Source organism: Corvus cornix, chromosome Z, assembly GCF_000738735.6.
Source record: "Corvus cornix cornix isolate S_Up_H32 chromosome Z, ASM73873v5, whole genome shotgun sequence".
In the NCBI taxonomy this organism is placed as follows: domain Eukaryota; kingdom Metazoa; phylum Chordata; class Aves; order Passeriformes; family Corvidae; genus Corvus; species Corvus cornix.
In genome coordinates, this window is record NC_046357.1 from 62983903 (window position 1) to 63215417 (window position 231515).

Genomic DNA, 231515 nt, shown 5'->3' on the forward strand with positions numbered 1-231515 from the left:
ATCTTGTTACATCTATCTTAGTAGAAAACACTGCTTACCAAAGCCACTGGTCTTTCAAAATAATATGGCAGATCTTACCCAGTGCCCTTGTTTCACTATCTGATGACTACCTAAGAGGCAAAGTTGTTTCATTTTGGATGTTTTTCCAAATCTGGCATTCCATTATTAGGAAGTAAAGCAGCCTGACATGGAAAAGACTCACCTCTTCATCTGAACAAAGACAAAGTTACTGTTTAAAAATAACTAGTGCAGAAATCTGCCTGAGCTTCATTTTCACTTTTGCTTCCAAATTCCTCCTAAAGAAAATTCTGTTGAATCATCAGTTCAAATTTGAAACGTCTCACTCTTGTGTAGCATAACATCACAGTCCATGGTTTTTTACCTTACTGTGGGGTTTTACATAGACATGAAAATTCTCTTATGTGGCATAATGTTGATTTACTGGTGGTGTTGGGATTTTTTTTTTTGTCTGTCCTTTGATATAATTTCAACCTCTTTTGCTCTTGTGACATGAAATATCCTCTAGATGTTACCATCATAGAGAGTACTTGTGGCAATTTCCAGCTTAATGTGTTAGAAAATTTGGAAATGGGATACAGGCAAGTAATGATGTTTCCACCTGAAAGACGACTGACATAAGATAGCATTTACAGCTTTTATTCAAATTCCACAAGATATTTGAATGCAAGCACCATTCCTGAGACTGGAACAGTTAATAAAGCCATTCTTAAACAAAAATCCCTTGAGCAACAGTAAGTCCAAAAGTAAAGTGTATCAAAGGCACTCAGATGACCTCTTCACAGTGGTAAACCACATTTCATGACAGCATAGTTCTCAGTAACTTCAAGATAGAGTATCTGAGCAGGCATAGCTTTCCATCGTTGCAGTGCAAATACATCCCCATGAGTTCACTGTTTCACCAAGGCTAAAGTGCTGTAATTTTCTTTCAAATTCCCCAAAAACAGATAGAAGAAGTGCAAATTATGGCGTGTAGGATGAAGAATTTTCACAGACCCACAGTCCCACTGTCTCTTGAAGCTGTGACAGTTGACAAGTATAAAGCCTCAGTCTGAGAGTTAAAATCATCGCCTTAAAGAAAGAAAATGCCATTGTATTAGTTTAAAAATCTGCAGTGATTTAAGAAAATAAAAAGCCTGACTTTAACAACTGAGTGGTAAAGAGTAAAAGCTCTGTCTTCATTTTATGCAAGTCTTCGGGGTCATGCTGAAGTTACAGTGGCTCCTTAAAGCTGTCATGATTTACAAGAAAATCCTATTGCAATCTTTTCAGAAGAAAGAATTATCTCCTTTATCTGTAGTCCAAATTCTGAATTTTCTGTTACAACAAAGATATCACTCACTTTCAGCCATATACATGAAATAACAAAACTGAAATCTGTTTAGAAAGCATCCATGGGAATGATTGTCAGTAAATCTACGCATGTGATTAAAAGTGTGCAGAACTGGGACTTCTCTGATGAGTTCAAATGTCCTGTATATTCAGTTCTGATACAGCTTGAGCTGTTAGTTAAAACTGGTAACCTTAACAATCCTTGTTCCTGTAACTAGGACTGTATGGGTCATTTCCAAGGCACTGTGGTAAAGTATCTGTGGCTTTTATGCTTCAACTACCTACTCATCATGGAAAAAAGGTTCTTTCCAGTGTTTCTTAAAAATATATGATGCTGAGAAATATAAATATTTGTCATCTGACTTACTGCATGTTGCACAAAGTTTTTTTGTCATTAAAATGAAGAAGTAAAACCACAAAGAGCAGCCTCGTCTCCTTTAATTTCTTCATTTCACTAAGTGCACAGAGGAGGCTATGGCCTACAAAGTGGAAAAATTCTACAAAAGTAATACAAAAAGCCAGGGGAAGCCAAGCTATGCTCAGACAATGTGCACTGGAATTATGTCCGGACACGCACTAACGCTGTCCTCCAGAATTCTGCGTGCCTTGAGCTTGTGTTCATTAGTGCATGGCATGATGCCACTAAAGTTTCACACTGTCATATGAAAAATAAGAATGAGACTTTGACTACAGCAAGATTTCTGGAATGTGAAAGTGATTTCTGAAAGTGTTATTTTAACTGTAATATCTACTGTTGGCAGTGGATCGAACAGTTAGAGTTAAGATGCAAACAAGACAACCTGAGATGATTTGGAAATCAATGAATTCATGCCCTCTTCATCCAATCTCGGAATTTTTACCTACAAAATTTATTTTTGAAGCTGGTGACTTCTTCATGTATTTTTTAGCAATGAGAAACATGGGTAGATTCTCAAATAAATCCTGTCCTTGGAAAAGCCCTGAGTTGTCTCTGTGTTCAAAAATTGATACATATTGTTTCTTCAGGCTGCTTGGTCAGCTGCATCACAGTTTTACTCCATTTGTGCTCCTTGGCAGCCTCAGGACTGACCTCAATTTGCTGTGTGAGGGTCTGCTTGGACACCAAGGAATTACGGCTGAACCAAATACCTCTGTACCTAACACTGGCCACAGCCTCTCTCCTCACAGTGCATTAACCTGTCAAACTTTTATCTATAGGTACAAAACCTGATCTATATAAGTAGGTGTATTAAGATGTTTCTTGTCATATTGATTTATAGTTTTCTATGGTGGTATCTTTTTTTTTTCAGTTCAATTTTTGTACAGAACAGTTAGGTGCATCCTGGCAGTGTTTTAGGTATTACCTTCCCTCTGAAATGTAAAAATTCCTGGATGTCTAGGCAAGTCAGATGCTCATAAGATGAGAAGCAGCCCAGGAGATGATATAATATTACAGATAAATGAGGTATCATTTTATTTGTTGTTAAAACCTGTAGTCTGATCCAAAAGTATAACAGATTATTGCCACAAAAATACTGATGCTTTCCAAAACAACCAATTTTCTATGAGTATCCTTCTCAGACAAGACCACTAGAACTCCAGTTAGTATACAGAGGTGTGCGCTGAGCTATGTATGCAAGCTGCTGATACCTCAGTGAAAGGGAACCAGTATTTATAATTTTTTACATTGCCTAGAAGAAATTCAAAGCTTTAGAAACTGCATTTTTAAAAAACTCTTTAAAAAGTGAATTTAAACTCAAAACTACCCTCTATTTTTATGCAACATTCTTTAGGTTGAAATCTACATATTTTTTCAGATTTTAGATGTAAGAAAGAAAAATCTGTAGATGTAAATTTAGAAAATTGCATATGAGTTACTGTTCTCATCTTTCACATTAGGGTTCAGTTTTCTTTTCCCGTCTGTTAAAGTAGAAATTTAGCTTAAACATTTCTAGATTTGAAAGAAACAATACAATTCAATAAACCTGTAGATCAAACTGAGCTGTAAGCACAATTAAGTTTCTTCTTAAATCATACCAAATAAATAAACTTCTCTATGTTTCTTTTCTTTTACAAAATTTGAATCAAATTCTGAAGTCATAAAGTTAAGACTGTCCTTTCATGACTATAAATACATTTGTCTGGTTTACTGGAGTCTGTTAATTTGCAAGGAAATACTAGAATAATAGTCCGTATGCTTTATTACTTTTGCACTACTGCACATGCAAACAAGGAAAGAAACACCACGATAGTCCTGTATTGCACATCATTTTAGTTATAGAGTCCTAATGGAGTTGAAAAATAAAAATTCTGTGTAATATGCTGTAGCTACAATGTCTTTGTAGCTATGAAAAAAACACCATTCAAACAATGCTTTTACAGTCATCTTTACCCAAGGCAAAGTTTGTTCTCTATACAGAATACTAACCAGGCAGTTTTAAAAATGTGTCTTTCCATATACCTTGTCTCACATAGGTAACAGAATGAGGAAAATAAAACCCAACTCAAGTGACCCAACATCTCATTTTCTATCATCTTGTCATCTAGAAATAAAATGTGACCAAAGTCACACAAGAGTGCCTAGAGTTACTAAAATTTCCTAAAGATTGTTCACGGGAAAAAAATAAAATAGTGAAAAGTGTCACCATCTGAAGTAAAATGTACCTTTTTTGGCTTGCCCATTCTTGAATGTTTTTCTCTTCTGAAATATTATTAGTGCACAGAGAAGGACAGCTACAATCACACTTGTGGGGATGATAAATGAGATCAGGAGTTTTTTTCCACTATACTGTGTACTCATTAAAGCTGTCAAAAACATGAAAGGAAAGTAAATGTATAACTTACAAAACAGGCATTTTTTATCAAGTTATTGGTTCTGTTTCTCCAAAGTCTTGCTCTGACTGAACAAAGGATTTTTAAAATTTATCAACGTGTTTTACACCCATTTTATGAATATTTTGTTCTGAAATATTACTGTAAAAAGCCCTACAAAAAACCAGTGAAATCTCTCATTTGTATAACATTTGAGTCTGGCACCATTCTCTTGGCATCTGCCTTTGAAATATTTATATATATTGATGAAACCCCCTCTCAGTCTTCTCTTCTCCACACTAAACAGGCCCAGCTCCCAGTGTCTCCTTATAAGAGAGATGCTCCAGACCCCTCATCATCCTCATGGCCTCTGCTGAACCCTCTCCAGTACCTCCTTCTCTCTCGTGTCCTGACGAGCCCAGAACTGGACACAGCACTCCACATGTGGCCTCACCAGGGCTGAGTAGAGGGGCAGAATCACCTCCCTCAACCTGCTGGCAATGTTCTTCCTAATGCACCCCAGGCTACCATTGGCTTTCTTGGCTGGTTCATGGAGAGCTTTTTGTTCACCAGGACTCCCAGCTCCTTCTCTGCAGAACCACTTCAGAGCAGATCAGCCCCCACCCTGTGCTGGCACTTGAGGTAATTCCTCCCCAGGTGCAGGACTTACACCCCGTTGAACCTCATTAGGTTTCTCTTTGCCCAACCCTCCAGCCAGTCAATGGAATGGCACCACAGCCTTCAGGTGGATCAGCCACTCACCCCAGATTAGTGTCACCGCAAAACTGTGGAGGGTGCATTTGATTCCTTTGTCCAGGTTGTTGATAAAAAAATTGAATAAGCCTGGACCCAGTACTGATCCTTTGGGAATGCCACTGAGAGCAGGCCTCCGAATAGATTCTATTCCTCTGATCACGACCCTCTGTCATTCAACCAGTTCTTGATCCTGTTCATCTAACCCACATTTTCTGAGCTTACCTGTGAGAATGCTATGGGCAACAGTGTTAAAAGCCTTGCTGAAGTCAAGTAGACAACTAGATAGAACAATTAATTAGGAGTCTATCAGGGAAGACACCCAAGCAGGTGAAAAAATTCCCTCTGTATTGGCAGGAAAATAATGAAAGCTACCCTAAAATTAAAATATATAGAAAAATACAGACTGGTTTGTTGGAGTGGAACAACACACAGCTAGCTGTGACTTCAAAGACATAAATAATACTGATTTGGGAAATGGTTAATTTCCCAATAATCAATATTACACTGATTTCTAGAACTGAACTCCAGTGGTGGACCATAGCAGATGATGTATATGTGAACACTCTGTCATGTACAAGTTCGAGGTCATACGAACCTGAAGTGGAAACGTGAGCTGAAGTTTCTGCATTCAGTTCTTTATTCCAGAAGACACAGGTGTAGTTCTCACTCATATTTGGTTTGAATGTCAGGATGCTGGTGACATTGTAGAGGCCGTCTGCAGTCAGTGTATAGGTGGTATTGGCAGATCCACTAAGATTGAAATTCTCATTTTGCCAGAAAACCTCTGCCAGAGGAAAGCCTTCTGACTGGCACATAAAAACAAACTTGTCTTCACTTGGTATTCTCATTACTTGAGTGTTTATTCTCTTGTAAGGTGCTGCATAAGAAGTTGTTGAGTGAAATTGTTGTATGCAACAATAGTCATTTTCCCGCTTCACTTTCCCTGCTTCCCTTTAATACCATGTATTGTCTCTGGCTATATCTGTGGGACACTTATTTAAAATGATGAAGATGTTTTGTAGAACAATGCAAAATTGATTATTCAATCCTTATCATGCCTACAGCAACAGAACACACTCCAGTACTTTACACAGGGCAGAAGTTGACACTAAATTTGTAATTTATCAAGACAGAGGAGACAAGTGGAGCCTTATGGGACTCTTATTTTCACTTTTTGAATATGCCAGTTCAAGAAAGGTTAATTTTCATGTTTGTTCTTCCATAGCTTATAAACAGTGTAATATTTTCATCATAGTGGTATAAAATTGACTTTTCAGTTGGAACCAATGTAGGTCTTAAGAATGTCTGTGTCCATTTTTACATTTGATAAAGGTTGCTATTTAAATGTCTGGGTGGGAAATGAGTGCTGCCTTGTATCACACAGACATGCAATTAGTGGGAAATACCAGAAGTCTTGCAAAGGTCTGTTCTGTCATGCTGTCCAGTAGCATACACCTTTACTGCTATTTGGCTTTGATGAACACAGAAAATCACATGTCTTGCTCTGGGAGCTGCAATCACTTGGGGAATTCCCAGCCACGTGGGTAGTTGCAGCAGGGTTCATAAGGATATCAAAGCACCTCTGAGAAACTTTTGGGAATGACTAGAGGTGGCCCAAAAAAGCAGGGGATTAAATGAGAGGAGGGAGGTGGTGGCACCGGAGAAGAGTAGAAAGAAGAAGAAAGGAAGAAGGATGGAAGGAGAACAGATGCTGTCCCTCTCTGGCACTGGGTGCTTCTGGAGGAGCTCAGTTGTTGAACCAAAGGCTAGCCAGCACTAAGACAACGGCTTTGGGTCAGGTGGGGGCTAAGTACAAGGTCTTGGTGAGACAATTAACAAAAATTCTTTCAGATTAATCAATTTCTACAAGCTTGTAGGAATTTAGTAGAGACATACATTAAATTTAACCACTCACCTTTTACTTCCAAAGCAATGTACTTATAGTCCACGCCCTGGTAGTCAATGAGACAAAGGTATGATCCTGCATCTGTGACCTTCACATTGGTGATCTGAAGGATGGCTCGTCCCAGCTTCAGTTCACTGTGCAGAAGTGATGCTCTTCCTATGTAATCAGGATGTTGGGATGGAGGGAATGCCTTCCCATTGCGGAATGTGTACACCTCTTTTGATTTCAACCAGCCCTGCCTTTTCTGCTCCCAAACAACAGTCAGGAGTCCTAGATCTATTGAGCCATTCACAGGGAATCTGCATTCCATGGTCACATTGCTCCCATACTCTGCAGTGTAGAGCTGTTGAGGAACTTCAACTGTAAATAAAGCTACATGAGGAAAACAGAACAGTTTTGTTTGTTTCATTAAAATATGTTCTGATTTTCTTTAAATTTGGGCAAAACTGTGTCAGATAGTATACAGATAGTGTACTGTATACAGTGTTTGACTAAACATCTTAAGCATTTTTTGTTCATATTCACACTAATATTTTTACCATATAGCAATTATAGCTAATCATCTACATTCTGTATTGATTACAGAATGTGAAAGATGAGGGCAAAATGAGCAAGCTTTTTTTTTTTTTTCACATTTTATTAATAACTTAGGGCTCGGCTGGTGGTTAAACAGGGACCATTTTTATGAAACTATGATATGGTCTCTTACATGTCCTAAGGTTGTAGTAAAAGCAACCATTAATTGTGAAAATTGTAAATCTAATTTCACTATCTTTTACAAAAAGAAATGCCAGTGTAATTTCCTGTGAAACAGAGCTGCACTGGATAAACATGTAAAGCTCACAATTGCTATGTAGCAATTACAGTCTCCACAAACCTGGAGCCATGTGAATATCATTTGATCCCATGCATTTTCTCAGATACATGCAGCAGTATTACAGAAAATATATCAAAATAATCTTAGCCACTCACTCAATCTGAAATTAATATTGTTATGAATAGTTTGCCACTTTAAAGTGTACTTTATATGGCAGAGTTAATTATAATACCTCATTCAATATAACTTGTTACTGCTTTCCATATTGGATGTACCATATATTGGTAGACTTAATTCAGGAGCACTTGGAAGTGTTGGTAGGGACATTCCAAAGAGAAGTCCATGCAACTCTTCATGCATTCGTTTTATTATACGTGTCTCTGAAATACTAACTAGGAAACCGTAGCATTGCTAGATTCCCTTTAGCAATGTTTATTTATTCGCTCTAATACAAATGTAACGAGGAAAGAAATTATGTGAAAATGTGCCAAGCTCCTTCTGAGTTTTAGCCAAGCTGCTTCTGCTACAGGCATGGACAGGGGAACACAAGTGATTTTACTTCTCCCCATCTCACTCAGAGGTTGCTCTGCTTCCCAGTGGGTGTGGGTTGCTTTGGTCATCCTCCTTCTCAAGCCATGCCTGCTGATGCTGGACATCTCAGCTGCCAATACAAGATATGTTAAAGAAGCCTGACTGGAAAGTGGCGGACACCTGTCCTGTGCTCAGTCAGTGCCAGTGTCTTCCGTGAGATGGAGAACAGAGGCTCCAGACATTACTGACCATTCATGCTAGTACTGCTGGAGGTGCAGAAGCCCACAGGCTAAGGGCTGCGTTATGTTCTGCTGGTGGATCTGAAAGGCCTAGTTTCTGTCTTACCTGAAACCCTGGAGAGCTGTGTTTCCAGCAACAGCACTGTGAGGATCTGGAACATTTTCTCAGAGATCTGAAATAAAAGTAGGATTGCATTAGAACTTGCAATCTTCTACTGAGGCAGATCAGAGCCGTGCTAGCCTTTAAAATCCATCACAGATCATCAACAGCAAAAATAGAAACATACACTAGGCTACCAGCAGAAACAAGGAAAATCCTTATTGGAACAACATATGCACACACAAAGAATATGAACCAATAGCAACAAAACAGTGGCAATCAAGGGAAATAAAACATTTCCGCAACTTCACTCATGACATTTTCAGGATCTGTAGTTCGCAGGCAGTTTTAAATAGTCTGACAGGGAAATGCTTTTGCATTTTTTACTCCCCACGTACAGTCAATTGCAATTGACTTTTTCCGTGCAGGAGAGAGTCATGAACAAACACAAGCAGATTTTTTAACTGTCTGCACTAACACCTGATCTAGTTTACTAGATTTTTAACCCTGCTTTTGTTTCAACTGTGCTTTGCATGGGGTTTTTTGCAGGTTCTTATTGCCTTAAACCTAAAGACCAGGAAATACCTGGAACAAATTGTGAGGCAGTGGAAATCTCAGGATGAGTAAATTAATTTTTGCTTCAGAAAGGATTAGAATGAAGACTTACTGCTACTAATTCTTTCACTTTACATATGACAGTGTCTAAGATGTACAAATTGCCTTGTATCACTGATTGTAAACCAACAGCCCTGGAATAATGCAAAAGGAGTAAGTACAGTTCTTGAGTGAGTATATTTGTGTTCCAGTTGCAAGCAAACTATTGAATATTTTTCATGCTATTGTGTACAGGTCAACATAACTAAAAAGATAAAAAACCCCAAACAAACAGCAAAGAAATACCAGGGGTAAAATTTATAATAAAACTAGTGAGATAATAGAAAAAAAGAAAGAGTTACTTTGAATAAAGCTTGCTGACATGCAGTTTAATCTGAAAAAAAAAAAAGTAGTGAATAAGATCCAGAAATAAGCTACAAGGAACTAAAGAAGAGAAGGAGCAATTTTAGACTTCCCCAGAGCTAGACTTACTGGAGGAGGGGTTTAATTTTACTTCCCTATTCTTTTGTGGGCTCAGCTTGAAACATTCTGGTTCCAAATTTCTCAGGTGCTGAGTTCTTTCATTGTTTCTACCCTTGAGCTTTCAGTATCTTGGAAAGGGAGGCTCAAACTTCAGCAAATTAGCAGCCAAAATTATGGGACTTTTTCTGGAAATTTAGACTTTAATCATGTGATGTCACAAAAGTTTATGAGCAAACTACTTTAAGCAGACTTATTACATGTAAATGAAAGCTAGTTACCTTTATCAGAGGACTGACTGAGCCCATCACTACTTGATGCATGATGAGACATAATTACTTTGGCTGTGGGAGAAAGGAGCTAATAAATGTTATCAGTATCACTATTTTCCAGATGCAGAAGTAAAGGCGGTTAGTATTTACCATCCTCAATCTCCTGCTATGCTGACTTCTCCACACAGTTTACCTAGGATCAGGTGGACATAAGGGGAAGAAGTGAATGAAGAACGGAACAATATTTCACATCAAGGTTTAGGTCCCTGGATTAACTTTATGTGAGACATTTTAGGGATTCTGCTCTCTTTTTGTAGTTCAGAGTACATGCAGGGCATGTCTATTTTATAATGTAGAGGATAGGATTTTTAAAATTATGCATATTGTGGATACAAAAATGCTGCTAGCAAGAATTTTCTTGCTATTTTCTAAGTCCATGAGAGACTTTTCTATCTCACGGAAGATAGTAGCAGAGTTCTGTAAACAATGAAACACCTGCAAACTTGAGAAGCCTTGTTTATACTATAGTAGAAAAATATTTTGACAATGATCCTTGTCCAATTAGACTATGAAGAAAAAGTCTATAAAAGTGTTTGTAGAATGATTAAATCAATCAATCTTGCTGCACAATTCCTGCTTGCTGGGTCTTCTCTCCTCCTCCCTGTGGCTGCAGGACACATAATATACCCTAGGGCATTTCAATACATATTACTGAGAGTAAGAATAAGATACACAATCAAAGCCCCAGCAGATTGAAATCATAATTATTAAATATCAAGTAAGAGTAAATCCTGCCTGACCAGAGGGATTAGCATTTGAAAAGCATTTGAAAAGCATTACACATACATAATATGTGTATATAAATGCACAAAAGAACCCAAATATGAGAACATTTTCACGTGTGATACTGAAAGCAGTCATGGAATGCTTGTGGAAATCAGGAAGGATCTGTATTAGAAAGATCAAAGATCTATTAACAGATATATGTATTAGAAGGATCAAGGATCTGTCAGCAAGGATCTGTATTAGAAGGTGTCCTTCTTTATTTCCATGATCTCACTAGCAGACATCAAGTTGTGCAACCTCAGTGCAATCTACCCATGCAACTTCATCATGTGACTCTGACACACTTCCATACAGAAGCACCAGCATGTGGAAGGTGATTTCTTCTGAGCTTGCACTACTAACCATTCATGCTGTTACAGAATAGCCCTCATGTTCTTGCTGCTTTTCATAAAACATGTATCATGCCCTGTTCTGCAGTAGTCCTTTTACACAACTATCCTAACTTCTCCTAAGCTTATGCACAGCACTGTCTTTTGTTCTTTTCCTTTAGGCAAAAGGCCATTTCTAAAATGTATTCATCATATCTCTGCTACAAATTCGTAGGTATTAAACAAGGAATGCTGGGCGGTAAAAATCAGCAACTTAATGGTTCTTGCAGCAAAGTGAGGAGTTGAAAATACACATCTGAGAACAGTAAGAAGTAGCATAACATTTCAACAGCAATTCAGATCCAGTCACTAAATTAATTTCCCAGACCAACCTGCAGGAGAAAAAGCAAGTTACCACACAGTACTGTGTGATTATGAGTAAAGCTGAAAAAAACTTGGAGAATTGAGGTGGTGAAAAGCATCACATCAAACATCTCAAGATCATAATGGCTTTTTATGAGTTGTAATATTTTCAATGAAGATGTAGGGCCCAAGACTAAAAATTTGAATGGTAACAATGAAAACAAAAGTATGATGATGAACAGGGAAAAGGAGGAATATAATCTTGTCTTTTTATACCACTTTTTTGCTTTACTGGAAGTACAAAGTTGAAACCTGTACTTGACTTCATTGGCCCACAGGTAACATATTCTGGTAAGTTCTCTTAGTGAATGCTGAGTGAAATCCAGACACCAATGATAATAATTTGCTAAAGATCAAAATGATACTAAGTATTGTTTTTCTCCTCTTGATTCATTCAGTTGATCGTGCCTGTGACTCTAGTCCTGGCCCCAGCTCACATATCCAGAGGGATTATAACACTTGTCTCAAAAAAGGGGTAATTTTTGACCAATGAAATGCCTTATTTCACATAAAATCTTGAATGATTTTCCAAAATCCTTCTAGTAAGAAGTGAGAAGGATATTTCTTGTTCCCTTGGAAAATTTAGACAAGCTGTACAAGCTGTATGCTCCATGCAACAATATTATTCCATTTTCAACATAATGTATAGGCTTCTACAGACAGAAGTGAAAAGGTGTTTCTCTTGACAAAGCTGGATGTTATAAGGACACTCTCAGGAACTGAAACCAGTCACAAAATATAAATTTCAAACTGCAACATGCTTAAGCCATGGAGCTCTTGAGCAAAAGCTAGGATAGTTTTGACCTCTTTGGTATGTGTTTATTGTTATGGCTACTGGATCTTATTTTCAGAAAACACTCATGTGAACCACAATGAGGTTGGCACCAATCTAGTCATGAGAGGATTGGTTTGGCCTCAGTTAGTGACAACTCTCACAATGCTCATAATATTAAGTTTACAAGAAGTTTGTTAAGCAAAGGATTATGAAGATCACAGAGTATTTTGCAATCTACTCCTTTCTAACAAAGATTGAAACTCACATATGAATAATGTAAATTAAATCCTATTCCTTTCATCCATGAAAGATCATAATGCTTTTCTTAAGTAAAAGGAGCATCTTAGTATAAGATTCTCTGGAACTACCTTTGGTTAGTACCCTTGCTATGATTGCTCCTGCACATGGCAGGGGGTTTGGAGTAGATTGCCTTTAAAGGTTCCTTCCAACTCAAATAATTCTATGGTTCAATAGGTCTATGATTATTCTCAACACAAGTTTAACAAAGGATCCTGAACAAAATCCTTGTGCTGTCCACTAAACAAAACAAACAGAGGCACAGTCACTGCTTCAGGAACATTCTAGTCTAATAAATCATGGAAAGCCCTTTCCTGGAAACATTGTTTCAGCTATTAAAATATTTGTATTCCAGAAAATTGATGATTTAGAACAGTAAACACATTTAGTGTCTACATAATGAAAGTTAGCAGCATTAAGCAAGCAGAGTTTTGTAGAGCCATAATTTCCACTAGAATAATCAGAACAGCTGGAAAAGGTAAAAAAGCTTTCAAGCACACCAACTTTCCTCCAGGTTTAAAGCAGAAGTCAAATCAACACAGAAGTTCACAATAATCACTCAAATTTCATTCTGGAAGATCAAAGGATTAAAGCACTGAGGAAAGGGTATTTGGTCCTTTTAAAGTTTAATGGCTATTTAGTATTGTATTTCCCTGCAGACCAAGGTATCTCATTGCCAGCACTTATGATATGATCATGCTAGGTATAACACAGGTGTTCTTACAATGTAGAAGGAAGTAGGGACATTGAACTCCAGGATTGGGAGCTGGGAGGATGGAAATGTCACCAGGCTGGCCAGCTGGCCTGTGTTTGCCTCCACACGATCTGTCATGTACACTTTAGCAAACAAGGTCTTGCAAGTGGTCTTGTATCCTGAGACATCCGGAGCTGGTAGGATTTGTTATGGATTTGAAACACCAATATTGCAATTGATCTGTTCACTCCTACATTCAAAGTTTTTGCTCTGCTGCTGACAAACTCTGCAACATTACTGAGCTGAGATCAGCTCCAACCATGCTTTTCCTAATCCCTCTCCTTCTACACTCTCTGTTTTATTGTACTGCAAAGCTAGAACCTGTACTAAGCACAGCACAGTGCCTTCTATAAATACTCCAAAATGACAAACTCATCTTAATCAAAAGCAATCAAGCTGTGTTTATGTGGCATCTGACTTGGCTCCATTTGACTCTTCCTGCATGGAAGGGAGTTTTATGCTCACTTAGTTAGAAAAGAGACTATCTTCTCATGCACCTACATACACAGCAAAAGATTATATGGTCCCAGTCACTGTTTGTTTTGTCTTTTTCTGTTATGGAAACTCCCTTGCCTTCTGTGCATTTTGCAAAGCTTTTTCTCAAAAGCTTTGTTCCAAGACTCTTACGTGTGCAGAAAGACACAACTTTTTGATATCTTCATGAAATGGCTAAACTGATTTTACTTTCAATGTAGGATCCAGTTTAAAGAAAAGAAAAGAAACAAAACAAAAAATTAAAGAAAAAAAGGTTTAAAATCCTAGGTCAGAAAATAAACAACAAAATAAAAGAAAAGACAGCATTAGATCCTCATACAAACTACAGCTGTTTTATATCTCACCATCAGAAAGAAGGTACTTTGTTTCCATTGCAGGAATTTCATAAAAAAACCTAACCATGCATATTAAAATTTGTTCCAAGTCCATTTCTCCAGCCTGTCTCTGTGTATTGTGTGGACATAATCTCTTGCTCTCATTCTCTCAAACCCACCTTATCCACCTTATCTCACCTGTTGTTCTTCCTCCTATTGCAGTCCCTTGTCCCCTCACCACACAGGCAATTTACTGTTGGGACCATTGCTTTGTTCCTGATCACCTGTGACAGCCTATTTGCATCATTTCAGTCTGCTCTCCCTCTCACTTCATCTTTCAGGTGAAGAGATATAATTTCTCACTTCCTCCTTTGCTCACGCTATCTGTGAATTCTCACTTTCCTTGCACTGTTTAACTGTCACCTGTTGTATATTTTCCACTGTCAGTTTTTTTGTCCTATGAGAAATATAATCATTCTAATACAGCCACTTTTTTTCCCTTTTTTAAAAGAATTGATACTAGGATAGAATTGGGATGAAATTTTGTTACATTTAAAATTCAATTCTGTATTCCACAGAACCTTTCAGAACCTTTCAGCTCTTAGCAGCATTGCTGAACACACGGTAACATTCTGGCATGATACAATGAAAATTTTCTTTCATATCTCCAGCTTCTACACAAAGCAAGACTTCTCGGAGAGGCACAAGAACTTCTCCTCTTCACAGCCTGTGCTCTTTCTGGGATGCAGAAGGAGAAAGTCTCCAGACTTGCTGAACCATCAAAGCAATACATTGTGGGCAGATAGTGGGTTAATAACAACTAAAAGAAAGTAAAGAGGAATAGACAGATACAAATATATACAGCAGTTTTTTTCCCCATTCAAATCTTCCCTGAAATGCAGGATAAAATATTCACTAACAGCTACATCCTCATGCATAAACTGAAGAGGCTCACCAGCACCACTCCTCTGCCTTTGCCTATGACAGAGGATAGAGTTGCAAGACAGGTTCAGCTTCTAAAACTATCAGGACTAGACGTTATATGGACCTGTGTTTTAGGATCTGGAACTTATCCAGTCTTTCGTTCAGAATCAGAGTCTATATCCCAGTAATAATTTGAAAAAAAACTTAAGTAAAACTTAAGAATCTAGGAAAAAATCTGCAATTCATCAGTCAGAAATACAGGAAACATCAACTGGCATTTTATCAGTGTTATACTCACATTAGATCTTTATGCAGGTCATTGCAATCTGATTCATGTAACAGCAAAGATATTCAAAGCTCTATCCTATTTGCACCACAGTAGAAACTACCCAGCTCTTGTGACAGTCTATAACATGCACCAATAGCACAGCTTGTAGGCTGATCTTATTCAGGCTCTATGTCACAAAAAACTGACTATGTTGAAAGGATGTTTCTTAGGATGTTGTTAGCAGTTTCAGTTTCATGCTGAATGTATGCTGAGCTCAGTTCTCTGCATTGCTGAGAATGTGCATCCAAAAAAATTATACAAAGCATTCTGTAAAATATATATGGTCCAATTCTGCTTTTGATTATACCCATGATTTTTCACTGGGTTTATAACCATTTAGAGCAGTGTACAGCATTGGCATCTAAACTTGCTTACTAGGACTGTTTGCCATTCATGAAACTATCAAGTTACATTTTCTTAGTTTTCATCAGATTAATATTACAAGAATTCATCAAGCAGTTACCTAATATTTGCAGAACCCATTTCTTCTTAATTTTCATCTAAATTGATGTTATTAAAAAAAAAATCACCATGAGGCTAATCAAATACTCCAGAGAGGTTGTGAGTCTCCATCCTTACAAATACACCAAACTTTGATGTCACTGCTTTGAGTGGAAGATTGGATTAGGTGACTGACAGATCCTGTTTCCAATTCAAAAGTATTGTGTTCTATCAAACAGCTTTATCAAGGGAGAGACATAAAAGAGAAACAGTTTCCTCCCAGGTTTCAAGGATGCATTTGTGCTACAGGTGGACACATATACTCTTTTGTCTCCTGTTAGATTCTCACTGCTTGGGAGAATTGTGTTCTACCTCAACATGAAAAATGATTGTGGCTTTACTCCTGTGAATCCTATCTGATTTGGGATGATGTATGATGATTGCCTGCCTCACAGTTCCAGACTGATTTAGACCATGAAATCATGTCTTCTGCTGTCTAGTACAGAGCAAACTAGTTCAACAAAACCACTGTTACATTATTTTATTTTTTCTCAGTAAGCTTATCATGCATAGCCCTGTCACACAAAGTAATTCATGGGTAGTCTCACATTTTCTCAGAAAAGCCCCAATGATTTCTTTGGCAGAAGTCACTGATTTGGATGACAGAAAAGAAACACCAAAGTTACTTCACAGGCACCATCACTGTCTTCTACTCATTCTGAGCCCGTCCTGCCTACAGTATGTTTCCTTCATGTGTTCCCATTTTGGAACAGAGAGATAGCTCTGTGAAATTGCCCAAGAGTGACTTGCCTTAGGCATCACATGAACCCAGTAGTATCTGACTTGCCTGGGACAATTATATATTTGCAGGACCAGAGAAATACGGAGAGAGAGACAGGGAATCTGGGAGAAGATGCTGAAAAATCAGAAGTCCTACCGTTAACATCTGCAAAAGCAGAAATTCCACTGTTAACATCTTTGTTGTTTTCCGGGACAGCCCAAGCTTGAATAATGCACCATTGGTACTTTTTTGGCCAAAGGGGAAAAGGGACACGTCCTGCAATGCTGCTCCATGAAAAGCTATGCGGGTCAATAGCAATGATTCTATTTTTCATATTATTTAATGGAATTGTTATTAGTAATAGCTTTCATATTCTGCAAAATTAAATGCCACATCATGAAACAGGCCACCACACAGGTTCATGGATACATTTGTTAAATAAATGAGTCCTTAACTGAAATAGCAGTAAGCCAGTTTAGATTGTGCACATGAACCAGGCTTTTCTGAGCACTTTTGGAAATCTAATAATGCTTGGCCATCAGGAAGTAAAATGCAGCTTACTGAAGCTAAGTCTGCTCCTGCTTGCTGCTGTATTTTGTCTTCCAGATATCCAAAAACACTGAAGTAACATGCAAATGTTTTTAACCAAAGGAAAAAGATGTTATTACATATATAGTGCTTAACTACATTTTTTTGTGTTACAATAGGAAGGATTTCCACTTATCTAGCTCCCATGAGCTAAATGTGTTCTATTTTCACTTCTTCCTGTGTCTTCTTCCTGTGCAACGAGTGGAAAATACTTGAGCTGAAACCACTCATGGCACTGGAGGATAAACATGTGGGCCTGTCTCCCAGTATTCATAAAAGTGAAGCCACAAGACTAAGATTATACTAAAAGCTTAATTTCTAAAATTAGATTATACAAGTTCTGCTTTGTATTTCAGAGAAGTATAAAGTAGAGCTTGTTTAGTGAAGACAGGTCTTTTCTCCTTACCTGTTAGTCACCACATGCCCTGCTTTTCCAAGGAAGTAGCAAAATTTTATGCTTCCCATCAACCACTCAGGGATTCAAGCACTGTCATTTTAGAAGTTAGGGTTCAGCTACAGAATTTATGTTTGTCCCCTCATTTAGTTATCCTACTCATCTGACATACAGCATTTCCAACAGTAACTTGCCCTTTCTCCTGCTGGGCAAAGAGAAATGTAACTGTTCCTGCTGTCCAGTGGAGTTTGATAAAGACCTTAACTACAGTTCCATAACCCTAAGCATGCACTGTTAACAGCACTGCCTTGCAAGGCTTTTAAGGACTAACAAGAGGAGACTTCTTCACTTTTACTTTAATATGCACACAACTTCTCCAGTCTCAAACAGGAAGTAGAAAGAGAAAAGGTCATCTTGTCTGGAAGGGGAATTATTTATGTGGTAATAAGATTTTACATTTGTGTGCTGAGTCAGCACTTTGTCTACAAATGGCCCTGATATTTCAAAAACCCCTCTGTAGATAATTAAAATTCAGCCATCACCTTCAATGACACCCAGACTCAAAAAGCATGTTGGGAAGCAGGAGGAGATGTTCAAGTTCACATAGCAACCTCAAAGAATCAAATGGCAAGAATCAGTATAAGAATACACAAACTTTGCAATGAATTGGGGAAATCACTGTGTAGTAACTATTTTGCTTAACTGGGGTTGACCAACCCCATTATGATTCTGAGACACATTTCTCTATTCTACTACATAGGAGAGCTTTCGGAGAATATTAAACACAATCTTACATTAGCTAGATTGAATATTGCCAGCAGTGAAACCCTGGCATTCATGAATGAGGACTGTGTCCACATCCTTAGAACTGCACAATAAACTTATTTATTTTCGACTGAAAAATAAAACCTGAGTCCAATGAGATTCCAGTTCTCTGCCATCTCTTCTTCGTGGGAGCCATTAGGGGACATGGCTGTAGGCTGTCTTCTACACACAAATCTTAAAATACTGTTTTTCTCAGAAATTTGCAAGTAGACCTTATACTACTTACTGACAGGTCAAGGTGATGCCTTAGGTTTTAATTTTTGTATTTTTCAAATTCTATACTGCTTAGTGTGTAACTCTGAATTTTCTTGTATCCTGTTAACTTCTGCTGTCTCATGCCAGGTAGACATAACAAAGCCTCTCTGGGCCTGCTCTTCAAGGACACCCAGACCACCTAGGCCCAAAAAGTATAAACCAAAGAGCCTCTAAGGGGGGGGCAAGCGGAGGGGAATTACATCATTAACTGAAGCTTTAATTGGAGAATTTACCCTGATATGCAAATGAACCAAACCTATAAAAGTGTGAAGAACTCGTGACCTGTTGTCCATCTTGGGGTCCATCTTGGCAGTAGCCTCTGGCTCTCCAGGGGCTACCTTTGAAGGCCTTTCAAATAAATACCTACCTTATTCCCTTATTCTTGTCTAGTCTCTGTTTCTAGGAGGCCTCTTAAGGCATCAAAGGGAAGTAGGAAAAAACACAGGAAGAGCTAAATATATTTTATTAAAAAAATACAAATGTGAATACCATTGTAATAAATAATTTTCACCTGTGTATGATCCCACCCCCCAAAAAAAAGCTGTGCACTTAGCCAAATATAACATAACAATAACTTGCGAAATGGGATCCAGGAACAGGGTTCTTCAACATTTCTAAGTAATCACATGTGCATGTATTTCACGTCCTAGAAGTAAGTAGATTTTCCTTTTTCCATTCCGAAGACAAACCAAATGGCCATCTAAAACAAGGGCTGCTCTTCCTAAGTGTCCGAAGAATTTTATTATCCCCAAATTGTAAATCAGAAGACTAATGAACAGTAACCAAGTAGTGTCAGCTATATAATGAGGAAATTAAATGCCCAAAATGCTTTTCAAAGAAAAATATCAAAAAGTTCAGTATTATTTAATTTCCAAAGCATAGTTGCCAAGAGTTTTAAGTCATCTTTTTTAGGCTTAGCTGTGAGCATCTGGTATTTTAAGGACTGAAAATGCCCTATATGTGTGGCATCTTGTCTTGTTGCACCATCACCTTTTATGACGATCAAAGTAATGAAAAAATTCTTCAACAGATGGAAAACCAATTTTCTGCAGGAAATGAAGAGCTCAGGTGGAGAAGGAACAAAAAAAAGGTTCAGAAGATGACTATCAAGAACTAACTATGAAATTAATGATGGTCATATACATAAAATGCTTTACCTGAGAGATACTTTCAATTAAATGTGTCTTTGAAAGACATATTTGCCTAAATTTAAGAAGGTAGAAACTTGGATATTTAAATAAATACCTCAATATCTAGTCACATATACAGAAGCCTGAATTCAATAATTTTTTTATGCTATAATTACTTTAACTTCATTACATTTTTTTCCTTAAGATTGCCATCAGACAATGAATACAAAAAATTAATATCCCCTTTAACAGACATAACATTTGAGCTGTAAGATCTTCACAACTGAGGAAAAAAGTCTTCCCCTCGTCTCTCTAGGTCTTCTCAATTTGCATATCTGTAACAGGAAGAATTATATGAAAAAATTGTCCAATTACAAGATGATGAAGGCACAGAACACTTCATAGCTTTGGGCCATTTTCCTAGAGTTTGGAGGTACCAAAAAATTTCCTTTATTGTCAAAATTAAAGATCTAAAATGAAGTTGATTAAAAGATCAAACAGTAAAAGAAGATGATCATGGGAGGAAATAAAGGGGTAGATCAAACATACTGGTGGGAAGTGCTCTTTAGCGAATACAGTGAGATTGCTGTTGCATAGGTCCCCCTTTCTTTTCAGAACTTTTAAAATTCTTTCAAGTACATTTAGTGCTATATCTGTCAGTATTCCTAGTAGCATATCCCCAGGCCCAAACTCTTTGGCTTGGAGGTCTCTAACTGCAGGACCAGCAGGCTTACTTGTAAGTTTACTGTAGTAAAATGTAGCAGGGGTTTGGGATGCAATTAATGCAAATACTTTATAAGTCAGCAAGAATGTGAAAGAAAAACCTCGATAATTTCACCCTCCTGTTGCACACCACAGGATGTTTCATAGATTTCAGATATGTGATAATATATTTTCTTCCTTTGCTGAGACAAAATTGCATGGCCTGAGACCTGCTCAAGCAGCTGTGGTGGGTTCCTGTCTCCTCCCTCACTGCCATCACCACCCTTACAGATGTGTATGAACAACTCTTTCTATAGCAGAAGTATGAGCAGAAAAAAGAGACTAATTTGGGTTCTTATATATCTCCATATCACATTTTCCTTTGTATATATTTTCTTTATATTTTAAAAACCAGATTCATTTTTATGTAACAAACAGTACACAGTGAGTTATGATGGTGAGTTTGTAAGACACAGAATGGGAAGCTGTATTTCTCTTGAAGGCTCTGTCTGTTGAAATGAAGCGAAATAAACCAGCCTTGAATCAATGCTCCAATGACCAGGGATAATATATGCTGTGTGCAGTTTGCTACTAATTTTTCTTTGTGATTTATACTTACATTTCAACTCTCTGTCTTTGAAAGAAGCATCTCTGCAGTCATGTGTATCCTTATCTTTTGACAGGTCTGTAAGCAAAGGACATATATAGACGCAGCAGTGAGTATAGTTTAAACATTTCCTATAGCGATAAATCTGTGTTTAAAACTGCCATCTCAGGCCACGCAGGAACTAGAGTGACTTGAATACAGAGAGAGATGAGATTAACACCAAATGCTGTGTCTGAGTTTTTCTTAGGAAAAATGCCAGTGGCCTATATGAACTAATTTTCACACAGCAATTTAATTTGTGGTGGTCTCCAAATAAAAACTTACAACAAATCAAAAATAAATCAACCCATAACCACCCTGGGAGGCAGCAAAAGGATTTTAATCTCTTCTCTCCTGCTGTAAATAGTAGCTATCTTATCTTTTTTTGTCATTTCCTTCAACACCACCTGTCATGGTGGTATTGGCCTTCCACTGAGGTTTGCTCACAGTAAGTACCATCAATATCGCAACACAGAAGCCACAAACTTCCCTGTGTTTCTCTCAACAGGGCCAATCTCTCTGTCATGAATATTGTGACCAAGACCCACAGATGCATGCTATAATACTGGAGAAAACACAGAAACACGCCAATGCAGTTCACATTGCAGCACAGTCTGCACATCAGGGTGTGATGCCATTCTGAGGCATTACGTTCCAGGAAGCCTGTCCCATCCTATCACAGACTTTCCAAAACACTGCATAGTGCTTGGTCCTTTTCTTGTGCATATCAGGAGCGTATCAGTTCCTGAAACAAGTACGCTTTTCTTTCACATTTTCCTTTCAAAAGGATGACGCAGTCATGGAAAGCCACTCTTTAATTGTAATTTAGAGTTGTTATGTAAGTGAAAAGTAGAAGGCAAAATCAAAATTGAATTTAAATCTCCATTTGGTTGTCACCATTACAAAGTTAATTCTCACGCAACTATTTCCACGAGAATCACACTCCGCTAGATTTATGTCATATGTACATACTTGCTATTGATGAACTTGCCACAGGTGTTCTGTTGCCCCTATTTGCTCTAGCTGAAAGAAAACAAAAGAGAAAAAAAATTTAAAAGAACCCCATAATACTTCCTTTAGACCTAATGAGGAACTTAAACACACAGGTGGGAGGGGCACACTTAGCATAGTGTAATCATTTGTTCTCAAAACATTAAATTTCTTCAAAGACTTTAAAATAAATTCTTCAGTGCTCCCAGTTTGTTGGTTGCCTTTCCAACTTCCTTTTCTTGTTCCTAAGCCAGAAGTCCATTGATACTGTACATCAACATCACTGGAAAATACTTGTTCAAATGGTTTCCCACACAAAGTTTGAACATATCAAACAACAAGGAACAAAAAGCAGATCATCTTCTCAGTGCTTTTTTAGGGGAAAAATGCCCACATTCTGTGGAGATTCTGTTTTGAAAGAATCAGTTGTCCAGTAACCTGGGACAGCTTAGGGTTTAAGACAAAAACCTGTTGGCACTACTTTAGCTTTTGAATCAACTTGCGGTTTATCACACACACACTCACACATGTATGTGTGTATATATATATATAGCTATGAAACCTAATCATGGTAATAATGTACATCATGACATGTATATACATTATCACATACACAGACAATAAATATTAGTCAGGCAACCTAGGAATCTTCTGACCTTCGCTGAAATCCCCAGTGGGAATCTTTTGAGCAGTCAAGGATTTTGCTGTCACTTCTTCCACTTCCATGTTCTGCTCCCATTCCTGTCGTGTTCTTAGGGCAAGTATATTCTTACACTTGCAGGGTTATCTGCAGGCCTTTTGCAGCCTGTTAGCAGCACCTGCAAGCCTGTTAAGCTCATGAATACTTCTCCCAGGACATGTTTCCATAGCCCCCCCACAACTAACCAACAAAGGAAAAAGAAATTAACAGTACTTCTTTCAGTTTAAGTAACAAGTTTCAAACCTTTTTTTTTCTTTGAGTGCTAACTATATTCTTTCATACTCAGATACACTAAAAATTATTTCTTCAAGTTTTTTCTTTTGTTAGCTAGCAAGTGAAAACAAATTATTGCCAATGCTTTAACTTTTCAACATACTGTGATGCTGAAAATGTCCAATGTAAATTAGTGAAGTGAACTGAAAAAGCTCAAAACTTAGTAAGGAAATCAATGAAGTGGTATGAAGCCTGAGTGGGAATATTCTCTTAGAAACACAGGTGCTCACAGTCCAGTGAAATTTTTCAGAGAATGCAGAAAAAAACTCGCTAAAAAACCTCTAGTATCCTGTCTGCTGCTGGCGTTCTGATCCCCAGTCAAAAGGGATGACAGAGAACAAGAATCTTCAATTTCCAGTAGGTGAATAAACTGTGCTTTGATGTTAGAATAGGTTAGACAATAGTCTTACTGCTCTACATCCTTATCTATAAGAAAGATTAACAGACATGCATGGGTAAGTGATTTGTGTGGGGCTGATAACCTGTTTCAATCTGTCAACCTGCTAGTATTTACCTAAGTCCAGCAGAGAAAGAAATAAACGATACGGTAAAAAATTGTCTCATTTCACTCAGCAAGGATGAATTAACAGAGCAGATTGATAATAACTGCGATACCCTAAAATAAATAATTTGCATACCTTTTCTTATGCAGAACATAAATAGTAGCCCTGATCCAACAAAAGCAGTAGCAATAAGAGCAGTTCCAACAAAGCGTCTGCTCTTAGTCTGGAGAATGCCATCGGCTGACTCTTCAAGAAAAAGAAGTGGGGGATAAGACATTACATAATTGCATAAGATCTTCCCTTTGGCTTTCGTTGTCACTGTATTATTTTTGCTAAGAGCAGTTAAGACATTATAACAGCATTATAGATTGTGTCTAAGGTCAGGTGCTAATGGTGCACTTTAACATTTCGTTCAAATAAAGCGGTGGGGAGACGGGGGGGAGACAGGGCAGGGAAGATAGAGCATATTAATACTTGTCTTTGTTCCCCGCATTCCATATGATAGTGCCTTTGATCTTACCACAATTCTGCCTGTCAAAGTGTTACATTTAGCTTAGTTTCCCATCAGGACTACAGGAAAAAGCTAATTGAGAAAGAGAAGAGAGTCCCTCTCATCTGGTAAAGCTCTGATTGCAAAGGGTAAGCGGTCTCCTTGAATCTCAGATTTTTTTTTGTTAAAATCAAATTTGCCCACTGAAAGAACAACTCGGCTTTCTCACTCTAACCTGCCTGTTTCAAACCCTTGTCAGGCCCAAAAAGTGTGCCTGCACAGGTGTTTTCTAAACTAGGTGGTGAACAGGACCAGGGAAATGACCCAACAAAATTAACAGTCTGACAAAGAGAAATACTGTTTTTGAGTTGGATCGGGTCTCCAGTCTGGTTGAAAACTTATCAGGCTACAATGTAGAAAAGAATAATCAAAAGCAAAAGCAGCAGAGGAGCTTCCCAGTAGAAAGGTCTAATGAGGAATTGTATTAGTCTTGTCCATTTATGAATTTTCCTTCAATCCAGACTTTATGAGGAAAAAAAATCTGTGTACAATAGGTTAAATTTAAATATGCTCAAAGCAAAGGCTGTAGTGGCAAGAAAAGACCATATTATTCAAGTTTATTTGACAATAATCATCAACTAAATAGAATATTCTTGGAAGATGTATTTAATTTATACAGTAGAGTTTAATTCCCAGTTGCTGAGCTGCATGTCTTCCAAATAATGGAACTTTTTAAACATTTAGACCCAATTTTCACATATCTGCAGGTCACACAAAATTCCTGTCTTGAAATTCTGACCATACATGCATGATGAACATATTAGTATGGTAAAAGTGTACATTAATAACGAAACTTAATGACACAGGTATTTCTTTCTAGCCTTTTCAAAATTAGATAGGAAAGAGAAACAAATTATGGCTGATTCATCTGGGAGAAGATTACATTAGCACCTTGGAGTGTGTTACCATAAATGAAATTTAGAAGTGTTACCTGCTATGTGTAAAATGCCAGTTGTATTTTCTTGCAGCTCTTTATTCCAGAATATACAGTAAAAAACTTCATCAATTCCACTTTTGATTGTAAGGGTACTTGTCACACGGTACAATTGGTCACTTCCAGTTTCATATCTTGTGTTTGCCTTATCGGTCAAATCATCATAGTCTCTGTTTTGCCATATCACTTTAGCTTCTGGGTATCCTTCTGACTGACACGTCAGCTTCCATTCGTTGTGTCCTGTGCTCCCCACTCCTTGGTTTATAATTCTGTAAGGAGCTAAACAATTGGGAAAAAAACCATTACCAGTAGAAAACTAGAAGAACAGCATGTATTAAATGCAAGACATGTTTTCTTTTTCCCCAGCCCCCCGGGTCAAGTTTCAACTTAGATTTTGACAGGAAAAGTAAATAACACAATTGTAACTGGAGGTACAGGATTTATTACAATTTTGATGTGGTTTAGAAAGCTCACTAGGCGTTATGGTCTTTGTACTGTCTACATGATTTTGCAACCCCATTTCTCACATGTCATTGGACAGAACACGGATTCAGCCTAAACAGAAGTGCCAAGTTATACAGCTGGGCAAGCGCCATTGGACAGCTCCTGTCTCTGCTGAGGTTTCTTTAACTGCTAATCCAGACATGTCAGGGTCTCTCCTGAAATCTTTTAAAGAGTATCAGAGAGTACTGAACCTCTGGTAGTAGCACACTCACCCTTTACTTTTAGATGAATTGTCTTGTAGTCAGCTCCCTCATAGGCAATAACACAGCGGTAAACCCCTGCATCTCTGAGCTTCACATCAGTGATCTGAAGGAGAGACTGTCCCAAGTTCAGATTCTCTTTCAACAATTTTATTCTTCCCCTAAAGTCACTGTGCTGATTTTTGAAGTGTTCCTCTCCTTTGACAAGTTCATAAACCTGCTTCAACTCATCTTTCTTTTCCCAGCTGACACTTAAATCTCTAAATTTTAATTTCCCATTCACTGGAAATGTGCATTCCATGGTCACATTGCTCCCATGCTCCACAGTGTAGAGTGACTGAGGAGCTTCAACAGTGAATAAAGCTGAAAAACAAAATTTGGAAGAAAACTTAGTTTTTCAATAATACACCTAATCTTTGAAGTAATGTCTTACCATATCCATAGGAGATTTTAAGGACCAAAGTATTTGCTCTGTTCTGAAAAGTTAAACATTTTGGTATGTGCTTGTCCAAGTGTGTGACAAAACACGAGACCTGTGCTGTGTGCACACACAATGGGCACTTATACCTGCAGACACCTGCTTTATGCACACACACAGTGTGATGCTGTACTAAAAACAGTAGTTTTTAGCACAGCCCCTCAGCCGTTGCTTTGAGAACACTGCCATGGTAACAGGCAAGTGTTAGTTCCTCTGATGCGAATGTTCTGTTTATATAAATGCCGGTTGGTTTTGCACACAATGGTAGAGAATACACAACAATTCCAAGGTTTTATAGAGCCAAAAAAACCTTTTGTGTAATGCAAACGGTACCTTGTTTGAAATGGTGTCTCTGCTGGAACAGACAGGGATTTTAACCTGGCCCCTTATCAAAGCACAGGCATCTAGTTTGATTTAAATCCATGCTTTGAGCTTTTTACTTAAAACATTAAGGAAAAAATCTCAAATGCTAGCAGCTGAAGGAAGACTGGGGAAATTAACATTTCAGTGCTTTTACATGGAAAGAAAACATACTAAAACAGTTCTACTGCTTTTTATGACTTGGCTTCTTACCATTTAGGAAATGCCAGTAGAATAAAAATATATACAAAACCAAAGGTCTTCCCATGGTGTATACAGAACCTAAAATGATAAAATAATAGACAAATATAAATACATTCTTATTTTCTGACTTGCACTGTAAAATACACTTTATAGTCAGTCCACACAAAGAACTGGACAGAAGACACTGAATTCCACCCTAATCAAAAACAGGACAAAACTGCACCCAGTAGATAATCAGGCAGAAATCTTCCTGCATGGGTGGGTCCAGGAAAAACCTCTTACTTAATTTGCTTTAAACATCTGTTCTTGATAATGGCTAAATAGATGCTTTATCATTATCTGTTGATTAGTAAATAATGACTCACAAATACACAATTGTTCCCCTAACTGTAGCAGGGAATGTTGCTCTTAGTAGGAGAATGAAAGAATTCTCTATATTCAGTCACTGGAGAAAATAGAACGTGGTTCTTCCCCACCTGTTAACTTTACCACGCTGGGAGTACACCCTGCTTTTTTACCCTGGTCCCACAGTACTTATCACAAGGCTCACGAAGTTACACACATTGTGAAAGCAATCCATGCAGTAGTTCATCTGTAACAAGTATTTACACAATAACGACTATTTACCAACTATTTACTCAATAGTGCCTTTGTAAAATAGTGACAAAGCCAGTCAATCTACAAGCAGAATCTATTGTCTTGAATTTCTGCTGCTTTACCTCTGAATATACAAGTAACGTCACTTTTCTGTCAGAAGTTTTTCCCCTCTTTACTGACATAGGTTTTATACTCCTACACAGTTTAACATTTTAAAATGCTTATTAATATCAACTCATGCATTTAATCTTCGCACACCCACTGCTTTTGGTAAGTCAGTATTTTAGGTCAGAACAATACTAATATACACTAGTGCCATCATTTTTCAACTTACTGTTAAGAAAAATACAAACACCGCAACGGATATCTTTCATTAACACAGAAAATGGTAGATTTTTTTCTAAATAAAGTCCCAATTTTGGATACCCAAACATCCCCAAAAATAAGGAGGGACTGCCTTTAACTGTTTTCTAGTGAGAGTTTCAGAATTTGTATAAGAAATTAAACAACTGTAATATCCATGGCATTTCCTAACTGATGAAATTCTATCTTGAGTGCCATTCTTCACCATTTTTCTTTAATCCTTCTTTCTCTGATTGCCAACTTCAGTATGATAGTAAAAAACCAATATTGTCCTGAATTCATAAGGCACATGTACCTTTACAGTGTTGTGCCTTAAGGGAACTAGACTTTTCACAGAATTTGATTCAAGCTACTGCTTTTCCTCAAATTTCCTCAAATGATACCAACAGCTGATTTGCAGAAGTCAATGTATACGGAGCTGAGAAAGGAAGGCAACCTACTACATTGTAAACAATCTAAGCACATTCTGAAAACAAGTGCACGAAAAATACAAAGAAGATTCTCAGGGTGCAAGACCTGATTCATTGATAAATCCTAGGCTTCATAAAGTGGTTAGGTACCAAATTTATTCCTAAACCATGTCCTTGAAAGCATGAGAAAATTGCAGCCTAATCCTGTGGGTCTCCAAGAGCTTCTCTGAACATGTATGAATTAGAATGCCTCCATCATTATTCCCCTGCTTGAGTAACAAGCACTCCAGATCACCAACTAAGCTCCAAAGTAAAGCTTCTCAAACAAGGTAGAGATATACCAATCTCACAAGTGTGCCATGATCACACTTACTCTGGAAACAAGCCTGCCATTGAGACTGATGGGTATTGCTTTGCACTCCCCATGTCAGAATGACCAGAGCTGCAGAACACTCAGACTCAAATACTTTCTAGTTTGTTTTTTTTTTTAATAGAGGTGTAGACTGCTCAGAGCAAAATAGACTGCCTGAAATAGTACACTGCTTGGAACAAACAGTATGTGCACTACAGTCAGGATACTGAAACATACCCATACTCATGCCTGAAACCCCTGTCCACCTTTTTGAAGGAAATCTGAATGTTGGCATGATCACCAGGAGAGGTGTTCTGATTAACTCCTGGAAGACAGATGACAACAAGTTAGCTTTTATAGTTCTAAGACCCATGTTTATGTCCTGCAATTGCTGAAATTTATTAGCGTGTTTTCTCCCACTGTGGAGGGAAAACAAACTTTACAATACACAAAAGAAGTATGACTATTACTTACAGATTTCCTCAAGCCTGAGAAAGTCTGCTGCTGTATTCAATTTTTCACTTTCAGAGAGATAAAAATGTAGGTCCAGGTCAACTCCAGATGTGCATGAAAAAAGAAAACCACTGCAATAACCATTATAGAACCTTCTCCTGTTTCACCCTGAGCAGAAGGATCCTCTGGATCAGTTTGAGACCTTGATGTCAATCATAAAGCTATCTGGTTGCTGTTTTTCTTACAGAACCTACCACAACGCCCCTTCTGTCCTCCTGTCAGCTTCCAACAGCCGTGGCAAATATTTTTTTAAAAGCAAAATATATTCACTGTGCAAAATGCTCCTCACTACTGCTGCTGCATATTTGCCCCACTATCAAATGAAGAAGACAGGAAAAACAGAACTATTTGTTGAAAGACTTCATGTGACAACTTAAATGTTGATGTAACTACACCTACTTCTTCAGGAAACTTCCCCATTATTGGAAAGTTCCCCATTAGGGAAAATTCTCGATTGCTAATAGTGGTTCACTGTAACTAAAGACATAAATGTTGCAAAAATCAGAACATAAAATGCCACGGGCATTTTAAGAAACAGGTAATCCAATCAAAGCTGTGTGTGAGCACCAGTCCTTGGAACACCAGTTGCAACTGGTTGTCCATCTACACAAATTCAGGGTCCCTAGATTATTAATCTCAAGCAGGGCCAAACAGCACTAGACAACTAACTAGAACTTTCTGCACTACTTTCTCATGTCCATAAAGGTCATAGGAATAGGAATAATGTAGGAATAATGGGAAAAGCATTTCCTACCCTCCTCTGGTAAAGACAGATATTCACTTCCCAAGATTTGGCCACAATGAAGGCCCCTTGCCTTGCTACTGAGTAGTGAAAGAAGAGTTCTTAATCCTATACTCTCAGTTAGCAAAAAATAGAGAGCACTGCCTTTTTCATTTTCTTGACTTTAGAAGTCATTTAAGAACACAGAACCCCCCTCGTCACTTCCCCCCAAAGATTAGAAGCAAAAGGATGTACTCACATTAACTTGCAGACTGTAGTGGGAGAACCAGGTCAACAGCACAAAGCACAACTTTAAACATATGTTTCAGTGTAAATCCATTCACTTAAATTGTTTTCGCATACCTCAGAAAAGGGTTGAAATTCTCAGAAGAGTTAAATGACCACTTAAAATTTTCAGTGTTTTCTTCTTTCCACTTGACAGCCCACTCATAGTATCTGTCATGGAATAAAAAACACGTAATATACAAAACTGGTTAAGGGTAATGTTTTTACTTGATGTGTGAGATGAATGTGGAAACCACGGTATATAAAATAGTCAAGTGTAACATTCAGGTTGTTAACAACCTGAAACTACCTTAGGAAAGGGTTGAGGGGGTGGATATCCGCAGCAGGTGAGATAGATGAATGTCAATTTCCACTGGTTTATTTGCTGCTCTTAAAAATAGGCTAAATGATATTGTCTCAGTAAAGAAACCAAAAAAAAAAGTGCAACAGAAAGAAACTGAAACACATTTATAAAGTATGTGAGATAAAGTACGCCCCTGATGTAGTGACCTTTCAATGTCAGGAAATTAATTTCCACTTTTTCATCGCTTGCCTCGAGGTCACAGGGTTGCATTTTCCATGTAAATGTTTAGCAGCAAATAAAAGACCAGGACAGGTGGGGGTTTTTTTGGTTGAGTTTCTCCTCGTTCTTATTGTTTAATTTTTTGTATATACACACATATTCCTATATTTATACACACACACACACATCTACATGCACAGAAACACATTTTACTGCACAGTTCTACACTACGATGGTGGGGTTTGAGGGGGTTTTTTCACCTGTTTCGCAACAAATTTCCCAGACACCTGTCTCAGTCCTGCCTGCCACCGAGCATTCCCAAGGAAAGCAAATGGCTTCAGGGACAACGCGCCCGGGCAGGCTGGGGCGGCCGCGGGGTCGCTTCAGGGCAGGATGAGGTGGGTGCAGCCCCGGGATGGGGCTCCCGCTGCCAGCAGCCCCGCGCTCCGCAGAGCTGCGCGCCGGCTCTCCCTGCCTGGCGGCTCCTCCTACCTGGCGGCTCCTTCCTGGCCACCGGAGCTCCGCGAAGGCCCACCTCGGCCCGGCCTCGGCCGGAGCAGATGTGTTACGCCCCGGCCCCGGCCCGCCCCGGCCCCCCCGCTGAGGGTTCGCCGGCCGTGGCAATGCCGGGAACTGCTCCCGGCCGCGGCGCTTCGCAGAAACGCGTCCCGAAACCCCCCCGCGCCGTGCTCCTAAGCCTCACGTTTCCCAACGCTTCAGCCGCGGCGAAACAGGGAACTCTCCGGGAAACTTGTCTATTCCTGAGAGCCGAGAGCTCTAGAAAACAAAACCAAAAGCAGCATCAGTACCTCCCCCACCCCACCCTGCTTCCCTTGCCCTTTCCTTATCCTTTCTTTTTCAGCGTGGCGAGATCACTTTATTCACTTGCCGAACGGATGGCTTACATGACTGATACATACTGAGGAGGAGGATGACTGGTGCCAAAGGACTGCAAATTATGACACAGTATCCAGGATATCCGTAAATTCCAGGAGTTACGTCCTGCTTTGCCAGAGACAAAGAAGCAATATATTTAAATAGTTCTGTTCCCTGCCACTTAAAGATCCTTCCTAGAGATCAACCTCCAATTTAACAACCTGATAATACAATCTGGAAATACAGTGTGGTATATAGTATCTTTGCTGTGATAACATTTCTTATGTTATGAAACATAACCCTAGCAAGATCTCTGCCGTAAGTTTTCTCCAAGAGAGCGACCCTGAAATAAGAATATTACTCAGGACATTACCAAAGAACCAAGCAGCCGTTGTGAGAACAGTTTACTAGTGGGTATATTTACAGGGTGATACATAAATCAGATACAAAATTGTGACTCATGGTGGCATACAGGTTGCAGAGATGTGTACTGAAGGAGGAGAAGGACACTCAAACCCCTATGCTCTCTATGCCCTAAGCACCAGGTACTGCCACCTGCAGTACGTAGTTAATGGTTTTATGGGACATAAGCCATCAGGTGGTTGAGAAACCACAGGAATCCCTACCTGGAAACCACTGGGTTTTCTGTTGATACCGCACATTGATATGGAAGTGTTTGACAGCAATTGTTTTAATTGTGTTCAAATCTTCCAAAACCATGTCATGAGTGCCTCAGAAAGGATGTATATATTAGGTTGTGCAATAAAAGCTCCTCTGCACACCCCTCACATACACCTCCAGAGAGACAATGACTGCTGACCCTGCTGCTTTCAGGCCCTTCCCAGGGGATATCAGCCCAATAGAGATCCATCTCCACAAAGGCAGAGGAGCACAGAGGCCTCAAGGCAAGTAGGAACCCAAATAAAAGACTCAGAGGAAGCTCATAGTTTAGCAAGCTTCAAATAGTTTAGCAATAAACATGACATTTGTAAATGGCAAATTTACTTACACCACTATGCGGTGTACATGAACTTACAAAACAGTCACAACGCCAGAGAAAATAGTCATAAACCAAGCTGTGAAGTTTCTTTCCAATAAGAACAAAAAATGACCACAAAAACATTCCCAGAATGAAGTGGAAGCTTCCAGGTTATGATAAATGCTTTAGTCAACTAAGAGTACATAACACAGGGACTTCCCCTACAGCAAATAAAAAATGCTGTGTCAAACCTACAGGTTTTTCTTTGCACTGTGTTGCTGCTAGGATATTCATTCACACATTTCCTGTTTTCAGAAGTCCAATAGTAAAAAAAATACATAAAAATCTTCAAGGTTGCAATCATCTTTCTTCATTAAGTATTAGAAATTTGGATTGTTTTGCTGGACATTCATTCCTAATTTAAAAAAAAAAAGTTATTGTCACAAGTTAAATAGTTAGTTATTATGGGGTTAAAATGTCTTACAGTCATTTATGTTTACAGCCAATACACTTCTATCATAATTAAGTAAATATACTATGGTAAAACAAGGAAACGGGTTTGTTAATACAACAAATTCAGGACATTGATCTGTATTTCTTTCAAACTAACTATTTGGATTGATAGATTTTGGAATTTAAGTTTGTAGATAATCTTTTGAGTGCAATTAAATCAATCAGGCAGACTGTTACAGACATAACCTACTTTCCAGATACTAGTTCTACAAGATATCTCTAGCCTGATATGCTTCACTGGACCTGAGCTGATATGATCAATCTGGATTAGATCATTGAAGTGAATAATGAATTGTTTAACACCCATTATGATAAAATTCCAACTGATGCATCCAATTGTGCTACATATAAAGATAAGAGGAAGAACGCTTGCTTTCTTTCAAATATTTCTTCTGGTTCTAATTCTATGTTCCTCTTTCTTCCTCATCATGAAAAAATCACAAATAAATTACCCAAGAAATATCTGCATTGGCACAAATTATAACTATTTCCATTTTTAGTTGAGTCAAATTTTTTTTTAAGGTACCACAGTCAACATTTCCAAGGTTCAATTATTTTTGGGCCAGCTGTTTGTGGAGAAAATACATCTTATAATTTAAATATTATTTTTAAAAAGACAGTAAGAACAAAGGAGACAGGACTGCCTCTCTAATGGCTGCTAGATTGGTGTTACTACAAAATGTCTTTATATGTATTTATATATATGCATGGGTCTTCTGTAATGGCAGCAACACCTGTAGTTTTCTGGACTGCAGAAACACTTCCTGCCTTCAGAAATGCTGACAACCTAACAGCATCATGCAATATATGATGCTGTCTGATTTTTTGCTGTGGTCTCCATACCATGAGCCAACAGACTGGGAATTCAAACAGGAGAGGCAACGTCCCCCAGCGTGGGGCCATCAATATTGACAGTGTCAGTGAAATCACATCATTCAGCTCATGTCTGGAGCAGCAAGTGGTGCCAACAAAGAGAGGCAAGAGCTGCAGCCCTTGCTGCAGGTGGGCTCTTCCCCATGTTAGCAGTCTGGTGTAGTTCAAACCAGCCTCCCTTCCACAGGCATGGATCACAGTGGCTTTTTACGCCCTATGGAAACTTACTTCCATTCTCTATGCTGCTTCTTAAATCCTAGATCCTTTCTTCAGAAACTGCACCATTTCCCTATCAATAAGCCAGAGTTCTGCCCCTCCACCTCCTCATTATCTATTCCTGTATTATTTAAATCTGCTGCCCCATCAATGTCTCCACAGAAAGCAGACCTCTGTAACACAGAGGTCTGTAAGAGCTGCAATATAGAGGTCTACTGCACTCTGAAACACCTTTCTCCTAAAAAGAAAATATTTGGACAGACCAAAATGGTTTGCTTGGCTGCAAAGGGCTTAGTGGGTGATGGATGGTATCTTTGGTAACCTGCTTTGAAGGAAAATTACCTTCTCACAAACTAATCAGTGAGAGACCCATCAATCACAATTCTCTCTGATGAAGTCTAGTTAAAGAAATACAGTCAGCGGCTGCCAGTGCAGTAGTGCCATCTTGCGTGGAGCTGGAGTATACCAAGAAATTTCTCCCGGGATCTCTGCTGCATCAGAGATCGATGGGAGAAATTACATACTTGTTAAGTACTTCAGAAAGTCATAGACATTTTCAAAATATCACTAAAATACTTCAAGTTCTTGGAAGTTCTATACTTCAAGTTCTTTAGTTCAAGTAAAAATGCTAAGCAAGCTTTCACAAGAAAAAAATCATTATTTTTTCCTTACTTTTCTCTCGCTTTTTCTCTACCAGTAATTAGAAAAAAAATTTTAAAAAAGGAAGACAGCTGTCTTCTCAGTACTTTTTTTTCCCAAACAAAACTCTTTGAAAAATGCCTGAATTTAGAAAATGAGTATTGGCAAAAACAACATTTGCATATCCAGATGTCAGCAGATTGAATGAGTAGACTCTTTCTGGGAAAAGCATTAATTTTTTGTGGTAAGATGAGATGTCAAATTGTACTATGAGGTGGAGTTTGAGGTGCCATATATCCTCACAGAATCAAGTTGGAAAACTGAATGAAGATACTCTTTAGTGCCAAAAGAATTCTGGATATTAGAGCATGGTGCTAATAATATCAAGATTGTAGGTCTGATCTCTGTATGGGCCATATACTTAAGAGTTGGACTCGACGATCCTTGTGGTTCCCTTCCAACTCAGAATATTCTGTAGTTCTGTACTTCTAGCTCCTATTTGTATCGCCGTTTTAAAGGCCAACTGACGGAGCATGATTTCTGCCTCAACATTTTGAAGCATGAAAATTTAATTCCTTTGGATTTCAAAGCCAGCCTTTAATTACGGATGATGATGCCATGAAAACATGATGAAAGGCACAGCAAGATAGGAAGCGTTAAGTGTCAAAGGCATTTTTAATTCCTTTCCTTGTTGATTTATATGCAGTGCCTAGATACATCACACCCGAGTGGTGAGCCTACCAGGGCCTGTGTGTATATTTATACGGGATGGGTTTCTCCAAATTTCTTGAGACGGTTCTACGGACGAAGGCGGGGGGGAGGAGAGGGGTGAAGGTGGGCGGGAGCCAGGACAGGCTCCGCCCGGGGGCGGCTCTCCTCACCCGGGTTCCCGGCTCGCCGCGCCGCCTGTCGGGTGTTTCCTGCGCTGCGCGCCGGGATGGGCTTGGTCTGCTCGGAGGCCATGAGCGACAGCCTGAAGGGGCAGCGGGAGTTTTCTGCGGCTGCAGGTGGCAGAGGCTGGCGGCGGTGCGGGGAAGGTCACCCGCGGCTCTCTGCCTGCACGGGGCTGGGCTGGCAGCTGCAGCTGCTGAGCTTTGCGCTCCTCTCAGGGTTAAAGGTGCTCCGTTTGCGTGCTCCGCCAGTTCCTGTGTGGTTACCAGGCTCAGGTGTGTAAAGCACCTGTTCTCTGTGTCAAAGAACTTCCTCAACAGTCTGCCTTAACAAACTGTAGAAGTGAAAACTAGTAGCCAGACCCTAAAAACACAGTTTTGGAAACCTAGTTTGAAAAGTACACTTATGCTCAAGTTGAGCTCGCACTCAAGTGCAGCTGTGCTACTGCAGTGTTGAGAAACATGTATATGTTAAAGTGAATCAGTAATAGTGTGGTTGCTAAAACATGGATCTTATACTCTTAAGATACATGAGTTAAATATGTTTCAACTCTTCCACTATAAGGAAGTCTTTCAAACAGCTTTTTGCTTAAAGTTCAATCAGGTAACTGCAGCTATTAATTGTTCTGGAAACCTCAGACTAGAGCATGGGGATGTTTTATTCCCTCTCATAAAATAAGAAAATAGCAGCAGAGAAAAAGGAAAAACAGTTTGATCAAGGTTCAGAAAGCTGTGCTGAACAGACCTACAGAATAGCACTAGTTATAGCTTTCTTAATTGTCACTAAATATCTTGTAACTTTCTTGTAATATTTGAATGCTAAGCGCTGGAATGCGATCTGAAGGATTTAGCTGGAATTCTTTTCCTTTAGTTTTGCATTTAAATTGAACACAGGTTAAAATTTTAAAATACCCAAGTAGTGACGGATGAACTTCCAGTTTAATAAATTGCCAGTAGATGGCATATTTTAGCTTACAAAGCAGTGTGCAGACAAGACAGTAGGTTTTGTAGGATCACAAGTAAACCTAACTCTGAAGGTGACCCTGGAAATGGGTCTAAGAAGAAGAAAGATCGCTTAAGGAAAGAAGATATATTAAAATAGTGGATAACTCTTAACTGTTCAAAGAAAAGCAACTTTTTGCAAGGTTTGTAGACATAATTTTCTGTTTCTTAGATGCAATCACAAGTTTTGTGTACAAATCTTTTTATTTTTTTTCCTCCACACAGAGGTGCTGCTCCAACCCCCAAGGTTTTTGGAAATCCAGATAACAGGAAGGTTTTCAGTTTGACAGATTGATAGTGAAATTAAAGTGGAAGCTTGCTTCATGATCTGCTTCTCTGTTATGCAAACAGAAAGGAAGAGTTGAGTAAAGAGCTTGAATTCAAGCTAACATTTGTAGGTAGCTGCAGACTTTGAATGCCAGTCTTTGCCTTGGCTAGTTCTAGCTCAAATGCTCAGGCATTTATAAAAAACAAACTTCAAGGGCAGTTACAAAAAAACCTTTTCAAAATTCCATATAAAATTCTTGCACATTGCTCTTTACGAACTTCCCCTGCATTGTATTTCTTCTTTTTGACAATAGTTATGGTCAGCATAGTACATTTCTTTCCAGCACTACAAACACCTGATCATCTCTGATCCCTACTGTGTTTGCAGACACACCTGCCATGTTAGAAAACCACCATCTTTTGAAAATGCATGAAGTGTAAAGTTGAATCTGGTGTAAAAGATTCAGTGGAGGCAGGGGGAGAACTAAATTTTATGTCATTAGGGGATGGAAGAAAGTAGCCCTGCTTTAAGCTTGGGGAGAGCGTAGGGAAGAGGAAAGACTGCCATTTGTCTTTTCCATATGTGACTAAAACCTGTGATGTGTCTGGAGTCTACTGTTAGACTTTCAGGCTATTTGTAGAAAATGGTATAGCTTGATTTATTTGCTTTTAGACAAAAATCATAACTAGAAATACTCGGAGAAGTTAGGTCAGGCTAGGACCTGAATGAATAGCTTAACTTAAAGCAATTATACATTTTCTTACGGTGAAATACTGGGACTTGGATGCTATCAGTTCACCCATCTTTCTCTGAAAACGATCATATTTATTAATAAAATAGAAGCTTACACTTGAAGCAATATGATGTATTCACTATAAGATATTCAAAAATACTGATCTGATTTAAATGCAAATCGACCCTAAAACAACATATGGGATCAAAAGTTCTTGGAGCTTTTCATAGCTTCTGAATGTCCTTAAAGTGCCCCATGATTAAAATGTTAAAGGAATAGGGTACAATTGTTACTTCAAGCCAATTGATGTCCGTCAAGAAGTCATCAAAATTGTTTCAGCTAGAATGCCTTCCCTACTAGCAATGGTTGTGTGACACTGCACAGAAATGAACTAGTTACTCTTTGGGTAGAACTGGAATGAAACACAGTAGGTGTTGCTGAGACAGTCAGAACCTGTGAAAGCTTCTCCTGCTCCTTGTAGATGAACAAGTGTCCTGTAAAATGCTTGGAACAAGATTTTTTTGCTATTCATTTCTGTGACAGAACACATTTTATTTTTAAGCAAAAATCCCTCAAGTAGGTGTATGCCGTCCTCTGAAGAGAGAGAAAATACAAAGCTGTTTAGTGATTGACTTATTCTGTGTGTAAGATTGGACTTATTCTGTGTGTAAGATTGTAGGTTGGAAAGAGGCTGTTACAAGAATAAGAAGGCAAATACATGACAGAAGTTGGTAAAGACCCCTCCAAATCCCAAACCTTGGTGCATGCTAAAGCTCAGTCAGTTTTAGAGTCATTGTGATGTGTGCTGGACACCCAAACCAGCTCAACTACTTCCGAATAAGACAATATTAAAATATGTTGGGCATGTTTTTTTTCTTTACACCTTTCTTGGGATAACTCTGAAAAGAAGGGATTGTGGCGTTGTAAATTGTATCTTAGTGCTTTTTGGAAGAGTAATAAAAACTCAACTGTTTGCCTTGGTGTTGAAGGACTTGCCAGTTGTTTGTATTGTCTTCATGTGGCTCCAGAATGAACTACCAGTCTGTGTCAAGTGCAGACTGTTTGTGGTAGAAGTTTGTTGAGACTTCATTTTTTATCATGAGCCTGCTCCTTAAAGTGTCGTTTGCAAAATTATTTTCAAGCACTTTAATGTATCAGATCTACAGCTCAGGACTAGTTTATGGCCTTGCAAAGTGCTTTTAGTGAGGCTGACTGGGTTAGAGGAGGTCTCTTCTCCAGGCCACAGAGCAGTTATAGCAGATTGTTTATTTTTGTGAGCTCTGTGTGTGCTCTTAACACAATTAAATATGGGGATTTCATTAATTTCTTTAGTCGAAGTGCTATGTTCTGTACTTTCTGTTCTGGTGAGACTTTCATTCCTTGTTTGTTTTGGGTTTTTTTTAACATCCCAAATGTATACCTTGAGAAAGCTATTGCAATAGCTATTTACTAAGAAAGCCGTTTTAAGATGTAGAAGGCAGCCTGGATAAAGATACATATCTGAAAGTGGCAAGTAGGAATGCAGAAATGTTTGTGGCTGATTATGCTTTTCTCAGTATGGATGAGAACACTTTAAATATTTCTTATTAATATTTCTAGACCCTGACATTACTGTCGAGAACCAGGTGTCAAAGAGCCCTGACAGGTTGTTTTAATAGGAATTTGTCTGACTTCACATACTGTGATGCTCCTAAAGATTTTATTGTGATGAGACAGGCTTAAGTTTGATTAGTGCATAATACAAGTACATTGTCTTCAAATAATACAAAATATACTAAAACAACCTTGTATACTCTATATGTAGTGTTATTTAGAGTGATAAGAAGCAAAGTTATGGCAGAAGGTCACAGCACAGTATAGATTAAAATTCTAATTTACTGCTAATGAATTTGATTCTAGGATTGCATAAAGAAGAGCTTACTAACTTTGCATCTCAGAGGAGCATTCTTACAGTGATGTGTAAAAGCCATTCTAAACACAATTTTAAAGGCTTTTAATTTAGGGTATAGACATAGAAAAGCCTAAGGTCTCCTGTCAAATTTTAGCCAGGTTTCCTAATGCATTTAGAGGAATCAAAAATGATTTCTTTAATTTTGAACAGGACCCCACCAACTCAGTATTATGCCACTCCCTCCCCTGACACCCCATCCCACTCCACCAGTTAGATATTAGTTTGTGTCCTGCTGTTATTTTTATAGAGGTAGCACTGCTTTTGGCTCTAAAAACTTGCTTTTTCTTCTTTCCTTGGGAAACTCTACACAGAGGAAACCAACTCATATCTCAGTTCTCCTGTATATAGCACGTCTGCACTACCTGAAAGATAACCCTATGGAGGAGGAAGCTGAGATTTTGTTTTAATAACAGGGGTTTTGGTTCTTTTTGCAGTGGTATTATAAGAGTTGAATTACATGAAGGTATCTTGGTGTGTATGGGAATAATACTGCATAGTAACCAGTGGTTTCTAGTCCATACAACTAAAAAATTTAAGTCCTTGAAGCATTTAAAATCCTTTGTAACTGTTTTCAGTTATATCTCAGTGTATAAGTGTTTAATTACTTAACTAGAAGACATTTTTCATTGGAATGCCACAAATAATTGGTGATACACTGAATCCTTTAATGACAGACCTTTTTACTCTTTCTCATATTAGCTTAATCATTAATAATGAGATCTGAATTGAAGACTTGTTTGTAATTTTGTTGTATCACTCTTTTCTCTATCACAAGATGATACATGGGAAGGCAGTATCTGGCTCATTTGTTTTGGTATTTTTATGTATAACAATCAGACCTAGGGGTTAAGTGCATCTCTTGATGTTGTCTAGCTATTCAAGTTTTTACCTAGATACATTTCTGGGAAAACTGTACAAAAAAGCAGTGAGGAGAGAAGCACAGATTCAGAGTAAGAGAATTCACTGATTCACTGGTCAGAGAATGGAAGAGAAAATTGTGTTGCATAGAGGCCTGCCTACTGAAATGAAGTGAATAGGTGGTAAATAGAGCACAATGAATTCTCTAAGCTATTGCAGAGCACTTTATTCTGGTTATGAAAAAAAACCCCAAACCCCAGAAAATGAAAAACCTCTGTGTTTTCTCCAAATCAAAAAGTAAATCACATTCTGCCATCCAAAAAAAAATTGTTTCTACTACAACAGGACAATAGGAGCATTTTGCTGTAGCAGCAGATGTTAAATAAAGAAGTCTAGAATGTATCTGATCCTTGCAGAAGCTTTTATGAGACAGTGTGCTGGGATTTTCTGCGGTGTTGATGGTTCTGGAGAAAGGAAGCTTGTACCTGTGCAAGCACATATGTACACACCCTGAGAAACAAGCAGGAAGAACAAGAGCTGTCTCTGATCACAAAAATTGCAACATCATGGGAATAACTGAGATGTGATAGGGCAGCTCATGAGACTTGAAATCTGTAGCAGACAGACACTAGCTCTTCAGGAAAGACAGGAAGGAAAGACAAGGAGTGGTGATACCCATGATGAGAAGGTGTAGCTTGTGGGTTATTGTAAAAGTAGAGTCCACAAAACAGGACACTGTGGAAGGAGCATGCTGCAGGTCACCAATCAGAGTAACAAAGTGCATGAAGAAACAAGAAGCTGTTTTCTTAACAGCTGAAGGTCTCTGGGTTACTGATTGATTCTCATGAGACTGTAGTCTCCATAAAGTCTGCTGGAAGTGCCATAAATAGGAGGACATAAGCAATTGAGTACATTTCTGCAAAAAATGTGAGGAATAACTGCTTGATACAGGTATGTGTGTAACCAGATGGGCTATCCAAGGGCCATCATGCACAGCTCAATTTGTTATTTACAAATAAGAGAGAACTGTAATATTAGAGGCAGACTTGATTGTGGCAAGATGAGTTGCAGACCCTGGACATTGGGAGAGAGGATTTCACCTTGCTTGGCAAACTGGTAGGTGAGGTGTCATAGGAACTCTGAAGGATAAAGGAGTTCAGGAAAGCTGACATGATTTAAGTGTCAGCTGAATGTCCTTGGTCGCAACACAGACTGGGAGCTGAAAAGTGGGAGCAATTCACAGAATCACACAGAATCACAGAACAACGAGGTTGGAAGAGACCTCCAAGATCTTAGAGTCAAACCCATGCCCTAACACCTCAACTATGGCACCAAGTGCCATGTCCAGTCTTTTTTTAAACACATCCAGAGATGGTGACTCTACCACCTCCCTGGGTAGACCATTCCAGTACTTTATTATTCTTTACATGAAAAACTTTTTCCTAATATCCAGCCTATACCTTCCTTGACACAGCTTGAGACAGTGTCCTCTTTTTCTGTCAGTTGCTGCCTGGTGGAAGAGACCAACCCCCATCTACAACCTCCTTTTAGGAAGTTGTAGAGAGTGATAAGGTCACCTCTGAGTCTCCTTTTCTCCAGGCTAAACAACCCTAGTTCCCTCAGTCGTTCCTCATAGGGTTTGTGTTCCAAGCCCCTCACCAATCTTGTTGCCCTCCTCTGGACACGCTCAAGCATCTCAACATCCTTCCTAAACTGAGGGACGCAGAACTGGACACAGCACTCAAGGTGCAGCCTCACCACTGCTGAGTACAGGGGAAGAATGACCTCCCTGCTCCTGCTGGCCGCACCATTCCTAATGCAAGCCAGGATGCCGTTGGCCTTCTTGGCCACCAAGGCACACTGCTGGCTCATATTCAGTTGGCTGTCATCCAGCAACCCCCAGTCCCTTTCCTCCCAGACACTCTCCAGCCACACTGTCCCCAGTTTGTAACGTTGTAGGGGATTTTTGTGGCCAAAATGCAGAACTCGGCACTTGGACTTACTAAACTTCCACCTGTTGGACTCTGCCCATCCATCCAACCGATCCAAGTCTCTCTGCAGAGCCCTCCTACCTTCCAGTAGATCAACACAAGCTCCCAATGTCATCTGCAAATTTACTAATGAAGGACTCAATACCCTCATCCATGTCATCAATAAAAATATGGAACAGAACTGGTCCCAGTAGAGACCCCTGAGAGACACCACTGGTGACTGGTCACCAGCTGGATGCAGCACCGTTCACCATCACTCTCTGGGCCTGACCATCCAGCCAGTTCCTGACCCAGCAAAGAGTGCTCCTGTCCAAGCCATGAGCTACCAGCTTTTCCAGGAGTATGCTGTGGGAGACAGTGCCAAAGGCCTTGCTGAAGTCCAAATAGACAACACCCACAGCCCTTCCTGCATCTACCAGGCAGGTCACCTGGTCACAGAAGGAGATCAGGTTGGTCAGGCATGACCTACACTTCATAAACCTGTACTGGCTGGGTCTGATGCGCTGGCTGTCCTGTAAGCGCTCTGTGATAGCACTCAGTATAAGCTGTTCCATTACCTTACCTGGTAATGAACCTTACCTGGTAACTGAGGTCAGGCTAACTGGCCTGTAATTACCAGGATCCTCCTTCCTACCCTTTTTGAAAATGGGTGTCACATTGGCTAGTTTCCAATCATCTGGAACCTCGCCAGTGAGCCACGACTCTTGGTAAATGGTGGACAGTGGTTTTGCAAGCTCCTCTGCCAGTTCCCTCATCACCCTGGGATGGATCCCATCTGGTCCCACTGATTTATGAATATCCAAGTATCTCAGCAGTTCTCTGACTGCCTCTTCTTGGATGACAAGAGGACCATTCTGCTCTCTGACACCATCTCTCAACCCCTGAGGACAGTTGTCTTGAGGACAAGCTGTCTTCCCACTAAAGACTGAGGCAAAGAAGGCATTAAACACTTCTGCCTTCTCCTCATCTTTAGTTACCTGTTAGTTTAGTTACCTGCCTCATCCAATAACCTTTCCTTTTACCATTAATATATTTGTAAAAACTTTTTTTATTACTTTTAACAGAAGTTTCCAATTTAAGTTCGAACTGGGATTTGGCCTCCCTAATTTTTTTTCTACATGCCCTATCAGCCCCCTTAAACACTTCCTGAGAACCCAGACCCTCCTTCAAGAGATGATACATCTTTTTACTTCTAAGTTCCTTCAAAACCTCGTTGCTCATCCAGACTGGACGTTTGCCTTGTTGACTCATCTTTCAGCACACAGGGACAGTCTGTTCCTGTGCCCTCAAGATCTGTTTTGAAGCACACCCATCTCTCCTGAACTCCTTTGTTTTCAAGGGCTGTTTCCCAAGGAACTCTCTGAATAAGTCTCTTAAACAGGCCAAAGTCTGCCCTCTGGAAGTCCAGCGTAAAGATCTTATTGGTATTCCTCCTGATTTCACCAATTATCGAGAATTCTATAATTTCATGATCACTGTGCCCCAAGCGGCCTCCAACCTTCACATCACCCACCAGTCCATCTCTATTTATGAACAACAGGTTTAACATAGTTCCTCCCCTGGTGGGCTCACCAGTTGTGACAAAAAGCTATCCTCCACACACTCTAAAAACTTTCTAGACTGCCATTTTTCTGCCGTATGAAGTTCCCAGCATGTGTCTGGTAGGTTGAAGTCGCCTACAAGAACAAGGGTTGATGATCCTGAAACATTCTCCAGTTGCTTATAGAATAAGCTGTCCACCTCTTCATCCTGGTTGGGAGGTTGATAACAGACGCCCAGTAGAATGTCAGCCTTGTTGGCCTTCCCCTTAATTCTTACCCATAAACATTCAACTTCATCGTCATTAGTTTCAATACCTATGACATCCAAAATCTGCCTAATATAAAGGGCCACCCCTCCACCTCTTCTCCCTTTTCTGTCTCTTCTGAAGAGCTTGTAGCCATGCAGTGCAGTGCTCCAGCTATTTGACTCATCCCACCATGTTTCTGTGATGGCAATCACATCACAGCTTTGTTGTAATACCATAGTCTCCAGCTCTTCTTGGTTGTTACCCATGCTGTGTGCATTAGTACACATTCACCTCAGCTGGGCTACTGATTTCACCCCTAACTCGGGCTTGCCACCCTTGGGTCTGCTTCCAGACAGCCCTGCTGCATCCCCTTCCCCCTTCAAACCTAGTTTAAAGCCCTCTCAATGAGTTCTGCCAGTTCATCTGTAGAGATGCAGGGACACTGGAAGACAGCAACTAGGGCATAAGTCAGCAGTGTACCCTGACGGAAAAGGCAAAAGGACAAATGAGGGCTTTATAAGCTACAGTGAAGCCAGTAGGTTGACAAAAATTGCCATTGTCTTCTATTCAGTGCTTTGCTAAATGCATTTAAATACTGCATCCACTTTTTGCCCCCCTTCTCCCCCAATGCAAGAATGATGAAAAAGAGCAGCTTTTGCAGCAGACCATCAAGATGGCCAAGGGCTGGAGCACTTCCTGCAAGGAGGCCAAGTGAGCTGTGCTTACTTAGCCTGGAACGGGATGCCTTCTGAGGTGCATGATCCGAAGGCAGCCCCCCACCAACTATGAGTAGGTAATCAAGAAAGCACAACCAGAAAGGGCAAGAGGTAATGGGTATACACTGAAAGCGGATATGGGGAGCAGTTCAGACTGAGTGTAAAGAGAAACCTTTTCCCCTGCAAGGTGAATCCAGCAGTGGAGCAGAGACTCAGTGAACCTCCATCCTTGGAGGTTTTCAAGACCTGGCAGGATAAAAGCTCTGAGCAGTTTGGTCTCCTGGTCTGATCACATAGCCCTGTTCTGAGCAAGGCTGCTGAGGTCCAACCCAAGTTATTTTATGATGCTCTAACCTCCGTGGAAGCAGGCACAGACACTGTATTTTGTGGATCCTGTGAAGGAGGATTTCCTTACATCTCTTTCTTCCGAGGCTGAGAATTGTGAGCAGTTACTGCTTGATGTCTGCACTTGTGCTGAGCACCACATGCACAGCAGCAATCTGTTGAAACAAGGTATGACTTGGTCTAACTTTTAACTGACAGCTGTCAGATAGACTTTAGGTGTATGTAAGTGATAATGATACAGAAATAACATCACAAGGGATGGAGAAGGGGACTGAGAATTAAAACCTCTGTGTCCCCTGCCTGTCAGATCGCAAAACAAAGCAAAAATTTTGTTTGTGGGAATAATCTACCTGACAAAGAATTGTTCAATCTCCTGTATATTTTGAAGATTTTGTAATATATAATGCTGCATGAGGTACATGAGGTACATTTCCTCTATGCTGTATGTAGCATTATGTATCCAGAATTAGCACATATATAAGTCAGTTGAAATCAGAAATTTCAGTAAAAAAGCTATGACCATTATTTAAGCAAAACACATTTTAAAAGTCTTGCTTTGAGATTACAGCAGGTTGGCTCTGCCAGTCTTTCAGAGTCAGATTAGGCTGATAAGAGTGGAAGACTGGAGGATTGAAACTCTTGAAAAGTGTAACTTTTTCTTAAAAGTTATACAGGAGGAGCCAAGAATCACTGAAAATGCTGGAAAGAGACAGTGCTTAGGGCATATAATTGTTTTATTGTTGTTTTGGGGTTGCAGTTCAGAGTGATTTGGAGGGGTTTTTTATAGACTTTTGGGGTTTTTTTTCTTCTCAGCAAGAGGATTTCTTACCAGACAAAAAGATAGCCTTCTTGGTGGGAAAGCATCGTTGCTTTCAGGAGTCAGATATAGTCCTTCATGTTAATCTTTGATGGGAGCCACTTAACTTGTAAGAAAATAAACAGGCTAGAAAAATAATATACTTCTGACTGATCTTGTATTTACTGATAGTAAAAGTGTTTTATTATAACCTGTCTACAACATGAATCTCTGGATAGTCTCATTCCCGTTCTGCTGCTGTCCCTCTTCTCTCCCTATTTTACTGTCAGGCTCTAAAGTGCATTCTTCTCCCCAGGTAATATTGGATAGCCAGGAAACAGTCATAGATCTGCTTTCATAGCAGTTAGTCTTTGAGAGTTTATAGACTTGCTCCCTGTATGCTCCCTGCGTGGGCATGGAAAAGATTCTATACTCCTTGGTTTAAAAAAAAGTCAAGATCAAGTAAATCTGGAAAAGGAAGAGGTTATTTTTCTATGTTTTGACAATACAGTGGAAGTACATTTTTTTTTCCTGAAAATCCATGCCAAACTTTCCTTGTTTTTTTAAATCTTTTCTTTCTTTTGGGGTCCCTAACATCATCTAGGTTTATTTTGAGCCATGATAAAACTACATTATCCTATTCTAATGAGGACCAGATGGTGGTATAGAAAATCCTCTATAGTTCTGTACCGAAGTGGATACTGTTATACTCTTTTTTTTTTTTTTTTCCCTTCTCTTTCATGGTATTTTTTTCCCCCCTGCTTTGTTTTAACAGCTTCTTTTGAAGTTTTGGCAGTGATACAAATTAATAAAGGAAATAGAAATTAAAGGCTTTTCTTCCTCAGTTAGTTAAAATTGTGGAGTAAGTGGGCAGATAGTATAAAACATTGCTAGGGAAACTCATCCTCTAGTGCAGTAAGGCATGGTCTGCCTTTTCATAGATATAAATAATACAGCATTTTCTTCTGTAAGTGAAATTTTCTTTTGACAGAAGACGGAAATGCCAAATATATTTATCTCTTGCAAAAAAAAAAAAAATCTTAGTTCATTCAAATTATAAATCATAAGATTTCTACTTCTGAAAATGGCTTTCAAGTGTTCTGTACTTTCATCTGTTCTTCAGCTCTTGCCTATGGAGAAACATGTATGCATTTTACACTGTATGCACAAGTTCTGTCACATGCATTCACAAATTAGCTTGAAGCGAAACTGTTGTTGAATGTTTTCCATACCTACAAATGGTTCTAAAGCTCTCAGTTTCATAAGAAAATGTTTTGGGATATTATTTCATCATGTATGTTAATGTGTAACTATTAATATCATTAGAATGTAATTTAGAGTTACAAAAGGTGTGTGACAAAAGTATCTGTGTTTGGAAAAAAACTATCAAAAACTCACCGAAAGCATAGAAAAATACAACTTCATATCATATGTTTTCTTTCCTCTGCACTGTCAGCTCTTGGTTAGAGGCAGACCAAAGCATGATTGCATTACTTTCCTGCCAGGACTGTATTGCCTTAAGAGGTTTGCTTTGAATGGCAATAAATGCAAGTAACAAGGCAGTTTTCTCTTCACATTCAACACTTTGTCCTTAAATCTGAAATGAAAGTATGGAAGTACCCCGTAGCATGCTTATTAATTGACCATTTTTTTGGACTAAATTATATTGGGGTTTTTTTCTGAATTAAAGAAATAATAACAGTAAAAAATAAAGTTAGATCTACTATAAGAGATGGAAGAGGACTACAACAAGTTATATCCAGACAGTCATGTGTTTCTCAAAACAAGATGTTGTAACTTCAGTTATACAGCTGTTTATTATTGGTGTTTGCCTGCCACCTCAATGTCTTCTTGAAAATGTACGAGCAAATCATAACATTTATATATGCCCAGTAAGAAATAAGTTTAAACCTTCCAGCAGGAGTTCTATGTTTTTTTCTTATTGGAAGCTGTCTGATAATCTAGGTAACCCCCCAGTGGTTTTTGAAGTTCTTTCTTTTTAAGAAACTTCTAACTGAAATTTCTATGACAATATGTGACAGGATGTATAGTAGAAGAGACAGCTGAAGCATTTTAAACACAAATTCGAGTGAAAAATGAGATTAGACATTTAGCAGAGATAAAGTACAAGCAGTATTTGTACCTGCATATTTAAGGAGGTAATGTTTTTGTACAAATGTACACCTTCTTTAAGTTATTGTTTTTGTGACATTTGAACTGAATCATGGATTCTACACATAACCATTTGCTGGACTTCCTTTGCTACAGATACTGAGAATTTTGTGAGGAAGAGATGAGGAAAACCTGATTTACTTACCAGATAGCTCATGGGGCTCCTCTGACACCTCTCCCCAGTTAGTTTTAAATTCCTTAAAATTAAAAATGTATTAAGAATGTACAGATGCTATTACAAGATAGGTCAGTAGGGCTTTTATTAGAAACTAGACATTGATGAAGACAAATGCAAAATGTTAATGGAAATTGGATGAGGAAAAACCAAAATTTTTGAAAAACGGAAGCATTAATGGTTTTTTGATACCTATTAGGCACCATATTAGTACCCCATCTTAAGCAGGTAAAAGGAATTCATAGAATCATAGAATATGCTGAGTGAAAGGGAGTCATCAGGATCATCATGTCCAGCCCCTGGCCCTGCACCTCATAAGCCTATGGTTTGTTCTTGGTAGGGACCTCTATCTTGCACGTCCTGGTCCTTTATCCTGGGACGCTTTTTGAGTAATGAGCTAACAGTAGGAATGGAAAAGAGTATGAGAAAGTATGGGTAAAGGCAGGGGGGAGATGACATCTCTTTTATTTGAAGATGATTATATTTACAAATACAATTTTGGAGTTCTGTTGTTTTGGTTTTTTTCCTTAATAAATTCAATTAACCCATTACTCAGTCAAAATACTATCAATTATTTATCAGTTGATCTTAAAATGAAGCAGTACTTGAAAGGCATATGTGTGCTGTGTTTTCACTCTTGGCAGGAAAAATGGCTAATGTTAAAATGCCATTGAGGTTCTGAACAAGAAAACTTTTTCCATGCTTTTTCACTTCCATTGATAAAAAAGGAATGTACTGACACAGGTTTCTGCAGTCCTTCCTGGGCCTAATAAAACTTTGTGTGATGACATTTTTTCCGTCTACAGATTTGTCACCTTATCTTTGTTAGTAAAAGATCAACCTCTATGATGATACCTGAAAAATTTAATTTTTCTTAATGTCTCAGACACTGAGTCATTTTCTTCAGGGTCTTGTAAATCCCTAACCTTTTCCTCCCCAAAGTTTTCAGTGAGATTTAGTCAAAAGGATTTTTTTTTTAGTTCTATTAAAATGAAAACAATTGTTCCCTTTCTTTCTCGTGAAGTAAAATGTAAGCAAGTTTTGCCTTTCCAGATTACCACCATCTGTTTCCCTTTGGGGTGGGAAATAGCTAGATTTGTTTTCTATTGACAAGATACTAGTAGCACTCATGACATCACTAATGCATTTGTCTTGAAGCATTACATAAATTGTTTTGCCCCCTAGGTGATCTGGGCTTAATTCGGAGAAATAAATGCTCTCTGGCAACAATTCTATATCCTTATTAGTTTCTGCGCATCAAATGGAACAGAACAAGATAAATTATATCTGTACTGAGGAAGATTAGAACTATCTGTCTTGCAGGAAAAAAAGCCAGTTTGCTTCGTATTAGCTGACATTGTATACTCTGCCTGATCACTGTAAAGAAATAAATGAAGTGGTTAACAAAGAGCAGATTTTAATAGCTATTTCTGGCATGCAATGATTACCAGCAAAACCAAAAAAAGACTGGTTGCTGCACTAGCAGTGAGACAAATATTAATTAAATTTATTCCATTGAATCAATTCTACTGGTATGTTTTGGGGGGAGTGTCTGTGATTAGTACATATCATTGTGAATGCAGCTTGCAACTTTTGTCTTGCTTGGAGGTGCACCTCCAGCTTATCCTTACATGTTTACTCTCAGTTTGTTGGAGGAATTTAACTGACTTCAAGGGAAAAATGCCTTTGGAAGCTGCTTCCTGTGACACAACAAATTTTCCATAATTCCTTTCTTCGTAGAGGAGAAAACCTATCATTTTAGTCTTCTGTTAAGTCCACTGAAGTAAAATTTGGTTTTTTACCTGTTTTCTATGAAATAATGTTTCCTGAATGTTAAGTCTGGGAGAAAAAATATTCAGTTATTAGTCAGATATTGAAATTACTTGATCCTGGTGGGTCCCTTCCAACTCAGAATATTCTGCGATTCTGTGTGATATTTTTCAGTGCAGTTTATGTTCTGTCTTGTGGGTAATATTGTGAGACCCTTTTCTTTTTATGATAGTTCTTTGCTTGTAAAAAAATTTTAATCTATCTTTGTGTGGGGAAGCTTTAAAAATTGAGGGTTTTTTTTAAAGAGTGCAGTTTCTTGCAGTGCTAATAATTTTAATTGCTCTGTGTACTTGATGTGAAAAATATTTGCAAAGAAGCTTTGAAGCAGCAGGATAAAACATTTAGCTGTGATTTATTTTAACTGTTTGATCTGGAGGCCCATTTCCTGACATATCTGTGCATATGCTGGTCATAGAACCAAACAGACACTGTGTAATTATTTTAAGTTGTCATCTCTGTATTGCACTCTGGTGACTTACACAGGAGGTGTAAAGATAAGTATCACTATTCTATTTTCCATTTATTTTTTGCCAAACAACCATTTCCAGCAGCTTCTGGTTTTACCCATTAGGAAGAATGACACTAAGGATACGTCACATTAGCCTTTAATCTTTCATCTGCTGTTGAAATGCCACATGTAGCTGTACTATCTGCACACTAACTTTCATACATGTTTTGGAAGGGATTTGCACATTTTTGTATGTGTGACTGTCACTTTCTTTTAAACTTAAGCCTTATTTTTCATTGCAGCTCTAGTGCTCAGAAGTTAGAAATTAGCACTTTTTAAAAGAACACTTTCAGAGTGTCTGACCATTGAAAAACTGTAAGTGAAAATAACCTATTATAGGCAGAGTAACCATGGCCTATAACAGATGTATTAACCTGTGACAAAACTGGAGAGTTCTTTTAACATGAGTGTAAGGGTACTCCAAGAATTTCTTCAAGTTTCACTTTTTTTAGATTTAGATACTGAGTTTCAGAACTTAAGCAGCGATGGTGTTTATCTGGTTATTTCTTATAAGGTAGTTAATTCCTTTCCTGTCTGAAGATCTGTTTACCAGTCTGTTGGTATAACTATGTCTTAATGATGGTGGCATGAAATACATTCTCCATAGGTTTACTGCCATGACTGCCCTCAAGCTAAGTGTTTGTCCTGCCCAGTATTTTAGACAGGTTGGGTAAAAGAGCATATGTCCCAGGAGAGCTGTTAAGCATAGTGGGTTGCAAATTGACTCTTCATTGAGAGGCGATTACTGTGTCTTCCTCCCCGCAGTCACATAGACTCACACAAAATACACCAATGAGATTGTATTTAATACAGATGGACAGTGAAGAAAAGAGCACTTTGCACTGGCTCTGCTTTTCATTTCTATTGAGTATTTGTACACCACCTTCCATCCCATTTGGGGGTACAAAACTAAAGTAGCATCCATTCCCTCTACAGCATCTGAACATGGAAGAGAGAAAACAAGCTAAGAGTCTAAATATTGGAAATTTCTTGTCCAGTGAAGATGTAGCTTTTAATCCAGAGAGGTTCTTTTTTTTGCAAATTGTCGAAGTTGATTAAATTATTTCAGATGAGAATTTTCTCCCGCTGGATTTTAATCAATGAAATGATGGTATAAATGCTCTTTTATGCAGTTTGACATCATTGTGGCAGTCTGAAGAATAATCAGTAGAAATGATAAGGATGGTTACCACTGACTAGTTTATTAGCATTATCAGTTTCACAGTAGCTGACCTTTTCCCTCTCCACCTCACTTCCCTTCGTCTGTCATGATTCATTTTGTAACATTGATTTCCTTTTACTATAGCAGTTTGTATGTGGCAGACTTCAAAATCCCAATCAGCCCTTACTGTTGCTCACACAGTGTTGAGAAACTACTAGCCGTATTTAAAGAAAAGTGGGAAAGTTATTTGTAATTGGGTCCTCTTGAGAGTGTCATAAAATTTTAAATGTCACTTGTTACTTGTACCCATTTTATTTTGAAATACTATCCTTAATTTTTAAATTATGCCATCAATATTTTTTGCCAATATAGAAGTTACTACTGTCACTTTTTTTATTATGATATTAACTGTGTCTATAAAATCATGGTCTGATTGTTATAGGACACAAGTAATTGAAAAGCATGCTTGGATGTGTACCCATGCATCCACATCATGTTGAGTTCTCTTCTGCACAGCAACCTGATTAGGAAAATTACAGCATCGCTCTTCCTCCTGTGCTAAAACTGCACTTGAGACCATATATCTGTAGTTTTCAGTGCAAGTGTAGTCACGTAAATAATTCCTGCTGAAGTTTTTATGTAGATGGGCCGTTTGTGTACTTAAAATGAAGTAGAATTTATTCCGTAAGACACGGCACTTGGATGATGAATGGTTGTTCACCTGATATGTGTGATGTGCACCTGTGGCTTGTTTCCTCAATAATCATCTTCTCCCATCAGTAAGACTTTTCTAAATAAGCTACAGCCCACCTCTGCTAAGTCTGAATTATATACTTATTACCTATGAAAATCTATAAAATGTTTTGCAGTAAAAATTAATACCTACTGTTCTCAATTCTTACTTCTATTCTGTCATAATGGGAAAAGAAGTAATATTAAAAATTATTGTAAAGTAAGTCCTAAGAGAGTAGGATTTGGCTTCTTTCATAAAATATGCATATTAATAGATCAAAAGTCTTTCACTATCCCAGTGCGACTGACATTTTCAATAGAACACATGCAGAGGAAAATAAGACACAATTACTAGGAAATTAACAGCTGAAAATGGGATATTGATTTGAACTGCAGTCAAACATGGTTTGGTTTTCTTTAATCTAATTTCGAGTCATCTTTTGTGGTAGACTCTGGAGTCTTTTCCTATATAGATATGTTTTCAAATCCTGACTTGCTTAAGGTCAACTTAAGGCAGTTACTCAAGGAACTCGTTTTGCCTTAAGATCTACCAATAGTTGTTTGCCAGTGCCAGCCTATCAGGATATCATGGTCATTCAAAACTACCCAAGCTCAAGATACTCATTTAAGATTGGCATGTTAAATGGAAAAGCTATTGCCCATAAATTGTTTGAATTTTTAAAAGACTAGTTCAGAGGAATTGCCTGAGTGCCCATGTAGGTGTTTGACACTTAGAGCATCCAAAATTCGTTTAAATATATATACTCTTTTAGGGTCAAACATTGCTTTTAAGCCTATTTAGCTGATCAGGTGTCAGATCTGGACATGCTAAAGCAGTTTTTGATGGCACAGGGTAGGCAGGTGCCCTGCCTTTTTTCTGCTTTGTCAGAGTATGCCAGAGAGGTGTTCCCGGCTGTGCTGCACAGTTGGCTACAGAGCTCCCTGAAGAGAGCTCAGATGTACTCTGAACTGCTTTTTCTAATGTTATTCTAGTAAGTTTAAGTTTTGCAATGAAACAGTATGTAGTAGAACAACTTTGGCCATAATTTTTGCTCAGTTTTTCCTTTTCTTTACGGAGAGCTTGAAATCCAGTGGAGTCAGTGTGGAACTGCCTTGGAACACTTGAAACACTTAGACTAAATCTCATTGTTACTCAGATTCCTATTGTAATCCTAACAGCTACAGCACTATATTCTTTTGTTTTGCCATATGAAACTATGACAAGTAACAAAACTGATCTTGGAAATGGAAAGCATGAATGAAGATTTTCTTGGAATAAAGGAGTACAGAACAAAGGGAACTTCTGGCATTTAAGAGAAGTAATCCTAGATTTGGCATAAAATCACATAGGATCAAAGGGATTTTGGAGCACACATTCATGTATTGCTACTAAGATTTCTCTGTATAAATTATGACTAAATAAAAATTGGTTTACAGACCTCTGCATAAGTACTGTAGCTTACTTAGAATCCCCAAACACATCTCAGGGCTTTCTTGCTACATTGTAAACTTATGGACAAAATAGGTCTTGTAAACTATTCATTGTAACATCATGAAACTTCAGTAATAGCAAGAATTAAATTATTCTTTTAGCCAAATGTCACTAGATCTGCTTTTTACTGCCTTCTGTGCATTAGTATTCCTCTGAAACCATTGTTTCTTGGCTGCCACGTTTCCCCATGTACACAGGGAATGTTCATCTCTAAGATTCATAATTCTAAAACTTCCCTCCAATGGATCTTCTTTTCTTTTTTTTTTTTTTAAGAAATTAATCTAAAAACAGTATTGTGTTTCATCTATGTAAAATTTTACAACTGCATGGAAGAAGTTTGCTCAAAGGAAAGGAATTACAGGCATTCTTCTATGCATTTCATTCCACCACTTGCTTTTGGATGGAGAAATTTGAGGGTTGTTTCTCTCAAGTGAAAGAAAAAAGATCTAGCTAAAAAAGAATATGAAAAATATTTGATTGTTATCTGGCTGCTGTCTATAATATAGAAAACAAGTTGTTTTCAGTTATACTAGGTTATTTATATGAACTACTTGTAGATATACGTGGAAGTACCCTTGGGCTTCTGGAATTTTATATGACAGTCTCTCGCAGCATGGTGTTTCTTTGACTTTATTGTTTGTGAGTTATCTTTTTCTTTCAGCACTTGGGTTTTAAAGAGCTGTCAAAATATAACGTGTGAGGGGGTTTTTGTTGGGGGTTTTTGTTGGGGCTTTTTGTGTGTGTGTGCGTATTTATTTTTAAAGAAATCGTGCTAGGATCCTTTAGTTTACTTTTGTAGGTTTGAACTTACAGCCTCCTTTTTATGCCATGCTTACTTCTTTCTAACCCCTGTGTATATTAAACTGTCTGTTTTTCTTCTTCTCCATTGTTTCCTTTTAGCAAGATCTGTATTTCATCAGCATATCCTTGTCCCACTTCCTTACCATGTGCTTCTTCAAATTGAAGCTCATTTAGGGTAATACGGTGCATCTTGGAAGCATAGGCCCTTATCTGTGCTGACAGGCAAACAAAGGATCCCTTAATACTTTTCACATATGTGGAAACTACACCTATAATCACACTGAAAATGAAAATAAAGTCATTAAATGGATATTACATGTCATTATTTTATCCTATCATGTCAGCCCTCAGCAATTTACCAGGCTTAGGATATTTGGGGCAAAAATGGGTCTAATTAATGGGCAGTGTACTTGTTTATTTTAAAATTTCCAACTGTCTTGTTGGACTAAGATAAAATATAATTATTTTGATATTTTATTAAGTGGTTTGTCAGCCATTATATTATTACTTCAGCTAGAAAAAAAAAAACAACGAAACAAAGCAATCTGAAAATTATGGCTATCAGAAAGGTAAAGCCTGTTGATATTTTTTGTGAGAACAAAAATTGCAATGTAAGTCTTGAGGAAAGAGAAACAGATTAAATAGTACTGTGAGACTATAGTGAATGTTGTTTTTCCTACTGTGTACAATTATATGTAATTAGATCTGTCCTTTTTTCATTATGCTGTCTCAAAATTATTTCTACCTATCTAGGTACTGAATAAACTTGTAAATCAGATAGCAAGATCAACATAGTCTGAAGAAAATAATTAGTAACAATTTAACAGAAATTGTTCTGTTCAGGCTAAATCAATGGTAATGGAGATGAATAAATGGGTGGAAACCTTAAGTAATTACAAATCCTTTAAATTATTCTTGAATTAGAAAGCAGGAGAAAAGGACATATTTAATTACTTTTAAGGATTCATTAGAAGAGAACTTTCTGAATTCACTCTTTATTCTTTCTTCCCTAGAATACACTTTTTCAGGCAGCTGGTATTCTGTTTCCTGTACCTTGCTGAACTTTTCATCCAATTTGGTTAGCTAGCCTTGACGTACAAACCCAGGTAGTCAGTTTTTTCCCCAAGAGAGGAGTTATAAACATTACTGTGATGAAGCAGACTTCTTGTTGTGTTAACTAACTTCTCCACTCTGGTTTCAGACTGCTTGGTTTTGGCACAATTCTTATTTTTTTCATCACTCTAAGAAGGAAATTCTTTTTTGTTTTCTGTACAGTTGAGAGGAACTTTTAAGAAATACTGAATTTACTTTACTTAATGAAAATGCACCAGTAGGTTTAGGTGGGGCATGTAATTAAATAATTATATCTAATAGTCTGCTTTTTTTTCTTCTGTATCATAGAAAGTTCTCTTGGACACGTGAATATGTTGACTAGATTGTACTTTTTGCATTATTGTTTTTAATTTTAGTTACAGAAGTATTTCCTTATGGACTTTTGGTATATATTCCAGTATTTATAAAAGATCTGCTATCTTCACAGTGTTTTTCTATTTTTGTAGCTGTGGTGTTGCAGAAGAGTTATTAGCTTTATGGTGCATCATGAGGAAGAGAAATCTTCAAAGGGCAAAGAGGTGTCAAGATTGACTCTAAAATTACCACAATTAAATTAGAATTAGGCAGAATGATTTGGGAAAGCAGGTACTCTATGGATCGCCATGGAAATGTGAAGGTCAGAGAATCTTGATCCAGAGAGTCCTGCTGAGACTTGGGGAACTCTCAAAACCTAACACTACTGTTTTAGTTGTCTGGACTTTGAGAAGCATCATTAGAAAGATTCTGCATAAAAGCATTTGCTAATTGACCTAAATGCTTTTTTTTTGTATGGGATATTACCGAAGAAAACCATTCTCAATCAAAAACTATGAAAGACTGCCTTCTTAGTTAGTGTTTTGGAGTTACAGACCACTGAGGGATTGACTCAATCTTTAAAATAAATGGATGAATTAATTTTGTTTAACCTCTCTCTGTTCTTTAGCTGGAAAGGCAACTAGTACTGCAGAACCTGATGAGAGAGAGACAAACAGCCATGCTGATTGCTTGGACACAGGAATTTCTCAAGTATTTTGGGACTTTTTTTGACTTTCTGCTACACTTTAACAACTGGGTATGAAGTTTATTCCCTAACAGAAAATATAAATATATTACATTATGTATTTTGCTGGAACTTTCTTTTGTGTTACAACAAATGGTTATTTTTATCCAGTAATTGCTCAGAGATTGATCAAATGACAAAGGGACTCTGAATTCTGTCTGCTTCTGGATGTGTTTTGGTTATGTCTGTACTGCAGATTTATTTAAAAGCAGAGGCATGAGCTGACAATAAAATTATATATCTGAAGTACCAAAAGTCCAGTGTAAAATAAAAGTTATTTGTGGAAGAGGAGAGAATATTTAAAACCCATGCTATTTTTTTGTCTGTACTGGGATTTAATGAACTATTAGTGAGTAGCATATCCCCATCTGGATTTTTTTAATGCAGTGAACAAGTGGACATATTCTGAAGTCTACTCACTTAAATTTGAGTCAACTGACCCAAGGGAAAAAGAAGCCTGGCTAATAAAGCTATTTTGCACAGGGAAGAACTTGCCCTACAATACTTTCGTTTGATAACATGTTTTTCTTGTGCTGTAACATGTTTAGAGGGAATGCAGGAAATACTTGTGGTTTTGTGTACAAAGTGAAGACTAAATGCACCTTATGCATTATGGATTCTCTGTAGACTCAGATGTATTTGGGAATGAACACAGAATCTACATTGTTACATGTTGCAAGTGGCTGGGTATATGTAATTGCACGTGCATGCTACATGAGTTAGATCATCCCATATTTGTTAGATATATTCCAAAAATCACTATATGCATTTTTTTAAGTACCCTTGGGTTGAGAAGGAAGGCAACCAGAACACAAATGTTTCTGAGGAAACCAAGACTTGTTCTTTGATTAGAGATTTTAGAAGGATACACAAATCCCAGACAGTCAAGGTCAGCCTAAAGTAACAGCGCTGATGTGCTGAATTTCCTAAATAATATTTTTCTTTTCTTGCACAGAGCAATAAAAAGGAAGAACCCAGCAGTTTTACTGCCTATACTTCTCTTAAGCTTTGTATTTTCCTATCAATATGATATGGGCTATGGGACACTGTTGCAAAGGATCAAAGGTATGTAAGTCTGTCCTGTTCTCACGTAGAACCAAGTTTCAGATAACCTGTTATGTTTTTTAAATGGCTGGGAGAAAACTTGTAATAGGTATTTTGGGGCATTTTTTTGACAGAAATATTATGTCTCTTTCTTTCCTTCTGTTAAAACCAGGTGTCTTGCTAGTCAAGAGTACTCACTGTACTTTTACAGCATTTCTTTTCAGTTAAGACTGTAATTTTCTCCTCTCATTTCAAAAAATTTGAATGCTAGGGTTATAAATACAGCTGATGTAAGAACTGCATATTTGGGAGAAATGACAGATCTAGTGATTTCCTTCTGTATGCCACTGTTTTTTGGGGAAAGGGTTAGGGATTATAAGACAAATATAATTATACAAACATGAATCATGTCCTTACACCTTCATGACCAAACACAGTCATCAGCTGATGATCTTACTGCAGTGTCCTGCTAAGACTGAAGAAAGGTGAGTCCCAGAAAGTGGGGTCTTGGCTCATGGTTGTTCCTTGTGTATCTGATTAAATGATGGCCATTGAGGTTTATGGAGGTGTATTTGTGTTAACCCTGATTCCTAGTTAAGGAGACCAGGTCAGTGAGTGTTGACTGTAAGTGAAGACAGCACTGGGCCATGGCTTGTCAACTTCACAAGTTGTCTTAGTTAACTAAGCTGGTTGTCTTGTCTGGTACTGACACAACCATGTTGAAAATTAAAATCTCTCTCAGCTCTTGGTGCTTAGCCTCCAGATCTAACACCTAGGTTTCCTAACTCTGTATGCTTCATTGAAAATAATGGTAGATTAATTACACAAAATGTGCTGTAGTTTCTGCTGTGTGCAGGTGCAAATACGTTTAGGTGATGCAGGAATGTATACCTGTGAACGCTTCCTCAACTGCATTAAATAAACTTCTTTGGTTTTTAATATGAAGGGTCTGCTAAGCATAGGGAAGAAACACTGGATAGTTCTTGGAAATCAAAGTGTTGAAAAGGAGATTAGTACATACAGAGCAGCATTAGCACCTGGAATTAAGGATTTGTATGTAATGTGTTTACTGTGTACCCTGTGGTCCTGTATAGGTTGGGGAGGGGCAATGTGGTATCCTATTGCTTTCCAAACAGGAAAAGTCATCCTCATCCCTTCAGATCCATTAAGAGAATTTCAGCAGTATACAAGGCTTGTGAAAATGTTCTGCAGTAAAGAACCTGTGGAGCCAAATAGAAAATAAAATTGAATATGCCAAACTAACTGTTTTTTCCAGGATTTTTTTTTCTCCAAAAGAAATGTGGTAGATCCATTATAAACTTGTGAAAGCATTTGGTGTGGTATTACACAAAGATTAAGTAGTGTGAAGGACATGGAAATTAGTAGACAGGTAAGCATTAGTGTAAATAAATTAGGTCAAATTTTGTGTTTGAAAAGGAAGATTAGGCTTTAGCAGGGTTATTAACAATATTCCTCAAGATTTGATCTGGATCTTCTTTTGTTTTATATTTGAAATTATGAGTAGGTTATACTAATCAAATCTTTGGGTGACGAACTTGATTATGTTCATTAACAGAGAAGAAATAAACTGTAGTGCAAGAAGAACTGATGATCTGGAGAAATGAGACAACAAAATAGGATTCTATTTGATAAGGTAAGGAAGAAACTAGGGACTAATAGGGATTTCTACCTCCAGAGCTCACCAGGTGGAAATGGTAGAAAAAGGGAAAACTTGAATGCAGATGAACACAAAATTGGTATAATCCAATAGTGGGATGAAAATGAGAGTTGAGCGAAGTCTAGAAACATCAAATGAGGTTTCCTAGTACCATAGCATGGCTGAGGTTGGAAGGGACCTCTGGAGGTTGTCTGGTCCAAACCCCCGGCTCAGGCGGGATCATCTATAGCCAACTGCCTGGGAAAATGTCCAAAAGGCTTTTGAATATCTCCAGGGATGCATATTTCACAACCTTAGTACAAGTAGAGTACAGACGGGAAGGTGTAGGAAAATAATACCTACTGTGGGAATTTACATGTAATTTAGATCACTTCTGTAAAGGAAATCTAGAATTGTACTGAAGAGCTAAAACTATTAGGGAATAACAAGCTGCCTTGCAAGAGAAAAAAATGTGATTAATTTGTTTAGCTTTGTAAAAAGACATGAGAGATTTGGGTCTACAGATCCTACTTACAGGATAGGATAAAGGAAAGTAAGAGAAGGAAATTAAACTAATTACCAATATCAGCACTAGATTAAAAGGAAGTGGAATAGCCTGAATGAATCTGGTCTGGACATCAGGTTCAGGAGTTCATTTTTATTTTAAGGTTAAAATTACGTAGTTGAAGAGAAGGTTTTATGACACAAGTGACCTGCAGTCTCAATGCTTATTCTCAGTACTTGACTGATCCCTGTGTTCACTCCCACGCCTTCACAACCATTTCCCTGCTTATCTATCTATTTGTTGGTGCATGCCATGCTTCATCTCTCTGGTGTAATATTGAATGTATACACCATTCCCTTTACTTTCTTTCTTTAACTGATCTCTTTCCTCCAAGGTATACCTATCATCAGCCTCATAGCCAGTTCCCTCTCCTAAGCTTATCTGCAATCATTTCTGTGCTGCATGGTGAACCTTGTGTCTGAACTACCTTGATCACATAGGTCCGCATCTGCTGCCCTTCATCATTTGGAATAGTTTTGTAACCCTGAGAGGTTTCATTCTCTTTCATTAGGCATTTTGTCTCTCATCTTGCTTACAGTTAATTTTTTCTTCTGTCTCTAGCCTACTTGTCCAAAAAATTATCTCATGATTTTAGTATTCTTCCACACTGAAATACTGGAAGGGTGTTTTTTCCTGCTTTATAGCTTGGGCTAACTAAAACCCAATGTGAACATATAGGGGGAAATACCTGTTTTGAATTCTGCTTGTGCCGTTGTAAAGCCCCAAGTTACCAGGGCCATGTATCAGAACCTAATCTTTTGGGGATGTCAGGGTTAGAGAACAGCCCTCAAACTATGTTTTCTGGACCTCTGAGGACACAAAGAATCAGTCATGGACCTGCTATCTGTGTTCTTGGCCTTGCTGTTTTGCTTTTCTTCCCAGTCCAGGCACACACTGCTGGTGTTTTTCACACAAATTATTAGAGGAGGGGAGGGATTTTATAGCCGGCCCTTAATTGCACAGGACTTCTCCAATAAGCAGTGGAACTCTGGCTTCCTTTTCTAAGATTTAGATAGCTGAGTCCTTGTGTCCTGAGCAGTGTGAGGAGGATGGTGATGGGGCAATGGGCTCTAGTATATATGAGGGACAGGCACAGAGATTTGCCTATCTACTTCTCTGTCATGCAAGAGCTTTCGCTATCTCCTAAGCAGATGCTATATGCAACTGACTGATGTCATGGGAGTGGTAACCAGTGCTGGATATTACTGATGGTCCCAGGCACTGTAGTACTATAAAAATTGCAGATTTTGGTACTTGGACCTGCTTTATAGAATGACCATAATCTTGACTGCATTGCAATATTCAGTCAACATATCACACATAAATACAGTTCAAACGACTACTGTAACAATCATGAAGCTGGGACTTAAGGCGTAGATAACAAGATTGTTGGCATTGCACCAAATGGCATCAGCCAAAACAAATGCATTATTTGCCTAATCTTTATCACTTCGTATATCACAATCAGACCACCACAACCTATGTATGATGTTCAGTCTGTATCTTTGTTTTTTGGATTCTCTATCCTAGATGTTCAGCCTTACTCAGAGAATTCTGCCCTCTACAACTTTCCCCTGATTGCTTCATGTTTAGGTTACTGTCTTAGCAAATCGTTTTTGTGAGCAGTGTGCTTTGACTAATGTTTTCTCAAGTCCTGTGCCACCCACATTCTGACACCTTTTAGGCCTCCTCCTGAGGCAAGAAGAAAAATTGTGCCAAATTTTGGTACAGCTATGATTCTGTGTACAGGTTTACTTTATAAAGCTTATGTACACCTTTATGTGTATGTCTGATCCACTTTCTTCTCATATTCCTAATTACCCCATCAGTCCAAAATTCCTTAGAGGCAACTTTGCTGTTATATTGACATCAGCTTGCTTGTAAAATACAGAGCTATGACTTGCTATTTTGCTATTGTGGTCCAAACAAGAATGGTTTCTTAATCAACCAAAATCAGTTTAAGGGGTTTTTTTCCTTCCTTTGCTTTCTAACTGTAAGGCTGAGGAAATTGACTTTTTTTTTTTTTTTTTTTTTTTTTTTTTTTTTTTTTTTTTTAAGGTGAAGAAGAGAGCATACTTGACACACAGACCACTTTGCTAGAATTGCCAAAAGGACCTCTCACTTATAAAGATTTGGAGAAAATTAGAATATCTCAGAGTAAATTCGTCATAGAAAAATAGGAAGATGTTATTAAAGCTATATATCTGAAACGTGATTATAATACTGCATTTCAACATAAATAAATAATTTTAAAAATTGATAAGATTATGAGCCCTTGTAAAATCAAAATTTAATTAATTTTTAAAAATCAGTACTTTCTAAAGCAATTGTTTTCATATTATGTGTATCTCTTAGAAATATTCATTTTTGCTGTAGTATATTTTCCTTGTTTATAACGAAATATTGAATTTGCATTGTCTATTCAGAGTCTGAAAATAACTTTCACCTGTAGTAAAAACATTTGGTGCTGACCAAACTCAGTGTAATCAATAAACATACGGTAATTGGTAGTTATAAGTTTGTTTAAATATATAAATTATATAAATAAATAAATATAATTTTCAAATATATTTCAGGATACACAGCTCAATTTGAAATCAGGAGCAGGCAGTCAATTTCTTTGAAAAATAAGACACTTTTTTTATTTGCTGTTCTTTAGGCAGTGAGTTCACCATCTCTGCTTCAAATTCTGGAATAAACAGCTTTTATCAGAAGTAGGTTCAGAAGTAAACACATCACTTGCTAACTATGTGCTTTACTTTTAGGGAAAACTGTGTTAAAGTATGAGCAGAGATAGTTTCTGAAAAAGAGAAAACAAATTATGTAGCTATTTCCTGAATCTTTTTCATGCTTGTTCGACATTCTGAAACTCAGGATAATTTGTTTTTTGATAATTGGAATCAGAGTTTCACTACTAAGATGAATATTAACTTAGGCTAACAGCAAGCAAAATTATTAATGTATGTTTTTATAATGAGTAGATCCAAGTGGACTTAGGAGTGCTGAAAAACTGCGGGATTTTTTGCATGCCTTTACTCTAGCCTGATATATACTCAGAATATAATTTCAGTATACTTTAATGTTCTGATGTCACACTTGGAAAAAAATGCATCTTTCTGTATTGGAAATCTTATTTAGAAGCAGATTATGTTGTGTTTCAGATGGATATTCTTCTAGCATTAATGTAACTGTGGAATGAAAAACAAATGCTGAAAAAGCATCCAAAAATTAATTAAGCCTAAGCCTGTACTGACAATTTGTTGACTCAAAAATTAAATTTCAGCTGGAGATAATGTCCCAAATATGATTTTGAAGACTACTTAACTAAAATTGGAATAAGACAGGTAAATATATAATGAAACAAAAGCTTCTCAATAGAGAAGAAATTAATAGCACTGTTTCCACAGAGACTTCTGAAAGTGCATTCACTTCTGCATTCAGTCACTTCTGTAATTGCTTCTGTCGTCTACATGTTAACAATGTATACAGTCTGTAACTGATTTCAAAAGTGATGTTTTAATATTCAGTGTAATAAAATGGGTTATAATATCTTGTTTGATTATAATGTCTTGGTGTACACTTCAGCTGTTTAAGATTTTAGGCAGTGAAATTTTCTTGGATGGCGTGCCTCAGCTCAGCCTGTGGTGCTACACATGTTCTGTGAACACACAAAACGCAGCTCAAGACTACCTCATATTTTTGCCTTTCCTGTTACATAATCCCTCACCACTTGCTGATGTATTATGTACTACTCCTAGAACAAAAGTACTCTACTTTCTTGTTTCACTTTGAATAGCAGAGTGTCTGTTATGTTTCCTCCAAGTTCTGAAGTCCACCTTGCTTTAATTTTGAAGAAGCTGATAACAGTCTTCTGTGTTTTGATATCTGTCATCTATTGATACTCCTTCTTCCAAAAAAGAAAAACAATTGAACCAGCTTTTGGGGGTATTTCTATGTCTCCATCTGTGCCTTTTTGCCCACATTTTAATCCTGTGAAAGACATTTTTACAAGATAAAAGTTTTAACAGTCCATACAACAGTTTTGCTTATAAATCTTAGAAAATTAGGAAATGGCCTAATCATATCCACTGTGAATTAGGAATCTGTGGTCTTGTGACAGATTCCTGGCTATGGTGTTGGATCAAAAGCCAGTGTTAAAGAGGGAAAAATAATGGTTCAGATAGCAGTTTTAGGGGATAATAGGGTAGCTATGTATTACTCCATCCAAACTAAATTTTATTTCTTTTCTCCCAAAGTTTGTATTTGTATCAATAGTGTTAATCTATTGCAAGACTCCACACTAAAATGTGACAGAAATGGGGTAAGTTTAATTCAGTATTACACAGTATCAGTGAAATTTACCAAATTTATTAAGGAAAAGGCTCTAAGCAAGACAGTCTAACCCAAAATGGATTTAAATGGGTTACATAGAATGGGCCAAAAATCATCAAGGGGTTGTTAGTCACCTTTATTGCCCTTATTTTTTACCATTTGCTTTACTTTTTTTCTTGAAAAATTCATGCTTTTGTTTTGAAGATACTCCTTCTTAGTTGCAGAGTTAGTTATTCTACTGCCAGTGTATTAATCAAAATGCTTCCATGTGCTGTGCGCAGTAATATCTGTCACATAGTGACAGATGATACAGAATAATTGAATGGTATCACTTCCTTCAGAGAACAGTGAAAGAAAACAGAAGCATATCAGTGACAAGGCTTACTTTGGGAAAATAGACGTTTACAGCACTAGTTGTCCATAGTCATCATATTTGTTACAGAAATAAATAAAACACCTAAAACATCCTGCTCCTTTCTGTCACTTGTGCTCAGCTGGCCTCAGCTGTTAGACTTACTTTAATATATCACAATAACTGTCTTTGTTTCCATGAATCACTGGGGGAAAAGAGAAGAGCAACTTCAGGGGCAGTTTGTTCTGGCCCCAAGGCACTACTCTTACGACCTTAATCCTGTTGAGTTTTTCTGGTTATAATGGCTGATAGCCATATATCCTGATTCAGTATCATTTGAAGCAGGATTATTCTGGAAAAGTGAGAAGTCAGTCAATGATTAGGATGTCAAAATTAAGCTAATTATGTTCTAATTATGGATATGTCTCATTTACAGAACCCAAGAAGTGCATGCCACCTGCCAGCCACAAGTGCCTCCCCTTCACTCTTGTTTATCTGGTTGTGATAAGATACATGAATATTGAGGAGAAACAAGCAAAGTCACTTTGGTGAGTCCAGTTTGGGCCCCTTCCTTACAAAAAGAAATGTTGAAAATCACAGCCCCTTCCTGCATGCTTTGAAGTTATTTTATTACTCACTGCATGTCACTGCTTTTAAAAGAAGGGGAAAGCATTTATGTGCACATATACAAACAAGATTGTTTCTGCATTATTATTTATTTGCTCATCAGCCTTGGACTTCATTATGCAAAAATGCATGGATTTCTTAACTTCTTAATTATGAGCTTTCTTAAGATTGAACAATTTTCTAAACAGCACAATTCTCTAATGAAGGTAGCTGGGTAATGCTGGTACTTGGTCACCAATCACATTAATGCAGTGGTATTTCCCATTTCTTGTAGAATCTTGTACAGTACTAAGCAAACTTAAGAAATATTTTAAATTCATGTTGGGACAGCTTTCAAAAACTAAGTTGTCCTTGCAGCAGTGAATTCCATGAATTTGAAATGAAGTCTCTGGAAAATGACTAATGAAATCAGTAAGTTTTGTTTGTTAATTGTCAGTTCAGTCTTACTGCTGATTTTCTATGTCTGGCATTTGGGAGTCATGAGAATAAGACTTTAATTCAAGGTATTCAAAGCTACTGAGATATTGTTAAAGGATATCTTTTTTTATTTAGCCACCAGTTTTCATGAAACCTCCTTTACCTTCTCTAAACTTTGCTATTGCTGAATAGATTAATAATTTAGTGCAAGGAGAAAAATAGTACCGTTTTCTTTACCTTTTTTTTAGAAACTAAAAGATACAAAATACTTGCATTGAGCCAGTACACTGGATGTACTTGCCTTGAAACATCCTACAGATCATGAATGGAAATCAATTTCTTTGCTCTGCTGTTGTCTTTTCTTCTTTATAAAACAAACAGAAGTAATATCATTACTTCAGATTTGTTACATTTCTATTATTGATCTTCTTCTGCATGTTTTGTTTTGAGTAGTTTTGCTACTCACTGCCAGCTCAGGAGGTACTTCCCTTCTTGCCTTGTCCTGGTAGTGCTTTTTCTCATTACTACAGCTATTCAGTCACCAAAAACAAACCCCTTGTCTAAAAGACTACTTAGAGTCGATGCAGAAGTCCACCTGATGTGATGGTATTTCAGAAAAAGTCCATGAGACCGACAAAATCAAGGTGCTGCTCTCAAAGTGCAAGTTGTAATTACCCCTGCACAGGGGTAACAGTATGGTAGGTAAGACTTCAGCTCAGGGAGGAACAGATCAAGGTTTTGTTGTTCAGGAATTTCAGATTAGCAGCCTCCACTTCTGCAGATTGCATCCTAGCAACATCCTAGCAACCTGGTGCCTACTGTTGAAGAGGTACCTCGGTCTAAAACACTTAAGACAGGACCAAAAAGAAAACTTGTCCAAAACCAGGAGGTTTTGGCTGGGGTAGAGTTAATTTTCTTCACAGTGGCTGGTATGGGGCTGTGTTTTGGATTCGTGCTGAACTCAGGGTTGATAGTGTAGAGATGTTTTTGTTATTGCTGAGCAGATAAGACCCAAGGCCTTTTCTGCTTTTGGTACTGCCACACTGGGGAGGGGACTGGGGGTGCTTGGGAGGAGATACAGCCAGGACAGGTGACCCAAAAGACCAAAGAGATATCATGCTGGTATATAAAGGGGGGGAGGGGGAGGAAGGAGGAGAAAGGAGGGTACATTTGGAGTGATGAAATTTGTCTTCCCAAGATGGCTGAACACCTGCCTGCCCACAGGAAGCACTGAACAAATTCCTGTTTTGCTTTGCTTTTGTGTGCAGCTTTTGCTTTCCCTATTAAACTGCCATGACTTTTCTCACTTTTCTAAGTCTCTCTCCAATTATACTAATTAGGAAATGAGTGAGTGGCTGTATGGGGCTTAGTGGCTGGTTGGGGTTAAACCACAACAACTTTGCTCACTATTTTAGCCCGCCATAATCTTGTTCTAGATCCAGCTCAGTGTAAAATACTTAAGTCCTCCTTGAAGAGGGGACTGGAGTCTACGACTTCTCTGCCAGCACAAGCAAATCATTCACCTTTGTACACAAGTCAGTAGATGTACATCTTCTCTTGTTCTCCTTCTAGATTGAGTTTTAAGGAGTTTTTTTATATGCCAACAATACTCAAGGGATTGAAAGTATAGCCCTCATGCAAAAGGATCTACAGACAACAGTTTCAAAGTATTTTAAGAGAGATAAACTTTTCTGGTTCTCCACAGTGTGACTTTTTATAAAAAGTGACAGCAGCCACTTCTTGTCCTATTTTGCTGGGAAAAAACCCAAACCCACAAACCAACAAACAAATCCAGAAGTAAAGTTTACTTTCACACAGTGCATAGTTCTGCCTGGAGTCCAAAGACCACCACCCTTGTCAGCCAGAGCCTGCTGGACCCTGATGGTGAGACACGCAGATGTGGAGCTCCACATCCCTAGGATGCCCACGCTGGAGCCAGGATATCTCTGACACTCAGATGCCTATGGCTGCCACAGAACTCAGGCCTCCAGTACAACAAACCTGAGAGGAATCCAGGCTTTGAAACCCCCCTTCAAGTATCATAGCTGAAGCACTTCTGTGAACGTGCATTTATTTTATTTTACTTGTTTCTGTCTTTTTATGTCAGTCAACATTTTTAGGACATAGAGGTAGTTATGGAGATTCTAGACCTGCAAGAGAAAAAAAGAGTCGAGATTAAGTTTTTCACATTTTCAAAGCAATTAGAAAGGGCATCGGCACTGCTACCTGGCCACAAACAGGAGAAGCCGAGATGCATACCCTGCGGAGGAGAAAGAGCGTGTCTCCGGGTAGGGGGGAGCCCGAGGAGGGGAGCCGAAGGTGAGGTACACCTTCACGGCGGTGTGAAGAGCCGCGGCAGCTCGCAAGGGCAGAAAGAGGGGAAGGCGCTGCCCCAGGGCTCCTGGACGGCTGTTTCAGGCACAGGGACCGCCCGGCGAGAGACGACAGCCGCGGCACCGGGGAAGGGGAGGGGGCTCGGGGCCGGGGCCGGGGCCGGGGCGGTGACTCAGCGCCGCTCGCAGCGCATAAAAGGCGGGCGGCGGGCAGCGGCCGGGCTGGGCTGGACGCCGCAGTCGGGGGCGTTGTGGCGGCCGTCGGGTCTGCTGGGAACGCGCCCGCGGGACGGGGACGGCGCCATGGGGATGGCCAAGCTGCGACTGCTGTGCGCCGCCGTGGCACTGCTGTGTGCCGCAGCGCCGGGGCAGCCCGGAGCCGTGCTGCCCGCGGGCGAGGGGGACGGCTACGGGGTGAAGCTGTGCGGCCGCGAGTTCATCCGCGCCGTCATCTTCACCTGCGGCGGGTCCCGCTGGAAGCGGCTCTCCCTGCTGGCGGTGGAGCCAGCGCCCGCGGCCGGTGAGTGTCCCAGGAGCGGGGCCGACGGACAGGCGGCTGTCGGGGCGCTTCGCTCGCTGCCGAGCGACGGCCTGCGAGGAAGGATGGAGAGAATGGGAGGGAATGGGGAAGGGCGAGCGCCCCGCGGCGCCTCTCGCTCCTCCTTCCCTTGAGCCGCGGAGGGAAGGTCCCCGTCCCTCTCTCGCGGATCTTAGATCCTAGCTGGCGTTTCCGATACTTCTGGAAGGACGCCCTCAGATTCAGAGGGAAAGGGACGGCAGGTGCTGGGGCGTCATTTGCCGGGATAACCCGCAAAGTTTTCGGTCAAGTTTGGAGATACCGCGCGGCTGCGCAGGGCTGCGGGCGGCAGAGCAGCTTCTGCTATGAATCCCACACAATCACACTTCTCCCTTCTCTTGGCCGTGTGGGGAGGTCTGATGCGCCCTGGGGAGCGGTGGGGAATGCCTGTCGCTATGGCTTCTTTGCCTTCCCAAGGCTCGATAATTCCTCGGGCGGCGGAACGAAGTGGGGTCCCTGCAGGCCGGGGTTCCCCTCCCGGGGGGGAGCTCTGACGCCGCGCTGCCTGTCAGAGCTCCCGGGATGTGCGGGACCTCCATAGACGTGGAATCACGCGCGATGCTGTCACTCTCTTACGCTGCTCTGCATCAAAGAGTTGGCACTTGGGAGGATGAACTTTCTGGTGCTTCAGGTTACAATTGACACAGCAAGAACTGCTTTATGGTGAAACAGTTAATGGGTAAAATATTCCTCATAGTTTTACTGTCGCGCATCCCAAGCCCGATATATTAGGAAATTTTAAGTAGATGTCTTTTGGGCTGTGTTCTCAAACTGCGGTGATGTAACAGTAATTTTAAGTGATGACTCTAATTTATGTTGATATTTTGAATAGTGAAAAATAACATTTTTAACAAGGACAAAAATTGGGATTGTGGCTAAAACGTGCAATGGAAGAGAATATTTTTTTCTGATTAAACATACAATTAGTGAAATAACCTAAGACTTCAGGCAGCTAATGAAGCCAGTAATCTGCATTTTCTGGGAATTTTTTGCCTTCCCCCCCGCCTCCCCCAACACGTTGAGTAAAAAATAAAAGTAACCTTTGTCATTATAACAAATTACTTATATACAGCTTCTGTGCAGATTATGTTCTTTCCAAGAAAATTTTGCTTTCCTTTTTATTAGCAGCAGCTTCTGAGAACCCAAGGAGCCCCACTGTGCTGCATGATGTCTAACTAAATGTCTTCTCCACCCCAAAAGGCTATTAAATAGCAGTCACTGTTTACTTAATAAAGTAGCTCCAGCTACTTTTATTTTTGCATACACTCAGGCAGCTGTTCTATCTGAAAATTAGGTTCTATATATTAATTAGTCATATTAAAGTAAATATAAAATTCACTGGATGTTCTCATGTGCTTTCAGCTTTCTGAAACAAAAAAATTAACCATATTAGCAGCATTAAGATCACAAGACAAAGAGTTATTTTGGATTCTTTTTAAAATAAGAATTGAAGAAGCTGCTTTTCTTCACATTAGCTGAAGTAAGCAATGCCACTTGCGTTGCAGAAGTAAAATCAAGAGAAACAGTGTAAGGAGAAAGGAAGTAGAGCTAGATTTTTGAGAACACTTTAGTCAGTGGAATGAAGCATGTCATAAGTAAATTCTGCAAGCTTCTGATATGCCTTGAGAAATGTAAGAAATTAGTGGAAAGCATCAGTTAAAAATAGCTGTAGAAAAATGCAATCCAAGAATCAGTTTGCATGTAATCTTTGCTTATGTAGTCCTTCCTACATTTGTTCTTCACATGATGCTAGTTTGTGTGATTGGGCACAGGAGAGGAGGGGTCTGATCTAATTCATCAGACAATGACATAGCTCTGTGGCGTTCCTGGATGCATGTCTTTACAACAAAATTCTGTTTCCATGGAAAAAATTGAGCCTTCTCTATCAATAACACTGCAGCTGTGATAGGATGCCTTTACTTCAGTTGCAGTTGTTTCTGTGTACTCTGTGTGTCTAGCAGGAGGTATAGACTTTAAAACATAGATTCCACTAAAAGTAAACTACAAGTTATGGTGTGGAGACTCTGAAGTACTGACAGTTCTCCTACATAATAGTGTTTCATGTATTGCTAACTGAATGGGTTTTGTTGCTATTTCTTAGAGCTGTGTACGCCTTTTCATGGTCCTACAATCTGAACTTTAAAAAGTCTTCTCTATCAACAGATTCTGCACAAACAGCAAGTAACAAACTCCTGGGAAGCTTCAACCTGCAATCAGTTTTGGATCCTGAAGTGGAGCAGCTGCAGAGAAGCAGCCCATTTCTTGGATGGGAGACGTTTAAGGACTTGTATAGTTTAAATTACTATAATGAATATGCACCTGTGGCAGGTGACTTAAAAAAACTTGTTCGTCAGGTAGAGGAAGCTGTTCAAAATGACAGGGGGGGAACAGGAAATGCAAATCCCATGGAATCAAGCAGCTACCTTTGGGCCAGGTATCCCAGAAGAAAAAGGGAGTCTCTGGGTTTGGCAGGAATGTGTTGTAAATGGGGCTGTACAAAAGCTGAAATTAGTACCATATGCAGAGTTTAAAATCCTCTCTACACTTATGCATGAATCAGTGTTTGTTGCAGTACTACTTGATTGAATACTTAATGGAGGAAAAAACTCTTGCTGTATTTTATCTTGTCTATATGTGCCAGTCAGTATAGCTGGTTTTCTTTAAAAAAAACCCCAAAAACAACAAAACAAACAAAACATAAGTGTAATTGCAATGAGTTTGTTATGCTGTAGTAACTTCTAATCTATATTTTTTACTAAGTCTTTTCATTTTAATGTTGAGCCTTTACACTTATATTACGAATGTATTATATCTTTGTAACACTTTAAGAAGAACTTCAATATTTCATTAAAATGTAATTCTATTAAATGTTGACAAGTTATTCTTCCTCTGTAAAAAGAATCATAGAATGGCTTGTGTTGGTAGGGACCTTAAAGATCACCTAGTTCCATCTCCCCTGACGTAGGCAGGTACACCTTCCACTTGATGAGCCCCATCCAACCTGGCCTGAACACTGCTGGGGATGGGGCATCCACAGCTTCTCTGAGCAACCTGTGCCAGTATCCCACCACTCCCACAGGGAACAATTTCTCCCACAATATCTAACCTAAATTCTCCGTCGTTCAGTTTGAACCCCTTACTTCCACTGTTACTAAGTTTCTAATGAAGCCCACTCCAGCTTCCTTGTGATATCCAACAATACTGAAAATGGGATTCATGGTACAAAGCTGTACAGAAAGAATATCTTGCCAACTGAAACCCCACTTAACACTGACTCAGCTTGCTGATTATTTTGAACACAAGTTTTCCATTTCCTTTTAATTGCAGAATTGTTTTTATGTAGTATTATCTTTATAGAAACTTCACCACAACAAAACACTTGCAACCTGAATTTTTTTTTTTTTATACTCATGGATAGGCTTAAATACAATGGAGTATTAACACTTCAGTTATTCCCTGTTTACTTTAGTTCTCCATTTTTTCCCAGCTACTGCAGAGTGATAGTGCTGGATGTACATCAAGTAACACTGTACAGACACTCAGACATCATTCTGTGTGTTCTTAAGGTGTGATGGTCTACACTACTTCAGATTTATTTCGAAGTTGCTAATTGCTATTGTTTTTATAAATAGCTGATTTAATCCTTGTAGTTTCTAATCCTTTTGCCTTCCTGCATGTTTTTCTCAGTTGTAAAAAGTTTTCTTCCTTGCTATATTGTTCATTGAGGGTTTGGTTTTTCTGACCTCTATGATGCTCATGGTAACTTACCTTTGTAGCAGTAGTTGACTCGGAGCATGCTTCATGGCTCAGCCTGTGCGGTTGATGCCTTTGGCTTTGTTCTTCAAAATGTCTTTTGACAAGTGTTCCTTGATTGGACTACAGCTCCCTGCAATTATTGCATCATTTCTTTATTCCTTTTCTTAAGATATTATTGCTGCAATTAGGCATCTATAAATCCTTTTTATTTTTTTTTTTCAGATATCAGTTTTATTCAGTAGAGATTGGGCAGAATGGACATTCACTAGGAATGCTGTTATCTTCCGCATGAAAAGAACCATCTCTTGTGACCTTGTTACAGTATTTATAAAGAAATGAATAGTCTTCTTAAGCATCTTTGTTGTAGTGACTGTAAGATGCTTTTTGCCACTCTGAGTAGAAAAAGCAACTGTGTGACATTCTGCTATAGTTTGGGGTGGGTTTGTTTTTGCAACAGGTTAGCTAAATGTCTGTAGCTTCGCTTCCAGCAACTTCTCCTCACAGTTAGTTTTGGGTTTGGAAACTCCTAGTTTAGATTAGGATCTCCCAGAAGATTACAGGAGGAGTTTGAGGGGATGTATTCCTTACTTTTGAGCAGTATCAAGAACTTTTGAAGTTAAGATTACTTACTAGCAATGTGAGGAATAAGAGGTACATAGCATCCCTAAGAAAAGCCACAATATGAAAATTCCATGCAGGAAGAAACTAAAAATTATCCTGTATGCATTCATTTTGCTAGAAAACTGTCCCCCAAGCTTCTGCAAAGGAATATTGGAAAAGGTGAATATGGTTATAGAAGGCTTGAGTGAAACAAAGATGCAGTAAAAACTTTAAATTTGTGATTTCAAGCCTTGAATGGAACAATCTGGAGTTTAATTTGCTGGGTTAAGATGTAACCCATCGGTAAAACTATAAATAGTGTAAGTGGAAACAGTGTCTGAGTGGAAGTGTTTCAGGCTGAGATGGGACTATAAATAGAAAGATCAGTCTTTATCTGATATGAACAGGCTTTTCTCAGAGGTATGAGTCAACCTAGAGAAAAGGTGAAATCGGTGTTTTCGTTTGGTTTCTTAATAGGCCTTGTCATAGTCTGTAACAACTTTAGTAGGCAAGCCATGGCACAGACAGATGGCACAGACAGAAATTCTGTATTTTAGAGTAAGAAAGTATCTGTGTACATATTACAGTGTGCAAAGATTTTTTCTTCTTCCTTTCCTTTCTTCCTTTCCTTTCCTTTCCTTTCCTTTCCTTTCCTTTCCTTTCCTTTCCTTTCCTTTCCTTTCCTTTCCTTTCCTTTCCTTTCCTTTCCTTTCCTTTCCTTTCCTTTCCTTTCCTTTCCTTTCCTTTCCTTTCCTTTCCTTTCCTTTCCTTTCCTTTCCTTTCCTTTCCTTTCCTTTCCTTTTTTTCCTCTCTTTTTTTCTTTCCTTTTTTTCTTTTCGCAAGCTGAGTTTTCAAAAACTGAAGGTTTTCTGTGACACTAGGCTGTATTTTCTAATGGTTTCTTTGCAATGTAGCCAAAGGTGATGATTATGTGTCACTTGATTGGAACAGGTCTAGAGGATGCCATCTGCTTTCTGTTCACATTACTCGATGTCCACAGGTACTTTTTTTAAGAACAGAAGCAAGCCTTTTATGTAAAATGAGGTGTCTGACTATTAGGTAGGGAAAGCAAACACGCTCTGAAGCAAACGTACTTTGGAGCAGACAGCTCAAAAGGTAAAATAAAGGTTGAGTTGATCCAGATAGAGCAAAAGGACACTGTCTCGGCTGAAAATGCCTTGGGGAGTGCTGCTGTATGTACCCAGCAGCATAAACATGAGGACAGCAGCTTAAAGCAACACATTCTGCTTACCATCACAACTGTTCAGAAACATACACTTTTTTACAAGGAAAAAGTTGAGGTTTTTTCCCCCATTTCTTTCACAGAGAATTAGGTATTGAGGAAAACATTGTTTTAGCAACTTGCTGCTTACAGAAATTCCTTACAGTCCTGTTGATAAAGTCTTACTGCACAGGAAATGTCCAATCTCTGCGTAATCTATTAAGATGTGTGAGCCATCTTCTGAACAGCTGTTTTGAGTTCATGAGTAGAAAGTGGTATACCAGCACATTCCCATATTAGCACTGCCATTTTTATCTGCATGGTACAAATTTCTGGATGTTTTGGGGAATTTTTTTCACTAGGGATGTAGTCTGATTCAGGTCTGACTATGAGCTCTTAGAACAATACCCAAAGACATGGGAATAATTCAGAGCAGTATGTAATAACAGGTTTCCCAGGTCTGTTCCTTGCTATTGCCTTGTTTTAAATCTGATAGAACTCGTAACGCAATTACGCAATGTGTTGGTTGTGGTATAGCTAGAGCCCAGTGCCTCAAGCAGTGATGATATGTAAGTTTGACCATAGTTAGAATGCTAAATGTACTACAGAGAACTATACAGAAAATCCCAGAGACCTGGAAGACATATCTCCCTCCTAACTCTAGTCCTGTTTGGCCAGTTCTTTATTTTGCCAGTTGTTTAAACCATAGAGGAAAACATCTAGATTCATGCGTTACTGGAGATGTGCTATCCATTTTTTATTTTTTAGCCTCCACTTACAGGCAGGAAAAACATTAACCTTTATTTTTACCTTCTGGAGCTGGAGACAGATCTAGAGTTACCACTCTGAGTTTTAGGAAGAGTTTCTGAGACTACCATCTTTCCTACTCAGCAGGCAGTAGAGACTCAGTAGAAAATAACAACTCCTTTCCTACTCAGCAGAATGAAACCTGGGTAGATTTGTATCCCATCTGCTGCTCTGCAGTCACTCACTTGTATCAGCAATTAGCTGAAAGGGGGTCCTTTCCTCATTTATGCCACACTGCCACCACACATGGAATGAATTCTATCATCACACAGCTTTCATGTGTCTTGGGAACAAACACCTGAGCTGTTGGCTCCTTTCCCCGGATTTAGTTTAGACTTACTTGACTATTAGTCTGCTTTGTGCCACCTGCTTTGTGGTATTAGATACTGGACTGTAACAGTGTGCTTGTCAGTTACTGTTTTCTGACCTACAAACTCTAGAGAACCAGCACTAATGGGAAGGAAAGTAAATTCTCTAGCTTGTGCATCAGATTCTTTTTCTTCATCTAAGCTTCCTTCTACCTATGTTTTTCCTGGAAATTTCCCGTGGTTCATTTGAATTGCTAAATGTTCCTCAGCTGCAGCCTACTCTCATGTTTTAACCTTAGTGATGTACCTCTATGATTTTTCAAGAGCACACTGTTAACACAGCTGAGTGATGCAGTGTATCTTTCATGTACAGGAAGTGAGATAAGAATCAAAATCTGGCTGCCAACCTTTGTGCTTTGAAAACTCCTGGGTAGTGCCCTTCAAAATAAGGGCAGCAAAACAGCCCACAGACATATGCTGCTTTGCCTTGTCTGGATTGTCTTCCCTGGACTGTAGTGCTTGACCTGAGACTCTGCAGGTTCTTCCAGTTTCCATGAGATCTCAGCCAGCAAGTGATGCATCCCTTCTGTCACTGAGGAGTGCCTCATCAGGAGCTGTTTTGTCCAAAGAAGCTGAAAGCAAAATGCCTCTGAATCAGAAAGGGATCCCTATGGTTTCAGCTCTCCCAGTATCATTACTCAGTGGTTCATTTACTGAAGTTTTTTCCTGACACCAAATGCCACTGTTGAAATGTTTCTGCCTGTGTAGTTTTGCATCTTTTTGTCCCTGCCTGGAGAGATGGGGTGTTCCCCATGCAGCAACAGTGTGACAATACAGATTTCCTCCTGACTCTTTTTTGTTTGACATCACAGCAATGGGTTGAGGGCTCCCATGCAGTGCCATGCTGACCCCAGCAGCCTTGTGCCCTCTGTGCAGAGCTTTTGAGAGGCAGCCACTTATTTCAACAGGCAAGTCAAAATTCCTGTCCTGCTGACATGTGGTAGCTGTTGGCCTTGGAGCTTCTCAGTAACATGACTGGCTGGTGTGTTCTACAATGGACTGATGACAGCTAGGACATCTTCCTGGTTTGAGGCATCTTCATCCCACAGATCCTTCCAGCCCTGATACAAGGAACAGTATGGGCCAAGTTACCTGAAGAGCAAGGCACCCTTTCAGAACTTCTTAAGGTTTGCAGCAGTATGGCTGTACTTCCATTGCAGAGGAAATTCTGGTTCTTTTCATACCTTGTCAATTTCCTGCATTCTCAACATTCATCTTAAGTCTCTCAGCTCTAGTTCTCTGGGGTCTCTTCCACTCTCACTGAGTGCTGCATGAGACAGAGAACATCTAAATGAGAGGGCTCAGAAACTGAATAGGCCATGGAAAAAGGCACAGTCTTCTGTATTGTTCCAGCTGTTCAGCAGTCAGACAGAACTTGTTTGCTAGATGTGAGTCTAATGTAGTTTGACTTTTTACCTTGGTTCAGCCTTTACCCACCTGATGGAAGACAAGCATTCTCAGCTTTGCTTTTGGAAGCTTAGATGGTTTCCAGCCCAGCACTGAAGACTCTGTAGGTACACCTTCCTGCCTGTCCACTCAGCTGCTTGTCTGCATTGACTCTTAGAAGTGTGGAGTGTGCATATCTTCAAAGAGATACACTCACTTTGGAGAGCACTTTTTTTTTTTTCCACTGGAACCTCATCCTTCAATGTCTACATGTCCTCTTTTCAAGGATTTTTATTAGACTACGCTGTCAGTCTTTTCAAAATCTGTATGAGGAAGAACACCTTACCAAGTTCTTACTCTCTCCCTCTGACTCTCCTTTTGGCAGATCCTTAGTAATTGCAGCTTTGTGAATCTACCTTCCAGTAGACAAAAGCTTTTTTCTTCATGTGGCTCCAACCTCTTCCAAAAATTTACACAGGCAGCAGCATCTATGTCAAAATTTGTCAGTGAGCTGGGTTTGAGTTTGCAGAGTTCCAGGCCACACAGAAAAGTCATATTGGAAGCTAAAAATCAGTATTGATCAGGAGACAATCTGTTGAAAAAAATTCTAATGATCATCAGAGCTGTGTACCTATTCTAAACCGAAGTCTCATTAAATCACAGTGACTCAGGCTTCAAAAAAAAAAAAAAAACCAGAAGCACCAGTCCTGGTCATGGTATAGTCCTTTGGCAGTGACTAGGTCACTCAGAGACACACAGGAACCAGCCTGGATGCAGCAGCCTCCAGCCAAGGACTCAGATGATGAGTGAGGCTTTCACTGCACTGACTGTGAAGGTATAAAAGCGCAGGGATTACTTTGTTCAGGGTCCCTCCTCAGAGGTACCTTGGGCTTTTTCTGTGTTACTGCACCACTAGAGGAAGAGGCCGGGCCAGAGATAATTACCCAATCTCCATCCCTGGGTGAGCTGTGAGATACAGCAAAAGATTTCAGCCATCAGTCAGCAGAGTCCCTGTTGACCCATTTGCTCCAATGCTGGGATATTGCAGCCCACAATATGAAACCAGATGGTAGTGAAGCCAAGCAGCTGGGATCCCTGTCACATAATGTGGGCAATGACAAGGGGATTGGGAAGAGGACAGAAACTCTCAGCCTCTGGAGGTGACTTCTGTCAAATGGGAGGGAGGATACTTTTCCAAGGAAGACCTAATACACAAAAGGGTGTTCCCCACTGCCAACAAAAAAACCACTTCACAAAGATAGCGCCTAAAGGCAATATCCATGGCTTAATGTGCCCTCCCTCCACCAGTCTGAAAACAACAAAGAGCTGGGACAAAACAAACTTGGCAGATAGAACATTTGTGCTGCGCTGCTCATTTCTGGTTTTTTTTTCTGGACTGCTGAGCTCAATTGTGTTTGGCACTGTTCCCCTGGCTTGGCTTGGTCCCATGTGGCTGACTCCAACACCAGTGCCACTTGGATTTGCTCAGCTGGAGTTTTGGGCTCTGTGTAGCTGCTTCCCCTCTGCCAGAGACAGAGGTGTTTACTCCACTGGGCTCAAAGGAACAGAGAAGGGACCGGGGGTAATAGAGGGAGCTGAGTCCACCGGGCTGATCTTGACACCTTCTTGGCTAGGGAGGGCCAAGATGGCGCACTTCCCCTTCTTTCTGATCCTTGGCTTCTCCTGCTGAAACCATATCCTCATCGATAAGTGTGTGGTATGCAATAAACCATGTCGCCACACCCACACAGCACTAAAAACTCCATCTCCTTTCTCTCTAACCAGGACATTGTGAAATGTGTGCTGCAACCCAGCAGAGCAAGTGGGTAAACTTCCATGGGTCAAAAGAAAGAAATGGGGGGGCCTGGCCGATCGTTTACATCCCACTCACGCAAACCTGCCAAGGCAAGTGCTACGTGCTTACAACAGCAGCACAACCACTGAAGGGCTGGAGAGGTACCCTGTGCCTCATGCCACCAGCTGAACACCATCTTGGGCCTTGAAAAGCAAGTCCTGCCTGGACATGGCAGCTCAGAAAGAACTGGGTTGGACAACGGGACTCATTTCAAAAATAGCCTCAGGGACACCTGGGCCAGAGAGCACAGGTTTAAGTGGGTGTACCATATCCCTGTCATGCACCAGCCTCTGGGAAAGCTGAATGTTACAATGGGCTGTTAAAAACCACCTTGAAAGCAATGGGTGGGGAAACCTTAAAACATTGGGAACTACATTTAGCTAAGACCACCTGGTTAGTTAATACTGAAGCTCTACCAGTTGAGCTGGCTCTGCCCAATCAAAACCTCCAGATACTGTAGAAGGGAATAAAGCTCCGTGGTCCATAAGGGGAATATGTTAGGGAAGACTGTCTGAATTAGTCCTGCCTCAAGCAAAGGCAAACTCATCTGTGGGACTGGTTTTGCTCAAGGACCCAGGTACACTTGGTGGGTAATACTAAGGGTCCAGTTGTGCATTTAGTGAGAGCATTCAACTCTGTTCAAGGTAAATGGTGGTAATTTTCATTAAAAGTGGTGGAAAATTTCCTGTAAAGTTAAGGAAAGTCATATGGAAAGATGACAAAGTAATGCAAATTCAAGACATTAGAATTTCTAACAAATTTAAGAAATGTAAGGTGGTGTAAGCCATTTCTGTCTTACAGACTTGCGTCTCTTCAAATACTGAGAACAAAAGGAAGTGCTTTTCCATGCCACATTCATTTGCTTAGTGAAAACCTTCATAAAAAAAGGGGATTAAAAGCTCCCAGTCTTATTGTTTAGGTAACACCTTTAACTTTGATACATCTAAGTTTCTTCCAAAGGATAAATGCTTCATATGGCTATTCTAAGAGGGTTAGGAAGTGCTGTGTTCTAACTCATCAAACAGAACAGCTGCCTTCAGCAGTGATCTAAACTCCAGTAACAAATTTTAGATAGTGTACAGAAGAAAATGCTGGCAGGCATGTGTAATTCATTGTATTCAGTTATTTTATTTTCACTATCCAAACGCGAAAGAAACACACAGTTAAGTTTCAGGTATGGATTACACAGTTTTCTAAAAATATTCCTTTCATGTTCTCTTCAATAAACCATGTGTTCAAATGTTTACATTTCAATCATAAGTAGCAGATATCTTCTCCTCCCTGCTCCCTACCACCAAGGGACTTTTTCTACTTTAATATAAAGTACTGTAAACCTCTTATTCAAAAAGAAAAATTCAGAAAAAAAACTTCTTAGTCAAACATCTTTTCAGAATTGTTGTCTGGCTCGGCACAACATTTAGAAGTTTCTTTTGGTATAGTAATTACTGAAATTTTTTCAGCCAGGTTAGGTGTCTGTGAATATTTTAGAATTAAGGCAGACAATACACACTTTAGAAATATATTAGCACATATTTGTCATGGTATGGCATTTTCAGTAGACATTGGTTTTTCATAATTCATTGTGCATTTCACATTTCAGAAAGCTTCTACTGTGCTGAACATCATCCTTCTTCCTTTAGTCTTGTTCTTCTACACTTCTACTTTTGCTCTCAGAACTCTATCCTGTAGGTATTTGTGATCCTACATTCCTGAAAAGCTTGCTTTCTTTATGCAAGAGTTACATTTCTTCATACTTAATACAGTAACATCTTTTCCCATACATTTCAAGGCAGCTGGTCAACATCTCAACTAAATGCAACAATTAAAAATTTAATTTTGGGGGAAAAAATATAATTTTTACATATATTTTCACAGTTGTATTCATCAGTACATTTAGCAACAATTATCTAAACTATGGAAGCTTTTAACCAGTACTAGGACTTGACAAGAACACGGGTTTCTTCTCCTGAAAATTCATTTCTCCTCTGGCTTACTACATGACTGTTGCAACTTTGTGAAATACTGTGTGGAATATATTTTAAAACTAACTTTGAAACTTAACATATTTATGCTGATAGACAACAAACCAATACTACACAACACAATACTTGATTGCAGAGATTCTGTAAGATATATTGTGCACTTATAAAAAATTCTTTCACTTCAAATATAAGTGCAAAGCAGTAGTTAATATTTTAATTCTACACGGTAGTAGCAGTCAGGTATACATAAACCAGCACTTTTTCTACCAACAAAACCAAACAGCATTTTTGAAGTGCATAATGATAACACTAAAGCATGACAAATGCGATGCCAACTGAAGACAGTTTCTAAAACAAAGTACTTAGTCTACTGATACAAAGGCTATGTAAAAATATGACATTATCAATGCTACTGTAGATCTGAAAGCTTTCAAAATACAAAATACAGTGTTTTTTGGTGGTGGTGTTCGTTTTTTCTTTTTAAGGTTAAACAACTGGCAGTACCAAATTAAGCAAGTTACTACACTTATATCCTCAACAGCTTTTTGAGAAACCCACTGGGTCTGCTCTGGGACCTAAATATCAACACTGCAGATGACTATATATCCCCCAAGTCCTAAGCACTACTAGGTCCTATTCTTCCAGCTACAAACATTCATCCCAAATGATCAAGCCTTCTGCACAGGCCTCTGGTTGTCAAAAAAGACTGTCTCTGACCAACAGCACACAATTACACTGCAGTGTAAAGATATGGCTTTCTCTAAAAATGATCTCATATTAAAAGTAAAAAAAAACAAAACTCCACAAGACACTTAAAAATCATCCTTGAGTTCACCACTACATTTATGCAATCAAATAGACTATGTAATTAGTCATACTGTTGTAGAACAAGAAAAAGACCTTTTATTCACTTGAAAAATTAGCAGACTGGAAGATTTCTTCATTGCATTACACAAACTTCCCTGAGATTTTTACATAAATTATGTTTAGTCTACTATGTATTTGAAACCAGTGAGCTATTGCGTGTCATACACTGCAAATTTTACATAATTCCTGCATATGTTATCCAGCTGAAATGCTGTCTCGATGCTTTAAAGCTTTATCTCCTTTGTTACAAAACACATGTACACATAACTGAGACTACAAATGCAAAGACATTTTTTGCACAAAATTTCAAATCCTCAAAGCAATGTATAGAAATTGAGAAAACATGTTAAGTCGAACAAAGGACTTCAAAGTTTTTTTCAGCTTAAAAACTGACTGTGAAATTAGTTTGAAAAATCATTTATGCAAATGCTTGGAGGCAAGAACACTAGCAGAAATAGTTCTAAATGCAATGGGCAGAGACAAGGCTGATGCTGCTCTCCCTATTTAGCACTCTCTTGTGCTATAAAATAGTAGTTTTGTAGGAGTGATTGTGGGAGAGAAACATCACAGTTGTACAAAATACTGCTATACTGGCACTATGTTACACTAAGGATTTTTTTTTTTTTTTACATTTTTTTAAAAGTTGAGGTTCTTCAACCTCTGATAAGATGGATGTAGTTAACCACAAATTTTAAGGAGGCCCCACAGTGAAAGTAACCTCTGTTTCACTAACTCACTGCCACAAATTTTAAAAATGAGCACTTCATTTTAAATATAAATCTGGATGTCAGGTCAGTTTGCCAAGCTGTATATCCCCTTAACTGAACTTCTCTCAGCAGAAGTCCAAGAAGAACAAGCATTTTACTTTGCAAACAATAATGCTTAAGAAAAACAAACAAGATTATTTGAACTAAAAATAAACAAATCCTGCAATTATACTACTTTGAGATATGAGATTATCCCCAAGTTTTATGCCTCAAGGCAAAACCGAAGTGTTCTCTTGTCCAAAAATTTTTGTTACTTATTTCAAAAGCTGAATTATACAGCATTCAGGTAGCTCTTATCTCCTTCCAGTTCTCAGTAACTGGAATCATGTCCTTGCCCTCCGCTGAGTGCGGAGCAATTGCACTTGTAACTCCTCCTTCCAAATAGTCTCATTCTGGGTATTACCACAGAACGGAATAGGCTTGGGCCACTTCAATACAGAACAGGCTTGATCTGGTTGTGACTGGCCATATCAGATATTGAGTTGTAAGTATTCTTTTTCTGTGCTGGAAGGAAGATACTAAGATGATCATCTTAACAGTGAAGTGAGGAATTGTGAAAGTGAGGGCATTTTCTAGGTTTTTAATCCTGCTTTGAAAGTTCCCATTCATAGATATACTTATGGATGCATGAAAACTACAAAGATGGAAAGAAAAAATGAGCAGCATTTAAAAGCAGTATGTTTATCTTTTCCTTATTTAAACTGAAGACACTGCCCTGTGTAAAATGAATTCATTTCTATGTGTTATCACTGCATCTTCAATTCTATAAAGGCAATCTAATACTCAAGGGAAAAGAAGAGTAAGAAGAAAAGGATAAACATCTATGCTTTTTCATTTTTAAATTATAATTTTCACATGGATTAGTAGATTTTCTGTCTCCCCCAATTAAGCACAATTTGCTCCCTTTCCCTCAAAATACTTACAGCACACCACACAGCCTATTACATCTCTTTGGATATACTGCTGGCTGATAACTGATTCAGACAGGCACATTGAACCGCTTCTGTTTTGTTACACAGAGAAGCCAGTTCTGCATCAACACTGAAAAAATCATGAAACTGTATTTACAGACAAAAGTCTTTGTGCAACACGCAAAACAGGGTGCCAAGTCACTATACACTCAGTGTAAAAGTATTTCTAGAAGTCTTTTCTGGGCATCTCCATTTCAACAAGGAAATACACTGGGTTTTTATCTCTTAGTTTCATCACATTTTAAGTCACCTCTTTTTTGTATTGCCAAGTAAGGCAAATAATGGTGTTGCTGAACGACTACTCATTATTTAATTTAGAAAAATAATTTCTTTCCCTACTGAGAATTTCAGCACGTTCTCATAGTAACAAATATATCCTGATAAAAAAGCCCTAGCAGGATTTCTCAGTAGTCAGATTGAGATAGGGTATTTGCCACACAGATTTTACTTCCAGCAAGCATAAGATGTGTGCACATGTACATATGTCTAATATACACAGCTGACCAAGTACATTTTCTTCTGCATTCCAACTCATCCTCTGAAGGAGGGACAGTTTTCTCATCCACCCATGTTTTCCCTTATATGATCCACTCGCTGAGCAAGATCCCTAAAGGTGGGGCGCTGGGCAACGTTATTGTTCCAGCATTCTTTCATGATAGCATAAATCTGGAGAAGAAAAAAAGAAAATTGGTAGTAGGTAAACAGATACCACACATACTTACTTTGAACTGGTCTAAAGAACATCCAGCTTAACTTCATGCTTCCAAACAACAGCTGCAAAAGAGTGTGCATAAACTCTTGCTATACCCTTCAGTTTATGTGCTCGATCCCAGGGATAGCAAGAACTGAGGACAGGTGGCTCTGCAAAAGCTCTTATTATAAAAGACTATTTTTTTTAAAGTTAGAATGAAAATTCACTCAGCTCTTTTTTGAAACTTTTACGAGACTTATGTTATTTTGCTATGTTTTAATATTTTTGCCTGCTCTTTTTTTTTTTGAAAAGTTAAAAAAAATGACAGGACAAACACCAGTATGACCAGGAATCAGATTTACGAAGACAGTAATTCTAAATAAGGCTTCCCCTGCAAAGTTAACATACACTTCTCCACATTTATATATTAAATTCTTAATTATTCTTCATATATAATCAGAAATAAGCAAAAAAAAAGTTACTGTGCAAACTAAACCCACTTTGAAATCTATTTCCCCTATAATAGTTACACAGCAACAGTTTTCCTTTTGCCCAGAGATGTACCTGATACCTGGTCTCATGAAACTTGCCAAGCTCTTCACCTGTACTCTTCTCATTAATTCAATCCAGATTGTTACTACTGACTCGTACTTTTAACAGTTTTTCACATGTTGCTTAAGAGAAATCTGTACAGCTACCAGGAAAAAAAGTAGAAACTGTTCCTTATCTTTCAGCAGATTTGAAACACCTGCATTGACCAAGCTGCTTTAGAACCAAGTCTCAAGCAGCTTGTAAGCTGCAAGATAAAGTGCTGTAAGCTGCAGGTATCTGGAAGATTTATTATCTGTGATGACTGGCCTTTCAGGATCAAAAGGGGATGCATACAGTTTCTGACACAGAGACATTTCCATCTTGCTTTGATAGCTGGAGAAATGTCAGCCATTGAAACCTTTGGGTTAGTTACGATACAATTTCAGTAGAACAGATTATGTATTATCTCATACATATTACATTCAGGTTATCTATAAAAAGCCAAACCTTTACAATTCAACAGTTGCTGTACTGGTACATAAAATGCAAGAAAGGCTCTTCAAAGACTTCTATTTCCATTCTCTATACATTTTTTCTTCCCCTGTGGCTTCCTGCCTCACTTGTACCATTTGTTCTCATCTCTATTAGAGCACTTGACCCTGCTGTTTTCTCTTCCGCCAATTTTGAATGGATTATTTCTTGACTTACTCCTAAGTGTGCTTGACTTTAAAGGGATGCAGCAATTAATCTGAGCTGGAAGTTACATACGTAAAAAAACCCAACCCATAATTATTTTACTTCCTTTTTTTTCACTACTGATTCACCTACATAGCCCTACGGGACCAATTTGACTGAACTTGACTTTGTGCACCCTGCTCTGAACAACGGAAAACTACAAGACTTAGAAGTGGTAAGAAAGTACTTTTTAAAGCTTCTGGTGTATAAGTAAAACAAAAAGAACACTGAATTAATTTGTGTGCTCTGGGGACAGCTTTACAGCTACACTCCAGTATCTACAAAGTACATGAATACAAATCTGAATTAATATACTTAACTGTGCCCACAATCTGAGAGCTGAAAATGCTTGACAGTGAATAACATACATGATAAACATGGGCTTTCCATACTTGAGAAGGGAACAGTAACAGAAATGCAATAATCAAGATAAGAAGCTCTTTAAATTATGGAATTAAATGTGAAAAACCTTAGGTAGCTATTAAGATTTTTTGCTAAATATCACAGATTTCAAAAGAATCCATAGTTGACAGCTTTGAATGAGAATCTCTACATGGGACTTACATGGAACAAGTTCTATATACTAATCTTGTTGCCTTATACATATATATTTTTGAAATAGAAGTGTGAGTGCCCAAGTACAGCAGTCAGTCATAATAGTCCCACTTCATATATTTTAGCAAGACTACATTCTGGGCTCCTGAGGCAGTGCAAGCTAAAGAATCAGAAAAGAAATATGATTATACTCATCATGAAACTGATAAAATAACAGCACAGCCATTTCACTTGAATACACAGTTTAGTGGTCCAAGCAGAACAAAATACAAGTTTTGCATTTACCAAGGACTCACCCTAACTGAGCACCTTTCACACTATAGTAATATTTTAACACAGTACTTCACCTCATCAGGGCATCCATCTGGTCTTGGTAGTCGTCCATTATTCTTCAACAGCTCTATCAAATGAAAGACAATCATCTGCCCTTGTTTATCATTGCCAATCATGCGCATGAATTCCTGAAACAAAAGGCCAACTGTAATATATGATCTTTAGAGGGGAAAAAAAGAAGCTATAATATTCTTACCAAGCAAAAATTCTGTCTAAGAGTAAGAATAAATAGAACAGTACATAAAAATGATGAAATTATAAATTACATGTCCAGAGAATATATCAATAATTACAGATTTTTTCTGTGTGTAGAATGGAATAATAATATAGACTAGAATAAAATTTAATGATACATACACAATTTACATCCCTAAGTGAAAAATCTTTAAAAATGTTGATGATCATCATCTGATGATCTGGCTACCCTGGATAAAGAGGAGGCTGAGAGGCTGAGGTTTTCAAAGACTTCTGTGCCTCAATCCTAAATGGCAAGGGCTCCAGGCACGCTGTCCAAGTTGAGAAAGGCAGATGGAGGGACTGAGAGAATGAAAATCCTAAGCCCACTGTGGAAGAGGGTCAGGTTCACGACCATCTAAGGAACCTGAACATGCAGAAGTCTGTAAGACCTGATGCAATTCATTCAAGGGTCCTGAGGGACCTGGGAGATGAAGTTGTTAAGGTGAAGTTTCTGATGACTCAAAAAAGGGAAATATAGCCCTGATTTTTAAAAAGGGGAAAGTGGAAGACACATTTAACTACAAGCTAGTCAGTCTCACCTCTGCCAAGCAAGATCATGGAGCCAGTTCTCCTGCACACTATGCTAAGGCATATGGAAAACAAAGAAGTGACTGGAAACAGACAGCATGGCTTTACTAAGGGCAAAAATTTTTGCCTGAGAAATTCTGGTGACGTTCCATGATGGAGCTACCTGGACTAATGCAGAGTGTTTGACACTGTCCTGCAGGAGATCCTTGTCCCTAAATGGGAGGGACATGGGTTTGATGGATGGATGACTCAGTGGATAAAGAACTGGCTGGATGGCTGCACTCAGAGTTGTGGCCAACAGCTCACTGTCCACGGGGAGAGCAGTGACAAGTGGTGTCCCTGAGGGGTCAGTACTGGGGCCAGCACTGTTCAGCATCTTTGTAGGTGATGTGGACAGTGGGACTGAGGGCACCCCCTCAGCATGTTCATTGACAGCAGCCTGTGTGATGCAGCTGACACACTGCAGGGAAGGGATGCCGTCCAGGGGGGCCAGGACAGGCTGGAGAGCTGGGCTTGTGCAAACCTCATGACGTTCAACAAGGAGAAGCACAAGGTTCTACACCTGGGTCATGGCAATCCCAGACACACCTACAGGTTGGGAGGGGAAGTGATTGAGAGCAGCTGCTGATTGAGAGCAGCCCTGTGGAGAAGGACTTGGGGGTGATGGTTGATGAAAATTCAATATGAGCTGGCAATGTGCACTGGCAGCCCAGAAAGCCAAAGGTGTCCTGCATCCAAAGCAGCGTAGGCAGCAGGGCCAGGGAGGGGATTCTGTCCCTCTGCTCTGCTCTGGTGAGATCCCACCTGCAGTGCTGCATCCAGCTCTGGGGTCCCAGCACAGGAGGAACATGGAGCAAGTCCAGAGAAGGGCATGAGGTTGATAAAAGGACTGGAGCACCTGCCCTACAAAGACAGGCTCAGAAAGCTGGGTCTGTTCTGCCTGGAGAAGGTTGCATGGAGACCTCACAGCAACTTTCCAGTATCTGAAGGGGGCCTGTAGGGAAGGTGGAGAGGGACTCTTGCAGGAACTGCAGTGATAGGGCAATGGGTACAAATGGGTACAGTAATGGGTACAAACTGAAAGGGGAGAAATATAGGTTGGATATTAGGAAGAAATTATTTACTGTGAGGGTGGTGAGGCACTGGAACAGGTTGGCCATAGAAGCTGTGGCTGCCCCATCCCTGGAAGTGTTCAAGGTCAGGCTGCACAGGGCTCTGAGTAACCTGGTCTACTGGAGGTGTCCCTGCCCATGGCAGGGGGGATTGGGACTAGATGATCTTCAAGGTCCCTTCCAATCCATAACATACCATGCTTCTGTGATTAATTAGTTTTAAAAGGATAAAACTTACAGGTGACTCTAAAGAGCTCTCTGAAACACTGAAACAATTTAATGCTTTGAAAAATGCCAAACAGAAAACAGGTATTATCATGCTGATGTATAAAAAACGGTTAGCAGGACTAATCAGTAACTACCTGGCAGAAAAATTATTACAATTAAAGCCATCGAAAATGGCTTAGATAAACCTTGCTGTCCAAAAACCCAAAATAAGCTAAAAAGCAGATTAAAACCTCACTCAGACTGCCAGACATCAAAAGTAAATGAGAATGTGCTATTAGCTGAAATAAATTTCTAAGCACAACATAAAGGAATTATTTTTCCTCCAATGCTACAAAACTTCTTTAATGATCCTTGACATGAAAGTGTGAAACACTTGTTGGTTGAACGTGAAAATGGCCAAGTTGTGAAAACAATGTATAATTATAAAGATTACAAGAGATGAACAGACCACTTTGGTTAATTTTAACGAATTACCTTTTCTTGCTACATACCAATAGCATAACCAACCTGATGAAGTGGTGAATGCACATGTAGAATTCATTCATTCAAAGAATAGTCCATCTGAGCCCATAACTTACTTTTTATCACTTTTCATTTCATAATCCTTCTGAAGAACTCTACGTGTCTGCAACATTCACATTCTTACGCTGGAAGAGCTGTCTTGAGTTCTCCCCTAATATCTCTGATAGCTCATTGTATGAAATTACTAAGAGGTCCACTGAGGCCAGTGCAGAGGTATCCCTCAAGTGCATTTTTGCCTATCATCACTATTCAGCTCTCAAAACCACATTTGCCAGGATTGAGCCTCTGGCCAAGGGTAAGGCCAGCTCCAGTAAATATGGAACCCTCAGCTCTCCTCTGTTATGCCCATGGAGAACTGCTAGGTGTAAGATCATGTACCTTATTTTCAAGTAGAGAACTGCTAATAGTATCTTTCTTCGCCCACTGTAAACTTGTATTTAAGGACACCTGTCAACAGTCTACAAAAAGCCACTCCTTTTCCTTCTTGGACTTCACTAACTAACTTGGGTTCTGCTAACATAAAATACCTTTAAGTTACCTTATTTAAGTTAACTTAATTTGTATGTATTTGTTTGGCTCAACCTTACATTTGGAACAGCATTAAAAATAAATGTCATGCAATGGAATGGCTGCATCTAGGATAACCCTCCACGAAGTATGGGAAAGAATCACCTATAATAAGAGATTTTAAAATCTTTTTCAAGCAGAAGTTACAGAATGTATAAGGTATGCACAGACTATGAAATAATTTTCAGATCTTCTTTCCTTCTTATGGCTTGATAGCAGTACCTTTCAGTTACTGCTTCAGACTGGATGTTGGCTTGTAAACACCAAGGTATCTCCAGAAAAGAATCAGTAAATATAAAAGGATCAGTAAATATCAACCTATTGAGGTACACGACAATCTATATATTTTAGAAAATTTAAATAAACAAACAAATTCTCTGAAAATCATTAACTGTATACTTACAGCTGGTGGGCTTTTGCTTTTGTCAATGTAGGTGAAGAGTTCATACAAGACCACACCAAAGCTCCACACATCTGAGGCCACAGAAAATTTGCTTTCTGTCAGAGATTCTGGAGCGTACCTGCAACACACAGTACCAGGAAAATTGCTCTCCTTAACATGCGTAAATTTGATTTGGGTATATTTGTTTCAGTAAGACATATTTCTTTTTCATGAGTAAGTATTCTTTACTCATAGATATTAGCACGTTCTCATTTCCCTTCAATACCTTCAATTAGTAACTATTTGTTTAATAATAGTTAATTGGTTTTGAAAACGAAATCGACCTTAAACAAACACAGTTAGTGATAACTATAACCAAGTTTGATTTTTTTCCCAACAAGATTGTAGATATATTTTTATCTGTAGTGCAAGTAAACAAGAATTTGATGTAATAAGATCTACAAAGAAAGACAATTGTAGCCTTCCATCGCTTTCACTGAGCTTTGAACTGTGTTGCAGGCACTTCTGGAATTAAACTGTACATCTCCAGTAACATCTACTAAGATGCCATTTTCTATCATTTATTCTTTAGGTAAACAAGGCCTGAGTCAGAATTAAAATACAGTCTAAAATCAGATGTATGGAATGGCATTTTCTTTTGGGGTCTATCCAACAGATCTCAGCTGGAAGACATGAATGTCCAGTGTTTAGGGAACTAGAAGGCCTAAAAATTTGAAAGCGTCCAGATGAATAGGCCATTTTAGATTTCCTTTATCTCTAAATACATTTTCTGTTGGATACTATTTCCTTTAAATAAGTACTTTTTAGGGTTTTGTTTTGGGTATTTTTCTGGTTTTTTGTTTTTTGTTTTTTTTTTTTTTTTTACATATGTTGGAAAGTAGATGCTACTCTGTGAAGTGAAATATCATGCATGTGACTTTCACAGTGCTGGAAAACTGATGAGGAGCTTCCAACTAAGAATTCCACAACATGCAAACTAAATTGGATGAAATGGCAAAAACTGAAAACATGCCATGATTTCACATGCCAAAAGAAGACTTACCAAAAAATAGGACTTTCACCAGGTTCTTTCACTTTGTAGTATTCTTTGTCTTGTGGCAAGACTTTTGTCAATCCAAAATCTCCAATTTTAACTCTGTTCTCATTTTCCACCAAGATATTTCTTGTTGCTAAATCCCGGTGAACATATCTTTTTGTACCCAGATATTCCATGCCCTAGGTGTACAGGTTACAAACAGAACAGGAAAAGAGTTATTTTTACCATTACATGGCTGCACTTTCCCTAAGAGGATGAATTAACCTCAAAGTTAAAACCAAAAACAGGTTTGTCTTCTCTGAGGAGTTAATTTTTCCAAGCTCAGGGACTTCCCTTAACTGGAGGGAGATAGTCTGAGCCAAGTATTTTTTGATTATGTAGCTGGATAAAAGTTACAGCTCCTTTCTGTGCCCAAATGCAGTTTGCTGGTGTATGCAGAGGGAAAACAAAATTTGGGTTAAGCTACACAATGAGGATGAGAAGCACATGAGAAGACTGTCCAACCTATCCATTTCATTTACACTTTTTTCTTCTTTTTCTGCGTCTTCTTTCCTGATTGCTTCCATGAAACTTTTTATTATGAGTCCTTGAATTTTACAGCTATTCTCTGACTGTATTCCCAACTGTGTGCCTTGTATGGACCATTATTCACCAACACAGTTCTGCTTATTGTTATATTTTCACAGATTGCTGTAACAACAGTGGTCTGAAGCCATGTTGTCTTTTGTTGCTGACGATCCCTTCTTCCCAATGCACCTAATTATTTTCATTAACAATGAAATTTGGAAGAAGCCAGTGCGTGTAGTGGCATTACTAAAACAAGAAGGTCCTGCAGAGACAGTAACAAATGAAGGATTGAAAGTGATGCTGCACAATGTCAAGAGATACCCAACTTACACGTGAAAGGAGTCACAAAGCATGTTGTCAGTTTCACAGTTTTATAAGAAAGCATATCCCCCTTTCAACAGAACAGAAAAGTTAAATTACACTAATAGCATCGGTGATCTCAAAAGTTCTGAAAAAAAAAAGGCTTACTTCTCTCTTTTTTTTTTTTTTTTTTTTTTTTTTTTAAATGTGAGGAACTTCAGAGTTCGGCTACGAAGTGCAATCTTTCTCTCAGATTCTAGTACCTCCCAGCACCACTGGGTGGCATCGCTGTTCACTCACCGACCATTCCAAAAGTGTGCAAAAATGGCCCATTCCTCACTGCCAATTATCCACTGCCATAAATACCAAACCTAACATCTTCAAAGTGAGGCTTCTGTGCTTCTGGTACAACTAGCCTATGAAAATGCTACAGCTTTTTCTTACTACGATGTACTATTCTGAAAACAGCCCTAACGTTTGATGAAAGTAGCTTTTCTGTTAGCCTGGGAAACACCTATTCGAAGACAGATCTTTAATTGAAATAATGCAAATTCTAAGTGGATATCATAATCCTGTGGCACTAGTCTAATAAAGGAGTTTAAATGTGATTTCAAATGTTTCTGTCTTTAAAACTGGGTTCTCCAGCAAGGACACCTGAAACACTTACAACATTAAGAGACGGAAACCCCCTTCCCAGTATAGTAGCAAGGAACCAAACACAGTGAACAACCAAACACATTCATCTCAGGTATGGGCATGCCTTCATTTCTCTCATACACTTCAGAGGAGAGCAGCAAGGAAGAGGTAGAAAGGTTTCTGATCAAAACTCCCCAAGATTACACAGTGACAGAAACGCACAGGAGAAAGATGTGAGATGCTGAAAGAGCAAACACTGTAAGAGAAGCAAAACCAGCTGAAAAACGAAACATGATAAGCTAAATGAAGAAAAAGCATTCAGATCAGGTACTCACTATGTTTATAATTAAGTTGTTTTGGAGTAAGAGAATGGCACAGATTAGAGTGAAATCTTAAAGCAATCTATTATAACCTCTACTTTGCAGGTTGTACAGCAGCAACACTCCAAAGCAAGGTACGTACACTGTAACTCTCAGATTCTGCTTTCCTTAGAAGTGAAGACATTTCTTTAAGAGCAAGTTCTAAGCAGATTTCCCACATTTTCATACTGTTTGTCCCCATGGTTTGTCATTATCAAAGCAGGATGTTTTACCACTTAAGTATCTGCAGACTGCATATTTTAGCTCCCTTTCTCTTGGCTGGTGCTTGGTACTTATAAGAAGTATCTTATCTACTACTTTGATTTCTCACCATCCTAAAGACCTGTAACATTTTGGAAGTTCTTTTATATATGTGTATGTACACACACACTAAGATCTGTTTTTCTTTGTAGTTTCTGAATACAGTTCCTTTCCCAAAGATTTCTGCCATTGTTTGCACAGCTAGCAAAGGCCAAAATTCACCTTCCAGTCCTCCCAACAGATACCTCAGACCAGGGTCCTGAGACATGTTGCCACTGCTGTTTCACCAGGCTTTGAGTGAAAGCCTGAGGACTTCTACATGCTTCACAGATTCTTATGAGAGTGCACAAGGCCAGCACCTTGAGGTCACAGGCTGAGATGGACACAGAATAAAACAGCTAAGTGGCTGCAGCCTTTGTGTGTTCAAAAATCCATGTTGTACCTTTCTTCTGTGAAAGAGCCAGTCATTGCCCTCATAGAGAGTACTTTGCTCAAGCAGAGACTCTTCCAGGTCTCTGCTTGAACAAAGATTGTTTATAGTGACTTACCAGCATAATAACAGTAATTTGTTGCAGAAATAAGTATGAGATAATTTCTTATGCCTGTTAATAGAGAATGACTTCTTGTTTTGTAGACAGATCAGAGAGCTCTTCAATGTTCTGAAGCTGTTGGTCATATGTTCAATCCTTTCTCTCTGCAAAAAGACTGACACTTGCTAACATTTTTTGTTTTCCCGCATTCCACACTGCTTGCCCACCAAGGAGCTTCTCATGGAGACTACCCACATTGCTGTGCTTCAGTGAAGCACACGAATAGGTGAGATAAGCTGTTAAGGGTGCAGCATTCCTCTGTACATGCAACAGGTTCAGCAGCTAAAAGGTTAGTCCAGTGTCAACCAGGAAACCAGCAAGCTCTTTTCACAATGTGAAAGTTTGAATGTCAGGAGAAGATCTTGGCTCTGGCAGAGACTCTCCCCTGATTCTTGTCAGACCTTTTCTGTCGATATTGAAGAAGCTAATTCTTAGGATCTTTAATGTGGCAGGGCACAATTACCAGACATAAGAATATCTGTGGCAACATACCCTAAAAAATATCCTCATCCATCCTAGGGTGATGAGGAAGCTGACAGAAGAGCTCACCAAGCCACTCTCCATCATTTATCATCAGTCCTGGCTCACTGGGGACTGACTGGAAACTGGCCAGTGTGACACCCATCCACAGAAAGGGCCAGAAAAAGGATCTGGGAAACTACGGTACTGTCAGGCTCAGCTCGGTGCCCAGCAAGGTTATGGAACAGACCATCCTGGGTGTCATCACACAGCATCTACAGGACAGCCAAGGGCTCAGACCCAGCCAGCACAGGTTTAGGAAGGGCAGGTCCTGCCTGATCTCCTCTTATGAGCAGGTGACCTGCCTGGTGGATGAGGGGAAGGCTGTGGATGTTGTCTGCCTGGACTTCAGCAAAGCCTTTGACATCGTCTCCCACAGCGTACTCCTGGCAAAGCTGGCAGCCCATGGCTTGGACAGGTGCACCCTTTGCTGGGCTAAGAATTGGCTGGACAGCTGGGCCCAGAGAGTGCTGAATGGTGCTGCAGCCAGTAGGTGGCTGGTCACTAGTCATGTCCTCCAGGGATCTGTGTTGGGCCCAGGTCTGTTTAACAACTTCATTGATGATCTGTGAGGGGATTGAATGTACCCTCAGTAAATTCATGGACAACACCAAGGTGGAGGGGAGTGTTGATGTACTGCAGAGGGCTCTGCAGAAGGACCTGGACAGGCTGGATCCATGGGCTGAATCCAGCAGTATGAGGTTTAACAAGACCAAATGCCTGCACTTTGGCCACAACAACCCCAGGCAGTGCCACAGGCTGGGGACAGAGTGGCTGGACAGTGGCCAGGCAGAAAAGGACCTGGGGGTGCTGGTGCCAGCAGCTGAACATGAGCCAGGGTGTGCCCAGGTGGCCAAGAAGGCCAATGGCATCCTGGCCTGTACCAGCAACAGTGTGGCCAGCAGGACCAGGGCAGGGATTGTCCCCCTGTACTCAGCACTGGTGAGGCCACATTCTGGGCCCCTCAGTTTAGGAAGGACATTGAGCTGCTGGAGCATGTCCAGAGAAGGGCAGCAAGGCTGGTTAAGGGTCTGGAGCACCAGTCCTGTGAGGAGCAGCTGAGGGAGTTGAGATTGTTCAGCCTGGAGAAGAGGAGGCTCAGGTGTGACCTTATCACTCTCTACAGCTCCCCAAAAGGAGGGTGTATCCAGATGAGGGTTGGGCTCTTTTCCCAGGCAACCAGTGACAGGACAAGAGGACACAGTCTCAAGCTGCACCAGGGGAGGTTCAGATTGGACATTAGGAGGTATTTCTTCACAGAAGGAGTGATTGGGCACTGGAATTGGCTGCCCAGGGACGTGGGAGAGTCACTGTCCCTGGAGGTGTTTAAGGAAAGACTGGATGTGGCACTCAGTGCCGTGGTGTGGTTGACAAGGTGGTGTTCAGTCATAGGTTGGACTTGATGATCTCACAGGTCTTTTCCAACCTAGTTGATTTTGTGATTCTGTAATTTTATGTAACCTACTGTTTCCATGTCTTTGATGTAGGTATTGGGAAAAGAAATTAAAAAATATTGCTGGTGCATGCCTTGAGTGGGGGGTATGGTTGTACTTTTTATTTTTGTCTCTCTCCCCCTCACCCCCATTTGTTTTTCCTTTTCCCAAACATCTAAACATGCAATGAAATCTCAGGTGTCTCTAGTTTCTTATATCTAAAGCATAATTACAGAATAAAACTAGGGAAGGCATAAGCCCTCTAAGGAAAATGAGATACCACAAGAAAGATCAGATGTTTGTACTGCTTTTCACGATTTTATGAATGATGTTCAGTACCAAATAATTTATTACAGGTTTGGGTACTTCTACGGCCCCTAGCTCTGTGTACAGAAATCCTTGCTCTTACTTACAGTTTCAAGTAAATATATATAAGTAAATATATAAGTAAACATATAAGTAAATATATATATATACACACACACATATATATATATACATATATATATATATATATGTTGTTATGGTGTTTTTTTAGCGGAATGTCAACATTCTGAAAATTCTGTTATAGAATGTCACAGACAGGTTGCCTGAGTGAGTATATTAACTCCTACAATATTTCATTTCCAGTCGCCTTAGTGACAAAAGAGAGTATATTCTGCCTCAGTCAGCAGATAGGCCAGTCTCAGCATCCTGTATTAAGATACTGAGAAGTTATGAACATATATTGCTACCTTTTTTTAGGGTTATGTGGTGCTAGCAGCCCAACAGCATTATAAAAGATATACCAAAACAACAATTTCATTGAAAGATGTATATAATTTGAAATGCCCTACCTTGCATATCTGAGATGCATACAGCAAAAGCTTCTTGTGGTCCAGCCTCTCCTTGTGTTTCTGCAGATAATCTCGTAAACTTCCATATGGTAAGTATTCCATAATTAATCTTAGATTCCTACGTCCTTTTACAACAATAATGAAAAATGCAAATGTACTATTTTCTTTAATTTTCCAAAGACAAGTTTTTAAATATAAGTATTTTAAAATATCTATCAATAGCCATAATACAAAATGGACTTAACACAAAAATATTAATTTATGATCTATACATCACTATGCAATTTTTCATATATTAATTAACTCATTATGCCACTTATTTAAACTTAGCAACAATGTGGATATGCTTGATAAATTAATGTATCACTAATCAACATCATCTCATCAATACTTCAGCTACTATTGCTAAGGCAAAGTAGAAGTCTGTATGTCTGTCTTGTCAAGATGAACTGAGAATGGCAAGTGATACTGACTTGTCACCAATTTTACCATCTTTCAAAACAGCCCTATTTGGAACTGAAGATTATTTTTTTTACAGTAAGATCCTGGGCAGAGGTAAAACCCATGCTTTACTTCATCATCTTAAATGGCATCATCAATTCACTCAAACAGATCAGTTTCTGAAACTTTTTCCTGTATACTCTTTTATTGTATAGGCTACGCAAAAATTGGTAACACCCACTCTGAAATATTACATTGAGGAAAAAAAACAAGAACAGTTAAAAAATTGTGCATTCTCCCACTTAAACCCTAAATTATTTTCAAGGAAAACTTTTTTGCTTTAAAAGAAAGAAACTGGGCAAATATTTAAAGTTATTCTCTAAATTAATCAAATTCTGCAATGAGGTGACTGAATCAACATCCACCTTGTACTGAGATGTGGTATACAACAGACGTTACTTCCTTTGTTCTGTACTCTCTAAGTCCTGGTAAATTTAGGACAAGTCAGTGACTGTCATAAACACTACCTCTCTGAATTTCTCAGTATGCATATTTAGGTGTACTCAATATACTAGTATACATACCTGCACTGTAGCATACTCCTTTGTATTTAACGATGTTATCATGCTGCAGAGATTTAAGTATTTCAATTTCTCTTTCAAAGTCCCTAAGGTGCTCTTCAGTGCTATGTTGCAGCTTTTTCACAGCAACCACCTCCCCAGTATTATCCTGCAGCGGGTCATACCGGCACATCTCAACACTGCCAAAATTTCCCTATGTCACAAATGGAAACACTTGGGAATTAAAAACACGCCCACACCATTCTCTCTTTGTGTTTCTTAGTGTACATGTTTGTTCATGTAGAGTGTAGTTTTTGTTCAGAGCTCACTGTACTAAGCATTAAGATGATGTGATTAATTATTTAAGTGAAATGCCTGAAATTTCCCTGACAGAAAAAAATGCAGGATCACGGGTAACAGTTGCAAAAGAAACATATTCCATGAAAGGACGCAGACAGAACAGGAAACAAAGACAAGGAAAGGTGGTGATGTGTATCTATTTTCTATCTTTCACAAATTTCCACTTCCACTGGCATAATCCTTTTCCTGCACTTGCATAAATCCCTTTGTCTTGGTTCTTAATTCTGCTCTTTTTCTTTTTGGCTCCTCTCCCATTTGTTTCAATGCTCTGTTTTCATCTTTCTCAATTTATATTGTCTTTTATCTTCTTTTATGCAGCCATGACCTACCACTCTGTTGTTCTCCCTATGCTACGCTATCACAATCAACAACCAACCACCTGCAAACAGAAGTAGTTCTGCTACTTCACTTTCAGGCTGCTTCAGTACTTGAAGCCAAAGGAATATACAGCTAGCATGTAAAAACCAAATAAAACAGCAAAGAACCATTCTAGTAAAATAGTGCTTGGTGAAGATCTGCCAGCTGCACTTGGTCAGCTGTCTAGGTATGCTTTCACACAGCCAGGCTGCAACGGCTTAAAAAACTAGTAACCAAATGCTGATTTCTAAAGGCAAAAAAGTTCAAGGCCTACATATATCTCAAAGACATGTATTTTCCTTTTGAATTTAGAGACTTTATATTCAGACTTCTCAGAATATTCACGCACAAAACCCCCAACCCCACTAGTTTTGTGCAAGACTGCTCCAGAGCGTTGTTAACTGAATATCAACTGTGTGTGTATATATCTGTATATCTATGTATCTATATAAGGATTATGTCAGGCAGCTCTTCATTACTGAAAAATACTTTAGCCTTTTGGTGTGACTGGATTCATTGTGGAGGTCAGCTAATTTTCTTCTGTGTAAGGATACTGTGAAAGTGAAAAAAGAGCACAAAGGAATGGCACACATTGCTCAGATATGACTGAAATTCACAACTTCTAAAATAAAAGTTTCACTGTAAATAATGTATATGGGGTCATCAAAAGTCAACTGAAAACCATAGTTATTTCCTAAACTATCACAGATTTTTGAAACATCTTACCTTGCCAAGCTGCTGTAAAAACTTAAGATGTCTTTCTTCAAATTGTGTTGGGTCCCGATCTTCAAAAGCACCAGAAAATCCAAGTGCTCCAATTCTCATATTTGGCAACATATCACTTTCTGTCAATAGCTCATAATCTGAGAGGCAGAAGGAAGAAGGGAAGAAAGGGAACAGAAGGCAGAAGGCACAGAGTAGTGAACAAGAGAAGGAATAGCCTTATTACAATCATGGCATGTTCTACTTTTGTTTGGCATACTTCAAGTTCAGCAGAATATTGACAGCCACCTTTATTTCTATATAGTAATTTGCAGTCAAAGACAATGATGTATTGCAAAAAACATACTAAAAAGAAAGTGAACCAGTAGGAATAAGCATTCTTTTTGATCCTGTTGTATCACAGACTCACCTGGAGTGAACAAACTATTCAAATCACGTATAATTGCTCTAAAAGAAGGCCTGAAATCTGGCTCATAATCCATGCAGTTGTTTATAAGGTTTGCAAGTTCTGTCCAGTTGGGGGCAGGAAGCTGGTGCCTATCTTCATAAAACTGTAGTTTCTGGAATTAAACCAGTAAGTAATTGTACATTTTACAACCATGAAGAGTTGCAGCAGCCTTAACAGTCTCACCAGAGTAGCCAAAAATTACAGCTCTAAACCTAGACTTGTTATCTCATCAAATGTACATCTAACCGATTTTCATCAAAAGCAAGGCTGGTATAATTTAGAGTGATCAGTTCAGAAACTTCCAGTCAGTTACTGGTGGAAGATAAGAAGATAGAGAGAGATGAGAAAAATGGTGTCTCCTTTATTGGTAATTTCATAAATCCTCAACTGGATAGGTCCAGAGGAAAATTCTACTGACCTATGAGCTGGCTGAGCGCACAGCTGTGAAAAGCTCTGTGAGTATTACAAAACAATGTAGGGCAATTTCTGAAATACTTAGATATCTATAAGCTAGGTCTAGGTAAACCTTGGAGATTCTTGTCAGAGCTGATTAAAATACCTGAGAAACCAGATCAGGCTTTATGGGAAGGTTACAGTACCTTTATAAAAATAATACTACCAGTATTTTTCTATCATAGTGAAGTATTCTTTTCGCTTCCAACTAAAGAAGCAAATACATATGATACAATATTTTTATGGAAAATGTCTCCCCTCCATCTTCTGCCCCTACCTGAGATAAAAGTTAACATTTTTCGTTTAGCTAAAATAGTAGAACTGTTGGAACACACAAAGTGCTACTGTATTTAAGATGTTCAGTTACTAGAATGTCAACTAAAATCCACGCATACTTTTTGTTTAAAGTGACACACTGCTGCAAGAAAGCAATAAAAATATGAACTAGATAATACTGAAAATTCTGTACTTTGTTCCCCTAAAAATAGAAACGAACAACATAAAAACAAACTTCAAATAATCTCTTCTGATTATTATCTACAAGCAAAAATGTCTTTTTCCTACAGTGGTCATAGGCCATACCACTGCTGATGTGGTTACAACAGCAGATGTTCTAAATTAGAAATGTTCAAAGAATTGCTATGACTGCAGACCCAGTAATACTTACTCTTGAAGAATCCAGTGCGCTCAGTGGTTTGTCTCCTCCACTGCAGATTTCCCACAAAGTGGTACCAAAACTCCATTTGTCTGTAGCTAGGCTTAGTTGTTTGGGATTCTCAATACATTCAGGAGGAACCCATGGTATTCTCTCAAGAAGAACTGTGCAATCACACAAAGGAAACTTGTTAAGACGAATAGTAAAACCAGAAAATTCCCTAACATTTGGTAAAAATTACTTCAGTATACATAGGTATTTCACTCTGTAATGTACTATTAATACTTTTCCAAGTATTTGTTCCCACCTAAAAAATCAAGTTATGGAACACGGACAAAAATACAAACAGTATTTGTGAATCAGAATGGAGGACCAGTAGTTTTACTGTAAAATAAGCCTAAAAATAAAATTGCCTTAACATAATTTCCATGTTACATTGTTTCTCTGATTTCTGTATTTCCCCCAACGTTACCAAGACTTAATGGCTACCACAGAGAACCAAGATGTCAAAGAGTAAAAAGTACTTTGATAGTGGTTGGCATATTATGGCACAGCAAAAGGCACCATGAAAAAGAGTTTTACACTATCTGATTTTTAAGCTATTGCTATTGACTGTAGTAACAAACTAAAACATTGGATTGTACTGGTTCGGATTTAGAGCTCCTTAAAATGATATCTCATAAGAATAACGTAAGCTTCACATTAAAACACAGAGAATTTAAATAGTTTACTGGCAAATAATGACACTGCATTAATTATAGGCTGTTAGATACATTATTTCTTTAGACATCTATAAAAGTACCAAGCATAAAGTGTTTTTGTAAGACGGAAAAAACACAATAATAATAGTAAGGTTACTTCCACCATTCCATTAGCATAACAATCTTGCACACACTTTCAATTTAATTAATTTTGCTGTTTATAAAGCATTGGAGCAGTCTTAACGGTGGATGATAATCCAATATTTTTAATATCATCAACTGACTCCAGGTATTCACCAAGAAATGCACTGAAGATGCTTTTTAACTGCCAGTCAGCATTTTCAGAAGTGCATTTGTTTTCACTTCTGAAAGTTCCTGCAAGCCATAAAATACTTGATCAAGGATACTAAATTCAGCAGCTATCTGCAAAGGCAACAGACTATATTATACACTTACATATATAATATATGTATACATAATATAATATAACAACAGTACTACCAATGAAAAGAAACGGAAAATGAGAACAGCGGGGAAAAAAGGTCACACAATTGAGAATTTATTTCCTGTAATTATTTGCTAATAAAAAAGATACACTCAAAACTGCTTGGCTAGGACTACAGAGATAATTATAAAATGACAGATAAATCAAGGAACTTACTATAACAGAATTATTTTAGATGGTGGTCAGAAAAAAACCCCAACCCCAAACTTATTTTTCAAGTCAGAAGCAATAAACAAGAAAGATAATGCAAAGACTTACTATCTCTTGGCAGAACTGTAATACTGATGCCAGGATCACTTAGCTTTATAAATGGAAGGTTTCCAGACTTCCTGTCTTCCTCTCTGATAAGCAAGATGTTTTTTGCACAGACATTCCCATGAACAAGGCCTTTATCCTCCTATAAACAGAAATGCATATTTTACATACTGACAAAAGAAGTCTTACTGTTGAAGAGATATTTAAAAATAAATACTGTATAGCATGAGGGAAATACCAGCAAATAAAATAATGATAAAATAATAATTAAGTTGATCAAACTTCAGGCACCTCACTAATTTCTCTCAAAGTTACAGTTTTCAGCCAATTTTCATTATCTTCCTGAAGTCTGAAACAATTTGATACGTGTTAACGCAGCAGAATACTCATCCATCCAATTAAAATTAATGTAAGAACATTTAAATTCTGTTAAAGGAAAGACTTATCTAGATATCCTGTCTTGAATAATGGCCTTTGTGTTGAACTAGAAAGACTCTAAGGCTGAGACCTAATGCCCAAGAAGAATGCACTAGGAGTGTGAGGAGTACAGTGTTTTCCCCTCCCAGTGGTTAACACCATGAGGAAATAGTTTATGTTCAGCTTCATGAGCCGAGGTGGGAAGTCCAGAAAGGACTGATTTGTGGAAGAGACGGGGGGAAAGCATTAGTGGAAATCTGTTTATATTTCACACTGAAACATAAAGCATGAAAAAATAATGGACATTCAACTACACTTTGTGCAAGACACAAAGTCTTTCTCTGGGTATCTACTAAATAGCTGGTATATGCCCAACCTATTATCAAACACCCTCCAGAGTTTCAAGAATTCAGGTAATAGCTCAGCCTTTCTACATGCATTAGTCTGAATCACTTGAATTCAGCCAGTAACAAAACTGAACCACTTACCAGAAAATGCATGGCTAATGCCAACTGTTTGGCTACTTCCAGCTTCCACAAAATATTGATATTATTTTTGTTCTTTTTCAAATATGTGTCCAAGGATCCAAATTTTACATATTCTTGTACAAGGATGTCTGATTCATAATGATAAAGAGAGTTACAATTAAAACCAACAACAAACAATGAAATTTCAGGACACATTCATGACTCCAGTACTACTCCTTTTTTGATACCTTTTTGGTGATCTAACTTTAAGTTTCAACCTCTGTGGTATCTGAGTATTGCCACAAATACTCTATGTTCTTTATACTTCTTCAGGGTGTGGAAGTTCACCTGATTCCTTCTCAAATGCAAAGTTACTAGATTTAATCTTTTAGGTTTAATTATTTAGATTTAACCTTTTACAGATTAGGTAAAAGTCAGTGACCATCTTTTCACCCTCACCTGAAAGGCACAATAACGTAAATGCTTATGAAGCATAGTAGTGTACAGCACTATCAATGTGGTAAGCTGAGTAACATTCAAGTAATTCACTTCATAGTTGTTTACAACCTATACGTACTGAAAAACGCAATGCTTTATTGACAAAAGATGCTTTTCTTGAAAACAGACAAGTATTTGCCCTAAAATTGTGTATATGTATATGACATATGCCCTCATGCAACCATCTAGCAAATAACTCCAGAAACAGGAACTGCTGTCCTCATCACTTTCTACACAAGAACTTCAAATCACATGACTGAACACCTGCCCTTAGCTGCAAGATGCTCACACTGGAAACTACCAGTATTATATCTGGCTGTAACAAATAAACAGATTTTTAAACAAATTCGTATTACAGACAGCAAACTCTTTTTTTTTTTTTGCAATTATGTGAAACAATTTTTATCGAATTTGTACATCCAAGTGTGTAAACCACAGAACCAGTAAGAGCTGGTCTTCCTATTTCTTAGTAACTGCCTCTCCTTAAACTGCAATAAGTCTCCTGCCTTCAGAAAGAGAACCATTTCTAGAGGACAGGTGTGATCTAAAGGTGAAATAAGTAACCATATACATCTTTCATCAATTTATTTTCAATTATAAGCTTGATCTACTAGAAATTTTATATATAGTCCCTGTGTGTGGTACAATGAATAAAACAGAAAAAACCCCACGTGGTTGTTTTGGCACAAATTCTTGGCCAAACATACTGCTGTGCCTTTTCCAGCCTCCTAAGAGAGGTAATTTCTGATTACAAACATAAATTATGACCACAGAATCCACTGTCTCTTTTGGAAATTCTTTCTCCCTAATGAAGGTAATCACCTACATAGTATGCCCATATGGTTATTACAAAATGCTTCCCTTCATACAAATTTCTAAATTTGTATGAAAAAAAATGAGTTTAGGGCAAACTGACATTTCAGCCCAAAGACTGAATGAAGAGGAAAAACTGTCGAAGTGAGATCTAGCAGCGTCTATTTTAAAACAACACACATTACCGAGTGACAACCATCCAAAATTAAGATTTCATTACAAGACAGTATAAATGTATTTCAGGTGTTCTTAAAAAAATCTTATTAACACATAGTCACAAAGCAGTAAGCTAAACTGAAAAGACATTCAACGTTTGCAGACAATGCGAAGATTTTACTGCTGCTTCGTAGTGTGTTTGTTGAGTTACATGTTTTCAGAATCATGTTTTCAGAACGGGACCTCTAAACCAAACTTCACAAAGTTATATTTTTGCTCACAAAGTCAGCATGTGTGGAAAAAGGTGGCAATGTCTGTTTCTAATCACAGTAAATGAAGATTTTTCTGGGTAGCACAGTACCTCCCTTTCTAGCTAATCACAGCTGATATGATGCAGGGCTGCAATTTTTCTTGCATTTCAAAAGCTCATTTCAGAGGCACAGCAAAACTGATCTCAGATAGTACAGACATGACTGAGTCATTTATACAGGTTATATTCACATTGACTGTACTTTAAACAAGTTTTCCCTTTTCTTTGTTTTTACTATTAACTAGTTCTCAGATACCAAGACTAATACTACTGCAATGTGAACATGTATTGGCTGTCCAGCTGGTGTTGAACTTGGGTTGTTTTGTTCATTTTTTCCCTGGTTTTACCCAAAAACAATGTCAAACTCTAATGAGAGATGTATAAAAAAAACTGGTACAAAAAGATAACTAATTTCTACTTACTCTCTTCTCCACAGACGCAGACTCCATAATTTAACACCAAATGTTTGTAAGAAAGTTGGCTCATCATACTTGCTGCTTCAAAAAAGGACTTTTTGGCAGGAGAGGGAGATTGACAAAGAAAATATATCAGTGAAAACAAAGCCCCAAAATTCTAATAAATTTACTAAAACCATTTTTTAAAATATTTTAACTTCCATCTCATTGCAAAGACCCTAATGTAACATATTTTATATTGTTTGTTGTTGGTTTGTGTTTGGCAACTGTTTCTTGTTTGGTTGGTTTTTATTTCAGTTTTTTGGTTGTGGAGGGTTTTTTCTAATTTTCTTTTTCTAAGTAACAGTACACATTCCAGATAGGTTAATGATCTCTTTTCTCTGCAGGCACGTGTATCCCAACATTTTAAAAATAATCTTTTTTTTTCCAGTGTCAATTAAGTAAATAAAGTAAACTGAAGGCAAATTCATCGTACAGGACTCACTTTCTAACTTAGTCCACCATAATGCACTATTCAGTTTCACAATTTATTTTTTTTAGCACATTATTTAGTTAAAAGAGAAAAAGTATTATGTAATTCATCCATTACTGCAAGACCTTTTCCAAGTTTGTCAGGAAAGTTTCAAATGCTTTTATTTCTTTCTTCATTTTTTATTCCGTTCAGTGGCATCTCCACCTACACCTGTGTACTGATTATTCACCCAACCAACCAAAGTGAAAATGAGAACATTTTCCTCCAGGTGACTGTATTTTTGTTTCTATACTCTGAGCTTTTAGTAACTGATTCATACTTTATGAATCAGTTAATATTCATAAATAAATATATTACCTGTGTTATCAAAATTATAATTTTTTTTTTATTGTTTTCAATAGTCCAAGGTGTATGCCTACACTGCTTATGAATACCAGCCATCTGAAATGTCTCTTTCTTTTTTACTTGTATTTTCATACAGATTTATCTGAAACAATTAAAAAGTTCACTAAATAGTGTACTGGTTCTCTCGGCTTGCTGTAAACATAGCTAGATAATTAGAAATTTGAATAAATTACATAACATAATCAAATAAATAATAAGCAGTATATGAAGTATATATTACATTCCTATAATAAACACTACTACATCTTGTGAAAGTCTTTAAATTCTCACATACACAGTCTTGGGCTCAATTACACTACCAGTTCGTTATTTTTTTGCACAAAGGCGTTTCAGGTCTGCTAAAAGCTTCACTCAAAAAGTGACGTGTCTCAGTGATTAGGGGTGAATCAATGTATGGCAAGATTTTCTCATACATAAATACTTCTGATTATTTGATTTGACTGGAGAATCTGAAGACAGTCTACCCAGAGGACGTGTTTTTCCATAAACAGTGGTCCCTTGTCTGTAAATAATGAATTACTGGTTAAGACAATCCTGTGGCAATACCACCTCTCCCCTGGTACTTTAATTGTATAAATTAACTGTTCTCCAGTTCTCAGTGGGTAAGCTCTGAATTCTCTCACAGATGGCAGGAACAGGGGAAATAAAATACAAACGCGTACTTCCCAAAGCCAGTCTCAAATCCATACTCTCAGTGTCACAATTCCAAGCATTAGCTTGGTTCAACATACAACCCCCTACCATATGACAAATACTCATTTATGAAGTAGATGAGTAACGCTCAAGAAAAGTAGAAAAGTAATGCTCAGCATAGCATGGACAAATGTTACGTAGCAGTCAACAATCACACCAACCTCAGAGTAGTTTCTGTGCACTTTATCCAGCACCTTTAAAAGAACTTCAGTTTGATGGAGCTGGCCATAGTCTCCCACTTCTTTCCTCACACCTCTGAAAATCTTAGTAAATGTGCCCTGTCCAAGACTCTCCTCCTAAGAAGGAAAGGATACAGATAGAAAAAAGCATAAAAAAACCTGCCTGTTTCAAAAGATATCTTAAAAAAAAATCCCAGCATAAACATATGCAAATCTTTAGAGGTGTGCTGGCTGTAGAGTTCAGCTGAGAGGGAAATGAAGCAACTATATCAGAAACATCTTAAATTTTTGCTTGTTTTTTATTGACTACTCAAGGATCTCAGAAAATAACTAGCTGCAAGAACCAGAGAAGAAGCAATTCCATTAAATCTGTATTTAGACATCTCTAGAAGCAAACAACTGCTATTTGCAGTCAAAATGATGCTTCTCAATTACAAAAAAGAAATTATTTGCATTACTGGAAAACAAAATAATTTTTTTTCCACAACTCTAAGGAAAGATTACAGCAAAATCTCCTAGCTCAGGTAAGATTCTTTTAAACACATACTGAGGTTTTTAAAACTTGGTGCATATTAAACCCAACTTCTGCAGTGGAAAAAGCAACTAATGGACTTACGAATATCAAGTCCTCATTACGGATTTTGTGAAAGACCATCTGATTGACATTATTGTGTCTCTGTAGTGTAGGTGATGAAGGTACATCAGAAACGCTATTGCTTCTGAAGACTAGGAGATTTGATTTATCTGGGAGAAGAAAGAGGGAAAGGAAAACCAAAGTAAATTTGTAAAATATAGAACTAAACCAATATCATTTCAGAAGGATTATTAATGAGGGGCTGCTAATTCAACACAAACAAGATATCACATTGAGATCAGTTTATTTTAAAAGCCACACAGTATTTAATTTAAATCAAAGTCTGATATTTTCTAATCAGCAAAAGCATCTAGGTTCACTCATGGGTTTTATGTTTTTTAAGTATTCCTACTTTTGACAAACATTCTGAAAACATTCCTACCTCCTTTCACATTTAACTGCTGCAGTATTTCTAGTAACAATTAGGGACAGAAAACAGGATGTAAATTACCTTCTTTTATATTACAAAGTAGAGCAGGTCTGATACTAAAATTAAATCTGAAAAGTATATCTTTGTGGCTATCTGCTCACATCCATGATTATATTTATTCAATAAGTTATCATTTTGATGCATATAAATTTTAGGTTTCAATGGAACAATGTTACAAAATTATTCTCTGTTATGTGCATACATATTTACTTGTTACATCTTTTCTAAGGTTTTGAATCCATTGGCTATTTTCAATCACATTTGAGAGAAGCAAAAGTTATATCAAATAGTCTGTTCTGACAAGTTTTTCTTTAAATAGGGACTGATAGAGACAAATATTAACTGTAAGAAGTACTACTTAGAAGGGCAGAATTTTAAAGATTTCATGAAGGAAATAAATACTAATATCAAAGGTAGGCAAAAGAATTAAATGCAAATTCCAGAAAAATCCAATCCTCAGGCAGGAGGTCTATTCCATGTGTATTTTTCCAGTGTTAAAAAGAAGCTGAAACCACACTGCAGACTTGGCATAATGCAGCTAAGATCAACCATGACAGAAATTCACTGACACTGTTGGTTCCATTGCCTATGGAAGTGTTCTCTGCGATAAAGAATCCATTTAGTAGCTCTTTCCTTCTCAACACATGAAAACACTTGGTGGAAGAAGAAATGCTGCTGCACACAATCCACTGCAATTAAGAAACCAGTTTTGCTTCTAATCATGAAACTGGCTACCATAATTACTTCTGGAAGACTATCTTACACCAAATTAAAATTTGGCAGACACTTGAAAACTATGACTAAGAAGATGAGCAAATAGGTTACTGAAATTTAAAAAAACCCACACAAATATATCACAGAAACACAGAATATTCTGGGTTGGAAGGGACCCACAAGAATTATCAAGTCTAACTCCTGACTCTGCACAAGACCATCCCCAGGAGTCATAGCACATGCCTGAGAGCATCATCCAAACACTTCCTGAACTCTCTCAGGCTGGTGCTGTGACCACTTCCCTGGGAAGCCCATTCCAGTGCCCAGCCACCCTCTGGATGAAGAACCTTTTTCTGATATCCAACCTAAACCTCCCTTGACACAGCTTCAGGCCATTCCCTTGGGTCCTGCCACTGTCACCATAGAGAAGAGATCAGTGCCTGCCCCTGCTCTTCCCCTCACAAGGAAGTTTTAGACTGCAGTGAGGTCTGTCCTCAGGCTGCTCCAGGCTGAACAGACCAAGTGCCCTCAGCTGCTCCTCCTACGGCTTCCCCTCCAGACCCTTCACCATCCTCGTGGCCCTCCTTTGGACACTCTCCAATAGCTTTGTATCTCTCTTATCCTGTGGCACCCAAAACTGCCCCAGCACTGGAGGTGAGGCTGCCCCAGAGCAGAGCAGAGCGGGACAATCCCCTCCCTTGCCTGGCTGGCGATGCTGTGCCTGATGCCCCCCAGGACATCCTGGCTGCCAGGGCACTGCTGACTCAGGTTCAACTTGCCATTGACCAGGAGCACCAGGTCCCTTTCCACAGTGCTACTCTCCAGAATCTCATTCCCCAGTCTGTACACACATCCAGGGCTGCCCCACCCCAGATGCAGAATCTGACGCTTTTCCTTGTTAAACTTCATACGGTTGGTGATTGCCCCATCCTCTAATTTGTTGAGGTCTCTTTAAAGGGCCTCCCTGCCTTCAAGGGTATCAACAGTTCCTCCCAGTTTTGTATCATGTATCTACCTGAGAGTCATTTAGTATTAACTTATTTTTAAGTCTTTAATCTAGACGTTAGAAAACTTTCTGCTTAAAAATAATCTCTCTCTTACCTTTTGGTTTTGGAGGACAGCATTTGATGAACTGGAAAATTATGCTGTCTGAACGGACAGTTTCTGTCTGGTAACAGGTCAAGAGATCCTTAAGGTTACTAAAACTCCTCTTGGTTCCACTAAGATTATATTCTCCGTTCTCATTCTTCGTAATTAAGCAGTGCTTATAATCTGTAATACTGTCACGCTGCAGAAAGTTTTCCATTAAAAATGAAATTGATTAATATTTAATATTTGAAAGCTTATTTAAATGTATTGCACTCTACTAATTAATGAAAGGATGCTTCAGGAAAATATGATCATAACTTGTTATTTTGTTCTCACTATGTAATATGGATTCTGAGAAAACATGACTCTACTCCCATCACTGGAACTAGTATGCTGATGCTAGAGAAAAACAAACGTTAATGAAACCTGAAAAGATGGAGCTGAGAAAACAGATAATGGAACCTAGGAAAAATCCTTCAGAGCAATTAATGAAAGCTTATTCATCCTGACATGGGGTTACATCAAAACAAAACTCTGTTGGAAGCAATAACCCCAATGCTTACACTCCATGTTTGTTTGGCAGGCATTTGGAGATCTCAGCTGTAGTGCTGCTTTCCTGTCATCTCCAGTACAGTTCTAAGAAACTACTTCCTAATACAGATTTTCAACATGCACTGAATTATTTTTACAATGAGTCTTGAAAAGATACCATTAAACATTTTTAAACAAGCTGAATTCTTACTAGTGTTTTTGTGGTCTTGTATTTCAATACTGCAGGAAATGTTCCAGCAAATTCTGAATATAAAAAGCCTTCCAATGACTTGCACAAGACTCAGAAAAAGGAAAAAAAAGTTGTGGTGAAGTCACTTAAAGGCAATCGTAGTCTTCTGTTGCAAGCTTGGCTCTCAGCTTTGCCTCTCTAAGCTTGTTCAGGAACTGATTTCTTTGTCTACAAAATTCCCTATCAAACATACTTCATTGACTGGACATAACATTTCTCCATTCACACATCAGCATTACTTGGTCATTTTCAGAGATGTACTTATCTCTGACAGTATTAGCAAACTTATTAGCTTGCTGTACACCAGCAGGAAAATTCATGTTTTACTTTCCCTAGCTAAAACCACAAAGGCAGCTCTGCTAATGTAATTAAAGAGAAACCCATTCTTGAAACAACACCATGCAATTATTTAACAGCAATATTAAAGCATTATATTATCACCAGCTGCAATGTCACAGAGAAGAGGTACATCTGGTTCTCTGGCTGCATGAGAACCATATGCACTTACAGGGTGGCTTTCTCTCTAGCTAACACCAGATGTACCCAGGAGATTTGTGTTGATGTAATAGCTGTCAAATAATATGGCTGGCCCAGCACTGGGGATGGGGATAGGACCCAAACCCAGAGGAACCTGCGAAGGAGACACTCTCAGATCATCAAAGGCTGTATGCTCAATCTAATGAAGCCCCAGTCGTGAGGGGGGAGGAGGTATGTGGAAAACCCAGGGAAAAAACCTCAACTAAAAACCTCCAAACTTTAAAAAACAACAGAAAACCCACCAAATTGCTCCATCTCCCAAGTATTTACCACAGTCCCAAGATCCACGCTACTATCTCCAGAACTCTTAAACTCTCTTCCCTCGGCCTGTCTTGGCCTCCTAAGCATGTGGTATGTGCATTAGCAATTCTATACCAACTCTGATGTATCTCACAAGACCCTGAAAGTTTGCTGTCTGACAAAAGTAGCTATAGAATATACACATCAGACTAACTTTCTGGAGGGAAAATTCAGAATCATTTACTGAACATCTCAGGCTCATTGTTATATCACAACAAAGATTAAAGAGGCACTAAGATAGAATACAAACCTCTATAGCAAAGGTAAGGAAGTACTTTTTAAAATCTTTGGGACTGCAGCGAAGGACGTAGAAACCAGTCTGATTACCCGCTTTCTTCAGTTTACTGATAGCAAAGTCCATGCTACAGTAAAAAGAAATGTTTAATATTGCATAATTTAAAAATTCAGGAATATCAGAGGTTGAGTAATGAGCAACATTAACAGATATCTAGTATCACAACAATTCAAACTTTCAATTTTGTACAGCTTTCTTTAAGTTAATATCTTTATTTTCCAATATATAGGGTGGTAAAGAAAAGTATGTTAAAAATTTTTAATACTGAATCATCACAATTATTTATCCAATGAGAAATGTTAGGGGCTAAAAAAACTATATTCCCCACAGCTTATGATATGGTTTTTGACATGCATTATGAAAGAAGCTATAAAAAAATTGCATAACAAATCAACTAAAATTAGCAAAACATTAGTGTGGGTGAAAAATGTGTGTTTAACTAGGAAAAGGGCTAACAAGAAAGAAGAGCTGAAATAAAACAACACTCGTTACAATAAGAACAAATTTCCTCTTAAACAAGCCTTGCTAACTATTTCTATCCTTATCAAGGAATGATCTTTCCACTTAACTTTTGTAACATGTCAAAAAGGCACTGTATTTTGCAAAGTGAAAAATAAAGAGGAAAAATACAAAGCATTTTATGTTACATAAGTGCAATAAAAAAAATATTTTAAGATGCCTACCACAGCTGACAGACAACTAAACCTCATCTTCCAAAAATGATATCACACTGTTGTATTACTGAAAAAATACTTACAAAATTGGTCCATGACAGTTGCTTTGGATATTTTCAAGGACTGATGGTGGTGCTACTTCTTTACAGAGATAATGATGGGCATCCGCTGTTAATCTGTAATATCCATCAATTAATGATACAAAGGAGAGAGCTTCTCTTAATGACTGAAATTCAGCCTCCTGTTCGATCGCCAGAGAACAATGGGGTGTGGGGGGGGAGAGAGAGAATTTCAATTTTTAAGAGGCAACAGAAAATTCCTGGATATGATAATGCTATAAAAGATATGCATATATGCGCACATTAAAAACATGAATAGAAGCAGTTTTTAACTGATATTAGCATGTTCTATCTTCTTTCTATCATTCAAAACTTGATAGCAACGTTCAGTGCTCAAAATCAAACCCAAACCAAACAAAACAGAGAATCAGTGGATGCCTTATCCCTGGAATGGGCTCTTTTGAGCAATCTGCTCTCATGGACTGTATCCTGACCCATGGCAGGGGTGTTGGAACCAGATGATCTTTAAAGTCCCTCCCAACTCCAACCATTCCACGATTCTGTGAAATCTGCCATAAAAAAAAACCCCTTACTCTAAATATATGAAACAGCAGAGGAATGCCACTATGAAAGAGTATTTGAAAGGGAAAAACAAGTAGATGCAACTCAGCATCCAGATACCTACTGCACTGCAATACAGTGTTGTTCTTTTTCCTAAAGGAAAGCCTTTACTTACCAAAGATCTATATGTTTGCCTTCAAGTAGAAAAGAAAAATCTCTACGAAAGTACCCGCCTGAAAACTTAACTACTAGTCAGCAAAAACTGGCACTCTGAGCTGGATCATAGATAAAAGATGAGCTTTTACTACTGTGAAGACACATACAGTGGATAGAAGCACGGAGAAAAACAATGTGGTCAAAGGAAAATGGGTGTGAAAAAGGTCTTATGCACAGTATGCAGAACAGATAAAAGCAGAACAAAATTAAATCCATCTGCAACAACATATTTATTGCTGCAAATAAAACAAAAATAGAGAAGCATTTTCTGAGTCACCCCTAGGTTTCATTCAGTAGTATAACCCAACAGAACAGCCTTTAATATGTGTTTGCCTATGACACTGGAGACCCACCTAGCAGCTGAACACAATTATTTGGCAGTTTCTTTGCTAGAGAGCAATAAAAAAACCCTGGTGTTTTTGAGTAAGTGTCAAGAATTTGGAGCCTTCAAACTCCTTTTTAAGAGGACCTGGAAATAACGGCAGCCTGTGGTGCAGACCATGGTGAGGCAGCTCTGCCTCTGCAGCCCACAGAGGTCCATGGTGGAACAGAGATACACCTGCAGCCTGGGAAGAACCTCATATCACAGAAGGGGGATGTGACTCAAGGAGGTTGTGACCCCATGGGAAGCCTACACTGAAATATACTTGTTGGCAGGACTTGTGGCCCCATTGGCCACTATGGACCTATAGAGCAGTCTGTTCCTGAAGAACTGCACCTTGCAGAAGAGACCAATACGGGAACAGTTCACGAAGAACTGCAGCCTGTGGAGATGATTCACATTGGAGAAGTTCACAGAGGACTGTCCCCCATGGGAGGGATCCCTTGCTGGAGCAGGGGATGAGTGTGAGGAGGATTGAGAGGTAAAGACAACATGTCATGAACTGACCACACTTCCCATTCCCAATCCTCTGCACTGCTGAGGGGAAGGAGGTAGAGAATCAGGAATAAAGTTGGCCCACAGGGAAAGGAAAAGTGGTGGGAAAATGTTTTTAAGATTTATCCTCATTACCTTATTCTGAATTGATTGGCAACAAATTCAGTTAATTTCCCTGAGACAATTCTGTTTTGTCCATGGCAGTAATCGGTGAATGCTCCTTAAGGACAGATCCTGATAAGGACAGATCCTTATCTCAACCCACAAGCCTTTCATTATATTTTCTCTCCCCTGTCCAGCTGAAGAGGGGAGTGATTAGAGCAGATTTGGTGGGCACCTGGTGCTTAGCCAGGGTCAGCCCACTCCACAACTCTGTGACAGTTATACCTGCTAGAAAACCTGAGTCAAGTGCAAGGTTGGAGTTAAAGCAAAAACTTTTTACATCTATGTATAAAATAGTTTCTGAAAGATCTTCTTCAAAGAATTGTAAACAGTAAAAGCAATGACATTAATTTTATCCTGATACTTATTTTATTTTATCATTGCTTCAGAGTATTTTGAAGCCTTTTTCAATGTGTTGGTCTCTAGCAGGCAGCTTATCAGGACACCATGGAAACAGCACACTTGAGAACTGAAACCATGGACTCAGGTTTAAGACTAATAAACAAAAGAACCAATCTGTGTACCAGAAATTTTCCTCACATATAAATGTCTACTTCAATTTCATTCCAAGCACACAGCTTTGAATGCAGAAGAGCTTTAGTGTTCTGATACACCACTTACACTGCTGATAAGTGTTTAGTGTTATCTCATGCTTAATTAACATGGTCATGGATTATACAATACTATGCATACAACAATCACACAGCCTGCTCAAAGCAGTATCTATTTTAAAGAACAGCAACCAAAGTAAACAGACCAGATTCTTGCTGTCTTGTTTGTGAATGGTGACAATTCTTCTCTCACTGGAGCCTTCTTGGCTTGCTTGTTTAATGCTGACATCAATGATATCAGGAAAATCACAGTATGTTTGTAAATCCTGCAAACAAATATTATATAATTTCAGTAATAACATAAATGGCAATTTAAAAGCCTCACCTATTTGCAGCACTGGAATTCCCACAACTCTGAACTCATAAGCTAGCAACAAAGAGGATTATAAAACCTTAAACATGTCATTACAGGCAAATAAAGGATTTTTTTCTTTATGGAATCATCACTAGGAACATAAATTAAAGAACAGACAGGGATCCAGGAACTGTGAACATTAATATCCACATATGGGTTTGGGTTTTTATAACTGTAGATATTTCCTTGCTCTGTAGTATTTTGTGAACAGTGGAACATTTTGTTCACTTTTTTGAGAGGGCTTTTTTTTTGTGAGCATACTATTGGCATCCTGATTAAACATGTTTACAAAGCCTTTTAACAATACAGAATGTCATGAGTTCATTCAGAGTGACACAAGCTGCAAAATCTGTAGTAGGAATGAAGAAGAAGTGTAAGAAAAGGTTGTCCTCTCAGTCCTATCTACTTGCTCATCTGGTTGTTGAAAATGTCAACTTGCGAAACAAATTTCTTCACAATCTATTCCACACGTGTCATTACATACAAATAAATAAAAATTACTTTTCAATTCAGTACCTGAATGACAATTCATCAGTAAAGTTTACTGAAACAAGTTATGATCATGTTTACAAGCAGCTGCATTAATTCATTCAGTTTTCAAACTATTTATAAAGTTTCTTTACCAGTGAAAATATATGCAGTGTCAATAATGGAATGATAATATTTTTAACCATGAAAAAATAATTTGGCGATCTTTAGTAAAAAATATTATTCCTTCAAACACTACTCTTAGTAAAGGCTTGGTTGACAAGCCCAAACAGCACAGTATGCTTAAATTTTGCACACCTAAAACCAGAAATTGCAAAATCTGACATTTATGATAGCTCCTGCCAGAGCAACTGGCACTTACAGGAAAATTAGGGAAGGCAGAGGGCTGATACATAACTATGAATGAGGTAATTGTCAGTCTACAAATAATCTGAGAACACCACACTTTAAAAAATATGGACATGTAATCAGGTTTACTCTTTGCTAAGTACTGAAAAAACCCACTAGTATATAGCATTTTTACAAATTATTACAGCACACTGTAAAAATAACAACCTTTTATAGTTTGATCTTACCTGCTATATATTATGAATCAAAAGTACCAAACAGAAGCAATTATTTTGAAAAACTCATACATGCTCCACTTTGCCTTTACTTTTACCTTTGGAAAATTCCCGCACTCTCAATGCATACTGCTTTGAGTTTCTACCAGGTTTTGGCAAACTCAGCATAATGAACAGTCACGATGGGAAGTCATACACACACAAAATAATACCCTTAAATAAAAATGCAGCAGTATGTGATTACTAGGCATTAGGAACCATTACTAATCCAATAGGAACCATTTAGCACCTAATTCCTGAACAAAGACTATATGGACTCCACACTCACAGAGATGTCACTTTAAATTTGCTAACTGAGGCACTGGCAGGTGTCCAACTGCAGCAGGAAAGAGGTATAGGGAAATTAACCTGTTTGGAGTCCTTAGATCCCTGTTTTCAAAGAGAATTTGGGGAATTTCTGCATTTTACCTACACCTGGGGCCATGGTCATTACATTTCCACATTTTTTATATGTCAAGCAGAGAAGTATTACACAACTTTCTTCTAGTATTTCAATAAAAAACTGATTTTAAAATTTTGCACTGTTTAAGTCAACATATTTCTGTGATCCTCAGCCATGTGGAAATTGTATCATTATTGTGAAGTAAAATTTGCCTACCAAATTTGCTTGAGCTAAATCAGAACTTCCAAAATAAGCTTATTACTCTGTTCCATAACAAACTGCTCAGTTATCAAAATAATTTTTAAAAATTACCTGCTCTCCAAGTGTCTCACAGTCTTTAAGTTTTCCCCTTGAACACTGAATTCCACCATTTCCAGTTATTACAACGGTTGCAAAACTTTCCTCTCCAGAAGGACCTCCACCAGGTTCTTTTACTTCAAAAACCTCTGAATAGAAGGCAGGCTGAAGGGTTTCCAGATTTATGAGATATTTAAGTTTCAAGTTTCTGGCAGTGGCTTTGCATTGGCCAAATTGTTGTATAAATTTGCGGAACCTGTACCTTATTCTTTTTCGTGTCAAAATGTGGTAGTCTTGGATTTTTGCTCGCACACACTTAGGTAAAAACATTTTGTAGCTGTGAATACATAACCAGAAAAAAAGGTTACTAATTTTATTCATTAAATCCAGCAAAGATAATTAGTTCTGTGCTAAACAAGTCAACATTGAAAACACTATTTCCTCTAAATGTACCGTTATTTTTTCAGCTGTAGGATAACAGAGATCCTCTCCTACATCTGTAATATGTTCTTTCAAACACAACGCAGTCTTCTTCCATTTTCCATTTTTACCCTCACTCAATTGCAACATAAATAACATAATGCATTTTCCATAAATTCAAAGATGTCTGTTCTTTCATTAGTGAAGTTCTGAGGTAAGGCAGCAGAAGTTACATAATTGCTTTGTTTGGTGTAGAAGTTGTGAAGAGGATACTGCACGGCAACTACATGGATAAATGACAGATTTCCTGGCTGAAAATACAGGTGGGTAGAATACAACACTGTGGTTGGGTCTCACTGAAGTTCCTATCTCACAGTCCATAGTCTGTATCAAGACATGAAAGAGCTGCAGTTGTCATCCTCAACGAGCTGGACTCATTCTGTTTCTAACTTCTCCCATTAGGTTTCATTAAAAAACAAACATCAACGAAGTACCAAGCAGGGACAGAATTAACTCAGCTGAAGCAGAAACTGATAGGATTGATACACCCAAGCGAACTGACAAACTCAAGAAAGTTTAGCAGAGATCTGGAGCACATGACATGAGAGAAGAGGCATATGGGAGCTGATTCGGTCAGCCTAGAGAAAAGAAGGCTCAAGTTCTACGATTTATCTCCTAATAACATGAAAGGACAAGAGAAGATTATCGGTATCAGAGAGTGGACTGATTAGGTATAGAGAAAATCTTTCTGTGGTCATGCACAGGACAAAGCTGCACAGAGATATAGGGGAATCTCCACATCTGGACATTTTCAGAATTTGACTGGATGAGGCCCTGAGTCACTTCATCTACCTTTGAAGTCGGCCCTGACAGGAACATGGGGTTGGATCTGATGACATTCAGAAGGCATCTCACCTCAAATTATTTCTTACATATTTTCTCAGATAAGAAGCTGCTGCCTTACCTTTCATTAAGAGTCAAATCCATGTCTCCAAATCATGAATGGCCATCATTACACAAATTTTCTTTTAATTTCTAGTTTACACAATAGGTAAATTTATGTAACCATTAGAATACATCAACTGCCAACAGCTGAACACCTCCTCCTAAATACTAACGTGCAAAAATACAACATTTAGGCATCAGATAGATGTGAAACAGTTACAAATGACAGAATCACCTGACTGAATTGTAAATGGCCATTGGGGTTTGGTCCTTTTCTTTGGCCACTCTCATCATATCTAGAACAGCCATTCCAAGGCATTCTTCTTGTGTTTCATGAGTAACAGGCATCTGTACCCATCCATCCAAAAAATCAGCTCGCCACTGAGAAAGGATGCAAGAAAACAAATGAAAACTGTAGTAGTGCTGTTTATCAAGAAGAAGGATTTGGGGTGCAGTTGTTGGGGGGAGCTGCTGTTGTGTTGTTTGATTGTTTATGTTTGGCTTGTTTGGGGGGGATTTATTGGCTTAGTTTTTTAAAGACTGAATGACCTACTTCATCCACAAAAACATGTACTTATTCATAAGGAGTACCAGCTGCTACCATGCTTAAAAGCACTGTTTTGAACTTCATCTCTCCAAATACACAATAGGACATGGAATTTAATTTCGAGCTTGAGAGGGCTTCAAGCCTTCAAGAGCCTACAGAATTACTAGGAGAAGATGGAACGGGAATAAATACTAATAACCTTTACCAATCTGCATTTAAAAACAACCACGCAAATCATACCTGTGCGAATAGGTAAGACATGACAAGATCGTCAAGGACAGGGCTTTCTGCACCACGAAGAATGCCATACCGGTATGCTCTGTTGCTGCCACTGCAATACCAGTGGGGAAAATAAAACCTGGTAGGAAATAAATTTAAGCAAACATCAATAAACAGACATTTTGGTTACCAACATCAGACATTACTGCTCTCATACACATGAAACTAGTGCTGGCTGGTCTGGAGGACCACTATGAAACCCCAGTTAGTCAATGAAGGCTTCAGATCCAGCAGTTCTTGGTGTTTTAAAGCACTACAGTATTTAAGCAGGGTGATATACTGTACTGATAGGAATAAGGACTTTTGCTAAGTTATTCTCACTAATCAGAACACAGAGAATCTTATTAGCGTCTTCCAGTTTCTTTTGAAACAGTTCCTAAAGAGACATTCAGGCCAAATTACACAATATAAAGACACTAAGTAATTAACAAAAGGAAAACTGTGACGATAGTTTTAGCTGTCCAAATTCAAATATAAGGTTAGGGAAAAATGGTTGTATTGCAGAAACATGCATGACTACACAGGGTAATTACTCTGCATTTCAAACAGGCAAGCACAAAGGAGATGAGATGTATCATTATTAAGAAAGGTATTATTTTTACTTCTGCTGTATTTTTATTGTTTGTTTCTTCAATCTGACAGTGGTAAACTAGACAGATAAAATTAATAAAGTACATAATTCATATCACTCCAATATTTTTTGATTCTTTTAGCTCCTTGTTTTCCAGAAAGCACCAGCAATCTGTCTATAACTTCTAAGAGAAACTACAGCTCAACTAAATATCATATTGGTTGTGTTTTCTCAGGTTTTTTTAGCATGAAAAGTGTGTAACGTTTTCTTTAGATTATTACCTTATCCGGTAAATTAAGATGAGTCTGGTTGCTTCATCTACATGGAAGATGTGATTTGGGGGATACCACATTCTGTCTGTTTCACTCATGAGCGCAAACATGTTATGATACACTGGCATGATACCTACATGAAGAACAGAGAAGCAAACATCTATAGGAAAGTGTTTTCGCAAAGTATTAAAAAAATACTGTGGGTTAAAAGTAGATTGCCACAGAGCTCTACTGCTACTAGCAGCAGGTATCAATATTGCCAACAACACAGCAATCATGATCCCATAACCTCCAGGCTGCTTTGCCAGTTTAATTTCTCATTCTTCCTTTATGTTTTCTGACTGAAGACTCTGTTCACCTGTTGCCCTATTCCTCACTGTTATATTACAAGACTTTCTCTGTATGGCTTTTAATAAAACGTCTTCTTAGCCTCTTGGTTTAGAAAAAAGCTTACAACAGTAGATTTTTTTTCTTGCCTTTCCAAAATCAGATCATTTGATTTGAGCTTTGATTTTAAGACTAAGCATTGATTTTAAGACTTTAGATTGACATAAAAATTAGAAGTAAAGCGACACAAAGTTATAATGACTAGGACAACCACAAGCCATTTCCATTTTAGTAACTCAGTTTAGAACAAACCCAAACATATATTATTAAAATAAAACAGGAGGGGAAAATATTTTTTTCCCCTCAACAACTTTGAATTATTGTCAGGGGTTAACGTAAGCATAGTCTCGGAAGTGATGTTCTTGCAAAGGGGTGCTTACAGCTTCCTCTGTGACCTGACAGAACCTATCAGATGGCCAGCTTGAATACAGACAAGTTTTTTAGCCACTTAAATTGTGACCGCCTCTGTGATCCACACTTAGGAATAGACAAACCCCGGGCAGAGCTCCCTCTGTCTCATTTCTGGCGCTGGGACAGGTGGCTGTGGGTCCTGTGCAGGGGCCAGCGGGCCGGGCCATGGCCATCCTGGAGCCATGGGCCCTGTTCCACCTGTGGAACCCCCCCCCCCCCCCCCAGCCCTGCTATGGGCAGACAGGCGGCTCCCCCTCTCCAGTGCGGCCAAGATTCAGCTGAAGCTGCCCTGCTGCCCAGCACAGATCATGTGACCAACAACGATAAGCAAAATTCCAGCTGCAAGGCTCGGGTGAGATTAACACTTTTAGTGCTGTGAAGAGCTGAAAATCTGAGGGAGGAGAAAGAGGAGATGCTTAAAGCTGAAATTCTGTGGTAAAGCTATGATGTATCAGAGTACCCGTTGTAATTTCATGAAGGCATGGGGGGGTGGAGTGTTCAACTTGTACTTGTGAGCAAAAGCACCTGCACTGAGATAGGCAGATGCTGAAGCAGCTGTAATTTCATGAGAAATTTGAACAGGGAGAGATGGAAGCAATGAGGACTCTTACTCCAAATGGAAAAGGAGAAGACCTCAGTTCCTAGAGATGCTCCCAGAGATAGTCCTAGAGATGAAGATGAGGAAGACCCTTTGCTCCCAGGGAAGGAGAAGGGCCTCTGTTCTTAGACATGAAATGCTCCCAGAGATGGGTGAAGAGAACTTTTGTTTCTGAATGGCTCAACCTTAAAATTGTACCCCAGTAATTCAAGAGTGGACCCTCAAAAGCAGTTGTGGGAAAAGCTGCAAAGTCATGGGAAGGGACTCACATGCGAGCAGAGAACCAACCCGGGCGGCTGTCTCATTGTGATAATGTTTTCATAGCATGGACAAGAGAGACTCCTCTTTCTAAATGGACTGAACGAGGTTATTATGGAAGTGATAAACAGACTGAACATCTCAAGGGTTGTCTTTTTACATTGCCACTGGGAGAAGGGAGAAGTGTTCTGAAGGCGTGGTATGGTTTTTTTTTTTCTTCTTTTAGGTCTGTTAATAAACTTCTTTATATTCTTTCAAGTTTGGCACCTGCTTTGCATTTCTCCTAATTCTTATCTCACAGAAGATAAACAGTAATGAGTATTTTGGACCAAACCACTACAATTATGCTACTGATAACTGACAAGCAATCCTACTTAATCTGAAACTACAGAAATCAGCTGAGCATCAACTGTTCAGCAGCACCAGAATTTTAACTTGGCTTTGAGGCTCCCAGCTGAAACACAGCCTAATCACTATGCTGTGCTGCAGTGTTATGCATCCATGTGATGCCAGTGTTAGATTTGGAAAACAGGTTAAGTGCCTGAAAACGGACAGCACAAAAGGATGAACTGCAAGTACTGACACATATATTCTGTCTTTAGAATTAAAGATAGGAAGAGAAACAGGCCTAAAGGCCAGAGAGGAGGATGAAAAATTACAATGTCAAAGTCACAGTAGGTCATATCTAAAGAAAACTTTACATTAAAGCAATACATTTGGAGTAAGAAGACAAAAAAAGAATTAAAAAAGAACAGGTAAAGACAATAGAAATAACTTTAAACGACCTTAAGAGACAAAAGAGTTCTGGGAAAAGGCAAAGTACCCACACCCTTATTCAAAGACTTAGAATGAAGTAACTGAAATTCTCACAAGAAACCAGAAGAAGAAAAAAAATCCTTTATTTCTTTCTGTTCTAAACAACATCTAGGTAATTACTGAAGGGGGCAGACCCCACATTTCTTTCATCACATCTAAACTGCATGTAAGACAATCAGAAGAACGAACAACCAATCAACTTCACATACAAAACTACATAACCCTTTGGAACAAAACGTATTTTGGTCTTAAACAACAACTAGTTTATTAAATTGATACAGAAAACGGTTTGCCCCATAGGGGTTCAGTAAGAGGGCTAAGAACTAGAGTTCTATTGTGCAGTTGTGAAGATGAAACTGCTGAAATCTGTAGGCTAATCATCTGACACTTTCTTAAACCAATGCTCTGCAAAACATACCAGAGTTGCAAGTCCTAACACGACTTTCTATGAAAAGGACTCATAGACTTAAGGAAACTAGAGAAATGGAAAATAATTACATAAGGCAACGAAAGAGAAACCAAAATGAAACAAAACCTCCACAGAAAAAAACCTGAAGGGATTAGTAACTGAAAGACTGGCTGTAATTCTAAATGTTGCAAATCTACGGCACAATAAGACATATTTGATCCATCCAAGTTTTGAGAAATTTTTTATGGAGTTAGAAAGAAACCTATCCCATGCAACTAAATATTGTTCAATTTCATGTCTGTATCCCAAACAATTTCAGATCAATTACAGTGCAATGCATGTAAGAATCACTATGCTAAACATCATTCAGGGCAATGCTGAGTATTTACCTATATACCTAGTGAGACCTACCTAGTCTCAGTAATACATTTACCCAAACTACTAACCATCCCATGTAAGCACACTGAACAAGAAAACATTTCAAAATAGTATTCTTAAATTCAAATGCTAAGCTGCTGTATTTGACCAAATACACTACAGACACGACAACCACCATGCCACCCCACCCCCCCAAAAACCCCACAGATATTTCAAGATCATATCATTGCCATTCTGAAACTTTAACCAAGTAGGGGACAGACTGTGGTACTCCCCCTAAAAATCAGAAATATTTATATTAACCTCTCCCCCCTCCTCTTTCTTCCTTTGTATGAAAAGTAAACTGTGTACCCTTCCATCCCTCATACTTTGGCATTTATAGTTCTAAATGGTAACCTGCACCATTCACTGACAGTGTTCAAGGACATAGAGATCATACATGTTTTTCAAGAAAAAGAGTTTCACTTTTTTATCCCTTCCCCTTGAGAATTATGCATTTGCTTTGCTACACTTAATGCTCAACAATCATAAAACAGAGCAAATCCCTTTATTAAATAACGTCTTGAAAATTGTCCACAAAAATCTGACTAAAGCAAAGAGGCCAGAAACTTCTCTTTTCATGTAACTCTTACCATTTCTATTAATTGAAGGTTAATTTCTATTAATTTTCAAGTGGTGATAACCACAGTACTTAAATGTTTTCTCTAGAAACAATGAAAACCGAAAAACTAGCACGGGGAATAAAAGCCTTCTGCTGAAGCCTAGACATGTCAACAGCAGTGAAAACTTAGGAGAAATGTATTTTTCACCACAAGTAAAATCATAAATGCTATTCACAACAGTTACTGAAAAGCCTCCCTTGGATTTTTGCACTGCATTAACCATGCTATCAACTCAATCAGTGATGAATTAGGAGAGAAGATAGTGATTCAGACATACTTAATCAGAATTTTCTCTGCTTTGCTTCTCCAGCAAGGGCTAACAAGTAAATTTTCTGGACTATTGCAATGAGAAGATCTCTTTACAATTTATTTATTACATAAGGCTAAAGAAAGGAGCCTTGTCACGCTATACAGACTGTCAAGTAACATCACAAAAGACTACAACACAGCATAAGTTTATACTTCAAACTTCTGCTTCAACCCTAAAAAAAAAAAAGTAGATTCTTCTCTTCCTCTTCACGATTTTAGAGCTTCACATCCAGACAAGTCTCACTACTTCATTTATCCTGAAGCAGCTAAGAAAATACAGTTTTTCTGTATCTCCTCCTCCGTTGGCACTAGGAATCCTTTCTCCCATACTGTGCGTTTTTATAAGCTGATGTCCTGCTTTTAAGAAAAGATAAAAACCAGAAAGTGTAAATCACAAGCCATGACACCTCTATGAAATGTGAAAGCCATGCAGAGTCTGCAATAGAATTACTGTCATATGAAACTCTCAATTCAAGCATGTAAGTTATTAGACATAAAAAGATAAAAGCAATTAGTTGAATGATTAAAAGCAATTTTAAAGATCTCAAATTTTCTATATAAAAGGTCTAATACATACATCAGTTCTCACACAAGTGCAAGTAAACTATTTAAAACTTATGTACCCTTGCACATACCAGATGGAAATCTGCTTGATTTTTCTGACATTAAAATAGTATCTTGCACTCATCATTCATACAAACTGGAGGTTTACCAAACCCTTAACATCCCAGTCAATGCCACTATCCTGTCAACAAAATGCTTTCTGAATAGTCAATCAAAGCTTGTATTTCTTTTCCTGGAAAAACAGAATTCTGATTAATTCATTCCCCAGCTAGCAGGGGAGCAGCAGGGGGCTGCATGTTCTGTGTGGATTTTCAGGAAAGGCTATCACCTAAAGGAAGACAAACAAAAACCAAACAACACCACCACCTCAAGAAAACAAGCAAACAAACACCCCCGCTCCCCGTGTCCCACCCCCCAAACAAAACAAAACCACCAAACAGAAAAACCAACCCTCAGTGAACAGTTATGCTCAATGATAACTCAGAGCCATGTGAACCCTGAGTCATGTCAATTCTGGAAATTCAGCATATTAGAAAAAACTGGCCTAGAATTCCCTTGCTAGTAGCAAGGAATCTCTTCTAAAGCATACAAGTAAAGAGGTCCTACAAATCATCACATTATGCAATGCAGTCTCTCCCTTGAAAACATTTAATTAACTGCAAACACTGCCAGCACTTGTCACATAAAATGCTTTGAAATAGTGTTTTTACATAGTTATAATTAAAAATTCTCTGCTGTTTTATGGTTTTGCAAGAAAGATCAGCATTTTTCAAGGGAAATACGATGGAACTTCCAACCTATTTGCAATTCAGATGGTGAGAATTAAAATGTTCCTAGGTGGAGTTTCAGGATATCAACATTAAGCCCCCCCCACCCCCCCACCCGAACTCAACAGAATCAAGGTCTTTTGTTAACTGCTAGCTGTCCAAAACTCAGCAACCTTGTCAGAATTTCAAAACTTGTTCCCTCTTGGGATTCTAGCTCAATTAAAAAGTTTTTAAAAGATGTAAAAGCTTACAGATTCAATTAAAAAGATTTAAAAGTTTACATATTCCATTAAAAAGATTACAGAGTTTACCGATCCAAACAGAAAGGGATGTGGATATAAGAACAAAAGTCTATCAAGAAGTAGATAAAGTCAGATAGATTCTACAGAAATTCAGGGTTCTCATACACCAGGGGACAAGCCATGACAATCAAGATGCTACACAATATTATGTTCCTGCATTAGCAAAACATTTTTCATTGTGTTGTTCAAATGTTCTGGTTACACTTAAAGTGGTTATACTTGGCTACTAATTTATTAAGATTTTCAAGAACATGGCACAAATTTATTTGCCTAACACCAAACTATGCAAAGCTTGTAACTGTAACTGTTTGAGCCATGATTTACAAACTCACTTACCTAAAAATATCTTCAATTTTTTAACTTTAATCCTGTAAAAATTTGGATTACACGTACAAGTGATGCACATATTTTTTACTCATATTATTCAGCCAATGGAATAAATAAACAAATTGTTATTTTACATATTAAAAGAAAATTATTTTGCCATATTATAATCATCTTCTGTATAACTTAGTATTCCATTAAGTTACTGTGTACAGTCCAAAGTTGTTTATGTTTTTTAATTACTTTGTCTAATGATAAAATCTCTGAAATCCACTTAAAAGACATTGGGAATTATCTTATTACAAAATTACTGATATAGCATAGTAACAGTAATGAAGTACACAAATCAAGTACATTTCTTTCTGTATACAAATGAACACATTCGAGATTCAAATTCAGACTTCAGATGTTTCTAGTAGTCTGTATCTGACTTACCTATACCACAACAAAATTCACGTTATTTTCAATTACACATGCTAATTTTTAAACAGATTTCTAGATTTTTTCATAATTTAGAATTTGAATAAAAGAAAAATTATGAACAAAGTTTACAGCTTTCCTGTAAACAATCATGTTTATTTATGCTGTAAAACATCACATCAAGTTTGTATTAGGACTCTCTTGCACCACTCTGGTGGCTTTCTCAAATCATTACTTAAACTTCTGTTCAAATGGCCTTCACTGCTTGATAGTCTTATAAATTGACTGTGAAGACATGAAAAAGAGCCTAGAAGAGAAATTCTACTTACTTGGCAGAGAGCAGAGAAGATTAAAGGGTCTAAGATCACGATTTGAGAAAACAAGTCTCTGATTCTGAATTTAGAAAATACACCTAACACAAAGATTCTGCAACCTCTAGAACAATTTCTCTGTCATATTTCATCTCCATCATCAGTTAGTTCCTCTAATACCACTTTCCCCCTCAGGCTGAGAGCAATACCTTTTCTTCAATTTGGTGTGACATTTCTAATATTTTACTTGGCAATTAACTAGCTAACATACAAGAACTGAACCACAACTGACTCATAAATTTAAACTTAATTTCAAGATAACTTATTTTTTCATTTCTGTTTGGAGATGTGATATTCACTTTTATGTTCAATTTTCCTTATAAAAAAATACAAACACACAAATATTTTTCTATTTTTCCAAAAGCAGAAAACTGTTTTCAAATAAAATCGAAAAAAAAAAAGGGCTGACCTCTTGTGTGCATGTATGAAACTGGCAGAATAATATTTAGACAGACTAATGTTTTTATAGCCAATATATACCAGATATAACAGATCTAAAGTCAAGTCCGGCAGCGACTGGAAATCCTTCAACTGTTTGAACTGTTTAAAAGGGACGTAACAGAGTCTCTCTGACTGCTGATGTTTGCCTAGATCGAGTCCTGCTTGCCACTAATAACAGTCATACTTGGATGTAATCAGCTCTGATATCAAAAGATCTGTCAGTTGTTCAGATCACAAAGTTAACAACTCAAAATTTTTTACATTTCAGTCTTGCTTACCACCTGAATGACTCCCTTCTTATGAAGTATTCTGACTCATAGCTAACTCCCGAAAGATGAGTCTTGCCGACATAAACATTATTTGACCGTACGGAAACATATGTGTTCTGCTGTACAACCACAAAAAACTCCCAGAAAAAAACCCCAAAAAACACAAAAGAAAAAAAAAAAAAAGAAGCAGCAATGCCACATGATTTAAGCTCTAATAACTGTTATGAAAGAGAACAAAAACCCACAGCCATTTTATCCTTTTCCACTAATTCAGAAAGAAAAGAAGTTACAGATCCTTTGAGAAGAAGGTTGTACAGTACTGCCCTAGTATCTGCTAGGCAGAAGCCACTTTTCAAAGGGCTTTGTCTGCCTCAGCTCTACAAGGATAAAGTCTTAAATGATGAAACAATTCCTTCGTACAAGTATAAATCACTAGTGATGTATTTTAGAAACTGTGGTGAACCAAGTTGAAGCAATAGAAAATTGTAAAAACAACCCGATCAGGAGTACTGTTCATACAAAATTATGTTTAAAACAGTCAAGTATAAGAGGGTACACATAGGAGTTAGAGTACTAGCCCTCCCAGCAAACCAGAAACTATCCCAGAAGTCTTGAGAGGCTGGTGAGGTCTGACAAAACAGGTAATAGAGTATGAAGTCTAACTGGATTTGTAAATTAGCAGGAATTTGATTTTCTATGTTTTTGATGTAGATGAAAAGAATATCATACATGACAGGGGCTACACATTTTCCCAGGAATGTCACAAGATTCTAGCTAAAGAAAACAATTTAAACTTTACCCAAAAAAAGACCTAAAGACTGGTCGAGGGAGGAGATTCTTCCCTACTACTCTGATCTCATGAGACCACATCTTGAACAGCTCTGGTGTCCCTAACATAAGAAAGACATGGAACAGTTGAAGCAAGGCCAGAGGAGGCCACAAAGTTGGTAAGAGGATTGGAGAACCTGCCCTACAAAGACAGGCTGAGGAAGCTGGGGCTGTTCAGCCTGGAGAAGAAAAGGTTGTATGGAGACCTCACAGCAACCTTCCAGTATCTGAAGGGGGTCTGCAGGGAAGGTGGAGATGGACGGTTCATCAGGAACTGCAGTGATAGGGCAAGGGCTGGTGGCTTCAACCTGAGAGTAGGTTTAAATGGGATATCAGGAAGAAATTCTTTATTGTGAGGATGGTGAGGCACTGGAACAGGTTGCCCAGAGAAGCTGTCATGTCCATCCCTGGAAGTATTCAAGGCCAGACTGGATGGGGTTCTGAGCAACCTCATCTAGTGGGAGGTGTCTCTGCCCATGACAGGGGGCCACCATCAAAAAGATACCTTAGCTTCAGAAAACTCCCAGGTCCATCTGTCAAACTCCAACCTACAAGGTCATTAGAGAAAAAGAACCTCACAAAGCTAGAGTTTTGCACACCTCCAAATACCAATTTCCTCCTGGTCTACCAGAATGAATACCAGGCAGTATTTCTACTGAACTCATCATATGTGCTTATCCATCTAAAATTCTCCTGTTACATGAAAAGCAACTCTCTGAACTCCGACCTTAGTCAGACTCTGAAACACCTAAAGAATTTAAGAGGAAGAATGGGCCTTAAACCCAGAAGAATCTTTGTGAAACTAGCAGATACTAATAAATTATCAACTCAGAGCATGTAGCTCAGTCACTGCAAGAAACTTATCAGCACAAGAAAAATGACAGATTCCTCCCTAAACTAAAGTCATTACAACTATATTTAGAAACAGTAAAGCCATAAAATCACAGAAGTCTAAGATCGTTCGGAGACAAAAATTGTACAGTCAGAGTCAGCAGCTTCATAATTGTGACCCACTGAAACAAGTATTTCACAGAATCACAGAATCAATTAGGTTGGAAAAGACCTTAGAGAAAATCAAGTCCAACCTATGACTGAACACCACCCCAGGTCAACTACACCAGGTCAACTACATGGCACTGAGTGGCACATCCAGTCTTTTCTTAAGCATGTAATTGGAATTACAAGCCCTTCTTTTAAATTCATTTGCACCTGAAATGCAACTATTGGAAAGCTAAAAGAGAAATCCAGCCTTGTAACACTGACAACCCAACGCAACATGTGGAGAGACTGTGTACATGTTTGTGTGCGCACACATGAGGAACAAAAAGATGGTCACTTTCATACCCAGAGATTATTGAAATTCCTTTGTCTTATTAAAAAATTCAATGTACTTTTGCAAAGAAAGGAAGATGCATGCACAAAATGTATGCTTGAATTATTTTACTACAGATTTCAGCAGTGGTTTATGTTGGGGAAGATGAAACAGGAAAGCCTTATAAATATGATTGCCTGACAAAAGATTTTGGGAATATGAAAACTACAGGCGACATTGAAATGAAAGCCACTTTTGAAATACCAATCTTAGTTACTGAACAACTGAAAAACAATGGTATGGCCACTGAAGTAATCCCCTCTTGATTGAACAATACCCTCTGCTTGCAGGCAGGTCCAAGGGTCAGAGCAGACCCTACTAGCTCAGCAGAAGGGGTCCAAAGAGTAGTTTTTAGAAGTTAAGATGTAACACTCTATGGTAATATAAGAACTCTTATAGGCTGTATGTAAATGCTATAGGATTTGTATCTTGTATTAGATTGGTTAGTGACAATTAGAATATTCAGTACAGAAGATGATTTATGGTATTGTAACCAGAACTTTAGTCACTCTCACTCTCTCTCTTACTCACACTCTTCGCACACTCTTACTACACTCTCTCTCATTTCTTCTTCACTCTCATTCCTCTCTCGCTCTCTCTCTCTCTCTTTACTTACCCGCTTACTCTCTTGCTCTCTTGGGCCTGCTCAGAGCTGCAGCTGGCAGCTCTAAGCAGTGCCCCTGTACCCACGCCCTTTGCAATAAACCGCATGTTCCAAGATCTGACTATAGAGATCTCTTGTCACCGACTGTCTACGCCCGGTCCAGACCGAACCCACACCCAGAACCTACAGTCTGACGCCCAACGTGATTGCCGAACCCACACCCGGCACCTGCAGGTTTATGCTAGACTCTGGGTAAATGTAACAATTCAAAAACATACTTAGATATCAATGTATTATTTATTTATTTAAAATATACCACCATGTTAGTCACACTTGATTTCCTAAACTATTACAAAGAGCATTAACCACACACACAAGCAGTCATGTTATATCTAATAGAACAATTTCCTTCTGCAAAGTGATTAAGCATGTGTTATATACAACATATACTTAACTTCCAGGACCAATCTGTTTTGCAGGGCTGCATCAGGAAGTAATTCAAGCTATTTACAGCTCCTGCAATGATTTAACTATTCAAACTGTATCTCAGCGCAACGAAAGAAGACTTTCAGTTAAAGGATGGTATACCCTTAAATTACTTGAAAAAATGCAGCAGTCACCCAATTCAGCTTCACAACCATTCTAACGGGAACAGTTTTACAATCTGGTGCTAATTACTTCTGAAAGAACAGAGAAATTAGCATTTCAGTCTAAATGCCACCATTTTGATGAGCCCTGGATTGCTAAAAACTTTCTCGTATGAAGCTGAATTTCACTGCTTCATTAGATCAACTGTTAGGTATATACTTACCACAGGCTTTACAGGCAACAGTGCAAATCTCTTCTGCAACATATTCTCCAGCTGAAAATTGAAGGTAATCTCCTTCTGTCTTCCCAGGAGAATGATAAAGGTACACTTGAAGCAATGGTTCTGTCTGCTTGGGCGCACTGTTACTCCCACGGATGTCACCATTCTGGTGGACAGTAGAAGTTGCTGCACTTTCCATATTTGTCATTGTAAGACAAGCCATAGCTTGTTTTCGTTCTGTTCAGAGCATTTGTCTGAAAGAAATGTAAGAAAAACTTCTTGACTAAGTGTACTTGGTTTTATCTGTAATACTCCTATTTAATAACAGTACTGTTCTGACACTGAAAAAACATTAAAACTTGAATACAAGAGAATGGCTTAGGCAGTTTATGAAACACTAAGTTTCTCTTTGATTTACTACATCACCCTGGAGGAAAAGTAACAGACAGTATTACAGGATAAAACAACGTATTAACTGGGAGTCCAGCTAGAGGATTATCACTTTTCACTGGATTTTAGACAGTATGTGCTCATTTGTCCAACTGCAACATGCTACTTAAACCTGAAAGCCAAAAGAGATCTGTACAACTCATTTTATTCCCAATTTAAACCTACAAGACAAAATAACTAGCTGGGTCACAAACTGGCACGATGAAGGGAAGGACAGAAATAGCACCTTTAAGCTAAGTTTTCACTGTAAGCAAACACTTCAGAAAACAAGTGCTGAGATGCGAATTTAAAAGACTTGGTTTATACCTATGAATGGGAGATCTTCCAAGACCACCTTCTTCCAGAAAAATCATTTAATCTGCTTGCAAGCTAACAGTCCTTTCTGATAAATGTAATCAAAGAAAAGAAGACTTTAATAATGCATTAAGTAACCACAGGTATATCTGATAATTAAAAAAAAGGTTTAAAACCATGAAATTAGACAGCATATTCCAAAAGCCAGCTGAAGAATGTCTTTGCTTCTCTGTGACTCCATAATAATTTTAATCAGTATAATCCATGTTTATGCCAAAGGCTTTGATCACAGTCTAAAAGCTTGCTTTTATTAAAAGTGATTCCAAATAGCTACCACCTGGAATTCTGCATGAATTCGGCATGAAAATAGGTTTAAACAAGACAGTTATAAAGATTTGGTTTTTTAGAATCAAAGAATGGTTTGGGCCACAATAAGGTCCCCCTGATGCCTCCTTCTCTTTGAGCTGAACAAGCCCAACTGTCTTAAGATTTTCCTCACAAAGAGGCACTCCAGCCCTCTGATTGTTTTTGTGGCCCTTCTCTGGACTCACTCCAACTGGTCCATGTCTTTCCTTCGCTAGCGGCCCCAGGGCCAGACACAGGACTCCAAGTGTGGTCTCACAAAAGCACAGCAGAGGAGAAGAGGATCACACCCCTTGACCTGCTGGCCATGCTTCTTTTTATACCATAAAATTGGTTTTCTTGGGTGCAAGTGCACATTGCCAGCTCATGTCTCATTTTTCATCCACCAGGATCCCCAAGCCCTCATCCATAGGGTTGCTCTCAAATCCATTCATCCTCCAGCCTGTACTGATCCTGGAGATTGGTCTAACCCCAGATGCAAGACCAGGTGCAGTTGCTCTTGTCAAACTTCATGAGGTTCCCCTGGACTCACTTCTCAAGTCTGTCAAGGTGCCTCTGGATGGTGTCCCTTGCCTCAATCCCTTCACCTGCACTAGTCAGCTTGGCGTCATTCCCAAACTCACTAAGGGTCTGCATGTCACTGCTGAGATATTGAATGGTTAATAAAGATATTGTACTTGAAAATTTAACTGTTTAAGTTAAAAATATGTTTATTGTTTTGCATAGGCTTATGAGTATTACATTCTTAATGCATTATTTTCAACAGCTTTTGTGTGTATTGAACTACGTTCCTTTGTCATAAAAGAGCTGTTTGGAGCATGTTTTAGGGTTTTTTTTAAATTTTCTGTTCCTAAGTGCAATTACTTAAGAAAGCATGAGTGTATGAATATTTAATGTGGGCTAAAGATGATGTGTGCTATGGAAATCGCAACAGTTATAACAGCAGGAAAAAAAGACTGAACACCTTAAATAAGGAAAACATTGACTTCTTGAGTTATGAGATGACAAAAATATTCAATTACACAAACGAGAATAAAACTGTGTACCATTATGCTAATTCTGGGGGAAAGAGAAAAGAAAAAAGACACTATCACCAAGTGAAAAATGCACCCTTTTACTTCCCAAACTAAGCAACACACAAATATACAAAAATTAATGTCTAGATGCAAATGTCATTCATTACATTTCTTAAGCCCTTATGTAGGGGACATATGGATTCCCTGTGTCTCATTTACAGAGCCAGCCACCTTTAAATGAGAAGATATGTGCTTTTAGCTCCAAAGGTAGCACAGGTAACAGGTAGGTGTTTAACTAAAGAAAAAAGCATCCGTCTTAACAAGGAAATACTGTTTTTTAGAAGAAAATAACCACCACATTGCTAGAAACATTACATTTAAAAGATTTCTCACTACCTGTGTCAACATTATGCAAGATATAATGTTTGTGCTCTACAACATGCTTTTATAAAACATTCACAGCTTTAACCCACAGCTTTAATTTCCACAGGAGGCTGTCTTTAATTGCTACAGTAGTTTTCCCAATATACTCCAATATTAATCCTCTGCTTGTTCAAACCTTCACCTGAACTGACAGATCTTTTCATCTTGGTCACTTGGCATTATGTCTGTCCAACACTGAATGGAAATATAATTTGTAAACCTAACTGAAAACCTGGCCAGTTTCAGAAGCGTACTAAACACACACACTTGTGCCTACCTCTCCTTCATAAAGTCTGTATTTACAACATATTTGTCCTTTCAAAAAACTCCCATCACTCCCTCTTTGTTTCAGTATAAAAAAACTCAATAAACCAAGAAGGGAACCTTGCTTAATCACACCTAAGAATATGAAATAGCAACAAAATGCAGTAAAAAATGTAAATACTGTAGCAGAATATTCTACTCCATTCTATTTGTTGCACTAATTTCAAAGGTTCCATGTGACAATGTGAAAAAATCTCAAGAGATACTATTTGTAAAACTGTGTCATGACTTCAAATTAAAATAATTTTCAAGTTTCAAGTTCGTCTTTTATATCAAAGTGCAGACAAAACAGATTAAACCAAGAAATATTCCTACATCATTCTCTTCACTGAAAATAGAAAACATTTTCTTGGCCTCTATCATGTAACTAAAGCAGTTATACGGACAGAGCCTCACATTCAAAGTAACTGAAACACAAGGTCCCCACTTGCTGGTGGTGTGAAAAACAGAACAAAACTGCTTTCACCTGTATGTCTTAGCAGAACAAGTCTCCAGTTGGACACACTTTGTTTTCCCTGCTTTGCTCCATGTAGAGACCGCTATACTAGCACAACAGAAACATTAAACATGGCAAAAGAAAACAACTGCTGTTGATCCAGAATACTTAAAATACAACCTATTTTCTGATGAAGTGAAGCATTTTGAGACTAAATATACTGGGAGACAATAACCTGTTTGCAGAACACATTGAGTATAATTTTCTAGGTTATACAGATTTGTTATCATACCGCAATTCAAAAGAATTTCTGTGTTTCTGTAAAGAATGTGAATAATTCTCACAGCTATATGAACGGATTTAATATATTGAGAATGGGACTTTTGTAGATAAGTTAATCGGTACCACAAAGGTATTTGTTTGGCACAAAAACCTATACCAAGTCTACACACATCTTTAAGTGGATGTCTGACATAATGAAGACTCAACGAAAAAAATGGCCTACCCAATTATCCATGTAATAAGTAGGATTAGGTAACAAAATCTGAGATACAAAGATGATCTTTTGGAGATGAAAACCACTAGCTGTGAAAGATGTGATTCTGGTATTGATGAACAGATTATTTGGTTCAATAGAATTATTTTATGTTCCTAATCCAGATAATATAAGGATAAGATTAATCATTCCCTATATTGCTCTAACCACAATCACCAGCATCTATGACAGAACATGTTCACATACAATTCTCTGTTGATGTTTGTTCCTCCAATGCATCTGAAAATTATTTTCACCAGCCACACTGGGCTGCAGTAATTCATATGGTTCTTTTTAAGTCAGCCATCAAGAAACTGGTAAATGAGATGAAAAATCATGACTTACAGAAGGCGTTTCACTAAAACATGGAGGACATACAAAATTCTCATGATTTAATAATACACAGCATTCACAGCCTTCTGAAGATTGTTTTTCAACTTATGGCTTTTTTCTTTGCGGGGTGGGGGGGGGGAGCATTTGAGGCAATAGGTGGCTGTTGAAGGGAAGCCTCCTGAGCCAGGGTCTTTAGCCATACCACTTCAAAGGTACAACTTCAAAGGTTCAAAAATGAGAGCATCCTCTCACTACAGATAAATCCCCAACAGTCAATTACCTTTTTATCACTTGAGAGATCTCTGTATTAAATATGGGAATGATGAAGCCCTTTAAATAAGCATGTCACAAGCCATCCACTTGCTGCAGGAATCCACAGAAAGTCAGACAAAGCACGCACACAGGCAGAGGTGGAACATAATGTATCTGCAATAAAAACACAGTATTAAAAAATGTTAATGGCTGTGAACAATACATAATGCATGATTATTGAAGAATTCAAATCTGCATTTAGATACAGATATCGCCTCCTATCTTATTTGCCCAAATTCCTGACATCTTTGACAAGAACTTTTTTAACCTGGGCTGTCTAAAATACAAAATTTTTAAAAAAATTAAACCACATTTTTGGTACTGAGACTGCTTCTCAATTCTAGCAAGAAATTGGCATAGAAGCCAGATAACTGACTTCAAATGTAATTACCAATTTTTCTTTGCATACGTTTTTTTCTGTGAATATAGCATCAGTTTATGAAAACTGCTGATAGCATTTCATGAAGAAAACAGAAATGAAAAAGGAAAAATAATCACAAAAGGAGACATGGAATGTTCACTTCATGTAGCAATGTCCCTTTAGCCACAACCATTAATTCTGTTTGAAAACTGACAACATCCACTCATTTCAATTCATGTGGAAGACCAGCTGACTTGTAGCAGGAAGGGCAAGGGCACACCCACCCCTGCTCTCTTTGTGCAACACTTCTGTGGTTGCAGGAAACCCTATTTGAAAGCGCTTAAGCACAACAGCAGCTTCCCTGCAGCAGTGAAAAAATATATACATTCCCTTTGTGACCCTCCCAACACAGGAAAGTGCCTGATAGAGAATCAAAAATTAATTTAAAAACTGAATAAAAAGGGGCGGGGGGGGGGGGGAATACCGTGGAAGTTGAAGGGGGGCAGAATTCAGAATGGGGGAACTCTTATGTTTTATGTTTGTCCCTGTCCCTGAGTGAAGATATCAACACAGCTTCCTCAGTGCCATGTGCTGTGTTGACTGAGTCTGTCATGAATACCACACTCCCTCCCTTCTTCCCTCCCCAAAAAAGAACCCATCTCAATGAGCAGTTCTCAATTCAGCTTCTTTCCCCACAGAAGTCAAACTGATGGCAATGATTAGTGTTTCTCCTCTTGCAAAACTAGCTCTAGAGAGAGACACTTTTGCCTTGCTTGGACAGCTATGTATTTTGTATGCACCTCCTCCAAGTGCTTCAGATCATACCAGCATCTGATCTGAAGGCCAGCAGAGTCAGTGCAAGTTTTCCAGACCTGTGCTGAAGTCCCAGAGGGAGAGAAGAAGGGGTTGTCTGGGGGAGACCCGTCTATCTCTGACCTACTGAGCACACATTCCATGCACACTGATCTGAGAGCACAACCTTCAAATAAAGCAGAGAACCACCACCTGTTCACACAGGTTTCAGATCAAGGGGCACTGTGGGTATTCTAAATTATTTTCTATTTTGAAAATACTGTTCCATGCTCAGGACTGCCTACCATTCATAATTCCCCGTCAGGCTCCTGACTTTGAGCGAAACTGCATGAAGACTTTATCTGACTTTGTTTAACCATGTAGTTTTTCCACAAACCCAGCAAAATAAGGATTGCAACATTTTGAATAGCCTCAGTGACACTGCATCTTGCATTTCAAAGGCAAAAATCAATAAAGCAGCCTAGTATCAAGTCTATTCTTCGTATGACAAACAAAAATGACTGCTTGCTTAAGAAAGGGCAGTTTATAGCTGTGAACAAGAAGCATGGAAACTCAGAGATTAAAAACTCCAAGCTGAAGAGGTTCACATAACATACCTCTTTCTTTCTCTCCCTACCTTTTTTTTTTTTTAAAGAGAGAGTCAACTACTTTTTCTTCAGCACACATTTACTGACATACCCATTTACAGGATCTGCATCAAGGCCTTATAAAACTATTCAGTTCACACACTTTCAGACTGAGTAGGTCTCATCTGACACAACTTACTCTTTCAGAAGCAGAGCTGCTGTACCAATCTCATAGTGCCCCATCTTGTCAGTGACCTAGCTCCCCCATTTCCTCCTTCCCTCTATTTGTTCAAGTCTACACCAGCTTACATTTCTGGTAGCTGCAAGGATTTAAATGCCCAGTTCCAAAATTAACTTAAGAGTCTAATGAATCTCAGTCAAAATAAATTAGTCCATCATCTCCAAGTTGCCACTGTCTGCAAAGAACACAATACAGAATTTGTTATTTCAACAAGCCTTCAGAATTGCTATAAATACAATTAGTGTTTGTGCCTGTGTCACCAACTACTCAGTTTACTAGTGAAAGAAGAAAGATCAAGCAGCATTTTCTATTGACAAGCAAGGCCTTGAAGACATAGGCAGTCTCCCAACAACTCAGTATGTTTATTGCCAGTAAACCAAAGATGACAGCAATGAGCACCCTTTCTATCTGCTTATACACACATCCTTCTTTCAAGGAATTTAAATGAACATAAGTAATGAAAGCCTGCCCATGTGATGGTGGGTAGGTGGTGTAGCAGGATGCTCTGCCTGGAATGGAGTAATGGAACTCAAACAATGCCCTATTTTCCAAAGCTATCTGTGGTGAACTAAAAGGGGCATGTCATGCTACTTTTGGTGTTGAATTATGCTAAAACCAGTCTGACTCATCAACACCAAAGTTAAACATCCTGATAGTGAGGTGAAGAGGTGGTAGATACGGTAAAGCATCCTCATCTAAAAATGCTAAGGTGACACAGTTGGCCTGGATATGACTGACAATCACTTTACACTCTAAGAGTCCAGTTCCACTTTCAAACAGGTTCTTTTAACACATCCCTTCTTGAAGTGTGTGTGGAGATTCCTCCCTTGGGTGAGGATACCCCTCTACTCCTCCAGGTTAAGTGAAACAGATTTGTCCACAGTAGGTGCTATGGGTAAGTAACATCCATCTCTGCTTAACATTTTTCAGGGGGTTTCTTCGCTAGCTTTAATAGAATGGCTTTAATATAATTGCTTTGACATAGTACACTATACTATCCTAATTTAGCTTCTATACTGGATAGTAAATAATTCTGATTAAGATCTTTATGTCTAATCATTTATTATAGTAAATAATTCATTTTTATATAAGTATGTCTGGTTTGCCTTCCTTAATCCTGTGGAACAAAGTTGTACAAAGGTTAATCACAACCCTATAATTTCTTAGGCTTAGAACTATTAGTCTGGGGCTAAGATTGGATCCAGCCACACTAAGCTCCTCTCCAGGAAGGAGTTTAGAAGGCAAGGGGGTCCTTTCTGCACCTCATGACTCAATGGGAGCTTCTCTAATTAAACTTTGTCTGAAGGTCTCACTCGACAGGAGATAAGGATTACAGCAAAGTATCACAAAAAGTGCTAAGACGTCTTACATTACTCAGTAGTAACAGAACATCACAAGGTTCTAAAGGGTATTATGTATCTTGTTCCAAGACCACCAAAATAAAGTTTTTGCCTCTAAATCCAAACTAAGAAAAAAAGTCAGTTTCCTGCTTCAAATTATTTTGGCTAGTTTGTTTGATTTACGCTTAACATGTATACTTTGTATTTAATTACAGTCTTTGCAGCTCAGTTTCAATACACAGACAAAAGGAGCACAATCAAACTTCCTCATAACATGTGCTCAGCACAGCTTGTTATGCTACAAAAAGTTTAAAATCTTAAGAAGATAACAATAGTATTCATATTCTGCATATACGATGTGGTATCCTTGCTAATCTGGTCTGATTTTCCTTGCCTATGCAGATTTGTTTTGGTGGGTTGCTTTAAAAACAAAAGTATACTAAATTCAAGGAACCAATACTGACAGGCAATAAAGTACTGTATTGTTAAAACATCACCTTGTACAGAATAACTGCTTTTTAATGCACCAACAAGAGGTTATGAAGTCTTTGTTCAATCAGAACATGCCACATCAGCTAGAATTTCACAAAAAACCTCACATCAACAGATTCATATATTTCCAATACATATTCATGCGAAAACATTCACCTGACTAACTCTGTCAAAATATTCAACAATACCTTTAAGAATACTAAGCAATCTGGAAAATCTGAGAACTCTTTTCCATTTTTTGGATAACAGGTGCCAAGTTCATAAATAAAGTTAATCTCTAAACTATGTTGTCTTTTCTCAGGTAACATTTAGTCTGACCTTAAAAACAGCTTTCACAAAAGTACAAAATATTGTCCTAAAGCATATTCAAAGAAGTTTACTGAACAAGGAGCATGTCTTCAGTTTTCATGGTCATTTTTCTAATATGCTCTGCCTATTGTTGCCCGGCCATGAAGTAAAGCCACACAAGAAAACAACTGCTCCTACAAGAAACAACTGCAAAAAGTTAAGTAACTCCCAAGGTTTCCTGTTTTATCAGCTTTATACTAAGAGCACACAAGAATTTTTAATACACCAAAATTTGAATGCATGTAGTAGCAAGCAATACATAAGAAAGGTGACAGATTAACATAACAATGACAAAACATGCCAAAAAAGAAAGGCAGAAAAGCAAAGATAACATTTGCTTATAGTTTTCACTTGGAAAACCACTACCAGTATCCGTAATTCAGTCCATGAACTTTTGCGTAAGGAAAGAGCAATGATCCTGGCCTGAGCTGCTTGCATGACACACAGGGACTAAGTGGATAGAAGCTGTTAATATGAGGATTATCATCTTTCCATTCTGATTAGAAATTTAAAAATTGTGATTTCTAAGTTCTTCACAACAGAATGAAGTAATTGCTGTACTTACTGCAGGAAGAAAACTACCTGGGCCTGCTGTCAGAAAATGAATGAACACCACATTCAGGTACAAGCCTCAACACCACAGTAACCTGCCAAGTAGGTGAGTTACCAGATAAGTAATCAAATCAAAGACCTGCCCACAAGCAACAGCTCTGTTTAGATTCCATTAGAACTTTGGCAGAAGCTGGTCCATATCTGCAAAACATTTCAGTTTCACCATGGTGATAAATTTCAGCAAGTCTATTTCATAAGAAAATTTCCAAGCAATTCAAACGGTTGCCCAATCATTTGGCAGAGATTCTGTCCCACGACAATGGCATCTGAGGGTCTTTAGTCCATTCAGAGACACCATTATCTGCATATCTTTATATGCATGGAAAACATAGGAAAAATAATGATAATGGGTCAGGAAGACTGTTTGCATGAAGCATGTGAAAAATATCACCAATTTACCATTATTCCCTTATGTATCTCTCAAATTCTTCTAAAGTGATGCAATAAAAGATGACAGCACCAAAATTAGGACTAAGTGATATTTCCAAAAGTATGCCACATCATACTATACACTTTGCTTTATTAACAGTACTGAAAACCGAATACTGTTTAATAGCTCAGATCATGGGAAAAAAGTTACTTACTAGAGCACAGGTCTTCCTTAATTGATTCTTTGATTTCTTTCAGAAAGACATTAAATAGGAATTGCCAATATTCCTGTGTACATGGAGGAAATTAATTCAAAGTAAAAAGCAGGATTGCTTGCTACTGGTCTCATTCTGCCTGGTTGGCTTTTGGTTACAAAAAAATAGTGAACCACTTTTCTACATTGAACAATCAAAGCACCACTTTCAACATAAGAAAAACTACCAATGCTTTACGAAAAAGTTAGGATATGATAAAAAAAGTTCAATGAAAAAATAACGTTTTGATGTTGAACAAATATTCCAACAAACCACCAAAGCAAAATAAAAAAAGAATTCTATTAAGGGCATTTTTGTTAAAAATACTGTCTTGGGGAAAACCCTTCAACAACCTCTAGAGAATATGTAAGAGTTACAGCTACACTCATAAGTTAAAACAAATACTGGAAGTGCAAACAAAAGCAAAAAGTACAGTAACAGCAAAGTAGTCTGTGAAATTACTTGGCTTTCTTAAACGTTGCAAGACTGAGGCAGCAGGGAGGTGATGCTGGAAGACACTTTTGAGGAAAGCTAGCTATTCTTTCCCAAATGCAGTTCCTGCTGTCATAACTGAAGAGTGATTTGTGAAAACACGAACCAGCATTTGCCGCTACAGTACCGCAGGGCCAAAGAATAGCATCAACAGCTGCAAAACAGATGTCGGTCTACAGATGCTGTCGAGAACCACACAGGCTAGGCTAAGCTATCAGAAGTCATACACATTTCATGCTGCAGTCAGTGAGTGCTGAAGAGTGGCACAGTAGACACCAGCTGTATCACAATGGAAAAGGTTTCAAACCAGTTACTCTTCTCTCAGCCTTCTGCGGCAGGTGGGGGTTTCCCAGGTACATTCTGTTTTTAACAGCTTAACTGTGGAATAGAGAGAGCAGAGAACAGCCAAGACCCACCACTTGCCTTAGTCTGGTACTTCTGAAAGACATCAGACCTTTGACAAAGTTCCTTATTCTCTCCCACTACAGATGAGCTCTGGAGTTCCAAGTCTATAAAAAAGATTACCTTCTAAGCAAACAGCAACACAACAGTTTCATCAAGCAGAGTTATTTACTGGTAGAAATTACACGGTTCTCTTCCCCACAGAAGAAAAAGAGTTTCTCACAGCAAACATTTCGGCGAGGAAAACCAGTTATAACTCTTTCCAGTTGCCATTGGCTATTAGTATAAATTGCCCTGCTTGCATTTGTTCAGGAAGCTTTTTCCAAGAGCTGGATTTTAAAAAGTTAAACTCTTTTGGACTTTCCTTCTGAATTCTGCCATCTCTGTTTTCTTGCACTCTTATCTCACTTCCCCAGTCTTGACAACTTCCCTCTTCAGAGCTTAGTAAAACTTCTGCTTCTACAGTAACTGACACATGTGTTTACACTACATGCAGGAACTCAAAAAGGCTAAAGAGCTAGAATTTTCCTGAGCAGCAGGGGGAAAGGGCATTGATACTACTAAGTCTCCTCTAGGCAAGTAGGAGGTAAACAGAAAGGGGAAGAGCCATTATAAAGACAAGAAGTGTCAAAACGGTGTTTAAAAACATGCTTTCACCTTCATGGTTTATTTTGTGGCTTTTCTCTTTTAACACAGATTGCATTTACTAACATTCAAAAAGAAAAAAAAAAAGACAAAAGAAAAAAAAGAGAGGGGAATGAATGAAAGACCCTGATTCCTGTCCAAGAATCAGAACAGCTTAAGAAAAAAATCTGTTACTCAAACCTCAAGGACAGTTTAAGAAATTTGCAGTCACTTAAGTGAGAAATAATTCCATGAAACAGTATCACTAGGTCTTTTCATTCTATCCTTCTAGGTGAAACAGTGCCTCCAGCTTCAACTCCAGAATATCATGACTGAAACTACTAGTTTCGCTAAACTTCTAAATACCTACCTTTAGAGATTAAAAGTACACTTTCACACTCTGCCATACACAGTAAAGTATCATGGAGAATAGAATCATAACCCAAACCAGCTCTTCTGCCTACAAAAAAAAGAAAACAAAAAAAGATCCACTGTGTTCTCCACAATGTTACTCTTTTAAGATGTCACCCCTGCTGCTCCCAGTTTCATAGGTTATTTGGCTTCTTTCCTCTCCCAGTTTACATCACCTGACAAAAGCAAAGGGTAAAGTGGTCTTGGACAAGAAAATTGCGGTAACAGGCTGCGTGATAAAACATGCATGACCTTGATTCCTGTAACATTTTTTTCTGTGAAAAAAATGGGGAAAAACAAGCCCAGTAAATCTGAGACAGAGACATCAAAAATGTGAAAACATCTGGATGAAGGAACTATTCCTACGCCAGCTACACTATCTGAACAGAATCTGGAAACATGTGCTTCAACAAATTAGCTCTTTGCAGCAATAACTGTCAGCATGTAAACAGGATAACAGTTAAGTCAGAGTGAATCAGCAAACTCTTCCGAACAGCCAAGAGCAATAGATGTCAGTGTCTCCTTTAGACTCTCCCGAAATACTTTCTTCAGCCCACCCTGCTTTTTCAGCTTCAGTTTATAAACTGTATATCAAAAGGTCAGATCTAATGCAAATTTCATTGTACAAATTCCCTCCTCAAGGAGTGGGGGATTCTAGGGGATTTTGGTGTCATTGCCTGCCTTCTTCCTCATCTTTGTAAAAGTGCCTGAAGTCTTGTAAAGGAAACCAAGCTAGCTCTCTACAATGACACATCAGTTACAGGAACCCAGGACACTAATATTATTCACAAGTGCTAACCTTTGGTTGTAGAAATTATAATTCTATACAATGCAACCTCTATAAAATGTCTTACATTTTTATTTAAGTTTTCTTTAGTATTACAGAAGCAGCTAAAAACCCAGGTGAGAACAGAGCCTGAAGTTCTCAGCCAGCTAATACCAAAAAAGACCCTGCTGTAAAAAACACCCACCCCCCCCACCAAAAACCAAGCAAACAAACAAATAAAAAAATCCCCCAGAAGATCCCCCCAAAAATCCACCCAAAGGAAAAGCCAACACAAACCCACAACACTTCTCTCCCTGCTCTCCAACTTAGATCTGATACAGTGTCAACAAGGCCATGACTAAGTACTTTTATAGATCCTTAGAGAATCAGGGCCTTGTCATATAAAACGAAACAACAAAACACAAAGAAGACCATCTGAGACATACAAGCAACAGTCTGAGATACACAAGCAACTGCCACAGAAATATTTCAAATCAAATGATTTCTGCAGAAGTTTAATTAAATAGTAAAGTCAAGACTATATAAATGCATTCACAAGCCTATCAAATAATGATTCAGAGTTCAAATACTGTATCAATATCAATATATAAATCAATTTTATATCAATATATAAATATTGTAATTATATAGAGATATTTTAACATAAACATTGCAACTTCTTGTTTCTCTTCAACAGAAGAGCTGAAGTATTTTTACAAAAGGAATACATTCTTTTCTTAAACCCTATGTTAATACTTAGTATTGCTGAATAATTTATGACGGCAATGTTGATGTTTTATCTTTATAATTCAGGAAAATGTACTTGCTTGATAGTTTACTTAATGTTTCCTTAAAGATCAATGGCCTGCGAGTTCTCCACTTGTTCCCTATCTGAAATACCAGACAGCTTTTGCAAAGATACTGCACTACATGCTTTGCCAAGATCATGTTATCTCTATAAACACAGATTGTCAGAAAAAATGCAGACCAGAAAACCCAGGGCTCTGAAAGTAAACAAAGGCTTTTCATACAATATACCACTAGCAGAGATTCTGCAAAAGTCTAATAGAAGTGACAAGGAGAAAGAGACATTTAGTTAAGACAAACATATCTTCACATGTAACATATCAAATAGTCTGTGTTCTCTTGAACATTTTAAAGAAATAAGAGACTGGTGCTTTCCCAAACACTGTAGAAGAGTCAAATTATCATCATGCGCATCCAGTGCTTACAGAATTCTGTTTTGAGTATGATTAAACATTCAATTGTACACTTCACTTTTGAAGAGAAAGAAAATATTCCAAATAAACTTAGAACTGTCTGTATTCACACTGCCTTTCCCCCAAGCTCTGAAATAAGAATGACACAAACGCTTCTTCATGTTCTGAAACATGGTAAGAAAACTGCAGAAGGCAAGAGCGTGAAATTTGTGCCCCAACAGACTAAAAAGATCAAGCAGACTACCTGACAGATTCAATAAATAAAAAACAGTGGAAAAGAAATGAACTGTTTAAATGGGATATACAGTAGCTTTAGAATAAATACCTATTTAAAAAACATTTTTTCTCTCAGAAACAAGAGTGTCAAACTATTGAAACAAACAGTCAAGAAAGAAGTAGATTCTGTATTTCCTGATTTTAAAACATGAAGAGTAGATGCACTGTTACAAAATAGGTTTTAGATAATCCCATGTCACTGAACCTGATGAAGGGAGGAAGAAAGCCAAAATGTAACTGACTGGTCTATGATATATAGAAGATCAGATAAGAATAAAAGTGCTCTTTTCTGGATTTTAAAATGTGTTGTTACAGATTGTGCTATTGTCAGTTTATTTACGACAAGGCATTATAAAATAAAGATTAAACATTTATAGCACAACAGTATTTAACAACTGGTAAGTTGTTTAAAAATTGTTACACTACAAAATTCCCACTGAACAATTATTTAACTCCTCCTAAATGACTTTCTGATGACAGAAAACTAGAAAAAAACTCCGAAAACACTGAAGTCTCTCAGTACATAAGTCAACTCCAACAGAAGTTTTGCATCTGAGCCCTGAAGTCTAGGGCTTTCACCCACATTTCAATGTCTTTAGCATTGTGGGAACTCAAAAGTTTTACAGATATATGCACTCAGTAATGTGAATCAAGGCACTGCAAGTCCCCACTCCAAGTCAGCAATCATACTGTTCCAATCTTGTCTAAAAGCGCTATTTTCCCACCCACTTGTGGATAGGACATTTGAATCTACCTAAGGTGATCTGTTCAAAATCTAAGATACTCCATTCTCTAAATTACAGAAGGACTTTTTCCTAGATCAGTCTCAAACTTAAAAGCCACTTCAGTTTTCTACAGAACTTTTCAGCATATGCTGCATACTTATTTGGAGCTTCACCTCAGCTCTGATGAAATAAGAATTTCACACCTCTTGCAAGGTTTGGAACAAGCTGTTGCACAGAAACATGGACCCCAAGAACCACTTCCCAAGGCAAAACAGAATGCGACTAATGCTAAGTTGACAAAAGCAAGCTGTGACCATGATGCGATGAAAAATCCAGCTAGGCCCCCCAAAAATGCCTGTAAAAGATACTGCAGACTTTTTGACACTTTTTATTTCATTGAATGCAAACAATTAGATAGGCTGGAGCCAAGTCTAGAGTACAAGTGCAATACAGTTTAGTATCGCCAAGTTTCTTTGTAACTCACAAAGTATTCTGAGTAAGACTTGTCTCCATCTGAACTAGTTGCTCTAAGAGCTAGGGTTTTGTACACGCATTTTCAGGTACAAGAAATATTGCTGAGGCCCACTGAAGCGAACTACAAGTTTAAAACCAGCCATGGTCTTTCCTCTCTTTATGCATGCTTTGAGCTCCTTAAGATATTCCTAAACAAAGTACAAATCACTAAGAATACTAGTAGATCTTGGGTTTGCTAAATATATGTTCCAATTAGGAAACAAAAGCCAATTAAAAATCCTAGGCAGGAATTAATAATGTTTGAATGGACCACTTCTGACCAGGCATTCTAGCACCTATAAATGGACATCACTCATTCCTCCATGGCCCTTCAGAGTTTGCCACATCTACCAGCAAGTAGTCTTTTAAACACCTTTTTTTATTCTTAATTGGTACCTACTAAGGACTCCGATCACTAGTAGATGCAAGAAACAGCCCACCCACATCTAGACCCAAACTACACATCACAGTATTTGTCTGCCAATCCACCAAATAATTAAGTTTCATTTCATTAAAGTAAATACAGTCACAGGACAACTACATCCCTTTGACTGCCACACGGAAATGTAAAAAAAAAACCCCGCCAAATGACAGGAGAAGTCAGATCAAGGCCTTAATTTCTTAGATCCCGGACAGCACTCTTTAGTATCACATTTGGTTAAAAACAAACCTCCACAGTGTGGCTTTGTTACAAAAGAGAGCATGCTTCTGTCAGTAACAAACTTAGCCTCAGTGTCATCAGAGCCTGTAGCGGGTTGGGTTTGTAACCAGGCAGAAACAGCAATTTAGTGTAGTGGTTTGGTCCAAAATACTCATTACTGTTTACCTTCTGTGAGATAAGAATTAGGAGAAACGCAAAGCAGGCACCAAACTTGAAAGAATATGAAGAAGTTTATTAACAGACCTAAAAGAAGAAAAAAAATCATACCACACCTTCAGAACACTTCTCCCCCCACCTTTCTCCCTTCTCCCAGTGACAATGTAAAAAGACAACCCTTGAGATGTTCAGTCTGTTTACCACTTCCATAATAACCTCGTTCAGTCCATTTAGAAAGAGGAGTCTCTCTTGCCCATGCTATGAAAACATTATCACAACAAGACAGCCACCCGGGTTGGTTCTCTGCCCGCATGTGAGTCCCTTCCCATGACATTGCAGCTTTTCCCACAACTGCTTTTGAGGATTCACTCTTGAATTACTGGGGTACAATTTTAAGGTTGAGCCATTCAGAAACAAAAGTTCTCTTCACCCATCTCTGGGAGCATTTCATGTCTAAGAACAGAGGCCCTTCTCCTTCCCTGGGAGCAAAGGGTCCTCCTCATCTTCATCTCTAGGACTATCTCTGGGAGCATCTCTAGGAACTGAGGTTTTCTCCTTTCCCATTTGGAGCAGAAGTCCTCATTGCTTCCATCTCTCCCTGTTTAAACTTCTCATCAAATTACAGCTGCTTTAGCATCTGCCTATCTCAGTGCAGGTGCTTTTGCTCACAAGTATAAGTTGAACGCTCCACCCCCCATGTCTTCATGAAATTACAACGGGTACTCTGATATATCATAGCTTTAAAACAGAATTTCAGCTTTAAGCATCTCCTCTTTCTCCTCCCTCAAATTTTCAGCTCTTCACAGCACTAAAAGTGTTAATCTCACCCGAGCCTTGCAGCTGGAATTTTGCTTATCGTTGTTGGTCACATGATCTGTGCTGGGCAGAGGTGCAGCTTCAGCTGAATCTTGGCTACACTGGAGAGGGGGAGCCGAGCTGCTCCATCTGCCCATAGCAGGAATGTGGGGGTTCCACAGGTGGAACAGGGTCCATTGGCTCCAGGATGGCCGTGGCCCGGCCTGGCCCGAGCAGGGCCTGGCCGGGCCCACTGGCCCCCGCACGGGGCCCGCAGCCACCTGTGCCAGCACCGGAAACGAGAGAGAGCTTGGGGGGGAGTTTGTCTGTTCTTAAGTGTGGATCACAGAGGTGGTCACAACTTTAAGTGGCTTAAAGAATTGTCCATATTCAAACTGGCCAGCTGATAGGTTCTATCAGGTCACAGAGGAAGCTGCCAGCACCCCTTTGCAAGAACATCCCTTCCGGGACTATGCTTGCTAACCTATGACAGAGCCCTTCCCCTATTCTAGACATCTTTACTTATTTTGCACAAGTCTGTAACAATGCATAGTAACCTCAATGTTTTCAGTTTCCATTGCAGTTCAGTTCTAGGATGCTTTACATAAAACACTGTCACTTTTCTTACTTTCCAGATCTAATACAAGGGTCTAAATCATTTCCCTAGGTTCCTACTGTGAACCACTGGTAGACCAGATATAAATAAAATTCCTTGTTTCGTGAAATATATAAGAGAAAAAATTTCATTGCAAAGGAAAATTTATCTCATCATTCTTTTCAAATAAGGTAAATAGCTGAAAAATCTCCAAATTGCTTAAACACTGCAAAAAAAAAAAAATCCATTTTAAAATTCAACCCTTATCGTAGCTTTCCCCATACAGTTGCTCACATTTCATTTTTCAGTTTTAGTATACAGAGAAAACCTCAGGGAGAGGAAAGAGAAAGAAACTCTCCTGAACACACAGAGTTCAACACAAAGGGCATGAATAAGGAAGAAACCAAATCATACCAAGGAATAAAAAAGCACTGAGGGAAAGATAAAGATGTAATATATCAATATATTTAACACCTCACAAAGTAGCACAACAGATTCTGCAAAGTGTTTATTACTTCCATTCTCAATTACTCTTTAGAGTTTAGAAAAGATATAATTAGGTAACAAATGTGACACCACTGTGAACAACTCTTTCAAAAGTTGTAGGTGAATTGTTCAGTACCTCATACATCACCCAAGATATTCTTCATGCCTACAACAGAAACGAGATCCTTAGCGACTCTGTGGTACTGCTCCACTCCAAATGCCATTACTATGTAGAACATAATACCCTCCGCATTATTTTGAACAGTCAATAAAACAAATTCACAAAAATGTGCTCTTGTTATTCTTCCATTTGCACTCACAAATAATGGGTTTTCATTACCCCTTTCCACTCCCCTGCAAACTGTTCAGAAACAAAGATCACCATTTAACACTTGGCCTCATTAACTACAGGCATAAGCAGCATATGTCATCACAACCATATCTCAGGATAGTGTGTAGGCTGGGACAGATTCTACCAGTCACTTCAGACAGGCAGTCAGAATCACAAGAAGGGTCTGGTGGGTTGTCCTGGAGGCCAGGTGCCTACCAAGCCACTCTACCACTCCCGTTCTGAGCAGGACAAGTGAGAGAAAATAAGATGGAAAACAACTCCTAGGTTGAGATAAGGCACTTTACTAAAGCAAAAGCGAAAGTCTGTGCACACATAAGCAAAGACAAAAAAAAACCCTATTCTCTACTTCCCATCAGCAAGCAATGTTCAGCCACCTCCCAGGAAGCAGGGCTGCAGCACATGTCACAGTTGCTCTGGAAGGCAAACACTGTAAATAACCAATGCTCTCCCTTCCTCCTCCTTTAGATAGCTTTTATATCTGAGCTGACATCTTACGGTATGGAATATCCCTTTGGTCAGTTTGGGTCAGCTGTCCTGGTTATGTCCTCTGCCAAGATTTTGCCCGTCCCCAGGCTGCTGGTGGGAGAGTGGAATGACAGAGGAGCAGCACTGATGCTGTGCAGAGCTGCTCAACAGCAGCCAAAACACTGCTGTGTCACCAACACCTTTGTAGGTACCAATGCAAAGCACAGCACTGTGAAGGCTGCTGTGGGAAAATGAACTCTATCTCAGCCAGACCCAATACAAAGAGTTGCAGCAGTTTCTTTTTGAGAAAAAGGGTTATGGCAGTTAAATTAACAAAGGATGTTAGAAACCTTCTAAAATAAAAATAATGTAAGAAGTGGTTCATGAGCTTCTTTTCACCAGGCACAGGCTTTTGGGGACAGCAAGACAGTACAATGGAAGGGTGCCTCCTCTGATGAAGGATTCTATCTCATCTGATATGGAAACTTCCTAAAACCAAATCAGCCCCCTCTCAGACTATGTCCTGTTAAGCAACGTAAGCACAGCAGCTGAGTCACACTGAAGATTTGAGATAATTTTATGTGTTTACAGAGTCTCCGCCAGAAAGAAGAAAAAGCGTGGGCAACAGGAAGAACAAGCAAATCCTTGAGGGAAAAAACGGAGAGTGAACTGAGAGAGAAAAGACAGTATGACATGTATTAGAAACCGACACAGCACAACATCAGATCTTCCAGAAAAATCTGAGTACCTCTTATGGCAAAACCTGCATGTTGCTTGAATAGTCTTCAAGTTTAGAATGCTTTACTAGGTCAAAAGCACAGATTAGTATGCCAAGTATGAGCCCAAACTTCTCTCAAAGGCAGATGCTTTTCCTCTTTCCCCATACCCATTCCTCCCACCTAAGCTTTCCTAATAAAGAGAAATTCTCCTCTCCTCTCTCATCCACAGTTCATATAAAACCAGGATCAAATTTTAGCTGAAATAACCTGAATGCTTTAGCATTTACTCCACCTTGTTTAAAATTAATTAAAAAGTAATTTAACTTGTTTAAACTAATTAAAAGTTCATGGATTCAAAGGCAGGCATAAACTTAATACACACAAGGTGAAATCAATGATTGTGCATAAGCAAATGAAAAAAGCTAGCAGGTTGGAGCCTGCTTCATTTTGGTGGGCACAGGAAAACAGCAACTACTGAATGTGACCAGAAGTCTGGATGCCATTTGATTCCTAGAAAAATCCAAAAAGAGGAAGGAAATGAAGGCATCCAGCCAAAATTAAGTTCTTCCAGAGCATTGTGTTTTAAACCTTGGAAACGTAACTGGACACAAATGAAAACTTGGGAAGAAGTTTCAACTGCTCCTGAGAAGAAAGTATCTTCTCATGGATTATTTCCTGGGAGGCAGTGACAGGCACCAGAAGGGGGGATATTCCTTGACAGGAGGATTAAGTAAAAGCATGAGTCTCAGTTCAGGTGGAAGATGAAGACAGCGCACTGAGTCATATGTGGGACAGAAATCAAGAAAACCAGGAAAATTGTAGATATTTCTCCCACTTTATCCCCTGCACCTCTATGTCATACAAAAGAGTATTTAGGATTCTTCCATTCCCCTCCTATCCCTGGCAAATACTGTCTCTCCTCATCAGGTCCCAGACTCATCCAACTCATCTGCCTGGTGACAATGCTATGTCACTCCCCATCAAAGACACTCCTTTTCCAGTTCCCTTGGGTTCTGTTTAGTCTGCCCAGCATTCCCAGGCTAACAAATCAGATACTGCAGAGCATATGATAAAGAACACTTCCCATACTATGGTTAACAAATTCATTGACTTCTCATTCCCATGGTGTCCAAATAACAGCTACATGTGAGCAGAAATAAGAAGCAGGAATAGCTGATGTTGAAAACATACCACAGGCTGTTTGGTGCATTCTGTTCCCCTCCCTGCCCCCACTCTCTCCCCCTCCCCATCTACAGGGAAGGAGAAATGATTATTTTAAGCCTTATCAAATATTTATTTGGTCACTCTCCAGGCAGCATTTCCTTATTCCCTTAGTGGGCTGGAAAAACTTGATGGAGGAGGAGATCACATTGCTGAGCTTCAGGGGGTGCTGATTAGGAACTTTAAGCTGAGACTTTCAGTCATTATTTCACCTTTAAACATGGGGAGAAAACCTCAGAAGTAGCTCATGCCTTTCAGCACTACAAGTGCAGCTAATGCCTTTGAGCATTAAAATTACAAGTGCCACCCTCCTACTGCTGACACTTTCAGGCCTTTTTCTTATGAAGATAGAACAAATGAAACCTACAAAAATCGTATTTTAAACTGACAGAAAACTAGAGGAAGCAGGAGAAAATACCTCAATGGGAGAAAAAAACCAAAGACCACTGGAGTTGATTTGGGGAAGAAAATAAAAAGGAGAAGGTTCAAGGAGTCTTTCAATAGAGCCCTTGAGCAAGACCAAGTTAACACAGATGTCCAAATCACTTTTTTAATCTTCCCATTGAGGAGTGAGAAAAAATACCAGCAAAAGTGACTGCTATTCCTTCATGAACTTGAGCCACCATGGCACAAGAGGGCAATGGTAATTTGCCTTGTACCAGCAGGACCAGCGCACTGATTGTCCCCCGCACTCAGCACTGGGGAAGCCACACCTTGAATCCTGCAGTCAGTATTGGCCCCCTTATGACAAGAAGGACATGGAGGTGCTGGAGCATGTCCAGAGAAGGGCAATGGAGCTGGTGAAGGGTCTGAAGCATAAATCCTGTGAGGAGCAGCTGAGGGAGCTGGGGTTGTTTAGCCTGGAGAAAAGGGGGCTTAGTGGGGACCTTATCTCTATATAGTCTCTCTAGCTGCTATGTGAAAGGAGGTTGTGGCAAGGTGGTGTTCAGTCCCTTCTCCCAAGTAACAGGACAAGGGGAAATGCCTCAGGCTGTGCCAAGAGAGGTTCAGGTTGGATATAATGAAAAATATTCTTCACTGAAAGAGTGGTTTAACATTGGAACAAGTTGCCCAGGGAGTGGTGGAGTCACCATCCCTGAGGATCTCAAAAAAGGACTAGATGTAGTTAGTGCTATGGTTTTAGTGGGCATGGTGGTGTTCAGTCAAAGGCTGGATTTTATCTTGGAGGTCTTTTCCAACCTTTATGATTCTATGTCTCTACAGCACGCTTTGCATATTCCTAATCACAGAATAAAGATTGTTTAGTCTCAACTACTCACAAATGTTACCTGTTCCAGAGCCCACTAGCCTTACTGAAAGAAACCAGAACAGTAAGTACCTGTAACAACACAATCCTCCACAAGAACAAAGCAGCTCTAATCCTTGTGGCTCCAGCTGGGAACCCTCTGATCTGCCACTTTCAAACAGAATGGAGAGAGAACAAAGTAGCTATGTTATTTCTGTATCACCTGCAACATACAATGAACCCAATAAATAATTATAAGCATCTGGCTTTCTCATAAGTACATACAAAGTAGAATTAAAGAAATAGTTCTGCACAGTCCACCAGCTCACAGGTGTGGATGTCAATCACTCCTGTTCAAATTTTTCTTGGGCAGTCTGTGCAAACTTGCTCAGATAAACCAGTTTTGCTTGCTCCTGGAAGGAAATTACATAGTTTTCCCCAGAGCTTTTAAAACAACCTGGGTCAGGGTGGTGAAGAAGGTTCAGCAAGTTGTGCCAACTGTTAAAACATTGGTTTATAAAATACATCCATGCCAGCCAATTTCTTCTCTAGTCAAACATATAAAATCACTACTATGAGTTTCAATGCCCTAATGAAGCACTGGTAGTCTTGAAGGACAATCAGCTCCCAACAGCTTCTGAAGCAGCTTGTCATTTCCTTGTCTCATGTCAGAGAGCTTTCATCCCAATATACCTTGCTTTTGTAATATGAGTCTGAAGGCTGTGCAGCCATACAGAAGTTGAAGAGGTCAAAGAACAGACTGCAGAGAAACAAACCTAGATGTTCAGAAGCACTAAAAGCAAGGGTAACACAATTAGCTGATTCTCACCTGTCAATGCTAAGTTAATACTGGTCTTTCTACAGCATGATTTCTCAGTCACCCTGTTCATTTAAGTTTGAAAAAGGCTCTATCACACTGAACACACAATAAACCCTCCCACAATGTGCATGTGGGATGTTAGTGCATGTTTTACCTATTCAGCTGTCAAAGTTAAACACACTTGCAGTACATCTCCTTCCCTCAGTTGCTTTACATACAATCATCATAATATATATGATGGATTTATGGGAAATTAGAGATAGGTACCTGTCTTTAAAATAGTTCTCTTTCTTTCAGTTTTTCAAAAGAATTCAAATTAAAGACAACTGTTTTTCTACTTCAAGTACTTGCCAATATTGCAAAAGTTTTCTTCATTAATTTGGTACATAGCTCTACAATCAGTGAAGTATTTGCTTTGTGATCAGTATCACAGCAAGAAACAGTTTATCACAAAGGATTTTGTCATTACTGTCATTATTAAGTTTCCCTAGACTACCAATGTGATGAGCTTGAAAAATTTAATTTCCCTTTAGTACCAGTATGTGACATGAATTTCTTATCAACTACTGACCAGATTCAACTGTCTACTGAACAGGAAAAGAAAGTGATAGGGTGAAGCCTACTAAGTTCCAACTTACTACTACTTGACACTTCCTTGGATTTTGCTTGCAGTGGTTGCTCGAAGCCCAGTGCCCAATGAAGACATACAACACAATACAACAGCTTTCAACAAAACTTCTATAGATTGATATTCTCTACTAGCATAGACTGTATGAGAAAAATTAATTGGTGTTTATGGTCATAAAATTTTCAACTATGTGAACTTTGCAACAAAGCTAATAAACATGGGCCATATTTTTTGGACAGACACATCATCAAAAAGGTATCTTGTTGCATGCGTTTTACACTATAGCCCTTGCCTAACTGCATTCCTTTCATCCTTTTTTTTTTGTTGTTGAAGATTCAGAACCGGGATCTTTCTTGATTCAAAAGCTCAGTTCCTAACTACTTGCTTTCTTCACCCTTCTCCAGTCTTTCATGTCTCCTGATCCTAATATTCTGAGATGCTACGGTTACTTCTATGAAGGAGTACCAGTAAGTATTTCTGGAACACCTACATTCCACTGCAATTACTGAACAATGAAAAAAAAGCTTATTTCTTCACACTCACTAGCCTACCACTTCTGTTTCTTTCAGCTATATGAACCATTCCTTCCTTCTTTTCCTCAAAGTGCTATCTAACAAATTGTGACACCTCTAAATCCAACCCCAGTTTTGAAATACCACTAGAGAATTTAGCAATGGCAGTTAAGGTTCTTTTACTGTTTTATGAAAATACATTTACAGCCATTTTGGAGTGGCTTTGACTTAATGCACACAAAGCTAACTAGATGTACTTAGTCATGTTTTCCTTTTCTAAGTCGGTTCACTTGTTTCAGAATAGGCATTAAGGATGAGACCAAAGGCACACCTAGTTCTTCTAATGGTGGCCAAGAATAAGTGCCCAGAAAAGAGCTTAGGAGCAGAAGCAGCCCACAACAGTACTTTCCCAGGGTAGTTTCATAGTGATCCAAGATTCACAAACATTTTAAGCCAAGATGAAAAAAAAAAAAAAAAAGATCTTTGTGGTCTTTACAAGCAACACCTGTAAACAACCACCTTTCTCTCTACAACTATCTCAAAGGAGGTAGTGAGGTGGGGTTTGGTATCTTCTTCCAGGTAACAAGTGACAGGACAAGAGGAAATGGCCTTAAATTGTGCATGGAGAGATTTAGATTGGATATTGGGAAAAATTGCTTCACTGAAAGGGTAGTCAGCTATTGGAACACATTGCCCATGGAGAGGGTGGAATCACCATCCCTGAAAGTGTTCAAAAAGCATGTGGATGTGGCACATAGGGATATCATTTACTGGTGAACACAGTGCTACTAGGTTAATAGTTGGACTCAATCTGAGGTCTTTTCCCGTCTTAACGACTCTATGAAAAATTATACAAGTGCTTGTCCCTCCAGATATGAAAATCATCAGACCAGAAGATATTAAGGTCCTAGAGTTAAGTTAAAAATTCTGATTTTTTTTCTCCCCAAATGATTAACCTTAAGAACATACATCATTCCTCATTTCCATGTAATTTCCTCTGTTTCTTCTAATGTTTCCTGTCTCCATCTTTTCTTGTCGCTTTCTACAGTTTTCTTCTTTCTCCCATCCTACTGACTAGCACTCTTCTTCTGTGTTCCAAAAGGGGATGGGAATCAGACAAATTAAAACTAAAAGACAGACAATCATTATCAGCCACTCATGAAGTCAACTTCCAAGGAATTTAAATCAAACTCAAAGCAGCACATCTGATACGTATTTTCCAACAAGAAGAAAATACATACATGAGCAGTCATTGCATGACCTAAGACAGGTAAGTCATTATAAAATAACAACCCCATACTAAAATAACTGGGTAAACAGCACAAGAAAGGAAAAAAAAGCAAGCAGGCCATTTCACTCTCAGGAAAGACACAGAATACAGCAGCAAAATCAGGCAGGACTGCAAATCCATTTGTTAAGGACAATGAGTCACACTGGAACACAACATGGGGTGCGGCAGAACTACCTAAGTTCATTATCTAGAGATCTTTAAAGGATTTTAAGAGGAAGGCAACTGACCTTCTTCAGTGAAGCCTCCTGACCCTTAAGTAGGAAAAGACAGGCATACACTAAAGGAAAAATCCTGGCAGTGCTTTTATGGAGGCATAACTGATTATACAGGCTGACCAGCAGAGAGAGCTGCATGAACTGGAAAGCCTGCATCTCAAATGGGGCACCAGTCAACACAGACCTTCTGGAACAGCAGTAGGGGCAGCATTTAATTAACAGTGTAAGAAATACGGTATGCAGATGTGGTACACACACAGATTGACAGCTCACAAGAGAACTGAACCCATACAAACACATTAGTTCAATTCTCATACAAAAGTGGCAGTCCTGGCAACACACAAGAAGAATGAATTTATGAAGAGTTCTGAAAAAGATCTTATATGAACGTGGCACTCTTAAAAACATCAACATAATTTACAGTACTGAAATACATGAGCTGTTGGCAAAGCTATGGAAGCAGGAGAGGCAAGTGTTAACATTACTGCCAATTCAAACGAAATCTTTTGAATGCGTGAGGGATCAACATGCAATTTATGAAGTCCAAAGAAACCTCACTTCAATTCTCAACTTTCTTATTAACTCTTCTACATGGTAGCTTTTGGTACATAAACAGATACATTTAACCATTTAAACCCCATTAAAAGCCAGAGAAACTTTAAGAGACTTCTATTCTATAAACATGCCAAAGAAATAAAATATACTGCACCAAGGGCATTTACCTGAAAATTTACTTGTAAGAGAGCTATGTTCAGAGATGAACAAGCAGCTCAACTAATTTTGAATGCCTACAGAACCAGCCAACACTGCTATTCTATCATCACCAAAACCTACGATTAGTGTATTTAACTATTAACTAACTCCAGTACCAAATTTACTAAGAAAAAAAAAGTCTTAAATATGAAGGTTAATGCAGTCTAGTTTTTGCGTACAGTGGCTTCACATTAGGTTAAACCTGTGAAATTCTGGAAAGCTGAAGTCTTACTCTCCCTTTCACCTGGTATTCCTAATTGCTCCCTACTTGCTCAGCACTTGTCTTTGTACCGTGACAACATCCAGTAAACCAGTTTCAGTTAGTCCTATTTAGAAGTTTTCAGCAAATCAGTTTTCTGCATATTTTTCACTCCAAAAACTCAGGATTGCTAGCACAGATGCAGAGAAATGTACGTGAACATGCCCCACTCTGTCACAGACCAACCTGAAAATATATTCTACTTGAAAATGTATCCTTAATGAATGCACCAAAGAAAATCAAAGTTTCTCGAAATCTGCAGGAAAACCAGCAGAGTTAAGAAAAACATGGTTTGTGTCTGGGAATTTGCATTTTCTCAGAAAGATGCTCAAGAAAAATCTAAAAATAAAAGGTTTCATACAGAAAGAAGGCCATGAGCATACTTCCTACAGAGTGAGGCATTTAATTTAACCACACATGTCCATAAAGGTTCTGCAGACATTTGCAGGGATTTAGGCTTAATATCCCATTGCATTCCACTTTGAGAAACCCACACTTTAGAAAGGTTGTTATACACACTAATTAGAATCTCAAAGTAATAATCAAAAGGGAAAAAAACCAAGCAAGATTATTTACCCTAGTGTTATGATTATTCATACACAGGTTCAATTCAAGCAAATATTTTCCTTGGTGTGAAACAAGACACCATTTTTATACAGCAACAAAACTGGAAGTCACAATTACTACATGTGAAAGTGACAAAAGAGTAGCAGCATAATAACAACAACAATAATAATAATAACAATAATAATAAATCATAGATTAATATAGTTGAAAGGGACTTAGGGTGCTCATTTGGTCCTTTACCCCTGCTCAAAGCAGGGTCAAATTAGACCAGGCTCAAAGCCTGTCTAGCAAAATTTTTACCACATTTAGAGGTGGATATTTCACAGCCTCTCTGAACAGCTTGTTCCAGTGTTTGACCATCCTCCCACTGAAAAAAATTTCCTTAATATCTAACAAAAATTTCCCATGCCCCTTGTCTTTGTAGTCTCTCATCCAAACACCATGTACATTCAAAAAAAAGTCCAGCTGCATATTTTTAATAGCCTCCCACCAGGTAGCTGAAGACAACAAACAGCCATCTCCTTAGACTTCTCCAAATGAAAATGCACAATTCCCTCAGCCCGCAGTACATCGTGTACTCCAGCTGTATTCATCTTTGGCGGCACTTCATTGAACTTTTTCCAGCATGCCAGTGTTGGAATGATCTAGTATTACGAAGCTTTGAACTGGAATGCACAATCAGACAAAATTACTGGCCTTTCAAATAGAACTTTCTTTTCAAAGAAATACATTTTAGTGATACCAATGTTAAGTTAGATACTCAAGAAAAATGCAGGCTACACTTAGGAAATAATTGAGCATGCCCTGAAAAGTAGTAATCACAGTAGTAATCACTACTGGTATAGTGAGAGCTGAATTGAACACAAATTTTCAATATAATTGAGTAGTAAACATATCTTACAAGCACTACCTATATATATGGATCAGATTATGTGTTCTTTATACATACACACATATAACAAACATTATGCACATTCATTTTTACTTATATACTTTAATAAAGGACTTAGTCATCATGGGTGGAGACCTTATGTACAACCTGGCTGAAATCCAAAAAAAGAAGTACAGTTCTATAGTATCTGTGTTTATTTAGTTCTAGTTTGAAGACTATCTAGACAACAAATTACAAATATAAAAATTCTTAACTGCAAAAATTCAGGACTACATCAAAGAATAAAGCTATCATTCATAAGCATTTGCTGTCTCTCTTGAAGTCGTACATATTTGACACAACCACTAAACTTGCTGGAACAGCTTCTAACTTGCAAAAGTCTGCAAAACAATTGCAAGAGCTGCATATGAAAGAAGGAACAGTAACCCACAAATTCTACTCCTATATAGGAACTTTGCTATACAACAAAAATAAACACAAAGTAGCTGGTTCAGTTTTAAACTTTCTTTGGGCTAACATGATTTTTTCTTCCAAGCAGTGCAGACCGAACTTTGAAATGAGAGAACCCCTTTCCTCAAACTTTAAGGATGTTTCATAATACTCTACAATAGACTTTGCTAGATTACATGAGAGAACGTAGCACTTTACTGCAAGTAACATCAATGACCAACAAACTCAATCTGTAAATGGGAAAAAACCCCTAACACATAGATGCAGACTGATTCCTGGAAATAAATAGTCTCCTTCTGTATTCTACGTAAAGGTAGAAAAGGATTCAAAACCACTTTATTTTTTTTTTTTTAACCCAGGATACATTGTGGGATGACTACCTCAGCCAGCAAGTAAGTAATGTCAATGCAAAAAAAAAAAAAAAAAAATCAGAGAACTCATTTTAGCAAGAAAGAGATGATTGTAATTGCAAAATGTTTGGAGATTAAAGGGTTTTTTTCCCTTTGCAACAACAACAAAGTATGTCTCAGCAACCCAGTCTGAGGGCCAATGAATACAAGCAAGGACTATAATCACTTTCACGCCGTCCACTCTCTGTCCTCCAGACCCTAGTCTTCTGTTATCTTTAGAAGTTTCAAGTGGAAATGGATACGGGAGTTTTCCCATATCTCTTAACACTTAACTTACATTGCAATAGAGTTCTGGGACGTGGAAGCTTGTTAACCTTAAGACCAAGAACTTCAAGGCTTTAACAATAAACTGTTTGTTAATTAAATTACAGTTAAAACTGTAATTGTAAACAATTTCTGCTACACAGAAATATTGTCAAAGTAACAAGTCCAGTGGGTGCTAAATGGTGGTTGCCTCCAAAATGCTGTATCTGATATTTTATCTAGAACAGTGACCTTTTAGTAACCTAGTTACCTCAGCCGTAACTCAGAAATCAACCTTAATAAAAAGATAATACACATAAAACCTGCTTAGATTTACTAAGCTACTAGCTGAGTCACATATTACTCAAATGTTTATCATATCCACATAACTCAAAATAAAAATGGTTTAATTCTAATGAATCCAAATAAATTTTTTTGATTTCATAAGGCTTTGACTGAGAGCCCAAGAAGTGAAACAGTATCTGAATCCGCATAGAAAAAAAAATTAGAAATCAAATTAAGCAAGTTGCAGCTCAGTCAGATTCGGGAGTCTAACATGCTTGATTGTTGACTTGCTGTATGCATATTAATCTAAAATAAATTTCAACTTAATCCCAAAAGAGCAGAAACCAGGTTTTCTAGTGATAATGCTGAATCTTTTGCATATAGGTGTCTGGTTATTTTTAAATACACAGGAATAGAAAAAATGTGATCCAGATGCAGATCCTCTTTAAAAGCACTTCCAAACATTTCTTTAAAAGCCAACTTCAATGGCTGTAAATACATATGCAGTTATGATTATTCTTTTGTTCTTAGTATTTTAGGGACTTTATTTTATAGTGAATGCAATCAAATAACAGACTCCTTGCTTTGATGAAAGTCCCCTATATGTTTTATCTCTAAAACAGTATTTCTTTGAACTACTTCAAGTACTGTAACAAAACTGAGTAACTAGGTGCAATAACATTGTTAGTTTAGTGCCCACCCCATCTCACCGCAGCAGAAGTACTAGGAATAAAACAATGACAAATAAAAACCTACTGGCATTCTTCATCTATGGTACTCAACTCCAGTTAATTCAGTTGTCCTTTAACTCAGTCAAAAGAGTGTCACTGCAGCACTGAAAACCCCATCTTGTGAAGCCCTTCAAGAATATGTCTGGCAGGCCTTTACATGGAAGAAAGTGTCAGTACTCCAAACCTTTAGCCCCTCTCTTTTCTCAGTGTTTTCTGCTCAAGGATCTCACTTCTATTGTTTATCAGCCTTGTTTGTAGGAGGCGTTGGTAAGAGCGATGGTAAGCTTCCACATACTTTCTCATCCCTGCCTTGCCAAACCCCTTCCTATTAATGCTGTCTACCTCACTGTATTAGCAACTCTATAACCAAACCAAGCCAGAAACACTTTTATGGTTGACTTCCTTTTCACACTGTTTTATGTGTTTGTGACTAACTGATAGATTGGGTGGGAAACTTCTGCAAATCCACTAATATGGGAGGTACAGCTAGACAGTCAAAGGCTTCACACACCAGAGCCCACAATCCTGGTGAATGGACAACATGTTACCGAGACAAGTGTGTTATTCACTATGACCAAAACAGATGAAGTATCATTACATCTTATTCCTTTTACAAATCCAAAGCAGTCCCATATGTAGTTCAACTGTCCTCCTAGAGCTATAGGTGCTCTCTAATCAGTCCTTTCTGTACTGCCTTTGCTCAGCTGCTGAGGGCCCCTTTACTGGCCCTTCATTTCACGAGCTTTTTCACTGCAGCAGCTTGGGCAAGTGGTAGTATTTTTCCCTTTACCACACAAATGCAAATATATTGCCTGCACTGGTCCTGCAAAACCTCTAAATACTTCTTGAGTTGAGCATTTAGTCCAGCAGTACTATAATTATGCTGGCAGCTAAATTCCCTTCCATTAATTTCCTGGTTTAATTCCTCCCTTCTATTTTATACATCATAATCCTCTCCCTGCCCTGAAAAAGACAAAAGGAAAAATGGAGGGGAAAAAGAAACCCGCTTTTCTTCTTTCCACTTTATTCTATATCCTTGCTCTATTCTGTATTTTGTAAAAGTTCCCCACTTTAAGTTCCTTTTCCTTTGTTTATTCTGGGCATTCTGCATTTCCTACTTCTTCCTTCCTTTCCTAGCAGCTGGACTCCTCAAAAGAACTTGTTCTGACCCTTTGACAGGTTTGGGGTTTTTTTCCTTTTGGTAGAAGACAAAAGAGCCAGCTCTCCCCTGGTATTCCATTTCCTTATCACTCAAGAGCATGCAAGTTGCTTTTGGAGCTGATAATCTTCAGTGTCTTCTTCTGTAACGGCTGGCAAGTCAGTAATTTTAAATAATCCACTGAAAGTAGAAATTATTGATCAGGCTATTTATGTGACAACTGAACTTTACAAGACAGGATTATCTGCAAACATGCAACACTCAAAGAATTACTTCTAATGGGGAAACAAGTTAAAAATGTATATAAAACCCAGAAAATACAAGGAAATAGATCTAGAAAAAGGTTCTAGAAAACTCATTTTCATGTAATCAGTACAAGTAGTGTTGCCACAAAGAAAAACTGCCAATTTTTTCTTACTTCTGCACTGCAAATTACTTCATTTCTGCCTGTGATGTTTAGATTACAGATGTCATTAGTTCCAGTACTATTATTGAGCTAAAAATTACATAAGGGTTTTTTTTCATCTTCTATTTTTTGTGTGAAAGAAACACACCATTGCAGATGTCAAATGATGTGTTGCTGTTATCAAGTTTAGACATCATGCATCTGTTCCAAATAAATGGTGTAGCTATCATAGCAGTCTTGACAGTAAACATGATGTTCTTAAGTCAACTAGGATTTTCAGGTTACAAGGACAAAAATGAAGAGACAGACAAATTAAAAAACTGACATGCCCACATACAGGCTGTGTAATCCACAGCTGACCTGCCATTTCTTTCATTACCTCTACACACATTTAACACTTTAAGCTTGGCTGCAAACATATACTGAGATCTGCTAAAGCCAGACTTTGCGTGAACTAGTCCAACAGTAGCATTTTGATAATCTACTTGCTGAACACTGAGAGTACTTTTCAAATGTTTTGAAGCTAGCAGAAACAGTAGCATTAGCAGTAATACATTTGAAATGTTCTATCTCATTCTGAAAGCATATGAAATTCTAAGACCCCAATATTCCATAAACAGAGGTATGGCATAATTTAAAATACAGAATGACTGATGTTATTATTGATGTATGCAATGATACACTATTAAAGATTCTCTCTAATAAAAACAGACTTGTATAACATTTCACATTAAACACTGCATTTACAGCAGTGTACTTACAGGTATGTAGTTGTTTCAATAACAAACAGTTATATTATGTAGCAATTCACCCAGTAAGTACTGAGATCCAGTCTTTTAATTATGACTTCAAAACGGCCTCATCCATTACACAGGTAAAACAAAACCTTAAAATAAAAGTATGTAGGAAATATCACAAATTATAATTGCAAAACCAATCCTGTACATGATCTGTATCAGTAGACAGAGGCGTCATAAATAAAAGGCTTATTAAGCTGCTACTTTATTCCATCACATGGCCTAAAAAATGAAAGGACTACAAATACGTATTTCCTCTTATTGCCCTGACAAGAAACTAAAAAGGTATTGGTGAAAAATAAGTAAGGAATGTGTTACATACATATGTAAGATACAGCATTTTCTGGGGAAATAAACAGTATTTTAGAGAAAATTTCAGTTTAAATTATGAAATCTTTAACACTCACATACAGCCAGGGTGTCTGGCTCTCAACCATGGTGAATCAAAGGCTAGCAAAACACTTGCAGATAGCATGAACAGCTGCTTCAAACACCTACAAACATCAGTCTTTTCCTAGATCAATTGTCTATACTGAGGTTATAAAAGAACATTTCCAAAGTCTTATCACAAAGAAACTCTCCACTCTCAACACAGCAGCCTCATTGAAATTCGACATTACACAGTATTTTCCAACAGTTACTACTGCTGGAATAATTAAATATGTACATTAACAGTTAAAAAGACACATACAAGGACTTGCACCTCCCGTCTGTATTTCCATACAGATCCACTCATCTACCCACACCCTCACAGAACATTCAGTTCACTTTTGTGACACTTCACAGTCAAAGAAGTCCAGAATCACTAAATACTCTGAGTGGGAAAGAACCCACAGGGATCACTGAGCCCAAGTCTTAAGTGAATGGCCTGTATGGGCATTGAACCCACAAGCTCAGCATTATTAGCATCATGCTCTAGCCAACTGAACTAATTTTATGGCTTCTTGCACCTTCTTAAGTACCTGCCATCTGTATTTTCCTTCCCTCACTTGTAATACATTTTGACTTCCTATCATTATCCTCATAATCAGACTAAACATCAGTTCTCATCCAGTCTACTACCAAGCAACCTGCCAGTTTCTGTTTTCCTTCCAGACAAAATATAGATATTTCTCCTTCCTCACACTTCAAAAGAAATTCTAATCAAAATACCACACCCTTACCCACTGAGGCTAACAGAACTGAGTCTTTCCACAACCTGTTTTTCACAAGCAATTTGTTTTTTCCACTAACAAATCAAAACTAATTTCTTCTTCAAAGCCAGCAACAGTTCTCCTCCAACTGAAAGCAAATTTCCTAACACAAAGATAATTTTAATATAGCTTAGCCCAGCTTGCACATACAATCATATTTAATGCACTGTAAAGTACTTTTTTGTTATCTTACTTTCTTCCCATTTTCTCTCCAGAAGCATTCAAAACTTGAGGGAGTTTGCTCTAGCAAATCTGAGGACAACGGATCCAGAAAAACAAAAGTTTGTTTCAGCAATGAAAACTGAAAGACAAAATACTTGGCTAGATTTGGGCCATGAAGTTTGATTCCAAGTAGGTCAGACCTTGACTACTGTCAAGTACAGAAAGCAATCTTAAAACCTACTTGATTCAGAGCAGAACAGCTAATGGCTGTTTTATTAATGGGACCAGAGGAATAAATGTAAGAAAGCAACAAAGCCACAACAGGGAAGATGTGGTTGAACACGACAGAAAAGTTCTGAAAAAGGAAAAGAGATAGTAAGAAGTTAATGAACAGAGGCATCTGGAGGGATGATGACACAAAGCCGTTTACATTCTTGCTCTCTCCTTATTTTAAGCACATTTTATTTCCAGAATCCTACTGAGTTTCTGCTTCTGCCTGTAAATTCACCCCATGCTTCACTACTGTGAGAAAGAAATACAGAAGTATTTTTGCTGTTGTGGTAAAAGTCAAAAATTTCTTTTCTGACAACAGTGGAAATATAACCATTTAGAGGTTATATTATGCCTATAACCTTATATATATATATACACACACACACATACCCCTATATATATGAAAAAAATGTGCCTTTGACTAAGACTGTCTTCTTTTATTTGTAAGTTCAAAATAGTTATCTTGTATGTGGTGCAGTATCATTCATATTAGAAAGTTCACATTTTACAATTTAACTTCTTTTTTTCTACCACTTGCTGTGTAAGCTTACCAAATAAGTCTACAAGCCCATTTAACCTTGTTGCTGCATCGTGTATATTTTTGCCAGGAAGGCTTTAATACTTTCTTCCCTGAGTTTCTCTTTTATCTCCTTTAAGTGTCATCAGTGACAGTGATTTCCCACCTTATTTCCTTGACAGCAAGAGGACGTGCAGCAGTTTTGTTTGCTTAGTTTCTTCCTCTAAAGGCTCAGTGAGTAACTAGAAATTATGTCTAGATGAGAAAGATGCTGTACCAAACAACAGGTAAGTATTCTAGAACCACTGTAATGTATTATAAAGAATTAACTACTAGATGAGAAATTAGATTTTCCTCTTAACCAGAAATAAGCAAAATATTGTTTCAACCAATAATCACTATCATCACAGTGATAATTCTTGCATGTTTACTGCCTCTGAACATACCTCTCTCTAATAGGGGAAGTAATTAAGATGTTCTTTGCTTAACAATGGGATTTCTTAAAATTTCTTCTTTCCCCTTAATATTTAATAATCAAGAAAGCAGCCTAATAATTTAGGTCATTATAATTTGAAAAGAGGCAGGAACACAAAATTTAAAAAGCAATATAAACCAAAAAGAAGTGGAAACAGAAGGGAAGTATTCTAACATTACATATATATTTAGTTCCTCAAGTAAAAGAGCAAACCTTAGGAAGAAATGCAAGAATTTTAGGCACAAATATTATCACTAGTATAAGCTCTTATTAAACAAATTAAATGATGCAAAAAAATGGCATACTGATCCATGATATATTTATGTTCCTCAAGGGAAGATACCTGCATTCCACAATTAACTTTATTAGCAAGCAGTGAAATCACAGAGCAACTGTTAAGAAAGGCAAGTATTAAAACTTGACTTGTGAACCTGTACACAGGAATCCAGTTTGATGAAAGAACCATACTGCACTGGCACACCCTTGTAACTAGCTCTAGAAGACATTCATTCCAGCAAAACAGAAAGCATTGGTCTCAACAGGTTGAAATTTAATGACCTGACAAAAACAAAGACCTTAACTCCAAAAGTTCCAGCAAGTTTAACAGTCCATGAATCTCAGAGTCTCAAAGAGAAAATTAAAAATAACACGAACTCCCAAATATTAATACATGTGTTTTATGCATTACACTATACATGTAATATATAATTAAGTACTCAGCATTTTAATGGCCAAATTTATTTATTCAAATTAAATATATCTTCTTTTAAGTTGACTGAAATTGATGCCATGAAGATTTTTTGCCTTTTCTTTTATACCCCTGTTATACCTTTTTACAACTTCTGTATTCTCAGTGCTTTTTGCCTACATTCTTGGACTTGTTTGTCAAACTGAGAGATTAAACATTTTAGAAGCTTTGTAGCTAGGGATCAGTGTGCCCCAGACCCCAAGGTCCTCTCCAGAACAGATTCTGTAAACCAAGATAGAACCATCCAGGGGAAGGCTCCTTGGGGAGGGGGGCTCATTCAAGCCTCTCATTGGGGAATCTTTGATAGATACGCTAATTAGTAAAACCTATAATGTTATACCTGATTTTTTGGGGGTTTTCAGCAGGGTGCATTTCAATGTATATGACCTGGACATGTGCACCTAAGGATCCTTAAAATAAATACCAAGGTAAAATCCCTTTTCCCCTCCTAACCATGTATGACTCTTGATTTTAAGACCAGGAAAAGGCATCAAAATTAAGGAGAACATTTAATATAAAACACTCATGTTGCACATTTACTTTTTAAACTGTTGTTCCACGTATATAATCACTGAAGCAGCCAAATAGTTCTTTGCACTAATGTTTTTAATTAAACAAGACACATGGTGCATTTTTATGAAAGAAGAGATGGAATTTAACGAGTCCAATCTAGAATTTGAATTTTAATTAATTACATTATGCCAAAAAGCACAATGGCTATAATTTTCAACTATAGTAATTTTTAACTTACTGCTGGCATACTGCATTTCTAAGATTGAAATGTAACAAAAACATGATACTGTCAAGAAAAACTACAGTTGACATTATTAAATACAGTACTTAGAAAGAAACGTTAGATAACCAAATAAATTTATCAAAACATACTGTATTTTTCAAACCGTGCAGTTCATTAAAGATGAAAGCTCAGTTAATTACATGAGCTGAACAGCCTGTTTCTGGTCACAATATCCTTCAAGGATTTAAAGCAATCATAGTTCATCATCGTATGGTTATTTTTACACATACTGGAAGAAGAATATATTCCCAGTTTGTTGGAAAATCTCTGGCCACCCACTGTCCTGGCTTCTCTTTAGAAATCTGCCAATATTCAGGTCTTAGTTGAATTTAAAATTCTGAGTCTAGGCCCTATTCCACTAACAGAAAAAAAACGACTGGCAAACAGGAACAAGTTCACAGCAGAGGCCACCAACACAGATGGACACTGTAGCACAGACCCCATGAGGACAGACTGGGGAGCAGGGTCTATTCCACCTGGAAGAGACTGGGGGAGCCTAACAGCAGTCCCCAGTACCAACATGGAAATCATTCAGAAGATGGAGCCAAGCTCTTGTCCTCCATTCACAGGACAAGAGACAGCAAGAGCAAGTTGAAACACAAAATGTTCAGAGAGGATATAAAGAGAAAGTTTGACATCCAGAGGATAGCCCAGCAGTTGATGTGTTGTCTCCATCCTTGGAGATTTTTATGACCTGCCTGGATACAGCTTTCATACCTGTTATGACCTCCCTACTGACCCTGCGTTATGCAGAACTTTGGAACAGAAACCAACTGAGGTCCCCTCCTCACTAAATTATTCTGTGGTTCTATACCTACAATACCTCTCTTTAACCGAAAGTTACATTATTTGACTAAATTTAGGCTTTAGTAGAATTGTAACTATAACCTGCAAACAATTTTCTTTAAAACAAGCAATAAAGAAATCTTTTCATCTCTATTAGCTGCCTGTCCACTGAAGATCAGGGATGATATGCTCTTGTTTTCATTCTGTGTGTCTCCTGAGCATGAAAGAGGACCATCACTTTTCCTGGCTTCATGGATATTTAACCCATTAACTACATGATAAAGTGATCAAGGTCACTTCCCCTTAGGCATTCCCAGTCAGAAACACTTCAGCTACACTGCAGCAACTCAAAATAATGAGTTTTTTATCCAAGACATACTAGAGATGTTGGAGAAGGAGCAAAGTAGTTTGACACATTAACACAAAGCACCAAGTGCTCTACATGCTGCTCAAAACTAAAGCTTTTCTGTATTTCCAGAAATGGCTTCAAAAAATCTAACTATAAAGCTGCTCAAAGGCCTTTCACAGAGTTTGGCTGAGCAGTCCACAAGGCTACTGCAAGGACAAGAAACTAGACAGTCAATGCCTTCTAGCATATTATGGCATGCGGTTAACGTGCTGTAATACCAAGTCATGACAAACTTTAAATATCCTTCTATAAAGTGTGACTAAGAAATAGTATTTCACCACCCTGCACAGTCATAACAACTGCACAACCACATCACAGCTTAACAACTTAAACTACAAAAAGAGACATCATCTATTATCAACCTACTCAAAAATTTTTATCTCAGATTCATGAGTTCAAAAAAATTATGTGTCAAAACTCACCGAACCACCATAAAAATTGACGTTTTTGCATTCCAAAGTGAGTTTAAAATTCAGTTTTGTAGGTTGACTGGCAGAATTATTGATAAGTGCCGTGGTTTAGGAATGGTATTTCCAATTCAGTACTCCCACTAAAAAGAAACCCTAGTTGCTCCCTCCATGTCCCCACTCCGGTGAAAGACACAAAAGGCAGAGATTACAGGTTGAGATAAGAACAATTTACTGGAAACAGCAATGAGATAAGAAAACAGTAACAGCAACAGTATTAATAACAGAAGTGTAAAAACGAGGGTGATTTACATTCAAAATGCTCCCCAAAGGCCACAGGTTCCCTTTGCCTACCACACTTCTTGACCCCAAGCCTCATCACCCTTCCTTCCCGAAGTGAGAGTGCCCTACTTCTGACAGCACAGATGAAGTGCTTGGTATAGAGCAACAACCTAGACACTTCCACATGGCTCCAGGCTCCACCCCCATGCCGCTACTGCAGAAAAATTAACTCTGTCTTGGCTGAAACCAGGACAGTAAGACAGCAATATCAGCAAGTGGCAGAGCTCTTTGGAAAAAGACCTGAAAAAATACCAAAGCCCAAGAAAACTATGGCACAGCTTAAGGGTGCTGCAGTCTAAAGATACCGTTCTAAACACTGTTAATACACCCGAACCAGTTTGGGTAGCAAAGGCCATGTGAAACCTCCAGTGTCCTGTACAGTTTACACTGCTGTGGCTTCCAGCTGCTAAAAGATGAAAGAGTTTAGGTACACACCTACGTGTGTTACCATCACACATGCAACTATATTGCAAACACAGCTTCAAATTTATTTGGTTCTGATTGATACTGGTGTGATCTCATTAAACCTCAGCCAAATAAATCCCCTGGTTTATTTATTCTCCACTGTGATGCACATCTATTTCATCACACTGCTTTTACGTCTGCCAGTGCATAACAATGAAAAGCGAAAATTCCATTTCATTTTTATGTCCACTTTGCACAGTGCCTATACGTTTTACTAAGTCTTGCACTGCCATTACCACAAAGTTAAGTCTAATATGCTTCTCCCCAGCTTCTGCAAGCTTGCTTATGAAATACTCATTGAAATTCAGTACAAGTCCATCATCCTTTCAATGTCCAAAATACGGTTTTGGTGTGCTAGGCTCCAGTTTTAGGGACTAAAAGACCCATAGGAATAGAATAGCCTAATGTTAGCCAACTACCTTGAAATCACCTTTAACTGAAGAAACCAGGTTAGGAGAAAAGCAACCAGAAGTACATTTTCACAAGCTCCCTGACAGAGAGCATAGTTACAAAGAATATACCTGAAGACCCAGGTATATGGCAATTAAAAGATAACCATGCACCTATTTACACAGTTGTTAGAGTAGTTCCAAAGTCTGTCTTTTGGGAGCCAGCTGTTGGATTGACACATGCTTTACTGCCCACAGCTGAGGATCTGGGTCTTGAGCAATCCAGTGCCCTCCGATTCCACTAGGAACCCAACATTTCTTTTGTAGCTCAGTCCATCTTCAGGGTTATCCAGGATGTGATTACACAACATCTTCTCTGACATTGCAAGCCAGCTTAAGAAGTTACCCTGTCCATTCCCTTTCCCTCATGCCACTTGTTCCAAATGAGACAAAAAAATTAATTTTAACTTAGGTCACTTGTGATACAGTTTACAGCGCAGCCCTACAAAAAGCTGTTATGTTTACACAACGGAGTGAGCAGCAAATTCCAGTGTTTGTGAGAGGCTAAGGAAAGAAAAGTCTTGAGAACAAAGACAGTTTCAGAGAACAGTTAATACACATCATGAAACTCCACCTTATTTTTAGGTGTCTGTGACTTCATGGTTTGTAATTCCATCTCCATGGTTTATAAACCCTTCTTTTATTAGGAATTAATGTTTGTTTTCCAATTGTCTTTGTCCTCAAATGCTCTTACCTTAGTCTCCCAGTCAAATTTTTACCTAATACATAAGTCAGACACCACCTGCAGCCATACCTCTGACGTGAATCCATGTAACTACTCCCATAATTTCATGTTGAAATTAAAAGGCCTCCCAATCTAAATGCACTTAAGTAACTAAGGCCTCTAAAAACTGATAAACACAGGTACCAAATGTACTGTATATTTATGTATCAAGATTGGATATTTAGAAGGCAAAGGGTTTCTTACTTTAGAAATACCTGACAGTGCTAGAAACCCAAGATGTTGACAGGGTTATGACACACTGAATACTGACGAACATTTTGAAACCCTTGCAGTCAAGCAAGACCAATGGATAACAGAGGTGGAAAATACTCATTTAAAGCATATTAGACCTGTACACTAACACTATTCCTCTAAGATATTATCCACCCACCAAAAAAACCTCAAAATTCTTGCATTGTTTCTTGTGAACAGGATTATGTACAAAAAAAGATCTCAAAAACAGATTTAAACTGATTTGATAGTTACTCTCACTAAATACTACAAAAAAGTAAATCCTTGAGACCAATGAAGTCACATGAACAAGCTTTTTTAAATTTTTAATTATACATGCAAGTAACTTTAATCACAACACTTTAAACATGTCTAATAAATCCATTTATTTAAAACACCTGTAAAAGACTTTCTTAGGTCCTGAAATCTACTGCAACTGCACAAGCACATAAGCAGAACAATAAAGGTAACACCAGCTAAATCAGCTGCACTAAACTGTTGATAAAAAACTTTACACCACAAACAACACATAGATCAAGAACTGCAGTCAATATCAGGAAAGGTCCCACATGGGGCTGGCATGCAGAGCAAGAAACACCACACCATACATATTTATGCAAGCATATAAGCACTTTCAAAGTCCTAGCCTAAAAACAACTATGGTGATAACCGGCTTACATGAAACTTGAGCAGAATCAAAACTGAGAGCTAGCTAAGCAAAAAAAAACCGGAAGACAGATAATGTCTGATGTCAACAAACAAAAAATAATAAACCCCTGAAAGAATAACTCGCAGTTATTCCTACGTGACACTAAATTCTAAGCCAAATGTAAGCAGATAAACAAAACAACCACTCCCAGGATGTGCCGCTCAACAGAATCTCTGCTTAATACAGGCACACACAAGACAAGAAATGAAGTGTTCTGATGAAAAGAGGGAAGGTATTGAAAACATTCTTAATTCACCTGGAATATTGTCTTTCATGACATCACAAAGACCACAGAAAAACAAAATCAGTTCATAGATTTGTATGAGCTATGAACAAATACTGGAGAGTCTAAGAAAAAAGAAAATACACACATACATATAACCCGTGCCACCACCCCTGCAAAAAAAACCTCCACACAAAACCAGAAGAAAACCAAAAAGACAGAAGACAGAAAATCAAAGCATCAAGAGCTAACACCTCCCTTCCTAATAAAAGGAAGTGTACAACCATGATTAAAAGCAATCTACTAACAATAAAAGGAACCATGTAATACTGGTCAGTAGTCATTGTCAAAGACAGATGCAGAGACAATTCACCTCATAAAAGGACAATGCTTCTATTGATTTTAAATCAATAGCTGCCTGTACCAGATTGGAGGGGTTTTTTTCTACAAATCAGATTTAAAGATTCAGCTTTGACTGTGTGACACAGTAACTACATAACCAAAATTAGACGGACAATTGCCTTCTAGGCAAGTCATTCTACATAACACATGAGAGTTATCACTGTCCATGAGAACCAGACCTCTCTGCATCCACTACTGCATAACCCACAGAGCTTGACATTTGAGTGAGGCATCATCCTTTTTCTTTGAGCATCTTACAGGTTGCAACTGACAGTGAGAACGTACCTTGCACTTGTACCTTGAAGCTCTCACTGCACTGAGACGCACAGAACCCATTTAAGTGAAACATACAATGTACTCTCTAGATGAACACAGTATGCAGCAGGGAGCATCTACTTGTATGCAGCAAATAAAACTGGATTACAGTTCCTTCAGCAAAACTACTGTAAAGAAGCTTCTTTGTATATTCACATTTTTGTACTGTTTTTGACATCTGCATAAAGACAGATCTATCTTAGAAAATAATTTTGAAAATCTCACATTCGGAAATTCAAGAAAGCTCCTCATTCCCCTTCTGATAAAGAAATTTCATCTGAAACAAGTTAAAGAAACACAAACGTAAGCATGAGCTCAAATGTTGACTCAAATCATGCTAGTGTTACTCATATTAGTCATCTTACTGGGCTCATGCTGAGAACCCCATGGGACATATGAATACATAAAGAACCCACCAAAATCAGTGCACAGCCAGGGTCAGAGGCTTTGAAACAGCAGCTCTATTAAGTCAAATGAAAAAAATATAACTGTGTACTGCCTAATGACAGTGATAACATTTGCACGCAAGCCTAGATAAAAAGTAGCAGGTGTGTTACAAGAAAAACGCTAACCTGAAGAAAAAAAACAGGAGCACTAGGATAGGATAATTTGGGTTGAAAGGCACCTCAGGTGGTCATCTCGTTCAGCCTTCCACCCAGAGTTCCAGTTACTTTTCTTAAAAAAGCCACCAGATTTTGGTTGCCTTGTTCCAGTTGGGTTTTTTTAGAACACCACTTTTTTAGAACAAATACTTGGTTTATTATTGCATAGTCAGTTCTGTTAATTGCTTTTTAATTGCAAGTTTTGTAACTTTTGATACTCTTCTATTCATAATTAACACCATTTAATTACTGTTTCTGTTTAATACTAACACATTTCTGAATTTTGTTTATTTCCCTTTTAAGGCTCTTTCAAATGACATCTCAGGTTATTTCTTGTAACTGCAAACATCGTCACTTAGCTTTTTGTTTACATAAGGTCATACTTTAAAAATGCCCCAGAGCTGAGATAAAGAGACCAGTGGCAAAGCAACAACCTCATTCAGCAACTCCTTTTCTTCTAACTTCAGAAAGATGATGCCACTGCTAGTACAACATGGCAGCAACACTCACTTTAGTACTATTCTGCAGTCATGCATAACTTTACCTCCATATAGTTTGGAAATGGTTATTCTACAGAGATTTCAGCTTTTTATTAGCCTAATCACCACTTTAAACAGCTACAAGTAAAAAGCAGTAGCAGCCTCCTTTCATTTTCCATTCTGCAGCTCCAGTCAGTCTGATTTGACCAACAAGGATGTTGGACCACTTTCTGCATTCCACCTACTTCTTGCTCATTACAACTTCCCCTCCCAGCAGCAAATACTACTTCCCCATGTTGCTGGTGTTGTCACTTACAAAAATGAAATTCTCTGTAGATAGCTCAATTTTAAGGTTTCTCTGGAAAGTGCACCACTGCTTAAAATCCCTGTCATTTCATACAATAATACTGAAGTTGTTTAATTCAAAATTCTAGATTAACAACATGTAAGTAACTCTGGATGCACTCTCATCAAGCACAAGACGGTAGTGGCTACTGTATTCCTACTGAATCCTCAAATTACTGCCAACAACCCTAAAAAGGGAAGAAAAATGGGCATGCCCAAAGAACATCACTGCAGTATTAGCCCTGTATCAGTTATGAAGAAGACTGAGATGCAGGGAAGGGAAGGAAAAAAAGTTAATCCATATAGCTGATCCAAAATACCTTTATTTTAAGTGTGCGCAGAATCTCTCTATAGTCTTCTGTCAATACTAATTTTCCATAAAATAGAAACTTACACTTCTCTCTCACTTAAATTACATATACATTTAACTGGCAATAGAAGAAATGAAGTAGATAATAAATTGGTACGATTTACAGAGCTAAGATGTCAGAAACACTGATCATTAAGCAACTAATGATCAAGTGCAGAATCACACTAAAAACTGTAAATAGCCATTACAATCTCCCCAATTAAGTTTCCTTCAGTCCAGCAACCAAAAGGAATACAGTCAACAATTCTCAGCGTAAGACAATTCATGGATAACCAAAGGAAGGTGCTATTTTCTCACCTGTCACTGACTGCAGAAGTGAGAAATTTGAAGACAATGCCACAATCAGGTTCTAATTAGATTTCAGTCGCAAAAAAAAAAAAAAAATCTGAGGAAGTTTTATCTGATTTTTTTTCTTTAAAAAAAAGGAAAAAAGAAAATGAAAAATAAATTATCTTGTGAAAATTAATCAAATCCATTAATTCACAACCCACATCTAACAGAACATTTCTCCACGCAGAAGCAAATTCAATAGACACATATAGAGAAAAACCGCAAATGTGGTTCCGTGACTGTTTGCCCTCCTTCTGCGAAGTGATTTTTTTTTTTAACGCCACAAATAAGTGTTCGCGAGGAAGTTCTCCCGCAACACACAGCACCTCCACCGAAGAGGCGCGGCAGCCACACTTCCAGCCTCCCCGCCGCCGAGGTCGGCCCCGGCCCGCCCCCCGGGAGCGCTGTTTACGGAGGGGGAGGAAGCCAGCGCGGTTCCCCCCTCACAGCGCCCGGCGGGCAGGGCCGCCCGTCCCCCGAGCGCCCGCCCGCCCCCGCCGGCCAGGGGGAGCCGCCGCCCGCGGGACGGGGCGCGGGACACGGCGGTGCAGCCGCCCACGCCGCCACCCCCACGGCCCCGCCGGCGGGCGGGCGCTGCCGACCCCACTCACCGCGGCGGCGGCTGTGCAGCGCGGCGCGCAGGCAGCGTCCCGTCCGCTCCCTCCCCATGCACGGCGGCGCCGGCCGGGGACGCGGCGGCAGCTCCGCGCCGACCCGCGCTCTGCCGCTGCCTCCGGCTGGGCGGCGCTCCCGCCGCTCACGTCATCGCGCGGCTGCGGGCGGGGCGGGCCCGCCGCGCTCCCCCGGCAAGGCGCGGCTGCTCCGCGCGGGGCTCGCGGTGCCGGGCGGGGCGGGGCGGGGCGGGTAGGGTAGGGTGGGGTGGGGTGGGGTGTCCCTCGGCCGGCCGGGACGCCGGGCGGCCGCAGGGCAGGCGTGCCGCAGCTGTCCCGTGGAGGTAGCAGCCACCTGGTCACAGAATCACAGCGTACTTGGAGTTGGAAAGGGCAACGGGCACACGTGGATCATCAGGCACACATGGATCATCGAGTCCAGCTCCTGGTCCTACACAGTACCATCCCCGAGAGTTATATATGTGCTTGAGAGCGTGATCGAAACTCGTCTGGAACTCTGTCAGGCTCTGTCAGCACTAGGGAGGGCACCGGCGTTTTGTCGGTGCGAGAAGCGGAACCGCTGCCGAGCAGGCGAGTGCTGCTCTTTGCCCCTGCTGCCTGCTGGGCAGTCGGTGTGGGCAGCAAGGCCTTCTTGTCTCTCACAAGTCTCCGTCTGTATGAGCCCGCTGAGGTGAAAGCTGGACCGCAGTGAGGCGAAGGGCATCGGACCAGCGAGTGTGAGGGACAGATCCGGCCTTGTTCAGCCCTGGTAAACAAGCAGTGCATCTTTGCTGCGGTCTGGCTGCACAGTAATGAGTGTGTTAGCTGCGCCAAAGAAAAAATGTACGGTTGTTTTTTAAGCAAAGTGTGTGTGTGCTAGTTCTGTCCCACCTCCTGGGATTTATTGCACAGTTCTGACTTCTGAAATGCACACTCTTCTGTTACTTCCTGTGTGATGAGTTTGTTTTCTTGTCCGTGCCAAGTAAACGTGCCTCACCTGAAAGCTCAGGAACCTGGTTGTCTGTTAGACAAAGGAAAAACACAAGCTGGGACAGGGAAGAACTAAAAAGCACTGTAAAAGTTTGATAGATAATGAGTCTCAGACTGCCAACAGGCTCATGCTCATGACATTCAGTGCTTTCAAAGCAGGCTGTTACATGTCAGCTAGCAATTTGGTACTGTCAAAATGTAATTCTTTAAGGACAATCTTGTCCCTGTCATTTCTATGATGTGATGCATGGCTTTTTGCTCTGTACAGAAGAGTATGACCTATAACATCATCTCACAGGAAACAAAATCTAGGCCATTTCAGAACTAGAAATTATCTCGGTGGGTACATTGCTTTGTTTTTCTTGAATGTGCAGTGTAAAGAATACCTGGTGATTTTGAAATAAAGTAAATTACAGCATGTTTTCTTCTGTAATATCTAGTCCTTCATCTCAAAGAAAGTTTCTGTGGTATTACCTCCTCTAATAATTTGCCTTTCATTTTTAATGTCTATTCCCGGTTTGCAGTGTGAAAAACTCGCACAGACATGCTGCAGTGACACTGAAAATTTCTTCCAAGCAGGGAAAGGAAAGAAACTCCAAAATAAAAATATTCTGATGCCTCCCAAACATAATTACCTAATATGCCACTGATATCCAGACCACTCAAAAGATAAGGAGAGTAGTGTACTACATCGGTTGTGCTCGCTCTGTATCTTGAGACTCTGCTCATCAAGATCGCTGTGGACAGAACCCTGCAAATGCAAAAAATTTGACTGAAATAGATGACAAATCCTTATATTGTTAAGTTTCAGTAATTTGTCAGGGTCAGGTGTAGTTGGACCTGCAAAATTCCTCAGCCTCTAGAGTGGAATTATCACACTATCACTCAATTGGATTTTCAAAGTCCAGTCTCTGTTAGGACTCCAAATATTACAGCTTATCTAATCATACCTGGCATTTTTATTTCTCTTCTATTATAATTAAACATGCTTTAGTATAATGTAGCAAAAACCAATACTGTCCTATGAAATATCCTTTTTCACTACTTCAGCGTTGTGCATTACTTTCATCGGAGTTCTTGATACTACATCAATTTTTAATGAAACCTTTAAAAGGCATCTGCATTCAAAAACTGTGAACATCTCAAGTTTGCGTCTAACTACCATTTAAGCACTCCTCTTTCCTTTTTCCTTGCTAAATGATCATACAGTGTCCATACATTTGCATGTTAATATGCTTGGATACAAGTGTCAACCTGTAGTGGGAAGTTGAATTATCATTTATCTCCGTACTGTTCACACATTTCATTTTGCATATTCACACTTTGTGAATACCCTCATGTATAGGGTGTAGTAACACAGGCATAACCACAGAATCCAAAAACATGGATGCTAAATAATAAACTTAGTAAACAAATCCCCAAATAATGGACAAAAATACCCCTAATTATACACAAAGCATGATTTCTCCAGGTGGTGTAGCAGCTTCAAATTTAGTTTGCTTTTCAAAGCAAGTTACAAACTTGCCATCTGTGTAAAAGGGTTAGTTTTACTTACTTGATTGCTTCTGTGTTCCAAATTCTGAGATTAGTGTGCAGGCCAGGAAATAGATTCTGTTTCATTTTCATGTTCAAAAAGCTGAAAATTAGAAATAGTTCTGTAGTAGTTCCTTCAAAAATTTCTATAGCTGGACTTCAATTTATCATTTTCAGCTGGAATTAAAATCAAACCATATTCTCTGTTCAGGATTAGGGAAGTATTTGCAAAACTTTTGCAAATGACAACACTAAGGAAGTTACTTAAATAAGTCAAATCTATGAAGTCAGACTGCATGTATTTGACTTTTCCTTCTACTTTTGTAGTAGGATGCAAAATTCTTACTGTTTAATAAGTACATATTTCATAATGTTTTTTCTCCTTTTCTTTGTGTAGTAGGCCCTGCCTCGGAGAAAAACATACTTTGGTTAAAAAGCCATGGGGTTTTTTTTAAATATATGGCACAAAGAACACTCTTAAATGAAATGTTTTCATTTTTTATAGCCATTCTCTGAAACCTATTTCCTGAAGTCATATGAGTGATTACCTCCTTCCTGGAGGAGAATGGAAGAAAAAACACCTGTAAATACAGGTTTGTATGTGACTCAGCTCCCAAAAGGACACACTTCTAATTCATTCCCTTTGGGAAAATATAACTTAGGAAAAAAAGCCATCTCTTGGCCTTCAGGGCCTGAACAGCAAGCGCAAGATTGTCCCCTTCCAGACATCCATTCATCTGTTCCTCTGAGAGACAGTAGAAAGTACGTAAAAATACCTTTTGTAATTCATTTCTGCAAAGATGGCTTTTGGAACAACAGCCTAAGAATGCTAAAGGTACTTCTCCAGACACTAAATTCTACCCTCATTGCTGTTCCTGGTGGAAGATGCACTTCTTTTTCAGTTCATTCTCCAACAGCCCACTGTGTTCTTGATCAGGTACAAAGCGCTGCATCACACAACAATCCCATAGGAAAAAAAATTTTAAAACCCAAACAAGCATGGAAAAAGCCCTACAAGGACAGGCATTAGTTCAATTGCTGAGCAAGTAAAAAGCACTCAGAGACTACAGCAACTAATGCAGAACAGTGACTTCTATAAACCAGAGGAATGGAAGAAGGTAATGCTCCCTGTGTGTCCAAAACTGCCCTGTTTCCTTTCCTAGAAGTTTCCAGGAGCTGGATAAGCTTTCATTTTCCAACAGCTCTCTGGGTTTCCCTCCAAACAATATAAGGAGAAGACATGGAAGCCTGCTTTGTAGCCCACAGTAATCACAAATAGTGCTCTGTGTGATAGATTCTTGGTTTGTATGAGGGATTCGTGTGCCAGATGTTCAGTGGCACTGAAACTTGGACTGAAAAGGATTGCATAGCAGTATTGCTGTATTTCTTACCAATATTCATAGTATATACACAAGTCAACCACATGTAGTGCATGAGATTTTCATCTGTACCTTTCAAATTGAATTGTTCCAGTTTTGTGGGTTTCAGTAGTTTCTGATAGGTTTTATGCAAATAAAGATTAAATTATTTGCTTATTTACTGTTTAATGAAGCTGATTGCCTCATGTGAATAGTAAGGCCTGCACTGATCTCCACACCACTTGTGGCTCTATTAAATGTTCCAATCCTTTGAACACTGTCATCCATGTGACTCAGCACAGGTTGGTGTGGATCTGATATGGAAATGGAGTAAATTAATTTCTTGCCAAGTTAGTTGAGTCACAATGGAGCAGCAGCATGGGATTTCCTTTTAAGGAGCATGTGCCTTTCTCTTATTAGAGGATAAAATCCAGCATGCAGCCAACAGTTATGTGGCTGGAAGAAGCAGGCAGGCAACTAAGTGCAAGCAATTGGTTTAACTGTAGAACTTCAAAATAAACTTTTGAAATGCAGTCCACTGATGGGAAATGGCTTGGTATAAATGCCATTACAGGGAACCACAAATTTACTATCACTCTGTGACTTTTTACATATGTCAGAGTAAACATTTAGGTATACTAGTGCCACATAGTGAGGAAAAGAGTCAGTAAGTCTGTATTTCTCCTCAAAATGTGCTAACAGAATGAAATAAAACAAAATTAATGAAACTGCAGCCTGAGGCTGAAGGAGAACCTTCAAGCATAGACACTGCAGACTCAGCTTGCAGTGTCTGTTGGTGGCTCTGCTGTCAAAAGTCCTTTGCAATACAAATGCTTCAGGAGTCCATCAGTATGCCAGGCCTCCGTCAAGTAACAGTTTGTTTCCTAAACAACTTCTGCTTGCATGGGTTTTGTTTTTCTTTGTTCTCTCTTTAATTTTTAAAGCAGGCTATCTTCTGTGCTTAACTGATATCTAAATACAATAATATGTGAATTTTTCTTGGGTTTCCATGGCCAGGTTTTGGTAGTGGGGAAGCTACTGGCTTCTGTCAGAACGTACCAGAAGGTTCCTCCATGTCTGGTAGAGCCAGTGTCAGCTGACTTCAGGATGGACATGCTGCTGGCCAAGTCTGGACCAACCAGAAATGGTAGTAACACCTTTTGATAACATATTTAAGAAGGAAAAAAGTTATTGGGCAGATGTAATTGCAGCCAGAGAAAAGCAGAGTGCGAATTTGTAAGAGGAACAGCTCTGCAGACACCAAGGTCAGTGAAGAAGGAGAGGGAGGAGGTGCTCCAGACACAGCAGCTGGGCTTCCCCTGAAGCCCATGGTGCAGACCTTGGTAAGACAGCTGTGACCCTGCAGCCCATGGAGGACCACATGGATGCAGAAATCTACCTGCAGCTCCTGGAGGAGACCCACACCAGAGCAGGTGGATGCCCAAAAGAGGCTGTGACCCTGTGGGAGGCCTGGCAGGAACCTGCAGACCCAAGGAGAGAGAAGTCCACATTGGAGCAGGTTTCCTGGTAGAACTTGAGACCCTGTGAGATCTCATGCTGGAGCAGGCTGTGCCTGATGGATTGCATCTATGGGACAGTGACACACATTGCAGCAGTTCATGAAGAACTGTTGTTGCCTGTGGGATGAGCTCACACTGCAGAAATTAAGAAAGAACTGTCTCCTGTAGGAGGAACCCCACGCTGGAGCAGGGGAAGGACTTCTGCCCCTGAGAACTGGGAGAAAAAAAAAGTGTGACGAACTGACCATAATCCCCATTCCCCTTCTGCCCTTGTTCTCCCTCCTCTGCAGGAGGAAGTAGAGCTAGGAAGGAGGAGAGGTGGGGGAAAGTGTTTTTAAGATTTGGGTAATTCTCATTATCCTGCTCTGATTTCTTGGCAATAAATTCAATTAATCCCCAAATTCAGTCTGTTTTGTCTGAGATGGTAATTGTTTGTGATCTCTCACTGACTTTAATCATGAGCCTTTCACTATATTTTCTCTTCCATGTCCAGTTGAGGAGGGGAGTGTTAGAGCAGCTTTGGTGGGTACCTGGTATCCAGCCAGGATCAACCCTCCACAGAATTCAAAAGGTTTTCAGTTCTACTGTTACACAAATTGTATTCATATTCATAATAAGGACAAATTAGGTGCCTCCCAGGTCCACCTATCACTAGGAAAATAACTTAGGACAAAGAAATTGTCCTGAAAATCCCATGGGAGTAGGGAGGTCTACTAGATTGAAAACCTCTCATAACAGGTTTTGGAGGGACCAGGGTCCATTTTTTCTTTTGAAAAATCAGAGCAAAATCACCTCAGCCTTTCTTATCTTAGTCAAATATGGGAAACAGCCTGCTTCCCTCATATACATAAACTAATGTCTCTCTTCGTTCTTGGAGTTTACAGATATTTAAGGGACTCAGAAATTGACCAGAAGTACTCTAATGCAAAATGACATGTTTCCAGCCCAGTTCATGTGAATACCTTCTGCAGGACTTCGTTGTGTACAGTGTTCAGAACTGCATAATGACCTGGTATCAGTTTGTGGAAAGTAAGATTGTTCTTTGAATAGTGTTTTCACACGTGTGCATGTATTAGAATTTTTTCCTACATTTCAAGACGTATATGGAGATTTAGATGAGAATATCTGTTATGGATTTTTAAAATCAATGTTTCTATTTAAAATAGAAACTGAATATGTACTGATTAATAATACCTGATTTTAAATGCAATGAACTGCAGCTCTGTCCAGATTCTTTTACCATGAATTATTATGGAAAGTTAACCTTCCTGAGCTTGTTTAGCAACACTTATCTGTGAAAGTCAGGAAGCCTCAAAAGTTAATGTTTATGTAAATTCATTTCCATCAGTAATGTTTCATCCTGTTGAGTTTGGGGTTCTTTTTGTGTTATTTAATCTATTGTGTAATTTAATCTGCTTTAGTGTAGCAGGATGTGAGTGTGATACAGCTAAAAACTAAAAGGACAAAAGACAACACAATGGGGTAACAAAAATGCTGTTAAGGTCAACTGTTGAAGTTTTGGAATTTCCACACTGGAGAGCTCAACCTTTACGATATTTTTAAATTTTTTTTTTTTTCATTTTGAAACGCATGTAAAATACAACTACTAAGCTACTTGGATGCAATACAGAAGTCAATGTCATAATACTGAACCAAATGTATCTTGCACATTTTCCTAACTGCCTACTGTACTCACATCAATCACCAGAGACCTTAATGAAGGCTCTTGAGTTCAGCATGGAGAAGAGAAGGCTTCAGGGAGAAGTCTTCAGGGAGACTTTATAGCAGTCTTCCAGTTTTAGCAACCTTCCTGTAAAGGAGTCTTACAGGAAGAGTGGAGAGAGACTTTTTACATGGGCATGTAGTGACAGGACAGAATGGCTTTAAACTGAAGAAAGTAGGTTTAGATTAGATACTGAGAAGAAATTCTTTACCATGAGAATACTGAGGTGCTGGAACAGGTCTCCCAAAGAAATTGCAGATGTTCCATCCCTGGAAGAGTTCAAGGTCAGGTTGGATGGGACTCTGAGCAACCTGGTATAGTGAAAGATGTCAGGGCCATTGGAACTAGATGATTTTTTATGTCTCTTCCAACCCAAACCATTCTATGATTCTGTAAGAGCAAGAACTTTTAATATACACACACAAATATACAAACAAGAAACTTTTACGAACTGATTCTAGAAGTCTCTAAACTCCTTACAGTAAACTCAAAGATTTAATTTGTTTGTAGTTAGTTTTTCCACATGGTATTCTCATCTTAATATTTCAAAATGAAGCAAAGACACTGAATTTCACTTTTGTTTCTACGCAGTTTTCCTTCTGGTTGATAGTACACAGTAGCAGCAAGTTGTGTTTTGATTTACAGTCCTGGAAAAGGATGAGCAGAGTTTAAAATCAGAAACCCATTCCAGTTTGAAATAAAATTATAAAAATATGCAGTCTGCTGATTCTTCAAATGTGCTAAGTAATGGTTGCTCAAATGAAAATGGATATGACACCCTTTGCTTTATCAATATTTCTGAAACAGTTACCTCAGGAAAAAGCTAAATATCAGTGTTGGTATCAAATGTGCACACTGGCAAAACTGTAACATTAAAACATTTTATGTTAAAAATAAATTATTAGGTATCTTTAGCATAGCTGTTTTGCTTTTGAATCTTTTGACCAATTTCAGTTAAAACTAGGAGGAGCATAAGGGTTTCATAAAGAAGTAAATTCCTGGTCTGGATTCAAGAAGATACCCTGCTATGGACCTCTGCAAACCAGCTAAGAGGCACTTCTGAGAGAGAGGCCTGTCCTACAGGCCACTACTTGGGTAACACAGTTTTCATTAATTAATTGTGGGATCAGACTCCACATAATTTAAATTAACTTCTAATTTTCACTCTTGCTTTGTAGTTACATTGGTACAAACAACATCAAATACATGTCAAATTACTCTTTTTTTCTCCTCCCTTATTTTTGAATTCCAGTCAGATCAGTTAAAGATCTTTCTTTGTAATTAAAACAATAAATCAAATTCAGCTGTTTTAATTTCCTATATTAAAAAAAAGCACCCAGCAACTATTAAATTTGAAAACATTGATTCCTTGTTCCACTCTTTATAACGTAATGGAAATAAACCACATATTGGAGCTCTCTGGGAGAACATTGCAGGATCTAGAAATAGCTTCCACAAACTCGTTTTCTTGGAGGAGGGAGATTTTTAGATAAGCAGTTCCGGTAAGTATTCCCTGACACTGAGGCACACATACAGAATAAAGCACAAAAGCTCTCCCTAGGGCAAAGAACATGTATCACTTGCCATTAAGCTTCCTTAAAGGTTAGGTTATAAAAGATACTGTCAAGGTAGTTGTACCTGAGGCAGAAACAGGAGCTAACTTGATCCTCCCAGGTAGTATCTTCAGAGTGCGTCATTCCCAAGATAGCTTTCATGTGAAGGACCAAAGCAATTAGGTGTGTTTATCTAGTTGCTTCAAAGAGTACAACTAGTTCTCGCTCACAGAAATGAAGGAAAGCTATTTGTCATGGTTTTCGCTCAATGCCGAGCAATTTTGAATCTCACATTCCCAGGACCAGAGAAGCTACAAGACTACTCTGTAGCCTTGGCACTGCCTTCAACACAGCTAGACCTGGGGAGGAATCCCAGTTCTCTGAGATGAGTCACAAGTGTCCAACCCTCCCGGTTTTGGATGTCTTCTATTCTGCTTCCTCTGCTGCTACAGAATTGAGTCAGCCATAGACGGAAAGCCTAAAGCTACCAGCAAACCCAGACAGAGATATTTTTGGTTAGCAGAAATTTTGACAACAGGACCCAGTTTGTGCTTAAGAGATGCTGCAGCAGGCAACAGAAATAAATACTGATGTATGGAGAGGTTACCCTTCAGTAAATGGCAGAGGAAGCAAATCAAAAAGATTGCAAAGGGAACTGCTTTTACTTGGAACTGCCACTGTTCTGCTTACCCCCAAAACTAACTAAGTGAAACTAACAAGCCCCACACAGAGCTTGTTGAGTTTAATATTTGGCTAGCAGCTGCAGTAACAGCAGAAGAAGTGGATTGTCATGAGAATGGTGGGTGAGATACAGCTACTGAACTACTACCCTTAGCATCTGTGTTTCTTGGTTTGTTACATGAGCTAGTGCTGCAAAAATATGCTGGCAAGGGTTGGGATTTTTTTTTATTCCCTATAAAAGGCTAATGGGCTAAAGAACAATATTTAAAAATAGCCTTAAACATTTTAAGTATAAACAGATAATTGAAAGAGTAGCACAGTTACATTAGTTTCTTCAATTTTGTGTTTTTATATCTTCATGACTTCTATTCCCCACGCTGCCTCATTGAAAAGCAAGAAGGTAAAAAGTAGTATCTAGTCCTCAGAACTCCTTCTCTTAAGCTAACCTTGACTTTGTGTTGGAGATAGTCTTTGCAGTAGCAGTGGTAGATACCTTATGTGATGAAATGCCATAAGGGTTTTCACCAGTGGAAAGGTAGTGAAAGAAACCCCCACAGTACTGATGAGCAAACACAACATTAGGTTGGCTTCCTTAACAGAAGGTCCTAAAAGAATAAAGTCTTTCAATTCAATAAGACTGAAGCTTTATATCAAGATTTTATCTAGTACAATTTAGAGACTTAGGACTTTATAAGAATGCGTTAATTGTCAATTTAATAGCATAGTATTCCACCGGTTTTAAGGCAGCCCATATATATTAGTGGGATCAAAATCAAAACTTTGATTTTGAATGTTAGACTTAGTTTGCTTTCTTGTTCCACTTTAAAACTCTGAGGATTCAGCCAGAAGACCACTGCTTTTCAAGATGGCAAGCCTTCAAGGAGACCTCTGAGATGGAAGAGATGAGGACAATGCTTTGTTTCCACAGCAGGAACTACTAGAGTTAGTTAGAAGAAATCCAGTCTGTCTCTTCACTCTTCCATTTCAGAAACTGTGGATGAAAATCCCTGTAGTAAGGCAGATCAGTGACCAGTGGAAAAAAGAGAGGAAGCTGTCTGGGTGAGTGGCCAGGGGAACAGCCTGCAGAGGATTCTGTACATACAGGGAACAGAGAAGTAAAATGATGTAGCAACTCAGAGCCCCACTGCAGCATGGTGGAGGCTGTTCTTCCAGCTTATGCAATAGAGCAAAGACCATGGATCTAACAGGAGGAGTGAGAAGGGATCAGCAGAGGAAGGGATGTACCACAATGGAAACCTTTCTCAAGTAAAACTAGCAGAATTTAGTCTTTAGAGGTAGAAAAAATAAACCAAACAAATTCTGTGAACATAACAAAGGAAAAAACCTAAACTTCACCAAAACAAACAAAAAACCAAAAAACCCCACCACCCTCAAACCAAAACCAACATTAAAAAAGAGCAAAAATAAGCCAGGGAGATTCAGGCTCGTAGAGCCCAGACAAGGTTATAGCCATCATAAAGTGAGGCAAATGTTTGCACAGACCTGAGGTTCTGTGAATCTTGGTATTTTCTAGTCCAGCTCCCTGTGGGATACAAATGAGTCACTTCATTCTTCTCTACCACTGGCTCAAAAGCAGTTCTCCAAAACACAGACTCCGGAACAGAGGATATAAATGCATGAAGCCAAGAATTACATTACAGGAATGCAAACAATGTACCTTTTTATATTTATATGCCTATGATTTACCAATAACAATTCAAATCGTGTATTAATAGCATTGTCTGGAGAAGACATAAGGCAGACGAAATCAGTGAGAGACTTCACTGAAATCTGGAAAGGTGTGAAAAGAGAAGTTTCAGACAAATTTTCTCATAGCAGCTCTTTCTTTGAAAGTGGTTCAGTGAAGAAAATGCCATGAACATAAATATAGTTAAGTTTTCACTCCATGTGTCAGTCAGGCAAGTGAGGATTTTGGTAATTTCTTGTATTTTCCTTACAATGTCTCAATAGCTATTCAACAAATTCTGACAAAAATTGCTCTTTTCTGTGCAAACTTGTGAGACTGAGGAGGGAAAAGAAGGATAATAAGATTCTGCAATATCCTTCTCCTTGGCTATTAGTTGCGCTCTCTTTTTGCTTCTTACTGTAAATTTCATGTTCTAAAAAAATCTGCTAACAATGCTTATTTAAATCTGCAAACTGAAACAGATGTTCATTCTTTATTTTTACTTTAAACTAAAATTAAGAAAACCTTTTTAGGCAGCTGCCACATCCAGCCTCTGGTGGTATAGCTTTAGACTAGCCCCCCTCACCCTCTTGTTGAGTAAGAAACTGTTAAGAAGCCTGTGCTTGTCTAACACCCTGTTCTTCTAAGATGCTCTACATAGCACAGAAAAAGACTGATCTTTCAAAATATCTCTTCACTTTGAATTCATACATCTTTGCTTAGAAAATTCTAGAACAAGATCTTGACACTATTTCAAGGCAAAACTTGCTGCTAACATTAATGGTGAAGGATGAAGAAACAGTATTTTTACTAACAACCTGACAAACACATTTCCAAAAGAAATAGAAATGCCATTTCCTAGTCTGTCTTATTTAGCCCTGATTCATTGTGGATGTGTTCTTTGAAAACATATTATGTAGATTACTTACGTCCTAAAAATCAAGTGAAAATAGTGGATAATAAACTTGTGGCATGAATTATGAAGTAGATTTTTACAATCAATGCTTAAAAACATTCTGCAGTAGAAATTCTTTCCCTAAGTCACATTCTGAATGTTTACATGTATTTCTAAATAGAAATACTTCAACAAATATCTCAGGAAGCCTTGCTGCTTCAGGCACCTTCTGAATGCTGACAAATATGGCTGGGGTTTTCTTCTTTTTTTCCCATTTTCATGATGTTAAAAAAAAAAAAAAGAGTAAATAATCAAAACTCATGCATATTTTGATCTAGATGTATCTTGCAGATGTTTAGTGCATTATACGGAATCAAAACTGTATTTCCAGACATGAAAGAAAATTCTGTCCTGATGTGCTGAGGGATGACCATTCAGAACCATAGTCTTAATGAACAGAATATATCCACATTCATCAAAAGTTTAGAACATATATCTACATTTATGCAAAAAGTTGCTAAAGCAACTTTTTTCTTATCCTTGGAGACAGTTTAGGATAGAAAAAAGATTTAAGTAACTTTCAAGGAGCAAGGTAGCGGCAGGTTAAAAACACAGTGAGAAGGAGTAAGGCATTTGTTCTTAAATGGTGTAACTTCTGAGGCATCCTGCAAACATGGGTGCCCTCCTGAGCCTGTTGCATTTTGTATAACGGAATGTGTCACTGACATGTAGTCATGATCACTGGAATCAAGCCCTTTATCCTACTAGCTCATCCATAGTTAAGCACCAGATACCTCCCCATGGATCAGTCTCCACAAAGCCCTACAGATTTTCACCATGGGCTCACTCCTGAAGGAGTACTGATGTTTGTTGTGTGAACAGCACAGTGGAGGCTGCCAGGGAAGCATGGCCAAACTGGTACTGAGAAGAGGAGGCGACACTGTGGCAGACATACAGCATGAGGACAAATGTGCAAAGACACGGCCTACCTCTGTGCTCAGTTGTGGAGAGCGGTTGCTACTTCATTTCCATGGGCACCCAGCCACTGCTCACCCTCAAGTAGAGCTTATCTTGGCCTTTGTTTTCTTGTGGCTACATCTTTGATCAATACCACTTTAAACCAGGTTTTCTCTGCGGGTATCCTTATTGCTACATACACACACAGTTATTTCTATACTCTCTAGCACACAGGGAATACAGCTCTGGGCACTATTCTTATTGCATATACATAATCTTACTGTTCCAGGAAAGAGATTAGCACTAATACCTGACATCTATTGCTACAGATTTACTACAAATCATCCTAATAGATCTGTCTTGTAACAATGTCACAACTCAATTTATATCTAGTCCAAGGGCTATTTGGACATTGTGATGCTCTGACACAGTGCATGACTTACTCCTGTTACTCATACAATGCTGTCACTGTGCAGTTCAGCCCACATGCTATCTTCCCTGCAGGACTTTCTGTCTTTTTATCCCTCTCACTGACAACAGGTTATAGGTGTTTTTCAGAGCTTTTCACTGTTGCTCATAGATCAGGCATAAGGAAGACTCTATATATCCCATCATGAGTGATCTTTTAAGACATAGCTTACCAAGACCTAAGCAGTAACTGCAATACTCCTTCCACATTTTTCTTTTGTTTAGAGTTGCCCTGACACAGTTGTGTGTCTCACTTGGGATCCCTCAGGAGCCAGATTAAATAGAAGTGGACATACATCAGACATACAAAATAAAAGTGTGGAGATGGCCATACAATATTAAAAAAAAAAAAGGAAATAAACTCATAGATAAAATTATGCATCCTGAAAACTCATTCTTTTCTTGTTTGTCTTTTTTTCCTCTGGTTTCTGTCTCAAGAGCATGATTAAGAGAAATAGGGAAGTGAATGTCAGAGTTTTCAAGCAGAGAATTACGCCTCTGTGGATTGAAACAAAATCCGTATCACCCATGGGGAAGAGGAAGAAGAGAGAAAATATCTATGCTCTGGCAGTAACATAAACATGATTTTGAAAACATTACCCAGGACAGCCATGTACTTACTGTTTTGGCCTAGATAATTTACCTACTGTGTACTTCCCCAGAGAGTTATTGCACTGGCTTCTACCCATATGCCTTTGGTAAAGTGCACTGGCTTGGAATGAAACAATTTTGCTTCCAGTATAATCTCTTTGATTCCAGAAGCTGTCCTACAGCAAGTTAGCATGAATTTTCTGACATAACCACCGAAGTCAAACTACAATCACAGCACCATAGGAGAAAGTTTGACAACAGGTATTACCAAATTGGCAGGAGATGCAACGTAAAAGCATATTTTACAAATACTTTTCACATCACCACTATGACTGCCATTCTCGTGGGACTGCACCTGCAGTGCTGCATCCAGCTCTGGGGACCCCAGCATAAGACCTGGACCTCTTGGAGAAAGTCCAGAGGAGGGGCATAGTGATGATCCAAGGTTTGGAGCACCTCTCCTTCTTATGAGGACAGGCTGAGAGATTTGGGTTTGTACAGCCTCGAGAAGACTCTGTGGAGACCTTATAGCACCTTTCAGTCAGTACCTAATGGAACCTGAAGGCTGGAAAGGAACTTTTTAAAATGGCATGTAGTGACAGGACATGGGGTGATGGCTTTAAGCTGAAAGAGGGTATACTTAGATTAGATAGTAGGAAGAAATTCTGTACTGTAAGGGTGGTGAGCTGCTCTAACAGGTTGCCCAGAGCAGTCGTGGATGCCCAATCCCTGTAAGTGTTCAGGGCCAGACTGAATGGATCTTTGAGCAACCTGGTTGGGGGATGATGGAACCAGATGATTTTTAAGGTATCTTCCAAACCAAACCATTCTGATTCTATGATCAGAGCTGTTCACCCAGAGGGATAAACTAAAGTGCTGATGGATTTTTCAAAGAGTACAGGATTATTCATGTACAGCTAATGACTTCAAATTTAAGTTAACTGAGTATTACTCTGCCATGGATGGACTGAGATGAAAGATGTGTCTCCTAGTAACTATCATCTTTACCATAAAGTCTGTGGCTACCAACACTATTTTTCACCAAAAATTTCCTCAGTCCAGCTCTAAAATTAACTATCTTACTGCTTTTATGATCAGACCACCAAAACAGATGTTAATTGCTGTTTTGCTGATAAACAAACAGCTTTTATCTGCAGGATTTCCTTCTAGTAAGTACTTTTCCCAGAATAAGAAGGCCAAATAATTTTAAGAAAGTGCTTTAAACCTCCTCCGGAATTGTTAATATTTCTCCAGAGAGTGACTGTTCTGGAAAAACATATTATTTCATAAATAAAATCTCTGTAAAGCAACAAGCAAATTCAGAGTTGCAGCAAGCATTGTGCTGCAGAGCTATGCAATTTGCAGCAGGGCTAATGGTTACCAGTCTAACTTTAACACTGAGGTTAAGTACAGGTAATTGTGTGACATAATTATTGCTGAAGAATCTGCTGCCTGGGCAACTTATTGCCTTCTCTATGCCTGGTGCAATGGGAAACATTTGGAAAAACTCTCACAGCTTCATAGTTAAGCTTAAAAACAATAAAGCTTTTCATTTTTGAAGTTGTGACAATACTTCCAAATTTTATTTAGGCCAATTTCAGAAATCTGAGCTGTGGCACAAACTCGAGTCTTTAATTAATGTAGGCTTAATATTTTTATTCTAGTGGCAATTAATTTTAGCATGTACATTTCACCTTTTGGATCAGTGGCTCTTTGTATTTTGGGTAATTCTAATTCGTAATTTCTAGTTTTTTCATTACATAGTTACAGAAGAGAGCAAGGTAAATTCTTTCATACCTACCTACCTTTTTCTAACTTGCAATGTAAAAAATATAGTCAAGTTATTTTATTTCACATCCTGTTGTTTTATTTAGGGTTTCCTCAGCTGCAAGTCAAATTTTGGAAAGCTAGTAAATTTTAAGAATGGCTTTGCCCTTTCCCTGCGTCCCTCTCTGCCAACTCCCAAACCTGGTTTTTTTTAATGAGTCAGTTCAAGATAGCCATTTATCTTATGAAAGGCTCAGAAAAGAGCCTTCCAGGCTTTCTTTTTTCCAGTTGTTGTCTGTTTTGCTTTAAAGGGAAATAAAACCTTATGTAGGAAAAAAATACTTTATTTTTCCAAAAGATGTCTGACAGATTGCAACAAGAACAAAGTACAGCAAAAAAATGACTCACACGGCCTGCAGTAGTTAACAAAACACTAAGCAAATATCAGACCTTTGTCAAAGTCCTTTTTGGGTCCAATATACATTCTTCATACTACAGAGGTAATGCCCACTTTACAGTGGCATCAGATAAAGTTCGTAAAACCATTATAACACAGTCACTAGTATCTGCTCTATGTACCAGCTTTTGACACAGTTTTATTTTCCTCCAGACGCACAAAGTATAGTCTGGAGTCAAATATAAATTTCTTCCCTTGTGTCAGGACTTCCGCCTTAACTTTAAACAGGTTTGCCTGGAATCTACCAAAGGCCTTTCATGGGTAAATATTTATTTAGTAGAAACTTTTTTGTATCTATCAATCCAAGTAGTGCCCATACAGCACTATCAGAACTTTAAAAAGGGAGCAGATACACAGAATATGATGGTGTAACAGAATACATTTTTCTCCCTCAAAGCCTACAGTTATTTTTGCTACTTTTCACAACTAATTGTGAACCACATGTATAGCATGCCAAACAAACCTAAAAAGAATGTAGGTGGTAAGTCAAAAGCTGTCATGGAGGGTGCCCATCTCCCATGCCCATCTTTGCAAAAGAGGCTAAAATAAGTCAGTACAGGCTGTGATCTCTTCTGCAATATTCTAACATTAGGAAAAATAACAGACAGATATTTTATTCTTCCTGTGAAACTGCAACCCTGAGATGAGCTCAGCTGGTTAAAGCATGGTGCTAATAATGCTAAGATCATGGGTTTGATCCCACTATAGGCCATTCACTTAAGAGTTGGACTCAATGAACCTTCTGGGTCCTTTCCAACTCAGACTATTTTGTGATTCTGTGAATTTAGTAAATATAAACAGGAGTGGAGCATCTGCCAAATTCTACACACACGCAATGTATAAACAAAGAATTACTGTCATACCTTTACTTTTATTTTCATGCCAATATTATCTCCACAATTACCTAAAGAATCTAATATTTCCGTTGTGATCACTTGTTTTGAAATGCAAAGCTTGTTTTGATCAATTTTTTTTCCCTCTCTATCTAAACCTTTCAGAAGAAGCTACAAATGAAATCAGTAAATACATTAAACCAGAGCACTCACCTCATTAAGGCTTGAGAGCACAGTGACATGAGGCACTTGTGTCCCATTCAGTGGAATACAGTGCAAAGAGTCCCAAGTCAGCTCAGACTCCAGAGAGCCATTCCAAGCAGCACAGAATACTGGCATTGCATTTATAAATAGCACAGATCTAAATAGTCTGAAATCAGCTTTATTGTTTACATGCAGTGAGCTTGGGTACCCCCGCACTGGAATCATCACAGGTCTCCCTATGCCAGAATAAGTAGACACAGGTAGATTTTATTAGATCTTTGGAGCATTTTCTGTCTTTCTTGAAGTCTGTAGATGTTTTTTATCTTATAGTTTTACTGAGGTTGCAAAATCCAATGCCAACACACGTCATTAAGACTTTCTCCCCCCCCACGTGCTCTTCCTCAGGGGTCTTTGTTTCAATTTTAAACATGATCTGGAAGAAGCTTCTTAGGTGTCGCAGAAACTCAATTCTGAGGGAGAGAAAATGACACAGTTTAAGAAAAAAAACAGAAAGCCTTTTAGCATTATGTACTAACACAGATTCCAGCAATAAGCATGGTGAATGAAATGCAAAAATATTGCTTAGTTCAATTGGCGAAACAAGGCTACAAGCTCCAAACACTCTTCTCACATGTGTTGTAGAAGTGGCTAGTGACCCCTACTGAAACCTCTGCACTCTGTATAAGCAGAGAGAGGAATGGCTGGTAATACAGCAAGACAAAATGGTGAGGGAAGAACAAAGAAAGGAGAGAAATGTACCCGGGCAAGGTCATTTACTCCTGATGCTGACTCTTCATCAGGGCTATGTGAACCCCATGCCAACCTGTGACTCTCCTCCTTTCCCCTGCCAAATGTTTAAAGCAGAAACAAAACTTAAACAGGGATAGCCAAAAGGCTGGGTGCATACTTTAGGAGAGATCCTAAAGCATATGTTTGATTTGTATTACTAACTTCTCCACTTCTTAGTTAAATGTTTCATTAGAATTATATTCAGACTCAGAATTCTTCCTGTTTTCTCATTTTCAGAAAAAAAAATTCCTTTCATCATTTCAGAAAGAAAGGCACAAAGAAACTAAACAATCACACTGATCCTAAACAAACACTGACTGGAGGGTGAGTAACACAAAAAACTATAAAAAAAGAACAAATCCAAAAACAGCCAAGAAAACATTTTTACTGGCTTCTCCAAAAGAGGGAACAAGCAATTACACCAAAAGATTACAGAAGAAAATTTGTAATTGCTCCAGACAGAAGTTTGGACTCTTCCAGTCATGGCCACAAGCAAGTCTGCAGTTCTGAACAAAGATTTAATCTCCTCCAGCAATTGGTATGTGCTTTTCTTAATTTAAAGAAAGAGAATGTGGACATCCAGTTCACACATTGGCTTGTCTGCTCTACATGCTGAAAGCATAACTGCAAGCTAATCACACATATATCATTATAACAAATCAAGAGAAAGTACCCACAAAATGGGAAGCAGGAGACCAAAAGCATAGGCCTGTCTGCACTATGACATCATGCGACCTCTGAAAGCCTCCTGGCAGCTCCTATTCACAGAAATTGTGAAGAAGTACAATGGAAATTGCAGGAGCAAAATTGCTTTATACACTTCAACTGGGCATGCTGCTGCTCCTGCAATCAGATATATGCACAGGAAGAGAGGAAAATGGCAGGACCCAGAAAAAGAGAGGATGCTTTACCTATACTGTTAATGATATGACATGGAATGCCATTCGGATGATCTGACATCTCTGGGGCAATCTGCTGAATTCCTCTGCAGGGTGACTGTGGGAACATTCTTCCTCTGCAGGGTGAATGTGGGAACATTGCTCCCAATGCTATGTATACTTTCTACTGCACCTTCTGGACTGATAACTTGCCTCAGCACAGACACCAGCTCTCTCATTTCCCAAACGGATTAACAGTTGAAAGGAATAACTGAAAAATACCTTTTCTTCCATGCCAATTGCAAGGTGTCTGGTTGCAGCTGTAATAGGCAAATGGGCATATGCTGGCGTAATTGCTTCAATAAAGCTGACAGGCAACAAACTCTGTATCAGCCTTCTCCTTAGCTGGGTCATCTCACAGGGCTCTGGCAGTGTGACAAGAAAGCAGCCAAGCCCAAAACAGCAGGAGTGGAATGCTGAACTGCAAGGAGGGCACAGAATAAACTGTACAAATCCTAGAGGCAGTGTGGAGCCAGAGACTCAGAGAATAATCCTTAACAGTGATCAGCAAACTCTGCAACATGTTTGTGGGATCAGTTCAGTCCATACCTCTCTTTGCACATAGCTGGGCTACCCTGCATCTCTGCCTCTTCTCCCTTTTGAATAAAGGCAGAGTGAGAAAAGTATCAGCCCCCATGTACATTGGAGTGCAAGCGAAGGGGAGGCTGCCTGGGGACATCAGGGGAGAATGTAGAACCAGCAAAGGGCCAGCTTTGTGTTGTAGCAGTAGAAGCACAAGTGGTATGAGCCCTGAAAATAGGAGAGAAAGAGGCAGGAAGGTAGGGGTATGTGACGGAAGGCAAGTCTGTATTAGCTCTGAGGTTGGTCTGGGTCACGGGTGAGCACCTCAAATAATAGTGCAGGCTGTACCAACCACACAGGCACAGGCTGGAGGAATGAGAGAGGGGGTGAAAAGTACAAAGAAGGTTTATTTTGCTGAAAATTTACACTGTGTGTTCAGGCAAGAACAAGGCAGAGCTGAACACTGCTCCTTAGGTGCACAGACAGCTACATGAGCCACACTGGAGGTCTTACAGCCAACAACAACAAGTGTAAAAAGCCTGTTCATCTAAGTGCTGTCTTTTCCCCAAAGCCTGCTAAGGATTACCAAAAAGTACACAAGAACTTCATGTATTGGGCAAAGCAACCAACTAACAGACCACTGTGAGAGAAGACCTGTGCACCAGCAGTGCATTCTTGGCTCAGTTGCCCTGGGGCCTGCACAGGGCTTTGCCTGGCAGCACTGGCAGCCCCAGCACTGCTCTCCTGAGTCCTACCAGAGACCTTCCAAGGCGGACACAGATTGAGGAACTGAGGGTGGGCACCCCCAGTCAGAGGAACAACTAAAACCATCAGCTTGGCTGGGCAGAGGCACCCTAACCCCACCTCTTGAAACTCCTAAACCCTTCCAAAGCCAAGGGTTGGGACACTCAGGCTTTCCTGTTGCTGTCCTTCCCGTAACCCTGGCTCATGCTGATCCACGTGCATGCAGACAGGTCTGTCCTGCCAGACTGACCTCTGTGAGTTAGTGGCATGGCCAGCACCCTGCATACAGTTTTAAGCCCAGCTTGACAGAAAGGCACTCACTTCTGTGAAATATGGATGCTAAGGAAGGGGTAATGCAGATAGCTGCTGGTCATACAGACTGGTAGCCCCAATGCCACTCAGGACAGCCCTGCTCATGGTGTTGCCTGCCCTTCCACCTCCCATCCTTAGTTGAGGCAACAGATGCATCCCATGAAAATACAAAGATCTCAAAGAAATTCCCTCATTCTGATGGGATACTCCAAAGCACTTTGTCCCTGGTGTTCTCAGCAGCCAACTGAACTGTCACATTCATCCTATATTATGCTGGACAGGGAAGCCAATCTAGCATAACACAGCTTTTAAATAGCTTCAGATTCTGTAGGATGTAAGTGCTAAATGCAGAGATGTCACAGCTCTGAGAGAGAAAAGAAGAGGCAAGGATGGGGAATGTGACCGTACTGCAATTTACTTCATGAGGTTGTGTATCAAATGACTTGCTTGGGAGCCAAATATACCAGTCCTTTATAAGCAGCCCTAGTTGAGGGCATGTGGGTGCTGCATAAAAAGCTGCATTCTATCTGAACAGACCCTCATGGGACTGATGAGTCACAGATTCTCATGGAATGACAGATTTTATGACCTGCTGCTTCAATATGTGTACTCTTGACCTTTATCCCTGCTGCATACAGCTAGCTTGGGAGACTGACAACACACCAACTTGAACTCTGCCTGCTTACAAAATAAACTAGTGCATTTGCTTGATTTTCACAGAACAAAAAAAGGTAAAAAAATTTTAAAATACTCACAATGACGAGTGAGTGGATTGTCTCATATGCTTAACTGTGCACTTCAAACACTAATATCTACTCTTCCAAAACCTTTCAAATGAATACTTACTTTACAGGGGATTACTTCCCCTCTGTGCAATGGGACACTTCCCTGTCTTCCCCTCAAAATCTGATGAATGTTGTTTCCAAGGTACCAGGAGTTGAGAAGAGCAGTTAGGTAATTTTTAGCTCTCATGTGATGGCACCACCATTCTTCAGTTATCACAGTACTGTACCTTTCACGTATACAGCACCGGTACCATGATAACCGAAAAAGGACAGTTCATACTCTTATTATTTGATGCCATTGTCAGATAAACAAACCTCCCTTCATTTGATTAAAGAATAACTGCTCAGTCTCTAGAAATAACTGTGATCTAGTAAATCACTTGCAAGTCTGATAAATTAAATTTTTGATAATGGTTGCTGTTTCCCTAACCATTTTCTCATAGAACTCAATTTGGCCACTGCTGTGAAAGATAATAAAAAGTCTTTTTATAAATACAATAAAGACTAAAGGAGGGCCAAGGAAAATCTCCATGCTTTACTGGACGTGGAGAGGAACATTGTCATCACGGATGAAGAAAAGGCTGAGATCCTAATGTCTTCTTTGCCTCAGTCTTTAACAGTAAGACTGTTATCTTCAGGGCAACCAACCCCCTGAGCTGGGGTACAGGGAGCAGAACAGATCTCCTGTACCCCAGGAGGATCTAGTTAGTGGCTGGCTGTACAGCTTAGACACTCACATGTCTATGGGGCAGGATGGTATTCATTCAAGGGTACTGAGGGAGCTGGCAGAAGCGCTCACCAGCTGCCCTCCATTATGTAGCATCAGTCCTGGCTAAATGAGCAGGTCCCAGAGGACTGAAGGTGGGCCAGTGTGGTGCTTATATCAGAAGAGTCAGAAGGAGGACCCAGGGAACTATAGTAACAGCTCATGGCTTGGATGGGTGCCCTCTTCTCTGGGTATGTCTGTATGGTTGGGACCAGAGAGTGGTGGTGGATGGAGTTACATCCAGCTGGTGGCCGGTCACCTGTGGTGTTCCCCAGGGCTCAGTACTGGGGCCAGTTCTTCATCAATGACCTGTACAACGGGATTGAGTGCCCCCTCAGTCAGTTTGCAGATGACACCAAGATGGGTGGTAGTGTTGACCTGCTGGAGGGTAGGAGGGCTCTGCAGAGGGATCTGGACACGCTGGATCATGGGCTGAGGTCAATTGTATGAGGTTCAACAAGGCCCAGTGCCAGGTCCTGTCCTTCGGTCACAACAACCCCAGGCAATGCCACAGGCCGGGGCAGAGTGGCTGCAAAGCTGCCCACAGGAAAAGGACCTGGGGGTGCTGGTGATGATGCCTTTTCCTGGTCTTAAAATCAAGAGTCATACACTGTTAGAAGTGGAAAAGGGATTTTACCTTTATTTTAAGGATCCTTAGGTGCACACGTCCAGGTCATATACATCAAGATGCACCCTGCCCCAGTCTGCCCCCAAAGATCGGGTATAACATTATATTAGCATATCTATCAAAGATTCCCCAATGAGAGGCTCAGGTGAGCCCCCCTCCCCAAGGAACCTTCCCCTGGACGGTTCTATCTTGGTATACAGAATGTGTTCTGGAAAGGACCTTGGGGTCTGGGGCACACTGATCCCTAGCTACAAAGCTTCTAAAATGTTTAGTCTCTTAGCTTGACAAACAAGTCCAAGAATGTAGGCAAAAGCACTAGGAATACAGAAGTTGTAAAAAGGTATAACAGGGGTATAAAAGAAAAGGCAAAAAATCTTCATGGCATCAGCGACAGCAGCTGAACATGAGCCAGGGTGTGCCCAGGTGGCCAAGAAGGCCAATGGCATCCTGACAGCAACAGTGTGGCCAGCAGGACCAGGGCAGGGATTGTTCCCCTGTACTCGGCACTGGTGAAGCCACACTTGAATCCTGTGGTCAGTTCTGGGCCACTCTAAGAAAGACATGGAGGTGCTGGAGCGCGTCCAGAGAAGGGCAATGGAGCTGGTGAAGGGTCTAGAGAGTAAGTCCCATGAGGAGCAGCTGAAGGAGCTGGGCGTGTTTAGCCTGAAGAAAAGGAGGCTCAGAGGAGACCTTACTGCTCTCTACAACTCCCTGAAAGGAGGGTGTACCCAGGTGGGGCTCAGTCTCTTCTCCTAGGCAACAAGTGACAGGATTAGAGGAATTCGCCTCAAGCTGCACCAGGGAAGGTTCAGATTGGACATCAGGAAGAGCTTTGTCACTGCAAGGGTTGTTAAGAATTGAAATGGGCCACCCATGGTGGTAGTGGAGTCACAATCTGCAAAGTGTTAAAGAAACAACCAGACCTAGCACTGTGGTCTAGTTGAGAAATAGTGTTCAGTCAAAAGTTGGACTTGATGACCTTGGACATCTCTTCCAGCCTTGATGATTCTGTGGTTCTGTAACCTGTGTTTACAACTAGCAATATAAGAAATTTATTTCTTTCTATCCTCTGAACATCTAACAGCTGCAGACAAATCTTAAGTAAAAACTGAGACTGAAGGACCTGCTGCCTTGATAAAACCTTGAAATAGCACATAGCTCCATGAACTGAAGTCTTAAGCTGTTTTATAGGAAAAATCACAGCTTTAGAGTTTGACTAGCCCTTTGAAATACGACAATGAGACAGCTACAGAGAGAGTACTAGGGAAAACATAGCGGTGTATACTAGGCACCAAAAAGCAAACTGATGTACACATACATTCCAGGTCAAGAACCATCAATAAATCCTGTCTCTGCAATTCTCAGAAACAGGAATAATATAGAACAGTAAGGGACTCATCTAACACGTAGAAACAAACTCGAGGCAACTTACACCACTTGTCTCATTTGAAGTCAGGTACAAGTTGTTCTATTTGTAACCACAGGCAAAGTCTTCCATATATAAAAATAGCTGTGTGCAACAAAACTAGTGAATTAAAACACGACTGTGTAATTTAACTGAACAAAACAACTTACGTATATGGAGATAGAGGTCCCAACAGGACTTTGGAAACATCCCGCTGTCCAAGGGTCATAAGGAGCAGAGCAAGGCTCTGATTTGTTGAATCTACACAGCCTCCCTGCAAACCAAAATGTTTTAATAATTAATCTCTGTACAAACCAGAAATTTAGATGAGAGGAGAGTAACAAAGGCAAAATATACACTTAAAAGGCTGAAATACCACTCCCAATTTTTAAGGGCCAAGAAGATAAAAATCTAGATTTTTTAACAATGACAAATTCATTTCACATGGCTGGCTGGGAAAGGAACAGAACTAAAACAAAACCCAGTAAGAAGGTCACATTAAACATCCCTCCTAAGCTGTTTTAACATCCCAGAGTGTAGACACTGAAGAATTTCTTTGCAGTAAATTGAAAAGAGGTATTAGCTCTAGTTCATATGCCTTTGAAGATACCATGAATTCCAGCATTTTATGATAATGATAGTTACCTTTGGACAAATAGTTCAGTGTTAGCAGGTGCAAACAAGCAAGTTAAAAGTTATTTAGCACTTATCCACAAAAACATTTGCTGCTAACTTTTGTGGGTTTACATTTGTAAAACATTTCCCCTCCATAATTAAAATGGAAGATTTTTTTTATTGCTAAGTGAGCGAGCCATACATAAAATTAAGTAGAACTACACATACTCCTATTTGACTGTAGTAAGTCATATATGCAAGGTAAATTGTACTGTATGTGGAAGGTGTTTACTATGATGCATACATTAATTGGAACCGGAAGACTAGAACTAGAAATGAGAATTGTTTACAAAGCTGGAATATAAATTTAAAGGGATACTTCCAGTCAAGACTGCTGTAGAGAGAATTTACCAACTACTGCTATGCAAAACCACTGAAAACAGAAAAAATATCTGATTATATTGGACTGTCCTTATATTCATACTGATCCACAGCCACATGAAATCTATGAACAGTTTTCTGCTGCATCAGGCCTAATGCTAAGTCCTCTGAAAAGGGTCTCTGAAGAGAATGAAACTAAAACCTCATCTTTCTAAAACCAAGTTCTGTAATGAGGTAAACTGACAGTTACCTTTGTCGACAAGGAAGGCAACCTATCATAATTTCAAGAGATAACACTAGCCAAAAAGTCAATAAATTTTGCACTAGATAGATTAAGAAAATCAGTCAATGTGACAACCTCGGCACATTTACTCAGTGAGAGACAGAAAGGAGAACCTTTCCAAGGGGAGATACTGAAGATTTAATTTTCGAGATGGCCTTGCTTCTGTGTGACAAGCCTCAGCTCCATTCTTCTGAAAAAGTCTCTGCATTTCATACAACTAACTACACCACAGCGAAATAAGTAGCTTTATAACATTCACTACCATGACACAACTCCAAAACATGCTCTTACAGCAGTACTTGGCCTTTTAACTGTGTGAACTTGCCATATCAAAGTGAAGTTCACGTACTCAACCTAATGCCTTCTATGGGACCGATAAAAATTGTGCTTTATCTTGAGTGAACAGGGTATCTGCAGAATTTGCTGGTGCAATCTAGAGCCACAGATCTCACCAGTTGTATTTGCCAATGAGAAACATGTACAAGAAGCAGATAAGAGTTTGGTAAGGAGTACTCATGACACTGGACTGTCTGCATTTGTAGTTCAGTTAATAATTCAAAAATGCTCGTTATTTGGATGAAAATTTTACATTTTCTGTGCTTGGTTTTTTGTTTCTCTACAGCTGAAGACATTATAAAATGTTTTTGTAATCAAATTTATACAAAAGCTTCAGTCAGCATGGAGACAAACATGTCCTAAGCAATATATCAAAACACAATGCATCCACCATGTCCTACATGCAGCAAGAGCTCTCTTGCTGCAGCGAGTCAGTCATCCCCAGTACTGCTGTGCAGTAGCAATCTGTTATCCCCATTTGTGGTGGTGCACTCCCCCCGTCCCCTTGGGCCACTCTACGATCTCCTCAGGAATTCTCATTAGACATTGACCTTGATTAATGGCTCCTGGGCAGTTAAGCTCATCTTGAGCTTATCAGAAACAGTCTGTTCCTAGGAACTTCTGCCTAACGAACTGCTGTTTTCTAATGAACAGCCTTGGAACATTATTTTTGTCTAAATCATAGCCCAGGTGGAACAATACTAATGTTACTGTACCTTTTGAGGAAAATTTCAGTAACAACTGACCCAGATTGCGGCCAGGATGGAGAGAGAAGGCTAAAGCCAAGCATCTCACAACCCTTTAGGCAGCAGTACTAAGTGAGGGTCCTTGAGTTCTCCTGGACCACAGCAGGCTGCACCAGTGCCTCCCTCTAAGTGGTACAGCTCTTGAAGCTCAACAACCCCCAAGTCTCCAAATCTTGGAGGACAATCACCAAAAGCTGTTGACAGGGCCTGGGCTGATACACTCAACCCTCAAAGCTTAACCCTTCACCTGTTGACAGGTACAGAGGCATCTGACCTAAATACTTTACTAAACTTGAGGGGAATTTTTATCCTTTTCATATACTTCTTTGTGTCTATGTCTGTGCATGTATGAATTGATCTTAGTACATTACAGCAAGTGTCGTATGAACGTTGCCATCTCTTAATTTACAACTAAGTTACTACTGTGCTTATAGTAAATCTTACCGAATCATTTTGTAAATGTTAGTCACAGAATCACAGAATGTTAAAGACTGGAAGGGATCACAACAGATCAGCTGGTCCAACCTCCCTGCTCAAGCAGGATCACCCCAGGGTACATGGCACAGGATTGCATCCAGACAGTTCTTGAATATCTCCAGTGAGGGAGACTCCACAGCCTCTCTGGGCAATCTGTTCCAGTGTGCAATCACCTGCACTGTAAAGGATATGTAAAAATATCTTCCTCATATACAGGTGGAACTTCCTGTGCATTCGTTTCTGTCCACTGCCTCTGGCCCTATTGCCTGGCACCACCAAGAAGAGCTTGGATCCATCTTCCTGGCATCCTCCCTTTAGATATATTGGAAAGATCCCCTGTCAGTCATCTCTTCTCAGTGCCAAACAGGCCCAGTTCTCTTAGCCTTTTGTCATAAGAGAGATGCTCCAGTCCTTTAATCATCTTTGTCATCCTCCTCTGGACTTGCTCCAGGAGCTCCATGTCTCTCTTGTCCTGAGGAGCCCAGAACTGGGCACAAATCTCCAGATGTGGCCTCCCCAGGGCTGAGTAGAGGGGCAGGATCACCTCCCTCAACCTCCTGGCAATGCTCTTCCTAATGCCCTCCAGGATACCACTGGCTTTCTTGGCCACCAGGACATGCAGAGCTGGCTCATGGACAGCTTGTTGTCCATCAGGATCCACAGAGCTGCTCCCCAGCAGGCCAGCCCCTAGCCTCTGCTGGTGCCCAGGGTTTTTCTTCCCCACATGCAGGACTCTGCACTTGCCTTTGTTGCATTTCAGAAGGTTCCTCTCTGTCCATCTCTCCACCCTGTCAAGGCCCTTCTGAAGGTCTGCACAGCCCTCTGGGGTATCGGCCACTCCTCCCAGCTTTGTATCGTCAGTGAACTCACTGAGGAGGCATTTGTACAAAGGCAGCATTCACTAACTCTGCTCCCTCTGTGTCCTGTGTTAACACAGTCCCCCTCCCTTTTAGTATCAGGCCCATATTATCCTTTTGTCTTTTGTTATTGATGTATTTGAAAAAGCCCTTCTTGTTGTCCTTGACATTCTTTGCCAGACTTAATTCCAGGTGGACCTTGGCTTTCCTTGTCTCATTTCTACTTACTCTGACAACCTCTCTATATTCATGTCAAGTGACCTGACCCTGCTTACAGCTCCTGTGTATTTCCTGCTTACCCTTGATAATGAGAGGAGTTCTTTATTTATCCATCAGGTCTCTTTTCCCCTTTGCCTGATATCTTGCACGTTTGGACGCATTGTTCTTGAGCCTGGAGAAAGTGATCCTTGAATATCAACCAACTCTCTTGCACCCTTCAAGGTCTCTTGGACCCTGTGAGGCTTGTTTCCATGACATTCTCCATGAAGATCTCCCTGAAGAAGCTAAAGTTAGCTCTCCTGAAGTCCATGGTTGTAAACTTACTGCCCTGCTTTCCCCTCATCCTGCTGAGGATGAGGTACTGAATTCCACACTGCACACCTCCAGCAAGGCCTTCCCTGTTTGTTAGTATGAGTTGAGCGGCACACCATTCCCTGTGGGATTCTCCGCTGCCTGTGTCAGGAAATTGTCATCAGTGCTTTCCTGGAACCTCCTGGGCTGTTTGTGTTTCACTGTGCTGGTTCTGCAGCAGATGTCAGGGTAGTTTAAGTCCCCCAAAAGAAGCAGGGCCTGTGATGTTGAGGCTGCTTCATGGTGCCTGTAGGAGGCCTCATTTGCTTCCTCCTTCTGATCAGGCAGCAAACACCCACAACAGTGTCTCCCTTACTAGTCTGCCCTTTTATCCTGACACATAAGCTCATCATCCAACCCAAGACAGAGCTCAATATGTTCCAGGTGTTGCCTCACACAGGGGACAAGTCCGCCACCCTGTCTTCCTGGACTGTCTCTCCTTTATGACAACATTCCAGTCACATTAACTATCCCACCATGTCTCTGTAATCACAATAAGATCAAAGGCCTGTGACTACATGCAGGTCTCTAGCTCATCTTGTTTGTTCCCCATACTGTGTGCACTGGTGCACATGCACTTTACAGAAGTATTTGATTGTGTCAACATTCCAGTAGTCAATGATTAAATGCTGCTACATCCTTTAGACAAACCGTTGATCAAGTCTGAGGGTACATTTGGCAAGGGGTCCACTTTTGGGACCCAAAGGGAGGATCTCCCTTACTCCTTCTGCAGCATCATCCTTTTCCATCCTTACCCTTTTGCATTCCCGTTCTCTGCATAAATCATTGTAGATTCATTCTAATCCAATTTTTCTTTATGTGCTTCATTTGTATAGTAAGCAATAGTGAACCTTGCCATCAAACTTTGTTGCACGTCAACAAATTTATACAAAAACTTGCTTTTGTTGCTACTTTTGCCAGTGATTTAAGTGATCTAAACCACTCATTTGTAACACCATTCCTACATAGGCAGTTCCTAGACAGTGACATTAAGTGATTACTTGTAATCTAATGACTGAACAGTAACTTCTGCCAAATGAAGGACTTAACACTCACAAGGAGGCCAAGCCTTTTTCTATCAATCCACCTGCTTACCCAAGAGTGAAAAATTAAAAACAACACTCCCAAAAGAAATGGGATGGGCAAAGTCGGAGCCAAAAACATTTGTTCCAAAATAGCTGGCACTCATTATCAATGTAGAACGCAGCTTCTAGACTGTATTAATTCAGTTTATGGCAGTTTCTCCATTATTGTTTACACTGACTATAGAGCCAGATCCAGCTAGTTGTGACAATTAGACATAGATCACTTAAAATCCCATCCATTTTTACATGTTATACAAATACTACAGCTGACTTGTACATACAAATATCACAACTCTGTGTATTGGACAACAGTGTTACAAAAAGGTTTATTCTTCTGAGCTTGAGCCTGTCTTTGATTGAGTGTTAGTTATATTTTGGCATACATGCAATTTCCCCCTTTACCTGTGCGGTACATATTTGCAGGACTCAGTAATTTGTTATGTGTAGGGTAACAAATTATTGCAGAGGGTTTGTATTTAGGTTTTTGGGATTTGGGGTTTTTTTCCAGAATAATGGAGCAGAACCTTACTACACTGAAGTAAGACCATCTTGAAAATTACGCCATCAGTGAAATCCTTCACTCATTTTAGCTCTAGTTCAATAAATCCAACAGCCTTAGCCCTCCTGCCCTTCCAAGATCCCCCAGCAACTCGGCCTTTCTTCATTAAAGAATTCAGCCTCAAACAGGTATACAAACTCCCCTATTTTTCATGATTACAAAGAATATAAAAATTAAATCCTTTTCCAGTTCTTCCAGGCCTTTCCATTCTGCCAATTAATCTCTATATAAAGCTCCCATAAACATTGCCTTTCAAAGACAAGAGTTAAAATCCTTACTGGCCTTCTACAATTAAGCTTCAGAAAGAACTGCATATGGATTTGTAATGACAATGCTAATCAGTCACTCCATTGTCCCCTCTTGCAGAGCCACTGCAATTAAGGCACTGTGCCACTTATCATTAGTCAATTAGCTCTGACATCTTTCCATCAACAAATGTGCATCAAAAAAGTTCTGCTGATTCCAAGAATCATACAACCTATTTAATTTCCTTTTGAAGGCTTAATAAAAGAACATTTAGCAAGACTCAAATCCTTAGATTTCCTAGGTGGTAAAGTTTACACAATAGCAAGCGCTTTATGAAACATCCCTGGACCCCTTTCAACAGTAATGAACTCCAGCAGATTTAGGTGATCCCAACACCTAAAGGTGATCCCTTTTAATTGTCTCCAGTGCTCTCAGACTGCCCTTGTCTGGTCAACCCTCCCTGGCTCCCACAGCATAGTACCTACTGGCAAAAACACAGATGATGAAATAATCTCATAAAGAGAAGATCTAAACACAAGAAAATAAATTCTCCCTTGAGCCCTGTATTCAACAAGTAGGTTGGCGTAAAAAGACATGGGATATAGAGACTGCCCATTCAGAGCAATCTATTCTTGCTTTCTCAAATTTTTAGTTTCATTAAACATATTATCTAGGCAAACATAAAAAAAATAGTGTATTAAACCTAAACAAACACTGCACACTTTGCAACATGTTTTTATATCCTCTCTGGGTTCAGCACTAAATCAAACAGACCTAATAAAAACAAACAAACAAAAAAAACCCCACAAAAAACCAAATGTCCAAAACCCAAACACTCTAAAAAAGCCCATCCCAAAACAAAAAACAAACTAACCCCCAAAAAATACAAAAGAAAGAAAATGAGAAAGTAACCTTCTCTTTCAACATTCAGGCTGGCACTGTATGACCACATATCATACATAAATTCAAATGTGTATTCTGAAAACTACATAATGATACACATCATATTGCCTATGGTAGAGGGAGAGGGGAATTCACTAAATAACGGCTAAGCACTCCAATAGATAACTAGCACAATAGCCAAAAACGCTAGCAAACTAGAATTTTTCCACAGTGAGCTGCTGTAGTGAAGGACAAACAGCCTGTAGTCTGCACTGCATTTTTCAGTCACCCACACATAAGACACCCACACATAAAAGAGTCTTCCAGGAGCACCAGCAGTATCATAGCAAGCCACAGCTAACAACCCCACTCACTCAGAATCTGATCCTCAAAGACACCGAAACCTGGTAGCCTATTACTTTATGATTCAAAGACTTGCCTGACCCTGCTTCCTCCTCAAATGTTTTTTTCCTGCTGCCTTGAGAGCCTTACTGCCCTTTGCAGAATTTGACTCATCATATTGAAATGGCTGCAGTACACTAAAGGAGAAAGTTACTTGCTTTAGGCCTTTCCAGCCCTTTCCATTTCATAAGTTCTCTGACATCTGACTCTATGCAAAGCATAATATCTGGACAAATTCCCCCACTAGTTTTAATCTGTCAAGTGCTGAACTGCTTCCAAAGGGAAAAAAATACCTATTGCTGCTAATAAAAGTATGTGGAAGCTGGATTTTTGATGTCTCTGGACATCTGACTACCTGAAGATATTTTCCAAGACATTTACACGAAGCAACAGATGTACCAAAAGATTTGTACAATTTACCCCTGAAATAAAAACAGCTACGTGACACTACATAATTCCAGAAACAGATGTATGTTTCAGTCACTAGTTGTGACTACAGTCTCCACACATGCTGGACTTTCAAATGCCGGGCGTCTAGATTGTACCCAGAAACCCAGGAAGAAGATTCTGTTGGTGGCATTTCTATGAGATAAGAAACCTGGGCTAGAAAAGTTCTTTAGCAACACAGTGCATATACTGTATAAACAAAGAAAAAATATTAATGGAAGACTGGAAAAAGTGACCAGATGATAATTCAAACAGATGAAGGATTTGCAGCAGGGAAAGGGAAAAATAATATGGGCACAGATGAACAATCTGTCACAGGTATGGATGTGATTTATGAGGCTGAGGGGCATTTTTGTAATTAACTACATTCCCTAATACAGAATCTCAATAATGGCAGTCTTAATGCTTTGCAAAGTCAGACAGGTTACTACAGTACAGAGTAACTACTTGGTTTTTAAAATAATGAGTAAAATTTGTAGATGACTGCCTCCTAAAGGCCAAACGTATTTTATCAATACTGAAAAACAAGTTATTTTAATATTTGTGGAGATACAAAACAAAGTGGCTGGAAGGTTCTTTATTAAATTAGAAACTCATCAGGGTGCTATCTGCCAAGTCATTTGCAAGACTGAAAGCTGCTCATCTGTAAAATTCTTGCCACATCTGAAAATCATTTTAATTAAGGAAAAAAGCTATGCTGAAGAAAACTGCGATGCACTTAGAATTCCTAAGTAAACACCATCCTCGCTCCCTTCCAACGACCCATTCAGCCAATTCTTCATACAACCAACAATTCTCAGCACGTTTGACTTTGTCATCATCATCACAAAGTGGTCAACATGGAGGCCTGCTGGGTTTTTTCCCCCTTCTGCTCCCTCCTATGTTCTTCTACTCATAATGTCCCATTCCAACCACTAGTTTAGAAGCACTGACTATATTACCAATCTATCTTATTTTAAAAATTAGCAGCCCACACAAAGCTAACTGAATTCCATTGCAGACAAAAAGCAACAGAAGAAGAATTTCCCAGTCCCATGTTTCAAAATAACACATATTAGACACTGGAAATAACTTACCCCAGTAAGTGATTACACTGTTAAAGGAACCGTTCAAAACTGCTTTTTACCTGGATGAAGACACTGGCAGCATCAGATCATTTGTCTGTTTGGATCTGAGCGTGTCTGAGGGTACCACCAAACCACCCATCCCTTTACCAATTTTATCACCTCCTTCCCTTACATCTATATACGCAAAACACATTGGCCACTTACTCTGTAGACCTCCTCAAGCAGCAGCTTAGCACAATTCTGGCCCAGTTCCTCAGGAAGCACAGCTGCTCCCTGGCCCTGAGGGTTTGAGGCTAGCTCAGCACTGAGAATAGTGCCATTGATGGTTTCTGCAGTAAGACACATGCCAAAACCTGGTGATCTGAAAGAAAGGGAAAAAGTGCATTTGATTTAAGGATGAAACTGGAGTAATGAGCCAAGAACTTCAAGTCATAAACAGCTCCTCCTATAGGATGACAAACATCCTGGTTGATAGAATAGATTCACTCTGGAAAAAGAAAATTAACAGCAGTATTTAAAAGTCGAACCCAGTACCACTTGCCACAAAGCCCTCTATGCTGGCTTTTCCTGGGCCAAACTCTTCAAACAGGAAAAACTAAAAAGAAAATAAAAAGCCATCCATCTCAGAAATGCTATTTTTTTTTTTAATAAAGGAGGGTATCTTTCACATTTATTTGTGTTTGATAAACATTTCAAAGGCATCTGGTGTTTCTTCTCTGTGACATTCAAAACCAAAACGACCCTCCTTTAAGTCTTCAGCTCTTTCCCCTTAAACCTCAATATTTAGCAAGATTAGACCAATTAATATCAGGGATACTGGTGTCATACTGGACTCATACTTAAGATGAATGTCACAACACAGTAGCATCAGAAATCCAGCCATGTTGAAATGGATTCAGTTCCTCTTCCCAAGCTGTTGTTTATCCCTCTTCATGAGCTACATGTAGTAAAAATAATGTTGCTGTCCCAATTCATTTGACTTTTTAAATTTTATAAACAGATGAACAAAAAATTGAGACCCCAAAACCACACAGCTCCCAGAAAAATTTTTACAATTCTGATCCTATTAAACAGTCTGGAGCCATTAGTTACAAACCTGGGATATTAAATATGATGAAGGATTGGAAAAGACAAAAAATACTAAAAAAATATTTAACAATTCCTAGGTTTGTAAACTTTTGAATCTAACAAATTTTAAGGTAATATTTCAAAAATCAGAAACAGTGAAAGAAAACATGCATGCCTGCATTTGACCATACAGACAGAATGCAAACAAATGAGTTATCCAGAATCTTTTAACCTCAAGGAAGAATGACAAGAGGACAACAGAGATGACAGATACCAGCAAAATTGTCTGAACTGCATCCACCACTTCTGTCTTCTGCCAGAAGTGGAAGTACAGTAAATTAATTTTTCAGTCCTCACTAGTGAGAAGACACTCCTTCAGCCATTCAGCAGAGGACAACCCATACTGCTTTAACACTTCCTTAAGACGCCTCGGTCCCATCCTTAATATTACCATTTCCATCAGAAGGTGTACAGTCAGCTTTGAGTGTTGGTTTCCTCAACATACCTTTGATCTTAATCTCTCTTCAAAGCAACAGATTTAAATATGAAGGGAGCTCAATTTGCCTTTAGTGCCAGTAATTATATATTGCATTCCTTGTTTAAGAAAACACACTTCTATCCCTGTTATATAAATAAAACAAATGTATCTAGTGAATCACCCTTTTTTTTCCTTGTGAGAAATATTTATTTCAAGTCAACAAAATAGAAGATTGTGATCTAAAACTCAGTAAAATTAGATCAGGACACCCTAGCAGATGAACAAATGCAGAATTACGTGTCTGTTTCCTGTAAATTCTGAATACTCACTTTCCGGAGCTGACCCCCTTCATATGATCTGTGTAGATATAGATGTCTGGGAGGAATTTATTCAGGATGCCCCTTGCAGATTCCACCATTCTGTTTGCCATCTGTGGTGACACCCGGACAGAGTATCTACATTTCTGAGCTAAGAAATCCATTGTGGTCACAGAGAAATTGAAAGCAGAGACTGACAAAAGTGAAGACACCCCACTGCATTATTTCAGAAAATGTGTTTTATACATCTATTCATGGGCTCTTGTCCATGTTCCTGTACTTAGAGAACCATATGCACATAAGTGCTTTCTACAGTCTTTTCGTTTAAATACACAGTTGTGACAGTGTGTCATAAAGTAAAAGAAGAAACAGGCTGCAAATCTGCACCTCTGGCACAAAATTTGACCTCATTCCTGCTTTCTTTTTGAGTAATCAATGCCAGATCATGTTTAGGACTCCCAATCACAAATTAAATTACATGTTGGCCACTGCTTAAAACAGTTTTGTGTAAGAGATTTCTACCTTCTTCCTAAAATGACAGCAGATTCATGACAGATACCATTCAAAGGCCACAAGAGAAAAATAAAACCAAAAAGAAACAAACCATCCAAAACTGACTAGATTTGCAGTTGTTTGAAAAAGTGAGGAGTTCACAACAGTATTTTGTGCCCTTATCTTCACGTGGAAGTAAAACCTTCTCCTCTTCCATCTGCAATGGTACTACCAAAGGCAAAGAGACAAAGAACTTTCTTTCAAAACACACCAAAAAGCGCAGTGTGTGCTGCAAGGTGTAAACTGAACTAAGATTTAAACTCCCATCCAGTTTCTGCTAAACTATTAACTGCCAAGATGTCACCTATTCAATGCACAACTAAACTACATTTGTTACTACTGAATTTACACACAAGGTACAATTTCTTTTAGTGCCGCTACCTTATGTGATGGTATTTTAACTTTTTCTTGCTATTGAAAAGATTTTAAATACTGCTAATCAGTTTTAAATTTATTTACTTGCTTACAGATATTTTTGAACAGCAATGTTTTGAACACAGCAGTTTTGAGACATGGTTCTGAAATCCAGTTGTATGACCCCTCCGTGTAATGTTACCCTGTGTTACCCAGATACATGCTCAGCAACATGGGTGCACTTCTGCGACTTGCAAGTTAGGGGACATTTTTTTAATAAGCAAACTCATTTAAAAGTAGAAAAACCGACTAACAAACAAAAAGGATACGCAGTTCCCCTGATGCGCTTGATTTTTCCAGGGTCTGTGAACTGAACAGGCTGCAAGACTTTTCTCACTGGGCAAGCAAACAGTATCTCTCCACCCCCTTTGGGAGGCATTCCTCTTCGGTTGATCTAGAACAAATAACAGAGGGAAAAAAGCAGGTTATTAAGTAGTATAAATTATGTATCTACACACCCCAAAATTACACCTTTATTTCACATAGTACAATATTAAAAAAAAAATTGCCCTAGGGTATATTACCATATCCTGCAGCCATAAGGAGGAGGAGGGGTGAAGATCCAGCAGGCAGGAATTGTGCAGCAAGATTGATTTATTTAATAATTTTACAAACTCTTTTATAGACTTTTTTCTTCATAGTCTAATTGGACAAAGGATCAGCCACCCTTTGGGGTGATTGGCTAAAGTCCTTTGTCAAAAGTCCATTGTCAAAATATTTTCTACTATACTATAAACAAGACTTTTCAAGGCTGCAGTTGTTTGGTTGTTTACATAACTCTGTTACCTCTTCTGTGAGAAAGAAAAGTCTCTAACAGGCTTAGAAAATAGCAAGAAAATCCTTGCTAGCAGCGTTTTTGTATCCACAATACAAAATGTTTTAAGTAGGGACATTGTAGGGACATTATGTGAATACAGGCAAGAAAACTACATCCTATAGGCAGAAACGGATTTCGCACCAAAACTAAAAGCAGGCGTTGATTTCCTTTTCACTCTCACATATAGTAAGGCATGGCTTCTCAAAAGGAAACAGTGCAAAACCAAACAAAAACATCTTTACCGAAACAACCTTGGCTTGAGACTTGTCTCTATAGCAAATCTGCACCTTGCTGCTGAGGAGACTAGAACTACTCGATTTGAGCTCAGTTGGTTAGAGTATGGTGTTGATAATGCCAAGGTCATGGCTTTGATCCCCATATGGGCCATTCACTTAAGAGTTAGACCTGATGATCCTTACAGGTCCCTTCCAACTCAGAATATTCTGTATGTGAGGGACTAGAATGAAATCATTCCCACTAACAGGTCTGTTTAGCCTGACCCAGTCCCACCATTCCAAACCAAGGGTGGAGCTGAAACATGGGCCAGTGAGTGGGTCTGGGTAAGGAGGCCCACAGCCAGACAGGGCAGGGCTGCGGGGAGCTGGAGGCCAGCCCTGCTGCAGGGTCACAGGAGTAGAGGCTGACAGTGTCAGGACAATGACACGGGCACTTGGGCTATGGGCAGGGTGGGTGGAAGCACCCCAGCGTGAGGTTTTGCAGAGCAAGGCACCAGCAGGCCCCAGTAGTGCAGCCAGGCCCTTCACACATTTCTCCAATCTAAAAGAAACCTGAACATTGTTTTAGATCCGGATTTACTGGGCCTCTGAAGACTGTAGTCTTTAAGAAAAGCTTCTTTGCTGTATTTTCCAAACTGAAAGCAAACCTCAACTACCCAAATACAGATCCAGCCCTCCTACAGGTGAAATGGTTAACAATTCTATTTTTACTCCCTAGCCCCAAGCATGGGGCAGAATGAACAAGTAGAAATAAAAAGATAATAAATGAACTGAAAAGCGACAAAAAGCAAAAGGTTTCTTAGTTTTCTTTGGAGACTAAGAAAAGTCACTACTTTCTCCTTACCCTCTCTATCACTGTGTGGCTCGTAGCCACAACTAATTAATTATCTGTTGTTAGAGACAGAAATCCACAGCAAGCACATAGCCCTGTGAACTACTTCAGGAGTATCATTTCAACACATGCTTGAAAAGAAAGGAGCAAACTGTCTTACCTTGATATCCAGACTTTCACCATCAATTCCAAACTTCTTCAGAAGGGGTAGAGCTGTTGCCTTAAGGACATCAACCTATGGAACACAGAATTTAGTAAACAGACTCTCTATTGGATGCTAGGTTAGTCAGTAATTTTAAAAATTACTAAATTATGAGGTAACTAATAAAGACAAGTCTTCTTCATAGAAGGTATTTTATGGGAAGACATAGGAATGCAGCACAGAGAGCTTCATCTAGTTAGACTACCACAGTACATCGTTACTAAAACAATTTCCTAGAACAAATTACTGGCAGATGGAATTTCCTATTCTGGCTTTCTTCCTCAGCCTGATTTTGAATGCCATTATGTAAAACAGCTTACTTGTTTCTCTGAACATTGAAACATTTCTCCGAATATTTCTATTATTGAGAAAATAATATTCTTCTGTTATTACTACAAAATTCCTATAGCTAAATAAATTAATGCAAGAACCACTGCATTTTTTCAAACATCACTGCAAGAGCAGGCCCTTGATTTGGCAGAAAGTTCAATCTTCTGTTAACAACTTCTTTTTACCTGTTTCTAAGAAACAAACGTTTATAGATAGCTTCTATCGAAGCACTTAAAAGAGTCTGAAGTGGGCAACACATAATCAATGTACTCCCTTTTAAGCCAGGTGCTCACCAGTTTTAGGTCTGAATAGAATTATCCTTGCCATTGCTCTTCCTAATTCCTAAGACTACAGGGACTGCCCTCTTCTTCCCTCTTCTGAAACTTCAGTAGCTTTGCCAAAAGTGATAAAAATTATTTAGCTGTGCAACAGCACAGGGAGTTACCCAAGACAAACAGCTGTGGATTGACAGGATCAGGACAACATGACCAAAAAGAAACTAAACACAGATGAAGGAAACAGTCATGATGTAGACAGCATTTGAGGAGGCAGATAAAAAGCACCCTCTTTTCCATGCCTTCAGCCAGAATTCACAATTCTTGAGCTTCCTTTTGTCTGCTTAGAAGAGAGTGCAAGCCACTGACATAATAGTAGCACAAATGTGTGAACATTCTGTTAGAGGTACCTGAGGAGCTATGAGTGTATCTTGCAGTTCTTGTTCTTCAAATCCTGCTGGACAACATACTGCCTTTCTTACAGAGAGGCAGTTGGTGGTGTTTTTAATGGTAGTATCAGTATTTGAATGCCTTCATTTTAAAAAAACAAACTTGTAAGCTAATGCTTAACTTTTTATACTTACAAAGTTGATGGTGTTTTACAGCCACGCCACCTTGATTTGGCCCTTCAGTGGTATTCATTAACTATACAAATTTGACTTTTGGAGCAAAGCCTTTACTAACATTCATATGCACAAGCATGTGAATACCACTGGCAGAAGTTTTAACAAGCGATCTGGTTCAAATTAAAATTACACAACATTTCTGCCTCCTGCTTATGAAACAAAACATACCAGTAAAAAAGAAAAGCTTTACTGTGTAGGTTAAGAACTCAAAAAACTTCAAGACTTGTCACAGTTTTCAGTCCTCAAATTCCAGGCATAATACTTATAGGTACCAGACAGACAAATAATAAGACTGACTGTTCCAATTTTGCAGTCTAAATAGAGGAGGCAACCAGAAGTATTTGAAGAACAGGAAAGGGCTGTTCTGCCTCACAGACAAGTGGGGAGTTGGGCAGGATGTGAAGTATTTCACCAAAAATCAGAAAACAGCAGCTCAACTGAGTTGTAAACCCATTTTTCTAGCCTTTTGCCTACCCTCAGCCATAAACCCCATCCTTCAGCTCCCCTTGGAGGGCAGTTTTCCACTTCAGAACAAACAACATAACATCAAGTTGCAGCAAAACAGATGGATTGTAAAACTGAGGGTATACCTCACCACAAATGACAACATGCTAAGTCCCATAGATACTGCTTATTTACAAAGCTGTGTAAATGCAAATCACTTCCCTTTAAAGAAATCTACAACAGCTAGGAAAAAGGAAGAAAAGTAACTTTTAGAATCCCTTATCCAGTGCAAAGATGTTAAAAAAAAACAACAAAAAACCCAGATAGCACTACAGCACATGGCTACCTAAGAAAGGGAAAAGCATCGGTTGGCCTGCATATCCATTAGCATTGCACAGATCATTGAGCCCCACCGTACATAAGTGTTGTTTCATGAAAAAGGGCCTACATTGGGACAAGGGGGAAGAGAAACAACAGAGTTTCACAAGGAAAAAAGAAAAGAAGGGAGAAGAAAACTCAGTAGGAAAAACTTGTTTTCTACAGACAACTGTTGAATTTTGATTAAGATTGAAGATTACTGCTCCTAAGTTAAAACTTCATACGCTAGTCTCATGTCAGCATGACAGTCATTTGAACTCAAAGCCCCATGGCATAGCTGTAAAAAACCTTCAATACTTGGAAACACAAACATTAAGAACAGTTATTCTAAAACAGGTTACTGCAGCAGTATCTAAATGTCAGAATAACAATACATAGAGACAGAAAGGAAAATAGGAGCTATCATTTGCGTGCCACCTCCATTTCCTTCAAACACACACTTTACAAAGACACCCCCTGCATACATAATCACTACACAGAGAAACTTTTAAGTGCCTCAACCCAGTCCCACATGGTTGGTTCCACAAGCTACCCAGGGTCAGATCTCACCAGTGACTGCACGGGAGAACATAATGCAAGTGTAGGATGCCAATGAACAGTTCAGGCTGGTATTCCAAAGGCTTATCTCTTCCTGACAAGCATAAGCAAAGTTGTATTTCTCTCACCCATTTAGGATGTGTCACTCACACAGTAATAATACTGCGCAATATTATCGTAGAATCATGGAATGTTTTGGGGTTGGAAGGGACCTTAAAGATCATCTAGTCCCACATGCCCCTGCCTAGGGCAGGGACACCTTCACTAGACCATGTCCCCATCCAACCTAGTTTTAAACACTGCCAGGGTTGTGGCATCCACAACTTCTCAGGCCGATCTGTTCTGTCTAATAACACTCCCAGTAATGTGTATAATATTATCAGTAGTAATGTCACCACAGTCCCGCTTGGAACAAGTGCATGTTCAGTGGCCACAGTATTCTTTTGGACTTACGCCAGTTGTCAAAGAGCTTTCCATTGCACCCTATTGGTGGGCTATTAATGTATGTAAACAAGCACTAAAGTAAACACACACTCATACTCCAGGAACCCAGCCTAACCTGTGCCTCACTGAACTCAGCTAAGTCTTTCCTTCCACAAGATATCCTTCAGAAACACTCTTCCTCTCACCTGGACCTCTTCTACTCTCCTCACGGCAGGAGATCCACAATATTCCCTTGCATCCACCTGACAAGGAGGTGTCTGGTAAAGAGCAACCTCAAACCACACAGCAATCACATCCCACAAATACTTTTGAGGCTGTGTAAAAGCCAAGATCTCAGTGCTGAGAGTGGACTTCACAAAGCCCAGTGGGTCAGCCGACTGTCCACTGCTACCTTGAGAGAAAGGTCACACTCCTCTGGTTGCACACATATTCCTGATACCTGCCTCATTGATGCCTCCCACTGGCTACAGCTCTTCATAAACTGCTCCACTTCCCCATGGGTTCACAAGTCCTGCCAGCAAACCTGCTCCAGCATGGGCTCCCCTCTCCACGGGCCTGCAGGTCCTGCTGGGACCCTGCTCCAGTGCAGGCTTCCCATGGGTTCACAGCCACATTCAGGCATCCACCTGCTCCAGCGTGGGGTTCTGCACAGGCTGCAGGTGGATATATGTTCCACTGTCAACATTTATGGATTGCAGGAGGACAGCTGCCTCACCATGGTCTTCATTATGGGCTACAGGAGAATCTCTGCTCCAGCACATGGAACACCTCCTATTTTTCACTGACCCTGCTGTCTGCAGGGCTGTTTCTCTCACATATTCTCACTCTTCTCTCCAGTGGCAGGTTCCACAGTTCCAGCCCCCCACTCTTCCTCCTTAAAGCTGTTACCCCAGCAGTGCTACCACCATCACTGATGGGCTCAGCCTTGGCCAGCAGTGGGTCTGTCTTGGAGCCAGCCGACCTGGCCTCTGTTGGATGAGGGGGAAGCTTCTGTCAGCTTCTTACAGAAGCCACCTCTGTAGCATCCCAGCTAACAAAACCTGGCCATGCAAATCCAGTACAACCCACCCAGTTGAAATAGAGATGTTCTTACATGAAAAGCAGCAGGGAAAACACCTAGCTCATTTTAAACTCCCACAATGTAGTCATATTGGTTTGCCTTTCCATCTTCTCCTTGGAAAGCAGAAAGCATACAGATGGATAAACAAATTTAAGCATCCCTTTTTGGGCAAGCATAGGTAACAATTGTTCACCCAGTTTATAAACACCCTCTGTCTACTAAAAAATAAAAGCCCGAATCAAATTAAAACCCAGTTTCCATTTACTTAAGCATACAAATCAATTAGTGTAGCACTTAAATTTGTGCTTTTAGTCTCAACAACCAGCAGAGCCACATTCTATACAAAACAACTTGTAAAAGTCCTTAAAGTCCTTATTGGTGTGCACCAGGATTAATGTTTACTCAGGCAAGTTAAATAGACACAAACCAGGTTTAAACCCATTTTAGGAGCTGGTATTCTGTGATAACCACTTAAAAAGTTAAGAAGTATGAGTCACAGTAACTGAAGTTGTTACTGTGTTGTCACTAACAACTACTGCGTAGCTGCTACTACAGCACAATGAACTTAAGATGTAACTCTTTACATGTATTTTATTTACATTAGTGTCAGGAGCTTGGAGTCAGCTGATGTATGCCAACCCACTTGTCTGAGCTTTCGCAAGTGTGAGCACCCTTCAAACACAAACTGGCCTTAATTCTTGCACCGATTTGAACTAAGATAGTTTAACCTCAGGCCCATGTGACTGATGCCCAAAAGGGGATAATTTCCAGAATCAAGACTCAGTTGCTTAGATGAGTGTCCGAACTTCCTTGAAAGCAATATGAAATTGGACAACTCTTCATCTCCAGGTTATGCAAGAATTTCTCCATAGTGATTAAATAGTCAACAAAAAAGGACTTATTTGATTCTTGCTACTTACCAGTTACATTAAGTACTTTTAATCACAATGACTGAAAGGGTAACAAAAAATGCTTCCTCTTTTTTTTCTTTTAGTGCTGTGTACAACCCACTTTGATTATCCTTTGACTCATATGGATGTCTTACAGAGACGCAGGTGAGAGAGGGAGTTTTTTAAATGACCAGGGAAGCACAGCTGAAAAGTCATAAATTCTAGCAGGACTCAGGGGCTCGTGTAGTATTGTAGTTATACTACACAGGTATTTGTATTCACTTAAACTGGTTAAGTTTTCAGATGACTGTGTGTCCTTAACCTACTCAGAGGAAAACAGACAATGTCCAATCACGAGTCAAAAAGGAAAGAGTAATGCTGTTCTCTAAAAACAAGTTTATGTTGGGAGTTTTTGGAGAAAAATAAATAAAGAGCATAACCACTAATCATATTCAGCATTCTGAATGTCTCCCACAATTAGTTTTTGTAACAACACTGGTACAAAACAAAGGACTGCAGATCAGTAATAGAAATCAAGGCAAGCATTTCATAGCCATTTGACCTACCACACCTCTGGCATGCTTCTGAAGAACCAGAGAGTTATTACATACTTTTGTTACTGTAATTTCTTAATCACCATGTGACTTTTATTTCTAATAGAAAGAAGGCTTGACAGCAGCAGTGATATGACTATGTCCACATCCAACAGAAAAGAAAGATTCCTTCCTTTTTGCATTTTTTCGAATTTTAAAGACACTTTCTTCTTTATACAGTAAATACACATGTGAGTTAAGAGAAATAATCCATTGAAATCCTAAGAGAAGAGGAGAACCACACGTGTGGCAGGGCCCCACACTGCATTTAAAAGGAGTTTGCAGGGGAGAAGACAGGAGCAGTACAGAACTGAAAATCATAAGGGCGATTACAAACTGAAGTTTAGTGTGATACAGTTTAGCAGGTGCTTCTTTGACTGGAAGAGTTTGCTAATGCTGCAACAATGGATACTTCTGGGTGTGACAGATGATAAAAATGCAACATGTTTTAGACACTTCTTCCTAATCTTGTTATTTTAGGGGGAAAAAATATCCTCCTCTGATACTTAAACTTTAGTACTTACCGAAGGATCTACTTGATCATTTGTTACTCCCCTCAAGACAATCTTCAATGGGTGCTTCATGAAAGGTGCCAAGCAGAGCAAACTCTCCAAATAGTAGCCAATACCACGACTGGGGCTGCAGTCGTGTTCCAGCGAGCCTCCATACAGAAGACCAGGCTGATAATACAAGGTAGTACCTGGGGAAGAGGCCAGGGGAGCAAACCAAATGAGGGCACTGTAACAACACCGGCCATTACTACAGCATAAAAACACTTTGCAACAATGTATGTGGGCAAATCAGAGGCAGAAGACTATATGGAAAATGGTTGCACTTCCAGCACACTGTCTACATGTCTGCAGCTAATAAATGGGTCAACACATGAGTGTCTCTCTGTCCTGCACATCACTTTCCTCCTTTCCCTTCCCCCAAAACCAAGAGATTTCTTAGCAATCTCCAAGATGCTGATACAAGCAATTGCTATCCTCCACAGAAGCTAAACCTTCAACAGTTCATCAGGTCATTAGTGTCTTGGCATATTTGATGGTAATTCATTTGCTTTACTGACCAACTGAAAATCATCAGGATCCTTAAAAAAAAAAAACCAAAAAAAACCCTCAGACCAGGAGAGGTTTTTATGTGGGATGCTTCTCACTCTAATCAAACCCTTTACTAAGCATGAATAAGCAAGCAGTCTGGCTAAGAAGTTTGCCTCTGTAGAGGGTAAATCTTCTTTTTCTTCTACAAAAATTGATTCTGGTACAGAGGAACCTTTCCCCACTATGAAATTCTGCATGCCTAACAAAATACTAATTTTAATTCTCGGGCAGTACAGTTTCCTTAGCTCTCTGCATTATGGTGGAGCACTGATGTTCTTGCATCTGACCAGTTATTGCAAAACTTGTCAACTTTGTTATTTCTGATCTTCTCAGTAAATCATATCTGAACACCTACCTCTGTCAAGACAAGACTTCGGTTCCACTGCAGAAACTGATAAATCCTGGAGACCAGAACAGACAAAGCAGAAAAAACCAGATCTTACCTGTTTGGTTTATTTCAATCCGTGAGCCATTGGTCACTTTGTCAATCAGGCGAATAAAACTTGCTTCAAAATCTAAGGAGTAAGAGCACAGACAGAATTATAAAGTTTCTTAAAAGTTCATCACCTTACTTGTATTTTTGCCCTTTCCTGCCTTCCACGACAGTAAGGCTACTCTCAAACTTCAAGTTGTGGTATAATGCTACCACATGTGAAAAGGCATCTGTAAAAACAGAGATGTTAATGTGAGCCTCCACGCTCATAAGCATCTCAAATCAATTGAGATGCCCTCAGATGAGGCAGCTAGACTAGTCACACTCCTCTCTCTGGCACACAGCACATAATACAAGTGGACATTTCTGACCACAGCGGCTTGAGAGATCACTCTTGCCCAGGATAAAATCTTTGACAATTTACATTTTGCTCTGTACAAAGCAAAACATACAAATCATAGCAAACAGGATCCCATATATTGAAGCATGACAACCTAATAACAGCTTCACATTATTCTGTGTAAAAGTGTTAGCTTAAAAGAAGGGGACATTTAGACACGAAGTGATGCTGCTGCATAGCTGTTCCACGAAGTTGTCTGCAGAGTCTAAAATTTTCCATTTCCAAAACAGTTATGGACATACTTAGGGCTAGAGAAACTAAGTCTTCCCACTGCCTCTTTTCTTGCTTCCTGTGTTCACTATACTGTAGCAGTTGCTGCGGAAGTAATTCCTCAGTTTCTCTTGATTGTGTGGACTCTTACTCAGAGGCAATGGAAAGGACAAGCAAATTTAACCAAAAACAAAACCAAAAAATACCAACCAACCAACACCAAAAAGGAAACAACAACAACACTAAAAAAAAGCCATCCCAGGAGGAATATGCTAGTATTCCAGCACCCCAGCATGGTACAGACCCAATATCAAGGAAGATAGGTGAACATATGCAGAATTCAAAACACAGGTAATTTTAAGAGCCAACAGCATCTGCATAATTGTTTATAGGTTGCAAAACTCCCTTAACAATAACCCCAAGTTATTTCTTACACAGTAATCAGATTTTTCTTTCTCTATGTGACTGTAGGATGTAACAGCTATTTAAACCACAGAGCTACCTGCAGAATTAACAGATTGTCAATATTTGCATAACATGATTGATGCCTCAGAACCAATACTGGTTCTTCTCTCTGTTATGACAATTTCTAAACTATTACAGCTTATATGTTTATAAAGTTTATATGACAGCACTGGAGCATCTTCCAGTGCAAGAGTGTATCCTTGTGAGCACACGTTTCACTCTTCAAGAACACCAGCAGCAGAGTTTACAAATGCTCCAGTAATGAAAAGTAAAAAAGAACTGCATGTTGATCAACATAAACCAGGATTTGTTGTTACTATTTTTCTGTTACAGTCACAGTTTACACTTGAAGCCATAATTTAAAAAGGCAGTTCAAATACTCTTTAAAAAACATGTCAATATCTACAAACCTCACCACCACCAAATGCTCCACGGTGATAATAAATACTTTGGGTCATGGTAAATGTTAAGTCAAGCACACAAGAATGCTTTGGCAGTTTCTGAGTAGATTTTTTAGCTACAAACTGAAGGCTCCTCAGGAGGCAGAGAAGCATCTACTCCTGTTCTGAACTTCACAACAGGGCTCCTTGCCCAAAAAATAACTGAACAATAATGTTTCTTCCTCAAACTCTATCCTATTGTTTCCTTACTTCAGTTTATGATGGAATTCATCCTGGTATGCCAAAGGCTTTGTACAAGAATGACGAGGGTCCTCCCTAAGAAAGGTGTCCCTGAAACAAATCTGCAGAAATGAGAATCAATGGATTTCACCTCTTTCACCTCTTTCACCTTTACTGTTTCGGCAAACCCTGACAAAAATCAAAGCATAAAATGTGACCCATTAAAACTGCGTGAACGTCAGCTCCCACAAACACACAGAGCACACGACGCTTGGGCACCGGCACGTGGCAGAAACGACGGCCCGAGAGTCAGGGAATTAATTCTGCCATCCCGACTGTGAAGCGACCGTCACGGGGACGAGAACCGGGGCTGGAGCGAGGCTCACGCACACCCAGCGACCCGGTCAGAGCCCCGCCAGGCGCGGAGCGAACGGCGCTGCCCCGCGGGGCGGGAGAGGCGGACGGGCAGTGCCAGCCCCGTCCCACCGGGACGGCTCGGCAGGGCAGCACAGCCCCGGCCGCCCGCACCGGCCCTTGATGGCTCACTCCGGAGAAAAGCTGTGACCTCGGGAAAGGCAGGGCTGCCGAGCCGAGCCGAGCCGAATCAGCGGGACGCGGATGGTACTGCCCCGTCCCCGCCCGCCCCGCCGGGCAGCGAGGCACAGACCGGCGGGTGTGTGACATTTCCCCTGCTCTGGCCTCCTTCACCGTCCCTGCCCGCTCCCAGGCCTCCTCCTCCTCCCAAAGCCCCGCGACCCACGTGTGACAGCTACACCGGAGATGGGTGTGCGGAGCGCCCAGGGGAGAGCCCATCCACGGGGAGACACCGGTACGCAGCTGGGTGCCCCCTCCTCGGTGGGACCCGCCGAGATGGAGCCCGGGCTGTCCCAGCTCCCGCTGCGGGGTTGGCCCTGCTCGGCAGCACGTCCCAGGCACAGCCGGCAGCGGAGCTCCGCCGCCCCCCGACCTCCTCCCCCGCGGCCGCCGGTGCCGCCGCTCACCGCGGAGGCCGGGGTCCTCCTCCTTGGCGCGGATCTTGCGGATCTTCAGCGGGCGCCCGCTGAGCGTGGCCAGCACCAGGCGCTGCCGCAGGAAGTTGCATCCCGTGTAGCTGAGGCACTGCGCCTCGCCCGCCGCGCCGCCCGCCATCCCGCCGCCCACGTGGTTGGAACAGGAAGCGCTGGGACAGCGGCGGGGGCAAAGGGCAGGGGGCGGGCGGGCTCTGGGAGTGGTCGCACCGCCCCCGTGCTTCGCATCGGCACGGACCGCGGCGCGGCCGGGAGCGCTCGGCGGCGGGGCCGTGGTGAGAAGGCTCGGGCTGATTGTCGCGACAGCGGTGGTAGCTTCTGCCTTTTCCTCTGCTCTCTCAGCCTGCGTGTTTTTAGTTGAAACTTAAGGAATGTGGAAGTGTCGGGAAATGTGTCTGACCGAAGCCCGGTGCCCGGCCCGCTGCTCTTCCCGGCGGTGCGGGCTCTCCCTCGGCGGGCGGGTAAGGACGGCCCGGAGCGGAACGTGGGGCCTGCACAAGGGTACTGTCCCCACATCGAAATGAGTCAGTTTCTGGGAACACGTTCCTTAGGCAGTACTTTTCAGTAATTCATCCCTGTCTACCTTAAGGAAAACTGAGCGGTGGAATGAGTGCTGCTTTCGGTCCTTGGGACGGCCTGTTTGCTTAATGACAGTGACAGGGTCCTTCTGTCCTTAAGGAGGAGACTGACTAATGCTTTCAGTCTCTTATGTTAAGAGAAACGTGGATTATAGTAGAGGTGTGACAATGTCGAATGTTAGGCTATATTTACGTGTCCAGAAAAAGAAGTTTCTTAGAATGGAATAGTCTAGTTGGAAGGGATGTACAAGAATCGTTTAGCCCAGCTGCCTGAGCACTTCAGGACTGACCCAAAGGTAAAGCAGGTTGGGGGCACTGTACAGATGCCCCTTACACACTGACAGGCTCAGAGTATCATCAGGCTTGACCAGGCTCTCTATAAAGAAATGCTTCCTGATGGTGAATCCAAACCTCCCCTGGCACAGCTTTGAGCCATTGCCACACATCTATCACTGGATCCCAGGGAGGAGAGATCAGCACCTCCCTCTCCACTTCTCCTCCTCAGGAAGCTGTAGAGAGCAAGGACGTTGCCCCTCAGCCTCCTTTTCTCCAACCTAGACAAGCCCAAAGCCATTAGCAGCTCCTCACAGTGTCCAGTCCTTCCACCATCTGTGTTGCCTTCTGCAGACACCTTCAAGGACCTTCCCATCATTCTGAAATGGTGGAGCCCAGACCTGCAGCCAGCACTCAGGGGGAGGCCCTGCCCCAGCGCTGGGCACGGAGGGCCGGTCACCTCTTTGGACGGCCGGTGACGCCGAGTTTGGTGCACCCAGGATGGGTTTGCTGCCCTCCTGGCTGCCAGGGCACGCTGCTGGCTGCCGCGGAGCCTGCTGCCAGCCAGCACCCCCAGAGCCCTCTCTGCAGCCCCAGAGCTGCCCCTCTCCCAGTTTAGCCTCGTGTCTGGCATTTCTCTATCCCAGGTGCAGAATCTGGCTTTTTGACTTGTCATTTGCATGTCACTGGTGATGGCCCAGTGCTCCACTGTATCCAGATCCCTCTCTCTGCAAGGACCCTTGTCCCTCAAGAGAGTCAACAGCACCTTCCAGTTTGGTACAGCAGAAGTCAGACTGTTTTCCTTACAAACAGTAACCATTTTTTATTTTACTAAATTGTTTTTCAGATACTAAAACTTTTTTTTTTTTTTTTTTTTAAATCCATGATAGGCACACTTTACAGAAACTGGATGAAGTAAACCGCCTATTATTAGCTGCTTGCTGACTTTTGTGATCAGCATGCATAAGGATTTTTGTCATGTTGATAAACCTGTCTGCAAGCTTCATATCACAGAGTAACCATGATTTGGTTTGGAAGGGACCTTTAAATATCATCTAGTCAACCCTCATACTGTGGGCAGGAACACCTTCCACTCTACCAGATTGCTGAAAGCCCCATCCAACCTGGCCTTCAACACTTACAGGTCCCCATTGGGCATCCACAACTTCTGTAGCCAGCTTGTGCCAGTGCCTCACCACCTTCGCTGTAGAAAAATTTTTCTTTATGTCTAATTTAAATCTACCCTTTTTCAGTTTAAAACTCTTGCCCTTTGTCCTGTCACTACTTCTTAGCAAAATTTTTCCCTCTGTCTCTGTGATAAGCCCCCTTAAATACTGCAAGACTGCAATGAGCTCTCACCAAGGCCCTCTCTTGTCCAGGCTGAACAATCTCAGCTTTTTCAGCCTTTCCTCAAGGAGAAGTTATTCCAGCACATCGATAATGTTTGTGGCCCACATCTAGACTAGCTTAATCAGGTCCATGTCACAGAATCACAGAGTCAGAATCACAGAATTTATTAGGTTGGAAAAGACCTTTGAGATCATCAAGTCCAACCCATGACCAAACATCACCTTGTCAACTTGACCATGGCACTGAGTGCCACATCCAGTCTTTCCTTAAACACCTCCAGGGACAGTGACTCCACCACATCCCTGGGCAGCCAATTCCAGTGTCCCATCACCCTTTCTGTAAAGAAATTCTTCCTAATGTCCAACCTAAATCTTCCCTGGCACAACTTAAGACTGTGTCCTCTTGTATTTCCTGAAGTGAGGACTCCAGAGCTGGATGCAGAAATCCAGGTGGGGTCTCACAAGTGTGGAGTAGAAAAGGGCAATCATGTCCCTTGATCAGGTGGGACACTGCTCTATATGCTCAAGTCCAATTTTTCACATACCAGTATCCCAAATTTCTTCTCCACTTAATCTGTTTACCATCCAGCCTGTACAGATGGTGTGGATTTCCCCAACCCAGTGCTAAGGTAAAAAACCGAATCCAGAAGAATTATACATCTAAATCAAAAGACCACATCTGTGCAGAAACTAAGCCCAAGAATTTTTTTTAAAGGAAGCAGTTTGAGAAACTTGTGGAAAGTTAGGATCAAAAAATGACAGCAGTTAAACAGCATTAGTTCACACAAGCAATACCCAAGATTTCTGAGATACGGGCAAAAATATCTAGAGTTATTCATGATTCGTATGCAGATGAACCTCTCCATCTTTTTAGAAAAAGAGAGTTTTATTATGGAGAGTTTTGTGGAATCAAAGAAATGTAGCTTTCTGAGAGTAAGAAAGTAGTTGCCAGTTGCAGCCCTGATCTAGGATATAAGACAAAAGAGGGTGGGCTTTGGCCAGCAGAAATTCTTTTCTGTAATGCACTGAGCAGAACTAAGAGAAAACTGTGTGTGTGAGGAAGGTAAAGAACGTACATATCTTCTCAGAGCTAGTAAATCTATGTTCAACCTTCACAAAAATTCTTAAAACTTTCTTGATAAATCAGTGGTTTCTTTTCCTGCTTACAAACAATTAAATTCAATCAAGTCTCTGCATAATTCCTTTGGGTTTCAGAGTTTGGAGAGTATTTTGGAATTCCAGAACAAAGAGTGCTAAACTTCATGATTAACGGAGAAGAAATCTGACACTTACCATTTCCTATTTTCAGGGAACAATTTTGTCTCCTTTCAGTCATTCACAGGCCTTTTAGAATAATCACAGGATAGTAGTTAAAGAACAGTTTGCTGTAAGGTTGTCAGTATGGGATATGATAGAGAATGAACACTCCCACTGAAATCAAGAGGGTCTTCTTCTGTGAAGACGGCTGTGTAAAAGGCTTTCAGATGCTGCAACTGGGACTATATTTTTCACTGCATTGTCTGAACTCCGTATCTTAGAGTTGCATTGAAAATATCTAGTCAAATATGTCTACTTTAAATGAACTCTCTGCTGTGGTTCATTTCTCTTCCTTTGTGTACGCCCCTGCTCTCCCACACATGTATTTTTAGTTCTGCCCATCCTGTCCTTCTTCTGTGACTTCCAATTACTTGCTACCATCTGTTAACAATTTGCAAGTATTTGCTTTATGTCAAGGCATGAGAAAACAAAATTGGGAAAACACTCTTCCCCAAAAATGGCCTCTACTTCTAGCCATCAAATTAATACCTGAAAAAGTCTGATTGCCCAAAACCCCTCCAGAATTTTCTTATGTAACTGAAATAAGATACTTCTGTGAAAAATCACTGGTAGATAGACTGAAAAACACTACTCTGCTGGTATAATGTAAGTATCCTTGTAATAAGAACTCTATCTGTCGTAAAAATACCCAGTGACATAGAAGAGGGATTTTCTTTCCCTGGGAGTGCTGGTAGCTTGCTGTCCTAGATGTTCAAGGATTTCTGGAGTCAGGAAAAAGCTTTTTATCAATGTCCTAGGGGTGGCACAGAGAGACTGAGTGGCACCTCACAGATGCATAACATGTCATGATCTGGGCAGCTGTTACAATTTAATCTCAAAATGTAAAGCTGTTACTGGTTTACCTTTAATACTCAGGGGAAATGTTAATTTTCATTTAATCAAAGGTTGGAGAACATGACAGTCTGCTGGTGTTTTAATCACTTGCAATAGATAATACAGGAAAGGTCATTACAGAAATTTCCAAAAGATCTCTGCCATTTGCTAATGTAGGAGGGCTCCAAGTATCAAAAAAATTAACACTGTTTTCTGAATTTCTGTTAGTTTACATTATCTCCCAAGAGTTTTCACACAGTCTCAGAAACACAGCTGCGTAACTTCTCTTTTACTGTGACTTAATGTTTTTTCCTATTTATGTGTATTTTGAGGGAGATCTAAACAATCTGTGCTGAGTGGTTTTTATAGGACTACAATTACAAAGTCCAAATACAGCTCAAAAGAACCACTGGGAGAGCAGAAATGTTTTTCAAATAATTAAAATTCTGTATTTGATTATTATCAATCTGTGACTGCAATAAAGTATTGCCACTGCTAGTAATGGGACATAAGCCTTGTACTAAGTTTCCAAGGCATCAGAACAGAAGCTTGTCAGATTTGCACTGCCTGAATGTTCTTTGATCTGCTTGCAGCTTTGCTTCACTTCCTTTAATTGTGAGAGCAGTTTTGACAGGTTTCCTATGGCTAATTTATTTTTCTTGTATTAATTGTTTTCTGAAATGCAGACCTGGAGCTGGACACAACTGGTGTAGCAAAAAAGGCAAAGACTACCTAATACATGTGGCAGGTACTGTATATAGTAAAATCAGATGTAAGAGCTGCAGATTAGTGAAGAAAAAGCAAGGTGTAAAGTTGTGTTAGCAAGCATACAAAAATAACTCCAAGAGAACCACAGAGGAGTGAAGGAGCAGCTGTCAACACAAGCATGACATTCGTCCTGGTGAGGGACTCCAGATGCTGACGACTCACTGTAAACCCATCCCCCTCACCTGAGTGAGACCATGACCTTGGGGCCTAGGGAAGGAGAGAAGAGAGGTGACACATTACCAGGAGAATGGTAGAAACTAAGAAGTGTGTGTGGAGGAATTAATTATTTGTATAATAAATAATAAAACTTAATAAGGGTAATTCAGCATAAACATGTAGTTTCTGTAATAATTACATCTGAATTAATAATTATTGAATGAGACTGTTAGGATTTCAGTTATGTTAACAGTAGATTTTTTACTTTATAAATAAGGTGCATTTCGTCTTTGTCATAAATAAGGTTTTAAGTGTAACAAGCTTGGTGTACTGGCAATAAATTTCTGTCTGAAGAATACACATTAACTAGGAAACTTGGAGTTTCAGAACAACCCATGTTATGTTTAAGTGTTAATTTGCTATACTCAGCCATCTGAGAGGAATAATTCATTAGGCTGGTTAATTAATGTAGGAGTGACACCACAAAAATGATACTGTTATAGCGCTCTTTGTAATAAAACACTATATAAATCTAAATAAAGAATCACAGCTCTAAATGTTTGGTTTGTAAAGAGCTCTGTATTTGCTACTTTAAAGGAAACAGTTCAACAACATTTCATTCCATATATTTCAAAACTAAAAATATGCTCCTCAAATATTCTTGATGGTATACATTTTTTTGAGGGAGAGTTTTCAGCTGTGTTGTGTATCTATGTTAGACTTCATTGGATAGGTATTTCATGCATTTTTAAAGAAAACATGATTAATGGGGTATCTTGTTTAACAAATCAAACATCACAGTCTAATCCAGTTTGGAATCCAGATCTGCAGTCCAATCTGTGGACCAAAGCAAGGTCACACTGGGTTGCTCAGGGCTTTATCCAGTTGGATCTTAAAAACCTCAGAGAGCTGATTCTACTAATACTTAGATTCCACTGCCTGATTTACTGAGTCTTGCCACTCATCTTAGCAAGGAGCCTGTCGCTGCCTTCTCAGTAACCTTCTTGTGGGTGCTAGAAGGCTGCTAGTAGGTACTCGTGAACCACCCTCTCTGCAGTCTGAATAAGCATGGTTCCATCTGCCTGTGGCAGTGTCTCTTCTCCAGCCGCCGATCATCTTGGTCACTCCCTTCTAAGCCTGCCCCAAATGATCAATGCCTGTTTTGTACTGGAGGGCCAGTACTGGCCACAGTATGCAGATGTGGCCTAAGAAGTGCCTAATACAAGGGGACAACTGTTTTCACTGATGTAGTGGCTACCGTCCTGTTAATATGGCTCAGGATGTTAGTGGCCACATGCTGGATGGTGCTTAGCTAGCTGTAGACCAGTTCTTCCCAGTCTTCTTTGGCAGAGCTTCTGCCTTGCTGGTCTGTCCCCAGCCTCCACTACTGGAAGCAGCTGGTGTGTCCTGGGTGCAGGACTTTGTACCTGCCTTTGCTGAATTTTGTCAGCATCCTGCTTAGCCCCTTTTCCCACCTGTTCCTGCAGAACTCCACCTCCTGCCCCTAAGGCCATCCACTCAGGCCACACGGTTTGTTGTTACTCACAGAACTGATGAGGGTGCACTCTCTCTGCTACCAGGGTTATTCACAGACGCTAGAAACAACAAGGCGCCAGGACAGACCCTGGAAAAACACACTCGTTAATGGCTTTTGGTGGGGTACAAAACACTGAGCACTACACTTCAATTCCAGCTGGTTTTTCACCCACCTCATTGTCCACCCATCCACCAGATGAGATACCAGAGGAGGTACAAAAATTCTGTGGGAGACCATGTCAGATGTCCTGCTGAAGTCAGTATACTATAACTTCTTCCTCTTGTGAGTAACCATTTCATTTTGATACAAAGTATTACACTTGGGAAGTAGTTACCCACTAGTACTAAAGAAATTCTGTATCAAACTCAGAAGAAAGGATTTCGATCTCCACGGAGCATACCTGACAGCAACTCTCTGGACAATTTAAGGCTTTAAAAGCCTCTTTAAAGAATTTATAGTGTTTGAAAAGAATGCTGAGAAATATGAAAGATTATTTATTGGCAAGATCATTTGGATTTGTTTGAAACAAGGTTTTGATTACTGTTCAGTCACCACAAGGGTTAATTCTACACTCACTAAGCAAGAGTTAGGATTTTAATTTATAACTGTAGGCTACATGTGCGAAAAAGATTAATCAGAATACAGTGCAAGTTGTGTTACATGAATATTGACTACTCTGTTAAGATGTGCATAATTAAGTCTGAACAAAGAGGATAAAATGTCATTTTCGAAACAGCAAAATGAGAGCTGCCAAAAAAAAGCGCTTGCCTGTCTTACACAGAATAGCTGTGTAAAGATTTGTATACAAACTAGTGAATCATTGACCCATTATTTCCTTTTCCACTTCTGAGTATGTTACAACTATTGCACAAAACTACTAGGGCAAGGTTTGGACTTCAGCAAAGATAGCCAAGGAAAGGGGAACAATAATTTCTGTTACTTTCTATTTTTTGTAATCTAA

The 231515-nt window shown here is 39.2% G+C and overlaps 6 protein-coding genes and 1 long non-coding RNA gene across 29 annotated transcripts; 2 read left to right on the plus strand and 5 right to left on the minus strand.

Annotated features, from left to right (window-relative positions):
* Nucleotides 1-641: 641 nt before the first annotated feature.
* PDCD1LG2 (programmed cell death 1 ligand 2) lies at nt 642-15413 on the minus strand. The gene is made up of 6 exons (XM_010392870.2): nt 15270-15413; nt 8496-8562; nt 6812-7174; nt 5492-5773; nt 3994-4134; nt 642-1089 (listed from the first exon to the last, which is right to left on the minus strand). Exons 2-6 carry the CDS (start codon nt 8548-8550, stop codon nt 1007-1009), a joined length of 924 nt encoding a protein of 307 aa, XP_010391172.1. The 5' UTR covers nt 8551-8562; nt 15270-15413; the 3' UTR covers nt 642-1006.
* Nucleotides 15414-19048: 3635 nt separating this feature from the next.
* Nucleotides 19049-31468, minus strand: CD274 (CD274 molecule). 17 transcript variants are annotated; one of them, XM_010392864.3, is made up of 11 exons: nt 31442-31468; nt 31225-31298; nt 28954-30169; nt 28717-28804; nt 26767-26835; nt 25728-26078; nt 25009-25290; nt 23663-23773; nt 22034-22084; nt 21035-21100; nt 19049-20048 (listed from the first exon to the last, which is right to left on the minus strand). In XM_010392864.3, exons 4-11 carry the CDS (start codon nt 28772-28774, stop codon nt 20026-20028), a joined length of 1011 nt encoding a protein of 336 aa, XP_010391166.1. In that variant the 5' UTR covers nt 28775-28804; nt 28954-30169; nt 31225-31298; nt 31442-31468; the 3' UTR covers nt 19049-20025. The 17 variants fall into 17 exon arrangements, 15 of the variants coding, with proteins under 15 accessions (XP_010391166.1, XP_010391164.1, XP_010391162.1 ...); XM_010392862.4 differs by lacking the exon at nt 31442-31468 and having other exon boundaries at nt 31225-31378; XM_010392860.3 differs by lacking the exons at nt 31225-31298; nt 31442-31468 and adding an exon at nt 31014-31211.
* Nucleotides 31469-56509: 25041 nt separating this feature from the next.
* Nucleotides 56510-62426, plus strand: PLGRKT (plasminogen receptor with a C-terminal lysine). Its single transcript, XM_039567581.1, is given in 5 exon segments — nt 56510-56557; nt 56864-56970; nt 56972-56992; nt 57936-58045; nt 62305-62426. Coding segments are annotated over 5 exon segments (408 nt in total).
* Nucleotides 62427-68545: 6119 nt separating this feature from the next.
* Nucleotides 68546-71752, plus strand: LOC120411518 (relaxin-3-like). Its single transcript, XM_039567350.1, has 2 exons — nt 68546-68827; nt 71048-71752. The coding sequence occupies exons 1-2, from the start codon at nt 68611-68613 to the stop codon at nt 71413-71415; spliced, it is 585 nt and encodes a 194-aa protein (XP_039423284.1). The 5' UTR covers nt 68546-68610; the 3' UTR covers nt 71416-71752.
* An 8234-nt stretch (nt 71753-79986) lies between these two features.
* On the minus strand, nt 79987-176044 carry JAK2 (Janus kinase 2). Of its 6 annotated transcripts, none has more exons than XM_039566914.1 (26): nt 175291-175405; nt 135601-135746; nt 131903-131978; nt 131150-131400; nt 119858-119981; nt 118967-119084; nt 118415-118560; nt 116830-117151; nt 114815-114934; nt 112266-112423; nt 111464-111575; nt 109608-109794; nt 107345-107472; nt 106711-106845; nt 104986-105073; nt 102808-102935; nt 101906-102044; nt 100454-100605; nt 99295-99445; nt 98889-99025; nt 97470-97659; nt 96445-96569; nt 90950-91122; nt 89908-90025; nt 86325-86438; nt 79987-84131 (listed from the first exon to the last, which is right to left on the minus strand). In XM_039566914.1, exons 4-26 carry the CDS (start codon nt 131367-131369, stop codon nt 84024-84026), a joined length of 3393 nt encoding a protein of 1130 aa, XP_039422848.1. In that variant the 5' UTR covers nt 131370-131400; nt 131903-131978; nt 135601-135746; nt 175291-175405; the 3' UTR covers nt 79987-84023. The 6 variants fall into 6 exon arrangements, with proteins under 6 accessions (XP_039422848.1, XP_039422846.1, XP_039422845.1 ...); XM_039566912.1 differs by lacking the exon at nt 131903-131978 and adding an exon at nt 142917-143006; XM_039566911.1 differs by lacking the exons at nt 131903-131978; nt 175291-175405 and adding exons at nt 142917-143006; nt 143134-143275.
* Nucleotides 176045-176231: 187 nt separating this feature from the next.
* LOC120411524 lies at nt 176232-190508 on the minus strand. The gene is made up of 4 exons (XR_005603886.1): nt 183270-190508; nt 178480-178560; nt 177560-177675; nt 176232-176955 (listed from the first exon to the last, which is right to left on the minus strand). It is a non-coding gene; the product is annotated as an uncharacterized LOC120411524 (long non-coding RNA).
* Nucleotides 190509-191985: 1477 nt separating this feature from the next.
* RCL1 (RNA terminal phosphate cyclase like 1) lies at nt 191986-224082 on the minus strand. 2 transcript variants are annotated; one of them, XM_039567412.1, is made up of 9 exons: nt 223716-224082; nt 221030-221101; nt 220011-220186; nt 213868-213942; nt 212092-212216; nt 210869-210994; nt 209198-209354; nt 200211-200314; nt 191986-193621 (listed from the first exon to the last, which is right to left on the minus strand). In XM_039567412.1, the coding sequence occupies exons 1-9, from the start codon at nt 223861-223863 to the stop codon at nt 193471-193473; spliced, it is 1134 nt and encodes a 377-aa protein (XP_039423346.1). In that variant the 5' UTR covers nt 223864-224082; the 3' UTR covers nt 191986-193470. The 2 variants fall into 2 exon arrangements, with proteins under 2 accessions (XP_039423346.1, XP_039423345.1); XM_039567411.1 differs by lacking the exon at nt 191986-193621 and adding an exon at nt 199323-199387 and having other exon boundaries at nt 223716-223888.
* Between the last annotated feature and the right edge of the window lie 7433 nt (nt 224083-231515).

What these genes read in the sequence shown, in the direction of transcription:
- RCL1 (XM_039567412.1), bottom strand. Translation starts at nt 223,863, where the DNA reads ATGGCGGGCGGCGCGGCGGGCGAGGCGCAGTGCCTCAGCTACACGGGA. An exon ending in GGAGGACCCCGGCCTCCGCG is followed by an intron (nt 221,102 to 223,715) that starts GTGAGCGGCGGC and finishes CTTACTCCTTAG; the next exon opens with ATTTTGAAGCAAGTTTTATT. An exon ending in TGCTTGAGGAGGTCTACAGA is followed by an intron (nt 200,315 to 209,197) that starts GTAAGTGGCCAA and finishes TTTGGTTTGCAG; the next exon opens with GGAGGCTGTGTAGATTCAAC.
- PDCD1LG2 (XM_010392870.2), bottom strand. Translation starts at nt 8,550, where the DNA reads ATGTTCCAGATCCTCACAGTGCTGTTGCTGGAAACACAGCTCTCCAGG. An exon ending in CATTGCTTTGGAAGTAAAAG is followed by an intron (nt 5,774 to 6,811) that starts GTGAGTGGTTAA and finishes CTTCTTATGCAG; the next exon opens with CACCTTACAAGAGAATAAAC. An exon ending in GAATGGGCAAGCCAAAAAAG is followed by an intron (nt 1,090 to 3,993) that starts GTACATTTTACT and finishes TCTTTCTTTAAG; the next exon opens with GCGATGATTTTAACTCTCAG.
- LOC120411518 (XM_039567350.1), top strand. Translation starts at nt 68,611, where the DNA reads ATGGGGATGGCCAAGCTGCGACTGCTGTGCGCCGCCGTGGCACTGCTG. An exon ending in GGAGCCAGCGCCCGCGGCCG is followed by an intron (nt 68,828 to 71,047) that starts GTGAGTGTCCCA and finishes CTCTATCAACAG; the next exon opens with ATTCTGCACAAACAGCAAGT.
- CD274 (XM_010392864.3), bottom strand. Translation starts at nt 28,774, where the DNA reads ATGCCAACATTCAGATTTCCTTCAAAAAGGTGGACAGGGGTTTCAGGC. An exon ending in TATGTTCTGCATAAGAAAAG is followed by an intron (nt 22,085 to 23,662) that starts GTATGCAAATTA and finishes GTTTTCTTTCAG; the next exon opens with CTAGAGCAAATAGGGGCAAC. An exon ending in CAAAGACAGAGAGTTGAAAT is followed by an intron (nt 20,049 to 21,034) that starts GTAAGTATAAAT and finishes TTCCTGTTACAG; the next exon opens with ATATGCAAATTGAGAAGACC.
- JAK2 (XM_039566910.1), bottom strand. Translation starts at nt 131,369, where the DNA reads ATGGCTTGTCTTACAATGACAAATATGGAAAGTGCAGCAACTTCTACT. An exon ending in GCCATTTACAATTCAGTCAG is followed by an intron (nt 117,152 to 118,414) that starts GTGATTCTGTCA and finishes ATGTATTCACAG; the next exon opens with CTACAAAATGTTTTTACCTA. An exon ending in TCCTTACCTTTGCTATAGAG is followed by an intron (nt 109,795 to 111,463) that starts GTTTGTATTCTA and finishes AACTTTCTGCAG; the next exon opens with CGTGACAGTATTACAGATTA.